At 38.8% G+C, this 242,956-nt stretch overlaps 3 protein-coding genes and 2 pseudogenes across 17 annotated transcripts; 2 read left to right on the plus strand and 3 right to left on the minus strand.

Annotated features, from left to right (window-relative positions):
• Nucleotides 1-12,228: 12,228 nt before the first annotated feature.
• Nucleotides 12,229-13,485, plus strand: LOC122492404 (annotated as a pseudogene).
• A 3,511-nt stretch (nt 13,486-16,996) lies between these two features.
• On the plus strand, nt 16,997-68,164 carry HLTF (helicase like transcription factor). Of its 12 annotated transcripts, none has more exons than XM_043595176.1 (26): nt 16,997-17,230; nt 18,353-18,560; nt 26,186-26,352; nt 27,852-27,985; nt 28,758-28,855; nt 30,431-30,505; nt 30,665-30,856; nt 33,475-33,570; nt 36,664-36,736; nt 38,058-38,148; nt 39,677-39,756; nt 39,842-39,883; nt 40,544-40,633; nt 42,913-43,010; nt 47,270-47,413; nt 48,527-48,665; nt 49,309-49,444; nt 50,785-50,964; nt 56,267-56,391; nt 56,858-57,036; nt 58,987-59,112; nt 59,433-59,545; nt 59,856-60,036; nt 62,929-63,009; nt 65,986-66,152; nt 66,991-68,164. In XM_043595176.1, the coding sequence occupies exons 1-25, from the start codon at nt 17,211-17,213 to the stop codon at nt 66,136-66,138; spliced, it is 3,021 nt and encodes a 1,006-aa protein (XP_043451111.1). In that variant the 5' UTR covers nt 16,997-17,210; the 3' UTR covers nt 66,139-66,152; nt 66,991-68,164. The 12 variants fall into 12 exon arrangements, with proteins under 12 accessions (XP_043451111.1, XP_043451116.1, XP_043451106.1 ...); XM_043595181.1 differs by having other exon boundaries at nt 40,547-40,633; nt 65,986-66,157; XM_043595171.1 differs by having other exon boundaries at nt 17,000-17,230; nt 56,846-57,036; nt 65,986-66,157.
• A 6,681-nt stretch (nt 68,165-74,845) lies between these two features.
• GYG1 (glycogenin 1) lies at nt 74,846-150,258 on the minus strand. Of its 4 annotated transcripts, none has more exons than XM_043595182.1 (8): nt 149,893-150,014; nt 107,011-107,146; nt 104,999-105,173; nt 104,550-104,712; nt 92,963-93,089; nt 78,198-78,417; nt 75,981-76,031; nt 74,846-75,709 (listed from the first exon to the last, which is right to left on the minus strand). In XM_043595182.1, exons 1-8 carry the CDS (start codon nt 149,942-149,944, stop codon nt 75,536-75,538), a joined length of 1,098 nt encoding a protein of 365 aa, XP_043451117.1. In that variant the 5' UTR covers nt 149,945-150,014; the 3' UTR covers nt 74,846-75,535. The 4 variants fall into 4 exon arrangements, with proteins under 4 accessions (XP_043451117.1, XP_043451118.1, XP_043451119.1 ...); XM_043595183.1 differs by lacking the exon at nt 149,893-150,014 and adding an exon at nt 109,474-109,773; XM_043595184.1 differs by lacking the exon at nt 75,981-76,031 and having other exon boundaries at nt 149,893-150,258.
• A 27,134-nt stretch (nt 150,259-177,392) lies between these two features.
• LOC122491876 lies at nt 177,393-178,638 on the minus strand (annotated as a pseudogene).
• A 32,117-nt stretch (nt 178,639-210,755) lies between these two features.
• CPA3 (carboxypeptidase A3) lies at nt 210,756-239,024 on the minus strand. The gene is made up of 11 exons (XM_043595187.1): nt 238,915-239,024; nt 238,741-238,816; nt 235,367-235,491; nt 225,878-225,980; nt 225,673-225,774; nt 224,270-224,371; nt 222,858-222,968; nt 221,624-221,714; nt 220,407-220,609; nt 217,986-218,070; nt 210,756-211,192 (listed from the first exon to the last, which is right to left on the minus strand). Exons 1-11 carry the CDS (start codon nt 238,980-238,982, stop codon nt 211,005-211,007), a joined length of 1,254 nt encoding a protein of 417 aa, XP_043451122.1. The 5' UTR covers nt 238,983-239,024; the 3' UTR covers nt 210,756-211,004.
• Nucleotides 239,025-242,956: the final 3,932 nt, after the last annotated feature.

Below are 242,956 nucleotides of genomic sequence, written 5' to 3' on the forward strand. Positions count from 1 at the left end.
GAGAGAGAGGGAGACACAGAATCGGAAACAGGCTCCAGGCTCTGAGCCATCAGCCCAGAGCCCGACGCGGGGCTCGAACTCACAGACCGTGAGATCGTGACCTGGCTGAAGTCGGACGCTTAACCGACTGCGCCACCCAGGCGCCCCAACAACAACTATATTTGTCACAGCTTTGGAGGCTGGGAATTGCAAGATCAAGGTGCCAGCATAGGGTAGGATTAGAGACCTCTTTGAGGTTGTAGGCTGCTGACTTCTTGCTGTGTTCTCACTTACTGGAAGGGACTAGGGAGCTCTGTGGAATCTCTTTTATAAGAGCACAACTCCCATGTATCAGAGTTCCACCCTCATGACTTAATCACCCCCCAAAGGCCCTACCTTTTATTACCATTGCATTGGGCACTAAGATTCTAATATGTGCTCAACAGCATTGATCATTAGGGAAATTCAAGTCAAAACTGCCGATAGAGACCACTATACATTTATTGTAATAACTAAAATTAAAAAGACTGATCATAACAAGTGTGGGTGAGGACAGGGAGCAACTTATGTGGATGTCAAATGGTATAATAGCTTTGGAAACAGTTTGGCAGTCTCTTAGAAAATTAGACATACACTTACCATATGGTCCAACCATTCTAAACCTAGTTCTCTTACCCAAGAGATCTGAAGACAGACATATATCCTTAAAAGGACTTGTACACATTCTCATGGCAGCGTTATGTGTGATAGTAAAAAATCGAAAACAACCCAAAAATCCATCAACAGATGAATGGATAAACAAGTTTTGTTTTATCTGTACAACGAAATACTACTCAGCAATAACAAGGAATGCACTACTGATACATACAACAACACACATAGATCTCAAGATAATTATGCTGAGTGAAAGAAACCCAATAAAAATAGAATATACTCTTATTTAAATAAATGATTACATTTATATAAAATTCAAGAAAATACAAACTATAGTAACAGACAACAGTGGTTGCCTGGGTCTGAGTGACGGACAGGGAGGTGACAGAGGTTACAAAGGAACATGAGCAAACTTTTGGGAATGATGGATATGTCCATTATCTCTTTTTTTTTAATGTTTATTTATCTTTGAGAGAGGGACAGAAAGAGTGCAAGCTGGGGAGGGGCAGAGAGAGAGAGAGGGAAACACAGAATGCGAAGCAGGCTCCAGGCTCCAATCTGTCTGCACAAAGCCTGACGCGGGGCTCGAACTCACGAACTGTGAGATCATGACCTGAGTCGAAGTTGGACGCTCAACTGACTGAGGCACCCAGGGACCCCAAATATGTCCATTATCTTGATTTTCATAATGGGTTTCTTGGTGAATACATATGTCATATCTTATCAGATTGTGTGCTTTAAATATGTGGATTTTTTTTTAAGATTACAAGACATGTAACAGGTAAGAGACTTACCCAAATCATACTGCTAATTAGAGGCAGAGTAAAGCTCATTGTATGAACCTCAATTATATAGTAGGTACTTCATAAGTATTCCTTTCAGAATTTAACGTAAAAAATGATGTGGACTGGAGTTAGTGGTAAATAATGTGTTCTAAGATATTTGCTATGTTAAGGAAAACATTTTAAAATTCTAAAGACTAAAAAAATTTTTAAATAAAGGGGGGTACCTAGGTGGCTCAGTTGGTTAAGTGTCCAGCTTTGGCTCGGGTCATGATCTCAAGGTTCCTGAGTTTGAGCCCTGCATCCAGCTCTCCACTGTCAGCTCCACGGAGCTGCTTCAGATCCTTGGTCTCCCTCTCTCTCTGCCCCTACCCTACTTGTTCTCTTTCTCTCTCCTCAAAAATAAATAAACATTTTCTTTAATTAAAAATTTTTTTTTAAATAAGAGAAAAAGAAACAGTGTCACGTTCATGCTCAGAACATTCCAATGGCTTCCCACGGTATTCAGATCAAAACTGAATTTTCTTGGCCTGTGAAGCCCTGCATGATCTGGTCAACCTCATTGTCTCTGTCCAACCTCATTTCATACCATTTCATGGTGCCACAGACACAGAAGCCCTCTCTCTGTTTTCTGAACATCCGCTACTCATTCTCTTAGGATTTTAGCACTTGCTGTTGCCTGTACCTAGAACCTGTTTCCAGATCTTCCCTTGACTTACTGTCTTGCTTCTTTTTTAGGTCCTCTCTAATATTACTTCTCTGACATTCCATGTAACATGCCCTCCAGAAGAAAAGTGTAGACTCACTTTTCTTCTTTAAGGTTTTGCTGAAACAAAGAGTAATAATCACAAATGTAACTCTAGAAAACATATTATTTTAGTAGAACCTTTGTTATTAATGGGAATTTTAGAGGCCTCAAGCAAAAGTAGGTTCCAGCTGTGCAGCTCTTTTGGAAGACTGCCAGGACCTTGCTGGGCATCCCTGATCTCCACCGATAGTCTGGCATTGAGACCCTAGCATGTGCAAAGCTAGGGCATTCAGAGACTGTCACTCAGAAAATAAAGTGACACAAAGATCATTATCTCTTATTCAAGTGGATCCTACTACATTTCGTGTTTAGATCAGTTTGCTGGCATCTATAGAAATGTAGAGTTGCTCTCAAAATCACACCATGCATTTCCTTTATTGATCAACCCACACTTGTGCTATGGGTGCCCCTGCCATTTGCTAGCATCCCATCATTTGTTAACAGACTGGGAAAGGATAGTGAAGTTGGATTGGCCGTCTTTCGGCCTGAAGAAACGTTTGGGATTGGTTTCTACATTTGCGGGATTGATAAATATAACAAGCCTGGAGACAGACATCAAGGCATCATACAGAGACCAGAAGGAATACAGAGCGGTGCCTCCTTGCATTTTCACTCCTGAGCCTCTTCCACATAAAATGCAATCCTTTCAATTTTCTGCTGTAGCAGAAAGTTGGTCTCCCTCTTTGACCTCCATGACTTACCTCTTTTTTCTGGTAACATTCCCAGGCTCACGGAGTACAGAGTAGAGTGTGCAACAGTACCCAGCGGATGTTCATCTGATGTCCTCTATATCCCAATTCCTCACTGAAAAAACTTTTAGGGTCTTTCACATTGTTTTGCTTTCATGGGTAATTTGTAGTTATTTTATTCATTCCATTTAAAAATGCAGAAGTCAAAACACACTGTGTTTTAAAAACATGAATGTTCAGAGCATCTTTAAGTATCTCTACTCGGGAAACACTTATCTAAAGGAACAAAATATCCCAGCTCAGAATTTCTTACTGGTATATCACCTCATGTCTTTTTGCAGTTTGTCACTTAAAGAGGCCAACTCATTGGGGCACAAAGCAAGGTGGGCAAGCCATTCTAGAAGTTTAAAATACCAATGTTATTAAAGTAGAAAGGATTTCTATAGCAACCCAAAGTATAATGGTATCCAGAACTTGTCTTGGGCTTTAAAGAAAGTGTGAATGATAGTTTAGAATGGCAGGTAGCAGGGTGCCTGGGTGACTCAGTTGGTTAAGCATCTGACTCTTGATTCTGCTCGGATCATGATCTCATGGTTCCTGAGATCGTGCCCCACGTCAGACTCCATGCTGACAGTTTGGAGTCTGCTTGGGTTTCTCTCTGTCTCCCTCTCTTTCTGCCCCTCCCTTGCTCATGCTTTCTCTCTCTCTCTCTCTGTCTCAAAATACAAATAAACAATTTAGAATGTCAGGTAGCAACTGCACATATGCCCAAGTTGCCACCAAAGCCAACTTTTACTCCCATTTTTCCACTGTCATGTATGGCCACAAGACAATTTCCACATGGGCCCTTTGATTTGTTCACCCTGGTACCTTCACAGCCTATTGTCCTTTCCTTTCCTTCTGCGGCTTCTATCCGTACCCACTCTTTGCCTTGGGATTCCTTCTCCCACAAGACTACTCTTAAAATCTATCTTCAGTTACTCTGGCTTTTGAATATATTTGCTCCTAATTAATGCTAGGAAAACAAAACAAACAGGCAGAAACAGTAAATAACAAAGATGGATAAATTCCAAAGGTTACAAAATCTCACAGTGTTCTCAGAATAGTCCTCTGGGCTACAGTTGTCAATTTCCTGAAAGAAAGTAAATTTCTCCTTACACTCAATGCCACACACACATACACACACCCACATTTCCATCTCTACCTTTTCACTCAGTAAAGCAGGGCTAATGCAATAGATGCCTTCTTTGCTCAGAGGGACAATTTACATTTCTGGTGACCTCCAGATTGGGTTATGCCTAGCTCACTCAGTTTCTGTCGTAGTCAAGAGTAGCCCCTTATGGGGTGCCTGGGTGGCTCAGTTGGTTAAGAGTCTGACTCTTGGTCTCAGCTCAGGTCACAATCTCATGGTTTCATAGGTTGCAGCCCCGAGTTGGGCTCTGCATTGGCAGAATGGAGCCTGCTTGGGATTCTCTCTCTCTCCCTCTCACTCTGCCCTTCCCCAACTCACATGCAGTCTCTCTCCCTCTCTCTCTCTCTCAAAATAAATAAATAAACTTAAAAAAAAAAAAAAGAGTGGCCCCTTCTGGAATTTCCATATATAGAATGACTCCTAATTTGAAAGAACTGGTAGCATCCTCTACTGAGCTAGGTCATTGCTGAAATTGTATGAAAACTGTTTCCTAACTAATCACAGAGCTCTCTGATTGAAACATTCTAAGTGCATATTCCCTTTTTCCCACACAGGCAAACATATATAAGTTAACTACCTCGTATAAATATATTTATTTCATGAGTTGACATTATTTTCTTTGAACTGTGAACTAACAGAATTTTCTATGAACTACCTGTATTAATTAACAGATAACCTGTATCCATTAACAGGTACATCTTGTTAAATACATATACTTGCAATTCCTGGCTTTGCATTGCTTCTGTCATGAGAGTCTAATCCTATATCTTTTCAGAAAGGTTTATTCTCGAGAATAATTTTATGGTAGAAACTGAATTTAAAAAAAATTTTTTTTTCAACGTTTATTTATTTTTGGGACAGAGAGAGACAGAGCATGAACGGGGGAGGGGCAGAGAGAGAGGGAGACACAGAATCGGAAACAGGCTCCAGGCTCTGAGCCATCAGCCCAGAGCCCGACGCGGGGCTCGAACTCAGGGACCGCGAGATCGTGACCTGGCTGAAGTCGGACGCCTAACCGACTGCGCCACCCAGGCACCCCGAAACTGAATTTTTGACAAAATATTTTTTAAATGTTTATTTTTGAGAGAGAGAGAGGTAGACAGAGAGAACGAGCAGGGGAGGGGTGGACAAAGAGGGGAAGTCAAAATATTTCAAGCGACCATTTTCTTGTTACCTGGGCCAGACAAGTCCTAATAAAGGTAATATGTAAGCAGGTTATCTGATTTTTTTAAAAATCCCATTATACAAAATCATTAGTCTTTTCATTAGTTATATATTTCTTAAACCGAACAGACCCTTCACACCATACCGGTGGTTCACAAACCTGAGTATGCATCAGACATTCCTGGAGGGCTTGTTAAAATACTTTTTGCTGTGCCTCGCCCCCACTTTCTGATTCAGTAAGTCTATAGCAGAGTCAGAGAAACTGCATTTCTAACAAATTCCTAGGCAATGTTAATGCTGCTAATCTCCAGACCAAACTTTGAGAACCATTCAGTAAACTATTTGGCTGAATGAACCTGAAATCTTATTACAGCCAAAAATTATTTACAGTGGTAACTACTTCATGAAATAGTCTTACGTTTCCACATGTATAATGTATTGTACCAATCCCATTACAGGTTATTTTGACAGTAAAATAAACCAATCCACAAGTCAACCAATATTTATTGAGTTTGGAAGAGCGCCAAGAGCATTCAGCTGATAGTCAATTCTATTTTTTCTTTCTTTCTTTTTTTTTTTTTTTTAGAGAGAGAGAGTGCGGGAAAGGGGCAGAGGGAGAGGGGCAGAAGGAGAGAGAATCTTAAGCAGGCTCCACACTGAGAGCAGAGCCCGGCTGGGGCTCAATCCCAAAACTCTGGGATCATGACCTGAGCCAAAATCAGGAGCTGGTTGCTCAACCAACTGAGCCACCCAGGTGCCGCCAGCTGACAGTCAATTCTAATCCCAGCTTTACAATAACAGTGGTCTTGGTGCCAACAATCTCCCTAGACCTGAGTTTCCACATCTGTAGAACAAGGGGAATGAGCAAGATGAGGTATCATCCATATCTAAAAAGCACCTGATGATTCTTTGCTACTACATATAAGCCAACATGCTGAGTGAAGTGAGGGAGTAGGAGACACAGAACTTGCTCCTTAGTGGGGGACACAAGATAAATACCCAGAAGAAGATACCAGCCTAAGCCAAAGGCAAATCTCACATAATGGTGCTTCAGAATTCCATCCTGGTGGAATGACATTAGGAAAACCATCTCCTCACTCAAGCTCAGACTAAGGGAATTTGGACCTGTTCTAGAATATTCATAATATCTTTAACAGAGAAAAGCTCTTCCCTCTTTTCTTTCTATCTTCCCTCTTTCCTTTTCCTTTCCTTTCTTTTCTTCCTTTCCTCCCTTTTTTTCCCCTTTTTGATAAATACTTACTGGGACTCATAAGACAGATGGAAATGCCAGGGTAAACAGCTTGAAACCAAGTCATATCAGCTGAAAAAGCTACGTCACCTCACCAAGCCTGTTTCTTCAACTTTAAAACTGCTATTGTAAGCCTCATATGAGATAATACACATAAAGTTTTTAGTGAAGGGCCTGCCACATAGTGAGGAAATGTTATAACCTTGTATCTTCCAAGAGTGTTATATAGTGCTAGAAACTTGAGTAATCTGAAAATGAACAATGGCCAGACATGTGGGCCTTGGAGATGAGTAGAGAATGAAGGAGGGACAAAAAAGGATGTGAAAACTAAATACATAGACCGAGTGGGGAGAAAAGGAAAAAATTCACTATTTGTGGATTAGGAAATAGAATAGCACAGTGATTAAGAGTTTGTGAGGGGTGCCTGGGCAGCTCAGTCAGTTAAACATCCAACTTTGGATCAGGTCATGATCTCACAGTTCATCAGTTCAAGCCCTGCAACCAACTCTGTGCTGACAGCTCGGAGCCTGGAGTCTGCTTCAGATTCTGTGTCTCCCTCTGTCTCTCTGCCCCTCCCCTGCTTGTGCTCTTTCTCTCAAAAATAAATAAATAAACATTAAAAAAAAAAAAGAGTTTGTGCTCCAGGAGACAAGACTATCTGGATTTGAACCCAGGCTTTGCTAGCTGTATTGTGTGATTGTGGCAAATTATTCAACCATTCTGTACCTGTTTCTGCATGTGTAAAGTGGAAATAATGATAGCTTTTAGCCTTTTATTCTTTTATTTTATTCTAAATGAGCTAAAACCTGTTAAGGGTAAGATATATTTGGCACATTATAAAAGCTTAATAAATGAAAGCTGCTATTATTATCATCTTTCAACCTAATTCTCTAGTCACTCCAGTAAGGCTCTTGTTCTTGGGAACACTAAATAGCACAGAGAGGCTATCATTGCTTCCAGTTGGAACTGCATCAAGTGCATTCCTGGAATTGCTTCCCTAAGGACTCCTGCTTTTCTCTTATGAAGTTGATAACATGTAACGTTTAGATCAGGTTCACACTCCTTTATTAAAACTGAGCAGAGGACTTGCTGCCGTTCCCAAATTTTGCCGCACATTAGAATCACTGGGGAGCTTTTTAAAGTACCGAAGCTCACATTGCACCCCTTATCAAAATGAAATCGGAATGTTTGGAGACAGGGGCCAGGCATCAGTAGCTCTTAAAGATTCCAATATGAGACAAGGTTGGGAACCTCTGGTTTAACAGACTGGTTTCCCTTCTGATGTTGGTGCTAAATAAATTAATGACTTTACTGGGACATTGTTTCATTTTTCTAAGTAATGTGTGTAAAAACTATGACAACATAACAGGGCTGATGAAGTTGTAAACTAAATTGCTCTTCAGACAGTCGATAGTGCCCTCTGGTGGTATGATTAGAACCTAAAAATAATCTACTTTTCTTGCGTGGTAAGAATGCCTTTAATGCAGTGAAAAGGTGTCAGTGAGGACTATCCTCCACTTCTATGCCCCTTTACCATTTATACGTATATCTAGAAAGGGAAATTTAGATCTAGAATGTAAGCTAATCAAGATCACACAAGAATCATTGATAGCTGTGAAACTGAAATGTAACTGGTCCTCTAACTTCCCCTTCCTCTCAAGGGCGTCCTCCCCCAGAGCAGCAATGTCTTCATAACCTCCCAGTAACAGCACCACCCATGTGCATCAATAGCTTCTGGGTTCTATTTCTAGCTCCCAAGCATGACCTTGATTCCTGCAATTGCCAAACACAGTCACATAACTGACCCGAGCCAGAAGTACCTGGAGAGGAGTAATGAGGCCTAGGGTTTTTATTTCTTCTGTGGGGTAGAAGGAAAAGGTTACACTCCTGGCTAGGAAAGTCTGACTGACTGGGCCTTCTGGTTAAGGCAATAACTGTCTCCATACCCAATGAAAGGTATTGCCATCATCAGTAGGAGGTGATTCATCTTGACATATCTCTTCTCTATGTCCTGAATCCAAGAGGCTTCATATGGGGCTTCAAGTGGGGACACTGAAGCCCAAATACAGAACTATTTTCTCCAGGCAGGTTTCTGAAAGCCCCTGGCTAACCTAGAGTCTCAGCACTAATGGGGCACTAGAGATGTGGCATTCTCAATATGAGGGAACAATGAATGATGCCACAATACTAACAAACAGCACGGGATTGTAAGGTCTGAAACAAAGTAAGAAACTGTTGGAGGGTACAGGCTGAAGATTTAGGGACTAGGGGATGGGAGAAGCAGGGTGGGGGATGTGGATCCTTGCAGACAGACTTGCAGAGTTGAGTCTCTGAAGCAGAAATACAGTAGAATTGAAGATTAGGAGCAAGGGAGAAGGGAGGTCTGGAGCCCCGTTAGGTCGTTTCCCTGCAGATTGATACTGAGAACAGCCAACGACTCCACTGCCCCTACGAAGACTTTGGGAGCTGAAGCCTGGTGGCCACCACAGTGTGACTCCCAGAACATTAGGGCTTCTGGGGACCAAGACACCATCCTGGCCAGTGTGAGTTGAAGAAGACCTGGGCATCCTCAGCCATCTGCCCTTGCTTGGCACAAGGCTGGGTCGGGCGCAGCTGTCTCCCTGATCCTTCTACTCCTTGCAAAATCTCGATTTCTCAGAACTTCTAACGACATCATGGTCTAACAAACTATGACAAGTCGAAACGAGGCTTCGCTGACACCATCCCGGGAAATCTAGGGATTGCCTCAGCTTCGGCAGCATAAGGAAACATACGGGTTAATCCTGCCGTTTGCATTCTGATGAGAGAAAAGCTTCCCAACACGGACTGAGATCCTGCAGGGCTTTCTTGGAAACATAATCCTGGATAAGGAGGATGCATGCCCACAGAATTATGGGATAAGTAGTTTTTGGTCTCCAGGTCCGCATTCCCAACTCCGCATGCGCATTGCGCGCTGGAGCCTGGTGTCTGCTCTCGCGAGAAGTGGGCACGTGCTGCCTCCCGCCGAGGCTCCGATTGGTGTAGCCTGAAGGGCTGCGGACGTTCTGCTTCTTAATCGGGGTTCTGCCTGACCTTCGGATGGCGTGGGATTTATTCATTCCAGAGCTCACAATTTGGAAAGGGCTAACAAGCTAGCTGACAAAATGGCCTGAGTAGAAGGGCATGTATTTTAATTGCTGTGCTGAGCGGAAGCGAGTGGGTGAGAAAGGTTTCCCAGAGCAACTGAAGTTGGAGCTGAAACCAGAAGGACCGTAAGGCAGGAAGCCGGGCAAGGGGTATGGTCAGGGCTAAGGCTTCTGTCAGAATATAACATGGTTTTAGTGTTCTGCTCCCACCTGAAATTTGTACCCTATTTTAGTAAACCGATAATTTCTCAAGTACTTGCTAAGATGCCCATAGTTTTAGTAAAACTAGTAAATATTTGTGTCTTTAGCTAAGTTTAGCCTGTGTGATGCCACGTACAGATGTTTTTGCGTGTTTTTTTTTTTTTTTTTTTTTTTTTACTTTTGACTTTTGTGGGACTTTTAATGTCTTTGTGTATATTGTCAGTTGTTAAATTGTATGATGTGAGGTAGAACACTACACTAGTCTTAGAATTAGGAAATGGGGATTTAGACGGTAGGCCTTGGGATAATTAATCCTCAGTGATGACGAAGAAGAATACGTAATTTCGTTGTGTTTGTTCTGGGACTTTGAACTACCTTTGAAATCTAAAACAATAATAATTGTAATGATTCCCTAGCTTAATGAATGAGAATGTTTAGTAGGTAGAGGAGGAAGATGACAACATCTAGTTACACAGCAGTGTTCCAGTAAGATTTTTAGGTTGATGTGGACTTTTATTTTACTGTTTGCGTGGTGTTTAATGTGGAGGGAGTAGGAGAGGAAATATGTTGGGACACAGGTCAACTATGCGGGCTCAAAGCTTGCTGTGATGGTCTCTTAGTTTTGTTTTGGATTTGTGTTTGTTTTGTTTCATATTGTTTTTGTTTTACAGGCGATCACAATCGTTTGACTTGATGATTTTTTTTTTTTTTTTTGTCTTTACTGTGGTGCAGAAGCGATTACATTCAGTAGCAACTGCACTTCATATTTTGAATTTGGATCTTTTTCTGGGCTACTGATAGGCATTGCGATACTGTCATGATGCTAGGCAGCATCCCAGTCAGTCATGTGATCCCAGGGACAATCAACTGATGAACTTAGAACTATTCTGTTTTTCACTTACAATGCAGTATTCAATAAATTACATGAGATAATCCACACTTTATTATAAAATAAGGTTGTGTTAGAGGATTCTGCCCCACTGTAGGCTAACAAATCTGAGCACTTTTAAGGTAGGCCAAGCTAAGTGATGGTGCTCTGTAGGTTAAGTGTATTAAATGCATTTTCAACTTAAGATATTCTCAACATAGGATAGGCTTATCAGGAAATAACCCCATAATAAGTTGAGGAAGGTCTGTACTTTGTTTTGGGCAGAGACAATATCCATTAAGGAAGATTCTTGCTAAGTGTGGCATTGATTGCAAGGGACTCTTGCGGTGGGTGGTGGACAGCAGGACAATCCCTTGGCTAATTAACATCAACAAAATCGTGTCAAGTCTTAGTGTTTGGGAAAACATTTACTCTCTTGTTATTTCTGTAGTCCAGCCCAAATTCTACATTAAGTTGATATTGAGAAATATAGAACTGCATTCTTTCTGGGTTTAGTTGGATGACATTTTCATTTCTGTTTTATAGTCTCATTAGACATTCTTTTACCCAAAATAAGCACTCCATCATATTTTAAATGGCCTGCTTCTCTGACTTGGTGCTTTTTTTCCTCCAGTTTTAAAGACTCCTTTGCAACACACTCATTGAAATCGTCATTCCCTTCTAGTTTAGCTGCTTCCTCGTCCGTGAAGCTTCCTTTCCCTAGTTTCCAGAGCCCAGTATTTTTTTTTTATCTCTATTACCCCACTTTGTTAATCTCCCTTGCAGTTTAGTGATTTGTATCTCATTGGGTGTGACTTTCTGCTTTATAACCCCATGTAAGACATGCATTATTTTCTTTTGTATAGTTAGAGACTATATATTAATTATCTTTTTTTCCAGTTTTTTTTTTAATTTAAATTTTAGTTAACATACAGTGCAATTTGTTTTCAGGAGTAGAATTCAGTGATTAATCACTTACATATAACACCCATTGTCCATCACAACTTATCTTTTATTCTTAATAACCATGTACTATTCACTTTTTTATGTGTATATAAAAGTGTCTGGCACATAGACCTCTGTAATTCCCAGCCTGAGGCCAGGAACCCCTGGCAAAGTTAATAATATTTATCCACCTATTTTTGGTATTTAAAAAAAATTAAACATACCTCCTCAAATAAAAATGTATAGGTTTAAAAAAGCTTTTCAAAAGTATTTTTCCTGAAAATACATGATTTCAAGTTTGTTAAAAGCTAATTAAAAACTCTTGATTAAAAACCTGAATAAACTGGGGCGCCTGGGTGGCACAGTCGGTTAAGCGTCCGACTTCAGCCAGGTCACGATCTCGCGGTCCCTGAGTTCGAGCCCCGCATCGGGCTCTGGGCTGATGGCTCAGAGCCTGGAGCCTGTTTCCGATTCTGTGTCTCCCTCTCTCTCTGCCCCTCCCCCGTTCATGCTCTGTCTCTCTCTGTCCCAAAAATAAATAAAAAACGTTGGAAAAAATTAAAAAAAAAAAACCTGAATAAACTAAGTTTTAGGTGATCTTTCAATAATAAAGGGATTCTTGGGGTAAAACATTGAGAACTACACTATTTAGTACTTAGAAAAAAAAAAATTAAGAGGCGCCCAAAAGGGATTGTGGGAGAAAGCTCTTTTTCTTTCCATCTGGCAGCAGCCATTTCACTCAAAGGTCAACCAAGATGGGCGCTTACACGTACATCCTGGAGCTATGGAGAAAGACACAGTCTGATGTAATGCGCTTTATTCTCAGTACTGCCAGTTACTCTGTGCTTTACAGGGTACCCCATTCAGCCCGGCATGCTAAAGCCCCCAGACTGGGATACAATGCCAAGCAAGGTTATGTCATGTATCGGATTCACGTGCACTGCGGTGACTACAAATGCCCAGTTCCTAAAGGTGCAACCTATGGCAAGCCTGTCCATCATGGTGTTAACCAGCTAAAGTTTGCCCTGAGTCTTCACTCTTGCCTAGGAATAAGCTGGATGCCACCATGGGGCTCTGAGAGTCCTGAATTTTTACTGGATTGGTGAAGATCCCACGTACGAATTCTTTGAGGTTATCCCCATTGATCCATTACATGAAGCTGTCAGAAGAAATCCCAACACTCACTGGATCAGCAAACTAGCTCTCAAACACAGGGAGATTCAAGAATTGACCTGTAGGCCCCAAGAGGCGTGGCCTTGGAAAGGGTCACAAGTTCCACATGAGGCAGCTTGGAGAAGACGCAGTACCCTCCAGCTCCACTGTTACTGCTAATGTAAGTAAATTAAAATTCTTAACCTAATAAACAATTTATGACAGTCAATATTTTTTAAAATATGTTTGCCACTTCTTTCCTAAATTCAAAATTTTCTTTCAAATAAAGGGTAATTTTAAACAAGGTTATAGTGATTTCTCTCTTACCAGAGTATCTGAAAAAACACATCTTAGAACACCAGGCTAGCTTTGTTTCGCATTGTTTCAAGAAAAAGAAATCTGTATTAATGTTACGGGTAAAAATGTGTCTTGTCCTCTTAATTATCTTTTTTTTTCACAAATTTATAATGTAGCCAACTGTTGTTTCCTGATAAGCTCAATTTTCTGAATATTTACAGCCATCTGTGTTGACTTAGTATGGGGGTATATCTGACTTTAATCTCTTTGACCCAACACCTTCTAAAAATATTTGAGAAATGGAAATTTCATTTGTAAATATTACAAAGTTAGCAGTTCAAGCATGATATTAATATATTCTCATCCTAAAGTTTCATCTGTCTATGAACTTGAGTCTCTTGGAATTTCTAATTCTATTAGGTCAGGAGATTAAATTCCTCCAAATATGTATTCAAATGCTCTTTTTTTCTTCAAATCTGAGAAATGTGTTTGACATTTTGCAGGTTTTTTTAACTTTCTAAACGATGGCAAGTTAACCTTAATTTTGGATTAGCCTATGTATGGTTGTAGGATGCAGCGGTTTGGTGAATTGTGATGATGACTAAAAACTGATTTGCTAATACTATATAGTTTCCCACATTAAAAAAGTATTTTTCATAATATCTAAAGTGTATTTAGAGTTGAGGTTTTGTTTTTTTAATTTTCCAGCCATAAAGGAGGCAGAAAAATTTTCACAAATCCTTGCAGTATTCATTAAAATAAGAATTTTCACCATGGCCATGACAAGAACCCTAAATAATTCCATGGCCCAGAGTTGTGCTTTCCTGAAGTTAGGATCCCAGACAGGCCTGATTCTTCAGCAATTCTGGTCTTCTGCTGAGTAGGAGCATTAGTCAAGGCCTGAAGGAGGAGGAAACAATTATCTCCTGAGAAAGCCTTCTGTAATCTGGAACACCACAGATTTCTCAGAATGGGAGTTGAGATCAGAGTGTCTCCTGGTTCTTGATGAAACAATTCAGTCCAATCAAGGACACACACCTGGAAAAATGACTGGCTTCTGGAAACAGTGTTATTCTGGTATTTAGGAATAACCCAGCTGTTGAGCACCAGGAAATAAGCTTCAATCAACTATATTTCTTGTTAAATGCTAGAGACTCATTAGATAATAATTCTGTTTCAATAATAGTAACGACAGAGCATTTATTGAGTGCTTATTTCAAGGCAGGCCCTTGATATTCATTATATTATTGAAGATTTTTATTTGGCATTTTATATTACTTCCTCTGCCCTGCCAGCTGATGTACACAGAAATCTGCCCCAATATCTGTTGGGGTCCTGATTAAGTCTGAGAAAATTCTGTTGTAAATAAGCCACAAAAGATTTTATCTTTGATCCTTTCCTCTGTATTCTGTATTAAAAAAAAAAGTTCAGAAATAGTATTGTATCAGTGTTAATTTCTTGATTTTGAAAATTGTACTTTGGGATGAGCACTGGGTGTTGTATGGAAACCAATTTGACAATAAACTTCATATATTGAAAAATAAAAACAACAACAACAACAAAAAAGAAAATTGTACTGTGATTATGTATATCGTTAAAACAAATGGGATAAGAGGTATGAGGGAACTTTTTGTAGTAATTTTGCAACTTTTCTATAAGTAACAAAAACAAAGTTGAAATACTTCATAATTTCTTTAATACAATTTATAAAATTGTATTATAAATTAATTAAATTAATTAATAAAATTAATAAAATTAATAAAATTTTATAATTTTCTTATGGCAAAAGGGAAATACATTTTCAATACAGAGAACATTTTACATGCATATTATAAAAAAGAAGAAAATGAAAATCCCCTAATTCAACCATCTAGAGGTATCTGCTATAAATACCTAGGTATAAATTCACTGAGGTATGTGTATATGGATGTGTAGTAGTATGTATTAATTCAATCACGGACTCCATTTGCAGAGATAATGCTTTGTATTTTTTTATTGAATTTAATTTGTCTTACACCTTCAGTTTGCCTAATGGGAGGTAACTTAGTCACTTCCAAGTAGTTTGGGCATGTTAAGATTTGAAGTCAATTAAATACAGGTTTCAGATTCAGTCCCCATTTTGTTACTCTTTAGGGGGCTTATATTTGGGTTCCATTCACCTTCAGCAGGCATCAACTACCGATATAACTTGTCCCACCTCATCTTTAGCCACCAGCCTCCTGCTTCTGTTGGCTAGAACTATGACCTAGTGAAGTCCTCCAGCCTTCACAGAGCTGGAGAGTCACTGGGGACTGTCGTAAGATTTTGAAAGGCTGCCATTGAGCCCTTTAACAGAGCCCCTTTATTAGCCTTTATTCCTTTATTGCCTTGGCACATTTCTCATCTCTTAAGACTCCAAGATCTGCAGAACCTTGAGGCTACAATCTGGAAAATAAAACATAGCTTCCTTTTTTAATGGGATCTCAGAAATTATTGAGCTATCATCCCTCCCTTTGTCATGCTTGGCCTAGGGTGATGGATGGGATTCAGGCCCTTTCCCTAAGATACAGTTAAGAGATTTACTCTATAAACTCTCATATGTCATTCCTGAAAATTCTCCTCTTCTATTGAACTTTGCCACTATCTCCGTATTGGTGAACAAAGCAAACAAGCAAAAACACATCATATATAGTCTTCCCGAGCCTGTTAGTTATGACATAAACTTGGAAGTTTTTGTATCATAGCAAGACTTTTGGAAATTAAGATTCTTAAAGTTGCTGCAAATTACATTTCTCTTTCCACTGCTGGTTCATGCTTACAGGTGATAGTTTAGGAAAACGAACAAATGGCTCTTGAAAAACTCATTGAATACCCCTCATCGTCTGCTGTTGGAAGAGTAAAATGGACTACTCTATGAAGGGCAAATGTCAACATCGCTCCTATTCACAAATACATTTCTTCTGATCCTGCAATTCTCTTATTAAACTTATGGACCCCTAAGTGCAGTTCAAAGTCACTATCAGCTTCCTACTCTGGTGCAGCTCCCGCACCAGTTTAAAAGGCCGGCTGAATTAGCCTCTTCTAGGCTCCCAAGGTGCAGAGCCCAGCCTTGCCAGCCCCGCAGTTGCAGCCGGGCCCCCTGGCCAACCCACCCCAAATCCAGTTCTCCTCTGACTGTCCTCAGACTCGTTCACAAAAGCCAATCGTGGAGCGCAGTTCCTCCTACAGTTCCCTAAGGAAAATAGGCTTCTTCCCACTACCCACCAGGGCAGCGACGTGGGTCAGGTGAAGCTGGTCCCCCTCGCCACTCCCAGCAATCACCAACAAAGTTATGCTATCAATCACTGTATGCCTTTAATCTACTAGAAATGAAAATTTTCCTTAAAAAAAAAAATGCAGGAGGTTCTCCTGAACTCCGTATGCTCAGATTCGCTAGCGACACTTCAAATGAATAGTTTGAGGGCAAAACACTCAGGGTTCGCCACAGGAAGTGAAGGAAAGTAACTCCTTGCTATCTCCAGAGCTCGGAAAATCTCGGGGCTTATTTAGAAGACCCCGTTACAGGTCACATCAAATGAGGAAATTAGAGGCAGGATGAGGTAAGGCCTGAAAAAGGGGCCTGAGACGTGAGGCCCGGGGCAAACAGTGGAAAAGCGAGTCGTCTCCCTGTGTTTGAACCAAGGGATCAAACAAAACGCAGACACCGCCAACACGCCACGCGAGCTCCAAGGGCCGCGTGGCTTTCCCGCGCGCCCGCCTTGGGGGCGGGGAAGAACCCGGATGGAACCGCCCCTGCAGCCGGGACCCCCTACAGTCTTTGAATCCCTGCGTGGGGCGGAGTTGCCCTCCTTTCTGTGCTCTGATTGGTTCATTTTCCTAGGCCCCTTCCTCGCGATTGGACTTTGCCAATGTCAGTCACGAAGCGTCGCTGGTCTCTCAGATTGTTGCTAGAAGGCGACGGCGTCGACGTTTGACTAGCCTCGCGTCTTCCAGTCGTGCGCTTTTCCTCAGGCGCTCGGAATCTGCCCTGGGCTTCTCGGCTGTGGGGCCTGTAGGGAGGCGTATCGAGGCGGCTCGAGAGCGATTTGGGGCGCCCAGGCGTTCCGCTCGTCACCCGCTCAGCGCCATGTCCTGGATGTTCAAGAGGTGAAGGGGGCGGAGGGGGTGGGGCGTAGGGGGTAACGGCCTGTCGGCGTCCCCAAATGAACCTGACCTTCCCCGCGTTCCCTTCGAGCTCCCTTCGCGTTCCCAGTGCAGCTTGTATTCGTCCTGCTGGTGGCTCCTATCGCCGCGGGAGAAATAAATGCATAGTCTTGGCTGGAGAGGGGAGGCTCCTCTGGCGAGCCTCATGCCAGGGCCTTGGGGAAATCTCTCTCAAGGGCTGTGGTGGTCCTGGGGTTCAGAGCTCCGCTCTTTAGCCCGGACCTTGATTGAGCAAACACCCGTTAGATGCCCACTGTGCGCTAGGCGATGTGCTCGAAATAAAGGGCCGATTAAGACAGCCCTTGTCCCCCAGTACCTCACAGTTTATGTGCATTCTTAGGCATGGAAATATGTATTTTCAGTGGAGCCAGAAGATTAATGTACGGCGTAAAAGGAAAACGCGGGGAAATAGCTTCCATCTGTTCTTGGAAAAGTGGAAACTTCCTGGAAGCGCCTCAGCCGGCTTCCTTTTATTTTCCATTTTTCAGATTGGTTTACACGCCTGTTCCTGAAACAGTTACCCATGAGGGGTTTGAGGATACCCTTAAACCAACGGAGTGGGAAGCTTGAGTTCAGCTTCCCGTGATGGCGTGATTTGGGTGCCTGAATAAAACAAGGGTTCTGTTTGGAGAGAATTAAGATAGTGGATGCTCGATTTATCTGTAACGATATAAATAGCTTCACGTATAATAATAGTTCTATATTTGCAAGCCTTTTCTAGTTCAATTTCTGTTGAAATTTGGTATGTAATTAGAGTTACAGACATCACATACATCGCAATTTAAATGGATGATCTTCACTAGGCAGGAGATTTGCAAACCCTTGTTGGAGTTTTCATTTTGAGTACTTGGTGGGTAGAAGAGGCATCACTGAACAGGTAGGGTTCTTGGAAACCTTCCCCACTCCACACCCTGCTTTACCCAGAGAAACTCTCATCAATATGCGGCAATTTCCACTAAAGATTTAACATGTTGAAATGAGAAAACAAATGGCCAAAAATATAATATCGTCTTTGGGAAATACTTGATTAAATATTGTATCGTTTTTCTGTGCTTTTTTAAATAGAGATCCTGTTTGGAAGTACTTGCAGACTGTCCAATACGGAGCCCATGGAAATTTTCCACGCCTCTCATATCCAACTTTCTTTCCCCGTTTTGAATTCCAAGATATTATACCTCCAGACGATTTCCTAACTAGTGATGAAGAGCTAGATTCAGTTTTATTTGGAACTTTGAGAGGTCATGTAGTTGGACTACGCTATTACACAGGAGTAGTGAGTATAATATTAGATATTAAGATGAAATATACTTAGAAGATAATATCTAGAAGATAAGAATTGGAAGGTGGTTTTATAATTAATACTTATTTTAAGTACTTAGAGTGTATGTGAGCAAGAGATAACAAATAACCTAATGACTAATTGTTTTTTTCCTTTTTTTGGGTACTTGTATCCTGTTTATAATATACAAAACACTTTTTCCTAAATGGTCTCATTTGATGGCTGCAATGATTGTGTGGCAGATAGGACATCTATTATCCCCCCCCCCTTTTTTTTTTTTTAATTTTTAGAGAGAGGGCGCGAGTGGGAGAGAGGGGCAGAGGGAGAGAGAGAGAGAGAAGAGAGAATCTTTACCAGGCTCCACTGGGCGCTTGATCCCATGATTCTAGGATCATAACCTGAGCCTGAAATCAAGAGCTGGACGCTCAACCGGTTGAGCCACCCAGGTGCCCCTATTAGCCCCTCTCTATAACTGAGGAACTGAAGCTTAAGAAGATAAGATGATTTGTTCAGGAAGTACAGATACTAGGTACATTTGCAAAGTGACTTCTCTTGTGTCCCTCAGGATGTTTCTGTACTCTAATATTTCTAATTTAGGAAGATTAATTCCTACTAGATAAGGGAATTACCTGTTTTTAGGTCCTTTTTTTTTCCTTTCTGTAGTAAGACTGTCTCCCAGTTTTTCTCCCTACGTCTGTCTGTCTTTGTCTCTGCAGTGTGTGTGTGTATGTGTATGTGTGAGAGAGAGTGTGTGTGTGTGTGTGTGTGTGTGAGAGAGAGAGAGAGAGAGAGAGAGAGAGAGAGAGAGGTAGTATATAGGACTTTTCTCTGGTCAGTAATTTTCTTTGTTATGGTTATGTAGTATGTTTCTGTGCTATTTCGATGATATGTCTCTAGTTCTATTTTTTAACTTTTTAGGAAATGTTTTAAACGTGTGAAAGTAGAATAATGTAGTAAACCACATACCTATGATCCAGATTCAGCAGTTAACAAATTTTTTGCACATTTGTTTCATCACTTTTTCTTTTTCTTTTATCCTTTAGTCCTAAAAATCTCTATTGTATTAGTTTACATCCATATAATTCAGTACGTATCTCTAAAAAAGTTCAGACTTCTCTTGTCATTTTCATACTTAACAAAATAATAATTTCTTATTACATCCAGCAACTAATCCATAATCTGTTTTCTTGATTGTTTAAAAATGTCTTTTTATAGGTCATTTTTTAAAAATTGATATCAAAGAAACTTCATACATTACCTTTGGTGGTTATGTTCCTTTTCTTCATGTCATTGATTTGTTGCAGAAACTACATTTGTTTTGTGGGTTGCTTTTTTTTTTTACTTTTTTATTTTACATTTTTTGTGCTATGCAAGGTTCTGCATTTGTCAGTTCTTCTATTCCCTCATATTTTTCTTATGTCAAAGCTTCTCAAATAATTTTTTGGTTGTCCGAAGCATATTCTTAGGAAATTCTTTGGGAAAGAATTTCATGATATGGATTTGTCTAGTGTTTAATTCTCCTGTATTTTCTTTATATTGCAGCTTCTTAGATTATTTTGTAATTGTCTGAAATGTGTTATCTAGAAGATTCCTTAGGAAAGAACAAGATTTCCTGAATTTTTGTATGTTTGTAATTGTGATATTTATACTTAAAGAGCACTTTCGGCTGAATATAAAGTCCTTGACCCATATGTTCTCTCCATGATAATTTGATGTTGCATAAATGTTGCTGGTGAGAATTCTGATACCAGCATGATTTTTCTCCCATATATAAGTGAATTGGGAATTTTTGCCTTGATGACTAAAGAGCATTTTTCATAAGCTTGAAGCCTAGTAGTTTTATTAAGGTACGTCTTATGATTGCTCTGTAACTTCATTTTCTTCTATTTCACAAAAATTTTCTTTAATTACAGTTTTAAATACTTGCTTTGTCCTTTAGGGACTCCATTCTACTCTGTATGTATTAGATCTCTTCTGCATATATATATGCCTGTGTATGTGGTTATTTCTTCCTCTGAAATACTTTCATATTTTTTTCACTTTTTAATTTTTCGTCCTTTATTTCCATTACCATGTTTTCCATAAAGTCTGTGGACTTTTGTGTTCTTTAGTTTTTAATTCTGAAATAGTTTTTCATTTCTGATTTTTTCCTGAAGTCAATTCTTATCATGTCCATCTCTTCTTTAGTTCTCATATCCATCTCTGAGCTTTCCTATTTCTAATTTGTGGTTTTTTCAAAACCTAGATTGTTTTCTAAATTATTTTAAGCCATTGTGAAATGCTAGATTATGGTTGTTTCTGATCTTAGAACATTCACTATTTGTTGATCTTAGAATAATTTCTGTGACACTGGTAAGCTAATGTAAATGTGGTAAGCTCATTAAAAGTAATCATCGCTTTTTTAATTTTTCAAAATGTATTTTATAGGTAATACATATTCATTACTTTAAAATGGCTAAAAGAAAAAGCACTAAATCTTCTTGTAGTCTACCATCCTGGACCATAACTTACTCATTTTATTTTTCTACACTTTATTCTGTGAGCATATGCATGTAAATTGAAATCACGTTATGTATTTAAAAAATGAGATCATAATATGCCTATTACAGTGATTACCCTTCTTTCTCTTGGTAGAATATTAGGAATATCTTTTCACATCAATACAAGTCTGTATGGTACCTTAAATTTCCTTATTGATGGACATTTTGGAGTTAATCATTATTATGAAAATGTATTGTAATAAAAATTGAGGTATTTATCTGTTCATACTTATTATTTTCAACTTTTTTCCAGCTCTATTGACATGTGGTTTACATGAGAAAATGCACACATTTTTAAGTATACTATTCTAATAGTTTTGACAAATACATATATGTGATAACCACCATTCCAGTCAAGGTATAGATTATTTCCATCATCTCTAAAAGTTCTCTTGTGTCTTGCTGCAGTCATTTCTGCTGTACCTGTACTAACAACTACAATCTAAGTTTGTTGTTATTGATTAATTTAGCCTGCTCTGGAACTTTATTATGCATTAAATCAAACAGTGTGTACCTTTTAATTCTAGCTTCATTCAAACTGCGCATGATTCAAATACTTATTGAGTCAGTTTTGGCAACTTATATTTTTAAAGAAAAGCATCTATTTTATTTAAATTTCCAAATGTATTGCTACAGAGTATTAGTAACATTTATACTTGAAAATATTTTAACTGTGTTTATGGTTATATACAGGTCTTTATTCTTTGTGTTATATATTTGTGTCTTGTTTTTTTGTTTTGTTTTTAAGAGAGAGAGCCCAAATGAGGGAGAGGGATGGGGTGGGGGGGTGGGGAGTGAGAGAGAGGGAGAGATAAGGGCAGAGAGAGAGAGAGAGAGAGAGAGAGAGAGAGAAGGGCAGAGAAAGAGAAGCTTAAGCAGGTTCCATGCTTGGGGTGGAGCCCGAGGAAGGGCTTGATCCCATGACCCTGGGATCATTACCTGAGCTGAAATCAAGAGTTGGACGCTCAACTGACTGAGCCACCAAGGCACCCCATATATTTGTGTCTAGTTTTTATTGATTAGCCTCGATAGAGATTTATATGTTTCATGTTTTCAAGCAACCTTTCTTGGGTTTTTTTTTTCTGGTTATTGTTTTTCTTTGTTCATTCGTTTTATATTCTGTTTCCTATTTTTTTATTTTTAGATATTTGATTTGAACTTGTAATAATTAATACATTTCAATCTTTTAAACATTCTTCAAAGTACTGCATTGACTGTATCATTTAAGTTTTGATATATAACGTTGGCATTGCTAATTTTTAACTTTTTTTTTAAGTGTGTTTTTGGTAAGTTTATGGTTAAAGTTTTTATATCTAGACACATCAAAGTATTTTATAATAAAGTAGATTATTTCTTTCCTATTCTGAAAGTATTGTTATTATTAGTTGTAATTCTTTTTGTTATTTTAATTTTTTTTTTAATATGTCCTTTCTTGTCTTGGTGCTTGGACCATGTTTTCTTTGTTTTTATAGTCTCCAACATTTTGATTTGTATGTATTATATTTTACTTATTTATTTTAAATATTTATTTTATTTATTTTATTTATTTTGAGAGAGAGGGAGAGAGAGAATCCCAAGCATGCTCCACACTGTCAGTGCAGAGTCTGACACAGGGCTTGAACTCACAAACCATGAGATCATGACCTGAACCAAAACCAAGAGTCTGATGCTTAACCTACTGAGCCACCCAGGCACCCCTAACTGGAATGTTTTAATTTCTCCTGTACTTTTGAAGGATAGTTTTATCCGATATAGAAATCTTGGCTGAAGTTTTTGAAGCACTTTGAAAAGTTATTCCATTGTCTTTTGGCCTCTGCTTTCTGATGTTAATCTTACTGAGGATCCCTTATAAATGAATTGTACCTCTTGTTGTACAATTGTACCTCTTGATTATGATGTGTCTGGGTTTGCATCTCTTTGAGGTTAGTTTATTTGGAGTTTGTTGCACTTCTAAGATGTATAATGTTTTTTTATCATATTTGGGGGAGTTTTTGGCTATTATTTCTTCCCCTTTTCTTCTCTTCTGAGACTCAGTATGTGAATGTCAGATAGGGTTGCTGTTGTCCCACAGGTCTCTGAGGCCTGTTCATATTTCTTCATCCTTTTTTCTTTCTATTCCTCAGACTCTGTAACTGTTCCTCAGACTCAATAATGTAACTGACCTGTCTTGAACTTCATTGACTCTTCTGCCTCCTCATATCTGCTGTTGAGCCTCTCTAGTGAATTTTTTGACTTTATTATACTCTTGACAACAGAAATTCTATTTGGTGAGACCTACTTATTTATTGTGCTTTCTCCTTTAGTACATGGTTTTCTTTAGGTTTTTGAACATACTTAAAATTAAAATTTTTTTTCTAGTTAGGGCAAACACCTGTGCTTTCTTAGGGATAGGTGGTAGCTTTTTTCCTATGAGTAAACCATACCTTCTCATTTCTTTGCATGTCTCATTTTTTTGTTGTTGAAAAGTGGACATTTAAGGGCGCCTGGGTGGCTCAGTCAGTTGAGCATCCGACTTTTGCTCAGGTCATGATCTCCCAGTTTGTGGGTTCAAGCCCCGCATCAGGCTCTGTGCTGACAGCTTGCTCAGAGCCTGCAGCCTGCTTCGGATTCTGTGTCTCCTTCTCTCTCTTTGCCCCTCCCCCGCTCATGCTCTGTCTCTCTCTGTCTCTCAAAAATAAATAAATGTTAAAAAAAAATTTTTTTTTAAAGTGGACATTTAAAATAATGTGGCAGCTGTAAAAATTAGATTTTTCATCTCCAGAGTTGTTTGTTGTTGCTGATTTTGGTAATTGTTGCTTGTTTAGTGACTTTTCTGAATTAACCCTGTATAATCTGATGTCTTTGCATGGTTAGCTTAATGGTCAGCTTATGATTATACCAGAGCCAGTACATCTGTCAGTCTTTAGTAAGAGAGGGTCTGTACATCTGTCAGTCTTTAGTAAGAGAGGGTCTGTACATCAATCAGTATTTTAGTAAGAGAGGGTCTGTTTGCATTTGGGGCACTCCTTCAGCACTCAGCCAGGCAGTTGACAACTCTGCCTTAACCTTCATGTCCTGGTTGTTCAGAACCTCAAGTTTATCCAGAGGTGAGAGCTCAGGGTCTTCTCAGGTCTTTTCCTGATCATATGTACAGCCCTTTGCATGTATATAGCCCTATGCTTGCATATGGCCTTCTACATTCCCAGGAATGTATTGGAGCTTTTCAAAGCCCCTATGAACATCTTAGTCCTCAGCTTTCCTTTAATCCTTTTGGTTATTGTATTGTTTACTCCACTTGTTATCCACTGCCTGTAAAATTGTTTTTGACCAACATTCACCCAAGGGAGGTTTTTTGTGGTGGATGAGCTGAGAGATCAAAGAGAAATCACTTTGCAGGTGGGGATCTTCTGGAGCACCTTGATACAGGTCAAATAATGACAGTTCTTTGGGAATGAATCTTTGAAAGATTCTGTTCCATTATACTCCCTCTAGTGACTGCTAGACTACACCAAGAATTTTCATAGGTTATTATTTTTTTTTAATGTTTGTTTATTTTGATCTGGGATGGGGGCAAAAAAAGAATCCCTAGCAGGCTCCGTGTTGTCAGCGCAAAGCCGGAGGGGCTGTACCCCATGAGCCATGATGAGATCATGACCTGAGCTGAAATCAAGAGTCAGGCATTCAGGGGCGCCTGGGTGGCGCATTTGGTTAAGCGTCCGACTTCAGCCAGGTCACGATCTCGCGGTCCGTGAGTTCGAGCCCCGCGTCAGGCTCTGGGCTGATGGCTCAGAGCCTGGAGCCTGTTTCCGATTCTGTGTCTCCCTCTCTCTCTGCCCCTCCCCCGTTCATGCTCTGTCTCTCTCTGTCCCAAAAATAAATAAACATTGAAAAAAAAATTAAAAAAAAAAAAAAAAAAGAGGCATTCAACTGGCTGAGCCACCCAGGCACCCCCAGAAGATTGTTATTTTTAAAGGCTATCATGCAGCTGAAAGCTGGAGATGGAACTAGGGCACTAATGTTCAGCTGTTTTTCTTCCTTGTTTTTTTTTTTTTTTAATTTTTTAAAATATTTATTTTTGAGAGAGAGAGAGATAGAGACTGAGTGGGGGAGGGGCAGAGAGAGAGAGAGAGAGACACACACACCGAATCTGAAACAGGCTTCAGGCTCTGAGCTGTCAGCACAGAGCCCGACATGCAGCTCGAACTCACAAACTAGGAGATTATGACTTGAGCCGAAGTCAGGTGCTTAACCAGCTGAGCCACCCAGGTGTCCATCAGTTGTTTTTCTTGAATTAACACCCCTTCCCAGGGTTTCTCCAATATTTTGGCTGGTTTCCAGATGTCTGGAAAAGTTGATTCTGACCATTTCTGTCAGTTTTTTCATTGCTTTTATGCAAGAATTTTCAAAAGTCCTTACTCTTCCATTTTCAATGATGTTATCTTCAGCCAACTTTTAGTCAAGTGAAATCAGAAATGGCATGAGTTGAAGGTTGGATATATTTTCTTATTCAGATCCATTCTGACTTATAATTAATATCTTTCCCCCTTTTAGAGTCTGGAGAAATCAGACTTAGGAACCAGCCTTCCTGGATTTAAATTCTAGCTCTGCTATACTACTAGCTTTGTGACTTTGGGCAAGTTACTTAACTTTTCTATGCTTTAGTCTTCGTCTGTAAAATTGGGTGTAATGACAGTATCTACCAGTAGTGTTGTGAGGATTTAAAAAGTCAAATCTCTGTTATATACTTAGAATAATGGTATGTAATAAGCACTCCATAAAGATTACCTGTTTCCAGAAGTTACGATGTTGAAAATTTTAGATAGTGTGCATCTTTTATTTAGTTTTGATTGTATCTTTCAGATATCAAGGATTTGTTAACTTCCCAGTGAATGTAAGTTAAAACAATGCTGTAAAAGAATCATAAAATATGCTTTTTATATTACTATTACAAATATGAATCCAAGAAAATACATATTTCTTATATGAAGTGTTATTTGGTAAGCATTAAAAAATGAATGGAAATCCCAGATAAAGTTTGATGAAGAAAGCTCCTATTGTATGTTTATTATTTATAATATTATCTGTTGATTATTTCATTAGGTTAATAATAATGAAATGGTTGCATTACAACGGGAACCCAATAACCCCTATGATAAGAATGCAGTTAAAGTAAACAATGTGAATGGAAATCAGGTTGGCCATTTAAAGAAAGATCTAGCAGCTGCTTTGGCCTATATCATGGACAACAAATTGGCACAAATTGAAGGGTAATGTACTTTCAGAGTTTAGTTTTAATAATTGTAAGTTGCAATCTTTGAATTTGTTAAGAGTCAGTATAGTTGCCCTGACATCTTTTGTCATTGTGCCTTTAGTATGTGTTCAATTAATATGTTAATTCTTTTCTCATCTGCCTCTACTACCTTAGCCATGAAACAACTGTTCTTTCACTTTCCTATTGAATTATTACCACAGAGAAAAATTGACTTTGCTCAGATATTAGGAAGCCCACACCATCTGTCCAAGCCTTTTAGTGCATAGTTTTGGGAGTTGGGAACTGTTTGTTTAAACCTGAGGTGGTAAACTGGTAGCCTGTGATCATATGTAGGTGCATTTCATTTTGCCTACATGTTTTACAATTTTTCGTTTATTTCCAGTATTCAAATACCTGGATATCCTACATTTTATACAGGGTAACTTTTTCCCTAATGTAAAAATTATTTATGAATATTTCTGTTGACAAATGGCAGATCTGACCTTCATTTTCACAGGACATTAGTTGACTGGAACAGAGTAGCAGCTCCTGCTTTAATACCCTGCGTAATGGCCTTACTGCCTCTCCCAGTTCTACCACTTCTTTTTTTTTTTTAAACTCCCAGTCTCCTTGGTTATCTTTTCTCTTTTAGGCATTTAGTTTGTGATCTCAGTTGAAGTATGGAATATTGAGGATATGAAAAGGTGAAGTTTGATGATAAATGTTCAGTAATATCTTCTCACTTTACTTGTTTTCTCCAATCTCAGTTTATTAAATTTTTCAGATACTGAGAATAAACTCTTAGTGAATCCTTGATCAGAAAAATAGTTGACCCTTGAACAAAATGGTTTGACCTGCCTGGGCCCCATTATATGCAGATTTTTTTTTAAATAAATGCAGTATAGTAATGTGAATGTATTTTATTTTCCTTATGATGTTATTAATGTTTTCTATAGCTTACTTTAAGAACACAGTATGTAATTCCTGTAAACTACAAAATATGTGTTGTGTTGTTGGTAAAGCTGCTGGTCAACATTAGGCTATTAGTTGTTTTGGGGGAGTCAAAAGTTATATGTGGATTTTTGATGGCACTGGGGGTCAGCGTACCTAAACCCCATGCTGTTCAAGGGTCAGATGTAATTCTTGCAATTCAGTCCCCATTCTCAGAATAGTTCCTACCTATAGTGGTTCCTTTAGTGAAAGCTCCACCTTCTCAATTAAATTTACTATTTTACCTGTCTTATAATCTCAGTTATAGGCTATTCTGCTTTATTCCATCTTCTCCGTTTCTTCTGGCTTTCTGTTCCTAAAAACCACTCTTTTGTTCTGGTTGTTTTTGATCCTGTTCCCTGTACTTTTTCTGTCTTTCTACTTTGCCCAAATAGTTCTTTATTTTACTTCTTTGCAAAATTAAAATGCAACACTTCTAATATTTAATAGTCACATTCTTCTTCATGGAAGTGGAAAATAACAGTTCTAATTCCCTCCTTTTTTTTCTGCTTTTAAATATAATAGGGTCGTTCCTTTTGGTGCAAACAATGCTTTTACCATGCCTCTCCATATGACTTTTTGGGGAAAAGAAGAAAATAGGAAAGCGGTTTTAGATCAGTTAAAGAAACATGGATTTAAATTGGGTCCTGCACCAAAAAGTAAGTTTAGGGTTTAAGCTTCTATTATTTTGATATCATAAGATGCAGGAATTGTAAAACATTTTTTTCTTGAGTTTGGCTAATCAATTTGTGTTGAAGGCTCTGAGTTGTAACTTTTCTCAGGAATCTTTTTAAGGAAATCCCTGAATTTTTTTCTCTTTATTTTGAAATAATTATAGATTTATAGGAGGGAGTATGTGTGTTTGCGTACACGCACACATATGTACAAAAAGGTCCTATATTCCCTCCTCTAATTTCCCCCAATGATAATATCTGGAAATCCCTAATTTGTAAGTATTGTCTTTGATAAATTATAGACAAAAAGAATCTCCCAATAGCGAATGAAGTAGAAGTATTTATCTGGCAAGAGTTTGTTCAAATAATGTGGAATTATTTTAATAATGTATTTTTTAAATGACTTTTAGTTTTTATTTTTTTTAATGTTTATTTTTGAGAGAGAGAGACAGAGTGTGAATGGGGGAAGGGGAGAGAGAGAGGGATTCACAGTATGTGAAGCAGACTCCAGGCTCTGAGCTGTCAGCACAGAGCCTGACACGGGGCTCGAACTCACAAACTGTAAGATCATGACCTGAGCCAAAGTCGGAGTCTTAACCCACTGAGCCACCCAGGTGTCCCTGAATGACTTTTAATTTTTAAAAAATCTTTGAAATATATTGATTTTTTTTTTTATGCAACTTATACAAGTTCTAAAAGTTACTTACTGAAAGATAATTCATTTGGTGATTTTATTATTTTCATTTGTAAATTGCAGCTTTAGGATTCAGTTTAGAAAGTAGTTGGGGCTCTGGAAGAGCTGGACCAAGCTATAGTATGCCAGTTCATGCTGCAGTACAGATGACAACTGAACAGGTATGCTTCTGTTTTATTTTATAATCTTAAAAGTAAATGTTAAATGTTGAAGATTGATGTTTAAAAGAATAAGATAAATATGTATATGCTGGTATTTGTGATCTTCAGATATATTAAGTTATGAAACATGCTGTAGAATAAATAGAATATATATGAAAAACATTTATGTAAAAGGAAAGTAATGATAGGCAATGCATACACATTCATACATATTTTAAAAGACATGCGTTGTTGTATAGATAGGCATGGGATGTTTTAGTATGTTTTAATATTTTTGTATTACATGAAATTTTTTTAATGTCCAAATATTAACTTTAAAAAATTGAAGCTTGAAACTTTTCATTCAATAAGGTTGCAAATGAAATGCAAAGAGAAATTAATTCCAAATCTTAGCATTAGTATAGTTCTTACTTTGTCTAATTTGTGAGCTAAGATACTGTTAGGCTGAGTTAATTTAGAAAAAAAGATGTAAAATAAATCAATGGAGATTAGTCTATAATTCACATCAAATCTTTTTTGTCTTTACCCATCTGTGTTAGCCTTTTTGTCTAATTGCAGTTGCCATATTTTACCTGATCATTATTAGTAGGGCTTGAGCCTGTGCTAATGTTTTTATTTATTTTTGAGAGAGAGAGCATGAGTGGGGGAGGGACAGAGGATCCAAAGTGGCCTATGCACTGACAGCAGCAAGCCAGATGTGAGGCTCAAACTCATTATCTGTGAGATCGTGACCTGAGCCCAAGTCGGCTGCTCAACTGACTGAGCGACCCAAGTGCCCCTAGACTAGATCAGTTTAAAGAACCAGCTAAATCAGTGTAAGATTGAAATCATCTCTTAATATTTTGTAGCACATAGCAAGTTCTTTGTTTTAGTAATAGTAAATGAAATGTCTTTGACATGAAAAAAGTCAAATGTGCCTGGTAGGATCTGCCAAAATTGTTTGAATACAACTAATAGGCTCACAGAATTTCAGTGGCAGAAGGAACCTTAGAGACACTCTAAATCTAAATTATCCCTTTCATTTTATAGGAATAAGATAAAGGGCCATAAAGGTTAAGTCTCTCGCCCAATGTTGTATATGGGTTAGTTTGTGATAAAACTGGGACAAGCCTCAGATTTCTCTCTTCTGTATTCTTTTGATTCTAACACGGTTACCTTCAAAAAAAATTTTTTTTTAATGTTTATTTATTTTTGAGAGAGAGAGAGAGAGAGAGAGAGAGACAGGGCATGAGCATGGGAGGGGCAGAGAGAGGGAGACACAGAATCTGAAGTAGGCTTCAGGTTCTGAGCTGTCAGCACAGAACCTGATTCTGGGCACAAACTCACGAACTTGTGAGATCATGACCTGAGCCGAAGTCAGTCGCTCAACAACTGAGCCACCCAGGCACCCCTATGGTTAACCTTTTATACCCAAAGCACCTATTCATACTGCTTCAGTGAACAGTGTAGCAACTCAAAGAATATTTTAGGTACGTTTTGGTATTCAAATCTTTTAGTTAATTAAATGATTTGAAAAGTCTGAAGTGAGATTATTTTAATTTGTTTCATGATGTTTCTTGGTATTATTTGTTGTAGCTTAAAACAGAATTTGACAAATTGTTTGAAGATTTAAAAGAAGATGATAAAACTCATGAAATGGAGCCAGCTGAGGTACTGAGCCAATATTTTCTATTTAAAACTATTTGGAATTTTAAAATGTGCTGTGTATCTATATAGTTTTTAGCACAGATCAAGTGTTTTCCAGAATCTGCATGGGGAAAAAAAAATGATTTGTTTTATTTCTATTTAAGACATTCCTTTTGTTTATAGGCTGTTGAAACACCATTGCTTCCACATCAAAAACAAGCTCTAGCTTGGATGGTTTCACGGGAAAACAGTAAAGACCTTCCACCGTTTTGGGAACAGCGAAGTGACTTCTACTACAACACAATAACAAATTTTTCTGAGAAGGATCGACCAGAAAATGTCCATGGAGGAATTTTAGCTGATGATATGGGTTTGGTAATTATTTTTTTCTTGAATTAATTTTATTTTATTTTATTTAAAAAAAAATTTTTTTTAATGTTTATTCATTATTGAGAGAGAGAAACTGAGCATGAGCAGGGGAGGGGCAGAGAGAAGGGGAGACACAGAATCCGAAGCAGGCTCCAGGCTCTGAGCTGTCAGCACAGAGCCCAACGCGGGGCTCGAACTCACCAACCGTGAGATCATGACCTGAGCCGAAGTCGGCTGCCCAACCGACTGAGCCATCCAGGCGCCCCTTGGGTTAATTTTATTTTGTAATTATGATTTTATAGAAGTAATTTTGAAGTCGATAGAGATACGAATATGTTGGTGTCAGTGTGGGACTAGATTTCACTTTCATGGAGCAGTTTTCTCTAAGTCTTTTCACTTAAAATGTGGCTACTTTTTTTCTTTTGGTTTGTTTGGTTGATTAGCAATAATGTGTAAACATGTGTTTCTCATTTTTCAAATTCAAGTAGATTATCTTTCATGAATTTTCTTTAAAAAAAGGGAAAGACAACAATGTTACATGAAACTGTATTCTATCATAGTATTGTGATATACAGAGTATTAAGTATACCTTTATGATGCCTTACACCAGCAGTTTTTATACTTTTTGGTCTCAGTAACCCTTAATACTCTTAAAAATTTTTGAGGATTTCAAAGAGCTTTTTGTTTTTGTGAGTTATATCCATATTTATAGTATTAGACATTAAAACAAAAATTTAAGTTATTTTAAAATAATAGTTAATAAATACATTACTTGTTAACATAAATAGTGTATTTTTAAATGAAAAAGGACTATTCCAAATCAAAAGTAGTTTTGATAAGAATGGCATTGTTTTACATTTTTGCAAATCACTTTAATGTTTGGTCTAATAAGATGAATTTTGAATTGTCCTAACTGCTTATTCATTCAGTCTGTTGTAACATGGTGTTTTGGTATAAGTACATAATGAAGATTAGTTCTCATGCAGATATGTAGTTGGGAAACAGGAGGAGGATTTTAATAGCCTTTTTAGATAACTTTTATAATTCTTTGATTCAACAGTGAAATTAAGCAAGTATTAGTTTATTAAAGGTTAGTAGTTACAATGTAGAATTTAAAAATGGTATTAGAATGGTTTTGTATTCTGTTCCATTAAAATTCATTGGTTTAGCTTGCCCATTGAAAGGATATTTTAATCATGCATGATTTTATAACATCAGGCATTGCTTATTTAGAAAATATTGGTTCATTGAGTTACACACATCTGCCAGATGTTGATGCATTTCATTGTATAGGATCAAAAGTTTACACTCTTTGATATTACTGCTGATCATATTAGGCATTTATATTTTGGGAAGCTGCCTGTGCTCATGGTGTCAGATATAAGTGTTCCAACATTCTAATTTTTGCTTGAAAGTTCAGATCTTACCATTAACAACAAATCTGTTTATTTGCCCTTAAAGATAGCCTTACTTTGTTCATTTTTCAAGAAAAAGTCTACCACTCAGTCATGAATAACTGGTTATTGGTCATTCTTTCAAGTAGAAATAATGAAGCATGAAAAAGTGATGATGCATGGTGGTGCATGGTGGCTAGTTGAGGTTGTAACCTCAGTCTCACAAGTAATTTTTCTGTAGATAATCCTCATATTTTGGTGTGCAACAGAAGTAATTTATATGTATTTCCCATCTTGTTATACAGAATATTAAAAAGGTGTGTACTTGAGGCAAGATTTAATAAAATTCATGTGTACTGCTTCATCAAGAATATTCTTACAGAACATTCTTAAAATGAAACTGGCATTTTTTTTTTAAACTGTGAGTTATGTGGCAGCTAAAAATACAATGTATAATGTAGTGCCAATGGCTTTGTTTCATGCTAAGGCACCAGCAGTTTTACCCACAACTCCCTTTTGTGGCATTACTAAAGATATAACACAAATAATGTCTTGGTAGTATTATGAAAATGGATTTGACTGCACATACACTCCTGAGAGGGTTCTGGGAAATCCTAGGGCCTGTGGACTACACTTAGAAAACTGCTGCCTTAACTGTTTTAAAATTGCCAGAGAGTTCTGTCTGTGTTGCTAATTACAAATTCAGCTATGCAAAATAATGAAAGATTATGTGTTTTTATTTAAGAAAAATGCATAAGAAACACCATGTCCTTTATGCTTGATAAGTTACAGGTTTTAAGTATTACAGTTATCTTTAAATGAAATAAAATGATTATATCATGTGCATATTGGAATTACTAACCATTTTAAATTAGCTCTGAACTACATGGCAAGCAAATAGCTATAGTTTCATGATAAATTTATTAGTACAGAGTTAAATGTAAAATCTTAGGACAGCAATCACTTAATAGAATGACATTTCTCAGGGATGCTTATAGTATTTTATGGAGTACATCATTTAATAATTCTTAGTAATACAGTGTGGGAAGGCATTTCCTAATCAACAAAATACTTTTACTAATACATAGATTATTTAATACAATAGTATGTTCCTATGGCCTTGAATACTACATAATATTTGCTTACTTGATTTTTAAATTGGTTTTAGAATGTTCTATGGCCAACTGAGTTTCAGAATCTGACCATTTGTCTTTTAAAACATTTTTTAAGGGCAAAACTTTGACAGCCATTGCAGTAATTCTTACCAACTTCCATGATGGCAAACCTCTTCCTGTTGAGAGAATTAAAAAAAGTCAACTGAAGAAGGTAAAGTATTAGAGTGTTTTCTCCAAAGTCTCTGGTTCATTATAAGACCTTTTAATTTTACCATTAAAAAATAATTTGCCAAAAAATTGATAATATCCAGTGTTTTCAGAGAAACGGTGAAAGGCCTCTCTTATGTGTTGCTGATAAGAGTGAAAGTTGGATACTAAATTCTTGAGGGTAATTGGGTAATATATATCAAGAATCCTAAAAGTGTTTATAATCTGTGATTCGGTAATGCCATTTCAGAGAAACTGTGTAAGAAAGTTACTAGAAATGCATTTTTTTTCAGAGATAGAAAAGTACAAATCTCTCCCCTGAACCCCAGCATTGTTTTAAAGGCACAAAAGAAACTACTTTCAATAAGGTAACAGTTATGTTAATAAATAGTCATGAAATTTAATATTATGCAACTACAAAATCCTGTTCTTTGAAGAATACTTATTTTTATGATATTTTTAGTTAAAAAAAAAAAAGCCAGGTACACATTTATGAGTTGAGTCCTCATTTTGGAAAGGCATATTTATGTATGTCTGAATATAGTCACACACAGTGCTAATTGTGTCCTAGTGATGATAACATGGGTAACTTTCTTGATACTTACCTAATATATATTTTTACACATGGCATTCAAACACAATATATTTATATTTAGTTTCTAAATATTAAAAGTGAATTCATTTTAATGGAAAAAATAAATGTTAGAATGAAACAATTGTTTTTCATTCTCAGATGAAAATCCAAAGAACTTAAAGTAGGAAATAGCTGAGAAAATGGCATATGCAAAATACCTCTTTTTTTTTTTTTTTTGACTTTTCTAAGTTTTTCTTTATTTTTTTAAGGTTTATTTGAAAGAGAGAGAACAGGGGAGGGCCGGAGAGAGAGAATCCCAAACAGGCTCTGTGCTCTCAGCACAGAGGCCGACATGGGGCTCAAACCCATGAACCATGAGATCATGACCTGAGCTGAAACCAAGAGTCAGACGCTTAACTGGCTGAGTGACCCAGGTGTCCATAATTTTTTAGTTTTTAAAGAGGCTGCATATCATTTTCCTGCCACTGCATATTGAGAGTCTATTTATTAATTTCTGCACTTATTTGCATTTTCTTCTTTGTACTTTTATTGGGAGTTTAACTCTGCCATTTGAATGTCTGAGATTCAACTGCTTACCATGAGTAGTTTGATGCTTTACATCCTGTTCTTCCTAATTTGGTAATTAAAACAGAAGAACATCACCTAAGAGTATACTGACAGCTTCGGTAGCAATTAGTAGCTTAAAAAATTGTCATCAGTAAGGCTTTCCCTCCCCACCACCCCCCCGCCCCAGAATCAGCCATGCATTTAAGGTATTGTGTTTAAGTAGGAAGGTTTTAGGATATTTAGTTTGCCCCATTCCTTACAATTGAGGCTAAAAACGTGATTTCCAGCTAAGAATTTATTGCAACAAAAATTACACTGTTTTAAATAAATTTAGATATTCCAGGCTTACAGAGTGAAATGTCACTGATTTAAGTTCCATTAGATTGGAATGTAGTATGATTTAATAGGTTGGACTTCGTAGGTTTACATTTGAACTCTCAGAAGAAAAAACTTACTGAGCAAAATCATTTAATATAAAACAGTAACGTAAGGACATTTTTTTTTATCATTTAATATAAAACAGTAACGTAAAGGACATCCACATGTATTTGTGGATGAATCTCTAGATTCTTTTTTCCATGTTGTTAAATATAAATGGTTGTACTAATTATTGAAGAAGACTAGGTATAACATTTGGTGAGAAGCATTTTTAACATCAGTTTCTTGCACTGGGTGTTGTATATAAGTGATGAATCACTAAAATCTACATCTGAAACTAATATTGCACTGTATGTGAACTAACTGGATTTTAAATAAAAACTTAAAAAAAATCCATTTGTCTAGCTTGTAAGAAAAAAAAACAATGGTGTAATACTGCTCTAATAAAAATGACAATTTTGGATTGTAGTGTATCATGTATTTAATATTTAATGGCTGTGCAATCTTAAATAATAAATATTTGACATTGGTTAAAGTAAAAATACCCTGAGCTCTGAAAAAAAAGATAAAAACTTATTTATCTAAAATAATTCCTCTAGTTACATTTTTCTACCTGTTATATTTTAGATTTTCAACATATTTAGACTCATACCATTAGAAGGAGATGAATCTTTTCAACTACATTTTTAGTAAAATTTAACTCTGGGATTTTATAAGATGTTTCAAATTTTATTTTTTTTAAACTAAAATCAAACTATCCATTATTAGCCCTAATCTCAGCAGAAATTACTTTTTACTCTTGACCACCAGTTCTAATCTCCATTCAGTGTGACTTCATCACCTCTCTTTTTCAATGGGAAGAATTAAATTCAAACCAATTGGCATTTGTCATTCCTCCCTACAGAATCATTAAGTCAAGAATTAAAGATTGGAGGAACCCTTCCTATTAGAATCATTTAAAAATATTTTTACAAAGAGATATAAAATTGTACTTTTATAGAAGTTTTTGTACATATGTCTGCATTGATACATTTTGAACCAAAGGGATATACATGAAGGGTAAAAAAAAAAGTCCGGGCTGGCAAGAAAATCCTCAATAGAATATGGTAGAATAGAATATCCTGGTACTCTAGGATCTGTACTATTGCATCTACCCCCTGGGAGTTCCAGAGAACAAGATGGCAAAGAGGGCCTCATTAAAGATAAGTTATTTACTGAGTAGGGACTCTTGGTTTGAAAGTTTGTAGTCTGAGAATTCCTTTTAATTCTAAAGTAAATTCCATTTCACAAGTGTTTCTTACATTAATGAATATGCCATTTATAACTGAGTTTTGTTATTTGTATTTCTTTTGAACAGATAAAGACCAACTAGTGTTCACTTTTGAGATAGCTGTGAAAAAAATTTTAATTGGTTTATTTTTCCTCTTCACTTAATGCATCTCCCCCAATTGCCCCAGAATGGGATAGCAATATAAGTAATCTTTATTATGTAAAGCAAAGCAGTATAAAATAGGATGCTTTTTAAGTTTATTTAAAACTGACAGCAGTGCTTTGTAAGAAATATGCCTTTTCATCCAGGAGTGTAATGTTAACGATCAAACTATGAAACTTGGAGGAAATACCAGTGAAAAGGCAGATGGACTAATCAAAGGTAAAGTTTACTTTTGAACCATGACCCCATATTTGATTTAAATTTTTCCAGTTTGATGATGTAATTCAAGCTCTGGCTTTGTAATATACAAAAATTTTAGATATTTTTTTCTAAAAATCTCGGGAGAACTGGTAGGAAAAATTTCATCAAGGAGGTCATGATGGAATTGGGTGGTTGTATACCAGTCAGAGAAGCTAAGGAAGAACATTTTTGGTTGAGAAAAAAAAATGATGAAAGGGCAGTAAAAACAAAAGAACAACATAAAACCTATTTTGTTCTGGGACCTCAGAGTAGTTTATGTTAATAATAATGTAATATGCATGAATAATAGCAGATAAGAATAGAAAGATAGGTTAGAGCCAAATTCTGAAGTTAGAGGATAAATGAAAAGAGAACTCTGGATTTAGCAGTTAAATAGCTGGTGTAGCTGTTAATGGCCTTTGGAAAATTAATTTCTGAAGATTGGTTAGAACAGAAAAACTGAAAATATTTTCAGATAGAATAATGAAGAATTGGAAATGACAGTTGTATGCTATTATGTATTTTGCTAAGTTTGAAATAGGAGAAACAAAAATTGTTGGAAATGAAGGCAGAGTTGAGGGTTTTTTTTTTTTTGCAGGGGAGAGCATTATGAAAGAAATCCGTGGGTAAGAGATGTGGGATAAAATGGAGAGAATAATTTTTAGGCCTCTTGGCGGGGGCGGGCAATGAGACCAAGAGCATAGATAAGTGAATTAACGTTAGAAGGAAAGAAAGTAAGGTTGATGGGAAATATTTAATTGAGGGAATTTTAAAAAGGTAGGAAAATTGGGATTATAGAAAATGGTATTCAATTTTCTTTGAAGGTGAAGTAGGTCATCATCTAGGAGTCAAGGGAGTGAAGAATCTAGGCAAAGGGTCCAGTATATACCACTGTGGTGAGTGGGTAGGGAGGCTGAGTGATACATAAAAGAGTTGCTAAGTGACACAGGCAGCAGGTGAGATTTGAAAATGTAAACTTGTAATGCCACCTATTTATTGTTCATTTTTTTCCAGCAGCTCTTAGCTGCCTTGGTGTACAGCAGGAAATTCAGCCAGCCAGTTTGGGAATTGGCTGGATGACTACAGGGGAAAGACTGGGTACAAGAAATTGAAGGTATTTTTTAGTGAGAATATACTATACTTAAAAACTAGTAGAGAGAATAGCTGGCTGATTGAAAGAAGAGGAATGAAGATACTAAGAAAGTTGAACTATTGAGTTGGAAAACCAAAGTTTTAAGGATACTCAGTCAAGACAGTTTACTAATACTCTGTATATTTGTCCTTTTCTTTGAAATGAAAGGATCTAGATGTAGTGGAGAACCCAGTATTTCAGATGTCAAGGGAAAGAATAAATATCCCAAGTCAGAATTGTCTAGCTCCCGCCCCAAAAGGTAAATTTTGTTATGGTTTGATTGTATGTAATATTTGTTTAAACTCTTTCTCCATTTTCTTATATATAGGAGAGAGATAAGACCATTATATCTCAGTTATGTAGTTCTTTCAAATTCATTCTGTTATTTGAAACTACCAAAATCACTGTTACTTAGGCAGGTTGGGTGTTCCTATTTTATAGGTGAAGAAAAGTAATACTAATCTATAAAAGAAGTGAATTGATAGTTTCTAATAATCACTTAAACTTTCTACCACTTCTTTCCTGTTCTTTTACATAGGAACTAAGATCTAGCTTCCAAGTTTTTTGTTTTTGTTGACTTTGGAAGAGTTTTCCTATTATTTTCAGGAGATAAAAACTGACAGCTATTTATTAGATGACTTGGTAGAAATACTCTGTTCATTTCAGTTCTTTCTCTCTTCACCTTTAGTAGAAATAAAATATGATGAAGTTATTTATGGAGACTATTGTGTTAATGTAGACTAGAGGGAGAATTTGAATAAAGCGCATAATGCTCCTCTGATGTTAACTTGAATCTGTTAACTTTATAAATTTCATTTACCCTCTGAAATAGGTCTAAATGACTTTTATTTGTACTGTATTTTCTACCATTAATATCTGCAGATGTGATTTCAAATCTGAGTCTGTTAGCTAGTCCAGTAAGGATCTCAAAACTGGGGCTTTTAATTGTTTTCTTCATTAATACCTGTCTTAAACTGAGCACAAAACCAGGGCACCTCAGTTTCTCATCTGGATCTCAAATCTTACAATTCTGAGCTGACCATGATGAGCCTGAGAATAGCACTATTAGGTTGACTAGATAAGATTAAAGGACATGGAAATAAAAATAAAGAGGACATGGGATAAACTAATAACCAATACATATGATAATTTATACATGTATGTTACTGTGCAACAGGCACTATTTTAGGGGCTTTGCATATAGTAACACATTTTATCCTATGAAGTGAATTGTATTTTTGCTCGTATTTTCCAAATGAGGAAATTAAAGCATAGATGAATATTAAGTAACTTGCGTAAAGTCACATAGCAAATAAGTAGCTGAATGGGATTTGAATACAGGCAGTCTGACTCCAGAGGCCATTATTTTTAGCAACTTAATCACTGTAATGTACTTTCTACACAAAATACATAAAATTTTTCATTGTGAATTATATTTTTCTCTTACCTGCTCATTTTATATTGGAATTATTTTCTTTGATAAGAGTTATTCTTAGTTCTAGTTTTATATAGGTGTTTCATTTGAATTACTGAATATTAAATTCAATATTAAAATTATTATTTTAGGATGGTTTTCTTTTTCAAATTTAATAATAGTGTTACTGCATTTTGTATATAAATGTATCTGGTTATGAAAGCAAAATGCTTTTTAGGAAATTTTACTTTCATTTGTCAAAGTTCCTTGAATTAAAACAATAGGAAGCATTATACTGCTTTTATTAAAACTTATGTTTTCATATCTCATTTTATTTTGGTTTGATAAAAAATTTGTGTACACTTTATTTTAGAAGAAAAACTGTTGTCCAGTATATTGAAAGCAGTGATTCAGAAGAAATTGAAACAAATGAATTGCCACAGAAAATGAAAGGTAATGTGAAATGGATTTGATTTGATAATGTGTCCTTTATTCTGATTTCCTACTGTGACTATTTTTATATTTGGTTTTGTTGTAGGCAAACTGAAAAATTCACAGTCTGAGACTAAAAGAGTAAAAGGTATGTATATACATCTTAGTATCCATAATCTACTCTTAAAGATTATTAAAGTAAAACTCCATAGGTTTGTATCTCTCTAGCTTAGAATTCTTTAGTAGCAGATCTTTTTTTTTTTTAACTTCTTTTTTTCTAATGTTTATTTATTTTTGAGAGAGAGAGAGACAAGAGCGTGAGCAGGGGAGGGGCAGAGAGAGAGGGAGACACAGAATGTGAAACAGGCTCCAGTCTCTGAGCTGTCAGCACAGAGTCCGATGTGGGGCATAACCCACGAACCGTGAGATCATGACCTGAGCTGAAATCAGACACTTAACTGACTAAATCACTCAGGCGCCCCTCTTTAGTAACAGATCTTAAACTTGACTCCTGTTCACATTTGAACTATTCCATGGAACTTATCAAGGGTGGTAAATGAATGAGGTAAATTGAAAGATTAGTTTCAAATTAAAATCTAAGAGAAATATTTAAACTAACTTTAAACACAGTAATTTTTACCACTTATAAAATTACTTCAATAAAACCTTATTTGTATATATATAAATTATAATTACAAAAGTTGGGTGGGAGCATCTTCTGGGTAATAATTGTTAGTTCGTATTGTCATACATATTGTCAGGGGAGAGTTCGTTTTCCAGTATCTTAATGATTCTGTGGTTATTTCAGCAGGATCTTCTAAGGTTAAAGAAGATGCAGAATTTGCATGTGCACTTATTTCATCTACCCCTGCAACAAAAAGGAGAATGTTGAAAAAAGGTCAGTAAATCTTACGGTTTTTTAGTTTTCGTTTTTTTCACTGCAAAACAATTTTAACATGGTACAAGAAGTTTAAAAAGTAAAGAAAAGAATGGGGTGCCTGGGTGGCCCTTGATGGCCCTTTAAAACCTAATTTAATATGAATTCTTTAAATTGTAATATTCAGTTCTTAGTATGAGTAGAATTTTTCACTTATGAATGTTAGTGACCTTTATTATAATTTTATATTTTGTAATTCATAGGAAAACACTGTAAGACTCTAAATATTTGAGATTCAAAGAGATTGATCTCTAGGGTTAAGGAGATCTGGGATGAGTTACTATATTTCTGTGCCTTAGTCTCCTCTGTTTTACATTTTGGGGATATACCAGATAAAAGTCTGTTTCATAGCTTATGTCTAATGGTGGGGAAACATAAATAATTGAACACAGAACTTTAAATAATAAGCACTGTGAATAAAATAAAGGTGGATAGTAAAGAATGATGAAAGGGACCTGTTAAAGAGGTTATTTGACGCATCACAGAATGATGTTGGTCTAAGAATCAGACAGGAATGGAAAATAGGGGTGCCTGGATGGCTTAGTCAGCTCAGGTCACAATCTCACAATCATGGGATCAAGCCCCCTGTTGGGCTCCACACTGAACGTGGAGCTTGCTTGGGATTTTCTCTCTCTCCCTCTCTTCTGCCCTTCCCCTGCTTGTGTGCACATGTGCTCCCTCCCTCCCTCCCTCCCTCCTTCCCTCCCTCCGTAGCTCGCTCTCTCAAAAATAAATAAACTTTAAAAAAAAAAGGGATGGAAAATACAGGCATTTCAAGTAGAATACTCAACCCTAATTTTAGAAATTTTAAGAAATGTGAAATTTTCTGTTGAGATAGAATTAAGATAGAATTCAGTTAGAATTAAGTTCACACACAGAAAGTTCTTTTTCCTTGCAGGCACACAGCCATAATAATAGAAGAGAGAAACTGTAAAAAATCATAGCTGTGAAAAAAACCCCAAAAAACAAAATAAGCATATTTCTGGAAGAAAAGCAGAATAGAAACAAAAATCAGTGAGTGGAGACAGAAGTGATATCTTGTGGTAGACAGTGTTTTCTAAAATAAGACACAAAAAATTATAAGGAAAAATTGATGAAATTCTACTACATTTTAAATTTCCATGCATCAAAGTGCACCATAAACGAGGTAAAAATAAGACTGAAGAATTTATTTCTGGTAAGTGTAACTTACAAAGGATTAGCATTTAGAATGTGTAAAGAAACCTCTACAAATCCATTGGAAAAAGACAATCCAGTAGGAGAAGAGCCACTAAGAATACAAATGTACATTCCAAAGTAAGAAAACACAACCAATAAATGTGGGGAAAGATAGGCAGATTCAGTCATTGAGGAAATCAGATTAAAGGAACAGAGAGGTACTATTTCACCCATTATATTTACAGACATTTAAAAATCTCACAGTGCCACGTATAGGCAAGGTTGTGCAGCAACAGGAACTCCCAGGTACTATGGAGTATAAATTACCATGGTATGAGCAATTGGGGCAAAAATAATGAAGATAGATAAATCACCTAGATATGTAAAAGGATACCTGAAAAAAAAAGTTTTTATTGTGGTTTTTAGAAAAATGTTCAAATATAAATACTGTCCAGTAGGGGATGGAAAATAAAATTGTAGTGTGTCCTTTTATAGGGTGCCTGAGTATCCTTGCAGCATGGCAGCTGGCTTCTTCCAAAGGGAGTGATCAGAGAAGGGGGGTGGGGGCAGTTGGGGGGGAAACTTAATCTCAGGAGTGATGTACCACCATTTTTGCCATATCCCTAATAGAATGTGGGAGGGTACCATGTGAGGTTGTGACAGTCAGAAAGTGGATATTATTAGGGGCCATCTTGGAGTCTGGTTACCACATTAACTATAGCACAGATTCCAAAAACTGCATAGAACAAATGTTATCTTAATAACTATGAGTAACAAATACATATCAGGAAATATTCCAGATTTTTTCCATGTGCCCCCTCTCAATCATAGTTCTCTACCTCCCATAAGTAATCAGTGTCTAGATTTGTAGTTATTTAAAGTGACAAGGTAAAAAATAATAAATCGACAAGGTAAAAATCTAGTTCCTGTTACTTCATCATGGCTGGAAACAGAAGTCTATCTGCTTCATTTTAATTCTTCCTAATTACTCTTTTCATAGAAGCACATATTGCCATCTCTTTATTGACTTCATATATATGCAAAAAAAGCTGAAGACTGTTTCAACTGATTCACTCTTTTAGGAGCATCTGCAGTGGAGAGTTCAAAGAAAACTGATGTTGAAGAGAGACCAAGAACAACACTGATCATCTGTCCACTTTCTGTGTTAAGCAACTGGATTGTAAGTCTTCACAGCCTTTTAAAATGTGACATAATTTATATTTTAGTTTTCATCTTGAAAAGTATTTTGTTAAAGTCATTCATTAGGAGAAATATGTTTGGTCAGCATTCTATGTCTAAGTCAAAATAATTTGTTAGGTGACTCGGGGTTTTATTTGCTGAATTGAAGTACTTCTTTTTTTTGAAGATTTATAGTAAAAGAAACATCATTAATTATTATCATAAGATTTGGTTTATAGTTCTTCCTCTGCCATTTCTGTCCCCCAAGGTAGGAAAAGTATATAACTTTAAGATTCCACTATGTTTATGAACTATTGAAAACTCTTTTCTAAGAACTACACTAGCAATATCTTTTGTTTATATAACAACTTGTAACATTTAGTGAACTCGTATGTACTCTGTTATTCCCTAAGCTCTTCTCATAGACTTTCTCGTTTAGTCCTCACAACTATTATTCTCATTTTCCTGGTGACCAAATTGAAACACAGAGAAATTCAGGAACTTGCCTAAGATCATCCAGCTAATAAATGATGGAGCTAAGATATAATCTCCAACATTCTAATTCTAGAGCCTATGCTTTTACGACTACCAGAAATTTTTTTTTCTTCCAGATTGAATTTCTATTCTAGAGCATTACATTAGAATAGAACCTCTTTCTGTGTTATGTATAAGGAACAGCTTGGTTGTGTTTCCTTTCCAGTTTGAGCTTCAAGCTGCATGTTATAATGAAATAATGACTATAGGAAGCATTGTGAACATAAGGACCACTGGATGTGAACTTCTGTTCTTGCCATGTCAAAGGTTATTTGCATCTCTCCTGGCCTTTTCTCCTCTAATCTCAGAGGTGGAAGAGGTCCCACTCTTTGTAAGACCATTATCTTAGTCTAGGCATTGGATTCCATCTCTTTCCACCTTTGCATTTTATCTGTTATTTTTCTCTTTCCCTGGTTATTTAGTCTCTTCCCAGTGGCTTTTTCTTGACACATACTCAGATCTTTTTCATTTTTAACTACTTCCTCTTGATTATTTCTCACTTTTAAGTTGCTGCTCTTATCCTTTCCTTCTCTATCGTACCTTTTGGGGTTTAATTTCCACTTTGTGCTTTTACTTCTTAGCTTATAATCTGGCTTCTGCCACTTGTTCTCTAACTTGCTTTGGAAAAGATTAGTAGTTATTGTCTAATTGTCAATTCTGTGCCTCTTTATTTTCTTCTTGACTTTTATGTACTCTTGCCTTCTTTGGTTCTTTTTATTATAAGTTTTTGGTGTATATATATAGATATAGATTTTTAAAATTAACATCTTTTTCTGATTTGTGTGTCATTTTTCCTCTTGAGGCCAGAGTGAGGTTTAGTTCCCTCTTGCTCTTTTTTTAATTCCAAAAAAACTATCCTCTCTTTTTTGAGATGTAGTTCATTGTGGGAAGGACAGTACACAGGTACTAGAATGACAGTTTCAGGGTGAGGTTTACAAGTATTAAGGAAGTATAAACAGAACTATGAGTCTTTAAGAGCTTGGGTTCAGGATATGTTTTTTAAAAGTGGCTGGTCAGTATTTCATTATAATTTAATATTTGGAAAACAGCAAAATTTTTATAATATAAACTTCAGAAAGGAAACCTTGGCAAAGTCTTGCCTACTGAGATTATGGAGAAAACTGATTTTTAAAGGAATGAGAGCTGGTGGCATATATGGAATCCTGGCTGAGATTAAAATTTTGCAATCTCTCAATAAGCTAATTCTTCCTAACCCCCAAGTAAATGACCTAGCACCCTAATGAGTAGGCTAGAACTACCTTATCATCCTTTTGTTGTCTTCAGATCTGGGAAGGAATACAGTTAAAGCTGTAAGAGACCATCACACTTCTACCACATACTTATTCTGAATACTTGGACAAGTTACTTCTCCTCCCAATGGAAAATGAAATAGTATCTATTTTATTCATATACAGCACTTAGCACAGTGACTAGAAACTCAATACTATAACTCTATTTTTCCAGGAAAGTTAATTTTTTTCTATTTCAGTTCTAGTCCTTTCACAAATACATTTTTTTTTTCCATTTCAAAGCAGCCCATTGATGCAGTTTTCTATTGGATTCTTTCTCTTTTCCTTTTCCACCGGTTTTCTTAATAAAATTCTCTGCATTTTCACCTTAAGTCTTTCATGTTTTATCCTCTTTTCTTAGTATTTATTCCTTCACTATTTCAGGTATCATTCTCTCTTCAGCTCATAGTAGTCTGGTTTTTGCTCTCACCCTCTATAGTAACTATGAAGGCCTTCAGTGACCTCATTGTTGCCGTGTCCGCTGAGTTCCCTTTTTCTTTACTTCTGCTCTGACTTTATTTTTCTTTTTACAGCATTTTGTTATGTTTTATTTTGTAAGACATCTGTAGGCTCCGTGCAGTTAGTACAGAGCCTGACGTGGGGCTCAAACTCAAAACCATAAGATCATGCATGACCTGAGCCAAAATTGAGTCAGATGCTTAACCAACTGAACCACCCAGGTACCCCTAAACCTTTTTCAGAGAGAGGGAATGAACATAAATTACAAGTTAAAAAAAATCTACCTTGTATTCCTTCTTGAAATTTTAATACTTTTCCCCTCCCCACCCTGTCCAATTTTGTTGCTGACCACTACTTTTCTCCCATGGTTTCTATTGCTGACCCAGGTTTCTGACCACTACTTTTCTCCCATGGTTTCTATTTAGTCTGCCTTTCCCCCCTGCGTAACAAGCACAGTATCTTTTTTGAAATATTAGAAAAATTTTTAAGCAAATCTGCATTTACTTAAACAAGATTCAAGAATTTCAAAAGTTTACCACATTTGTTTTTTTCTTTGCTGGAATATTTTAAATCCTGTCCTAGTAGAAACAGAGGCCGACTGTTTAAATTCTATCATTTTGTAGGCTCTTCCCCTAACCTTCTTTTCTCATTATACATGTTCTTAGAATATCTTACTCATTCCTAAGCTTCATGTACTGTCTGCTGATAACTTTATAAAGTCCATCTCTACATTGTATTACAGGCCAATATTTAGTAGTATACATCTCTAGTCAGACACTCTGTAGTGGCCAAAAATTTTAAATGTCTACAATAGTAATACTATTTTTTTTCTCATTTTTATACCTACTTTCCCCTTCTTTTTTTTAAACTTACATCTTTATCACACAGTTCTAGGCACTCACTTTAAGTATTAAGGACTTTTTTTGTTTTTTGTTTTTTTCATATCCCATATTTATGAGTCCTCAAGTCCCATCAGTCTCTTTTTTTTTGGTATCTTTCTTTCATACCTGTCCTTTTTATTCTCTTCTTACTTCTGACATTCTGGTTTAGGGGTTTATCATCTCCCACCTAAGAGTGAGAGCTTTGTTTCTCTGGTGTCCTTTTTTCCCCCAATCTAATCATGATTTTTTTTTTTCCTGCTCAGTCTCTCAGACCTATTGTTTTCATGATTTAAAAAAAAGTCAACTGCTTTAAATTGATTATGTCCTCAGAGAGGGCAGGGACTAGGTCTTATTTTTCTTTTTAGCTATACCATCCTTCTGGTTGATAATCTGACCAATAGTAGGCCTGTGATAAATGAATAAAAGTAGATACTGAACTTGAATCTCTGCCTATATTCTTGAAAATATTGGTTGGGGGCGCCTGGGTGGCTCAGTCGGTTAAGCGTCCGACTTCAGCTCAGGTCACGATCTCGCGGTCCATGAGTTCGAGCCCCGCATCGGGCTCTGGGCTGATGGCTCAGAGCCTGGAGCCTGTTTCAGATTCTGTGTCTCCCTCTCTCTGCCCCTCCCCCATTCATGCTCTGTCTCTCTCTGTCTCAAAAATAAATAAACGTTAAAAAAAATTAAAAAAAAAAAAAATATTGGTTGTTCTTTTGCTGTTTAATTTTGATATTATCAAGTTTACTTCCTGGGAGCAGTAGAGCCTTTCTGTTAATACTAAATTTTTAAAAAATTAATTACTGTTTGAAAGACATTTGGTTGTTTTTCCTTCTAAAAATGAAGTGGCTGCTCATTGGTAGGGCCAGGCAAAATTTATATAGTGTATTATTATGGCATATATGTCAGTTTTCCTGACAATACAATAATAATTAGTATTGTTATTATCATGGTTGTTATTTTAGTTTGGATAGCAGGAAACTTGATTTTATGCAATTTTAATAGTTTGATTTGTGATACTACTGCCAGGACAATACTTTTTTATATTATTCCTGACACTAATCTGCTTACTATTTAAAATATTTCTAATTTTCTTCTAGGATCAATTTGGACAACATATAAAATCAGATGTGCACTTGAATTTTTATGTTTATTATGGTCCTGACCGTATAAGAGACCCAGCCTTGCTTTCAAAACAAGATATTGTTTTGACTACATACAACATTTTAACTCATGACTATGGAGTAAGTATGCTGAGACTCCTATTTCAGAAGTTGAATTTGAGAAATATTCAGGTTTCTAAAGTGTTCTAAAATTCAGACTTTGTGCTCTTTTTTTCTAAATACTTAAGAATACGTAGGAAGTAGGAGATTGTTTCTTAATACTCTGCAAAAAAAAGTTCAGCTTTCTTCAGCTAATTATGAATATTTTCCATTTAGAACACTTAAAGCTACAGTTTTACATTGGAATTGTAACTAAGTTTAGATAGCAGTTTGTAAGTGAATTCTATTTTTTCTTGTATTCTAGAATATTATTTTCTATCACAATGATTTAATTATCTCAGTTTAAAAATAAACTTTTTTTAATAGCTGAAATTTATGAGTTTCCTGATTCATTTAAAAGTTTAATTTTTGTTTGTTTGCCTGTTCGTCGTTAAAATGTTTTTCAAAATACCTTATTGTCAAAATTTTGGTCTTCTGATAAGAACGTTAACTATTACATAAAAGAAACTAATTATGTTAAATTCAATAATTCTTACTACTGAAAATTTTTCTATCATTACAGTTTTAATCTGAGGTGAAATTAGCTCAGTGTATTGAACCAAAGTCGCAGTAGAGAGCTAGACTACCTAGGTTTGAATGCTAGCTCTGCTATTTCCTAGCTGTAGTACTTTGAGTAACATACGTACTTCACATCTTGGTGCTTCAGTTTTCTCTCTGTAAAATAGGAGTAACCATAATATTTTGTAAGTTTTTGAGCATTCAGCAATTAAAAAAATTGTTTTTAATGTTTATTTTTTGAGAGAAAGAGACAGAGTGTGAGTAGAGGGGCAGAGAGAGAGGGGACACAGAATTGGAAGCAGACTCCAGGCTCTGAGCGGTCAGCACAGAGCCCGACACTGGGCTCAAACTCAAGAGTGGTGAGATCATGACCTGCACTGAAGTTAGACACTTAACCAACTGAGCCACCCAGGCACCCCGAGCATTCAGTAACTTAACGTGTGTACTGCTTAAAGCAGTATCTACCACATAGTAAGCGTTGATACTAAAAAATAGTAGCAATGTGTATTTACCAAATTACGTGAAGTACTGTTTTACTTCCCTGTGTTTTTAATTCCCATGAAACATTTATTTCAGACTAAAGGTGATAGTCCATTACATAGCATAAGGTGGCTAAGAGTGATCCTAGATGAAGGACATGCGATAAGAAATCCAAATGCTCAGCAGACAAAAGCTGTACTTGATTTAGAAGCAGAGAGAAGATGGGTATTAACAGGTAAAAAGGTTATATTTTAAAAATTCTCAAATATGTATCATTGAGTTAGGTAACTTGTAAGTTTTATGCGAATATAAAAAGTTTGTAATTAATCACTGAGGTCATTTACTAAAATATTTTGACTTGTTCTTCACAGTTCCCCATGCTATGGCAACATTGAATAATATAATGAAACAATCACTAGATTTCTTTTTGAACCTTGGAGATTGATTAGACACTTTAATTCTCAATCAGAATCTTGATTTCCCTATTTCTCATCTTGAAGCCAAGCTTGTTTGCTACTTGTGACGCCTGTACTAGAAAATGGGGAAGAGAATATAAACTCAAAGTCATTTTTTCCTTCTTGTTAGTACTCCTGGTTTAAAATCAAATAAATACATGTTCTTGGATAAGGAGAAAGTTGAATTCACTGGGTTGTGTTTTTTTTCTTTATTAGTATGGCAAGTAAGAGCTAAAAATTAGAGCAAAACTGTATTTTGAGATTGTGTATGTATTTAACAAAGGATTATAGTTACAGCTTGATAGCGGGTGTGCCTAGTACAGAATGCCTATTTTCAACTGTTGTTTTCTCTGATTGGGTCAGATGGATATTCTGAATGGATATTCTGGTTGTGGAGTTACAACAGTTTTCTGTTATTTTTAGGTACTCCGATTCAGAATTCTTTGAAGGATTTGTGGTCTCTTCTTTCCTTTTTAAAACTTAAGCCATTTCTTGATAGAGAATGGTGGCATAGAACAATACAGCGTCCTGTCACAATGGGAGATGAAGGGGGACTTAGGTAAGTAATTTCATGAAAACGGATTAATATTAGCAACAAATAACTGTAAGCAGCTTGAACCAATTGCCACTTTGAATACTATTTTAACTTCACTGTTGGCTTTCTTCTCCCAAAAGCATTTATACCTTCATGCCTTTGGCTCTCAGAACCTAATGATTGTTGGCTGGGAAGACAAAGATTTCTAACTACCACTAAAACACAAGCTTTTCCTTTCTTTGATATTAGTCTAACTAAAAGGAAAGGCAGAGCTTTATGGTCTTTGTGTGTTGCTGTTACCCCTGAAACCACCATTAATTGGTTAAACAGTGGCAGGAAAAAACTATGTGCTCTGAACATCCAGTATGCACTAAATTTTCATAACTTATCTTGTGTAACTTTATATAGTGGTAATCGAATGGTAGGATATACACTCGCATCAATAAGAGAGAAAGCTATTTCTCATGGAGACATAAATAAAATTCAACTTGGTGATAGCCATTTCACAGGGTACTCTGCTAATGTGGTTTAAGGTTTTTGGCTAGAGCAGTGGTTTTCAGAGTTTGGGATCCATTAGCAGGTTGTGAAATCATTATAAAGATGGCAGCTAGCCTTATAAAACAAAGTGAAGTAGAATAGAAGGTTTAAGAAATTAGAGCATTTTGTGTGAAATCACATTTTGTACTGTGATTTTCATAGTACTGAAAAAATATTTTTGAAAGTAAGATGTTTTCTCATTCGGAGTTTATGAAATTTAGTATAATGCCTTGCAATTAGTGTAGGTATTTAAGAATTTGAGTGTTGAGGGGCGCCTGGGTGGCGCAGTCAGTTAAGCATCCGACTTCAGCCAGGTCACGATCTCGCGGTCCGGGAGTTCGAGCCCCGCGTCGGGCTCTGGGCTGATGGCTCAGAGCCTGGAGCCTGTTTCCGATTCTGTGTCTCCCTCTCTCTCTCTGCCCCTCCCCCGTTCATGCTCTGTCTCTCTCTGTCCCAAAAATAATAAATAAATGTTGGAAAAAAAAAAAAAGAATTTGAGTGTTGAATATTGAGTGATGTAGTTAAAAGAAATAAGTAAAAAGGTTAGTGATTAGAACAAAAATAGGGAGAAGTTAAGAAAAATAAAGGCAAGATAGAAGATTAGACTGTGACAAGTATTGAGTTGAGGGCAATCAGTGCATCGTTGCTACAATTTTACATTTGTAGAATATATTTCTTATGATATCATATTGGATAAAACTCCAAATAAGGGATTTTTTAAAAACTTACTAGGTTATAAAACAGTAATATATTAAAATACTTTTTTTGTTGTTGTTAAGTCAACTTACACAGAAAAGTTATGTAATTATTTGTTTTATTTTGACTAGGCGTTTACAATCCCTAATTAAAAATATTACTCTTAGAAGAACAAAGACCAGCAAAATTAAAGGAAAACCTGTTTTGGAGTTACCAGAACGTAAAGTATTTATTCAGCACATTACACTTTCAGATGAAGAGAGAAAAATTTATCAGTCTGTAAAAAATGAAGGCAGAGCTACTATTGGAAGGTATGGAAAAAAGAAAGCCATTTTAGAAAATCATTTTTATTTTCTTTCCTATTTAACTGAATAGTATTTTTTAGAAATGTCAGCAGTAAAGTCTGAAGTCTACTGAAAGATAATATGCTTCTTTATTTAAATTGTTTTTCATGAATTTGTAGTTGAAGTAAGTGAAATTGTATTACAACTTACCAGGTAAGTAATTCCTTAAGTTAGGGAAAAAAATGAAATGATGAATTATGAATGGCTAGTTAAAAGACCTTGTTTGTTCTATTCCTGGCTCTCTATCATGGGAGTAGATAAAAACATTGAGAGAAGTATATATATATATATATAGAGAGAGAGAGAGAGAGAGAGAGAGAGAGACAGAGAGAGATAAAAAACCTATTTAAGGACCAAAACTTTGGGGAATGTCCACATTTAAGAAGTAGGAAAATAAAGAGAAGTTTATGTAGAAGATTCTATCAAGGGCAGAATTATGAAGAAAAGTAAAGAAAACTGTTGGAGAAAGAGGGAATGGTTAGGAGTGTCAGATAGTATGGAGACTTAGAAAAGCCATTTAAATGGTGATTCAGGAGTTATTGGTGTAAAATCTTAACATAGGTTCACCAGAATAGTGAGGTGTGTACCAAATTGTAGGTGTAAGGGAATTGCAAAGAAGTAGCAGCTGTAGGTAGGGGTAGACAACTTTCATGAAGTTTGTAAACGGAAGAAGAAAGTGAGACTGGTACATAGGATTGCTGGTTGGTTGCTCTGTCAGTGTTTTGCATTTTATTTGAAAAATCTGCCTTGAGGGGCGCCTGGGTGGCGCAGTCGGTTAAGCGTCCGACTTCAGCCAGGTCACGATCTCGCAGTCCGTGAGTTCGAGCCCCGCGTCAGGCTCTGGGCTGATGGCTCGGAGCCTGGAGCCTGTTTCCAATTCTGTGTCTCCCTCTCTCTCTGCCTCTCCCCCGTTCATGCTCTGTCTCTCTCTGTCCCAAAAATAAATAAACGTTGAAAAAAAAATTTAAAAAAAAAAAAAAAAAGAAAAATCTGCCTTGAGAAAAGAAAGCATAGAAGAGACTACACATAGAAAAGAGAATAAAGCAGATTGGTGGATAAAAATGAAGCCTAGCGGGGGGGGTAAAGAGTGCAGTCAGTGAAATATGAGACAAAGGGTATCTACAGAGAAAGGTGGTGGGAAGTTGAAGATAGCTGGATTTGCAGCCATTATAAAAAGTTGTTAAAGTTCTTAGAGTGGGATACAGGCTTCATGTAGTATTGAATATATGTAGACTTTCCAACAACACGTGAAATCTGGGACTTTCCAACAACATGTGAAATCTGGGGAATAGGAGCTGATAACGTAGATTATAAAGGGATTGGGGATTGGTAGAAGGTGAGAAATTCTAGTCCAAGCAAGAACATGTTTGATGGTAGTGCTTATGGAACCAGAATGAGTAGGAGACAAGTAAAGGCAAAAGAGGGCTGAGAAAATAGGCGAATCTTCAAGATACGAGAACTTCATTGAAATATGAAGCAGGTTTAACAGGAATTAGTTTGAAAGAGATTGTTCTAACTAAGTAAGTGATTTCAGATTTCAGAATTTTGCAGTGGTGATTGAAATTTCCTTCATACTCATTCTTTCAACCAGAATTTATTAAGTGTAATACATTTTGAGATACAACATAATAAAATAGACAAAAGTCTTTACCCTCAATGAGTTTATATTTTAATGGCAGGAAACAGACAATTAAAAAAAATTAAATTTTATGGAAAAAAACTAAAGCAGAGAAAGGGGATAGGAAGTGTTGAAGCTAATAGGTTATTCAGTGAAGACCTTACTGAGGTGATATGTGGGAATAGGTCTAAAAGAGACTGGAATTGGGGACATTTCAGAGGGAACCGCAAGTATAAAGGCCCTGAGTTGGGAGCATGTTTGGTGAGCTTAGAAAGCAACTGAGGCAAGTGTGGCTGGATGATATGAGCTAGATGGAAAAGCAATGATGTCAGAGAGAGATTGGAGTGGGGACTACATGGTGGTTTTGTAAGGCATTACTGCATATTTCAAGGACTTTGGCTCTTACTTTCTTTAGTTTAGAAAACTTTGAAGGGTTTTGAGCCAGGAGAGTGATATAATCTTACTTATATTTTAAAAGGATCACTGACTGCTGTGTTAAGATTTAGATTCTAGGAGTACGGGCATAGATAGGGAGAAGAGTGGCAGTAGTCAAAGTAAGAGATCATGGTGGTTTTCACTACAGTAGAGTGGTGATGAAGGGGGTGAAAAATGGTTGGATTCTGTCATAGTTTGAAGGCAGAGCCAACAGAACTTGCTGATGGGGAGGGAGACAGGAGTCAAAGATAACACTGAGCTTTTTCACATGAATGTGACTAGAAAGTTGAAATTACCATTTGCAGAAATAGGTCTGTGGGAGGAGCAGAGTTTTTTCAGGAAAGATCGGAAGTTCAGTTTTGGACCCATTGACTGATGCCTGTGAAACTTCTAAGGGGAGATTCTCATATATAGGAAATTAGTGTTCATGGGAAAGTTCTTAATGTAAATTTGAAAGTCACCTGTGTGTAGATGGTAATTAAAGCATGAGACTGGATGAGAAGAGATCTAACAAGGAAGACAGGAGTGGCTGGTGGAAGAGGTGTGGTGGAAGCTTCTACTCTTATCTGGGACTCAAAAGAGATCCGTTAAACTGAAATGCTGACTATTAGTGTAGTAAGTGACCATACCAAGGAATAGACTGGTTGTAAAGGTTATTCTATTTGAAAAGGTTGAGAAGAGTTAACTATTGAAACCACAGAAAAGAAATAGATTGTTTTAAAAGTTTTCTTTTTCTTTTTTAAATGTTTGTTTATTTCTGAGAGAGAATGAGCAGGGGAGGGGCAGAATCCAAAGCAGGCTCTAGGTTCTGAGCTGTCAGCAGAGAGCTCGACGTGGGGCTCGAACTCAAGAACCGCAAGATCATAACCTGAGCCAAAGTTGGATGCTTAACTGACTGAGCCACCCAGGCACCCCTAAAAGTATTTTTTTACTATGTAATTCATTTAGTAACATTTATTGAGCACTTACTAGATGTTATGCATTCAAGTGCTTATATGTTTTAATTCACAACAATCTTACCAAGTCAATACGATGATTACCCACGTTTTCTAGATAAAGAGTCTGAGGCACAGTAACTTGTACTAGGTCACACAGCTAGTGAATGACAGAGCTGGTATTTAGATTCAGGCAGTTTGGTTCTAGAGCTTGTGAGTTTAACCTTTATATTATATTGCCTCTTCTTTGTACTGTTGACTGTTTAGAATTATTTGTTGACATAATACTACTATTACTAATAACAGCAGATAGATAGATGGATAGATATATGACTTAACCATAGTGCAGACACTATTCTGAGTGTTTTCCATGTATTAACTTTTTTTAATACAACTGTCTTATAGTGTCATGGTAATAATACATACTCATAAAGATGTGACAGCTGAAGACACAGGTTAAAAATCTACCCGGAGCACCTAGGTGGCTCAGTTAGTTAAGTGTCTAACTTCGGCTCAGCTTATGATCTCACAGTTTGTGAGTTAGATCCCTATGTCAGGCTCTGTGCTGACAGCTCAGAGACTGGAGCCTCCTTTGGATTCTGTGTCTTTCTCTCTCCCTGCCTCTCCCCGACTCATGCTCTGTGTCTTTCTCTCTCAAAAATAAACATAAAAAAAAAAAAGAAAGAAAAACCTACCTAAAGTTTCACAGTTAAATTGGCAGAGCCAGGTTTTCAACTCAATCTAGCTCTAGAGTCTGTGCTCCTAATCATTAAGCTGTACTTCTTCTATTGCCTTAATATACTTATAAATGTGATTGTATATAATTTTTGGATTACCCATTCTTCTTTCAGAAACCTGTCATTGTCCTGCTGTATTTTCTGTTGGATGTTTCTATTGAAAACCCTGATTTTATTTTAGGTTTTTCTTTAAAGTCCAGCACCAAGACCTCTCTTGATTTTTTTCTGGAACATGTGATACTGTTTAAATCTGTAGATTCTGGGCTTTTCCACCTCCTCCTTTTCCTGGAGAGTTTTCTTTAAATGTTGTTTTCTGTTCCATTTTTTTATCTTTGTATGTTTTAGATGTTTTTTTGTTTTCCATTGGTATCATTTTATTCTAATCCTTTATATCTTTCTGTTAAATTTTATTTTTTCTAAGTTTATTTTTGAGAGAGAGCGCATAAGCGAGGGAGGAGCAGAGAGAGGGGGAGACACAGAATGTGAAGCAGGCTCCAGGCTCTGAGCTGTCAGCACAGAGCCTGATACAGGGCTCGAACCCACGAGCTGGGAGATCATGACCTGAGTTGAATTTGGACTCTTGACAGACTGAGTCACCCAGGCGCCCCTGTTTAATTTTATTTTTTATTTTTCTGTTTCCCACATTCTTGCTTATGTTTATGTCAGTGGCTTGTCTCTTTTATGCTGATTTCAATGTGGCTTTCATTTCTCTGATGGTTCACTTTTCTCTTTCACACTTCTGAACTGTACCACCTCAGTTTTCATCTGTTGTTTTGCCATGATAGTAAATCATGGCAGTATCCTTGTTCATAATTTTTATTTGCTCTGTGGCCACATTTTTTTGGTGAGTTTTCTTTCAATGCCATTTGTTCGTCCCTTGCTCTTTGCTGATTATTATATTTGAATGTCTTGAGTTCTTTCTGGACTATTTATAAGAGGTTAATATGAAGGGGGAAGGCCATAGCTATGTCACAGACTAGTAGGAAGTATCCCTATATAAATTATGACTCAGGGTTATATATATGAGCCTTTTAGGTTTTATTTGTGCTTATACAACAGAGATCAGAAGCTGTAGATTCCTTGTAATATGGAATTTTATGCCCATAATCTTTTCTGTAAACACAGTAGGTCTGTTGTATTTCCTTATTTAGCTGGTCTTCTCTCTTTGGTATAAAACTTGTCCAGGGAAGTTCAGACCACAGCCATGTACCCTGTTCTGTTTTTGCATATGAAACATGTTGATTTTCCCCTAAGGGTTGTGCCATCTGTTTTGAAGAACTGTGCTCTGGCAGGTCTGTTTGAGATCTGCAGTCATCTCTCTTGGTATCTTCTATCCAACTTCTATTGTAACTGGCAGCCATTTCTCATATATTTTGCTTCATTGTTACAAGTCTCTTATTTCATTAAAGGTGGTTTGCTTTTCTGTTTTCCACTGTTTTGATTTCCAGAGAAGAAGGGAACAATGCCATTTTTATTCCACTATTTTAGAATAGGGAATAATATTGTTTAAAGGCCTTCATAATATTTAACATTTTTATCTCTAGGTATTTTAATGAAGGGACTGTCCTTGCACACTATGCAGATGTCCTGGGTCTTTTGCTTAGATTGCGGCAGATTTGTTGTCATACTCATCTTCTTACGAATGCAGTGTCTTCCAGTGGTCCCTCAGGTAAGTAGATGTGATTGGTTTACACTATTATATTGGTTACGGATATTTAAATCAGGATGAGAAATTTTTCATATTACCTAAATACAGTTTCTTATTCGTCAGATGAACATTGTTTTTAGAATAGAACTCAAGAATATACCCACAAATTCTTACCAATGAAATGGAGTAATAATGACGTCTTCCAGGATTTCCAGTGACAGATAACAGTGACAAATTGGATTTGCTTTTTATTCTGTGGTAGTATGTGCAGACTATAATGATGCTGTTGTGTAAGGTATATTATGTGGGTTAGCTACTATTCTAGCATCTGAATTTTTTTTTAATTTAAACCATGCTTTTTGCCTATGATAGAAAAAACCTAAATAAGGACTACCCGAGCAAAACTTTTCCCCATATAAGGAAGATTAACTTGTCTAGTCATATTACAAATCTTGCTGTGAAATTAATTTTTCAGCCTTTTCTCTAGGAAATGATACACCTGAAGAACTACGAAAGAAGTTAATAAGGAAGATGAAGTTAATTCTGAGCTCAGGTTCTGATGAAGAATGTGCAATTTGCTTGGATTCTTTAACGGTTCCTGTCATAACACATTGTGCACATGTCTTTTGTAAGCCCTGTATTTGCCAAGTCATTCAGAACGAGCAGGTTAGTTTATGCTAGGTACAGAGTCAGTGTTTGATGGAATGGTGCACTAGTCAGTCTTGAGTGTAATGAAAACCGAAGTCCAACAGATTGTAAAGAGTTGGATTTACTTAGACTTACTAGTGCACCTTTTATGGTTAATTATGTCAGTATTTTATAGGTAATCTGTTTCTTATAATTCCTTTTAAACATAAAAAGACACCACACATTTGGAGGCATGTTCACAATTAATATCCTAGTTCTACTGTTAAGATCATTGCTATCCAATAAATGGATCAGTAATGTGAGACACAAAGGTAATTTTAAACTTTCTAGTAGAAATAGGTGAAGTTAGTGACATTTTTGTTTATCCAGTATATCTAAAATTGAGATTTTTACATGATTTTTTTACTTTAAGTGTTCAGAGTGTGGTATTGTACAGTTACAGCACATCTCAGTTTGCCTTTGCTGCATGTCAGGGGCTTGCCACATGTGTTTATTGGCTATTGGATAAGGTAGGTCTAGATTCTTAGATATGGTAGAATTTTTGAAGTGGAATAATCCTTTAAGCAGTTCTTCAGCTGAGGTAGAGTTTTTTTTAAAACATTTTTATTGGTATACTTGTAGGAAAAAATGCCTAAGTCATGATCGTGCAGTTGAGTGAATTATGAAGTAAACACATTCATTTAACTACTACTCTGGTCTCCCTGTGTCCCCTTCCAATCATTTACCTCCTCCCTCCTCCCCAAAGCTAACACCACTAAACTGACTTTTAACATTGTTTTAGTTTCACAATCTTTTTATTATAATAGTATTTGGTATGTAGTTATTTTGGAGACTGTTTATTAGCTTGTGTTGGTACAAATGGACACAAAAAATATTGCTTTGTATGAGCCTGATAGGATTTAACAGGTCTTGACTAGCTTTGTAAGCCATCTAAAAAGGAAAAAAAATTTTAAGTTTATTTATTTATTTTGAGAGAGAGAAGCAGGGTGGGAGGGGCAGAGAGAGAGGGGGATAGAGGATCCAAAGCGGGCTCTGTGCTGACAGCAGAAAGCTTGATGCAGGGCTCAAACTCCCAAACCATGAGATCATGACCTGAGCCAAAGTTGGACACTGAACCGACAGAGTCACCCAGGTGCCTCAGAAATTTTTTTTTCCTAAAGAACAGTTTCAACTAGTGTACTGTAATGTAGTTAGGTTCAAGATACTATTATTTCTGGTTTCTTTACTTGTCTGCAAGTAGTACACTTCACCCTGAACAAGGCAGGGGTTGGGGTGCTAACCCCCTGTGCAGAAAATCTGCCCTAAAACTTTACTAATAGCCTACTGTTGACTGGAAGCCTTACTGATAACATAAACAGTTGACACATATCTTTGTTATATATTATATGTGGTATTCTTACAGTAAAGAGAAAATACTAAAATCATAAAATTCATTTATAGTACTGTACTGTATTTACTGAAAAAAAATCCTCATACCCATGTTCAAGGGTAAACTGTATTATAGTATTTGTTTCAAGTTCCTGTTGCTAGTCAAGATGACATACTTTTTGCTCCTTTTTTTACCCAGTCCCACTTGACACATTAGAATACTACATCTGCCTGGAGTTGAGCATGTACAGATTTATCTCAAGTGGATGAATCTAAAAAGTCTAATAAAATGCTAGCTATTAAGGTTTTAGAATTTACCATGCTTTTTAAAAATTTAGGTAAGTTGGGGCACCTGGGTGACTCAGTCGGTCAAACATCTGACCCTTGATTTTAGCTCAGGTCATGATCTCACGGTTCGTGAGTTTGAGCCCCATGTCTGGCTCTGTGCTGATGGTGCAGAGCCTGCTTGGGATTCTCTTTCTGCCCCACCATCATGCGCTCACTTGCTCTCTCTCAAATAAACTTGATAAAAAATTTTAGGTAAGTTGATATTTGTTCCTCTGATAAACTTCATTCATATCTTATTCTTTTCTTATATAGCCACATGCTAAATGTCCTTTATGCAGAAATGATATACATGGAGACAATTTATTAGAATGTCCTCCAGAAGAATTGGCATGTGACACTGAAAAAAAGTCTAATATGGAATGGACATCCAGTTCAAAGGTAAAATATACATGGGCAAATATTTGAGTATTTGTTTTACATTTATATGAGGATACCATTTATTAAAATAATTCTTTTCATCCTGTCATTTAAATGTTATGCTCTGTTAGTTAACTTTTTAATTTTCTAGTGGTGCATTTGAGAGCAAAGAAGCTTCAGTTTATGAGTGCATTTTTTCAGTGTTTTTAAAAACATTGTCTTTTACTTTTGCATTTTTAGGGAAATAATGGGGCAGGGCCTTTCTTTTCCTAATAAAAAAATTATATGTATTTTGCCTATTCAAAATGGAATCCAACAGGTGTTCTAATTTTTTTTTGCAGATTAATGCACTAATGCATGCATTGATTGACTTAAGAAAGAAGAACCCCAACATAAAAAGTTTAGTTGTTTCTCAGTTTACAACATTCCTGTCTTTAATAGAAACACCACTCAGGTAAATTCAGTATTGTTTCTCACTTTGAGTAAAAGGATTTTATGTAAGTGTTTTGATAGGGATAGCAAAAAATAATTGTCTTACCAGTTACAGTCATTTCATCTATGTAAAATGATAGAGTCACAATATTTCCTGGGAGCATAGGATTTTAAAGATAAGTCCTGAATTTATCAGAAAAAAATACTGACTGGTGGTTAGTAAATACTTGTCAGAATAAATGAGTGGAAGAATTGGTTGGATGAAATTTGTAATTAACATGTTTTTAAAATAGTATAGAAGGTGTTACTTGTCTCTTTTGTCCTTCCATTAGAGCCTCTGGATTTGTGTTTACTCGTTTGGATGGTTCTATGGCACAGAAGAAAAGAGTTGAATCAATTCAGTGTTTTCAAAACACTGAAGCAGGATCTCCAACTATAATGCTTCTATCTTTGAAAGCAGGTGGAGTTGGTTTAAATCTTTCTGCAGCTTCTCGCGTGTTTTTAATGGATCCAGTAAGTAGTTCTGTAGATTTTAAACTTTTTTGAAAAATGAACTGTTTGGTAAATACCTTTGCAGTTATAATTGATTGTGAAAACTCTGAGGCAAACTTTAGAAATAGATAACTTAGTAAATGTGTATTGAGGGCTTTTTCTTAAGCACTTTACATATATCAAATGAAATTGTCACAATATCCCTATGAGGTCAATGTATTACTGTCCTTACTTTACAGGTGAGGAAACTGAAGCACAGAGAAGTAAAATAACTTGCCCATCAAAGTCCATGTTTTTAATTTGTGTGCTGCAGTTTTCTACTTCTATATATATGCAATTAGTTTCTGTTATCTGTCATGCTTTTAATGTAGTGGTTTCATCCATGTGGCCAACAAATAATGCAGTCCTATGTTGTGTCAAGGAGTCTTACAGGCACTAGGAATCTGGCTATAAACAAGGTAGACAAAGTAGCTACCATCATGGTGCTAATAGTCTCAATTTTTAATGTGCAAAGAATTAGGTAGAATGTAATTTCTGACCTGTATCCTCAGAGATTTAGGAGTTCTTAGATGTGACCCAGGAAGCTGTTTTAATACAGACCATAGGTGATTCAGGTGCAGGTGTCCAGCATCACAATTTTAGAAACTAATACCATTCATGGAATATTTTGGATAAATTCTAGCATCTAATAGGGTGCAGTCACTTGTGGTTGGTATAATATAGGTTTAGCTGTAGAGTGGGAGCTAAAATTCAGACTGAACTTTACTCACTAAACTGACCTAGGAGGAACATCCACAGAGGAGCAGCACCTTGTTCTAATTGCTCAAAGAGGCTGTTTGAGCTGCAGGCATTCTGGACTAACTTAGTTTCTAATTTGTACTGGGTTACTGTTTGGGCTAGCGGCAACCCTATTTGCTATTTCTGTGATTCATAGATTTGAGATTTGTGGTTTTAGAGCTTGTTGCCTGAAACTCAGAAAATTTCATAACCAAGTTTACTGAGCTACAAATTTGAGTTCTTCTGGTTAGGCCATCTAGTTTATGTATGAACGCACCTCTTACCAAGACTTTTTCCTCACCTGAGGGTAATAACACCCACCCAGTTCAATACTAGCCAGAGCCATATTTTGGCATTCACAGACATTAATGTCATGGATGGCAGTGGTCTGTTGTGTTTTCTTGCCTTCGTTTTGTGGATGAAGTCTTAAATCTTTGCTAGAGTTTTAACTAACCTGATGATATTCTTAAAAGATGATTTTTGGACAGATTCCCAAATTATTTTTTTCTTTGGTTATAATCTTAATATCTGATAAGGAAAAGGTGGATACCAAATATAGTTTTATAAAACTGATGATCAAAAACTATATTCTTTTATCAGTTTACAAAAACTTCTGGAATGTTTTAGTAATTCATAGATTGATTTTCATTGAACATTTTAAATGTTTCTTTGAAATGGAAGCCACGTTCCAGGAAAATAACTCATGAAAATCTTTGACCTTTTCACGGAATATTGCATAAGGGCTAAGGTGTATTTTAAATGTTTGATTATGAACTTTTGATAAAGCTAATTACCTTCCTTCATCAGTACATGTGAGAATGAAAACTGTCAGTTTTAGATCATGAAATAAATTTAGATTCCTGGTAGTCATACTATACGTATATTGTCAGCTCATTAGAAGGTTCCTAGATAAAATACAACAGAAAGAACATTTTACCTGGGCTCTTGGTATAACGGTTTCTAAGCGTGTCCAATTGTGAAATACAAAATATGTACAAAATATGATTATCAGTTTTAGAAAACCATAAGCTAAATATTTCCTTAAAATCTGATTTCTGTACAAAAACCACCCAAAACTCAGATTACAACAGTAGTAAAATCTCCTTTTCCCTAGAGCTCAAAGGAACTTTAAATAGAAGAAAGTAACAGCCTGAGTATGAATCCTATTATACACTTACTTACATGTACATTTATGATTTTGTTTAATTTTCAGATAGTACTTTGCTGTGTAAATGTTACTTTTCCCTCAACACCCCATTTTCAGCTTCAAGAATCATCCCATAGTTTAAAATTTAATGATCCCTACACTGATAGTTCATGATAGTATTTCCAAACCATTTGACTCCTGTATTTCTAGACTGAAGAACTCTGTATGTTTCTGCGTATTCTTTTCTTCGCTTCATTGTTTTATTCTTCACTTTAAGACAGTCCCCAAACGGGTGCCTGGGTGGCTCGGTTGAGCATCCAACTCTTGATTTCAGCTCAGGTCATGATCCCAGGGTTGTGGGATGGAGACCCCGTCCCCAGCATGAAGCCTACTTAAGATTCTCTGATTCTCTCTCTCCCTCTGCCCCTCTCCACAGCTCTCTCTTTAAAAAAAAAAAAAAAAAGTCTCCATGAGAATGCCTTTGTTTAATGTTACTTTTAGTTCAATTTTGAAGTCACATTCAAATATAGATACAAAAAATTACATCAACAGAGCCTCTAGTTTTAGGACTTTTAACAAATGGAAGTAAAAAAGAAAAACCAGCAAAAAGAAAACTTTTTTTCATAAATGGACCCAATTATGTATCTTTTCTGATGTAAATTAAGCCATTTAAGAGGATGTGTAACCTTTTTTTCCTTTGTTAAACATAGATCAACTTCAAAATGAAAAAGAAAAGATACTAATGCTGGGTGCTTTCTATGCATCAGGCACTGTTATTGGATACTAGAAGCAGTGGAGTGAAATGATGGAGAGTAGCTGCTGGTCATAGTAGCAGAGCGGGTGGGGTTCCCAGAGCATTTATGTCAGTATCTAATTCAGTCAGAGAAATTTGAGTCAGTAATAGATGACTGAGTAATACTGAAATGAAAGGATATGTGCAGAAAACTCACAGATCAGGGTGGTAATAAAGCCGTTCATATTCTTGTTAGGCCTGGAATCCAGCTGCTGAAGATCAGTGCTTTGACAGATGCCATAGACTTGGCCAGAAGCAAGAAGTTATCATCACAAAAGTGAGTTTTTAAGCCCTGTGTTTTAAAATTAAGTTGATTTGGTTTTTAAAATTACACAAAAAAATGTATGAATGTATTATAAAAGTTTGCAGAAATATGCAGAACAAAATATGAAGATCACCTTTAATCTCCTTTAGAGGAAACCACCATCAGTAGTTTAACATGTTATTCAAAGTCCCTTTCTCTACTTTACATAGATTCATTTGTATGTATACATCTCTCCTTTAAAAAATTTCTTTTAAGGTAAATGGGACCATACTTTTATTTTTTTCCCTTAGCAGTATATATTGGGAACTACCATATAAGTACATATAGAGCCTATTCTTTTTTTCCCTATACTAGTAAAGTATACATAAAAATAGTTGAAGTAAATACTGTGAAGTGTCCAGTTCAGTGGCAGTACTTACTTTCATACTGTCGTGCAGTTATCACCATCATCCATCTCCAGAACTTTTTCATCGCAACTTGAAACTCAGCCCTCAGCAAACAACCTTCTGCTTTCTGTGTATTTGATGACCCTACAAAGCCATTTTTTTTAACATCTGCATATAGATACATCATAATTTCTTTAACTAGTCTAATGTTTTGCTAATAAAAACAGTGCCATAATTGGCATTATATTACATAAAAGTACTTCTTCAGGATAGGTTAAGGAAACTAGAATTCTGGATTTAGAACTCTTACAGCTTTCAAGTTGTTTTCAAAATAGGCTTAATGATATATAAGCATGATATAAATTTTTCCTTACATGATGGTCAAAAAACTGCCCTTTCAGGGCACCTACGTGGCCCAGTTGGTTAAGCATCTGACTTCACCTCAGGTCGTGATCTCATGGTTCATGAATTCGAGTCCCACGTCGGGGCTCTGTGCTGACAGCTCAGAGCTTGGAGCCTGTTTCAGATTCTGTGTCTCCCTATCTCTGTCTGTCCCTCTCCCGAGAGTTCATGCTTTCTCTCACAAAATGAATAAACATTAAAAAAAATTTTTTTAAAGTCCCCTTTCAATTTACATATACCAAAGACTTTGAGTATATTTATATTTCACTTATCTGTTAATATTTTTTTCTGTGAATTGGTTGGTGTTTGCCCAGTTTTCATGAAGTACAAATATAGTCTTATAAAATAAAGGACTCTTTTATACAGTCTGATTTAAAATTTGTTGGGTATATTGCAGATGGTTTGTTATCAAGCTTTTCCTTTGAACTGGTTGTGTTTTTTATGATTTTAAAACAGGTCAGCTTTTTAAAAATACCTTATGGATTTTAAGATCTTAGGGGTGCCTGGGTGGCGCAGTCGGTTAAGCGTCCGACTTCAGCCAGGTCACGATCTCGCGGTCCGTGAGTTCGAGCCCCGCGTCGGGCTCTGGGCTGATGGCTCAGAGCCTGGAGCCTGTTTCCGATTCTGTGTCTCCCTCTCTCTCTGCCCCTCCCCTGTTCATGCTCGGTCTCTCTCTGTCCCAAAAATAAATAAAGAAAAACGAAGAAAAAAAAAATTTAAAAAAAAAAAAAAAAGATCTTAGAATTTATCTTCAAATTTAAAAACAAATCCCTCCCATATTCTTTTAAAATGTTTTATCTTTTAGGAGTCATGATATGGTTCTTTTTTCAAATGAAGAGCTGTGTGCTCCATCTTTTTTTTTTTTTTTTTTAAAGTATATCCTTTTTTTCTCATTTGAAATGTCACTTTTATCATAAACGAGTTCATATATATTAACGTGAGTCTCTTTCTGGACTTTTGTTCCTGTGTTCCGGTTTCACTAATTTCTTTTCCTAATCCCAGGACAATATCACTTTAATAATTATTATGGTTTTTTAAAGTATGCTTTGATAACTAGCAGGACAGTGTTCTCATTAACCCTTTTTTTTCAAGATTGGTTAATATGATTATTTACTCTTGAATTGAACTGTGGATTTATAAGTTACCAGATCCCATTTAAGAAATCTTTTTTGGGGTTTATTGAATTTATGATCAATTTGAGAATGGTCTCCTTTATAAATAAGGAGTGTTCCCATACAAGAATTTAGTATGTCTCTCTACTTAGGTCTTTTCACGTTGTATAGTTCATCTTGTTTAATTATTACAGTTACTGGGATCTCTACACAATGTTGAATAGTAGTAGTGATAGTAATCATTCTTGACCTGTTCCTTTTATTGTTTTAAGTGTACTGTACTTGGTAAAGTTCTAGTGGATACATTTAAGATTGAGGACATTTATTTGTAGGTTAATGAGGATATTTTTTAATCAAGGTTTTTATCAGAAATGTTTAATTTTTTTATTTTTGAGAGAGAGCATGACTGGGAGAAAGGCAGAGAGAGAGGGACACACAGAATCTGAAGCAAACTCCAGGCTCTGAGCTCTACACAGAGCCCAACGTGGGGCTTGAACTCATGGAAACCATGAGATCATGACATGAGTCAAAACTGGACACTTAACCTGACTGAGCCACCCAGGGCGCCCCTATCAGAAATTCTTCTTAGGCATCTTTTTTCTCTTTAACTTTTTCAGATTGTAAGTTAAACCAGGTAAAGGCTTATTCCATTTCTTGGAAAATCTCATTTGGCTATTTAAATATAATGCTAAATTTATATTGCTAATTCCAGTTACAGAATTGCCTATAAAGTTTGCTTATAGGTTTGCTATGGTGCTGTTGTAAAGATGTAACTTTATGGCCTTACAGCCATATTCTTTATACAAGAAAGCCATACTGAGTGATGAGGGAAAGCAGTGTTCAGCTGTAGTTACTATGTCATGTTCTGAATATACTCACTGCATATTGAGAAAAAAAGAGCTAAATAGTTTATAATAGATTATTGAGCAATTTTAAAAGCTTTGTAATACAGTAGAAAAGCAGATTTCCTTATAGTGGACCAAGATTTTATGTCTTAATTTTTTTTTTTTTTTTTTTTTTACATTGAAGATTTTAAATATTGTAACCTAAAAGTACTTACCTTTTTTTTTTTTTTTTCTTTTTTAAAGTTCATTGTGAAGGATTCTGTTGAAGAAAATATGCTGAAAATACAAAACACAAAGAGAGAACTTGCTGCTGGAGCCTTTGGAACTAAAAAAACAAATGCTAATGAAATGAAACAAGCTAAAATTAATGAGATCAGAACTTTAATTGATTTATAATTTGTGGGATTTTGGTAAGGTCAGTTTGATTAGATATATACAGAAATTTTGGAAATGAGAAAATACAGAGTTTTAGAAATGAGATCTAGAGAGTATGTCTTCTAAAAGGAGCATATCGTTTTATATTAGTAACGTATGATCTCTTCTATATATGAACCTATTTTTAATGATATTTCAAATAGCAATAAGTTCTGTTACATACTGTGGCCTAAAATAATTTTTTGAGAAAAAAAGTTACTTTTTCAACTTTTCATAGTATCTTTGCTGAGTATTTTCATATATCTTTCAAGTACTCAGCTTTTTCATATTTCAAATAAGGTCAAACCTTTTATACTTTTGACTGAATAAAGAGTTATTTTCTGTGTTGAACATACTTCGTTAATCACTAGAGCTTCCCATTTGTGATGCTATATAGATTCACAGTCCCTGTAAACGATTAGTATATATAGACTATATACAAGAGATTTTATTACTTTGAAAAATCGTATTTACATTCCAGAATCAAACCTTAAATGAGAGACCTAATTCCAGGTTAGCAAGTTACTTACAATTTTTTTTTGGCAGTTTGAGATACAATTCACATTGGTGACTTGCAGTTTTGTGTTTATGAAAATATTAGGGACTGTGTTAGAACACTTTTTCTCCATTTTAGTCCAGTTAGTTCTATTGTTTAAATGTAATTTGATGTGTTAGTGTGTAAATACAGTCTGTGGGGGTGAGAAGTAACCAATTCTACTCAGTTTGATTTGAATATTTAAATTATGGCATTGCTGAATAGATATTTCTATATGTATAATTTTTATTTATGTAGCTTTTTTTAAAAAAATAACTTTATAAATTTTTATAATTCAGAAGACTACTATATGTGAGAGGCGTGATATCTGGATGGAAGTTGGGCTGGATGACCTCCAAAATCGTTTCAACTCTTAAAGACATCTTAATCCTGAATGGAAAAATTTCTTTGTTATTGTGTTTAGAATCAGACTTTGATTTTGGAACTTCAGTAATTCATCCTTACATTTATCTATAAAATTAGTCCTCTTTTTCTTCTTTTGTTAATAAGCAGACTCACAGTAGTTGCCATGGCATTCTAGAGGACTCTGAGTCACATTTAAAACAAGCTCTACATTTGGCAATCACATGAGGTAGTCAGTAGTGTTTTTCCTTAAAAGAAACTTTGCTCCAGAGACAGATTAATTACTGTAACAGAAGCTTCTGTTTGACGATACAGACTTAAGAACACCATATAGTTTATAGTGTTAAGAAATGACTTGACTTAAAGAGGATCTTGGAGGCAGTGTTGTGTTCCAGGGCATACATCTAGATATGTGCTAAACCCATCAACAGCTAAATTCTCCCCTCCCTGTGTTGTCTCTTGCTCCAAGGGCAGCAAGAATCTTTCCAGTCTCTTTTCTCTTTGGCATCAGGTAAGGCAGAGGGCTGGTTAAAAGATCAACAGACTTTTCTGCACAGATAAGAGTGGAATAATAACTTCGGGTTAGTCCCCTGGCATTAGGAGCAATGGGGAATTTCTGTACCTTGTAGAACTAGCATTACACAAAATCAGGTTGATCAGAATCTGATGAAATACAGCATGTGGATTTCTAAGTGCCAACACACTTGTGAGATTTAAGTACAAAAAGTTTTCAACAAAAAATACATAATCTACTCTTCTTGCTTTATAAAGGCAGAGCCTTGAAAACATAAAAGTGAAGATTTTGCTTGCTTCTTTACCCATTTATAGACTTGTTTTAAAACTCATAATGATAAATTTGGCAAGTCATTTAAAAAATATTTTTTGTGAAGTCCTATTAAGTGGTGTTAAAAAATTTAATTCTTCCTAAGAAAATCTATAAACTACCGGAATGAAAAGTTCATATTATGCAATGCTGTTTCATCATTATGTAGAATAATAGCTTTAGAAATATCTTGAATACACTGTATTCCCACTTGTGGTTCAAACTGAATTTTGTGGTTCAAACTGGATTTTGTTTTGAATTTAAAATCAATAAAAGTTTTAAAAATTAGCTTCAGTGCCATAATTTTGGTGACTTCTTTGAAGAAAATTTATCTCATGCTGTGAAGATATATTACACAATTGTGTTTTTTACTGACAGTACATAAAAAGTACTATGAATAACAAGAGTTTCCTCATTCTTCCCACCTTTTTTATTTTGGTCAATTAGGTTCCATTTCTTGTTTAGAAACCAGAGTGTATATGTGTTTAAAGTTTGTTAAATGTCTTGATCTTCTAAAACATCGGTTCCGAGTCTTTTTATTTCCTCATCTGCCAGAAAAGAGGTGTGGTAATACCTATGTATAGTGGTATCAGTAGCATAGCACTCTGAATTGTAGATTTTGCCTAATCTAGGATTGAAATAGTAAATCAAGAAAATGTTTATTACTAGTGAGTACCAATGAAATTATCTTCAAGCAGTATATTCTGTTGGGAGAAGTCAAAGGCTTTGTATTTTTTACATTCTTTATGGTACTTGCCGAAAGTTCTGTTCAGTAGGATTTGGAAGATGCATTAAAAATATGAGGATGGCGTGCCTGGGTAGCTTGTGCCCGGTTAAGTGTCTGACTTCAGCTCAGGTCATGATCTCTCAGTTCATGGGTTCAAGCCCTGCATCAGTTTTGTGCTGACAGTTCAGAGACTGGAGCCTGCTTCAGATTCTGTGTCTCCCTCTCTCTGCCCCTTCCCTGCTCACACACACTCTCTCTAAAAAATAAACATTTAGGGGCGCCTGGGTGGCTCAGTCGGTTAAGTGTCCGACTTCAGCCAGGTCACGATCTCGCGGTCCGTGAGTTCGAGCCCCGCGTCGGGCTCTGGGCTGATGGCTCGGAGCCTGGAGCCTGTTTCCGATTCTGTGTCTCCCTCTCTCTCTGCCCCTCCCCCGTTCATGCTCTGTCTCTCTCTGTCCCAAAAATAAATAAACGTTGAAAAAAAAATTAAAAATAAACATTTAAAAAAATATATGAGGACAAATTTTATGTTTGGTTTAATGAGAACTCAAATGTTCAATCTTAAGTTTTTAGCTATATTAACTTTAAAGTATTTGCAAAAGGCATAATACAGTTTTCCCTCAGCCATTAAGTGTGTAGTAACCTTCCTTACAAGTTTACATTCTGGAATGTGGAACCTTATTTGTGCAGTACTTGTGAATAAGAAGAGCCAAAAATACTGGTAGCCGTGAATAATGACTGAGATGCTTCCCTGCAGTAATGCCTACTTCAAAGGGGAAACTTGATTAGAAACCTTGTAAGCAGACAGGTTATCTTCCCGTATTAATATATTCATACTTCTTATAAGGGAGAGTAGTCTTTTATATGAAGCCATAATAACTTATTCCATTTTAAAGGATAAATGACTTATTCTCAGTTTTTGATTAAAATGAGGTATTTTTTTTAATGTTTATTTGAGAGACCGAGCACGAGGGGGGTAAGGGCAGAGAGAAGGAGACAGAATCTGAGGCAGGTTCCAGGCTCTGAGCTGTCAGCACAGAGCCCAATGCAGGGCTTGAACTCAGGAACCCTGAGATCACGACCTTAGTGGAAGTCGGATGCTTAACCAACTGAACCCAGGTGCCCCTAAAAAATGAGAGGTTTCCAGTTCCTTATTCAACCTTCCTGATCAAGGGTCTCCTGACAAATTTAAACCCATTTCTACTTTTAATATAAAAATTGATTTCTATAGGAAAGGAATACAATTTTAATAATGTTTGTATTTCAATATATATGGCATAGGCCACCCTCATTAACCTGAACCAAGTGTCCAAAAGTTTGTATTAACTAAGGTTACATTGGGACTTCATTTAGAAGGCCATCAAATGTCAAAATGATTGCTTAGATTGATGGCTAAAAAAGAATTCTAGGACAGGTCTTCGCAGGTTGAAACTCAATTCTAAGAGGCTATTTAATGGGACCAGAAAGGATATTAAGAGTCATCAAAGAGTATATATATTGTTAAGTATGTGCTGCACTTACTGAAGAGAGATGAATATTTCAAGAAGGTTTTCAGTAAGTTTGCTGCCTTTTCAACATTCTAGTTAATTAAAAATAAAGGCAGATAAAATTAACCAGGATAAAGCTTCCTGAATGCTTAATTTATCCTTTTTGTTAGGCGAGGGAAGGGCTATTCCCTAGTGGTACATTGTAGCATTTTAAAGAAATCTTGCCCTGGTATCAGTATGTTGATAAAGAAAAGGTAAATTAAGTATTTCATGAGAAACATTCTAGTGAAGGAGATGGAGACCTAATAGGCCGCTTGCACATACAGATAAAGTAAGGAGCTAAACATTTAATTTTTTTATTTTAAAAAGTATCAGAAGAGAGGGATGGGGGGGGGGGGGAGAGAGAGAATCTCAAGCAGGCTCCACATTTGGCACAGATCCCACCTGGATCATGACCTGAGCTGAGATCAAGAGTTAGACTCTCAAGCTACTGAGCCACCCAGGGGCCCCAAGATAACCATTCATTTTGTATATGAATTATAGACCTTGAGCAAGCATGGAGCTAATCTCCAAAGGCATGGGTCTGACCTTTGTGTAGGCAAATTTGTCTTACAGCCTAAAGCTGTTCTACCACTGTTCACAAGGAGATTTTTTTTTTAAAGGATATATTGATCTTCTACAAATGTTCTTATAATCCGAGTTATTTTTGCCATTTTACACATCTTACTAGGTGACCTTTGGTATTTTAGGATCCCTGGAAAAGATTTTACAGTGTAATTGTGCAGCTTTGCATGGAAAAGTTGTACTTTACCTTCATTAAGGCATATCCTTGGAAGATAAAGGAAAGAAATCTGCCTAGCCTAGTTCAGGGACTTCTCATAGCCTCTTGACACTTTTATGCACATGTTATGCTATTTTCTATAGTATGCTTATCCTTTCAGATTCCAAGTTAATTAGCCTTCAATATATACTTATTTAAAATAAGTTATGTAAGCCTTTTTAGAGTTTTAGCTCTTATGCAATGTAAAACAGGAAACAAAAAATATTAAGGCAAAAAACATGGAGTCGTAGGTTTGATTTCCCCCACACACATCAAATTTGAGGCTTTCATATCTTTTCTCAATGGTAAAAAGAAAAGGCTTTGAATCTTGTAGTTCTTTTGCTACAGATAAGTTCCAAAATACACTTAACTATCTGGATTACCTATTGCATGGCCACAATAAAGCAGTATTCGTTGTCTGAAGACTGGGTTTCTGTTCATCTCAACCAGGGAGGGACCCAGGAGCCAGAAAGGCTTTGACCACCTAAAATAGGCTTCAGTAAATCCATATACAGTTGACCTTTGAACCAACTGTATATGGTGCTGACCCCATGTGCTGTTGAAAATCTACATATAATTCGATTCTCCAAAAACTTAGCCTACTAATAAACAGCCTACTCTTAGCCAGAAGCCTTACTGAGAACACTCAACACATACTTTAAAAAAAAAAAAATACAGTATAAAAAGTATATATAAAGTTTGTGTGGGGGGGGGGGGCAGGGAAGAGCAGAGAGAATCCTAAGCAGGTTCTGCACTGTCAGCATGGAGCCCAATGTGGGGCTTAAACCCACAAACCATGAGATGATGACATGAGCCAAAATCAAGAGTCAGGTACTTAACTGAGCCAGCCAGGCACCCCTATTACATACTGTATTCTTAAAATAAAGCTGGAGAAAATTATTAAAATCATAAAGAAAATACAGGACACTGCGCCCAAAAAAAAAAAAAAATCCATGTATAAGTGTACCCTCACAGTTCAACCTGTGTTGTTCAAGGGTTAACTGTACTAGCATTCAAAGGCCCTATTTCTGAACATTTGACTCTTCCTAGAATTTTTATTCTAGGCAAACAGTAGTGAGAAATGGTAACTGTCAGAGACTGAACATCAAGAAACAAGTGAATACAGAATAAGTAAGTAGACGACAAGAGTTGAACTGCTTAGAAGGTGTAAGGAGCCCTTGCCCTTATAGGTAAATGTTGACCCCGAATACATCACAATATTATAGCATAGTCCTATAACAGTAGTGTCTCTTCTAGGCCCATAAAACTGCTGAAACCAGGATAAAGAGAGTTGTAGGAAACAAAGTATGTTCAGAAGCTGAATCATGTTTGTCTCAGCCAAAACTCACAACAAATTCTATCCTTGGGTTTTACCCATTTATTTTTACATTATAATTTCAGGCAGCCTATTTAGGAATGCCTTTGTGAAAGGTATTTCCCAAGTCCTATTTCAAGCCACCGTCCTCATCCCTATAGCAAAATGAAAGCTTTTCGATTAAATTGTGTTACTCCCAGAGGCTTCTGGTATTTGTATTTCTGGTTATATAGAGGTTTCTCTGATCTCATCGGTCTGTTCTAACCATACATTTGTTTAAAGCAGAGCAGAGCTATGAAGCTTGGAGTACAAAAATTTGAATCAAAATCGTCTGCAGAGTATTTACCTCTCTTATTCTCTGATTATCTGCAAAATGAGTACACTATATATATGTCATAGGATATGAGAATTGAGATGTAAATGCCCAGTAAGTTTTCTTTCCTTTTTGCTTTTTTTACAGTTTTATTTATAGGAGATTGAATTTCAGCAGCTGAAACTCAGAGAAATAAGTTAATCAAATAACTTACCCAAGTATAAAAAGATTGTAATCCATTTGTGTATTTGTAATAACAAGCCGAGAAAAAGCAAACCATAGCAGACTATTTTAAGGACAAGCCAAATCTTACTTAATGCTCCAAGTCTCAGTGACATTAAAAAGGTAAACGCTACACAAATACATTTATAGATGTTATTTATGGTAACGTTTCCTCTATTACTCACAGAGCCGAGATTGTCTTTTGGAAAGGCTTTAATCAGAAGGTGGCCCCCCGGCTATGCAACAATCACCTCATCGCTTCATGCCTCTTCTGCTGAAAACCTCACTCCCTGTTGTATTGGTATAAACACCTCAATGTATCTAGTGGTTCTCAAATGTCATTTGAGACAGTCTTTTGGACTGCCTGGTAGTTACTTGAAACGGAGATACTATGGCCTCAGCCAAGACCTACTGAATCAGAATTTGTAAGTAATGAGGTGTAAGAAACTGTACTCACAATTAAGTCTCCAGTGTTTTAGGGAGCAGTGAGGTTGGAGACACAGTTGCTTGAGCGCCTCATCTTCTGTTCCTCCTTTCTCCTCACTCCTCATCCAAGCCATCGGCGACTTCGCTGCCTTCATCCTGGTGAAAGGTATGCTGCATTACCACTGTCTCTCTCCAGGACCACTACAGTAAACTAACTGTCCTTCCCATCAAGTCTTTTGTCCTTCATTCAAGCTGTTTTCCACCAGTTGCACAAGGAGTGTTCTTAAAACGTAAACCCTAAAGGTAAGGCAATTAGATCTTTAGGAACAACTGCAATGGACTGAAACTAACCACATTAAAATTCATTAATTCATAATGATGCTTAGAACATAATCCCCCCCAAAACCACACTGGTTACCTTTGGAGGATGCCAGGAAACCAGTTCCTTATTTGTATACACATCTTCCTCAACTTATGATGGGGTTACATCTCGATAATCCCCCCCCCCCCAATACAAAGATCCTGGGATTTAGGAGTATTTTGAGAAGAGCTATCAAAGCACCTGATGCATGGAGGCACTTAAATCTTTGGTAAAAGTGCTTTGTATACTTGAGGATTATAGCAACTCATTCTCCACCAGTCCAAATAATTGTAGTGTTACCTTCAGAAATCACTTATTTAATATTCTACAATTTTAGGGAAGTCCTCAGGTTCTTCTGGAGCTCTCTGAAAGCCAGCCTCCAGAATTCCAGCTTGCCTCCAGAATTCCATACACCCCTCTATTCATTCACACCCACATTGAATAGGGCTCACCTGTGTAACCCATAGGATATTGGGGAAAGAAGGGCAACCTTGGTGGAATTAGGCCATAAAAGCCATTGCAGTTTCCGCCCAATTAATGCTCTCAAGTTTCTTCTCATCATGGTCTTCTCTCCTGTATTTTTGTTTTTCCCCAATAGAATGATCTCTGATTACTCACATTGGTTTTAAAAGGTCATTTTGGGGCACCTGGGTGGCTCGGTCAGTTAAGCATCTGGCTTCAGCTCAGGTCATGATCTCACGGTTCGTGGGTTCGAGCCCTGTGTTGGGCTCTGTGCTGACAACTCGGAACCTGGAGCCTTCAGCTTCTGTGTCTCCCTCTCTTTCTGCCCCTCCCCCACTCATGCTCACTCTCTAAAGAATAAACAAACATTAAAAAAAATTAAATAAAGGTCATTTTTGATCCTGCCCTTCCCTGGCTTGCCAAATCCTTGCAGCCTAGAATCATCTGTACATTTAATTAATATCCTTTATACTTCTCATTTTAATTCATGAAGACACCGGTTCCAGTACTAACTGTCCTGAAAGATTATCAAATATGTTCAGAGACTGATAATGATTTGATGTTATAATATTTTCCAAAATCTGAATACTCAATACGGACATAAAATGCGGGTTGACGGATTAAATACATCTGATCTCACTTTCCTCCATCAATCACACCCATCACCATCACTGGAGAACACAATATTTAAATATTTCTAGATATCTAGAAACCAATTCCAGTGTCAAGTGTTACACTGGTTTTTAAAACACTGACCAATTCTAAAACTCATGAAAAACTACTTGATACGTTTTTTTTCAAGGGGAATGGGAATCCTTTATTTAGACAACCAGGATATGGCAAGAAGTCTTTATTTTCATACAGGGTGCCACTGCAGGTAACCATCAGAGAACACATGGCTGTTTACAGATACAGAGAACTGAACAAAAGCGTTTTCGCATGCTGTAAACTGTACATAGAAAACTGGTGAACAACTTCAGACACTGAAATTAGGAAATAAAATGGGTTAACACCATCTGTTGATAGGTTTATGAATCCCTCAGCAGTGTTCTAGGCTGTCTTTACCTGTAAGCACAATTACAATCGCTCTGGTGGCCTCTGGGCAATTCTAAATTGTGGGTCTAGTCAAAGGTATAACAAGCAAGCACGAGAGAGATACCCTGTCCCATTCTGAAGAGAGGCGGATTTAGAGCCTGTCTTGGCACGTTTCTAGAGTCGATACAGCCAATTTAATAGCTTGAGTTTCCCTTACCACATAGGTCAGCAAAATCAAGAATCTCTGACCGTCTGTGAATAAGCCTAGGGTTAAAAAGCAGAACACTGTCCACACATAACAGAACTGCTACTTCACAACTTTTGCCCAGTTCTCACCTGTTGTCCTGCAAAATCCCCTCATCTGATGAATTTTAATTTTAGCAAAGCTTCTAGCAACTGTAACAGACCTTGCTTAACCCAGCTCTAGATACTAAGCATCCGAAACAAGTGCCTGTGAAATGGATGTGTCCATGGGAAAATGGCAGCGTTTCTACTGGAGGTAAGTATCAAGTTTCCTCTTGATGTTGTCAAAGGAATCTGCTCCCATGTAATCGGCCTGGCCCTGTTCCCACCGCTCCTTCCGTTCTTCTGAGGACACAAAAGGCTGTGCTGTAGCCGGGATCTCCCCGAGGGACAGATGTGATACGGCTCCCGAGACACCTTCCTAAAAAGGAGAGCATAATCAGACTCCTTGAGAGCTGAAAAACAGACTGTTTTAAAAGAACGCAGGAAGTTGCAGAAGGTGAGAAAAGCCAGGATGAATTATCATGCAAAGTAGCAAAAACTGAAAAGTATTACATGAAACAAACAAACAAAAAAGACACAGGAATACAAGGGTCATATGATTTTTTTTCCTAACGAAATGAAGACTTCTGGACTCAGTGAAAACATTGGGAGAACAAAGTAATTAGGGTTAATGTTTAAGTTCTGCATACCTTTCTACAGAAGCCACAAGAGAAAGCCAGTGTATAGACCAAGTCTGAAAGCTGCAAACAGTTCATTAGAAAGTGTAAGATGGATGGACAAGGGAACACAAGTCTCACGATAAATTCTCGATCTGTGTGGGCTCTGAAAGGTTGAGAACTTAAACAAAATGATACCTCAGAGTCTAAGCTTCACAAAGGACCTAACCAGAGAGCCACACCACATACACAAGTTGTCAGGTTAGAAACGTGAGAGCTTAATTGTTTGAGACAATGCACCAAACGTCTCTGCTTGTTGAAGCTTATTATCAAGAAGCATCTCATTTTATAGCATGTGTGAATTTAATTTGCTTAATCTGGATCAACTGTTTCCATTCCCATCGCTTTTCCTTGGTTCCTAATTCTCAGTCCTTGGGTTGTGGAAGCAACAGGGTAAATGTGCAGGAAATGGAGCAAACCTACTCTACGTTAAATTAGGTTCTCATGACTTATACAAAGGCAATTAACTTCAAGTGCACAATAAAAGGATATCAAAGCTATTCTTCAAAAAGCTCTGAGGTGAGAAGGTACTAGAACTAGCAGAGAAAAAGAAAGGCGAATGAAACCATACAGGTACTGCTCTATAACGGAGGAAACGGTAGAACGAAATTTTTGATTACTGGTTTTTGTTGCTACACATATGTAAGTGTGTATATGTGTGTTTATATATACTGGAACTCTAAGGCATCTGGGCAGATTCCAGGAGATTATTTTATAGCTGAAGCAACATTAAGTCCTTACCCTAGATTAGCCCTGCCTTTGCTTCCACTTGCAACAGGAATGATACAGGGAGTTTCTTCCAGAATTCTCTACTTCATGATATTTGTCAGAAGGTAACAGTCTTGCAGACCTAGATTTGAGTCCCAGTTCTGCTTTTGATGAGTATATTATATAACTAACAGAGGTTATTTAACTTCTTTAGGCCTCAGTTAATGTTAATATACAAAAAGAACACAGTAACAATAATACTTGATAGAGTAGCTGTCAGGGTTCTGTAATAATAGCTAACTTTGTTTAAGCACTAAGTGCCAGGCAACATTCCAAGTACTGTGCCAATATTATTTCATAGTCCGTAGAAAGCAATTAGGGTAAGAATGTTAGTGTTATTTATTTTTCCCTTTCTCCATTTTACATATTGGTACAAGTGCTAATAAGTAAAATGGCTAAAATCTCTACTATGGCAAATAAAAGGATCTCTTACAACTTTTAGCCTCTTATAATTATACCAAGGTAATTAACTGATTAGTTAGACTGGATTATCATTCACTCATTCAATTCTATTCTTTATATCTTAATATGTAGCATAAAAGTATAATTTCTCCTCCTCTTCCCATTTTTCCAAAAGAATAAACCTCACAGGAAGACTTTTAAAGTCAGAAGAGTCTAAGCAGTTTGGTGTTTTAAATGTTAATGTCATCTTCCTCTTACAAGATTTTTTTCAAGATCCTACGTAACCATAAGAGCACAAACACAGCAAACCAAAATAATCCTAGAAAAGTATCCGTTGTTTCATGTTCATGTTATTGTAATGTTCACTGAAAAATACATTCTTCTAAGCAGATGGCAAAAATAAAATACATATATTTAAATGTTTGCAGTTTCTTTGAAAAAGTGTCCATTCATCTAAAGCATGAAACAGGGCACTACCTAAACCTTAGGAATAACCTCAGAACCTTAGGACAATGAGCTAAGAATTCTGTAGATATTAGATACACACACACACACACACACACACACACACACACATATATATACACCTCTAAAACCCTTTCTTATGCTCTCAGATCTAATCGAAATTTGCCACAAAATCTACTACTTTAATCTTTGCTGGCACTATTTCTCCCCTCTAAGATGGACAATTTTCTACAAACATCTTTTTATTTATGTATTTATTTAAATTTAAATTCAAATTAGTTAACATACAGGGTAGTACTGGTTTCAGGAGTAGAACCCAGTGATTCATCACTTACACATAACACCCAGTGCTCATTCCCACAAGTGCCCTCCTTCACGCCCATCACCCATTTAGCCTATCCTGCCACTCATCTCCCTTCCAGCAACTCTCAGTTTGTTCTCTGTATTTAAGAGTCTCTTATGGTAAAATACCACTAAATACTCTACCTCTACCAGTCTATCATGTTAAAAAAAAATACAGCATTAAATTACCGGAAAGGGTAAAACAGAACCTACCACATTTAGGTACGAGTGGGGATCTTTGACAAGGCCAAACTGTTGAAGCAGAGGTAAAACGTTGGTGGTGAAGATGTCCCACCACAGGTTGAGAAACTCTGGATGAGTCATGGTGGGATCATGGGACTCGCTTTTGACACTTTTTGTTTTAGGATCATAAGTATAATTCCACGGTTTGATTCGCCCCAGGAAATGCACAACTTTGGCATTTGCACCAAATCTGCCAAGGGAACACAAGTTGAAGCCATTAGTGGATTCCGAGCACTGACGAAAAGATAAATAGCACTCTGTTCTGTAGCCTGAACAGTGCACCTTCCATCTTGCAGTAGTGGTTGGTTGGAAAAGATATGAAGCTCACAGACAAATTTTTATACATGCTTTTTAAATCATTCAATTGTATGTTAAATATACACAAAAATCCCAAAGTAGTGGTGGATCAGTGCAACAACTAACACACCAATCCACTGCAGGAAAGGTACAGCACGTGGAAAGCCATTTGGTATTACCTTGTAACATCGAAAATGCTCACGCCTCTGGCCTGGAAGCTCAGCTCCTAGGCACACATCCTAAAGAAGCTCTTAAACATGTGCAACAGGAGACATACTCAAAATGTTCACGGCAGCAGCACTGTTTGAAGCAGTCATCACTGGATACAACCCAAGTGACCGTATCTTACTGGGCTAAGATTGTTCAGCAAGTGTTCACTCCGTTTCCCAATCTCCACAGGAGGAATGAGATTCCTGCCTCACTGATAAATTGGGCATGCTCACAGCACTTGCCTTTGGCCCATGAAATGTGGGCAGAAGTGACACTGCCTTTTAAAAACAGTCCCTGCTTGTTTCTGTTCCTTCTCTCTGAGAAGCTGTGACCTCTTCCAGCAGAAGAGTGGATGAGACCCATGGAGCAGATGTGGATCAAACCTGTGGCCTGGTTCCAACCCCTGCTGAGATGATCAGAGCTGCCTCAGCCTACCCACCAACATATGAGCAAGAAATACATACTTACTGTTGAATGTCACTGAGATTTTATGATTACTTGTCCATTTTATCTTTTTTTTTTTTTAAATATTCATTTATTTTTGAGAGAGACAGTGTGAGGGGGGAGGGGGAGAGAGGAAGGGGGAGAGAGGAAGAGAGAGAGAGGGAGGGAGGGAGGGAGGGAGATACAGAATCTGAAGCAGGCTCTAGGCTCCGAGCGGTCAGCATGCGGTCAGCACAGAGCCCGACGCGGGGCTCGAACCCATGAACTGCAAAGATCATGACCTGAGCCAAAGTCAGACGCTTAACCAACTGATCCATCCCATTTAATCTTTTTAAAGGATAACTTATGGTGTATTCAGATCATGGGATGTAATACAGCAGTCAAAATAAACAAATTGTAGCTATACATATCATGTAGCAAATGGATAATTTTTTTATATTACAACAGCAAGTTTAATTAACATCCATAACTGCACATAGTTACATTTTTTTCTTGTGATGTGATGTAAGATTTACTCTCAGCAACTTTCAAATATGCAATACAGTACTGTTAACTACAGTCATCATGATGTACATCACATCCCCAGGTCTTTTTATTTGATAACTAGAAATTTGTATCTTTTCACCACCTTCACCCATTTTGCTCCCTCCCTACCCTCTGCTTCTTGCAGCCACCAATTTTTTTCTTTGTATTTATGAGTTTGTCTATTTGTTTTTAGATTTCACATATAAGTGAGATTTTAGAGTACTTGTCTTTCTCTGCCTTCACTCAGCATAATGCCCTTACACTCCATCTGTGTTGCCGCAAATGGCAGGACTTCCTTCTTTTTATAGCTGAATAATATTCCATCTTACATGTACATATACATTTTCTTTATACATTCATCCATCAATGAACACTTGTCTTAGCTATTGTCATTAATGCTGCAGTGAACATGGGGTGTGAAAATGGATGAATTTTAAAAATATGCTGAAAAATTCAAATTCAAATAGAAATACGTGCACAGGAATCCACTCCCATAGTGCAAAGCAAAGTACTGCTTAAAGAGTAGAAACCTGATCAACATATAAGTGTCATGATGTTGGTTACCTCTGGGGGAAAGGGGAGCATGATGGGAAACAGACACACAGGGGCTTCTGAGGTACTGGTTGTGTTCTATTTTTTAACTTGCATTTAAAAAAAACATTTTTTATATATACCCTTTTGTGTATGCACTGCATCTCACAATAGTATCCTAAAAAGACTAAGAGTTAAGAGTGGTCCTATTCTGGCTGGGAGGAAATCTGTGTATATAAAACCAAATAATAAAGGTGAAGATAACATGTGCCAGAAGAAAAACGGGAACAGTGAGTGCTCTGGGAATGCAGAGGCAGGGAGGTCGTGGAAGGTAGATTCACTGGGGCAGAGACTTAAAGCTTGTACAGCAGACTGGATCTGGGTAGCTAGTAATAATACAGAGAATTCTAGGCAGGGGGATACAAGTATCAGGTGAGCATATGTGTGTTAGATGGAGGGTCCTCCCAGTGGAGCCAAAGAGGAAATTTTGCTAGGAAAGGAAGAATGGGTGCTTGGGTGTTGGGCTCAAGTGCTGGATTTTAGTGGATTTATCCTATAGGCAACCAAAGTAGCTGAGCATGATGTACAGACTGAAATAATGCAAACTCTATTCATGTAACTTTTCTGATCTTAAAGAAAAAAAAATTTTTTTTTAATGCCAGAGACCTATTACATAGCTATCACTATCAGAGTTTCCTATGTTTGGGGCCCAAATTCTTTTAGGGACATGATTGGGAATAATAACAGTCTGGCACTGTAGACCTTACTAATGTGTTAACAGAGGCTCTTAGAGGCCAGGGAGTTGCCTGCAGCTCTATAGCTATTAAGTAGCAGAAAAAGGATTTCACACATTTCTGCTTCTTAAGCCTGTCCTCTTAGCAATCCTACCATGCTGCCACTCCAAAACTGAGAAAAATAGAGCCTATTGTAAACTTCCTCCTAAGACCACTGGACTATTCCACAGTTCATTTCTTCTGAAAATGCAGTAGATACCTGGTATCCCCAAGTTTGCTCTTTATTTTCTATTTTACACACCTACACACATACACACATAACCCACAGGTACACAAACACATGCATACAAATACTCTCAACTTTATCCTTAAAAGGATAGAAGTCATAATGCTCAAAATTTGTGCAGATAGGGCTATCAACTAAATAAGCACCTGCTACGCATAAGGCACTATGCTCAGTGCATGACCCCAAATGATTTTCGTCCCAACAGGGAGAGGGGTCATCTAACGTGAAAATAAGAAACGAGCACAAATGAGGCAACAAGTCAGGGCTAGCAGTGCAATGCTGACATTAGGGTCTATGAAAATGCCCAAGCAGTTAGTGCAGGTGGGGATTTTCAGAAGAGGCTTTGTGCAGGAAGTGGGGTCCAGAGGAGACCCCGGGCAAGATGGCAGTTAAGATAAAGGCCTTCGACAAACATTCTAATGGTGACGGAGGAGCCCACAGCCCAGAGACCTGACGCTTGTGTTGATGGGGCTGGCGGGCACTGCCTCATCTACAACACAAACACGCCTAAAATCAGAAGAGAGCACATGTGAAAGAACAGGTGTTGCTTCCTCCTTCTCAGACATCTCGTCCTCCCGACTCGTCTTGCCTGGAGCAACAGCCTTGTGTGCTCCTCCTAGAGTAACTGGCCATTAATTTCAATCCACGATTTTGCCTAGACCTAATATGAATGTCATAAATTATAGGAAAGGTAATACTACTTAATATATATTAAAACATGAATATAGCATAAACTCTATTCCTTTCTAACTTTCTCTTGGGACGGTTTGCAATAGATCAGGCAGGAGAAACAGTAATAGCTAACATACATGGAGTACTCACACATACCACACTGCTTAACATCTGCATGGTTTATCTCATTTAATTTCCAAAACAACTGTGTGAGGAAACCAAGGCATGAAGGTAATACTTGTCTAGAATCCCATGGCTGGGATCCCACCCAGGCGGTCTGGTTCCAGAGCCAAGGTTCTTAACCACAAGTAGGCTGTTACTGAAAGACACTCCCAGAATTGTAAGGACATCATCTGAGAGTGACATGTTACCTCAGGAATTCCCTGCCTACAGATGGTCAATCTGGAAGGTGGAAAGGATGTGCCTAATGAACCCTAGAAACACTCCAAACATAGTCAAAGACAGATAAAAGTAACTACCAGGAAAGAAAGCTACAGAACAAGCAACTTAGGGCCACCTGAGAAAGACTGTTCTCAGAAGGGTTCGGTTTGCACAAAGGTCAGGGAAGGTGGGTGGGAACAAGAACAAGAAGTGGATGGTGGTGTGCTTAGGACCAGCAGCTGACCCCTAAGTGGACCGTGCTAGACCTTGTCTAAGGGCCACCTCAGCTCCTCTCCGGCAAGTCGGTCCATGAACTGGGCCTTTGAAGCTCATGCAGAGGCAGGGCACAGTGACCCAGTGTGGTGCGGAATGCCACTGGGGTCTGCAAACACCTCACAGTGAGACTGTCCCATCTCTTCTGGAGGCAGGAGTCTACACTTCTGCCTCTGGCTCTGTCTGTGCCCCCAAGGTGGCTCGGGGGCCTCTGCAAACTGCCTGGAGACTGGGCTTCATGCTGCTTAGATCCCACCCCATGTGGCTCAGGGCCTTCCCCTTGCAGGTCAACAGAAACACCATTTGGGGGCAGTCCACATCCTGCATTTCACTGTGGCTCAGACCTGGGATCTACCTTCCTGAAGCTGTGATCCATAGTGTCTCTTTAATGTGAAATCATGGATACCCTCTGTGGCTAGAGGAAACATCATCCTTCCTCAAAATTACCTTCTTTACCTAGTCTATCCTAACACTGTGAAAAATTGTATCCACTGGACAATCTTTTCATAGACAGGGCCGTCTTAGTTTGAAGAAAGGCTTTGATAAGCCTGTCTGAGGTAGAAACAGAGATCATAAGGGGTCCTAAATGTGGACAGAACTGCCCTTTGTGCCCAAAGGCAAGGGATTCTTTGGTGCCGGTAAGATGGGGGGAGGGACAAGAGGTGAGCAGGGTTGTGGAGATGTGATGTAACCGCCCAAGAGATACCCAAATTTCAGGAAAAACAAAACGAATCATGAAATGCATGATATGAATAGGTTTTTATTGCAGCCCAGGGGTACCAAGGGACAGACCAAAAAGAGCTCATGAGGATTCAGGAGTGTTACGGCCAAAGCTGCAGGTGAGAAGAAGTAAGAAAGATGCTGGGGCACACAGGAGTCTTGCACAGGCTCCAGAGGCCATGAGTTCAAGCCACGATTAGCCCTACTTCTGTATGGTGAAGAACGAGAACTCTTTTTTTCAGGTATCTGAGGTATTCCTTTAACCTAGCGGCCACACACCAAACAGATCCATGGAAATGAGTAGGGGCAGGAGAAAAACAAGTTTTAGAGCAAGGATTCTTTATGAGAAGTGCAGGCCTGGACAAGTCACTGAATGTGGAAGGTTCTGGCCAGCCCACAGGCCCTCTGAGGGTGGGAGGATGGGGGCAGGGCGCAAAGTAAGGCAGCTGCTGAGTGGGAAACATGGGGCTCTGATAGGAGGGTGGGAGGAAAGTGAAGACAGTCCTGCAGTTTTGCGTAAGGTGGTCATACACAGCCGTGTTCTGGGAAATCACCTGGGGCGCCCTTGGCTTGATAGAAGGGGGACTGTTAGGCCTAACACTGGCCACTTTATAGGATGATGTGGGAGTTATATCGGTAAAACCATGTAACTGTGCTCTAGCTATAAAAACAGAACAGTATTTATTTACACAGCAGAGCAGCCTCAACGGCTTGCTCTATTAACTTTCATAATAAAACACTTTGTTTGCAAAACAGATGAGCAAAAGGTCTCAAACACTGTTTTTGTATCCAGAGTTTCAATTAATCTAGATATGAATTTCATGTAATTATGTTTAGGTCTTAATCCTGCTCCCCAAGGAATGTTTCTAAAGATTATTTCCTATCATTTCAATCAATTCTACTTTTCAGTTATTTATGAAAATCCAAAACAATGATATCAAAATGAAATAAGTAAAAGCACAGGTCGTAACTGAAAGGGGAAATTACTTGTTGCTTAAAAGAATTATTTTAGCCTGGCACCCCTGGGTGGCTCAGTTGGTTGAGAGTCTCTTGATTCCAGCTCAGGGCATGATCTCACGATCGATCGTGGGATTGAGCCCTGAGTCAGGCTGGATGTGGAGCCTGCTTTGGATTCTCTCTCTGCCCCCCCCCCCCCCCCCCCGCCCCAGCTCTCACGTGTGCACTCTCTCTAAAAAAAGAAAAGAAAAGAAAAAAAAATCAGCCTAAATCCAAAATTTGGGTATATTCTTACAGGAGAGTAAACTCAGGGTATTTTTCTAATTCTCTCCCTCTCTCTCACCAAAAGCAGCAATCAGGTACCAGTCAGAATTTATATCACCTGGCTAAAGCAAAATAGTTAGCTAGTGAATAAGGGGACATACTGATGTCAAAAGATAAAGTTTAACTGACCTCGACCCGGAACAAGGATAACTAGAAGATTCACTGACTCACTGCTTGATTTACCCACTAATTTTATCAGCCAGGAATAAAAACAAACAAACAAACAAACAAACAAACAAAACATTGGGTACATATTACAATTGTCTCTAAATTACTGAGAGCCATTCATTCTGACCCAGTAATGGGGATTTGTCTCAGCTTGCATACATCTCTTAAAATAAGTGTTCTAATTTTAACTTGATAGAATCTCAAAAGAGACGTCCAGATCACAAGACATAGTTTGAACCTGAGCCAGCAATAATACTGCTTATGTTAGCCGTTAAAATAATCCCTGTGACCTGATGTTACCAAAAGATCAGATAGAATTTTCATGACTAGTTTAGCAGCTGGTAACGTGTGGATAAGACTACAGAAGTGTTTGGCATGGAAAAGGAACCACCTCCGTGACAGTGCACACGGGAGCCATTTTACTTCTCGTGAAGCGTTTTTACGTGTGATGTTCAATTAGGCGCCAAGAACAAGAAACACGGTACCGCTTGTGAGAACTTTCTCTGCGAAATGGGGCAGCACTCCCAGTCACCCACTGCCCACCTCAATGACTCCTGTTCTCTGAAACATGGCCACTCAAGCCTGTACCTCCTTAACGCACAATCCCTTCTCCCACTACCAGTCAGCCACCCTTCCTCTCTCACCCTCTCACAGTCTAAATCAAGGGTCATGAGCCCAGTGGCAAGGGGTGTGCTGGTCATGCAGAGTAGGAGTCAGTTTGGTGAAGGGGACCACAGAGCACAAGTGAATACATGTTCCATCACCAGAAGACAGTAGATACTCAGAGGAAAACATCTGTGGCCACCAGGGACCCACCTGATTGCCTCTCAAGCTAAATAACTTTTCTCAATCATGCCCTGGAAATCAGAACAACATCAGTACTCAAATGTGGACTTTAATAACCTACACTAGGACCTCGTCAACTACTTCACCTACCAAGGTGGCCTGTCCTCAGAGTAGGCCTGGCCACTATGGAGACTTTCCTGGTAGTATGTCAATCTCAGTCCCTCCTGGCTGACTGCTTGCTCATTCATTCATTCAACCAAAAAATATACCCACCTACCTTCATCTGTATCCATACCCTCTGCCTTCCTTTGTGCTACAAGAACTGAACCATCCTGGCTCATAACTGACACCAGCTTCCCCACTTGTGCACCAGGACACATCCTCTTTCAGCTTCTCAAAGACATGACTTCAGTAAGTCTCCCTTCAGTTTCCTGCATTATTAGTGCACTCACTCTTTCTTGATCATGCCCATCAAGATACCAATATGCTTGAACTTCTCCCGTCTTCAAAAAAACAACCCCTACCACCCTCTCCGGATCCTGTATCCCTACCTAGCTCCCAGCCCATTTCTCTGCTCTCTCTTAAAGATGATGCTTCAGAAGAGCGGTCTACATTCAGGATCTCTAATTCTCCCCTCTCTTGGATCCACTTCAAACTGGCTTCCTCCCACCACTCTACCAGACATGCTCTTGTCAAAGTCACTAGTGACCTCCACATTCTAGGTCAGTACTCATTCTCAACTGTCCTCTTACATGAGTTATCACAGCATCTGAGACAGGTGGATCCCTCCTTCCCTCTTGGAACATTTTCTTTGGCTGGCATGTGCAGCACCTCACTTTCCGGGGTCTCCTCTTGCCTTACCGTTCTTAGTCTCAAGTCCCTGCTCCTCCACATTTTCCTATTTCAGGACCTTCAGGACTCTTCCATCATAATCACTCTCTTGGTTATCGGTCTCATGGCTATAAATATCACTTATATGTTGACACTCCCATACTTAGGTCTCACCCGGACCTCTCTCCTCAACTCCCCACTCTTACATCTACTTACTATTCCACCCTTTCACTAGGATGTTTAAATTTTTTTTTAATTTTTTTAATGTTTATTTACTTTTGACAGAGAGAGACAGAGCATGAGCAGGGGAGAGGCAGAGAGAGAGGGAGACACAGAATACAAAGCAGGCTCCAGGCTCTGAGCTGTCAGCACAGAGGCCGAGGTGGGGCTTGAACTCACAGACTGCGAGATCATGACCTAAGCCCAAGTCGGACGCTCAACCAACTGAGCCACTCAGGCACCCCTCACTAGGATGTTTAATAGGCACCTCAAACTTAATATAACCCAAACTTGATACACTCAGTACATCTCTGGTCAACCCCTGCTCCCACAAACCTGCTTCCCCCACAGTCTTCTCTATCTCAGGGAATAGCAACTCCTTTACTCCAATTGCTTAAGGCCCCAAACCAGTAACAGTCATCAAACAGCTTTCTCCCACATCCCACCAAATATCTGATTTTTTTTTTTCAAAAGAAACTGAAAATCTAGGTTTCATGTGAAATTTCCTGATTTCTAAGCACTGGCCACGGAGTACAAAAAGAAGAAAACTATGTAAGGAAAACAAAAACACACTGCTCAGACAAATACAGTTTGCAGCCCACCAGTCTGAGACCTCAGAGGAAGGTATGTCTTCTGCTCAATCCACACACTTTTCCCCTCCCAGCTCCTACTGAAGGCATTTCTCACTTAGACTTCTGTCCACGAGATATCACTCTTTGTGCCTTTTTTGCCCAATGTCAGAGCTGCTTCTAAAGGCTGGGCTGGGACTGATGGGGAAGCTTCTCCCTTGGTGATAAGGGCTGAGATAGGGGAATGCAACTGATGACAGTAAGATCTGAGGACAGATCATCTGATGAAAAGAGATGAGGTCAGAAGGAGCAAAGGGCCATGCTGGAAACTGGGAAACCTGGGGCCCAACAGGCATCACTGACACCCATAAAGGAGGAACAGGACAGTCATGCAACCACTGCTTGATTCTTCTCCAATGCTCAAATCATGGACTGTGCCACGTGACATACAGAAAACCCTCCACATGTAAGCAGATGCAAGGCTGATTAGACTCTAGTTCCCTCATTCATCTTTGCGGCCCTCAGCGAGCAGACTGTGTGGTACCAGCTCTGTGCCGCAGGCCTACCGACTGAATGAACGGGTGAGTGAACAAACAGAAGGCAGAAAAAATAAGACGGATCCAAACTGTAGGGCCTCAGGGTTTTAGGTGAAGACGTAAGAGTGTGAAAGTAATGAGCACAGAAAGGCTAGGTCTTCAAGGACAATAGTCACAGTGGGGAGCTGGACCCAAGGGTGTCTCAGGGGCCAAGGAAAAAATCAATCGAATCAGAAATACACAAGAACGACAGAATTCAGGACACCAAAGGTTCAATTTCATTTTTGGAAAACACTGATTTTAAAGAGGTCTGATAAGGTCTTAGTGAATAAGCCACATTCCTGAAAAAGAAATAATGGACACGAACATCCTCAGAAGAATTTAAAGCAGTAAACAAGTGGAGAGAAAGAAATCTTTTAGGTTTCTACACTTATTTTCTGAGACTAGACCAGGCCAGGTCTCAGATCATATCTAAACTCAAGTAAAAATATAAAGTTAAAATATTTGGAAATTATTTGGTAAAACAAGCTCTGTAGTCAATCAGTATGACTAACTAATTTGCATGGCAATTTGAAGCAAAACCAGTGAATTCATTCCCTTTGCTTTAGGCCCATTTTATATGGCATGAAATACCATGAACAGCTTTCAGTCAGCAGACAGAATAGAAAGCGAAAATGGAAGTAAATGACTGATTTTTAAAAAGGCTAATGAGATTTTGCCTAGCACTATGCACCAGCCAAATTCTAAGTGACATCAATAAAACAGACCCTCTAGATGGAGAAAACTTCAAAGAAACTAATGTTGACTAAAAGCCTGTCATTTCCTAAACATCATGCTAGGCACTTTCAGAAATATCATTTCATTAAGAAATGCGTATATGAACTTGTTTCTCAATATGTATATTGCAAATTACCTTAAAAATTACTAAACCAAGTATTTTAGCTCTCAAATTATGTTGTGTTAAAGAGGGTCTTCTATTATAGAAAACAGTACTCATTTGTTTTTCAGAAGCTAGATTTGAGCATTCATTCAAAGTGGTAGAACCATTAAGTGTTTCCTTTATGTTTTGTTCTATCTAAATGGTATGTAGAGGAATGCATTAGAAATGCTACCTTTGGGTGCCTGGGTGGCTCAGTTGATTAAGCGTCCAACTTCAGCTTAGGTTATGATCTTGTGGTTTGTGGGTTCGAGCCCCACACTGGGCTCTGTACTAACAGCTCAGAGCCTGGAGCCTGCTTCAGATTGTGTCTCCCTCTCTCGCTGCCCTTCCCCCGGCTTGTGCGTGCTCACTCGCGCAAGCGCTCTCTCTCTCCGCCTAAAATAAACACTAAAAAAAAGAAATGCTACCTTCATGGTTCAAATTCATGTCAAATATGATTCATATCAGGCCATCTTTAGCAGAAACTTCACATAATAACAAGGCTTCACTGTTATAAGTGTAGCATGTGTTCTAAGATCTCCAAGGCTCTAAGATTCTGGGGCATCTAAATACTGCCTTGGTGACCTCATGGCACATTGTCGCTTGGAGCTGGTAAGACAAATTCTCACTTCTTCTGCAAAGCCCAACTTGCTCTCAACCACTCCATGGTTTCTCACTCCGCCTGCCACCACCCATATGCTGTCCTAGTGACAGCACACCACAGGAAGGCTCTGTCCCGGAGACCCCCAACACTATTCTGAGCCCAGCAATGGAGCTTCACATTCATGCTGAGCTCCCAGAGGTCCACAGGGCAATCTGTGGAGTATCCCTGGCAGCCCAAATGTTCATCATCATCTACTTCAGTTTAAAAGATCTGGGTCGGGGCGCCTGGGTGGCTCAGTCGGTTAGGCGGCCGACTTCGGCCCAGGTCACGATCTCACTGTCCGTGAGTTTGAGCCCCGCGTCGGGCCCTGTGCTGATGGCTCAGAGCCTGGAGCCTGTTTCAGATTCTGTGTCTCCCTCTCTCTGACCCTCCCCCGTTCATGCTTTGTCTCTGTCTCAAAAATAAATAAACACTAAAAAAAAAAAAAAAAAAAAAAAAAAAAAAAATCTGGGTCACAAATTTTGCATTAACATGAAACATATATACATACATTTATACATACAAATATATATGTGTGTGTATATATATGCATATATACACACTACACACACACATATATATATATATACACACATATACATATTTATATATAAACTATCTGTCTTTTTTAGCTCTTCCCAACTGAATGAAAAACCTTTGGAGATGGATCTCTGTAAGAAAAACAAAAGCATTTTCTGGCAGAGGGAAGGGAAAAATGAGTTCTTTGATCTGGTTTCAACATTCCTACATAGGCAGCAATGCGGTGAGACAAAGCATCGCCCCGGAAGGTCTTATCACAGAAATGTGGAGCTGACACCCCCCCAGGGCGGACTGTACAGAAGCAGCAGTGGCTCCTATCAGGCCACAGGCCAGCTGACGCGCAATGGACAGAGTTGCTCCCAACTTCCCCAGTGGTTCATATACTCTACGGTTATGGAAATAAACCAGGGAGATTTCCAAAATTAGCATTAATTTGTTGAGCCAGGAAGAAGAAACCATCCTAACCATTTTGGTCATTTAGATCTCAAACCGTTTTTCTGGGAAATTCATTCAGAGGATATAAAAACAACTGGGTTTCTGAGAGAGGGGCCATGGTTCTAGAAAGTGAGTCCCTCTTCCCACAAAAAACTTAAGTTCACTCTACCTGATTCTTGTTCTTCTTTGTCAAAACAAAACAAACGCAAGCAGCATCTGTGCAAACAAGGCTATCACTGAAAGGTACAGTGTGTTCAATCTTGGTAATAAGGAGAAAATCAAATGGAGTCCAAATGAACCATAGGGGAGACAGTTGCTAGGCATCAGGGGCCACATTACACAAAAAACACGAACCTTTAAACATTAGGTTGACTATTTGGGAACTGAGACCAACTGGAAGGAATTTCAGATTCATGCCTCCCCAACATATTCATCGCAAGACACATGCTCACTGTGCAGAATTAAGTGGGATGGTGGGTGGAATCGCTCACACTACTAATTATTCTTGCTCCTTCACCCTCTCATTTTTTTTGCTTGCTCAGCTGAATCTAGTCAATTACATTAAGCGACTGCCCTATTATAACAAATTCAGTTCTAGGGGGTCAAGCTATCATGGTATGCAGGAGCACGGTTGAAAGTAGCAGGGCGAGTTATGAGGCAATACGAATTAAAAGAATCAGGCCCACATTTCCAAGCAAGACAGGTTGGTACTTGACAAGGCCAAGGACTGAGAGACAAAATAATAATAAGAAGAAGAGGAATTAAAAAATGCTTCTCTGAATCCACCCCTTGGTAATGAATCCTGTTCTACTTGCTTTACTCAGACTACAGTTGGTATGTTTCAGAGTTTGCCTGTTTCATTCTAGACAGGGAAGACAATCAAGAACCTACAATATGTCGGAGACATATACCGAGAGAACAGTTAGGGAGGAAAGAACACAAGATACTCGAGACCCTTATCTGGGGGAATGTTGACAGAGTTTTCCCAGAAAAGAACAGAAAAGGAAACACTTCTGCCACAAAAAGCCAGACATGCTCATTACTGTGGTGGGAGACTTAAAGAGAGGACTTTGGATAATGAAACATGAGGAGTGAAATAAAGCCCTTTGTTTTCTGCTCACTCAGGAATGCCCATGTGGGACAGAGAGTGGAGAGCTGAGCCCAACTCAATGAAGAGCTTTGCTGCTCACGGCTGTGTCTCAGATCAACCTGACAGGTTGGCCTCCTTTCAAGAAGCCTGAATCATCTTCTTCGTTCAACACAAATGAGTCAGAGGCTAAAGAACAGGGCTCAGGCCCTCACTGAGACAAGCACTGCAACTAGGTTGTATTAATTGCTAAATCAGAACCACACCAGGGGGAGTGCCAAATAAGTAATGCTGCCAAAAACAAGATGTTCACTGAGAGCTTTGTGTATGTATGAACTCACTTCATCCTCATGATAAGTCCAGTAGGTAGGTATTCTTTTCCTTCTCATTTTGCATATGGGTAAATGGAGGCACAGAGCCTAAGCCATATAGTAGGTAAACAGCAGAGTGACAACACACACCCTGCTTTTCTGGCTTCAGAAATTACTCTGCTAGACCACCTCTCAAACAAAAAGGACTACTAACCTGACGTTTACTGAGTGCTAAAGGTAGGTCAGGTCCTCTTCTAACCACTTCATAAAATTACCTCCCTTAGTGATCACAATTAGCTTTGGAGGACCCACAGGCAGACAAATTCAGTAACTAGTCTAACTTCCAGTGAACTACAAGTTCAGTAATTTTTAATTTTTTTAATGTTTATTTATTTTTGAGAGAGAGAGAGAGATACAGAGTGTGAGCAAGGGAGGGGCAGGGAGAGGGAGACACAGAATCCGAAGCAGGCTCCAGGCTCTGAGTTGTCAGCGCAGAGCCCGACACAGGGCTCGAACTCACAAACCATGAGATCATGACCTGACCCAAAGCTGGACGCTTAACCGACTGAGCCACCCAGGCTCCCCCAAGTTCAGTAATTATTAACCAATCAGGAAGAAGCTACTCCAGAATGTGAACTGAGGTGGTTTGACTCCACAGTCCCTGCTCTTGACCACGACACCACACTGTTGCCAGCACTTGCTTGGTCTCCATAATAACCACGGAGAAAGCTATTAACACCCTCATTTTAGAGGTGAGGGAGCTGAAGCTCAGCAGCCAATATGAAGCAGAAGTTGGGTTTGTGCCCAAAGTACGTATTTTTTTTTTTTGTGCCCAAAGTACGTATTCTTTTTTTTTAATGTTTATTTTTGAGAGAGAGAGAGAGAGAGAGAGACAGAGAGAGAGTGAGGGTGTGGGAGGGCAGAGAGAGGGGCAGATACAGAATCCAAAGCAGCCTCCAGGCTCTGAGCTGTGAGCACAGAGCCTGACACAGGGCTTGAACTCATGAGCTGTGAGATTATGACCTGAGCTGAAGTCAGACGCTCAACCAACTGAGCCACCTAGGGGCCCCTTAATTTTTATTTATTTTTTTAATGTTTATTTAATGGGAAACTTTTCCCATAAGGCAGTTAAGTGTTCTCTGGGTCACCGCAAACATAAAGTAATTGATAACATCAAGGCCTTTCCAGATACAGCCATGTTTCTCATAAGAGAAAGACTTCCCCCAAAGTCCCCACTGGTTATTGCCCTCAGAATGATCATGAGGAACCCCCAAAATCTTAAATCCCACTCCCCTGCCCTGACCATCTCCAGTAACAGTTAAACCATTTGCACTTACGCTCTAAATGCTGGGAGGTAGGAGTATATAGAAATGCTGCTTAGATTATAAATAAATGGCAGATGTTTTCTGATATCTGTTGTTGCCCAGCCACTAAAAAATGTGTTCAGTAAACCCTGGTCCCCACCTGAAAGAAAAAAAAAAAAAGAATTAGTTATATACTTCAAAGAGAGGTCAATTTTATATAAATGTATAACTGGATCTTTAAGAACAGGTACGAATTCCACTGTTAAAATAAGAAACTCCATGTTAAACCTACCAAGGTCACCAGTTTTTTTTAGTTAATTCACTAATTCAACATTTGTTGAGGAGCTGCTATGTGCCAGTCACTGTACCAGGTACTGAAGACTCAACAGTGAACAAAGAAACGGTCATGATCTTCATGATGGGCAGGGCAGGAGGAGGAAATATACACTAGTACCAGCATATTAAGAGTCCATAAACAGTATCACAAATGGGGAGAAGGGCAGCAAAACCAAGTACTGGGTGCTGAGGCATGTGTGAGTGGCTCAAGACCATATACGGGGGCAGGGAAGGCTTCCATGAGGAAGTTGTATTGAAGCCAAGATCTAAGGGGTGTACAGGAGTACTTGACTAATACAGGAGGAGAAGGGGAGGGCAGATGGTGTTTTAGGCCGAACAAACAGATGTACCAAAGATCCAAGGTGGACAGGAACACAAAGCTGTGGTAAGAAGACCATGAAGGTGGCCTGTGTCAATGGACTGCAGAATGTGGGAAGGGGTTACAGAGCACTGGGGGAGTCTCAAAGAGGCAGGCATGGACTAGACCACACGGGGCTCACACTATAGACCTTATCCTCAGTTACAGATTTTGGACTTTATGTTAAGAACAATGGGGGAAGGGGAAGGTAGTAAAAAGCAAAGAGAGCAAACTGGGATAATGGAATTGTTTTCCAGAGCCCCCAACCACTGGCTCATCAACAGACACCCAGAAGGACACATCACCCTAGTGTACTTTCCTACCACCGACCAAGCCTCTGGACAGGTCCAGGCCAGTCATTTCTGGGACCACAACCACACAGCATAGTACATGATCAGCCACTGGGGGTTCCTGATCTTCAGGTTTTCCTTGGAAAGTGCCAACCATGGCCATTCATTCAAAACAAGAACAATAAAAATCTAAACAGCTAAGCACCTGACCTAAATCATAAACATATAAATAACCAAACAGGTCACTAAGCCACCTCAAAACATATTCTGTCACATAGCCCATGTCCTTTCAGTTTCAGGCTCATGAGAGTTCAGAAAACATGCACAGAGCCAGAGTCTTCCTATATAGCAAAACAGTAGTTTGGGTATATGGGTGCGTGTGTGTGTACACACGTGCATGGGGGATGGCAGGCAGGGAGAATCCTGCTCTTTTGAAGTATGAGGCTAGTAACCTGAGCAGTTACTTTCCTCCTTAGTCTGCTTTGCCCCAAGACCCAGTTTCCTTCCTAAATATACAGCAGGCTCAACTGGCTGTCATTATTTGGTTTTCACTGGTTTTGAAAGACTTAAACAATCTGGATATTTAATATTTGGAACAAAGTAGGAAGACCAAGCATTAGGTTTGAAGTCCAACTGTACCTTATCCATCTTCTGTATATCTCATCCTTTCTAAATACCCTCAGTCAACTCTATGGACCAAAGGTATTTGTAGTACAAATGTCTATGGAATAACTTCTTTGTATTAGGAGGCTCTGATAGCTCCCCATTCCTCAAGGGACAAACAGCTCAACAGAAAATCAAGATTTTACCCTCATAAGTTCTAAAGGACAACAAAGATGGCATCAGGATGTGCCTCACTGGTTACGTGAACAAGAGCAGAGTTTAGCTGCATTGACATATCAAAATTTAACATATTGAGACACAAAATATTAAACCCATTCATCAGAGGCTTACTTGGGATTCTACAAAGAGACACCCCAACTGTGGGCACAGACAGTGGTGGTTGAGGTACAGAGACCTAAAGGTTTACTAATTTACTTTTACATATAATAATCAAAAATAAAGTTTGAGGAAATGTTTACAGCAGTTTTATTCATAACAGCACAAAAGTGGAAACAGTCCAAATGTCCTTCGACAGGTGTATGAATGGGATACCTCCATACAATGGAACATTACTCAACAATATAAAGGAAAAAAGTACGGAAGCCCACAGCAACTTGGATGGATCTCAAGAGAATTATGTTGTATGAAAAAAATCCAGTCCTGCAAAGTTACATACTACATTGTGCCATTTATAGAACATTCTTTACATTACAAAATTATAAAGACAGAACTTGTGGGTACCGGCAGTTAAGGAGCAGGGAGATGAAGAGAAATGGCCATGACCATAAAGGGGGGAGAATAAAGGATCCCTGTGAAGGAACTGCTCTACTTCAACTGTGTTAGTGGTCACACCAAACTACACACATAACATTGCATAGAAAACACACACACAAACATGTAAAACTGGCGAAATCTGAAAGGTGATGGATCCTATGTCAGTGGAATTACGTAAGATGTTACCATTTGGGAAACTGGGTGAAGGGTACATGGGGCCCTTCTGTATTGTTCTTACAACTGCATGTGTATCTACAATTCTCTCAAAATAAGCTTTTTTGAAAGTCTGAGGATTAATGTGCTTAAAATGCAAAATACAATCAAGAACTGTTAGTCATCAGACTCTAAATCCACAAAGACTATGGCTCCTTTTGCTTAGTACTATAATTCTAGCACTTAGCAGAATGCCTTACACACATGTAAGTTACTTAATGTAATGAATATACTTGATGTTCTTTAATAGCAGAAGAGTTGAAAGAACCTGAATATCCCATTACAGCAGAATGGTTAGTACATTAGGATATTAACCACTCATGGGAATATTATTCAGCCATTAAAACTAACGGCTATAAAGATGATGCAATATAATGATTTACAGTGACACACATCATTATAACTAAGACTATAAACACTCGTATTGGAAAAAATAAACAGTAATAGTATACAAGGTGATTGGTATTACACATATGCTCTCCCCATGACTTTTACTTAGTATAGTTTTATTACTTTTGTAATTTTATAACTTTAAAATAGTATAATGAAGGACAAAAATGTGAATTGTGCTAAACCTTTTTCTTTCTAAATATTCTTTACGTGTTCACTTATTTTCATTATGAAGTATGAAGCTATCAAGAGAAAATTATATGTATAGTTTATAAAGAACAAAATTGTATGCTCAACTTAAAAACTTGTACATTACCAATGCTGTTTAAATTCTGTGTGTGCTCCCTAATCCAATCCCACTACCCCTCCCCCAGAAGTAACTATTAATCATGAGGGTTTTTTTTTCAGATTTTTTAAATGTTTATTTTATTACTTATTTTTGACAGAGAGACAGTGTGAGTGGGGGAGGAGCAGAGAGAGGAAGACAACAGAATCTGAAGCAGGCTCCAGGCTCTGAGCTGTCCGCACAGAGCCCAATGTGGGACTTGAACTCATGAACCGGGAGATCATGACCTGAGCCGAAGTTGGACACTCAACTGACTAAGCCACCCAGGTGCCCTTGAGTTTTGTTTCTAATTATCTTGATATCCTTGGTTTTACCACATATGTATGCCCACACAACATATGTAGTTTCACTTGTTTCTGAAGTTTGTAAAATTGGGGATCATGCTATATATTTTCTACTAGTTTTTCTTAGTGCCACATTATAAGACCTTTTTGAAATTAAGCAATTCTACTGAAAAGGACTACTGAGTACATGCAGCACAATGAAGAAATCTAATTCCATGAAGGTCAAAATAGTAGTTGTAAAGCAGAACTTCCCAATCGGACAGGATGATCCTGGTAAAGAGGAATCAGAGCTGTTGATCCCTCAGAGCCCCTGGCCGGCTGCCTCTGGCTACAAAAGGCTGTTTCTGTTTACCCTCAGGTACCCTACAAACATCATCAGTCCCTCAACCATGTGCCACAGCAGGGCAGAGATGCCCTGTGGGGGACAGGCAACGAGAGAGATGAAACAGGCAGAGACAACTTGTGAGTCAGTGGAACCCATTCCAATCATCAAATCTTTAAACATGCAGCAAGGACCTTGAAACTTCCACGGCCACCAACTTCATTCTGTGACTACACAGGGTCAACTTTTAGCCAAAAATTGTGGATTAAAAACAGAATTGAACTCTGCCTAAAAGGCTGAAGCTTCTCATATGATTTTTAAGTTTAGCATTCCAAACCTCTTTTTCCAAATGCCCAATTCCATATTTCAAGGTCAAATAGATGTTTTAACTTCATCAGAAAAAATCTATGTTTAATGTTATCAATAGCTTCTTTTTAGAAGTCCCTAAGAGCACAACTCAAAGCAGAATGCAAATCTAAGCACATCTGTGCTACAAAACATACAAGAGATGCGAGGAAGACAGCTAAATTTTCACTACAAAACCCCCAGGACTTTTTAGTCCAGTACATTTTAGTCAGACTTCCCGAGGCAACATTATTTATTCTGACAGGTTAAGATACTTTTAATCTCAATCATCTATGAACCGACAAACATGATTAACAGCTGTGATCCACCAGGCCAGGGCGTGGCAACACAGGTGAGAGCTAGAAAGGAAAAGGAACAAGGGACACATGGCACCTGTTTTGCAAACAAAAGCAAAGATCAGATTCTACATCATCCTTCCACCTGGCTACCCAAGTATAGTAATAACCTTATAACCACTTGGTATTTTCCAGGTCTTTTGACCAGGGTCATGAACCTGGTAACCAGAGACACATCACAGCATTTATCAGTAACTCAGTCTAGTATTTTATAAGACAGAAATAGAGTGGAGTGCTGTCTTTCAAATTTGTGCATTTGTTTTTGTGCTCTTCCATAGTTTGTTGGCAGTTGTCTTGACTACTGTGGGTAATAGGGAGGGTGGGTCAATTCTGGTTTAAACATGAAGGCTAGTAGCTCAGCCACAGGAATGTTCCCCCTAGAATCATCCTCCTCAAAGCGGTCCAGGTCTCTGCACCAGGAGCATCATCTGAGAGCTTGATAAATGCAGAATGTTAAGCCCCAACCCAGACCTACAGAATCAGAATCCACATTTCAGTTCCCAGGTGACTTCTTTGCATATTAGAATACATGAAGCACTGGTTTAGAATCTTTCAGAGAATGACTCTTTAAAAAAAAAAAATTAACATTTTTAATTAAAATTTTTTTTTAACGTTTATTTTTACAGAGAGAGAGAAAGAGAGAGCATGAGTGGGGGAGAGGCAGAGAGAGGGGGAGACACAGAATCTGAAACAGGCTCCAGGCTCCGAGCTGTCAACACAGAGCCTGATGCAGGGCTCGAACCCATGAACCATGAGATCATGACGTGAGCTGAAGTCAGGCACTCAACTGACTGAGCCACCCAGGCGCCCCTCATTTATCTTTGAGAGGGACAGAGTGAGCACGAGTTGGGTAGGTACAGAAAGGGGGAAAGAGGATCCGAAGTTGGCTCCACGTTGACAGCAGAGAGCCAGATGTGGGGCTCAAACTCATGAACCTTGAGATCATGACTTGAGCCAAAGTTGGATGCTCAACCGACTGAGCCACCCAGGTACCCCAGGGAATGACTTCCCCCTTTTTTTAAACTCTTACCAGAGAATGCAATGCTCAGTGTCGTTTCTATAGAAAATGTCTGAAGTTATATAAATTAGGTATAGGCATTATGGATAGGATGCTTAGTAAGAGAAGTTTCAGCTCTCAAATGGTTCTCAATCTAATAAAGGAGCACAGGAGCAGATACTAAGCAAATAAAGTAAAATATACTTAATATTATAAGAAATATAGGCAAGTGCTGAAATGAAAATGTGACTCACTTGTTAATACTGACTTCTACAATATACTGGTATCATTTCTGCCTACCGCAAACATGCCAAGGATTATAGCTTATGAATGGCCCAGATCTTGGGGATATTTCCATGAGGTTTACCAAAGAGGAGAGGATTAACCCCAGGTAGTTCATGGAAATCCAGGCACTTGAAATTTGGGTTTATCACTGCATCTCACTGGCCTCAACCCATTTAAGTCAAGAAAAATTGATTTTTACCACTTCATTATAGCTTTTTTTTTTTTTTTTACTTCTTTTAAAGAAAGATTCTTAATCAAGATGTTAAAAAATATAAAAATGCAAGGAAGCGTTTATTCTTAGCTTAAATTTTACTTTCTCAATTTAAGGCAGGTCCTCCTAGTGTATATTTGCTTAGCATTCTGAATTTATCAGAATCACAATTACATGATTATGTGAGTTATGTAATTAGTTATTAAATTCCTGTAAGGTCTCCTATAAGCTTTATAGAGGCAAGGATAAAAGTCAATTATTTACCAGTCTACTGCTGTCCATTAAATTCAGCATCTTGCCCAGATTAGTAAATTATGTAAATGCTGAATGGACTACCGACATGTAGCAAGTAACACTTCCAAGAATTCTTCCAGACTCACAAACCAATGCAAGACCATCAACTGTGCAGCTGATTTAAAAAGACAAAGTACTTCTAGATACTGTGGTTCACTAGAGAAGAGCAGTAAGCTGTAGACTACAGACTAGTAAGCAGTAACTGTAGTCTACTTGTGGTAGACTTGAGCTTCCATTTCTTTATCTGTACAATGCAGAATGTATCAGCTGTGCACCACTCAGAGGAAGGAATTTTAAGTAATTAATCTGTAATAAGGGCTGTGTAATAGACATTCTCCTCCATCCTGTATTATTACCAGGGTACATTTTTGTGAATGCTGCAGTATGGACTAGTGGGGAGAGAAGGAAGCACATGTACACACACACCCCAGCTACAGAGTCAAGGAACACTGTCTGGTTCAGACCTGGCTCTGCCAGCAGCTAAGGAACACTGGGCAAGCTGCTGTCCTGAATCATTATAGGAAGTTCCTAGTACTAGTCATACAGCAGGCCCTCAATAATTACCTGTTAAATGAATACATTAATGAGTGAGTGGGTGAATGAGTACCCTCACAGGACTGTTGAGAAATAAGTAAAAAAAGGAGTACGACCAGTAGAAGAGCCTGTACATACTAATATGGACCATTAGTCCTTTCCTCCTCCTCAGTTTCTCACGGGGTTTATGATCTCTGCTGGTTACAAGGCTAGAGACAAACAGATGGCTAACTTAAAAGAAATACTCAAGGGTACAATGAGATAAAAATAGCTCTTGAGAAAAAAAACATGGGTGCTCATTTGTCTTGATATTACATGTCATGACTTTTGCTTTTTGCACTTGAATTCAAGACACTTATTACTCGATCAATTAAATGATATAAATGTAAGAGAACGGAGTAATTTTCAAAGCAATTGATGAAATACCCTAAGGGCCACAAGCAGCCTAGTGTTTGGGCAGCTGGTGCAAGCCTCCAGGCAGCTGTCAAGGTAGAACCCATCAAGTCAGCAAACCAAGTGAGGCACACTTGAATTTCTGAGCTCATTTGGGTTGAACAAGACAAGTGCTATCTGGAAATACCTCTCACCTTGATTCCTTTTTTGGGCAGGTCCAATCTGAAGCCTGGGTAACTTCAAAGATTAATAGGAGGTCAATTTTACAATTTATAAGAATTTAACACCAAATCTTTTGTTATAAATTATTTTAACAACTTTTCATACTCTCTTGGTTTACTACATCTCTAAGCAGAGAAAAAAGGTCTTCTAGTTTAAGGGTCTCAATGACCACTCAGGATATGGAACATGTAGGTAGAAGGATCTCACAGAAGATCTTGGATTCTACTTAAAGTAAAATCATAGCTAATATTCTACTTCCAATTTATTGTCTCCCATTCTTTCTGAAAATTCAACCATAGACCAAAATTTCATTATTCCAATAACAAGTTTTGGGTGTTTAAGTTACAGTAACATAATCTCCAAATTTTTTTAAAAAGAACATTCCAAGTTGGAAAATATGAATTCCTCTTTTTGACTTAGGTTTTTGAAACTAACACATACAGATAAAATTTAACAGACAGTAATTATCAAACACTAAACTCTTCAACCGTACAAGTACCCTTAATTTAGGCGGCTTTAGAGTAACAGAAAAGAAAATAAGCCTCAACTTGCATTCAGATTGGTTTCAAGAGCCAAGTGCATCATCTTCGTCGTACTTTGAGTATGTAGAGACAAAACTGTCGCTTAGTATCTAATATAATCGCTCTCTTCCTCTCATTGCTGAATTAACCTGATCATGTCACGCTCTCAAAAATGTTAGTGCATATATATTTCACAACAGCCATTGTTCAACTTTCAGGAAACATGTAACGTCAGCTATGACGTAAGTGCCAAGACAGTCTGCAAATACAAACGGTATAGAACTTAGACGCTTCATTACGGAAAATCAGACATCAGTCATGAACGAGGTGTGCAAGTCACTCGTAAATTCTAATACTCTATTTATATTTGTAAAGAAAAGTCAAAGTGTCTAGTGTGATTGCCATTTTAGGGTTATTCTCTTGGCCAGAGGCCCTGGGGCAGGGGCGGGGGAGGTAGTAATTAGAGGGCTGGTGATTAGAAGTATGACAGTCACATTCCTCTGCATTAGAAGGGCTGGGAAAGCAGCTGCCAACACTCAGCCATCAGCAGCCTGTGTGGCTTGTCAGCGGACACCAGGCCCCATAGTTTTTGCTGAATGTATGCAAGAGATTAAGCAGGACTTGCAAGATATTCAGACTAAGATATAATCACCTACAAATGGGTTTTCTTTAGTACCAGTCTGAAGATCCTGGGTCCTAAGCCCCCTGTGGAGTAAAAATAGGGGATGAAGGTGGATGGTGAATACTTATGGAGATTAGACAATGTGAAAGGAAACATCTGAAAACGTTCCTATCTCAGTGCCTAGGACAGAACATCTAAACAAAATAGGGCAAAGCACTGAAAATCTGAAGCAAAGCAAGGTTACCACCGTCATGAGAAAGAGATGTAGCTCACAAAGAAATGTTACGTGTAAGTCTAAGTAAGTCTTTATGTCGTACAGGTATTAATTCAATAGGACAGTAAACTTCTCCAGAGTGGAACAGGCTTCCACAGTATGTTGTGAGCTTTCTTTGGGAAGTAAAGCTTAACACAACATGAAAACTACCTTTCATTTAAGAGCTGCTAGTCTTCTGTTGAATTTAGACAACATATTGAGAGTAACTGTCAGTTTCCATCTGCATAACTGAATTTTCAACTCCTTTGGTTAAGCATTTCTATTAACAGAGAAAACTCTATCCTTCGCCACCAACAAGCCAGGAAATGGAACACCTTAGAGAAAGACCAGCTCCTGGAAACCTTGCTGAAGACTAAAATATGCTACCAGGCACACAGGGAATCTCTCAGTGGTCTCAGATTCTGGCTGAAAAAGCAGAAAGTGCTTTCTAGTTGAGCACTTTTCACACATTCTGGCTTCTTAACAAAGAATTCAACTCCTCTAGTACCTCCTGTATCTCAAACAAGGTAGATGATCCAGATTGGTTTCTACAAGTTAATCAATTAGTTTTATATGCTAAAACTGTAACCTGGTACAGGTACCAGGTTTGGTACCCAAATTCTCAACAAAATCTAGTAGTACTCTTCTGGATTAGAAATTGAATGGATTCTCTTTACGCTATTACAATCATTGGGATTTCAGGCTGCTCCATCTACTTGAGAATGCAGTGTGTTTACTGGAGCGGAGAATTTACACTAATTTTCTGGCATATTTCCCTACTTCCTTCAAATCTGAGCAGAGGAGGTGAAGAAAGCTGTATTTTGCCAGGAAGGTTAACAGTGGACTTCCTCTGAAAGTACACTCACCTTCTTCCTTTTATGGCAAAGGTTTTAGTAATAGCGGCACAAATAGGGAACGTGTGTTTTGAACTCAAATACTAATACACTTTTCATTTCTTATATGGAGCTAAAAAAAGTCCATCAGAAAAGAAGTTGCATTTGGCCCTGACCACAGTGAACGTTCAACATGTTATTTTTTACTTAGGGTGCTTAACAGAAGACTGCACTTTTCAGATGCTGCCATTCATTACAGTTCACATATTCCTGCTAGTGGTTCTAGAGCATGCAGTGTCTTGGCCTAGCACAAAGTTTCTCAGCCTTGGCACTACTGATATTTGAGGTCTGATAATGCTTTGTCATGGGTCTGCCCTGTGTTGTAGGATGCTGAGCAGCAGCCCTAGCCTCTACCTGCTAGATGCCAGAAGCACCCTTCTTCCCAGCTGTCACAACCCAACAGGTCTCCAGACGTTTCCAAATGTCCCTTGGGAAGCCAAAGCAGCCCCACGTGGAGAGCTCCTGGTATAGAGCATAAACTAGCCAAATTATGACTCAAGATCGAGACTTAAACTTTCTTATTTTCAGTGACATTTCAAAAGCTGCATATCCCAAATCCTCAAGTGACCATTTTCTGTGAGTAGCAACAACAAATAGCAACCCAATTTCAGTTCTTTGTATACCTTTAAATGTTTTAACTTCAGCAATCTGACAAACTTTTAATCTTTTAGTTTAAAACAAGCAAACTGGAGATTTTGACTTTTAACTCTATAACTAGTTAATGGAAATGAACCTTCCTATCTATATTGAGGGCTAAACCCAAGGTCAAATGAAGAAAGCTGTTTCCCCCAGTTTCAAAAGATCTACTCCCTGCAAATCTCAGATCTGCTCTTGGAGAGGAGACAGGGGAAAAAGAATCCCCTGGAGCCAAGGCTCTGCTTCAGGGCTCAGGGCTCTTTGCCACGATGTCAAGTATCTGACAGTAAGTCACTGCTGAGAAGGCTTCGTCTTGGAGCATACCCTTCATCTTTGATACAACTGGCTTTCCTCTTTATTCAAAAGATCCATCAACATTACTGTTAGACCTGCTTTTGTCTTAGGATGGGATTATTGGGATTATTTCAGAGACTGGCCTGAAATGGAAACAGATCTAATTCATTCAATTAAATTTCTCAAAAGGATGCGGGGCCTTAAATCCACAAATAGCCAGGACCTTTCTATATATACGTGTAACTACAGATACACTTATACATTATGGAAAACAGATGCTGACCTTGCCAATGTTCGATTCTTTGGCCTTGCAAACACCACTCTGACATGCAGCCTTATAGAGAATGAGAACTTGGAGACAAAGACTAATCATGTAAAGTTTCTATCTTCTTTTTTGTAATGTTTCCCAAGAGAATGAGAGCCAAATTATCAGGCTTATTCCTCCAATTTCCACGAAGACAATGCTTGGTCCTCCTGTTAGCTCTTCCAATTAAGCTTTCCCGGGTTTCAAGATAGTTGTTAAAGCTTTTGATTTAAGAACAGTCTTTTGAATTCTTAAATAACCATGGTTCATTTATCATACTCTAACTTAGATGCAAGAAAGCCAGTTAAAAGCAGGTGTGTAAAACTGCCTCTCCTCGTTTAGGTTAATCCCATATACTTAATAGAAGAAAGAGGCATGTATGCGAACACACAACAGTATTTTCCAACAAAAACAAATGAAAGTGTTTACTACATCTCATGCGTTGCTGTCTTCCAGGCATAAGAAATCAAAGCAATTAGATCCCAGAGAAGAGCAGCTCCTAGAAGTTACTAGCAGCTCAAATATAAAGATAACAGACACATACCATCGAAACTGCCCTGCTCGGAAGCAAGGTGCAACAGCTGATTGTAGGTTTCAACTGAGGGCTGATAAACAAAGACTCCAGAATTGAAGCAGTCAGGCCACCCTGGGTCTGGTGCCGCCGACAACTCTTCTCTCTCAAAAAGATCATCAATATTTGCTAGGACCTAATTCAAAAGGGAGATGGGAGAGGAAGCATTACAGATATGTTCTGCCCCAGCATACTCTTAAGTTCTCCCTAAGTTATCCAACACAAAAGATGCAATCTGCTGCTGATCTTAACCATTCGGATGACAGCTGTAAGGCAGCCTGGGCCAACTCTCCTTCATCACCTGATGCTTTTAATGAGTGGCTTTATCTGAACTTTACAGTCGAGTCTTAAGAGCGTTCCTCAAATGCCTAACTGGTCTCAGTTACTATATACATCTTTTCAGTCATCAGACTCACACTCACCAGAGTATCTGCATCCATGAATACACATTTTGAATACTGTGTAAGTGACCAGCAGTGGAGTTTAGTTAACGTGACACCCAATTCAGGCCTCCTCATTAAGGTTAGATGAGCAGAATCGCCACTGTCTAAGACATCTACTGTGAGGACTTCATCGAAGATGGTCTCTAAAACTTTTCTGTCAAGATAAAATCCAGAAAACAGCGCGCTTAGTGTCTTTTCAGACAAGTAACAAGTAATCCATTATTGCAGCCTTATTAGTCTATCCGTCAATTACTAAAGCCATCTGTTACTTTGATATACTATCTTAAATAGGTCTTAATTTACTTCAGGCCAAGCTGTATTAACTTGCATATGTAGTTAACATCACTAATAAAAATTGCTTTGGTGAGGCTGAAACACTGGTCTTAAAACTTTATTACAGAAGTTTCCTAATTTTTATTATACCACTGAATGCCAGGCAAATTGTAGCAACAGCCTGTCAAAATGGGACTCCCATTTGGAAAGAGCACATCTTTACAACAGACTATGTATTTAACAATGATACTTCATTAGAATGGATGCTTGCTGGCTACTGCATGTTTTTATAAATGATGCTAAATCCACAGAATACCTGCAGTGAAGCCTACAACTACCCATTTTCGCTAAAGCAGATGACAGAACTGTGTGTCCCAAAAGAAGTTAAAGGACTCAGTTATTCAGTTGCCAAGCTTTAGCACTGAATATAACCCACACTTATATGCTTAGCACTTCTGGCATGGTGAGAGACTCACTGTGGTTTGTGATGTACAACACTCCTCCGTCCCCAAAATTAACTCAAGATTTATTTTAGAAAGCAATGTTGAGGTGGGTTAAGTGGGGGTATACTTCCGTAAAACACTAGGCTCAGCACAAGGGAACACATATGATAAAAAGATCATTCAAAGTTTATAACAATATGAAACATGCAGAATAAAACTGGTGTTGTATTATCTGTCCCCAAGCTGTAGAAAAATATGTTCTAATTCACACAGTAAACTTGATCTTTTTCAAAATAAATGGTCAGTGGAGCTATTTTCCACAGCAAAGGGGGATCTAAGACTCCATCTGTCTTCTTACACACATCCTCACTAAATAGACTGCAAATTAGGACATACACATTAGGAAACAGTCTTTTTGGCATTTTCCTAAATTACCCTTTAGAAACAAGGTTAGTATTGAGATTATTTATATATACATAAGTGGTGTGTGTGTGTGTGTGTGTAATGCCTTTTCAGAGATCCCTGGCATGTGCTTACACATCTTGTAAGAAGTTGCAAGAAGTGCATGTTCAATTTCTAAGACAAATAGAAAAACTAAACACCATACAGAGCTGTAAGTGTGCCCAGATATTTTTGTAGTATTAGGATCTAGGCAGTTCATTCAAATACTTCAAAATTTAATACCAACAAATCAAAGTGAACTAACCCAATCACAAGCAGTGTGTGTCCCCCAATCCCCACCCCCAGGAGGCTCACTTAGCATAATCCTTAGTTCAGAGAGCCCTTTGGCAAATATTCTAGTCTATTAAATGGTAAATGAAGGTCTTTAGGTTACAAATGTCAACTGACAATGGAGAAAAATGCTCCTTACTTTCAGTCACCTAGAGGTTTCCCTAGTTGGGAACAGGAAACAAAGTAGCCCTGCTACATTTGGGGAAAGGAATGTAAGTGAAGTGTGACCACATAAAAGGAATGCCTGGACTAAAACTTTCACTCAGGTCATCCTAGAAAACTTGCTTACTGGAGAGGCCTTCTCCCAGCTGGAACCAGTTAAAGCATGGGTCAGAATAGCACCTCCCAGAAGGAAGATCAGCTGGAATATCTCCCAAGAGCTAGGAAGAGGTTTCAGATCCAGGAATCCTTCACTCAGCAACTCTGATCCTTCTCCACCTACGGCTCAACCCCTGGAATGGGAACGGCCTCAATACCCACTGACACCAGAAGTGGGGTAAGGATGTGGGAGCCCCACCAACAGCTAAGCAGGGAGGTCCTCACCTCATGGAGTCCGAGACCTGCGGTGTGGCAAGAACGACCAGCTTCCTGGTTGTCCTGTGCTGTTTCAGAGAGGAGCCCAGGACCAAGGCTCCTTTGGCATAGGCATCGTTTGTGGTCAGTGTCACAAAGGCCTGATCTTAATACAAAGAGAAAAAAAACCACACTCATTATAATATCCTACCCCAGGAGTCTTTTCAACCACTAACTTGGGAAAAATTAGCTCCTCTGAGATCAACTTCCTTTGTTAATGAAGGAGCAGCCTCTTTGGGAGTGGGGGAAGAACCTAAATGATCACTTTAAGACTAACTCAAGACCATTCTTTGGCAGAAACACAGGCCAAGTTATAAAAATTAAATCCAATTTAGAGTTCGAACATGCAAAATTCTCAGACTAAATGGTAGCTTAACACCAGGTGAACCTCAGGCAATTAACAGGTGGTAATGAAGAAATCAAGAAGTACATTTTCTGTTTCTCCTACAAGTATTTTCAGCCAAGCACAAATCCAACTAATGACCTCAACTGAGAGCACCTGAAAGCAGAGGCTATCTTCTTCATTCTGATGCTTAGGCTTCTGCCAAGCCTCGGGCTTTACAGACTATTTCCTCAACCTGGAGCAAAGGCTCCCACACCACCCACCACATCTCAACAGTCACTTTGAGTCTCTGCTCAAAAATCACCTCCACAGGCCTTCCCTCCTTGGTGCTTCTATCTGAACAGTGGCCAATCACTGTTAATTGGATTTAGGGACCACTTTGTAATCACAAATAAACCTGCTTCCTTTTCCTTGGAGAAGCAAGCAGCACCCTTACCCTGCACCCTGGGACCCCCTCCCCCAACACACACACTCAATAATCACTCAGTCGCCAGAAGGGAAGGCAAATACACAGATTATTCTTCCTACTGAACAAGCCCCTCCCTCCCAAGACCACCAGCCCAGCCTTTAGGATTTCTCCAGTTCTTCCCTGGGACGATTCTGGGGCAGACTCTATCTCTAAGGGGATTTTGGCAAGTTGGTAGGCATCCAAATGTATAGGATACATTTGGCAGGGGTCACCTGGGACACTCTGTCCAACCAAGGAGTTGGGACATTTCGTCACGAAGTCATGCGCTTTCTCATTCTCCCCTTGCCCATTTTCCAATGTGGAGGCTAGAGGCAGAGCAAATTCCATGGAGAAGTGGGAGAAAGCTGTAGGTTATCAAAGGGGCTAGTACATGAGCCAGCCTCTAACCAGAGGGCATCTTCATACCCTGTTGGACTCTCTTCCCAAACAGGCTCACTATTAAATTGTAGAAAACTGGTGTCCCCCAACACCTCAAGGGCCATGGGCTTCCTGCCTAGTCACATTGTAGGAAAGTTCAGAACAATGACACCTGTCACTTGACATCCCCATCAATGTCTGCCTTTACTTGTTCCTTAAAACCATCGTTAAGATGGCAACATTTCAGGCAGTCGGTCCAAGAGTATTTAATATGGAGGGGCGGAGGGGACGGAGGTGGGATAATGACTAATGTTTTAACTGAAAGGCAGTCCTGATTCCAGGGGAACCTGGATAAGAGTTTAATAAGGTAAATAGGATTTAAAGAAGCAAGGATATGTATGATATCCAAAACGAAGTACAGGACAAATGCTTAAAAACATAAGCTGGAACACCCAGCAAACATTACAAATGAACAGAAAAGACCAATGACAGTTGGGTAGAATATAACCGAACTCTGGGTACATCTGCAATCTTTTAGCAGTTCAATTGCTGTAACAACCACGCGATTAGCCTCGTCAACATTAGAAGGACCGGTTATCTTGGAGCTTCTTTTTCTCGGGGCAGAGTCGACCCCTGCAACAAGTGGGCCGGCGCACGCCCACCGCACGGGGCCCGCTCCCCCAGGGCACTCCCCTGGCTCTGGCTTTCCGCAACCCAGCCCCAAAGGCCTAAAAATAGTCTCAGCGTGGCGGCCAGCGCCCGGGCCAGGGCCCGGGCGGAGGTGCCGGGCCGGGGCCGCAGGCGTCCCCGTCTCGCGGCCGGCCCTTCTCGGTGTTCCTGCTTGTGGGAGGCGGGGGCGGCCGCCCACGATCGCGCCGCGCTCCGGGGCTCGGGACCGGCGCCCCCAGGAGCCGGCTCCCCACCCCCACCCAGCCCCGCCGCAGCTGCTCCGCCCGTCCGCCCTTCACGGCGAGAGCAAGAGGAAGGGCACGGAGACGGAAGCAGGAGCGGGGGCTTCGGCAGAGGGCCCAGGGCCCGCCAGGCTGCCCCCCATGACGGCGCCCCGGGCTCCAGGCGGCAGCTCCTGCGCCAGGGGCGGCCGGGCAGCGGCTGACGCAGGAAGCGGCACGCCCGGCTGCAGCCAGCCTGCAACTTTGCGGCGGTCCTAGTCCTGCCGGCAACTCCCCCGAGGCTGAGGGGCGGGCAGACGGCGCGGGACTGGGAGTCGGAGGTCCGGGGGGCGGTGGGCGGCGAGGCGCGTTACCTGTCATGGTGCTGCCGGGTAGGGGCGGGCGGCCGCCGCAGCCGCAGGTTGGTGGCTGGGAGAAGCCGGGCGCCGGGAGGGAGCGCGGCCAACGAGGAGGCGCGGCGGGAGCTGAGCGTCTGCCCGGAGCGCTCTTATAGCGGCTGTCACGTGGCCGCGCACGCTCCCCGCGCCTGCCGGCATCCTCCCAGCTGAGCGGCCGGCCCGGGTCCCCTGCCAGCCCCAGCACCTTCGGGGCTGGGCCCGGTTCCAGCTCCCTGGCACCTCTGGTCCTGTTCCCGAGGGGCACCTGCCTGGGACCTCGTGCCTCCGCATCCCCCACTAGACCGGGGATTTGGAGCGGGACTTTGGGACCGAGCGTGACATCAGCAGCACCAACTCCTGAAGAAGCAGCCTCGGGTTAGAGAACCCAAAGACACAAAAACCGACGACCACTGTGGTCACAATCATTCACTTGAACTGTTTGAAATAAAGTTTAAATTTCACTCTTTTCACCTACCAATCAAATTACAAATCAGCCTCTGTAAACATTTCTCAGTGTTCTCACAATGGTTTTGTGGCTTTGACTGACAAATGAATAAAACTTCACTATAGGATTTAGTTTTGGAGCCCTCTGCATCGATTAGATAGTATTTCATTTTAATCCTTATATCAGCTCGATGAGGTGGGTATTACAATACTCATTTTACGGATGAAGAAACTGAGTTGCAGAAGGGTGACATTACTTGCCTGTGGTCATTTCACTAAGTGGAGAAGGTAGGCAGTTTGGTTTACAGAACTGACCCTTCCTGCCAGTATGGCCATGACATTTCTGGTACCTTGGTGCCCTAAAAAGTTTAGCAAATTATGGTAACTGTTGTTGGGTAATGTACTTGTTTAGGTTAATCTGTTTCACAAATCATTTCTCTAGGAAGTTGAGAAATGTCTCTCTATTGTGATCACACCCTTCTCTCACCATCCCCTCCACCCAGTCCAAATATACCAGGAAAGGAGCAGGTAGTACATTTCTCTGCAAATATTAGTTGCCCTGTAAATGCTGAATGGGAGCCAAATAGGAAATTACCAACATCAATTCAAAAAATGAAATATATTCTTAAGAATAAGCATTCTATTGCAAAGGTGGTATTACTATTTCTTATAATTATCTGTTTCCTCAAGTGTATGCCTGGACCTCCTATATCAGAATGCTTAGGGCACTTGTTAAAATGTTAAGTTTTGGTCCTAAGTCCAGACCTCCTGAATCATTTTTTTATGTTTATTTATTTATTTTGAGAGAGAGAGAGAGAGAGAGGGAGAGAGGGAGATTGAGCAAGTGAGGGGCAGAGAGAGAGGAAAGAGTATCTCAAGCAGGCTCCCCGCTGTTGGTGCAGAGCCCCACATGGGCTCCACCTTATGGGCTCCACCTCATGAACTGGAGTGGAAATCAAGACTTGGTCACTTAACCAACTGAGCCACCCAGGTCCCCCTGAATCAGAATCTTAAGGGCAGAACCCAAGAATCAGCATCTTAATTATCATCTTCCAGGAGACTCTCTTGAATCCTTCCCCTTCCTCCAACCCCACCCTGGCATGGAGACCACTGATGCACTTGGGAAGACATCCTGGTTAGCTGGCTTTATCAACTTCCTTTGCAGAAAGTAGAAATGGGGGGGGGGGGCGGGGGGCAAAGGTACAGTGCATGGGTTTCCATATATTCAAACCCTGTGGCTTTAGAAGAGTTGGCACTCTTTAAGGAATATGAAGCCTGTACTTGAACTGTACCTACCCGGGAGAGGGAAAACAGTTGTATTTAAGGTCTAGATTGTTTCTTTCCATGCTGGTAAGTGGACCTGGAACAGTGAGGTTTTCATCCTTCACTCAGGAACTGTGCTGCTATTAGTGACTTTTTTTTTACCACCTACTGCTTGACAGCTAAGTGTCCAGGCTGGGCTTTCACAAACGGTGAAGCTGGGCCCAAAAGGGCAAAGCCAGGAGGAAGGTCTGGGGACAACTAGAATAGCAAGGAAGCTTTCCTAAGGAACAAGTTCCTGTCTCTCCATCCTCCAGGATGTTTAAGTAAGATTGGTCACCACAGCCTTCTTTCCTGTGTTTCATGCATATTTACAGTGAGAGAAAGTGTATAGCTTTCCCCATTTTATATCAAATAGGGGCATTTTGAGGTTGCTACAATGCTGTCTCAACCAAGATTGCTAATAGCGGCCCACTGCCTAGTTTTCCTGAGGCTGCTCTACATTGAGGTAGGAGGGCAACGCCTCTCAAACTGTAATGTACACACAAATTGGGGAACTTGTTAAAATACAGATTCTGACTCAGTAGTTTGGAGTGGACTTCCTGGGTGATATCGAGGTTGGGGACCATTCTGAATAGCAAGGTGTTTGAACATTCGGGTTGTAAGGATTTAGAAGCAATGGATAGACATACATTTAGTGAGACAAACATTTGAGAATTTAATTTGTTAACTTTTTTCTGGTGAAATTTGTGTAGCAGAATTTCTAAATCCTAAAAGAAAGATTTATATAAGTTTAAAAAGAAAAGCTACATGAGTACTAGTAACTATTAACATAACTATTAACCATTTAAACCTATGCTCAATGTGTATATTTAGCATGGTTGGTCCACAATTCATTTTTAGTTAGTTTTGGGATGCATTATGTAATTTTTTGGCAGGATGCTTACCTTCCTAATTATGTTTTGTTTAAGATAATGTTGAAATCAGTTTGCATTCCCTTGAGCACACACTCTAATTGATGGAGGAAGCAACTGACCTGGAAATGTATTGCAGAGCAGAGGACGACCTGCTGGCCCAAGACACAAACAGTTCCCATGGATAGTCCATGAAACAGAGACACCACATCTGGCTAGACACAGGAACTAACTAGTTAACTAACTATTTAAAATTTTGCCCTTAATTGGTAACACACAAAATCTGCACCCAGAATTGTTGCCAGTGATTCCAATCGAAAGCTTATTCAAGAAATATTATCCCGGGAGGCCCAAAGTTGTTCATTCTTCACTTGAATGAAACTGGAGTCTCAAACTCGACAAGTTGCAAGGACCTGTTGACTAGTTACAATGCCTTTAAAAAATTACTGAGATGTAATTCACATACCATAAAATTCGGCCATTTAAAGTATACAATTAGATGGCGTTTAGTATATTCACAGAATTGTGCAAATATCATCACAGTCTAACTTTGGAACATTACACCACTCAAAAAGAAAACTATAGCTATAAGCAGTCACTCCTTGTTCTCTCTTTCCCTAGCCCTCAGCAACGACTAATCTTTCTGTCTCTATAGATTTGTCTAGAAAGATTTGCCTATATGTGGTCTTTTGTAACTGGCTTATTTCACTTCCATATTTTCATGGTTCTTCCATGTTGTGGTATGTATCAGTGTTTTATTCCTTTTTACTGCCAAATAATATTTCATTATATGGATATATAACATTTTAGTTATTCATTTCATGAATAAACATGCTGACGAACATTTGGGTAGTTTCCACTTTTCAGCTATTACAAATAATGCTGCCATGAATATTTGTGTCCAAGTTTCTGCTCACTTGTTCTCTCTCTCTCTCTCTCTCTCTCTCTCTCTATATATATATATATATACACATATGTTTTAAATTATATAGTGAGGTATATATTTATTTATATATAATATATATTAATCTCCTCCTGGATATATACCAACCATAGAATTGCTGGATCATATGGTAACTCTATCTTTAACATTTTAAGATGGCCAGACTGTTCTCCAAAGTGCCTGCATCATTTGGCATTACCCTTGGTATGAGAATTTCTTAGCCAATATTGTCTTGTATTATAGCTGTCCTAATGGGATCGGAGTAGTAAGTATCTCGTGGTGCATTTGATTTGCATAAGTCCCTAGTGACTTACAATGTTGAGCATTTTTTCATGTGCTTATTGTCCCTTTGCATATCTTCTTTAGAGAAATGTCTGTTAAAACACTTTACTGATTTTTAAATTGAATTGTTTTTTTTTTATCATTCAGTTGTAAGAGTCCTTTATATATTCTGGGTACAAGCCCTTATCAGATATGTATGATTTATGATAAAGATTATAAATGTATTATACATTTTTATTTATAAATATATTATAATTATATATATATATACATATGTGTGTGTGTGTGTGTGTGTGTGTGTGTGTGTGATTTGCAATATATCCTCCTATTCTGTGGGTTGACTTTTTGACTTCCTTGATAGTATTTTTTGGTAGCATAAAAGTTTTAGATTTCTACACAATCCAATTTATTTATTTTTCTTTTTGCTTATGCTTTTGGTGTCATGTCTAAGAAACCACTACCTAACTCCCCATCGTGAAGATTTGCCCTTACGTTTTCTTCTAAGAATTTTACAGTTTTAGCTCTTAAATTTAAGTCTATAATCCGTTTTGTGTTAATTTGTGTGTGTCACATGACATGGAAGTCCAACTTCCTTCTTTTGCATGTGAATACTGAATTGTCCCAGCACCACTTATTGAAAAGACAATTGTTTCTCCTTTGAATGGTCTTGGCACCTTTTTTGAAAATCAGTTGAACATAAATGTGACAATGAGTTCTGGACTCATTCTACTCCACTGATCTATGTGTCTATCCTAATGCTAATTCTAGATTGTCTTCATTTCTGCAGCTTGTAGTAAGTTTGGAATTGAGAAGAGTGAGTCCTCCATTTTTGTTCTTTTTTCAAGATTGTTTTGGCTATTCTGGGTCACTTGCATTTCCATATGAATTTTAGGGTGAGTTTATTGATTTTTGCAATAAAAGAAGATGGGGTTTGATAGAGATTGTATTGAATTTTTAGATCAATTTGGGGGAACTGACCCCTTAAAAACTTAAGCCTTCTGATCCATGAACATGAGATGTTTTCTCATTTATTTATATCTTCCTTAATTTTTTTCAACAATGCTTAGTAATACATTGTCTTTTAAAACACATAACAAAATTAAAATAAATTACAGCTGTTACTGGGGTGCCTGGGTGGCTCAGTCGGTTAAGCGTCTGACTCCGGCTCAGGTCATGATCTCGTGGTCCGTGGGTTTGAGCCCCGCATCGGGCCCTGTGCTGACAGCTCAGAGGCTGTAGCCTGCTTCAGGTTCTGTGTCTCCCTCTCTCTTTGCCCCTTCCCAACTCACACTCTGTCTCTCTCTCTCTCTCAAAAATAAATAAAAATTTTACAAAATTTAATAAATTAGATCTGTTAGCTGTATAAACTCCACAGGCATGACAACTGATTTTCACATCTAGTAGAGACTCTAAATTTATATTCTTGACTCAAATGGGATTTTCACTGAGCTTTATACAAGGAACAATACTGTTTTGCTTCATGACAAGACAATCTTTACAAAATTCCACTTCGGCATTGTCATTAGTGACAGCTAACACTTACCTGATGCTAAGTTTTTTATACATGTTAAATCATGTAACCTTACCAACAATCTAATGAGGTAGATCGTCTCTAACCCCCAATATAGAGGTGAGACACAGAACCTGCCTAACATTATACAGCTAATAATTTGTAGAGGTCCTTCCCACTGCTTGGTTATGTGTGTAGGTTGAATGCTATTCAAAAGCTGCAAAGGAGATGTGTGCAGTGAAAAGTCACTCCCCTGCCACCTTTTCCCTCCAGCTACCATGTTTCCCTCTGTAGAGTGGCATTATGTTCTTGGCTTTTTCTATGGATCGAGGATGCCACAGAAAAGTCACTGCGTCTTTTCCTATGTGCTGTTGATGATATTTGCTGTGTCACACTGTTTCTTCTTTCAGAGGATCCCTCGGAAAGCTTTCATCCTGGTCTTAGTATCAGAAAGAATGTTGCATCTTCTTAATAGTTTTTTCTTTATCTTGTAGACATTTTGAATCTTATATCTATACAGGTTTCCCCGTTTTTTGGTCCACTTGGAAACTCATGGCAAAAATTGCAGCTATTTCTAGTTTTTACCCTGCACTGACTTGTGCTTTAAGTTTTTCCCTCATTATTACCCTTGCCTCATTTATGAAGTGGATCCTTTGGAAGTGGGGGAGGCATGTTGAATTAATTAGTAAATAATTAAATGATCAGAGCTTTCTAGTGGGAGTAGAGCACAGAAAATGAAATTTCAGCTCAATTTGGGTGACTCTGGAGATTTTTGTAGTGCTTTGTCGGTAAAGTGAAGATTCCATAAATTAGAGAGGCACGGTTGCTGATTCAGACATGGGAATAACTTTCTGTAATTAGTTTAAGATTAGTTAAAAAGAGAAAGTAATTGCTTGATCTTTCAATCGTACTTTTATTATTCTACCACTAACACGATAACAACATGGTAGGTGCTCAAAAAGCAGGAATAAAGTTGTCCAGGATCTCTAACCCTGAACACTTTGAATATATACCACCTTTAAAACTTTAGTTACCATATTTGTTATCTTTCAGTTTCTGGGTTAGTTTCTGGGTTAAATCCTTTAAATTAGTTGGTTATAAGACTAAAACTTAAGATAATCTCTTTGGCAGTCACCTTTTCTTTAAAACAAGCTTTATTACAGCATAATTTATATATAATAAAAACTACTTTTTAAAAGTGTACAATTCAGTGAGCTTTGACAAATATATACTATCATATGACCATCAGCATAATCACCCCCAAAACTTCCCTCTACTGCCTTTGTGGTTAATCCCATCCCCCGGTCTTGGCCCCTGGCAAACACAGCTCTGACTTTTGTCCATTTATCTTTGCTTTTTCTAGAATCTCATATAATTGCAGCCATACAGTATGTAGTCTTTTGCATCTGACTTCTTTTAGCATAAGGTTTTTGAGGTTTATTCATGCTGTTGAGTATCAATGGTTCATGCCTTTTTATGGCTGAGTAGAATTCTTTTGCATGCATAGACCAAGATGTATTTATCCATTCACTAGCAGATGGACATTTGGGTTGCTTCTACTTTGGGTTTTATGAATAAAGTTGCCATGAATACTCAAGTGCAAGGAACAGGATTACTGGATTGTATAGTAGGGCATGTTTAAGTTTATAAGAATGGCAGTCAGCTTTCAGAGTTCATTGCCAAAACTGGATGAGTCACGAAGAATGGAAGTTATTGTTTTTATATAAAGTTGATTATCTGATCTGAGGTCCATTGATAATACACTGAGAGGGCAGGGGACATAAGTCCCCACACGTATTACTGGAGAATTAACTTTCCTTTAGCATGCCAATGCCATCTGCTTCTAACTCTCCAGCATGTGTACACTCAGAGCCTCATCTGAGAAGGATTAGAGAAGATGACCCCAAAGTTCATTACGATTTAAAGACTTAGTGACCTGTCGACTGTAAGCTTTTGCCTGAAGAGAGAATTCCATTGTCACCAAACCTCTAGGGCACAATATATATTATAGAAAGTACTCTCTTGTGGATTGTATCATTTGATCCTCAAAAAGCCTATCAGGTAATCTAGCTGGATACATATTTTCACAAGGCCACTGGAACTCTAGCAATGATTTTATTCTTAAAAAAAAAAATTAAACTTCCAGCTTAAACAACAACATCAAAACTATAGGTTGTAGCAGGTGTCTCTGCACAGTCCTGAGCCCTCTTACATTACTGGACATCACCCAAACCCTCAGGCTCACCACGTCTCTGAGCTCAGTCCCAGCCTTGAACCTCCAAGGTGAGTGTGAGGTTGAGGGATGTCTGTTGAACACAGTGTTTAGAAACCCAAAAAGTTGTTTTGATTTTTCTTTTCCACCAGGCGAAAATGGCTTTCTTTGGTTCATGCAGAACTACTGTCCCTATATGACAGATGATATAACTGAAACTCAGAAAAGTTAGACAATTGCTCGAGGTCATTTGACTAGAGACTGGCATGTCTGGGTCTTCTTAAACTCCACTGCCTCCCTGGAATTTGAGTGGGAAGCAGAGCATTCCTCGGAATTTGGGACCTCAGAGACACTTGTTGCCAATTCAGGCAGTGTGTCAGAAAGCTCTCTCCAGCTGCTTCTCCTTTTGAGACAGAGGAAATGGAGGAATGAATGAGGTACTGGATTTTTGAAGAAGGATCAAAAGGGGCAGAAAGTAGAAGACAGACAAATGTTGCAAGCAGCTTGAGAGAGTTTCTAGCCCACAAGCAGGCAGGGAAGGAGTGAGTTGAAGTGAAAAAGAGCTAAGAAGGCTCCAAGGTCCTGAAAAAGCTGGTGTCAAAGGACACCACTTCACTTTCGGTAACTCCTAAGCAGCTTCTAGAATAGTTCCAGCCGCCTCTTGTTCCAGGGCGGGGGGCTCACCTGAACAAAGACTTAATGATTTCTTGGAATGTCCTAAACTCCTAAAATATCTTTATCCGTCTGGAATTCCTTTTACAGAGGACAAAATATTCCATCTATATTTAGAGAGAAAAATAAGTTCTGGTTGAAGGAGAAGAGACATTTATTTGAAGAGCTAATTTTATAAGGCACAGTAAGGAATACATACTACATATATAATCTCGTTTAATCTTTTCAACAGCCCTGTGCAGGAGATTTTATTAGCTCTATTTTGCACACAAAATGATGAAACTGAGGGGTTAAGAAACTGTTTACCTTTGGTGTGTGAATATGCCTTTTATGGGCCAATAAATAGATTCTGTGTCCAGAGGTATTTTTGTCATACATGAATACACACAGTTTTGCTTGAAATGATTACTGAAGATTTTTGAAAACAAGCTTATTATTAAAAAAAAACTTCTTAATAAAGCAACATGTTTTCAGAAGATCCATTCATTGATGTATTGCTATTTTGCACACAGAGTAATTATGGTAACATATAATTCTTAGAATGATGAGTCCCTAGCGCTATTGTGGTCATTTATAAATTAAAGAGGTGTTTATATAGAAATAGACGTTTACTGAGTCCTGGCACTAAAATTTTTTAAGGAATATTTAAGGTTTTTTTCGAAATCTGTATTTTAAGGATTTTTTGAAAGTAAAGTCAGAACAAGTAACTTTTTATTATTCCACACAGATCAATATAGCCCTTGAGCTTTAAAATACTTCTTCATGGGGCACCTCGGTGGCTCGGTTGGTTAAATGTTCAACTTCAGCTCAGTCATGATCTTGCGGTTCATGGGTTCAAGCCCCATGTTGGGCTCTGTGCTGACAGCTCAGAGCCTGGAGCCTGCTTCAGATTCTGTGTCTCCCTCTCTCTCTGCCCCTCCCGTGCTCATGCTCTGTCTCTCTCTGTCTCTCAAAAATAAATAAATGTTAAAAAAAAATACTTTCTCACTTCTGTTTTGTTTTATATGGCTCTTAAACATATGCTTCTGGTTGTTTTCACTTTTGCTTCCGATGAACTTTCAAGTTCTTTGTTTTTGGATTTTTTTTTTCTTGGTGTGATAACCAGATAAATCTTTGGCTCCCAAAGTTTTTCAGGTTATGTTCTGTTGGATGATTGAGATAAAAGTTTTGATTTGGATTTAAACAGCTCAAAAAATGTACTAAAATGTCTACCGCGTTAATTTTCATTGGCAAGTATTTAGGAAACATCATCTACTAACATCTATTTTCCGGAAACAGATTTGTGATCAATAGTTTAAGGGCTGGGGGGTACACGGGATCTGTGCAGTGTGGACTGACCTTGAGCTGAAGATTTTTTTGCTGCCAGTACGCATCAGGAAAACCCTTCCTGCAGGCCAGGATCTTCCTTGACTACTACAGAGCTGAAAGCTGTTGCCAGAATTTGATAAAACTACACCATACTATTGCCAAACAGGGTGCCACAGCCCAAACAGTTCGGTCACGGTACATCATTGGGATACACCCAGCCTCTGGCCGGGCCAAAAGCTTAAGAGTGGTGATTGCATCTAACCTCACTGGGCCTATCAAAAAATCAGCATGTGAACTCTTTGGCAAGTTCTGTTGGTGTCAGCTGAGGGCAGCCCTTTCTGGAGGCAAGTGAGTGCTCCCAAAGGAAGGAGGGGCAGAGCCGCCCTGCCACCTGCTAGAATCAAATTCAGGAAAGCCTGTGACCACTGTCGGTGAAACTCATAAGGGCATATCTGTAAGAAAGGTATAACTACCTGACCGACAAGCAGAGAACGGCTTTTACCAAACATATCTGTTACAGCAATTTGTCTGACAGACCTGGACTAATCGGTTCTGAAAGAAATGGCATTTGTCTAGAGAAGGTGTGTGGATGTTTTTTGAGGTCAGGAGAAAAAAAAAATACTTTTAAAGGTCCAGAAACCCCGCTACTAGTGGTTCCCAAGGAATATGCTCAGCTGGTGAGGACAGCTGGGTGTTTTCAACACGCCCGCGACATAGCACAACATGTTCCCTGCCTACAGAATCTTTTGGACTGGAGGCTTTACAGTTAAGACCTTAAACAGCAGATAAATCATCAAGACTGATAGTTGATGTTTAAGGTAAAGTTTAAATAAGAAAAAAATGGTGGAGGGGCACCTGAGTGGCTCAGTAGGTTAAGTGTCCGACTTCAGCTCAGGTCACGATCTCGTGGTTTGTGGGTTCGAGCCCTGCATCGGGCTCTGTGCTGACAGCTCAGAGCCTGGAGCCTGCTTCGGGTTCTGTGTCTCCTCTCTCTGCCCCTCTCCTGCTTGTTCTCTGTATCTCTCTTTCTCTCTCTCAGAAATAAATACACATTAAAAAAAATTAATTTAAAAAAATGGTGGAGGGTCATACAAGAATCCACATTCTTTTAAGATCTGATTTTTCTCTTTTGGAGATTTTATAAGATTTTCTTTACACTTTTATTGGTTTCAAGAAGATTGAAAATTGGGCCCAAATTTTTAGGGTTAGAATAAATAGATCACTGTGTGATGGTCTGTTAAAAAAATATGAAAAGAGTTAACTGTTTGAGGCAGTATTTCAATGCTGAGATTTTTTTTTAACTGACTAACACAGGGATAGGATAGACTGTTTTCATACATTTTTAATCATTTTAATTTTTTGAATAATTTTTTTAATCATTCAAAAATAAGTATAAAAAGGTATATGGTAAAAAGTCTTCCTCCAACTCCTGTGCTACTCCCCACAGGTAACCATTTCATGCATCAGAAAAGTGAATATATAGGTAATCCCTTCCCCCAGTTTACGTGAAGGGAACATCTTATACATCTTGTTATGTGGTATGTTTTTTTTTAACTAACAAAATTTATTTTTAGAGTGGTTGTAGGGTCACAGGAAAACTGAACAGAAAGTACAGAGTTGCCATATACCCCCCTGTCCTCACACACGCACAATCTCCCCCCATCACCATCCCACGCCATAATGCCGTGTTAGTTACGATCAGTGAACCTCCACTGACATATCATTATCATCCAAAGTCCATAGTTTACATTAAGATTTAGTCTTGGTGTTGTGCATCCCCTGGGTTTAGACATATGTATAATGACAAGTATCCAGCATTGCAGTATTGTACACAATAGTTTCAGTGCTCTGAAGTTCCTCTGTGTCTGCCTATTCATCCCTCCCTTCCTCCTCACCCTGGCAACCACTCATCTTTTAGATTGGCTTTTTTCACTCAGTAATATGCATAGAAGATTCCTTCACGTCTTTTCATGAAAGGCTTGATAGCCCATTTCTTTTTAGTGCTGAATAATATTCCATTGTGTGGACGTACCACAGATTATCTGTCCATTCACCTCCTGAAGGACATCTTGGCTGCTTCCAAGTTTTGGCAATTATGAATAAAGCTGCCGTAAACAGCCACGTGCTACGTTTTCAGTTCCTTTGGGTAAACACTAAAGATCATATTACATATACAATGGAATACTACTTGGCAATGAGAAAGAATGAAATCTGGCCGTTTGTAGCAACATGGATGGAACTGGAGGGTATTATGCTACGTGAAATAAGTCAGGCAGAGAAAGACAGATACCATGTGTTTTCACTCATATGTGGATCCTGAGAAACTTAACAGAAGACCATGGGGGAGGGGAAGGGGAGAAAAAAGTTACAGAGCGGGAGGGAAGCAAACCATAAGAGACTCTTAAATACTGAGAACAAACTGAGGGTTGGTGGGGAATGGGGGAGAGGGGAAAGTGGGTGATGGGCATTGAGGAGGGCACCTGTTGGGATGAGCACTGGGTGTTGTATGGAAACCAATTTGACAATAAATTATATTTAATATAAAAAAACTCTGAAGAGCATAACTGCTGGATACATGGTAAGAATGTGTTGAGTTCTGTAGAAATTGCCAAACTGTCTTCAAAACTGTATGTGCCATTTTGTATCCCCATTAGGAATGGGTGAGGGTTCTTGTTGCTCCGCATGCTCACCAGTAGTTGTTGATGTCAGTGTTCTAGATTTTGGCTATTCTAATAGATGTGTAGTGGCATCTCATTGTTTTAATTTGCACTTCCCTAATTATTATTTCTTTGTGTATTATTTCAAAGTGTTCTTTGTATATTTTGGGCAACAGTCTTTTATCAGATAAGTCTTTTGCGAGTATTTTCTTCCAGTCTGTGGCTTATCTTTTTATTCTCTTGATAGGGTCTTTCACAGAGCAGAAAATTTTAATTTTAATGAAGTCTAGCTTATCAATTCTTTCTTTCGTGGACTGTGCCTTTTGTGTTATATTTAAAAAGTTATTGCCAAACCCAAGGCCATCCAAATTTTCTTCTATGCTATTTTCTAGGAGTTCTATAGTTTGGTGTTTTACATTTAGGTCCATGACCCACTTTGAGTTAATGTTTGTAAAAGGTGTAAAATCTGTGCCTAGTCTCGCATGTGAATATCCAGTTGATCTGGCACCAATTGTTGAAAAGATGAATTTTTTTCCATTGTAGTGCATTTGCCCCTGTGCCAAACATAAATTGATTATATTTGTGTGGGTCTACTTCCGGGCTTTTTATTCTCCTCCATTGATCTATTGGTCTATTCTTTTGTAATACCACATTGTCTTGATTTTTGTAACTTAATAGTAAGTCTTGAAGTCAGGTAGTGTTAGTATTGCAACTTTGCTCTTCTTTAGTCTTGAGTTTGTTATTTGGGTCTTTTGCCTCTCCATATAAAATTAAAAAGAAATTTTTTTTAATGTTTATTTATTTTTGAGACAGAGAGAGACAGAGCATGAGTGAGGGAGGGGCAGAGAGTGAAGGAGACACAGAATATGAAGCAGGCTCCAGGCTCTGAGCTGTCAGCACAGAGCCTGACGTGGGGCTTGAACCCACGGACTGTGAGATCATGACCTGAGCCGAAGTCGAATGCTCAACTGACTGAGCCACCCAGGCGCCCCTCTCCATATAAAATTTATAACCAGTTTGGTAATATCCACAAAATAACTTCCTGGAATTTTGACTGGGATTCTTTTGAATGTATAAATCAAGTTGAAAAGAACCTACATCTTGATGATATTGAGTCTTCTTACCCATGAACATGGAATATCTCTCCATTTATTTAGTTCTTCTTTGATATCTTCTACTAGAATTTTATTGTTTGCCTCATATAAATCTTGTACATACTTTGTTAGATTTATACTTAAGTATTTCATTTGGGGGGATGCTGAAGTAAATAGCCATGTGTTTTAAGCAAATTTCATTTGTTCACTGATGGTATATGGGAAAGTGGTAAATTTTTGTATATTAACCTTGAATCCTGCAGTTTGGCTATAATTGCTTATTAGCTCCAAGAGTTTTTTTTTTTTTTTTTTTGGTCAATTGTTTCAGATTTTGTACATAGATGATCACGTCATCTGTGAACAGTTTTCTTTCTTTCTTCCCAATATGTATACCTCTTATTTCCTTTTACTGTCTTCTTGCATCAGCTAGGATATCCAGTGTGATGTTGTAAAGCAGTGGTAAGAGGGAACATCTTTGTATTCTTCCTGATCTTAGTGGGAAAGCTTCAAGTTTCTCACCACTAACTATGATGTTAGGGTTTTTTTTGTTTTTGTTTTTTATGTATTTATTTATTTATTTTATGGTGGCTCATTATCAAGTTGAGGAAGGTCTGCATTTCTAGTTTCCTGAGGGTAACTTTTAACAATAAAGTTTGATGAACTTTCTATTATGAACATTAAGAGATGCCTTATTAGTAGTATTGTTACTTACAGCTGCATAGTACTCCATTGCATGGGTATACTATAGTTTATTTAACTGGGTCTTTGTTAATGAGTATTTAGGTTATTTCCACATCTTTTGTTACCACTAACAATACTTCAGTGATTACCTATATAAATAGATCATTTTGCCTGTGTAAAAATTCCTAAAAGTTGAAATAGTGAATAAAAGCATGTATATACATTTGTTATTTTAATTACTAAATTTTACTCTATAGGGGTTGTACAAATTTATACTCCTAGCAGGAATATATGAGATATTCGAAAAGTTGTATTTCTAATGCTATTCTCTCTTTTTTTTCTTAATTTGCTTTCTTAATGTTTATTTATTTCTGAGACGGAGAGAGACAGAGCATGAGTGGGGGAGGGGCAGAGAGAGAGGGAGACACAGAATCAGAAGCAGGCTCCAGGCTCCACGCTGTCAGCACAGAGCCCTACGTGGGGCTCGAACCCACAAACCGTGAGATCATGACCTGAGCTGAAGTCAGTCGCTCAACCGACTGAGCCATCCAGGTGCCCCTGAAAAGCTGTACTTCAATGTGGTTTTGATTTGATGAGTGAAGTTTAGCATATCTGTGTTTATTTCTTTTTATGTTTATTTATTTATTTAGAGAGAGAGAGAAACACTAGCAGGACAGGAGCAGAGAGAGAGAGAATCCCAAGCAGGCTCTTCACTGTCAGAGCTATTATGTAGTAGCCCTCCATGTTATAGAGATTATCCATTTGTCTGATATGAATTACAATTGTGTGTATGTGTATAGACTATTTTAACACAAAGTAGATGCTCTGCTCCAGAGTTGTTCACACATATGATTACCTGGGGGGCACCTGGGTGGTGCAGTCGGTTGTGTCCGACTTCAGCCCAGGTCATGATCTCACAGTTCATGAGTTCGAGGCCCGTGTCAGGCTCTGTGCTGACAGCTCAGAGTCTGGAGCCTGCTTCGGATTCTGTGTCTCCCTCTCTCTCTGCCCCTCCCTAGCTCACGCTCGTATGCACTTTCTCTGTCTCTCTCTCTCTGTCAGGAAATAAATAAACTTTAAAAAAAACATATGATTACTTGGTAGGAGTATTATAGCAGGTATTCTTGGATTAGATCTCTGGATTACATAATTTTTTTAAAGTTTTATTTATTTATTTGAGAGGGACAGAGACAGCACGAGTTGGGGAGGGGCAGAGAGAAGGAGAGAGAGAATCTCAAGTAGGCTCCACACTGCCAGTGCAGAGCCCAACGTGGGGCTCAAACTCATGAAACCGTGAGATCGCGACCTGAGCTAAAACCAAGAGTTGGATACTTAACTGAGTTCCCTAGGCACTCCAAGGCCATATGATTTTTAAAGTACATTCCCATTCTCAGCTTTTATGATTCACTGATCACACATTGCCTTATTTAGACTAGCAAACATAGGTTTAATTAACTATGTACTCTCCACATAAAGCAGTTTGCTTTAACATGGTCTACTCAGCATCTCCTTAGAAGACAGAGCCTGAACACTTGGCAATCACACGTTTGTCAAGTATCCAGTGCCTCGCATCTTTGCACCATTTTCCTTAGGAAGAAGGAAGCAGCTGCAGCCTATCACCTTTGTGTGCTTTGGCCCGAAGCCTGGCATCTTGGGAATTTATCCTGCATGCGTTTCAGAGGTATTTGGGCACTTTTAGAAGAAAGCAGAGTCACTAAAGGAAACCAAGAACATTAAAGATTTATGCATCTTGTGTAATTTGGCGGCAAGAAACAAAGCCAGTTTCTGCTCAGCACTTAATCTAAGATGAGCTGAAAACTGCAAAGAAACATGTTTAAAGGTAATTAATAAATTTGTATAATATTTTTGTCAAATCACTCACACCGCACATTTTACAAGCAGCTTGAAAACATTTTTCCTACTAGAAAGATGAAAGCATTTGATATTTGTTTCCTGGAGGTGGAGGGACTAGAAGAGTCCGGGTTTTTGGAGTCCCCAGAAGATGAATCTGCATATATTGCACATATATTACCGACTGCTTGAAATCAGCAAGGCCTCATTTGGGACTTTGGACATGTCACGAAACAGTATGGGGCTGATTGAAGTGAATGGCAATGAGAGATCAGCAATTGCTAGGGATTTTTGTTCAAGTGGTTTTTTTTTTCTTTCTACTTTTTACTTTCTAAGTTTAACAGCAAGACCTCACTAACTTAGAGTACTTAAAGCCAGACATTTTTCTGAAAAGGAAGAAGTTAGTTCAGATGATATCAAACAGTTCGGCACTTCATTTTTTTTCTTTTTTTTGAGAAGTTTTCCTTCTCTCAACTTTTTTCTAATCAGTTTTCTGAACCCTATAACCCTGCCCCTCACTTTTTCCCCTTCAAATTTCATCTTTCCCTATCTCCAGCAGGTCTAATCAAAGGAATATGTTCTTTTACTTTCTTTTCGCCTTCTTTCCTTGAGGGCACATCCCCTGTGTTTATGGACGACCTGACATTGTTCAAGAAGGATGAGTTCTGGATCCAAAAATAGTGCTAGATGCAGCAAAGTGCACAGTTGTGACCACAATGCTCCACTGGGAGGTGGTGTTAGGAGAGGCCAAGAATGAACTTGGTTATTCTGGGCATTTGTCATGGCTGATATGAAGGCTGACCGGCTCCATAATGGAGCTGATGCTCTGGGAAACTGTGGACAAGCCAGGCCATGCTAGGATTCATGAAAGCCAAATAATAGTTGGGCCCACTATATTTGGCCCGCCACGAAGAACGCCCCAAGACACCCCACCGGTTATGCACCAGGTAGAAACAGCCAATCTTCTCTGTTGGTGAAAAAAGTGAGGAGGGTGGATGAGAGGAAGGGAGCAGGGGAGACGGAGAGAGAGAGAGAGATTAAAAAGCAGCAGCATTTCTTTTCTCTCCAAAGTTACAAGACTCCCAGGTTGAATTCACAATAAAAACAGGGAGGAGAAAGTTCAAATGGATATGTCCCACGCATGGCATTAAAAATGGAGCCTGAGCATATGCAAACAGCATGTCGACTGCAGATCTGAGGTGATGGTGAGGCACAGGCTCTGGGGGTGAGAAATAAGCTTGTGCTGAGAAACCATCTGGGAAAACTCTTAGACTAATTTGAATTGAACCAAGCTGAGACCTTAAGCATTTCTTTCCAATGAGATCCAAGCCAAACAATGACACGAGCTGATGTTCGGTTGTGGAGATGCCCATGTGTCCTCGCCTAACAGCTGTCACGGTAAAGTCCACATCGCTCCTGAAAGCTAGATAATTAACTGCCGTTTTCTTTGAAGTCCATGGAAAGCTGCTTCCTACTGTGGTACATTTACAAGTTCTACAACTGCCATGTCAAATGTTCAGTGCCTTGACTGCATCAGTCCCACTAACTCCTTTAGATGTTCAGGTTTCTCAAAGGTATTCAAATCCCTGAAGCTGCTATGTGAGGTCTTTCAAGACAGGTGTTTAAAAAAATATGATGTATTTTAAAATCATTAGATTATTAAATAAGTTTGCCAAAAACATGACTAGGAGTCATGGATGCTTGTAGTTGATTTTTTTTTTTTTTTTTTTAATGAGGGAGAGCTGTTTCCAAAGGCATCAGATTTGGAGGAGTGGATATGGAGTCGTTAAATCTATAGAATTGTCCAGCTAGTGCATCACGCTAAGAAACATGAATAAGAATATGTTAATATATTTTTTAAAAAGCTTAATAAGGGGACTAATTTCTCTTCTCTCCACGTTAGAAGTTTCAAAATAGGCCTTGGGAATATTATTTATAAGAATATGGAGACATAGGTTCAGAACAAAAATAAGTTTAAACTAGTGCATGTACGTGTTGAAGGTAATGGGGAAAAAAAGCACAAATGACCAGACAATCTGAGTTACCTGCATTCCACATAGATCTTTCTGTGTCAATGTGACAGTGCATCTCTCTAAAGGACTTTGGTTTCTAGCTCTTCATCATTCAAGCCAAAGTGAATATAATTTTACTTTGAGACTGTTGTAAAGGGAAAATAACTAACATGATAGTTTTAAAGATAATGCTTCATAGCATAAATGTGAAATGGATTACTAAGACTCTTTGTGAAATTACTTCAGTTAATTCTATATAGATTACACTATAGTAAGAAAAATGCCAGTGTTTTCACGCTGAGATTATTTGGTAAGGTTAGCAAAGGGTAATTGCCAGTTTGAGTTTATCTTTGTAGTAAAAATCAAATATGGACTGCACTGAGACAGAAATTCAGGACTTAACCTGTCCTATGGAAATCATCTGCACTGAGCAAAGCTTCACAGTTCTTTTTCTTTTAAATTTATGTTGTTTTGCCTTTAGGGAGTTGATGGAAAGGCATTGTGAGTGTTTTTGTGGGTAAAGGTAAAATTGTTTCATTAAATGTTAATGGACTTAATAGTCCAGTTAAAAAGAGCCCATATATTAGCCTGTATCCAGCACTTAATGCTGACGTGGCTTATGTTTGGGAATTGCATTTGGCCCACAGAGCTGAACATCATATGTGAGCATAGGTTAGTAACGGGTTTTGTTCTTTTGCTATAAGGAAACGACCATTCTGTTTATAAATGACTCTGGTTTTTAACAAAGCAGCTATTTCTGATGCAACCAATTGGTTTATTTTGGCCCAAAGAAAGATTCGGACATCTATTTGAACATTAGGAACACAGCATGGCTCACTGGACCCAACAACTGAATAGAATGTGAGTTATAAAAAGTCCATAATGTGTCTCAAACTTTCTTTAGCACCTTCACTACAAAGTGAGTTAACAATACTATTGGGAGGAATTGCTGATTTTAAAGTATTCTGCAAATGTGCAAGAGATTTTTGTTGATTTTTTTTTTTTTTTTTAGAAAGGGAACTATTAGACTACAATAAAGCTGTGTCTTGAAAGCTGCATTTTGTTTCTTGGCTGGTGTAAGAGATTTAAAGCTGTGCCATTCCTAGGGCACCTGGGTGGCTCAGTCGGTTAAGCATCTAACTCTTGATCTCAGCTCCGGTCATGATTTCCCAGTTCGTGAGTTCGAGCCCCACATCAGGCTCTGTGCTGATGGTGTGGAGCCTGCTTGGGATTCTGTTTCTCCCACTCTTCCTGCCACTCACCTGCTTGTGCTCTTTCTCGCTCTCAAAATAAATATTAAATAAACTTTAAAAAATAAAGCTGAGTCATTCTTTCAGATGAGATGAGAATATATATATATATATATATATATATATACACACACACACACACATATATATATTTTGTAGTTTTGAGCAGTTAAAAATAGATTATGTAGAGAGAGCAAGGCATGCAGGCTCAGCATAGCTCATAATTCCACATGACCTCCCTTATTCTTATCTTCAGGAATCACCAAATTATGTGGCTGTGGATACATTGTTGCCAGCTCTTCTGCAATCAAACGACACTCATTTTAATATATCTATAAATATTTGGAAATAGAAATGCTTCACGGCACATGTGGCTATGAACCATATGGAGTACATGTAGGCTGAGAACCTGATAATGCACGATGGTCTCTATTTCCTCCTCCTGCTTTATAAAATGCTGAGGAAGTCCATGATCACAAGATAACATGAAATGACAGCTTAAAGGACTTTTGTTCATTCATTTAACATGCAGTTTTGAGCACCACTTTTTGTTTCCACCAAAAGAAATGTAAAATCTGCACAAAAGTCTGTAACTGCCTTTAGCTGCAACAATTCTAGCATTACAGGTATGGGTGGATTCATAGAAAAGAACTCAGAATAAGCAACATATGCAAAATGATGACAGAGATGGCAAGACTAGACATGAAGAGCTTGAGACTCACCAACATGACCTTGAGGAAACAACTGTGTGTTTAGCAAATGAGGGATGGGCTGATAACTTGAGAGACTCCTGCTCACTCTATGACTCTCTGGATAACAACAGAAATCACCGCTGACGATTACCCCAGGACAATGAGGGAGATCGGCACTCTGGGTCCTCCCAGTGTCATGAAATTTTCTAAAATTCCCTCTTGTTTTTAGCTAATTCAAGTGCATAACATTGTATAATGTTTGAGTGCTTCGAAGGCTGCTAGGCACTTGATAAATGCAAGGCATATTTATTGAAAGACCATATCTCTTCAGGGTATAAAACACAATCCATGGATAAGTTTCTAAGTTCAAGTCTCCACTTTGAACTTCTTTTAGAGACAAATGGGGGAAATCAGGAAAGAAAGAACACAAAATAAAATGAAAAATTAGCCAAGCCAAGCCTGCATAGATATTCATCTACCTCTCGAATTTTATAGAGTTGTTACCTTTAGGGAATCTAGATAAAGCTATTGCCTTCGTGACCAGAGAATGCTTGGTTCTTCAAGAGTTTTTACATGTTAATGCAGTAATTTCATCAACATTCAGAACCATAAAGCCAGTCAGTTGTGGGAACACAACAGAACAAAATAATACCTAACGTTTGTTTCTTCCTTTTGCCAGGTGACTTTCTAAGCTTTTTACATATACTAACCCATTTAATCCTCACGGTGATCCCCAGAGAGGTATTGTTATTCTTCCTTCATGGATAAGGAGATCAAGGCACAGAGAGGGCAGATGACTTGCCTGATGTCACTTAAATTACAAATGGCAAGGCTGGGATTTGAACACACGCACTCCATTTTTATGGCCTATGCTTATGTCCACAGCAACGTAGCTGCCTCCTAACGTGACTACTGATTTGTCATTTTTACAGTGACACGCACCAGTAGCTAATAACCAAGAGTTTTCACCTGGCATTTAAGCCAAGCACTGCTGCGCTGGAGGCAGGACCACCTTTATCTTTTAAGAGCTGTAAGCCCGGGCCTAAGGCCTGAGAAAAAAATGTAAATTTCTTTTAAAATCAGAAGAAAAAAAATGAATATACTCTAACCTGGTTCATATTTGACTTTATATTGGCAACGCCCTAATTTATATATTTTTAAATGTGCCCAGGAATGGCATAAGGTGGGCCTGAACGAAGGGTGGAGTAGAGGCAGAGAGGCTGTGGGCGAAGGGGCCTTCAGGGCGAAGGGGCTGTGGCGAAGGCTGCCACCAGAGGCTCCTTGTGTGATCCCTTCCCTCCCGGTGACGGGCTCCCATGCAAACTGCTGCAGAGCACATTTTTGGCAAAGCTGCTCAACCCACCAGACCTTTGCATTCTCTCTGAAGCACTGCCCCTCCCTCTTGCCTTTGTCCACCAGGTGGATACTGACTCTTACCCACCCTTCGCCCACACGCTGTACTGAGACGAGCTTGCAAACAAGTTTCACTGCTGGCCTGCAGCTGGATTTGGTCTGGTTTGTACAGTTTTGTTTTTTTTTTGAATGTTTATTTATGTTGAGAGTTAGAGAGCACACGAGCAGGGGAGGGGCAGAGAGGGAGAGGAGAGAGAGAATACCAAGCAGACTCCATGATGTCAGCACGGAGCCCGACACGGGGAGCAAACCCATGAACTGTGAGATAGTGACCTGAGCGGAGTTTAAGAGTCCGACGCTTAAATGACGGAGCCACCCGCCTGCCCCTGGTCTATAAGGTGTTTTAACAAGCCATAGTTAGTTGTCAACATTAGAAAAAGGGAAGGGGTGGATTTCACATATAAAAGTGGCTTTTGGGCTTCTTCGGGAACGTCAGCAGACTTGGCAGGAGGAAAGTGGGCCATGTTGCCGGGGCTCACTGGAGCTGTTCGCTTCCGTCCCCTCCTAGCCCTGCCTGGCCCTGTAAACCTAGAATTTCAACCTTTGCCCTAAGATATACAAGACAGCTTGAAGTATTATCTTTCCTTAGAATTCCTGTGGGCTCACGGAGAAGGAAGAAAGCTGTACAAATTATCCAATAACGAAGGAATTCGAGGCTTCAGCTAGTGGAAAGACCCAGAGGGTACACGGGCCGCTGCATCTCCTGTCAGGAAAGGCCTTTGCCTACTGTCATCATGAGCAAGTCTTGTCCTGAGCCTTCATAGAGGGGGTGTAACCAGAGCAGCCTGGCTTTCCAGGAATCAAGGTAAGAGAAAGGGCAAAGTTAATGATTTGCCACCCAGCCCCGCCCAGCCACCTACACACCCACCCGTCCCTTCAAGGGCTTCATCTTGCCGAAACCAGATGAAATATGAATTGAATACAGAATTCTTGCATCCTTTATTTTAAACCTAATTATGGTTATTATGATTTTGAAAGATAGGACTTCAAAGACTCTAGCAGGTGCTAATTTCAAAGAACACACATAAAATATTGTCCAGACAGTTCAGTTCTGCCGGGCAACTGTGTGCAAGGCCATCAGGAATTCAAAGGTGGAAGGAATTTTTACTTTGGTTTCTTGTTAGAAACGTTTTGACTCACAAATGAGATTTTATATTTTCTCCGTAACAATGCAAGATTTATGAACGTCGCCTATGTTTTTACTGGCACCCATGTGAGCTTTCTGTGTAGGAAAAAAATATTGCTGTTGCCCACCTATTGATATTGGTACTGAAGACTGAAGAAATGTATCTTTTCACTTTTATAAAGCTCTTCAGATCTGTTACCATTCCCTCCTAGAAGTCCACATCGCTGTGCACAGTTTCTACATTTTATTCAGTCACGTTGATAGCATTTCCCTAGAAAGTTTGTAGTTACGTATACTCAGTGCTTAAAATAAATATGTAAGATATCTGATTACTTAGGTAGCTAGTTACTGAATATAGGGGTGAACAAAATAAGATGTCGGAGACCATGCTGCTGGGCTACCTTCCTCCGAATGACAGGGAAAATGACCTTGCATCGAATAGCCCCTTTTGTCTGCAGAAAAAGGATGGCTTCACTGACATAATACGATCATTTTATTTCGTTTTTTCCCCCAATTCAATGCCTAACAACCTAGAACTTTTTCTGTGTTAGTATTTATTGACCACATATAATATAAAGAATGGCTTGTAAATACATGACACTCAAATGATGTATAGGATGTAGAGACCTGGTTCCCGGCCTCAACGAATTTAGTATAACCGGTGAGCTAGGACTAAGGAAGAAAGCTCTGAGCCTTATAAGTGCTGTACATTAGGCAGTAAATTGGAGATATGTCTGCGACTTAGTGTGCCAGCTGTTCAAGAGAGGAGACAATCTTTTTGGGAGGGGCTACAGTGGGTCTTCGGCTGGGCTTCAAGGCTTGAGAGTGAGGACACCCAGTATACGGCATGATGGTGGGGGAGGTCGCTGGAGTTGGGAAGGTGGGAACAGAGACACAGAGCGATGGAGTTGAGGCCAGATTGAGGCAGGAATGGAGGAAGGGTACGCTAAGGAGCTTTGTCCTATAGGTAATGCTAAGCCATTTTTATGCAAGGGAGGAAAAGATTTGATGAAAGCAATGCTCTAGGAAGATTAATCTGGAAGCTTAAAGTGATTAGAGCAATAGATGCTGCTGCACGGGTTTGGAAGGCCAGTTAGGATGCTCTTCAGTAATCCAGGCATAAAGCGAATGGAGCCTGCATTCCGGTGGGAGAGCGGGGAGAGGGTGATTTTAGAGAATCATCCTTTAGAAAAGATAACCAAATATAGTGGGATGAAGCAAGGAAAAGGTTGGAGGAGTAAAAGGCATCTGTAGTTTCCATGCTGGAGGGGAATAAGAACCGAGAACCGTGCCCTACCCTTCATCCCACTTGCTCACTTTGTCCAGCCACACAGATATCCTTGCTGCTCCTTGATCAAGGCCTGCAAAATCCCACCTCAAGGCCTTTCTACTTGCCAGTTTCTCCATCCTGAACTTTCTGCCCCCAGCTATCCACCTGACTTGCTACCTCACTCTCAGTCCCTACCTTGCCTCTCCCCAAATTTATTTTACCTTCCTAATTTGAAAACTGAAAATTTCAACCAATACACTAAACATGAAAATATTACTCTCCCCTAAAGTTCTTGCAGGTTCACAGACATTGCTAAAATGTACCCTCATTAGAGAGGCCCTCCCTGACTACTCCATTCCTCTCTTTCCCCTTACGCTGCTTGATTTTTCTTAGTATGTTTCCTCATCTAACAATATATTATGTACTTAGTCATTTGTTTGGTTATTTTCTGTTTTGTTTGTTTGTTACTAGGATGTGAGGGCAAATGGACAAAGACTATGCCTCATTTTTTTTTTTTTAACAGTTATTTATTTTTGAGAGACAGAGAAAGACAGCATGATCGGGGAGGGGCAGAGAGAGTGAGGGAGACACAGAATCTGAAGCAGGCTCCAGGCTCTGAGCTGTCAGCACAGAGCCCAACCTGGGGCTTGAACCCAACGAACCGTGAAATCATGACCTGGGCCGAAGTCAGACGTTTAACTGACTGAGCCTCTCAGGCAACCCAAGACTGTGCCTCAGTTTTAACTCTGCCCTTAACACTGTACCTGGCACATAGGTTCTCAACAGATAGGTGAATTAAGTAAATGAAATAGGAAAGTTAAAAAAGGAGGCTAATTTGGGAAGAAGAAGAAAAGGAAGATGATGAGTTACCTTTAAACATAGATCAGCTTAGGGGCTGGGTGGCTCAGTCAGTTGAGCATCCGACTCTTGATTTCGGTTCAGGTCATGATCCCAGAGTCATAGGATTGAGTCCCTTGTCAGGCTCCCCACTGAGCATAGAGCCTGCTTAAGATTCTCTCTCTCTCTCTCTCTCTCTCTCTCTCTCTCTCCCCCACATTCTCTCTCTCTCTCTAAACAAACAAACAAACAAACAACCTCCCCCCCAAACCCAATTAAAAAAAAAACCACGGATTAGCTTAGAAGAAACAATAGTTTAGATGGTGGGTGGCAAGATTACAAGGCTAGGGACCCCGTTTGGTGCTCTCTAGGTTTACCTTCTTTATAAGTATCAGAAGAACCTCTCCTAAGACAGTCCCCTTCTCTGGGTGGTTATCTCAGTGTTTTTCACCTTCCTTTAAGAGTCCAGTTTTCCCCCTGTGTGACCTATCTCTTTCCCGGGAGAGAGGGGGAGAGAACAGCTTCAGAATAGGGTATTTACCCAGAAGCTGCTGAGTCTCCAAGAGAATATCCTACAAACCACATTTTATCTCTTGTGTGTCCATCAAATAAATATCTGATGCTTCCCAGAAATTTGAAATCTGCTTATTGGGATGATCTACTACAAACTTTTTGAAATATATTTGATATAGCCCATAATAATCCAAGCGAGACCCAGAACAAAAACAAGGCACACCTGTAGCTCATTTGTTTCCACTCTTTCGATGGCTCCAATTCCCACTTTTGCCAGGAGCATATTAGGATCACCTGCCAAACTGACTTATGATTTAATGAAGCATCTCACGTACATACATTTGGTTCTCCAAAATAATCCCTTTAAGAAAACACATTTTTCCTTTTCAAATGCAGTTCACAGCCTTTTCTTGATATGAACCACTTTCTAACATTACTACTGACTATATTGAAATGAATGAATACATTATAAAGCACTTTATCTTTATTGCTGCCTGAAGTGATCCACAGAGAGTATAATTGCCAGCTGTGTATCCTAGGCACATAATTTCATTACCGGGCTCTTATGGAGCCATCAGTCCTGTGGATGGTCCTCTGCCTGACAAACCAGCCACAGAATTCCAAACTTGACTTAATGTCAAGTGCCGTATTGAGGTCAGTTCACCCTAGCCTGAATCCAGGAGATGCTACAGAAGCCTGGGGTGCCTGGGCCATTCTTAGAGTCTGCTCAAAAAGCCTGTCATGTTTCTGATAACCTGAGGACACAGCTTCTGAGCAAAGGGTCCCTCTAGGATGAAGTTGACCTATGGTTCCTTGGACTGTCCACAAATATTCTTAACAGGTGGTAACCCTAATTTTAATTCTCTAATCATATTTGTGTTCAAGGCAAGGACCAATCACCTTTTAGAAGTGGGGTGGTGAGGAGCTTAATACTGTTGTGGTCTTCGTGTGGGGGCTGGGGGCAATCCAGTTTCTCTCAGTATCTTGAAATATCACTTAACCTACCAACTGGAGATTAGTCCCAATTTGAGGGAGTGTGGGTGGTTAAAAAATTTCTGCCAGCACGCAAATATACCCTGGCTTCACACTTGGCTATGAATTTCTGTGGAATTATAGGAATTTAGAGGTAACCTTGTTCAGATCTCTCATTTCATAGATGAGGGATGAGAACTCACATTTACCTAGACCTCTTGAGTATCTAGTGCAGTTAGGAGCTTTTCATTTACTCTTTAGTTGGCTGATGAGGGAACTGATGATACCTTTGCCTGAGCATGTACAAAACATCACAGTCCCAAAGGAAAAAGAGTTTTGATTAAAGAGGAGAGAAAGGGGCACCTGGGTGGCTCAGTTGGTTAAGCGTCCGACTTCGACTCAGGTCATGATCTTGCAGTAAGAGACGCGAGTTCGAGCCCCACGTCGGGCTCTGTGCTGACAGCTCAGAGCCCGGAGCCTGCTTTCCGATTCTGTGTCTCCTTCTCTCTCTGCCCCTCCCCCACTCGTGCTCTGTCTGCCTCTCACAAAAATAAAAACAAACATTAAAAAAGAAAAAAAAAGAGGAGAGGATAGGGGTGCCTGGGTGGTTTAGTCAGTTAAGTGTCTGACTCTTGATCTTGGCTCGGGTCACGATCTCACAGTGTGTGACTTCGAGCCTTGCTGACAGTGCAGAGCCTGCTTGGGATTCTGTGTCTCCCCCTCTCTGCCCCTACCCTGCTCATTCTCTCTTTCTCTCTCAAAATAAAGAAAATTAAATGAAAATAAAGAAATACATACATACGTAAAGGAGAGGGTAAGAAGAGGAGCAGCCTTGGGGCAGGGCAGATATGGATGAGTTTGCTGGAAGATGGAGGAAGGGTGACAGAGGGAGGTTGCCCAGGATACACTGAACACACTCTGTACCTCAGTGAAAGACACTGGAAGTACAATCTCTGAGCCCATACCAGGACTGCCTTTGCCACAATATTCCAGGTTGTTGGTGTGCACTTTCAAGGTAAGTTTGATTGGAATCTAGAGAGGTGCGTTCCACCTCTCAAAAGATAAGGTGCTAACAACTGCTATGTGTATGATGTATCTTTATTTAAATTAATTTTTACAATCACCTTGGAGGTTGGTATGGTCCTTATTTTAGAGATGGACATTTCTTGGCCAGGTTCTCCCAGCAAATGGCAGATCTGGGATTAGAACCCAGGTTTGTCTGGCTCCAAATTTATGCGACAGAATTTCAAATGAGTAATTTAATCTCTACTCATTAAAAGTAGATTAAGGGGCACCTGGGTGGCTCGGTCGGTTAAGCGTCCAACTTTGGCTCAGGTCACGAGCTCATGGTTCGTGGGTTCAAGCCCTGGGTCGGGCTCTGTGCTGCCAGCTCGGAGCCCGGAGCCTGCTTCAGACTCTGTGCCTCCCTATCTCTTTGACCCTCCCCCACTTCCACGCATGCATGCTCTCTCTCAAAAATAAACAAATAAAACACTAAAAAAAAAAAAAAAGTAGATTCAATGACCTCATCCCTCCATTTTTAGGCTGTTTAAGCCAGTGCAGAGCACAATAGCACTGAGCATAACAGCATCAGAGGAAACAACCAGCAATAAGATAAGATGCCCCTTCAGCTTTTTCTAAATTCATGGTCTTAAGTACCTGTGTCATGTTTGCTAGCCTTCCAAATTCCTGGTGTAGTCTCCTTGAGTCCAGATGTCCAGCAACAGTTTATGATTAAACAGAATCCCCTCTCCTTATCATACCCTTCAGATAGAGTCCTACCACAAGAAACACAGCATCCCAAAACACTTCTCTTTGATTTAATGTTGATAGTCATTCTTGATTAATTAATTAATTAATTGATTGATTAATATAATCATATGAAAATATGGTACTGAGTGCCCTTAAAAGTCCACCAAGAAGAAAAATGTAATTAGGCGATATCGGGGTAAAGAAGTAAATCTTGGGAAGTGGCAGAAAGAGGAGGAAAGACGAATTCGGGACTGAGCGAATGTCACAGACTAACCAGGCAGGTTTTACCTGCACGGGGCGTGTGAGGGCATGTGTTTATCTGAAACCCTGGAAATCCTCCAGATTCAGTCCCACGAGCTATGTGACAACGGGCCGTCTTTGAAAGGAGCAAGGACACATCACTTTGGTTGGAATTCCTGGTCAGAGAGTGTGCGAGGAAAGATAACAGGCTGGCTTCCAGGTCTGATTAACCCTCTCCGTGGGTGCACCTGTCAAAAAGAACCCGCTATGGGAGGAGGTGTCCAGGGACGGGGGCTGGGGGGCTTTGGGCCACAGAGGGGAAAGGACGCACACAGGAAACATCCAGGACTTTACCAGTGTTGTTCTGCCGGGGAATTCCTTGGAGCCTGTAGCTCAGGTTTGCCAGAGTTGCCAAAGACAAACGCTTTCCCCTGCTGTCCCTTTCACTTCCCAAGTTAAGAAAACGTTAAGTCACCACAGAGGCTCCTAGGAAACGTCCAGCTGTCCTGCGAGGGCGGCTCATCTCTGTCCTGGAGGACCATGACTCTGCACTTCTTAAGGAACAGGTTGTTTGTTTGCTCATGTGTATCTATTTGTTTATATATCTTCATTACCCCTCCTCGTTTACTGGAGAAAACCTAGCTTTCTCAGTATGTAGCTGGAAAGCACATGATGGGGAAGATGTGGGTGTTTATAGCCATCTGTGGCCTTGAACATATTACCAGAGTCATTTGGATTTCTGTGGCTTTCTGTATGAAGCGAATCTCATAGGTAAATACAGAAATATTATATTCTTCATTGAGCAACATCACATCACCATCTTCTTAGAAGAGATGAAAGTCTTTCACCTTACAGCTCGTTCTTTCACTGTGAACAATCTTTTCTAACAGGACTTTCTTGGGATCACAAAATGTTACAACCAGAAGGGAGATAATGAATGAAAAAAAGAACTTTTCCACTGTAAAGGTCCATTCAAACACAGAAGTCCTTACAAATGCCTATATTAGGGGGAAAAACATCCAAATCCCCATGCTGCATTTGGAGTCTGTTTTCTGTTTGTTCTGTTCTCAGTAGGGAGAACAGCTCATTACTGTCCTGGGCACGAGCCTTTTATATACTTGAAAACCATTGCTGGCTAACCCTGTAACCCTCTCGCCTCTGAACAGAATTACCTTGGCTCCTTTAACCTCTCCTGATCTTTATTCCTCAGACCTCTAATCTCTTCTGTGGCTTTCTGTGAACTGACTCCAGTTTCTCCCTCTCCCCTATTAATTGCAGCCCCGAGGAAGGGTCTGCCCTGGTTTGTGTGGCTGAGCAGGGAAGACGGGAATGGAGAGGCGGGCAGTGACAGCAGAACTTGTTAGTGGACAAACACAACGGAAAACGGGGGAGGAGTAGGCAGTCTTTCCAGAAGTCAGAAGTCAGACTTCGCCATCAAATCATTTTCATTTCAGAGCTTTCCAAACAATGGCACACAAGTACATCAATGAACCATTTGCTTACCATTTAACAAGGCTTTGCTATAGGCTTGGCACTATAGGCCCGGGATCCAGGACACTGCCAATTCTTGGTCCCCAGGCAGAACCCTGCCTGCAGACGGTATATGTTTTGCTGTCATAAGTTAAGTCTGTGTTTTAATTGGTTACCGGTATTTTAAATTTAAGATATTACATCTACAATTTCACCTACAATTTTCAGTTTCTTTCAAATCCTGAAGGTTGGGGAATATGAGGCTTGTGTGTCAGGCCTGGGATCGTGTGCTAGAGCTGAGTAGTAGCTCCCCCGTATGAGTGGGGAACTGCCTTCAGTTTTCTTAAACCCCATCTGGCCCTTTATTATGGACTGAACCGTGTCCCCCCAAATTCATGTTTTGAAGCCCGAATCCCAGTGTGACCATATGTGGAGATAGGGCCTTCAAGAAGGCAATTGGAGGCAGGGGGGACAGGGTGCCTGGATGGCTCAGTTGGTTAAGGGTCTAGTTCTTGATTTTGGCTCAGTTTGTGAGTTCAAGCCCTGCATCGGGCTCTGTGTTGGTGGTGCAGAGTGTGCTTGGGATTCTCTCTCTGCCCCTTCCCTACTTGCACTGTCTCTGTTTCTCTCAAACAACAAACTTAAAAAAAAAAAAAAAAAAAGAAGGCAATTAGGGCCAGTGTCCTTATAAGAAGAGGAAGAGACACCAGAGAGCTCTCTCTCTCTCTCTCTTACCATGTATATACAGAGGAGAAGGAAAGGCCCTCAGACAGAGAGAAGGCAGCCATCTATTAGCCAGGAAGAGAGCTCTCACCAGAAACCAATGCTGATGGCACCTTAGATCTTGGACTTTCAACCTCCAGAGCTGTGAGAAAGTAAGCTTCTGTTGTTTGCGCCCCTGCTCTGTGGTGTTTTGTTATGGCAACCCAAGCAGACAAATACACCCATGTACTTCACTTTCTGCCTAGCTTCTGTGGGCATTTGAGTTTGAGACCCCTGCTCTATGTGCTTGGGAGTTAAAAGACTGAATATCTGGTTGGGGTATTTTGTCTACTTGTAGAGAAAGTTAAATGGAGAAATAATTTGTAACACAGGACATAATGTAAGAGATGTACAAACTGATGTCAAAGGATGGAACTGTCAATGGCTGGGATGGGAGGGAGAATAGAGATGTCTCCTTTGTGGGGAGATAGTGTGTCAGAAGGTTTTCGAGAGATTAGCAGGATTTCAACAGATGATGATGGAACATAAGGCAGCAGCAAAGGTTTGCAGGCATGAGAGTGGAGGGTATATTACTAGGTTTGACTAGCGTTCAGGGTCCATTGCGGGGGCAAAGGTGTGATAAGAGATGAGGCCAGAAAAGGAGAAGAAAGTCAGATTATGAGCCATGAATGAATGCCACACCGTAGGGTTTGGTTTAATTCTGGAATGAATGAGGAGTACCTGAGGGGATGGAGGATAGAATTGAGTGGATGAAAGGTATGGTTTAATTAATTCATTAAGCACATATTTGTTGGGAGCATCCAAAGTGCCAGGTACTTGCAAATACAGCCCTGGGCAAGGTGGGACGAAGTCTCTGCCCTCATGGAGCTGGCAGAAATAAACAATCGGCTGCATAACATAATGTCAAGGAGTGATGAATCCTATGAAGAAAAATAAAACAGTGCAAGAGGAGTAAGAGGGTAGAGGGTAATACGGCAGGTACTGCTTTGGATGCCCATGGTCAGGGAGGGCATGATATTTAGGCACAGCCTGAACGAAGTGAGAGAATGAATCATGTGGGTATTGGAGAATATAATTCCAGACAGAGAGAACAGCAAGTACAAAGGCCCTGAGGCAGCAGCACAGTTATGTTCATGGAACAACATAGAGGCCAATCTGGCTGGAGTAAACAATGGGAAGAATGATGGGCAGTGAGGCTGAAGTAGTCAAGGATCAGATCTTTATCTAGGAAGGGAACTCCAGTGCAATGGTGGGGGTGAGGAGGTGGGGGTGGAAGGGGGGTGGGACTGATCGAGGACCAGGACTGGAGCAGGGAGACACCCCCTAGGAGCTCATAGGAATGAAGAGGGCTGGATCAGGGTGGGCAATTGAGTTGCAATTGTAGAGTCATACATACTCTAGGAGAAGGATATATTTTGGACATAATGTGAAATCCCCAAACAGAGCTAGTCTTGGGGAAGACAGGACTTTGGGGACAGAATGAGGTGGGGTACTGACCTCCCAATCTCTGGATCAATCATGTGTAATAACAGCTGTCAGAGGAAGAGGATAATCAAAAGGTCTACAGTCTGCAACTGTCCCAAAGAAGGGTGAAGGCAGAGATTAGGGTTCATCTGTTTCCACAGCTCACAAGCCCAGGCACTGTCCATGGGGCATAAGGGAGAATGTAACCGTTCTTCCCCCCAAAAGTAGAACACTATCACTTAATACTACAGATTTCTGGCAAATGTCCCCAAACCTGGTTTGGTCTGGCCCTAGAATGAAATGACTTGTTCTAATAAATGGAAATAAAAAGAGTTGAAAGGCAATACAGAGGGAGTGGTCAATGCAGACCAGAATGTGGTTGGCTTGGTATAGTTTCCCTTGGGCATTTTTTTTTTTTTTTTTGAGTTTTAGTGACGAGGAGGTAAATAGTCCTTTGAGAGCCATATAAAGCTCTGCTTCCAGACTGCAATGGCCAGGGAGCATGGTCATCACCTTTGGCATTGTTCTCTAGATTTTTTACCCTTGGTGTTTTTCCTTTTCCTTGCTTGGCTGGGAGAATTATGAGCTCCTTTGGAAAGAATGCCGGGCTTTCTCCCTTGGCCCTGCTGTGGGCAAACGTTCAAAAAAATGTTAATTGTAAATATCTGTGATAAGAGTGCCCTCTTCTGGTATACCCTATTTGTCTTCAGCTGCTGTTTCCCTGACAATGCTGCATTTTTAGGCTTAATTATCTTTTTTTATTAAATTGACAAAGGAGTAAGGCAAAAGTCATTGTTGGGGATAAATTAATTTTACCCACTGTTTCTAGAACTTTCTTCCACAGTCCTAATCCTTATTTGGCCATAGTCTCTGAATCTTCTGACCCAATCTTTCTTTGGAATTTACACGTAACCTTTTATTAATTCACACACACACACACACACACGTAAAAATGGCAGAAAATCAAAGTGTGGAAGGGGTGTTGATACAATTCATTTGATTGCTTTTCTGCCTGTTATTTATTGAGTGCCTGCTCAGTTTGTTGCATGCTTGAGGCATAAGCCTTTTTAGGACCTTCCGGATCCTAAATGAGTAAGGTACAGTCCTCATCTTTGCCGAGTTTGGTGGTGGGAAAGATGGATGAGTAAATATAAAATTATAACGGCAAGTGACAAAAAACTGAGGTGTGAACTGTGAAGTGAGTGGTCACAGGGGGACGTGAATTAATATCTTTGGTGATTCAAACACAAAGATGAAAAAAATGTATGCCTCCCTGACCTGAATTATTTCTCCTGACAGTCACATTTCTCTGTGCACTAGACCTCAGGATTCTACCCACAAATAATGATAGGTTTAATATATTTCTGTGTTACTAATGTCACAAAGTGAGTTTGGATCTGAAAGGGATGTGTGAGTATACACACACACACACACACACACACACACAGTTTTCTCCTAATTTTTTTCTTCTATGTTCAAGGGAAAATGTTTCCTTTTATACCTTGAATATTTGGAGAAACTCGACATATCTAGCTTCAGCAAATTAAATATTGCTTTTAATTGCAGAATACCAGTGTACAATGAAAAAGGTTATGTATGGGTTTTGCTAGAAAGCATTGTTCTGATAGAAATTATTTTCCTCCATATAAAGGAGGAGTTATCTTTAATGAGACCCTCCAAATTTTGTTCTTTGCAAAGGAGAGGCTTGCTCCCCTCCTGGTCTCTTGTGACATTTATCCATTGGCTTTAACCCACAATCTTGTATCTATGGGGCTCTGAAAGTTACCCAGTTTCCCAATGACTCTTAACCTTTTATTTTGTTTTATTTGGAAAATTTATTAATGCAGTTTTTCTATGTCACTAATCTTCTGCATAAGAAAAGCTTTAATTAAAACTGGGAGAGAGAGTGAGTCTATAGTGAATTACATTGGTTCCTCATATCTATCCTTGGCTATACATGCAAATGAAATGTATTGGTGATATTTTGGGGGTATACTTCTCACCAGACATAGATGGTATTGTTTATTATTTTATTTTTATTTATTTTAGTTATTTAAAGTATTTATTTTATTTTTAATCACTTAGGATTCCTTTTGCATCTGCATAAATTTGGTCATCTTTTTAATTTCTTTCTCAATAATGGTTTTAACTCTCAACTATGTACTAAAAGAAAACTTTTCTTTCCCTTAAAGTCAAACTGAAAACCTTCCTTTCTCGTAGGACAGCTATCCCTAGGACTCTTGTTTTGGTTCACTATGCTTCTGTTGCTCATTCTGCACCCTGTCCAAAACTATCTTCTAAACTCAGGAATTTCTAAGAGAATCTTAGAGAAGTAGCCACAAAATCTGTAAGTTATACCCTGAGAAACCCTGATCTGGGGCATCATCTTGGCGATTTAAAATAAAAACCTCAAGTGGACTTGGAGAATACAGAAGCTCAGTGTAACTCTGAATCTGGTTGGTCCTTAGTCTGTCTCAATGATCCACTATGGGTGGAGCCACGAGGGCTGTGCCTCTACACCCGTGGTGGACAACTGAGCCTTCCAATTCTGTTGACTTGGTTTTTTTTTTTTTTTTCTTTTGGTGGCGGCAGAGGTGCTAAATCAAAAATAGAAGTGAAACACAATATTCAAAATGGCAGTGAGAAGTAAACAGAGGTGAGGGAATCAGTAAGACAGAGGGGACAGAGTCAGGGCACTCGAGTTCCATTGGCTCTGTCACTCATGCGCTATTGCCCTAGAGCAAGCCATGCATGTGCTAGGGGCCTCATTTTCCCTACTCTAGAGTGACCAGGGCATCTTGTGGGAGGTTCAGGTAGGATGAGGAAAAGGAGATGGGGTGAAATATTTGAGGCTTAGGGTCCCCACCCTGGTTTCAACCTAAGCACCTCAATTTCATTCTGTTTTACGTGTTTTGCTTCATCATAAGACCTTGTGTGAAGAAAACAAAAGATCTTTGATCCAGCAAAACAAAACAAACACCTTCATTAGACTTAACGATTTCCAAATTTCCTACTAGCTCTACAATTCTAGGAGAATCAGAATGGTGGTATTCGTTGTTTTCCTGCCCAGTATCAAATGATGACTTCCTTCTGATTTTCCTGCAGTCATCTTGTGACTATTATGGCAAAGCCTGAGGCTGTCAGAGGCCACCACAGACAGCTTAGGCATCGAGCCAGTCCCAAGGCAGCCAAACAGAGGTGGATCCTGGTGGCAGACTTTAATTTCAGGATGAAGCGTCACCTGTGGCTATAGTGTCTTCCAGGATTTTCAGTTACATGAGTCAATAAATTCCACCCCCACCTCCCTTTCTGCTTAAGCCATTTAAATTCAGTTTTTCTGTCACTTGCAACCAAACGATTCTAATTGGATCAGATAGTGTTTAAAATATAGTCAACGAATGTTTACTGCAATGTCATAGAGTACCAAATAATAAATGCTTGAGATACAAATCAAGGAACTATTTTTGTCATCAACAACTTAACTTTAACATGCTGACCTTTGTGTAAGGAAATCAGTCCTGATTTACTACCAATAGGACATTCCCTTTGACTTGTTTAATTAACTAGTGATGAAAACTCTTACTTGTGAAGCAATTAAATGGATAGTTTTGGTCTCACTAACATGTTGAGGCCATTTGAACTCATATGGAGGTGGATAAATCTACCAAATGTAAAACCAATAAAAGCAGATAATTGCAACACTACAAAGCACATTGAAGGAAACAGGGCTAAAATCTCCCCTACTCATCTTTTTGAGAATGTACATTGTAACAACTCTTTTAGGGCAATTTGACAATATTGCCCAAAGCCTTAGAACTGTGGTCCTATTTGGATTTGGCAATCTCACTTCTAGAAATGTATCCTAAGAACTAACTGTGGATATACACAAAATCTTAGATATGGAGATATCCATAACTACATTGATTACAAAAGCATAAACACACACACACACACACACACACACACACACACAAACTGTTATGGGTAGAACTGTATCCCCCACCCACCCAGCCCAATGCATATGCTAAAATCCTAACCTTCATTACTTCAGAATGTGACTGTATTTGGAAATAGAGCCTTTGAAGAGGAAATAAAAATAAAAATGAGGTCATATAATTGGGCTCTAATCCAATATGACTGGTGTCCTTATAAGAAGAGGTGATTAGAACACAGACACACACACACACAGAAGATCATAGGAGATACCAGAGGAAGACAGCCATCTACACACCAAGGAGAGAGGCTGATAACCTTGATCTCAGACTTCTGGCCTCTAGGACCTTGAGAAAATTAATTTCTGTTGCTTTAGCCACCAGTCTACGGTACTTTGTTATGGCAGCCCAAGAAAACCAGTGCACGCACACACATGCACTTACACACACACACAGGCATGTAATGTCGAGCAGTATGGGACTAGTTAAATATGTATGGCTCATCCACACAATGGAAACCCGTTTATCCCATTTAAAATGATGCAGATAAATACTGTTATGAAAAACTCTTGCTGATATGTTATTAGGTAAACTAGATTATCACACAGTATGTATAGTATACTCCTTATTTATAAAAACATCTATGTGTACATATATAATGGATATTAATTTGGTCTAAGAGAAAATACTTTCCTTTGTTCAGAAAAGTGAAAAATGGCTCTGCTAGCAGTTGGATCATGATGTTGCCAAGTGGAAATTAACAATGTTTACAGAATATAAAGAATGCTCATACAGTGACATTCTGGCTATGTTTGGAACAAGATAAAGACAAGGCCACTCTATAACCATAAAGATAACTAAATATCTTCTCTAACACTGATGACTGCTGCTTTCTTTTTATATTTTTATTAAAAAATTTTTTTAACTTTATTTATTTTGAGAGAGAGAGAGTGAGCAAATGGGGAAGGGGTAGAGAGAGAGGGGCAGAGAGAATTCCAAGCAGGGTCTGTGCTGATAGCAGATGTGGGGCATGATCTCATGAACCTTGAGATAGTGACCTGAACTGAAATCAAGAGTTGGTCACTTAACTGACTGAGCCACCCAGGCGCCCCATCTTTTTAAACTGATATCTCTCACTTCAGTTTTTTCCTTTCAGGGTGAAAATTAAGATAGTCATCAGCAAATTCCCTTTCTTTTTGACAGAATCCAATCCAAATTTGATCCCTGTTGCCCTAATGTCTCCTTAAAAGTATCCATATAAAACCTCACTGCCCTGAGAAGCCCCTCTCAACTCCCTTTTCAGTGGCTTTGGTCAATAGGCTTTAAGAGTTCTAGATGAGGTAACTTTGGCCCTCTCCCACTCACCAGAACTGGCTGGAAATTCCATCTCAGCTGAGTTTTATATAGAGGACAGCAAACAGAGGGGTTACAAATGGTCAGGTCTCTGTGGGAGCTCATTATCCTTTTTCTAAGATGGCAGCTTCATTTCCTCAGCCAAACTGGGTATGAGGATCTTATGCTATAGGATAAGGCCAAAAATCTTGGGCTCAATTCCCCATTCACAGGAGGCTCTGTGGGGTGGACCCTGGGTCTTCCCCATTCACAGAACCCACTGCCACTGGCCTCCTCCCTAGTGAACCTTCTGTCCTCCTGGCTTAGACCTCCTCTACTCAACACCAGCCTCCTTCTGGGTAGGGGAGGCCTCAGCCTTCTTGTGCCCCCTAGCTTCCATTTCTAGTTCTGCAATGGAGCAATGGAGCTCAGGCTCAGGATGCAGAGTTGGCTTAGGAATGAAAAAGAATAAAATACCTCTCATTCTTTTTTAGCAGTGAGTTCAGCACACATCAATCTGTGACTAATACCCTGGCACATATTCTAGAAAGGGTTCTGAATATATAACCTGAAGGGTTAAAGTAAGTGTCTCTACAGTTGTATTATGGACCTTTAAAAAGGTTTCTGTAGGTTGGGGCGCCTGGGTGGCGCAGTCGGTTAAGCGTCCGACTTCAGCCAGGTCATGATCTCCCGGTCTGTGAGTTTGAGCCCCGCGTCAGGCTCTGGGCTGATGGCTTGGAGCCTGTTTCCGGTTCTGTGTCTCCCTCTCTCTCTGCCCCTCCCCCTCCCCCGTTCATGCTCTGCCTCTCTCTGTCCCCAAAATAAATAAAAATGTTGAAAAAAAAATTAAAAAGGTTTCTGTGGGTTACTTACTTTTTCTTTCTAATTTTTGTTACATCGAATATTTGCTTTCAAAATAAGAAAAAAGTATGTCATTTATTTTTAACTAATGGAAGGGAAAATCAGAGAATAAGAAGAGGTGGAGGGTGAAAGGAAGAAACCAGGGCCTTCCATGGTGGGTGCAGAGGTGTATCACTGCAGTGCGAACACAGGACAGCCCTGGAGGTTGGTATTCCCTGGAATTCTGGAGTAAAGACATCAGACTTTTGGCTCTGATTTGCACTTGTAAGAATATTTTAAGTGGCTTTTTTACCCTCTGTTTATCAATGAATACAAGGTAGCCCCATGGAGGCAGTAGGCGGTAATGGGAGTTCCTAACTGGGGAGAAATTTTCTTTGGAAAGGGAAATGGCATGATGGGTTTTATCCCTGGTTTTATATTAGAATTACTGATACCTGGGCCATACCTCCAGTGATCTAGTTGGTTATTGCTTAAAGGAAGCAGAGGGTGGGTGCAGAATGGAGCCCTCAATACAAAATTCTCCTATTCATAATTTTCCCTAGGGCCATCTTTGAAAGGAAAAGTGGGACTACAGATTATTTCTTTCCATCAGTGTTTTCTCAGGTATGGTATGTGTACCATTGGTACAAAAACTATGCATGTCGTTGCAGGGAAAAGCATTTCAAAACAGTTTTTAATGGTGTATACTTATATTGTATATTAGAAAAATTAGAAAAAATATACATCAAAGTTATGATTTTATAGTAGTGAAAGAACTTTAAAAAATGAAATTCATTTATATAAAATGCAAGTCAATCGATATATTAGGTAAATCAGATACAGATAAGTTAGATAAATTAGGTAAATTGCAGTGCAGGTGGTACATGGACATGGCAAAAATCAAGATGGTATGCATGTCTTTAGACTGGGAAATACAAGCAAAAATTGCTTTATCACACCTTTTTGAAAGAGGTGAGCTTTGGGCAGTGATTCAGAGTCGTGCCTCCAAACACTGGACTGAAAATATGTGGGGCTGGCTGAGAGCTTGCAGAAAAAGAGATTCCAGGTTTTAGTTCCTAAGACCTGGGATGGGGTCCAGGACTGTGTCTTTTCCTGAAGCTTTCCTGGTGGTGCTGGCGCAGTCTGGTCTGGGGACCTTGAAGAAGGGAGCAATGCCTCTTTGGGCCTGGAAGAGCAGTAGTTCTTTAAGATAATGAAACTTATTTTAAGTATTTGCTGGCTGTGAAGCCTATTCATTGTTGTTGACTGCCATCAGCATGGCTTTGTAAACTTTTAATTTTTAAACTGCGCCTCTGGGTCTCAGCATTGAGCGAGTGTGTGAAAATTAAAATACACACAAGCAAGCACACTATACCCCTGCCGAAACCACATTTCAATCTGATTTAACCAATTAAACAAACAGGAGTGAATTACACCATTAGGCTCCACAGGGCTGCCAGAGCAAACCGACAGCGTGGTGCAGACCGGGCATGGGAGTCATAAAGTGCATGTTTCTAGTGGAAAGGAGATGCTCGAGTGGGAGCTGTTTCACGGCAAATTGATGTTTACTCAGTGAGTTTCAGAGGAATCATTGTGAGGCAGCTGGGAGGGAGCACTCTGGGATGGAAACCCTGCATTGGGGCCCAGAGTCCTGTGAGAAGGCGATAAGAGAGGAGTGCCGAAGAAGAGACATCAGACACTGGAAAGCTGCAATCCCACCAGATTGGGGATGGGGGGCGGGGACAAGGGGGAGATGAAAGACTAAGAGAAAGCTGGCAGCACCAGAGGGCACAGAGACTTTACTGAAAGGCTGGTGAAGTCCTCCACTTGAACAGCAGCAAATAGTTGCTGTTGGGGAGAGGGGCGCAAAATATTATCCTAGAGGACACTTAGGGAACAGAATAAATTCTTTAAGGAAATCATTAAGAGCAAATACCCATCTAGGTAGTTTCAGCAAGTGACTATCTTGAATCTCCTGTGGCAGTCCTTAGTTCAATGGCTCTGTTTTATGGTCCAACTGGGTGTTAATGTCATATGCCCTGATTTTAGGGTCAGAAAAAAATGAGGAAAGGATCTGGGGTTAGAAGGCCAAGATGGCATCCCGATGGCCCTGCTCCAGTGTAAGCTGGGACATGTGAATTGCAGAAGCTGATAGACTGGGGGCAAGCGTGGATTCCTGGACCTCCCAAGCAAAGGGGACAATTGCCAGGGGCCAGGCCACTCAGCAGGGTTTCCAGAGGTAGTGGCCACTGTTTTTCACCTACTTCCAATTCAAAAAGTCCTACTCACAGACTCCTAGTCAAATTCAAATTGTTCTCTTTATCTGATGGAAAATTTTCATACCATGCCAAAGAAACGGGACAAAGATTTGTCTTATTTCTATTTACTGTTGCCTTTCCTTATCAGTTTCTTCATACATACATACTTTTAAAACTAGTTCCACTATTTCGGTCCCCTTTTGCTGTTATTCTTATGGAGACTGATGTTACAGGATTTTGGATACAATTTTCAAAGACATGGGCATTATGACACTTTGATTATACTGTGGAATAATTTTATAAAGTAATTTGAGTTTTGGGGGGAGATAGAAAATAGAGCTTAGCAAAGTTTTTCCACTAGGTGTCACTCTTGATCCAATTAAACCCGCTAGCGGTGTTTATAAATAGAAGTATATCTATAAAACATTGATATCCTTGGTTACGTAAACATGAATAACAAAATGTCCCCACCTGTGTGTTCTGAAGTCCTTTCCCGGTAATCTCTGTCATAAAAGGCGACCATACATCAGTTCTCTGGAGGACTAATTCCTATCACAGCCACTTTTGTTGTGAGACCTTGAGACTTCTTTGGCGTTGCCAGCTGGCCGCTGAAGTCGGAGCCTTAATTCGCTGGTTTTTTTTTTTTTTTTTTTTTTCTTTTGTCACAGGACCCTGCCCCTTCGGGATCACGTTGGAATCTCCTGTGATTAGAGCTCATGTTTCCAGAATGCCACATTTCCGGTTGCTGCTCCCAGGAGTGCTGTCTGCGGGTCTCTCCAGGCTGCACCTTCAGCGGGCCCCACGTGTCCTGCATCCCCCCGCGCTCCCACCCCGCCGCTTCCACTGGCCGCAGTGAGCCTGCCAAAGGGCATGGGGAAGTTCAGGGACACGCGGCCCTGGGAGGTCGGCTCTTACCGCGGCCGTTCTGGGGCGGGGCTGGTAAAGTCGCTGCTGGCAACTTTGAATTTCAGAATATGGGATTATTGGATTGGTCACGAGTACTGGCCAAATTTGACTCGTTTCTCGTTTGCACTGCTTCAGGGATAGAAATAGCAACGATCCGATTCAGAGAGACTGTCTGGGGTTTTAATTAAAAAATAGGCCTTATTCTTATTTTAAAAATGTTATTCTTCAATATATAAGGAGATCACCTTCAGAGAAGAAATAGGGCACTGATAACTAATATTTATGTAGCACTTTCTGATTCATGAGGTTGTCTCAAATTCATTACCTGTGTTACCTTCAGCATAACCCTGGGAGATGAGTATTAATACTACTGTGTTTCTGACTGGGCCTACAGCTGTGGTGTTCCATGCTTGCTAAACTGGAATTTTAATCCAGACAACCTGATTCCAAAAGCTATGAAGTCCCTTAAACCAGGTTCTTAAGTAAGGTGTACATCAAAATGTCCTGGTGAATTTTTCAGTATATGTGCTCCCAGATCCACGCTGAACATTGTCAGAATTCCCTGATACTGTGTTCATTCAACAGTAAAACACAAAATAGGCATATAATATCACATTAGGTAATGATAGATGTTTTGGGAAGAAAAAACAAAGCAGACTGAGGAAGTAGAGGGTGACGGGGTGCTATTTTAGGAAGGATCAGTTGGGGAAAGCCAATCTCTCCAAGGAGGGGATATCTGAACTCAGGCCTGAATGAAGTGGGGCCGTCAACTTTGCAGCTGTAGGTGGGAAGGATGTTTTAGCAGAGGGACTAGCAAGTGCAAAGGCCCTGAGGCAGGAGTGTGCTTGGTGTGTGAAAAAAGGCCATGTAGCTGGAATGGAGTTAATTAGGGGAGAGTGCCAGGAGACGGGCTGGGAGATAGCCTGGAGCCAGATGTTAGGCCTTCAACTGGTGTTGCACGACTTTAAAAACAGGTGCGAGCACAAGTCTTCACTCCTCTAATGATCTTTTTTTCTTTTACCTTGCTGAGCAATGAAAAGGAAAAACAGGGAAGATAAAAGCACAGCTAAAATACAGCCCTGATGAGCTGCCACCATTGCAATCCCCATGAAGCTGCAGTCAGGGCTGTTCGAGAGACCAAGTAGACTGAAAATGGTTAGTGGTGAATGAGTAGCTGCTAATTTGATAATCACCGTGAATCCGAGTGAAACAGATTTGTTCGCCTCACTGTCTACAATTTACTTTTATTTGTGATTGAATTGTAATTTCCATTTAAAATCATTATAAGGAAACAATACGTTCCCATCACGCTCACTTAAGTGCCATCCTGGAGTTTTTAGTTTTGCTTTAACATTAAATCTGGTCATGCTGTCTTTCATCCCCACCATCAGGATTTTCTCTTAAGATGCTGTTCTTTTCCTTGTTGTGTTTATCACATGGGGGCAAACTACGCATGCCTGGAGAAACAATGATCACATTTCACTTCTAAGGTAAGTACAGATTGGTTACCTTTGACATTTTCTCTTAAGAGCATTAAAGATCTCCCATAATTTTGGGAAAAACAATCTTCCACAGAGGTAATTTTAAAAATATATTTATTAAAGCAGGAATAGAATGCCATATCCACACAGTTTAAGTCCACGACAAATACAGTTACGTTAGATAGTACTCATGTTAACTTGTTTTCTATATTCCCAGATTTATTATTTTAACTACCATCTGGAAAATAACATGATATGCTATGATTAGGCACTTGTTTAAGCTAGCTGGAAAAGTCAGAGGAGGGGGACTCTAGGTGAGAAATGCAGGTAATTTTGCCTGGGATAGCCCACTCATGAGCCCACACTCCGAGTGGCCGGCACACCACAGTTAAGGAATAACTTCACACACACCTTCGATGACATCAGAATATGGCAGTAATGAAGCAGATTGTGAAACCGGACGTAAAATGTGATCCTATATTTGGTAAAACAAAGTCATATGTTTATATATGCATTAAATAATTTCTAGAATTATATTCTCAGAATATTGCCAGTGGTATTCTTAAAAAATTTTTTTTAATGTTTATTTTATTTTTGAGAGAGAGAGAGAGAGACAGAGTGTGAACAGGGGTGGAGCAGAGAGAGAGGGAGACACAGAATCTGAAGCAGGCTCCAGGCTCTGAGCCCTCAGCACAAAGCCTGACATGGGGCTTGAACTCACGAACCGTGAGATCGTGACCTAAGCAGAAGTCGGACGCTTAACCAACTGAGCCACTCAGGTGCCTCACCAGTGGTGTTCTTTTAATGGAAGGTGGTTTCTGAGTGATTTCATTTGTATTTTTTGCGTATCCATACTTCCTAAGATGAATATCTACTTGTGTAACAAAGAAAAACGCGTACAATAAAGTTTGTGTACTTTTATATTATAGAAAAACACCACTAAAAGTTTTCTTTTCTTCTTTTTTTTTAAACTGGTGTTTGCTGCATGGTTTCCTCTCAGCCTCATTGCTTGTTTAATATCTCACCAATGAATGATTGATTCCTACTTATTTTACTTCAGCACAAACTTTGCCTTCCACAATAAAAAAACATAGCTTGATGCCTCTGTACATTTTTTCTGTTTTTATTATAATCACTCCATCTCTACACCACAGAGGAAGAGATGATTTTTCCATGTGACTGTTAATGGTCTTCTGGAGATAGGCCTCAGGGAGTTCAGGATTCTGGATCCCACTGCCTGCTATTTCTCTTCCGTCCACTAGAGGGAAGCAGATGACAGAAGGACTCTTGGGCCATCAAGGTTTACTTGTGTTGACAGCTTTCTGGGAGATAAGTGAGAAATGGCCCAGGCATAGTTAGTTGGCTGGGTGTCACAGTGACTCTGTCATTCAGAAAGCCATATGGTTTATTTGTATTGGTGCAAATTAACAACAGAATGTTTCCCTCTCCCCTGAACTATGGAGATGCAGAAAATTAACTTCTGCCCCGTTGTTAGGAGTTTCCGAAGATACCAACCACACGAATGCGCACCCGTAGGAATAGGACTTGCACCACATAAGGTTTTGTTTTGTTTTTGTATGAGATTTGTGCTCTCTACACTACGCACTGTTGGAGGTTCTGGTTACTAAATTTGAGGCAGGGCTGACCTAAAGTTGAGGTATGAAACAAAGGTGAACTGTTCTTGCCCTTCTGGTGTATAGAATACAAAATCCAGATAATGGGGGTAGAAAATCTACATACAATTAAGGGGATGTAAAGGGATGGTGACTAGTGAAGAAAATACTGAAGAAATACATTTGACTCGGAGTCAGGATTTAAAGAAAGTAATGTCTACAAGATCAGAGTGCAAGCAGGGGTTGAAAACTGGTGCCTGCTGAATCCAGGCTGTGGAAGTACTTTGAGCAACCAAACATTTTCAAGTTCTTAAAATTTCAGTTTATTTATGTGGGGCAGGAACCTTTTAGTTTGCTACACTTCTCACCGTTCCCATCATTGTGCACTTAGCACTTCAGACATTTCCCTGACCTTCCTGGTCCTCAAAGACAGTTGTGATTGCAACCCCATCTTAGAGGAACTGGGGGCGGGGGGGGGGGAGGACATCCAGGAGCTGAGGCATGAATATTGGGCCAGAACTGGGAACGGGTAAGTTGTGTGGAGGGTGTGTCCTCATAGGGCTGGTATATACAGACAGGGTTGATTCAGATCAAGGGGCCATGTTGGACAATAGATTGTAAGGAATTGAGGGTGACTTGAGGAGTAGTTCAGTTGTGGTACTGCTGTGGGTAGCTCTTAAGTGCTTGAGAATGAGGGAATCAGGGAGTCCTAGAAGAAGATGCAGGAATAAGCCTGGAGAAGCGCTGGAGAATCTGTTTCCTGTTCACTCTGATATGTGTTTTCCCTATGGGTTTTGATGACTAGAACTGCTCTGCTGGAGAGAAACGGTGAACTCTGGAGTTGAACATGATTGACGTGTATGGATGTTGCCCCTTACCACCACCACAATGGACCTCACCACTTTCCTGCGTGTCTCCAGAACAGGTGGGGGCTTGAGATAATCAGCTCCCCACATCTAGGACACGGGCTTCTCCTTGCCAGATCTACGAAGCACCAACACACTGCAGTGGAGTCAGTGCTGGTCCCGCTCCAGGTACCGAGCATCAGAATTTAAAGGGATTGCGTGAGGCGACCTCAGAAGATTTGTTCAGCATTAGTTTCCGATGACTGGAACTCAGATAAGAAAGGCTAAGACCCAGCTCTTAAAAATAAGCCAACCAGTCAACTAGGCACTGTGCTCTGGAAAGTATTGGTAGCATTACGTTATGGGAGGAAACAGTGGCAGGCAGGGGTGAAGAGGGACAAAGAGGGTAAAGTGTAACAAGAGTAGACATGGGTTCCAATTCTAATTCTGCCTTTTCCGAACTGAGCTACCTTAGGGAAGCCACCGAGCTTCTCCCTGCATCAATCTAATTTGCCAAACGGCGATACTGAGATGTGACTGGCCGGGTTCTCTGGGAACGTAAATGAGAAGGTGTTTGTAAATGTCAGGCACGTCTTCATTTCCAGCCTCCTCCCAGTAGGAAGTCATTCCTGTGAATCCTGGACTCCTGTCTGGGAGAGGGACTTCGAGTGAGAAGGAGCAATGTCTCAAGGACGCAACATCAAGAGTTCATCTATATGAGAAGAACTGCAGAGACCATATGTGCTGACATTCCTTGATTAACTCAATTAAAACTCTGAATGGTTAATATGCTGTTTTCAGGCAGTTTTGATTGCCACAGCATTTTCCTGTTGCTTTTTCATCAAGAGAATCAAAGGAAGAATTGTGTTCAGGATCCAGAGGCTGCTTCTAGAAGAAGTGGGGAAAGCGCTGGCTGCCCACTGTGGTGATGTGGTGGGTGTTGAAGAAGAGCCTCTGGCCCAGACACGGCTCTGCCTACCTGTCAGCGAGGCCTGTAGGTCCTCACTGGGGCTTCCTCATTTGGACATAGGTTGTCTTGTTCTCCCCAGAGTCATTTGATTATCTCCCGCAAGAGCCATGCTTTTCAGTCTACCAGAGGGATATGATATGCACTCCTCTCTTTAAAAAAAAGTTTTGTTTGTAATGTTTATTTATTTTTGAGAGAGAGAGAGAGAGAGAGAGAGTGTGCGAGCAAGGGAGGGCAGAGAGAGAGACACACACAGAATCCAAAACAGACTCCAGGCTCTGAGCTGTCAGCACAGGGCTCAACGTGGGGCTCGAACTCACGAGTTGGGGGTGATGACCTGAGTCGAAGTCAGACACTTAACCAACTAAGCCACCCAGGCACCCTTGCACTCCTCTCTTTAAGAGAGGCCCAGTAGAGTGCAATTGTTCATAGGGGAGGAAGGAAGTAGAGTGAGGAGGAGTATCTCTGGGTGATTTAAGCAAGCCCTCAGCAGGTGCCTCTGTGATCTCACAATTGCCTCTAGAAAATCTCAGTCAGGAGTCTAAACTAATAATAATGTAATCCAATCAATAACTAACTAGAAAGGCCTGTCTTGTTAGACTTATCATCTCCTTCGATAAAAATCTGTTTTGGGTAGAACTCTGGATGGTTTGTAAGGCATGATGTCGCTCATTGTGGTTTCATTGTTTCACAGCCTAACAAAGGAAATCTCTTAGGCTGATTTTCTTCCTTCTTGAAGTGAGGTCCAGAACTACTTGTTAACCTGTACAATTCTTGGAGGCTTGTCCAAAACTCAGCCGCAGATTCCTGAGGCCAGGGCAGCTTGGATGAGTTAGGTGAGAGCAAGGCTTGGGATGGTGTGGGAAGGAGTTGGGGGCTGAGGGTGAGATTCAGATGGGAGAGGAGCCACAGCAATTGGTTTTTAGGTAGAAGAAACAGCCCTGAGATGACTGCCAGGGCTGAGGAACACTTGTGGGAGCCCATAGCAGGTCAGGGCTAGGGTGAGTAAGGCACCTGGGGTGCTACATTTAAGGAGGCACCCACTGTCAGGTTCCTGCGGGTACAGGGTGGCAGACTGAGAGTGAGCACCTCCTTAAATTTTCCTCCTGGGGGGGGCTTGGCTTGCTTATCCTACTCCAGGGTCATCCAGCAGTGCAGGATGGAGGGACCTTCTGGTTCCTCCAACATAGTTTCAACCTTAGCTCCTATTTTGGTTACCCAGAGGTTCAGATGAAAAATCTAAATAGCACACCTTTGGGAAGGAAAGTCTCAGATCATTATGAAGCTTATACTGTAGTAAAGATAGAGATCACAGCTTAACAAGATGTAGACATTTGTCATTTAAGGTAAAAAAAAAAAAAGTAAAAAAAAATCTTCCAAATTGGGGTCTGTTTATATCCCAGGTATATGGCTGGAGAGCTGAGATTTTTTTTCCTCTTTCCTTCCCTTCTTTTCCTCTAGCTTTCTTCTTTTCTCTTTCAACTCTTTCCTTCTATTTCTTTCTCCCCTTTTCCTTCTTCTCTGTTTGATACTACTGAAGTGACTGCCCTTCTTCTTCTTTTTTTTTTCTTCCTCCTTCCTTTGCTTCCGTGGCTTAAAACAGATTCTGAGGGAAGAAAAGAATCAAATATCTGTTTCACAGCCATTTCATAAACAATACTGGCTCCTTTCTTTCGGTACCACAGGCAATGAAAAACACCGTGGGAGGACATTTGTGACAGTATAGTGATGAATTCATGACGACTTGGCAGAGTAGACTTGAAACAGGTCCACTGTGTTTCTCTGCATTTAGCTGAGACCAAACCAGAATGAATGCCCATGGGTGCACAGCTGGATACGTGAAACAAAGAGGTTTTCTAGTTTGTGATGAAAGGAAAATAATTTGGCGGCCGGGAGGGAGAAACGCTACCCAAACCAGAAGTGGAGTTTGTGTTTGCTTCAGCCAAACTGCTTCAAGCCCTGTCACACACTTCCGTGGACCTCAATTGTTGCAGAAATGTTTTTAAAGCCTTTCAGCTTTTGTTAAACCTCTCCAGAAGTTTATTTCAAAATAAAGGAGTTACTAACACAGCTTTTCCAACATGAGATCATATTCAACATATTTAACTTTTAAACAACTTGAACTTTTTGAACTAAGTTCTTTTTTCAAAGATTGCATTGGGGTGTAGTCACATCTCAAGTGAAACAGATTTTCAGAAGGATTAAAATATTCCAGTCTATCACACAGGAGGAAAGATTACCATGGTTCATACCATTCTCATTTTTCTTGCTGTTTAAAACTTTTGGTGATAAAGGATATGCTACAGACCGTATGAAGACAAGAAAACAAACGTGCAGTGGGAGCTGGAAGGCTGCATGTGATTGTGTAGAATGCGCACTACACAATGCTGGTGATTCTGTTCACATCAGAGCCATCGTACTTTGGTGTACCTATTACACTAATTCTCACCAAGCAAATCACTTGGAACCGTCTTGGGCAAGTGACCCCTACCCCATCCACACCCTCCAATTTGCAAAAAGGTGCCATCTGGGAAAGCAGTGGCCCTGATGCTGAGTTGATATTTGAATGGCTTATTTTTGCTCCTTTGGTCCTAGGCCTGTAACTGAATTGAAATGATTAGTTTATGGTGGTTGTATCCTGCTGTGCTTAAACTTAGGACCTTTCTCCTGACTTGCAGATCATTCGAAAACAAGCAAACCAAAAACAAAGCATGGGGTATTTGCATTCTTCAGGTCCCCTGGCTTCCATTGCTTTCTCCTGAGCCTAAATTGCTTCTTGCTGGGTTCTTCCTCTTAGTCCTCATTTTATGTCACTATGCTTGAGTCTTATGCTCTTAACCCCCCCTTTTTTAAGGATGAGGAAACTAAGGCCCAGAGAAGATAAATAATTTTCCTTTGGCTACTAGGCTTTGAACCCAGGCAATATGGCACCAATGTTCCTGCTCTTAACCACTCTGCTCTTCTGCATCTCCCAGGTTGGTCTCTTTTCCCTGAACCCGGTGCTTCAGTTCGTAGTTCTAATTAAACTGCTCTGGCCATGCACTGCCAGACAGTGGACATCCCAAGGCCTTTACTGTGCCGCTCAATTAGATCTCTGCTGGACACTCATATGGCACTTGCTAGACCTCGTTGAAGACCAGCCCCAATTTGGACCGATTCCCAAAGCCCTGGTCCCTTCCAATTTCAATTTTCTCCTGTCTTCTGCTGACCCACAGCATGCCTTCTGGTGGGCTCCCCCAACCCCCACCCACCTTAAGACAGATGAAGACAGGAGGGGGCAATTGCGTTGAGGACCGTGCATTTCCTGAGCCTTGATATGCTGCCGAAGTCAGGAATCCTTTCACTCTTCTTCAACCTTCAGACTCACTGTGGCAGTTTCCTTCTTTTTAAGGGACTTATCTTTATATCCTCAGCACTTCACATGCCAGCCCCAATATCTCTGCTGCATAGGTGGAATTTTATTTCTTTATATTCACTTATCCCCTGACTTATTCCAGAAAGGATTTAAGAGAGGTCTCAAGTACATGCATGTATAAATGCAAAATAATGAGATACATAAAATAAAATAAGTGGATAAGGAGAGTGGGACAGAAGAAAAGTGAGAGGCTTTGGAAGGGTCCGATAAAACCATGAGTAAGGCAGGTACACGATACATGTGCTGTAAGGCCCTGCACATTCACTGGTGACAGGGTTTGGGTGGGTAGGTGAGTGAAGCAGGCAGAGCAATGTGGAGAGAGGAAGAGAGTAGGCAAAACAATGCAATCCAGGATCACTGCTCTTGGCTGGATTGACAGACACTGGTATAGATCTTACAATGTTTAATGTGATTTTAAAACCATGTTCTTTTTTAAAAAAAATGTTTGTTTATTTACTTATTTTTGAGACACAAAGAGAGAAGGGAGGGGGAGAGAAAGGGAGACAGAGAATCCCAATCAGGATCTGCATGCCCTCAATGTCCTTAAGCGCAGAGCCCAATACAGGGCCCGAACTCACCAAACATGATGAGATCATGACCTGAGTCGAAATCAAGAGTCCAATGCTCAACCGACTGAGCCACCCAGGTGCCCCCAAACCATGTTCTAAGTAAAACTACTTCCATGGAATTTAATAAGGAATAAAAGGAAAATGAGGTGATGGCTGTGGTTTGTGATTTAGTAAGTTTGGAAAACATAGAGTTAGCAAAGTAAATACACTTCTTTTTTTTTTTTTTAAATGTTTATTTATTTTTGAGAGACAGAAGGGGGGAGAGAGAGAGACAGAGACAGAGAGAGAGAGACAGAGAGAGAGGGAGACACAGAATCCAAAGCAGGCTCCAGGGGCATGTGGGCCACGAACCCATGAACTGCAGAATCATGATCTGAGCCAAAGCTGGACGCTTAACTGACTGAGCCACCCAGGTGCCCATGTAAATACATTTTTTTTTTTAACTGAAAGATTTTTCTTACTATGCTCAGAGATATGGTAAGGAAGGTAATAGGGTTACATTTGTTTCTAGACTTTTGACCACAGGGATCATTCTTTTGGAAATTTAGAGAACCAATGTACTTAGAGAGACTTTGGGAAAGGGAGTATTGGTGGACAAGAAATGCTTTCCTGGAGGAGTTATTTTAAAATAAATGATCAAGGGGCACCTGGGTGGCTCATTTGGTTAAGCAGCCGACTTTGGTTCAGGGCATGATCTCGCGGTCCGTGAGTTCGAGCCCCGTGTCGGCTCTGTGCTGACAGCTCAGAGCCTGGAGCCTGTTTCAGATTCTGTGTCTCCCTCTCTCTGATCCTCCCCCACTCATGCTCTGTCTCTCTCTCTCTCTCTGTCTCAAAAATAAATAAACATTAAAAAAAAATAAAAAAAATAAATGATCAGTAATTTTAAGTAATTTTCAGTAATTTTATATACTTTAAGTATATAAAAATTAAAAATATCCACATTGGAAAAAATTATAGAAAAGCCAAGGGAAAATGACAAGCTGAGAAAGGATGACAGATAAAACAAAAAGCTAATTACCTTAATATATAAAGATTTGTGACCCATCAATTTATAAGATTACAAACCCACTAGAAAAATGGGCAAAGGGCATGAACAGGTAGAAAGAAAACATACTTTATAAACATGTGAAAAATATTTATCCTCACTCACAAATAGAAAAACACAAATTCAATAATAAAAAAAAGAGCTGCTACTTTTTTACTTATCAATGTGGCAAAACTTCAGGAGATTATTAATGTGTTGCATTGGCCAGGGTGTGGGGAAACAGGAAGTCTCCTTTGTTGGTGGGAAGATAAATTGCTGCAATCATTTGGAGGGGCAATTTGGCAACTTCCATCACAACAGTCAAAATATAGCTAAACTCTGACCACATTTTAGCACCTCCACTACTGCTATCCATATCTGAACCACCACATCTCTCATTTGGAGTGCAATAGCCTCCTGCTTCCACTCTTGCTGCCTGTATTCTTTTTTTTTTTTAATGTTTATTTTTGAGGGAGGGGAGGGGCAGAGAGAGAGGGAGACAGAATCAGAAGCAGGCTCTGAGCTGTGGAGCTCAAACCCATGAACCATGAGATCATGACCTGAGCCGAAGTCACTCAACGAACTGAGCCACCCAGGCGCCCCTGAAGTCTATTCTTAACATGCATTCAGACCAAGTATTTCAAAACAAAAGCCAGATCATGTCACATGTCTAGCTCAAATCCCTCTATTGGCATCCCATTTCATTAAGAGCAAAAGCCAAAAACCCCCATAATGGGCTACACTGCCCTACATAATGTGGTCCTAGAATCTCTTTGATCTTATCTCTTATTTTGTCCTTCTTGCTTCCTTTGCTCCAGCCACACTGACCTCTTTGTTTTATCTTGAACATGTCAGTGATCTTTCCATTCTAGAGCCTTTGCATGGTATGTTCCCTCTGCCTCGAATAGTCTTTCCTACATATATGCAAGTCCAAATCCCTCACCTCCTTCAGGTCTTTGCTGAAATAGCACCTTCTCAGTGAGGACTTTACTGACCTAGAATTGCAACCTCCTGATCCCATTTCCTCTTGATCTTCTTTACTTATTTTTGTAGCTATTACCATCTTCTAGCATATTATAGGACTAACATATTTATTGTGGTTTTGTGTGTTTTTTTTTTCTTTTCTGTTAGAATCTAAGGTCCACAAAGGTAGAAATTATTTTGTTTTATCTATTGACAGTGCCTGACAACTGTTAATGTTTATTTATAAATATATATATTTAAACATTTTTAGTGTTTATTTTTGAGAGGGAGAGAGATAGAGTGCAAGCAGGGGAGGAGCAGAGAGAGGGAGACACAGAATCTGAAACAGGCTCCAGGCTCTGAGCTGTCAGCACAGAGCCTGATGTGGGGCTTGAACCCAAGAACTGTGAGGCCATGACCTGAGCTGAAGTCAGACGCTCAACTGACTAAGCCATCCAGGTGCTCCTATATATTTTTTTTAAATATTTATTGAATATTTTTGAATGATCCAGCAATTCTACTTCTAGGAATTTATTCTTTGACACACTTATGTACACAAAGCAAAATAAACATTGATAGTCATTGAACATAGTTTTTTGTAGCAAAGACCGAGCAGTTCTCCCAAGAGATTGAATATTTTCCGAAGGCGGTTATTGAAGGGATTGGATAATGTGTCAAACCAGTTAGGTTTAACTTGATTCTTGTCCCACCACCCCTTAGAAGTTGGGGGCTGATGTTGAAGACCAGATCGATTATAGTCAAAACAAACTACACCTCTGAGTAAAAACTTGGCATATGTACATGTATGTGGTATTGTACTTTTCCTATTTCTTTCAAATTGATGAATAAGGCTCAAAGTTGAGAACAGAGGTGTTCAGTTCCCACATGCTAAAGAAAGCTGCCAACAATTATGATCAGACACTTCCCTTTGGGCTTACTAAGAGGTGCTGAATTAGTACTGTCATCTCAAACATCACCTCTTTATCCACATACTTATGTAAAAAGATTGAGGAATAACTCCAATGTTCGTTCTCCCAAGATATGAAGGGGCTCCAGAAGCCTTATTCACCAGGATGGGGGCTTATTCACCAAGAAGGGACTGAGGGTGGCTGACATTTCTTCTCCTGGCTGGATATAATTCCATGTGGAGACTTACTGTGCTGTTATCACTGGAAATGAGTTTACTTCTTGGAAGAGCTAACAGGTGCTCGGGTGGTTTGGAGGTGATCTGAACCCATAAAATCTTTCTTATATGGAGATTTCTGCAAGGAGGCTTGCAGGGGCCATTGCAGAGCAGTAAAAAAAAAAGTGATGGGGGTAGTTTGCGTTGGGAAGAGGAAGCGAGCAGCCCCACCTGCAGTTCTCCATGTCCTTTGGAAAAATGGAAGATGAATTTACAGGCTACTGGATCTTCCTGTGAAAGAGCATGAAGCAGAGAGTTGAGATATAGGCCAGGAGGTTGTCCAGGCAGCCTCTGGTCCAACTGGATGTATAGGATTTGGAGGCTGTATTAGTTGGCTAGAGCTGCCATAGCAAAATGCCACAGATTGGGAGGCTTAAACAACAGGAATTTATTTTCTCATAGTTACGGAGGCTAGAAACCCAAGATCAAGCTGTTAGCGACTTTGGTTTCTTTTTTTTTTAATTTTTTTTTTCAACGTTTATTTATTTTTGGGACAGAGAGAGACAGAGCATGAATAGGGGAGGGGCAGAGAGAGAGGGAGACACAGAATCTGAAACAGGCTCCAGGCTCTGAGCCATCAGCCCAGAGCCGGACGCGGGGCTCGAACTCACGGACCGCGAGATCGTGACCTGGCTGAAGTCGGACGCTTAACCGACTGCACCACCCAGGCGCCCCAACGACTTTGGTTTCTTCTGAGGCCTCTCTCTTTGGCTTGCAGATGCCTATGTGCTTGCTGCGTCCTCACATGATCTTTCCTGTGTGTGTGTGCAGCCCTGATCTCTCTTTGTGTGTCTACATTTCTTTTTCTTAAAGGGATACCAGTCATATTGGATTAAGGTCCACCCTAACAGCTTCATTTTAACTCAATCACTCTTTAAAGGCCCTATCTCCAGTCACATTCTGAGGTACTGGAATTTTGTACTTCAATAATGAATTTTGGGGGACACAATTCAGCTCATAACAGGGGCATAGGTTTTTTTTTTTTTTATGAAAAAAGCTGAAAGGAGACACAGATGCCACTTTCTGAGGTGGCTCTCCACAATAGAGGAAGGTGTGGTGAAGCTGGGCACAATTCCAAGAAAATCATCCCACCTCTGGAGACACCTCTGTACCAGCAGAAGCTACCAGTAGCAGGTGGAACTAGATGGAGCCAGAGAAAGACTAGGCGAGCCTCTCAAAGATCCATAGGCTGCTAGTGATGTAAGAAAGTCTTTGCTTCTAAAGTAAACATTAAAAAAAAAAAAGAGAAAAAAAGAAAGGGGCGCCTGGGTGGCTCAGTCGGTTAAGCGGCTGACTTCGGCTCAGGTCATGATCTGGTGGTCCGTGAGTTTGAGCCCCGCGTCAGGCTCTGTGCTGACAGCTCAGAGCCTGGAGCCTGTTTCAGAATCTGTGTCTCCTGCCCTCTGACCCTCCCTCGTTCATGCTCTGTCTCTGTCTCAAAAATAAATAAACGTTAAATAAATATATATAAAAAAAAGAAAGTCTCCGCTTCCGGTCTTCCCCACCCCCATCCAAAATGCCAAATCCAGAAAAGGAACCAGAACCTCTCCTTCTTCATCCACACAATGAAAGAGCACCTTCCCAACTCCAAGACCTTTGAAGCAGTGCTAGGTCCTCACTGAAGAGAGGTGGGGAGAAGAGACTTAAAAGTGGATATGAGGTGGGAATTTTAAACAAATTAAAATGCAATTTAACTGATAGTGGCAAGACAGTTCCAGGATCTGCCAAAGAGGTCACCTAGGACAAGAAAGGAGATTCTTCAGAGCTCAGTTGAATGCAGTGCTTAAAAAAATAAGCTCTCACAATTTAAACTCCACTATTTGATATTTCTCCATAAACTGGATTGCTATCTCTCTGTATAAATAAAGGAGCATGTCTTGGAAAACACAACCGAACTATTTTTAGTAGTTATCTCCGGAAGGGGAGCTCACGATGAAGGCTGGTATGAGAAGAAAATGTACTTTTCACTCTATGCCCTTTTGAACTTTTAAAATAAGTATCATTGTACATGTATTACTTAAGAAACCTCAAACAATTACAAACTAAAATAGTTGAAATTGTATGGTATTAATGAGCAGAAGACTGAGTTCAGAAATAACCCTGAAAGATACATGCCAATTCTGTGTAAACTATTTTTTTTTTTTTTCTGAAATTTATTGACAAATTGGTTTCCATACAACACCCAGTGCTCATCCCAAAAGGTGCCCTCCTCAATACCCATCACCCACCCTCTCCTCCCTCCCACCCCCCATCAACCCTCAGTTTGTTCTCAGTTTTTAACAGTCTCTTATGCTTTGGCTCTCTCCCATTCTAACCTCTTTTTTTTTTTTTTTTTCCTTCCCCTCCCCCATGGGTTCCTGTTCAGTTTCTCAGGATCCACATAAGAGTGAGACCATATGGTATCTGTCTTTCTCTGTATGGCTTATTTCACTTAGCATCACACTCTCCAGTTCCATCCACGTTGCTACAAAAGGCCATATTTCATTTTTTCTCATTGCCATGTAATATTCCATTGTGTATATAAACCACAATTTCTTTATCCATTCATCAGTTGATGGACATTTAGGCTCTTTCCATAATTTGGCTATTGTTGAGAGTGCTGCTATGAACATTGGTGTACAAGTGGCCCTATGCATCAGTGCTCCTGTATCCCTTGGATAAATTCCTAGCAGTGCTATTGCTGGGTCATAGGGTAGGTCTATTTTTAATTTTCTGAGGAACCTCCACACTGCTTTCCAGAGCGGCTGCACCAATTTGCATTCCCACCAACAGTGCAAGAGGGTTCCCGTTTCTCCACATCCTCTCCAGCATCTATAGTCTCCTGATTTGTTCATTTTGGCCACTCTGACTGGCGTGAGGTGATACCTGAGTGTGGTTTTGATTTGTATTTCCCTGATAAGGAGCGACGCTGAACATCTTTTCATGTGCCTGTTGGCCATCCGGATGTCTTCTTTAGAGAAGTGTCTATTCATGTTTTCTGCCCATTTCTTCACTGGGTTATTTGTTTTTTGGGTGTGGAGTTTGGTGAGCTCTTTATAGATTTTGGATACTAGCCCTTTGTCCGATATGTCATTTGCGAATATCTTTTCCCATTCTGTTGGTTGCCTTTTAGTTTTGTTGGTTGTTTCCTTTGCTGTGCAGAAGCTTTTTATCTTCATAAGGTCCCAGTAATTCACTTTTGCTTTTAATTCCCTTGCCTTTGGGGATGTGTCAAGTAAGAGATTGCTACGGCTGAGGTCAGAGAGGTCTTTTCCTGCTTTCTCCTCTAAGGTTTTGATGGTTTCCTGTCTCACATTTAGGTCCTTTATCCATTTTGAGTTTATTTTTGTGAATGGTGTGAGAAAGTGGTCTAGTTTCATTCTTCTGCATGTTGCTGTCCAGTTCTCCCAGCACCATTTGTTAAAGAGGCTGTCTTTTTTCCATTGGATGTTCTTTCCTGCTTTGTCAAAGATGAGTTGGCCATACGTTTGTGGGTCTAGTTCTGGGGTTTCTATTCTATTCCATTGGTCTATGTGTCTGTTTTTGTGCCAATACCATGCTGTCTTGATGACGACAGCTTTGTAGTAGAGGCTAATGTCTGGGATTGTGATGCCTCCTGCTTTGGTCTTCTTCTTCAAAATTCCTTTGGCTATTCGGGGCCTTTTGTGGTTCCATATGAATTTTAGGATTGCTTGTTCTAGTTTCGAGAAGAATGCTGGTGCGATTTTGATTGGGATTGCATTGAATGTGTAGATAGCTTTGGGTAGTATTGACATTTTGACAATATTTATTCTTCCAATCCATGAGCAGGGAATGTCTTTCCATTTCTTTAAATCTTCTTCAATTACCTTCATAAGCTTTCTATAGTTTTCAGCATACAGATCCTTTACATCTTTGGTTAGATTTATTCCTAGGTATTTTATGCTTCTTGGTGCAATTGTGAATGGGATCAGTTTCTTTATTTGTCTTTCTGTTGCTTCATTGTTAGTGTATAAGAATGCAACTGATTTCTGTGTAAACTATTAAAGGAGTTTCTTAGCAGTGGGAACAATAGTTGTTGTAGGGCGAACCAGGGAAGCTCATAATGGAAAGAAAGAGAGGTGTGCTGGGAGGAAACCTAGTCAATGCATTTGGAGCAAGGTGTGAAGAAGATGGAGGGGAAGAGACTCGAATGTTAGAAACCAATGTGAACGCTGCTGCTGGCTTGCAGGGAGATAAATGTTGTGACAGATGCCTGCAAAGCTTTTGGCAAGGAATGGGGTTCCATTTGGTATGATGCATTTCAAGGTTAAGCTCCTTTGTGTCATGTAGATGTGGCATGTTTTTGGCTCCAGGCTGAACCTTGGGGTTTGGGATTTATATAATTGTGAAAGGCATTAAGTCAAGAGGCAATGCACAATGATTTGGTGAGTGACATTTGCTCTAATTCCTCACACATACGTTGAAGCAACAGACGTCACCCCCAAAATATCATGAAAAGATTCCAGCAAAATAGGAAGAGAAGAGAGAGGGGGTCACTTGAGTCAACACATGGATTAAGTTTATGCATGTACCATTTGTTTCCCTATACATGATTAATTCTTGGGTGTGTTGAGTGAATAAAAATTGTTAAATCATCGCAAAAACTGGCTTGAGAGTGGGGTGATAACCCTATCATCTTCCTGGAACTGACTTGGGCCAGGAAGGAAGGAGTTCTGATAAAGTGAGGTGCAAAACTGGATATTGGACTGATGCAATAAACGTTACTCATCCACACTAGTGCTTGCCTCAGTTCTTTTTGTGATATTTGAAGAGATAAAAGGAGGTAAAACTATAAAATGGTACTATAAATAATAAAAGCTGCAGGCGTCTGCCTTATTGTAGAAGGAATCTTTGCTGTTGAGGAGCACACTCCAAGGAGTCTACCTGAGCTTACAAAATGCAGCTGTTGGATTTAACTTGATGCTTGATAGAAAGTTTAGAATATAAAAAGTAGAAGAGCTTAAAGGTTTAGAAAGGAAATAAAAAATAAAAAGGAAATACTATAAAAATAAAACCAAAAAATCCAGAAGATTAGAGAAAGAGAGGAAAAAAAAAAAAACCCAAAACAAAACCCAGTCCAAAGTCAGTCAGCAAGAGCTGCACACAAAGTTCAAGGTGGTCGCTGAAAAAAAATTCTGTTGATGGGATGTCTTCCAGGGGGCAAAGAGCCAAGAAAGCAGAAAGCTCTTAGCTTGAGCAGTTACCTGTAAGTACATAAGGATGTCTGCTAATTACTGACACAGAGCAAAACAGCAGGGGAAAAACCTAGCCTTCTCATCCTTGGGAAACTTGAAAAGTGTTACTCATCTCCCTCCACCAGCACACACACAATAGGTGCTTGTCCAATTCTTTATTGTCTGAAAATTTGGCATATTATGCATATAGACAGCCCATACAGCCTAGTTACAGTCAATTAGACAATTGGCAGGAAAAGCAGGGAGTCACTGCATTCCTTTTTTCAAACAATTTCCTTTTAAAGAAGAAATATATGGAGAATATGACAGCAATAAAATAGCCCAGCTATAACTGCCAAACATCAATAAAACTATGATTCCAAGTTTACATGAGATGGCGCATTTTAGCTTTGTGTTCAATAGTCATTTAGTTCCTGCAATACTAAAATAAAAAAGCTATTCTATGTCCAACTTAATAAAAAATCTTTACAGCATTTTTGCATAACCAACACTTTTCAGCTGAGATTCAGATAAAAAAGAATTTATTTATTTATTTATTTACGTATGTATGTATTTATGTATGTATGTATGTATGTATGTATGTATTTATTTATTTAGAATTTACTGCCAAACTAGTTTCCATACAACACCCAGTGCTCATCCCAACAAGTTTCCTCCTCAATACCTATCACCCACTTTCCCTTCTCCCCCACCTCCCATCAACCCTCAGTTTGTTCTCTGTATTTAAGAGTCTCTTATGGTTTGCCTCCCTCCCTCTCTGTAACTTTTTTTACGTGGATGGAACTGGAGGGTATTATGCTAAGTGAAATAAGTCAGTCAGAGAAAGACAGATACCATATGTTTTCACTCATACGTGGATCTTAAGAAAAGACCATGTTAAGATCTTAACAGAAGACCATGAGGGACGGGAAGGGGGGAAAAAGATATAAACATATAAAAAAGAATTTAGTTTAAATTGAAAAAGTTTACCGGGAAAAATATTGGTATGAATTACCTCACTAAGCTCTTAGAAAAATTAGAAATAGTGGAAAGTCAATTCTCTTATTCCTGAAAACTCAGGAGACAAAACCCTAACTCCATGTTGAGACTCTAGAACAAAATGAAATGTGAAATTTCAAGTTTCTCTCTTTTTGTATTTAATCTAGAATGTTTGGAAAACATGTCCATTCACAAAACCTATTTTGTCTTTACTAGTCTATAGTATAGAATTTATCCTGAGGCACCTGGGTGGCTTAGTCATTTGAGCGTCTCATTTTGGCTCAGGTCATGATTCCAGGGTTGTGGGATTGAGCCCCATGTTGGGCTCTGTGCTGCTTAAGATATTCTCTCTCTCTCTCTGTCTCTCTCCCCCCGCCCCCGGCCCTTTCCCCTGCGCGTGCTTTCTCTCTCTCTCTCTCTCTAAAAAAAAAAGGATTTATCCTGTAACATTGTCACGTTTCTTTTTCCTTGCAGTATTTCCCGAAATATCTAATTTCATATATTTTATGAAATTCACTTGGAATGCCTGTGATGGTTAAGTTTATGTGTCAATTTGGCTAGATCATGGTACTCAGATGTTTGGCTAAACATTTATGGATTATGTAAAGGTATTTTTTGGATGAGATAAATGTTTAAATTAGACTTTGAGTGAAGAAGATGACTTTCCATGATGTTGGTGGGCCTCATCCAATACGCTGAAGGTCTTGAGAAAAAGACTGACCTCTCTGAAGAAGAGGGAATTTTGCCAGCAGATGAATTTTGCCTTTGAACTCCAATTACAGCATTATTTCTTCCCTGGGTATCCAGCCTACGTGCCTGCCTTAGAGAGTTTGGACTTGCCAGTCTCAATAATTACATGAGCCAATTCCTTAAAATAAATCTCTCTCTCCATATATGCGCATATTCTACTGGCTCTGTTTCTCTGGAGAACCCTAATATAATATACGTATTCTTTGAACAGCAAAGAATTAAAGGAAATTTATTTTATTTTATTTTGCAACCGAAAATGCATTTGGCTCAGAAAAAAAAATAATTCTGATCAATAGAGTACAATATCAAAGTGTTGTCTACAGCATCTCAGAGGAATGTAGGTATCTTAACTCTTTCCTCCATTAAACATTTCTTATAAGAAACATATTGGATTGACAGTTTTAATTATTATGCGATCTTCAGAGGTTGCTAATCTCTGGGATTCCAAAAAGTGAAGTCACATCTAGTCTTCCCAGTCAAGCAGTCCTCCATGCCCTATATCAAGAACTTCATACAGAAAAAATACATAATGGTTTTCTGATAACTGCAAGCATTTGTTTAATAACATAAATCATTACTCTAGACAAATTTTTGACATGCATTAATTTTTAGCATCCTCTATATTACTGATTCTGAAAAGACAATTATATAAAAGAAAGTTTTGTTTGTTCTCTAAATATTAAAAAGTCTTTTTTAAAGGCAAATTTGCAAGTCAATCCTAGACTCTATTTAAAGAGTAAGAGGACAGAAATAGCAAAAACAATTTGAGAATATGGACTGAGGAATGTGGCTTAGCAGATAGCAAGACTTTTAATGAAGCGGCAGTAATAAATGATATAGGAATAAACCAACAGACCAATACAACAGAATAGAGAGCCAGAAATATTGTCATGTATATATAGATGTTTGGTAAATGAATGACTTGACATTATAAAGTGGTGGGATAGACCCACAAACCTCAAATCATAAAGGAAAATATTTTTGCCTGATAAATTTAGAATGTAAGCCTGACATGGCAGAAGATTTCATAAGTGAGGTGAACAGAAAAGCCATAGACCGTGAGAAATTATTTTCAAAGTATATAACCAAGTAAGAATACTTTGAATATGCAGAAGAATTTTTTAAATGCTATTTATTTTTGAGGGGGGGGAGGTGCAGAGAGAGAAGGGGACAGAGGATCTGAAGCGGGCTCCATGCTGACAGCAGAGAGAGCCCGACGCAGGGCTGGAACTCAGCAACAGTGAGATCACAACCAGAGCTGAAGTCAGACACTCAACCAACTGAGCCACCCCAGGCCCCGTGCAGAAAATTTCTATAAATCAGTAAGAAAAAAAAGTGTAGTTGGAAAATGGACAGGAGATATGAACAAGTGATGAACAGAATTACAACCTGAGTGGCCAATAAGCATATGAAAAAATGCTGAAGTTCACTGATAATCAGGAAACTTAAGATTTAAAAATGAGATTACTCAAAGTGAGCATTTCATACTCATTGGAAGCCTAAAAATATTAAGTATTATAGAATATGAAGGGAAATAGAAACCCATACCCTGCTGATGGCAACATAAATTGGTATATACTACAGTAAGTTGAATACATCTAATATAGTCATAGATTTCTATACTCTTACATAGATGCCCGAGAGAATGCTTAGAAATATGCATAATGAGACACACAAAAATGCTCTTGGGAGTATAACTTCTAATAGCCAAAATGTATATACAACATATTAATAGAAGAATGGACAAAAAATTGTGGCATATTGAATATATGTAGCAGTTAACACGAACAAACTGTTGTATCATTTTGAATAAATATAGAAAACATGGTACTAAATGAAAATGCAAGTTGCAGAAGGATTCATAGGCTAGACTAATATTGAAGTAAATCTTTTAAAGTATCCTATGCTATTATATATTTGGGACAAATACACACATAGTAAGAGTATAAAAATATAGACAGAAATGATAGACCCCATATTCAGAGCAGATGAATAAGGATGAATGAAGACTTTGGGAAGGTTACAAGGGAGTTTTAGATACACCTATACTGTCCTTTTACTTACAATGAATCTGGTGAGGATGGGCTAGAAGTGGAAGAGGAGGGAGCCAGCATTTGTTGGAAGCTTCACTGCAGTAGAGGAGTGGTTACTCCATTGTTTGGTTGGCAGTGTCTTCGCATTTCTGAGCCAGCGCAGACAGTGGGGAGGGGCAAAGCATCTTTCTACCTTCTTTTCAGCCATCAGGTTTTCTGCAACCCAGTGCCAACACATTCATGGATCACCAATTATATTTCTCAATCCAATTCTAAGGGCTTTACAAATAGTGGCCATTTCTCCAGATTTGGGCAATTGAGTGCCAGTGCTAGTTTTCATTGCTGTGAGTTCTCATCACTTATTGGGGCTCTTTTTAGGCATCTGTATTAGTCAGAATAGGTTAGACTGTAGTGTAATAATAAATAAACATTGCAAATCACAGTGGCTTAAACCGGCCCAGGTTTCTTTCTAGTTCCTGCAGTATCCAATGCAGATGTTTGTAGTCAGGAGGCTCTCTAGGGTGGTTCTCCAACCAGTATACTACTGGATTCAGGCTTCTTACCTTGTGCAGCTCTGTCACCATAGCCATAGGGATGGAGGAGAAAGATAGTGACAGATTGTGAAGGATGTTCAGCAGCCAGTTCTGAATGTGGTATACTTCACTTTTGGCCAATGCCACCAGCCAGAACTCAGTCACATAGTCCCACCTGGCCACAAGGGGTCCAGGGAATGTAGCCATTCTCTCGACCTGAGAGGAAAATAAATGAGTTTGGTGTATTTATAGCATTGTCCAGCCACCACATTTTATTGAGAATGTAAGACTCTGAGACAGAATTTAAAACTATTGTGTTTCATTTTTTAACTTTTGCTTTTAATTATTGACTTAGTTATCATTAATCACATGATAAACCCTGCAAACTCACCACCCTAAATATGAGCAAGGACCTTGATAAAATCCTACAACTAACTAAATGGTCTTCCCTTCTTCTATTCCCTGACTCTCCACACAAGATTACCATCATTCAGAAACTGTACTGATCATTCCATTGTTTTTCTTTCTGTAAAAATATCAGGATTATCCTGAGATAATTTGAGATTCACATACCCTTTCAGTAGTATCAGAGAGAGATCCTGTGTACCGTTTACCCAAATTCCCCAAGTGGCGACATCTTAAAAAACTATAGTACAACATTATAACCAGAATGTTAACATTGATATAGTCAAGATATAAAATATTTCCATCATGAGGGGCACCTGCCTGGCTCAGTCTGTTAAGTGTCCATCTGACCCTTGACTTCAGCTCAGGTCAAGATCTCACAGTGGTGAGATGGAGCCCTGTGTCCTGCTCTGTGCTGACAGTCTGGAGCCTGCATGGGATTCTCTTTTACTCGTGCATGCTCTCTCTCTCTCTTCCTCCCTCTCTTTCTCTCAAAATAAATAAACACTAAAAAAATATTTCCATCACAAAAAGGATCAGTTATGTTGTAGTCATACCAGCTTCCCTCTGGCCCTCAATCCCTTCTTAGCCCTAGTAACTTCTAGATTGTTCTCCACTTTTAAAGTTTTGTCATTTCAAGCATGTTTTAAAAATGGATCTGCTTCATTTGGGGATTTTTTGTTTGTTTGTTTGTTTTTGTTTTTTTCCCTCAGCATAATTCTCTGGAAATTCATCTGGACTGTTGCATGTACCAATAGTTCATTCCTTTTAATTGTTCAGTAGTATTCCATGGTAGGGATGTACTACAGTTGTTTAACCATTTGCCCAACACATAATAACTGGATCGTTTTCAGTTTTAATTTATACAAATAAGATTTCTCTGAATATTTGTGAACAGTTTTTTTTTTTAACATAAATCATCATTTCTCTGAGATAGATGCCCAGGAGTGCCCTTGGTGAATTTTTATTGTTCCCTTGCCTTTCCATATAAACTCTAGAATAACATCTTTAGAACTCTAGAAAAACTCTTTAAAACATCTTGCAGGGATTTTGGTAGAAATTATGTTAAACCTGTGTATCAATTTGGGGGGAACTGACAGCTTTCCTATGCTGAATCTATTAATCCACGAATGTGCTGTGGCTCTTCTTTTATTAAAACCTTTATTAATGTTCTATAGTTTGTAGTACAAGTCCTGTACATGTGGTGTTAGATTTACACATATTTTTGTGCAATTTTTAATGATATATTTTTAACTTTGGTGTCCACATGTATTTATTGCTAGTGTATAGAAATAGAGTTGATATTTCTGTTTCTCTTGTATCCCACAACCTTACTGAATTCACTTATTAGTATTAGGAGGTTTTTTTATTTTAATTCCTTGGGATCTTCTTTCTAATTTTAGTAAATGTGCTGCGGAAGGAAGCACCTTCGGATTTTCTATGTAGACAATCCGTCCTCTGCATAGGGACCCTTTTATACCCTCCTTTCTGATCTGTATGCTTTTATTTCATTTTCTTGCATTATTACACTGGCTACACCTTCTAGTAGAACATAGAACAAAAATGGTCAAAATGGATACCCTTATCTTATTCCTAATCTTCAGGGAAAGCATTAGTCTTTCACCATAAATATAATATCAACTGATAGAAGGTTTTTTTGTTTTTTGTTTTAAAATTTTCACCTGTTGGGATGAGCACTGGGTGTTATATGGAAACCAATTTGACAATAAAGTTCATATTAAAAACAAAAAACCAATTATAGATTTTTTAAAGATGTTCTTTATTAGGTTCTTTATTCTTGTATTTTTTTTCTGAGAGTTTTTTTAAGTAAATGAGTATTGAATTTTGTCAAATATCTTTTCTGCATCTATTGATACAACCCTGGGATTTTTCTTCTGGGAATTTGTAAGGCTCCATTTGGTCATAGCTTAAAATTCTTTTTATATACTGTTTAATTCTAGTTGCTGATATTTTATTTTTATTTTAAGGATTTTATTAAAATATTTTGTTTTAAGGATTTTGCATCTATGTTCATTAGGGATCTTGGCCTATAGATTTCTATTTTAGTACTGTCTGTAGTTTTGGTATCAGGCTAATACTGGCCTCATAAATGAATTGGAAAATATCCTTTTCCTTTCTATTGTATGCATTCTTGTTAGAAGAGATTTTGCAGAATTGGTATCTAAAGTTCTGTTGATATTTTTGGTTGAATTTTTTCCTATTGTTTAGATTCGTTAGTTTCTACTTATTTTATTCTACTTTTTATTTGTCCATCCATTCTGCTATTGATCCAATCCAGTGAGGTTTTTATTTAATTAAAAAAATTTTTTTTGAGTTTTAAAATTTCCATTGGCTCTTCTTCCTACCTTCTTTGCTTATACTATGTTTTTTTACTGAGACTTTTTATTTTTTCATTTGTTTCAAATGTGCTTATAATTTTGCACATGCGTTTTATATCACAGCTGCTTTAAAATCTTTATTAGATAATACTAACATTACTATCATCTCTGTCTTTTCAAATAACTATCTTTTTTTAAAAAATGTTTATTTTTGAGAGAGAGAGAGAGACAGAGCATGAGCAGGGGAGTGGCAGAGAAGGAGGGAGACACAGAAGCTGAAGCAGGCTCCAGGCTCTGAGGTGTCAGCACAGAGCCTGATGTGGGGCTTGAACTCGTGAACTGCAAGATCATGACCTGAGCTAAAGTTGCACATTGAACTGACTGAGCCACACAGGTGCCCCTCAAATAACTTATCTTTTTAATTCAGCTTTAGATCTTCATGATTTTTGGTCTGATAAGTGATTTTTCAAATAAAACCTGAACATTTTGGGTATTATGTTATGTGATTCTGGATTTTATTTAAACCTTTTATTCTGTTTGGCTTCCTCTGATACCTCTGTGGCAGAGTAAGGGAGGGCCCTGCCTCATTACTACCAGGTAGGTGTAGAAGTCCAGGTTCTCTACCTGGCCTTTGTTGACACCCAAGGGTGGGAGTTTTAGTTACTGCTGGGCAGGATTGGGAGTTCTGGCTCCTTACTAGGCCATCAGTGATACTCCCCTGGCAGAGAGGGGCATGGATACCTCAGCTGCTCCTCATGTGATCTCCCTGTAGCCTCATTATTGCTGATTGATTGGTGATGAAGGTCCTGAATCTCCCCAAGGCTTCCTCTCACACCACCACAATGGAAAGAAAGAGCACTCTGTTACTGCCAGGTTGAAGGGGAAATCTAGGTTCCCCACCTTGTCTCCACTGAACCCAGGGAGGACTTCATTACCCTGTGGTGGAGATGAAAGTCCTGGCTTCCCACACTACTGTCTTTCACATTAGTGGTTTGGAGTTCTTTGTTATAGCCTCAAGTGGTGGTGAAGGGGGTGATGGGATTGTGGTGGTGGTGGGGTAGAAGTCGAGCCTGTTCACTTAGTTTTTACTGGCATGGGCTGGGCCATAGTTTTTCTGGGGTGTTTGCTAGAATAGAGCAGTTTTTGCCTACAGGTTCTCTGTCTTGCTAGGCTGTCCCTTTCCTGGCTCTTTGACTAGGGAGAGGAGGCGTTTGTTTGGGGCTTTTTTTCTCTGTGTCCATGGGTGTTTCTATGTTGCTGACTTCTTCAGCTTTAAGTCTGGTGTACATAAAGCAAAGAGAAAACACAGAAAGCTCACCAGCATATCCTTCAGTGGGTCCCAACATCCCTAGATGGCTCTCTACTTTTCAGGTATTCTGATATTTGTTTTTTTTAATTTATAAATTTGAGGTATATAACATTATGTTAGTTTCGGGTATACAACATGACGATTCTACATATATTGTGAAATGACAGCAATAAGTCTAGTGAACATCTGTCAGCATACATAGTAGCAAAACATTTTTTTTTCTTGTAAGGACTTTTAAGATCCACTGTCTTGGCAACTTTAAAATATGCAATACAGGGGCGCCTGAGTGGCTCAGACGGTTAAGCGTCCGACTTCAGCTCAGGTCACGATCTCGCGGTCTGTGAGTTTGAGCCCTGCGTCAAGCTCTGGGCTGATGGCTCAGAGCCTGGAGCCTGCTTCTGATTCTGTGTCTCCCTCTCTCTCTGCCCCTCCCCCGTTCATGCTGTGTCTCTCTCTGTCTCAAAAATAAATAAACGTTAAAAAAAATTAAAAAAAAATAAAATATGCAATACAGTATTATTGATTATAGTTACCATGATGTACACCATGCTATATAAGCTGACCTCAGCAAACTGCACTTGAACTGCCATGGTGAGATTTTTTTTTTTTTAAGTTTCAGTCTATGAAGAACTACTTGTTGATATATATACTTATATATCTATTTATTAATTTTTTAATTCCAGTGTACTTAACATACTACTTTCTTATGCCATACACAAAAATCAACTTAAAATGGATTAAGGACCTAAATATAAGGCTTGAAACCATAAAAGTTTTAGTGGAGAGCATAGGCAGTAATCCCTCAGACATTGGACACAGCAACATCTTTCTAGATATGTCTCCCGAGCCCAGGGAAACAAAAGCAAAATTAAACTATTGGGATTACATGTAAATAAAAAGCTGCACAGCACAGGAAACAACCAACAAAACTAAAGGAACCACTGAATAGGAGAGGATATTTGCAAATTACATAGCTGATAAACAGTTACTATCCAAAATATATAAAGAACTTTTACAACTCGACATCCAAAACACAAATAATTCAGTGAAAAGATGGGCAGAAGACATGTACAAACATTTCTCCAAGGAAGACAAACAGCTGACCAACAGACACATGAAAAGATGCTCAATATCACTCATCATCAAGGAAATGCAAAGGAAAGCCACAATGAGCACCTCACACCTGATAGAATGTGACAATTTTTGAGATGGAAGACCAGCCGCTCTGGGACTCCAACGTCCTCCTGGCGAGGGCAGAAGAGGCATTCCTGCACCAGGCTGTGAAGCAGCTGTGGCACGAGATCCCCAGGCCTCAACTCAAGGAAGAAGGAACCAAGAAAGGCGGTGCTATTTGTGCGCTTGAAAAGCAGTTTCCACACGGAGGGAGCTCCACCGTGGCGCTCCAGCGTGATGCGGCTTGACGGGAAAATCGATCCCAGGTGGGTCCTGTTACCAGAGCGAGGCGCAGAGCAGTAACTTTGCACCGGAAGAGCTTCCAGCGGATCCAGCCACGTGGTGCGCACTCAGTCCGCGGGGGAACGTGTGGAGTACGGCTCCCCAGGAAGAAGCCGCAGCCCCGCTTTTTTTTGTCCCAGCAGATGCCGCTGGTTACTGGGCCGGAGGAATGCCGGCACAGTCCAGGACCTGGACGGCGGTGTCCGCAGTGACCTCTGCCATCTCTGTCTGCTGCCTCCATGGGACCCGTTGGGCAGCGGAGTGAGAAGCCCCAGCCCCATCCATCCTGCGGAAGTGAAGATAAGCCTCCCTGCCCCGAGACCCACCAATTGTGGACAGGCTTGCAAAGCATTCTGATGAGTTCTGGCTGATTGTGTTTCCAGTGACAGAGAAGGGAGACGGCCCCGTAAGCCACGTTGCTTCATGTCTACACCTCTTGGCAGCCTCCACCAAGTTGTTAATCGCATTCATCCACCACTGCCCACCAAAAATGTTTCAGAGGTGCCTCCGGGGCAGCTGTTGTAATAGACCCTGACATCTGTTGATCATATCTCCATTCCGAAGAGGTCAGTTGCCAGGAATACCATGACATGGCACGTTATTTACAGAGTTACAGATTTTGGGAAACCTCTATAACCTAGAGGTGAGGGATTAAGCATGCGGACTGCTGTTTTCCTGATGAACAGGAGCTGCTATGATTTCAGTTGTCATGTCAATTTTTAAGCTCTTCTCAGGCAGGAGGAGGTCATGTCCCTCCAGCTGACAAGCCTGAGGAATCCCCTGAATTTGAGCTTCATTCTTAACTTCTACCGCTGTCTCCCCATTCGGGTACAATCCTGGCTTCTATGTGTTTAGCGACTGGATGAGCTGAATGAAGAAACGGAAGCCGTCAAAACTATACTGTGTGAAATATCTCTTGGTCTCCGGAAAAAGATATTTCTTCTTTTGCTGATGGCTAATGTAAGTAGATACGATTGAGTGGTGAAGAGAAAATTCTACAACAACCTCTAAGTACCAGCAGGTGGAGGCCACTGGGTGTTGTTTTGTTGGCTGGGGTCACCAATACTCCAGGCATATCCTAGGTGGGTGAAATAGATGAAGGGGGTCAAAGGTACAAACTAACAGTTATAAAATAAGTAAGTCACGGGGATGTCATGTACAGCATGATGTTTGCCTTATATATTAAAAGCAGAGGTTTTAGTTCTACTTAGTGGGAAGAATAGGGAAAGATACAACTATGCTCCCAGAAGTGGAAGTTACTTTCCTTTTTATACAGATAGATTAATTGTATTTTTACTTATTTTTATGTAGCCTTTATTTTAGTTATTTTTAACTTTCCAGAAAGAACATCATGCTCAACTTACTCTTTAGGGACTTTATTTTTCCACTTTAATAGCTTGTTGTTAGGAGTTATCTTATGCCAAGCAAGTCCCTGTGTAGTTAATTAGTTCTACTATATATATATATATATATATATATATATATATATACACACATATATATATTTTTATATGTATATATGTATATATATACACACATATATATATGTGTGAAATCCCTCTCTAAATAGTGGATTTATTACTCTGTTCCTGCAGTTCCAATAAAATTTACTTCATATATACATATGTATATATACACATATATATATATATGGCATGCTTCATGCATTTTTCCTGTGAATAAATATTTGTGATGTTTTCAGGTTTTTGCTATTGTGAACAGTGCTTGTATGAACAGTCTTTTACATGTATCCTGTCCTACATGTGTTAGAGTTTCTATTGAGATATACCTAGGAACAGAATGAATTGCTAGGCTACGGACTATGTAAATCTTCAACTATATAATATAATGCCAAATTCTTTAACAAAGTGGTTGCACTAATTTGCGTTACAGATTCTTACTAAATTGAAGTCTAAAATCTCTCCCAAACAGTAAGCTGATGGGGTGATTGTGGGACTCCCCTCAAATTTCCCTTCTCTCTGGCATCATTTGCTGTGAATTATTGCATAATGACCAATATCTAAAAACTACTGTTCCATATATATTTGCTTTTTTTTGTTGTTGTTGTTTCTGGCAGATAAGTCAATCTGATTTTTCCATCGTTTGGAATTAGAAGTCTTTTAAAATCATTTTAACTCTTATTTTTCCTATAATAATTGCCTCTATAAAATCATTTGTATCTTTTCTCTATTTATCTTGATTAATTTTGCCAAAGTTTATTTACTTTTTTTTTCCAAATAGCCATATTTTGGCGTTTTAGCTTTGTTAGTCCTCTCTATTCTTTGTTTTCATTTATCTCTTGTATTTTCTTTACCTTTATCCTGTTGTTCCTTTTCTGATCTCTTAAGATGGACAATTAATTCATTGATTTTTGAGGCTTTCAATTTTTTCCCTCAATAGTCATGTTTAAGGCTATAAATTTCTCTCAGATCACTGCTTTTTTTGCATCACATAAATTTTGATATAGAATTTAAAAAATTTAAATCAGTTCTAGATATTTTATTTTATTTTTTTAAGTTTTTAAAAAAATTTTGTTTTCAACGTTTTTTATTTATTTTTGGGACAGAGAGAGACAGAGCATGAACGGGGGAGGGGTAGAGAGAGAGGGAGACACAGAATCGGAAACAGGCTCCAGGCTCCGAGCCATCAGCCCAGAGCCTGACACGGGGCTCGGACTCACGGACTGCGAGATCGTGACCTGGCTGAAGTCGGACGCTTAACCGACTGCGCCACCCAGGCGCCCCTTAAGTTTGTTTTGAGAGAGAGAGAGCATGCGCAAATGAGCAGGGGAGGGGCAGGAAGAGAGAGAGAGAGAGAGAATCCCAAGCAGGCTCTGCACTGTCAGCACAGAGCCTGATGAGGGGCTTGAACTCATAAACTGTGAGTGAGCTCATGACCTGAGCCAAAACCAAGAGTTGAACACTTAACGGACTGAATCAACCAGGGGCCCCTCAGTTCTAGACATTTTAAAATTTCCATTATGATGTCATTTTAATCCACAAGTCATTTATCAAGGCTTTGAAAAATAAATTTTGAGTAAGTGGGAATAAAAAATTTGTATTTGTATATTAATGTCTAATTTAATTGCATACTTATTTTTATAAAATTATTGAGACTTTCTCTATGTCCTAATTCATGATAATTTTTATGACTAGTCATCTGCACTTGAGAATAGTATTTTTATTCTAAGTGTCAAATGTTCTTTAGGTTAAGTTTTTTAGTTGTGTAATTCAGATCTTGTATATCTTTGTCATTTTTTTTCTCTTTGACTTCTCAATAATTGAGAGTAGTGTGCTGAAATCCCTCTCTAAAATAGTGGATTTATTACTCTGTTCCTGCAGTTCCAATAAAATTTACTTCATATACTTTCAGGCAATTTTATTAGTAACTACATATTTAAAACTATTTTATCTTCTTGGATAATTGCATTAAATAGTGAATTGAATTCTCCGTCCTTAATAATACGTTTTACTTTGACATTTATATGTTGTTAGTAATGGCTGTAGCAACTTTCTTTTTGTTAAATTTGCTTCATATTTAATTTTCTATCCTTTTACTTTTAACTTTTATGTGTTCTTACGCTTTAGGAATATCTTTTATAAACAGCATATTTTAGATTTTATAAAATCCAACTGTGACTTTATCTTTTAAAATTTAGTTAATATTTATTTATTCTAAGTATTAATATATTTGGGGTTCAAAATATGTCATTATTTCTGTTTTTTTTTCTCTATTCCTATTTCTTTTCACCCACTTCATCTTCTCTCCTTTAAATTAATAGCTAAACCTACTCAAAATGCTCATCTGGGAATTGTTACTGATCCATAATGAGGTAAGGACCTCATGTACCATTCCTTTCATTGAGAAAATCTTTATGTAAACATCATGTTAACTGAACTAAGCAGTATATTTAGTGATGTGATTGATACTTGGGTGCAAGAAACTTCTCTTGTCAAGAACTGACAAGAGACCAGCTAGGTTGGTGAACTAGTTTGAGTTCTTTACATCCCTTGTGAGAACCTAACTCTCAACACACTTACAGCATCTAAGCTTTTGAATACGGTTTTATTAGAATGTTTCTTCTTTTATTTTGATCACAGATTTCTTTCTTGCCCTCTTTTTAATATAGCAACCAACTTTAGGATTACAACCAAGATATCTCTTTTATTCACTTATCACTTGCAGCGTCTCTTATATTTGTTTGTCCTCTTCTTTAAGCATATCCCCACCCTGTTTTCATCATGGATCTTTGCATAGCAAACCTTTTGAGGCTTTATATTTCTGAGAAATCCTTATATTTCTGAGATTTGATTTATTTTTGGGCTGGATATAATATCCTAAATTCTAAGGTTTTTTCTTCAGTACTTTGGAAATTCTATTTACATAGTTGCTAGGGCAGTGTTGCTTCTGAGTAATTTGATTTTTATTTCTTTGATGTGATAAGCTTTTTCTTTTGGATAGCTTTTATGGTTTTTTTCTTTATCTTTCTTACTCTTTTTTTTTTTAAATTTAATTAAAAAAATGTTTATTTAGCTTTTTGAGAGAGACAGAGACAGAGAATGAGCAAGGGAGGGGCAGAGAGAGAGAGGGAGACACAGAATCCAAAGCAGGCTCCAGGCTTTGAAGTGTCAACACAAGAGCCTGCCATGGGGCTCGAACCCACAAACTGTGAGATCATGACCTGAGCTGAAGTCTGATGCTTAACTGAGGAAGCCACCCGGGCCAGCGCCCCTTTTATTCTTTTTTTTTTAGTTGCTTATTTATTTTGAGACAGAGAATGAGTGGAGGAGGGGCAGAGAGGGAGAGAGAGAAGCCCAAGCAGGCTCCTTTGTCAGTGCTGAGCCTAACTTGAGGCCCCACCCAGGGGCCCCTGTCTTTCTTATTTTTAATTATATAATGTGGTGTGGATCTTTCTTTCTTTCTCCTTTTTGTCACTCTGTAAGCTCTTTCCATCTTAGGCCTGTTATCTTTAAGAAAATCAAACATTTATCTACATCTTCAAATTTTTAATCCTCTTTTAAAATTTCTTCTATTTTTGTAATTTGGATTTTAGTACTTCTCTTTCTAGTCCTTCTTTGCCTTTCATTTCTCAGTAGTGTTCTTTTTCACCCACGAATTGTGACATCTGAGCCAAAATGAAGAGTCACTGACTGAGCCACCCAGGCTCCCCCCTGCTTCACCCTTTTAATATATTTTTAATCATAGTGATACATTCTTTCCTTTAAAAATATTTCATTAAGCTGATTTAAATTTGTTGATGTGTATGTTTGTGCTTCTGGTGGAATCTAAAATCCAGGTAGTTGTACTTCTCAAATATCTTATTCTTTTGATTTATGGGCTTGTTTTTCCTGTCAAGCAAAACATATAGGGGAAGGTCATACCCCTGTTTCTGTCACTTGTTAGCTCAGGGGGTGAGCAGTGGGGTATATGCATAAGCCTTGGTGTGGAGAGGCCCAGGCAGTGAAAAACTGAGTCAATATCTCCTCACCCTAACAGAAGAACTTGATGTGGGGCTTTGCTCTTTGTCCCTCAGGAAAGAGCAGCTTTAGGTGGGGATCCTCCGTAAGCATAGCAACTTAACCAGAGTCATTACTTCCTTTTCACACCACATCACAGTAGCTTCTGCCTGTGATATGCCTTTGTTTTTGAGATCACTTGAACCAAATCTGATTTGCTATAGGTGTAGGGTGGGTATTCTTTATCCCAACAGTAGTTTTTCTTTCTTTTTTTCTTTCTTTCTTTCTTTCTTTCTTTCTTTCTTTCTTTCTTTCTTTCTTTCTTTCTTTCTTTCAGTTTATTTGTTCTGAGAAAGTGTGTGTGTGTGAACAGGGGAGGGACAGAGAGAGAGGGAGAGAGAGAATCCCAGGCAGGCTCCGCACTGATAAGTACATAGCCCGGTGTGAGGCTCCAACTCCTGAACCAGTGAGATCATGACCTGAGCCGAGATCAAGAGTCAGACGCTTAACCGACTGAGCCACCCAGGCACTCCCCAACAGTACCTTTTCTATTTTATTCTATTTTCTATCTTTTCTATACTCTCCTGGGCACCTCTTGTGTTTGCTTTATGCCAGTCTTTCCCTCTCACATCAGTTCAAAATAGCCCTCTGTCTTCATCTCAGGGATTTCTCATACCTTTCTCAGTGTCTTTGGTTGGTCTTGAGAGTGAGAGTCCATAACAGTTGCCTGTTCACCTTCTAGTAGGATCTGGAAATGGATCCACCCACCTTTTGGTACTGTTTTTAGGGACCATCGTTTTTTAGCACACGTTAAATTATAATTTTTCTCATGGTTTTATTATTACAAAAGGTGTTTAGAATAGAAATATAGATCTAGCATGCAAAATATTGCATCCAAACTCTTTGTGTTCCATTTTCAATCTTCTGCCACACGCAATTACATTATTTTTATGCTGTGGGTTTTTTTTTTTAACCACACATTTATTTTGAGTGTACTTATTTTGATTCTTTTTGTTGATTTTTATGATTCTACAATGCTTATTTTTAATATATTGTATAATATTCTTACATTACCAAAGCTCTCTTATGTTTAGGTTATTTTTACTTTTCACAATTAGAGATGAATATAACATCTTTATAAATATATCTTTCATCTTTTGATTTATTGATTTAGATTTGTTTTAAGAATGAGATTACAAGGTCCATGGACATAAAAACTTTATAGCTCTCGATAAGTATTGCCAAATTGCCCTTCAAAGAATGATGCTATTCTTTGAATGGTTTTCTATATACTTATTCTGATGTATACTTAATTGCATATGCACAAACTTGTTGTATATCACTTAAGACAAATCCTCTTCTGTCTTTTTACACTACTCTGATTACATTTTTTAAGGATACATTAAATTAAAATGGTGATAGACCATCTCCTTTTTTTTTTAAACCACTATTACTTCCAAATAGCCCTGTAAAATCCTCTTAATTCTAATTCTAATTTAAGTAATTAGGAATATAAATATAAATTAAGACAATGGGTGACATTTACTCCCTCAGATTCCAGCAATATAGAGAGCATGTATTACTTATATAGTTTGAGGTCTTAGGTGTCTCAGAAAGGTACAAAATATTTTTTGAAATCTGTTTACTTTCACAAGTTGCCTGGAAGTCTGGTCTTCCCCCTCTGTTTGGAACCATATAAGTCCTGGGGGTTTTGTATCATGCAAGAAAGGGATGAGGATGGAAAAAGGACAGCTATTAGACTTCTTGCTAGCCCTAATATCTTGTGCTCGAATTAGGTATTATTTGATATAGAAAATGTAAAAGGTAACATTTTTTTACATATTGAAGGCCTGCTATTCATATCTGCTATTATCTTTAAACAAAGACTCTTGAATATATTGCTCACATATATATTGCTTACATCATGCTATGTAATTTACAAGATTCCTGAAATAATTATGGTTAATATGTGCCAAGCACTGTTTTAGCTATATATTTAATCCTTGAAGTAATTTTTGCTGTATAATAAACAATGTCAAAATCCTGAGGGTATACAATAATAAACACTCATTTTCTCCCTCCTAGGTCTGTGGGTTGTCTGTGGCTCAGCTGGGTTCCAAAATTGCCTGGCCTTGGCTCTGGGCTGTGGGCTGGGTTCCTGTCTGCTTCCCCAGGGCCAATGGCTGTCTGGGGCATGCCTTTCTTATTGCAGACAACAGAAGTGTAAGTAGGCAGGCAAACCACACAAACATATTTAAAACTTATGCTTGCGGGGTGCCTGAATGGCTCAGTTGGTTAAGCGTCCGATTTTAGCTCAGGTCATGATCTTGTGGTTCGTGGGTTCAAGCCCCTCATCGGGCTCTGTGCTGATCGTGCTCTCTGCTTCAGATTCTATATATCCCTCTCTCTTTCTGCCCCTCCCCTGCTCATACTCTGTCTCTTTCTCTCAAAAATAAATAAAGTTAAAATAAAAAAAAAAACATTTAAAACTTTTGCATCACATCTAGTAAATTCCATTGTCCCATGCAAATCACATGGCCATATGTAACTGCAGTAGGTTGCACTGCCCACAGTGCAGTAGGAGGCACTGCAGAGTCATGTGGGAAAGAGTGTGGATGTATAACTTTATTAAGGAGTGAGTGAAGAATTGAGAATGAGAATCCTATGTATCATAATTCTCAAAACAATTGTGCAGATTGTTTATTATTAAACCACTATCATCCTCTTCATCTATGTGATATTAAAGGTGCTGATTGAACTGCATTTTAGGGAAGAAGCCTAGTTTATTAGTTAGCTTGGGCTACCATAACAAGATATCATACTGGGTGGCTTAAACAATAGGAATTTATTTCTCACAGTTGTAGAGGCTGGGAGCCTGAGACTAGCATGCCAGTGTGATTGGATTCTGTGCCTTCTCACTGTGCCTTCACGTGGTAGGCAGAGAAAAGGTATAAGCTCTCCAGTGTCTTTTTTTTAATGTTTATTTATTTATTTTGAGAGAGAGTGAGAGAGAGCACTGAGGGAACGTGAATGGGTGAGGGGCAGAAAGAGGGAGAGAGAATCCTAAGCAGACTCTGCATTGACAGCAAACCCACAAACTTTGAGATCAAGACCTGAGCTGAAATCAAGAATTGGATGCTTAACCGGCTAAGCCACATAGGTGCCCCTCTAGTGTCTTCTTATAAGAGCACATTCTATCATGGGGGTCCACTCTAACTGTCAGCAGGGGGACGAGTAAGGGCAGTGGCAGGCATGAGGTTTTATTTTGATTTCTGGGCATTCTTTTTAGAATCACTTGCTTTGGTGCTACTATAGCTGAGATCATCAGCAGAGGTTTTCTGTGATTCCTTAAACCTTTTGACCTCTGAAAGCCAGTGGTTATTTTCCCTTACCTTTGCTCCCCCAGACCTTCCCACAATTTTGTAAGCACTTGTCATATTTTACTGAATTTAAGATGCCATCAGTTGTGTCACTAAGAAAGGAAAAAAAGCTACTAATTAGATTAAAATTTTTTTATCCCTAAGATTTTTGTTCCATATTTTTAAAAAGGGTCTTTTAGACTTAATTAGATAGGTTTTAAAACACCTGCACATATAATTGTACATATGTAAAAATTCCAATACAGTCACAATACACTGTTATTCCTGAAATAACTTCATATTCAGAATTTTGCTCTTCTTTTTTTTTAAGTTTATTTATTTTGAAAAAGAGAGAGAGAGAGCATGTGCTCATGCAAGCATGGGAAGGACAGAGAGGGAGGGAGAGAATTCCAAGCAGGCTCCATACTGTCAGTGTAGAGCCCAACATGGGGCTTGATCTCACGAACAACAAGACCATGACCTGAGCCGAGATCAAGAGTCAGATGCTTAACCCAATGAGCTACCCAGATGCCCCAGGAATTTTGCTCTTCTGAATCATTTTTTCCCACTTAGAGTTCTGAATGTGTGTTTTCCCACTCATCAGGAGGCATTGGGACCATTGGCAATGGGTCATTTATTAAAAGAGTACTCCATCATTATCTACTGTCATTTCTTCCAAGCTACTAACAACCATTCTGCTAGTCTGGCTTCAGTTGTGTTAATTTTATGTCAACTCATATTCCATTCACAAAGACTACTTAAATAGTTCCTGGATTCAATGTATGAGGATTTACGATGGTTCAGTTGTGCTGCTGGGAATGACCATGCGATTTTGTACTTCTCTATGAGCATATTCTTTATCCATCTTGATCCACATTTCTGCCATGTTTCAAGAACCAATTGGTGGGTTGTGTAAGATTCCTAGGTCTTTATTCTGAGGACTTTTAACTAGTTCCATGGGTATGCACTCTATTTTTTGAGTGCATACTATGACTTCTTGGGGGAAGAACAAATTTTTTATACCATTTTGCAATTTAAAATTAAATTTAAAACCCATGGAATGTACAACCCCAAGAGTGAAACTTAATGTATATATGGACTTTGAATGATAGACGGTTATCAGTGTTGATTCATTGATTGTAATAAATATACCACCATAGTGTGAGATATTGGTGGGGCAGGCTGTGCATGTGTGGGGCAGGGGGTATATGGGAACTCTGTATTTTCTGTTCAGTTTTGCTGTGAACCCAAAATCATTCTAAACAATCTAAAAAAGTCTATGAAAATATTAAATATAACAATAATCTTGTTATTGGTAACTATGCATAGCTTTATAGGTTTAGGCTGCTTTTTAGAACCTGTGTCATGATGTCATCAACTTTATCATCTTTAATAGTGATAGTATCAGCCCTGGAGTTCTTTAGCATTTTCTATTTGACCAAAGAAATGGTTTTATTAATTTCCTCAGTTGAATCACAGGTTACTGACATAGGTAACTTCTGTTCACAGTCTACAAAAGGTTTCTGGCAAATAGATACTTATGGCCTTAAGGATAATCTTGGATGGTAAATAAATAATTCACAAAAGCCACTTTTTCAGCTCTTCAGGGTGATTTGGCAATTTCTCCTGTCTTGATTTCCCTCTTAGTTTGGGTTCCCCTAAAACCAGAGCCTGAGACAAGGATGTGGGTGCATAGAGAATGTATATATTAGAAAGTGCTCACTGAAAGCACCTGACCCTCTAGGGTCATTAAATTTACCCTTGGGCCATTTACTGCCCCCACCCCCTAATTGCCAGGTTTCTCTGAGGTAGAAGAGCAGAGACACCTTATTGTTTTGAATAAAGGGAAAGAGCAGTGATGAAACTGAGAGTTAGCTACTGGGAGCATATTGCCAATTTTGTTTCTTCCATGTTACTTGCTAGTCCAAAATGCATGAAGTTGAGACTTAGCATGATCTTATGACATGTATTTTCCCAGCCTGTTTGAATTTCTGCCTCTTTAACTACTGCTTGGGATGGATGCTGTCTGTGTACCCCAGCTGTATCTACTCTGCTTTCTCCATTTCCCTCCAAACCCCTATCGGCCCCTTGTAGATGAATAGGTTGGTAATTTTATGTGGAAGCAAGTCAGGCCCTACTGAATCTGACTGACATGTGTTCATTTAGCAGTGCTTGTTTAGTCCTTGTCACATTTCTGCACATCATATTCCAGACTGTGGTTACTCCAGCTAGGCGTTGCCGTCCCAGGAGGCCTTGCTGAAGCAGCCTGCCAGGATTGGTCTTGTCTTTTTATATGTCATAGATGTCTTAGGTGCTGTGGGGGAATAAACAAGAAGTATATGCAATAGTGGCTGATTTTGAGGAATATTGATGTATGCTCGGTAACAACCCTCCACAAGGGGAATTTTGCCAAGGCAGTAACTCAAACTCGGGGCAGTTGAGAGAGAGGAGGAGTTGAGAGAGAGTTCTCGTGTGCACTGGAACCTTTTGGAAAGGCCCCATGAGGGGAACACATCCGAGTAATAAATTTGAATTGGGGGATCAGTTTTGATAAGGGTTCCTAGGACACATTCTTTTTGGAGACTGAGCTTCCCAAGAAAATGCCATTTTAAAATGTGATCTTATTCCTCCCTGGTCACCAAATGTCTGAGAAGTTAGTTAAACTTTGCAAACCTTAAGAGCAGGCAACTTGATTGTGGGATTGAGGTTGACTGTAGGTTCAGATGTTATGTTTGCCAAAAAGGTGGGTGACTGACATTTAGCAGTGTCCTTGGAGAGGCTGGGTGGCTTACTTGTGAATGGGAAGCTCAGTTTCTGGAAAGCCTGGCATCTCTGGATAAGAGCCACTGATGCAGTGGAACCCATAAAGAGGAGAGCCTGGTGGCTTGCTCTTTGGGGCAGCCAGACATACTTAAGTCCATGCACTTGGGTCCAAGCCGTTGTGTTACCTGTGGTGGGGAATTGCTGTCCCTGGCTTGTTGGATGGTGCTGGCCAGCTCCTGGGTAGACTTGTACTTTGTAGAGCCATTGCATATCTATTCTAGCACCTTTCATCACTAGGGAAGAGTTATAACTATTTACTTTACCATGGGCTGTGGTGTCATGGAGGCAGGGGGCTAAGGTGACTGGGTGGAACATTAAACCTTCCTTTTGTTTATTCATTCCTTGTGAGTCTATTTTGTCCTTAAACTGTCACAGGGAGAAGTTCACTTCCAATTCTAGGGCCTTGAATGATGTGCCACAAGGACTTATGGTCATTTTTGGAATGCTGTGTGCTTGGGTCTCATACATGGGTTCAAGTCCTGATGCAGCCACTCTGGTGAAAATCATGGGTGATTTTCTTAGATTCTTTGAGTCTTGGTTTCTTCCTTTATATGGTGGTTAATTATACTTGTTTTATAGCATTGTTGGGAGATTAAATAAAATAATGATTAAAGTCCCTGGCGTGGAGCTCCAGAAATGTAGTTTCCTTCTAATATAGCCTAATATGTCAGTTGTGATACCTGAAGCTAAAGCCTTAAAAATTCAATTTAAATTTAATGAAAAAATAAGATATTTATGCATTATTAAAAAAACACAATGAGAGAAATCTTTAGATTTAAACTGAAGAATTTTGAGGGTAGAATTATAGTCTTATTTCCTAACTGCATTTGTTTCCAGTGACTATTTTATTCACTTTATATGGAAAAAATTATGTCATATAGAAGAGATAGCCTTGGTATAAAGGCATCTGATGAAATGCAGCTAATTAAACACATAATTTGGTACAGACTGTGTACCCAACATATTTTGGCACATAAAATATTTACTCTGATAGACTGAAGCTGTTATTTTGAACTGGGTCTCAGTTGTTATTGAGACTGAGTGTTTTTAATCTAGCAAACGATAATGACTTCATCACTTCTGACTTTGTGTGTCTGGTTTCAGCCGGGAATGAGATTTTATTGCTGTGCTTTCAGCTTTCGGTAAGAGTGCTTGATAGACTATCACTGCTAAGATCCTGTTTTTGAAAAGAACATTAAATACTTGTTAATTTATATTTGTATTCAAAACTCTAAATCTGTGCTAAACATAAGTATTCTAATTATGAATTTCCCTCCTATTTTCAGTTTTATGTGAAAGCCAGGAACTTGAACAGCACAAAAAGTAGATCAGTTCAAAGTTTCCTTTCAGAATGCTTTGATACTTTGGTCTCTGCCCTTCCTGCTTTGTGATGCATTTGTATTAGAAAGAAAGTATAGTCTTGGTCATGTTCTAAGTAGGTATATTTTGAGGAAAACCCCCTGAACTCTGTTCTATAAGAAAGCATTGTTTAAGTTTCAAGTTCACTTAGTGTATTTAAACTTACTTCTAGAGATGCAAGTTCTACTTTAACTTCAGTTTCCTTCACTAAGTCCCAGGTGTTGCTGCTGCTCATCCGAGGGCCACACTGAGCAGAAAGAGTTCAGTGTGTGCATTTGGAAATCTGACTGCTTGGGTTTGAATGGCTACTCTACTATTTCATTGGCTCTATGACCTTGAGTAGGACGTTTAGCTACTCTGTGCCTCCATTTTGGCATCTGTCAAGATGGAAGCGATTAAAATGGCATTTAGCTCCAAGAGTTCATTTAAAGAATAGCTGATACAACCCACATAAAGTATTTAACACCTAATAGCGAAGTGATAACTAGTAATAAATATTAATTTATATTTCATCTGGTGAAAATAATTTTTAGAAAATTAGAAGGAGAGAGGAGGAGTCCTAATATTTATTTATTTTTGCTTGAGAAATATTTCATTGCAACTCAGTGACCACTGGTCCCAGTTTTCCCAGGACTGTCTTGGTTTCAGCACTGAAAGTGTCTTGTCCTGGGAAACCCCTCATTTCTGAGCCAACCAGAACAGTTGGTCACTCTTATGCTTTATACAGTTCTTTTTAACTCTTCACAATAGTCTTGTGACACAGGTATCATTAACCAAATTTCCCAGATAGGCCATGGCTAGTAAGTGGTGAAGCCTGTTCAAACTTGCCAATGAGTGACTTCATCATAGTCCGTGAATGTTCCATTACATCCATTGTACAATTAAGTGTTGCTGCTGTATTCTTATGTAGTCTTTCAAAATGTATATCAGAAGCATATTTATTTTCGAGTAAGGTAAAGGAATAATAGATATTTAACTTCCATAAAGCTCATAAAAAATAGGTGAATAAGAATATACTGGACATGCAAGAATCATGGACTAAAACCTGAGCAAAGGTGACTCATCTCGAAGACTTGCTTTCTACTACAAAAATCTACTTTTTGTAGACAGAATACAATGGACAGTTGGATTAAGATGAGGCTTAGAGACAGAATATTTAAATAATCCTGGGAGAGGATGGGAGTTTGTGGAAGAAGCTAGGGAAAATCTGATTTTGTTACTTTTTTCGTCTTGACACTTTTCTTTCTAGTCTTCTACCAAAACGACCAGACACATGTTCTTTACCTTTCTTCATTTCTCTGCTTTTGTAAAAATTTAATTGGAGATGTAAATGAGCTTTGTCAAGTGGCAACATCAAGGGATTCCTGAACATAAGAAAGTCCTCAGATTATCCCATTACCCTGCCTAAACTTTTTGTGTGACAGCCAGAGAATCATATCAGTTGGAATCCTTCCCTTAGTCTTCATTGAACAAATGCTCCAAACTCCAAAAATACTTCTGCAGATACTTCTCAGAATTTGCTCAGTTTTACTAGTAAGAAAGCTACTGCTTATTGCCAAAGGAATTCTTACAGTGGTTTCCAAGCCAGTTTCGTTGGGCCTCAGGGGAAGTCACAGTTTTTAAGTTTATTTATTCTAGGAGAGAGAGAGTGCGCACACACAAGTGGAGGAGAGGCAGAAAGATTGGGAGAAAGAGAATCCCAAGCAGAGAGAGAGATAGATAGATAGAGAGAGAGAATCTCCCCTTACAGCACGCGGAGCCCAATGCTGGGTTGTAACTCATGAACTTTGAGATCATGACTTGAGCCATAGCCGCTTAACCTACTGAGCCACCCAGGCACCCTGGAAGTCACATTTTTTATGTTCTAAAAATGGATTTGAATATGACATTTAACATAAAAACTGAAGACATTTAAAAAGTCAATAAACTGATATAAAATATAAATATAAATAATAAAAAATAAATTAATGCCAGTTATCTTAAAATCTGTAGAATCAACAAAATTTCAAAGTAGGGACCCTTTGGTATACTTATTTATGTATATTTTTAAACTGTTTTAATGTGTTAGGTATTTGAAATAAGTAACTGTGTTTAAATGCTTGGTTTTGTTATTTACAAATATTTTTATAAAAGATAGGAATTGAAATGGAACTATTATCCCTGTGTCGTCTATTTGTTTTGCCTACAATTTTAATTGAAGATAAAACCTATGAGCAAATTACTTTTGCAAATAAACTGCACAGTTCAATAAAGGTCACTAAAATTCTTGGGAAAAAAAACCCAACCATTGAAAAATAGAAGGCAAATTTAGAATTATTCTCTGTCAATGGTTCTCAAAGTGTGGCTTCTGGACCAGCAACAGCAGCATTACTTGAGAACTTGTTAAAAATGAAAATTCTTGTGCTCCACCCCAGACCTATTGTTTCAGAAACTCTGGTGGAGAGGTCCAGCAGGTTTAATCTTCCCAGGTGATTCCTGTTCATGTTCAAGTGTGAGAATCTCTGGTCTAGACCATCCAGTAGAGTGTCTGGTGGGTCATTAGGATGATATAGCTTCATAGCAAGGTTCAAGAATTGGGACCTAAATTGATGACTCACAAATTAGATAACCTCTTTTTCTCTTTGTCTTGAGAGAAGTATGACCATTGGGCATGATGGTATAATTTAAAGAATTTGAATTTTGAAGTGTGAAGATCTGGTTTCAATTTGCACCTTTATGTATGCAAGTCACTTAAGTACTTTGAACCATGGTTTCTAATCTATAGAATGGGGATAATGATAGCCTCCCCACAACCCAGTCTCTTAGAGTTGCTGTGATCACATGAAGACATGCATGTGAGGACAATTTGTAAATTATCCAGTGCTGTGCAAGTGTTAGTTTTCATACAATCATTGCTGCCAGTGTGATTGCAAGTCTCAAAACTTACCCTTCTCACTTCCCCTGTCCCGGCCTCATAAAATTTAATTACTGCTTAATATTTACATTTTACAAAGCAGATGTTTAAAAAGAAGAAATTGGAGACTTTTTAAATGAAAAAAACCAGAGTTCTTGCAATTTCTTTTATATATGAAATGATACATGTGGATTTTTTCTTTGTTTCATGAATAGTCTTTTAAGCCTTTAATCCACAATGTAAAATGAATCAATAGCACACTTCAGTGATACGATGGCAATGATAATGCATTTAGGACGTTAAGTGTCAAATTTCCCTCACATATTTCAAAAATTGTTTTACATTTTTTTTCTGGTTTAACCTCTCTTGACATCAGTGAACTTAAGGCTTGTAATTGAAAGATAAGTGAGCAAAAAAGCAGTTCAAGTGATAATATATCTATTTCAATTCCTGTTTTCTGGACGGAGACCTTTTATGCTAAGTTCACGTGAGAATAAATTTTTATGACAAAATTATAACCCTCAGATCGATGTTACTCAGGCAGGCTGAGATCTGTCCTGATATAATGGATTTTGTGACAATGAAATGCAAGAGAGTCTCCCAAAAGCTTTGCCTAAGGAATTTCTGACAGTAGCCTATATGCTGCCAAAATTTTCAAGATGCTATTATGACTCATTTCTACTCATTACAGAAAAATGGCTTGGTATTTTAATCACGAAATACAGTTGTGAAGAAAAGGGGAAAGAAGTGTAAAGTGTAAGTGCATGATCTTTAAAATATTGTCATGTATTTATATTAGCTGCACTATTTAGTAAATGTTGCTTTTAAGATGGTTTTTAATTTGGAAGGTTGCATGTATTTGCTATTCCTAATGTGACTTCCAATCATAATTTTCTGCATGTCACTAGTTGAATGAAAGGAGATGTCCTCTGTAATTAGAGGTAGTCTGAACTTCATATCGTTTCCTGCAAATTCTTTCTTTCCTAAGTGGTAGAATACTGCTTATGGTCCCATTTCAGTGGCTTCAGTTTTTTGAGGGAAAGTATATATTGCCTCAAAGTATTGTGACACATGCAGTTGAAAATATCACAGCATCTATAAAGGCCACATATTTTTTTATTTTTTCTCTCTCCGTTTTATTGAGATATAATAACATAAACATTGTATAAGTTTAAGGTGTACAACCTGCTGATTTGATACATATATGTATTGTGAAATGATTACCACAATAGAATTAGTTAACACCTCCATTACCTTACATAATTACCTTTTTTTTTTTTTTTTGTGCTGAGAACATTTAAGGCTTAACTCTCTTAACAGCTTTCAAGTATATGGTACAGTGTTGTTAACTATGGTCACCATGCTCTATATTAGATCCCCAGAACTAATTCATCTTATAGCTGGAAGTTTGTACCTTTTGACTAACATCTCCCCATTTCCCCCACCCCAGCACCTGGCAACCATTACTCTGCTGTTTTTAGGAGTTTGGCTTTTTTGGATTCTGCATGTGAAGTGATATCATACAGTATTTGTCTTTTTCTGTGTGACTTATTTCACTTAGCATAATGCCCTCAAGGTTTATCTATGTTGTCATAGATGGCAGGATTGCCTTCTTTCTCAAGGCTGAATGATATTCCAGTGTATATGTATGTACGTGTATGTACATATATACACACGTATATACATATGTTACACACATATATGTATATTATACACACACACCCTATATGTATCTCACATCTTCTTTACCTGTTCATGTATAGATGGACACCTAAGTTGTTTCCATGTCTCAGCTATTGTGAATAATGCTGCGGTAAGCATGGGAGTACAGATATTTCTTTGAGATCTTGATTTCATTTTCTTTGGACATATACCGTGAAGTGGGATTAGTGGATCATATGGTAGTTCTGGTAGTTCTTTTTTAGATTTTTTGAGGACTCCGTTCTATTTTCTATAGTGGCTGCACCAAATTTCCATTCCCACAAGTAGTGCCCAAGCATTCCCTTTTTTTTCCATATCCTTATCAACCCTTGTTATCTCTTGTCTTTTTGGTAATAGACATTGTAACAGGTATGAGGTAATATGTCATGTGGTTTCAATTTGCATTTCCCTGATGATTGGTGATACTGAATATCTTTTCATGTACCAGTTAGCCTTTTGTATGTCTTTGGAAAATGTCTATTCAGGTTCTCAGCCTAATTGGATTGCCTTTTTTTTTTTTTTTTTTTTTTTGATATTAAGTTGTATGAGTTCCTTGTATATATTAACCCCTTATCAGGTAGATGGTTTGCAAATATTTTCCCCCATTCCGTAGGTTGCCTTTTCATTTTGTTGGTTATTCCTTTTGCTCTACCCAAGTTTTTTAGCTTGATGTAGTCCCACTTACTTATTTTGCTTTTGTGGCTGTGTCATATCCAAAAAATCTTTGCCAAGACCAATGTCAAGGAGGGTTTGCCCTATGTTTTCTTCCAGGAATTTTATGGTTTCAGGTCTTACATTTAAATCTGTAATCCATTTTGGGTTAAATGGTTTCCATTTGCATAGAATATCTTTTTCCATTCCTTCACTTTGAACTTGTGTGTGTCCTTAAAAGTTGAAGTGAGCCTCTTATAGGCAGCATATGGTTAGTTTTGTTCTTTTATCCATTTTATGTCTTATTTAGTCCATTTACATTTAGAGTAATTATTGATAGGTAGGTACTTACTGATGCCATCTTATATTTTCCTGCTGTATTATAGTTCTCTTGCTCCTTTCTTCCTCTCTTTCTGTTTTCCTCTGCAAGTTCCTGACTTCTCAAGTGGTGTGCTTTGGTTCTTTCTCTTTATCTTTCATGTATACTAAAGAATTTTACTTTGTGGTTACCAGAAGCTTACATAAGATGTCTTCTAGATGATATAACAGTGTATTTTACAGTGATAAGAATGTAAATTCAATAGCATACAAAAACTCTTCTCTCTTACTCCCCACCTTATATGTTTTTGATGCCACAATTTACCTCTTTTTATAGTGTGTATTCATTACCAAATTATTGTAGCTGTAGTTATTTTTAATTTTTTTAATGTTTATTTTTGAGACGGGGAGACAGAGCGCGAGGGGGGAGGGGCAGAGAGAGAGGGAGACATAGAATCTGAAACAGGCTCCAGGCTCTGAGCTGTCAGCACAGAGCCCAATGCAGGGCTCAAACCCACGAACCATGAGATCATGACCTGAGCCAAAGTCGGACACTTAACCGACTGAGCCACCCAGGCATCCCGAAGCTGTAGTTATTTTTAATACTTTTGTCCTTTAACTGTTTTTTTAAATATGAAATTTATTGTCAAATTGGTTTCCATAGAACACCCAGTGCTCATCCCAACAGGTGCCCTCCTCAGTACCCATCACCACCCTTCCCGCCCTCCCACCCCCCACCAACCCTCAGTTTGTTCTCAGTTTTTAAGAGTCTCTTATGCTTTGGCTCCCTCCCTCTCTAACCTCTTTTTTTTTTTTCTTCCCCTCCCCCATAGACTTCTGTTAAGTTTCTCAGGATCCACATAAGAGTGAAAACACATGGTATCTGTCTTTCTCTGTATGACTTATTTCACTTAGCATCACACTCTCCAGTTCCATCCACGTTGCTACAAAAGGCCATATTTCATTCTTATTGCCATGTAGTATTCCATTGTATATACGAACCACAATTTCTTTATCCATTCATCAGTTGATGGACATTTAGGCTCTTTCCATATTTTGGCTATTGTTGAAAGTGCTGCTATAAACATTGGGGTACAAGTGCCCCTATGCATGAGCACTCCTGTATCCCTTGGATCAATTCCTAGCAGTGCTATTATTGCTGGGTCATAGGGTAGATCTATTTTTAATTTTTTGAGGAACCTCCACACTGTTTTCCAGAGCGGCTGCACCAGTGTGCATTCCCACCAACAGTGCAAGAGGGTTCCCGTTTCTCCACATCCTCGCCAGCATCTATGGTCTCCTGATTTGTTCATTTTGGCCACTCTGACTGGCGTGAGGTGATATCTGAGTGTGGTTTTGATTTGTATTTCCCTGATGAGGAGCGACGTTGAGCATCTTTTCATGTGCCTGTTGGCCATCTGGATGTCTTCTTTAGAGAAGTGTCTATTCATGTGTTCTGCCCATTTCTTCACTGGATTATTTGTTTTTCAGGTGTGGAGTTTGGTGAGCTCTTTATAGATTTTGGATACTAGCCCTTTGTCTGATATGTCATTTGCAAATATCTTTTCCCATCCTGTTGGTTGCCTTTTAGTTTTGTTGATTGTTTCCTTTGCTGTGCAGAAGCTTTTTATCTTCATGAGGTCCCAATAGTTCATTTTTGCTTTTAATTCCCTTTGGGGATGTGTCAAGTAAGAAATTGCTGCGGCTGAGGTCAGAGGGTTTTTTTCCTGCTTTCTCCTCTAGGGTTTTGATGGTTTCCTGTCTCACATTCAGGTCCTTTATCCATTTTGAGTTTGTTTTTGTGAATGGTGTAAGAAAGTGGTCTCATTTCATCCTTCTGCATGTTGCTGTCCAGTTCTCCCAGCACCATTTGTTAAAGAGACTGTCTTTTTTCCATTGGATATTCTTTCCTGCTTTGTCAAAGATTAGATGGCCATACTTTTGTGGGTCTAGTTCTGGGGTTTCTGTTCTATTCGTCTATGTGTCTGTTTTTGTGCAAATACCATGCAGTCTTGATGATTACAGCTTTGCAGTAGAGGCTAAAGTCTGGGATTGTGATGCCTCCTGCCTTGGTCTTCTTCAAAATTACTTTGGCTATTCGGGGCCTTTTGTGGTTCCATACAAATTCCAGGATTGCTTGTTCTAGCTTTGAGAAGAATGCTGGTGCGATTTTGATTGGGATTGCATTGAATGTGTAGATAGCTTTGGGTAGTATTGACATTTTAACAATATTTATTCTTCCAATCCATGAGCATGGAATGTTTTACCATTTCTTTATATCTTCTTCAATTTCCTTCATAAGCTTTCTATAGTTTTCAGCATACAGATCTTTTACATCTTTGGTTAGGTTTATTCCTAGGTATTTTATGATTCTTGGTGAAACTGTGAATGGGATCAGTTTCTTTGTCTTTCTGTTGCTTCGTTATTAGTGTATAAGAATGCAACTGATTTCTGTACATTGATTTTGTATCCTGAGACTTTGCTGAATTCATGTATCAGTTCTAGCAGACTTTTGGTGGAATCTGTCAGATTTTCCATGTATAATATCATGTCATCTGAAAAAAGTGAAAGCTTAACTTCATCTTTGTCAATTTTGATGCCTTTGATTTCCTTTTATTGTCTGACTGCTGATGCTAGAACTTCCAACACTATGTTAAACAACAGCGGTGAGAGGGGACATCCCTGTCGTGTTCCTGATCTCAGCGGAAAGCTCTCAGTTTTTCCCCATTGAGGATGATATTAGCTGTGGGCTTTTCATAAATGGCTTTTATGATGTTTAAGTATGTTCCTTCTATCCTGACTTTCTCGAGGGTTTTTATTAAGAAAAGATGCTGAATTTTGTGAAATGCTTTTTCTGCATCGATTGACAGGATCATATGGTTCTTATATTTTCTTTTATTAATGTTGTGTATCACATTGATTGATTTGTGAATGTTGAACCAGCCCTGCAGCCCTGGAATGAATCCCACTCGATCATGGTGTATAATTCTCTTTATATGCTGTTGAATTTGATTTGCTAGTATCTTATTGAGAATTTTTGTATCCATATTCATCAGGGATATTGGCCTGTAGTTCTCTTTTTTACTGGGTCTCTGTCTGGTTTAGGAGTCAAAGTAATACTGGCTTCATAGAATGAGTCTGGAAGTTTCCTTCCCTTTCTATTTTTTGGAATAGCTTGAGAAGGATAGGGATTATCTCTGCTTTAAACGTCTGGTAGAACTCCCCTGGGAAGCCATCTGGTCCTGGACTCTTATTTGTTGGGAGATTTTTGATAACCGATTCAATTTCTTTGCTGGTTATGGGTCTGTTCAAGCTTTCTATTTCCTCCTGATTGAGTTTTGGAAGCGTGTGGTTGTTCAGGAATTTGTCCATTTCTTCCAGGTTGTCCAGTTTGTTGGCATATAATTTTTCATAGTATTCCCTGATAATTGCTTGTATTTCTGAGGGATTGGTTGTAATAATTCCATTTCCGTTCATGATTTTATCTGTTTGGGTCTTCTTCCTTTTCTTTTTGAGAAGCCTGGCTAGAGGTTTGTCAATTTTGTTTATTTTTTCAAAAAACCAGCTCTTGGTTTCATTGATCTGCTCTACAGTTTTTTTAGATTCTATATTTTTGGTTCTGCTCTGATCTTTATTATTTCTCTTCTTCTGCTGGGCTTGGGGTGTCTTTGCTGTTCTGCTTCTGTTTCCTTTAGGTGTGCTGTTAGATTTTGTATTTGGGATTTTTCTTGTTTCTTGAGATAGGCCTGGATGGCAATGTATTTTCCTCTCACGACTGCCTTTGCTGCATCCCAAAGCGTTTGGATTGTTGTATTTTCATTTTCATTTGTTTCCATATATTTTTAAATTTCTTCTCTAATTGCCTGGCTGACCCATTCATTCTTTAGTAGGGTGTTTTTTAACCTCCATGCTTTTGGAGGTTTTCTAGACTTTTTCCTGTGGTTGATTTCAAGTTTCATAGCATTGTGGTCTGAAAGTATGCATGGTATGATCTCAATTCTTGTATACTTATGAAGGGCTGTTTTGTGACCCAGTATGTGATCTATGTTGGAGAATGTTCCATGTGCACTCGAGAAGAAAGTATATTCTGTTGCTTTGGGATGCAGAGTTCTAAATATATCTGTCAAGTCCATCTGATCCAATAATCATTCAGGGCTCTTGTTTCTTTTTTTAAAAAAAATTTTTTTTAAACATTTATTTATTTTTGGGACAGAGAGAGACAGAGCATGAGCGGGGGAGGGGCAGAGAGAGAGGGAGACACAGAATCGGAAACAGGCTCCAGGCTCTGAGCCATCAGCCCAGAGCCCAACGCGGGGCTCGAACTCACGGACCGCGAGATCGTGACCTGGCTGAAGTCGGACGCTTAACCGACTGCGCCACCCAGGCGCCCCTGGCTTCTTTATTGATCCTGTGTGTGATCCTTTATTTATCCATTGTTGTAAGTGGAGTATTAAAGTCCCCTGCAATTACCACATTCTTATCAATAAGGTTGCTTATGTTTGTGATTAATTGTTTTATATATTTGGGGGCTCCCGTATTTGGCGCATAGACATTTATAATTGTTAGCTCTTCCTGATGGATAGACCCTGTAATGATTATATAATGCGCTTCTTCATCTTTGTTACAGCCTTTAAAGTCTAGTTTGTCTGATATAAGTATGGCTACTCCAGCTTTCTTTTGAGCTCCAATAGCATGATAGATAGTTCTCCATCTTCTCACTTTCAATCTGAAGGTGTCTTCAGGTCTAAAATGAGTCTCTTGTAGACAGAAAATAGGTGGGTCTTATTTTTTTATTCATTCTGATACCCTATGTCTTTTGGTTGGCACATTTAGTCCATTTACATTCAGTGTTATTATTGAAAGATATGGGTTTAGAGTCATTGTGATGTCTGTAGGTTTCATGCTTGTAGTGATGTCTCTGACACTTTGTCTCACAGGATCCCCCTTAGGATCTCTTGTAGGGATGGTTTAGTGCTGATGAATTCCTTCAGTTTTTGTTTGAGAAGACCTTTATCTCTCCTTCTGTTCTAAATGACAGACTTGCTGGATAAAGGATTCTTGGCTGCATATTTTTTCTGTTCATCACATTGAAGATTTCCTGCCATTCCTTCCTGGCCTGCCAAGTTTCAGTAGATAGATCCATCACCAGTCTTATCAGTCTCCCTTTATATGTTAGAGCGTGTTTATCCCTAGCTGCTTTCAGAATTTTCTCTTTTTCTATTTTGCCAGTTTCACTATGATATGTCGTGCAGAAAATCGATTCAAGTTACGTCTGAAGGGAGTTCTCTGCGCTCTTGGATTTTTTTTTTCTTCTGCAGATCAGGGAAGTTCTCAGCTATGATTTGTTCAAGTACACCTTCAGCCCCTTTCTCTCTCTCTTCCTCCTCTGCAATCCCTATTATACGGATATTGCATTTCATCGCATCACTTAGTTCTCTAATTCTCCCCTCATACTCCTGGCTTTTTTTTTTAATCTCTCTTTTTCTCAGCTTCCTCTTTTTCCATAATTTTATCTTCTAATTCACCTATTCTCTCCTATGCCTCTTCAACCCGAGCTGTGGTTGCCTCCATTTTATTTTGCACCTCATTTATAGCATTTTTTAGCTCCTCCTGACTCTTTCTTAGTCCCTTGATCTCTGTAGCAATAGACTCTCTTCTGTCCTCTATACTTTTTTCAAGGCCAGCAATTAATTTTATGACTAGTATTATTATTATTATTATTTTTTTCAACTTTTATTTATTTTTGGGACAGAGAGAGAGAGAGAGAGCATGAACGGGGGAGGGGCAGAGAGAGAGGGAGACACAGAATCGGAAGCAGGCTCCAGGCTCCGAGCCATCAGCCCAGAGCCTGATGCGGGGCTCGAACTCACGGAGCGCGAGATCGTGACCTGGCTGAAGTCGGACGCTTAACCGACTGCGCCACCCAGGCGCCCCTATTATTATTTTTTTAAATTTTTTTTAACGTTTATTTATTTTGAGACAGAGAGAGACAGAGCATGAACGGGGGAGGGTCAGAGAGATGGAGACACAGAATCTGAAGCAGGCTCCAGGCTCTGAGCTGTCAGCACTGAGCCCGACGCAGGGCTCGAACTCACGGACCGTGAGATCATGACCTGAGCCGAAGACGGCCGCTTAACCGACTGAGCCACCCAGGCGCCCCTATGACTATTATTTTAAATTCATTCTCTGCTATATTGCTTAAATCGTTTTTGATCAGTTCGTTAGCTGTCACTACTTCCTGGAGTTTCTTTTGAGGAGAGTTCTTCTGTTTCGTCATTTTGGTGTCCCTGTGGTGGCTCCAAACTGTAGGGCACTTCTCCTGTGCTGTCCGGAGTGACTTGTGTTGGTGGGAGGGGCCGCAGTCAGACCCAATGTCTACCCCCAGCCCACCGCTGGGGCTGCAGTCAGAGTGGCGTGTACCCTATCTTCCCCTCTCCCAGGGGCAGGACTCACTGTGGAGTGGTGTGGCCCCTGTCTGGGCTACTTGCACACTTCCAGGCTTGTGGTGCTGCTTCTAGGGGATCTGGTGTATTAGCCGGGGTGGATCTGCAAGGTGCACAGGGGCGGGAGGGGCAGGCTCAGCTTGCTTTGCCTTCTGTGGTCCGCTGCGGGAGGGGCCCTGTGGCACCGGGAGGGAGGCAGACCCGTCGGAGGGATGGATCCACAGAAGCACAGCGTTGGGTGTTTGTGCTGTGCAAGCAAGTTTGGTGATGGGAGCTGGTTCCCTTTGGGATTTTGGCTGGGGGATGGGCAAGGGAGATGGAACTTCCCAACACCTTTGTTTCCCGCCGAGCTGAGCTCTGTCCTCTGGGGCTCAACAACTCTCTCTCCCATTGTCCTCTCGCCCTCCCGTTCTCCAAGCAGAGCTGTTGAATTATAACATTCCAGATGTTAAGTACCGCTGGCTATCAGAACTCACTCTGTCCGGCCCCTCCGCTTTTGCAAGTCAGACTTGGGGGCTCTACGTTGCTGGGCGGGCTGCCCCTCCACCGCCCCGGCTCCCTCCCGCCAGTCCCTGTAGTGCGCACTGCCTCTCCGCCCTTCTTACCCTCTTCTGTGGGCCTCTTGTCTACTTGGCTCTGGAGTGTCCGCTCTGCTAGACTTCTGGTGGTTTTCTGGATTATTTAGGCAGCTGTGAGTGGAATCTAAGTGGTCAGCAGGACATGGTGAGCCCAGTGTCCTCCTACCCTGCCATCTTCCTTCAGTCTCCCTTTAACTGTTTTTGAAACTATAGTTAAGTGGTTAATATAATACCATATTAGAGTATTATGAATTTGATTACATACTTACTTTTACCAGTGTGTTGCATATTTTTATATATTTTCATGTTACTAATATGAAAGAGCCCTTTCTTTTTTTTTTTTTTTATTTATTTTTGGGACAGAGAGAGAGAGACAGAGCATGAACGGGGGAGGGGCAGAGAGAGAGGGAGACACAGAATCGGAAACAGGCTCCAGGCTCTGAGCCATCAGCCCAGAGCCCGACGCGGGGCTCGAACTCAAGGACCGCGAGATCGTGACCTGGCTGAAGTCGGACGCTTAACCGACTGCGCCACCCAGACGCCCCAAAAAGAGCCCTTTCATTTCAACTTGAAGAACTTCTTTCAGTATTTCTTTTTTTTAATTTAAAAAATAAAAAAAGGTTTTTATTTATTTTTTCTTTTTGAGAGAGAGAGACAGAGTGCAAGCTGGGGAGGGGCAGAGAGAGAGGGAGACAGAATCCAAAGCAGGCTCCAGGCTCCAGGCTCCAAGCTGTCAGTACAGAGCCGAAACTCATGAACCATGAGATCATGACCTGAACCAAAGTCAGCTGCGTAACTCAGCCACCCAAATGTCTCTTTTTAAAATAAAAAAAAATGTTTATTTATTTTTGAGAGAGAGAGAGAGGGAGGGAAGGAGGGGAAAGGAGGGAGGGGTGGAGAGAGGGAGACACAGAATCTGAAGCAGGGTCTAGGCTCTGAGCTGTCAGTGCAGAGCCTGATATGGGGCTTGAACTCATGAACTGTGAGATCATGACCTGAGCCACGCTTAACCAGTTAAGCCACGCTTAACTCAGCTTTTGTTTGAGAAAATTTTTTCTCTTCTTCATTTCTGAAAGAAAACTTTGTTAGATAAAGTTGGTTGGCATTTTTTTTCCTTTCAGCATTTGTAATATGTCATCCTATTCTCTCCTGGCCTATAAGTTTTCTGTGTATAAATCTGATTGACTTATGGGGATTCCTTTGTAAATGATAAGCTTCTTTTTACTTTTTAGATTCTATTGTAGAATCTACTTTTTAGATTCTATATTTGTCTTTGATATTTTCCAGTTTTATTATAACGTGCCTTGGATAAGATCTTTTGAGTTATATTTGTTTGGGGACTTACGAGCTTCATGAACTTGGGTGGGCAAATCTCTCACCAGATTTGGGATGTTCTCAGCTATTTTTTCTTTAAATAAGCTTTTTGGCTCTTTCTCCCTCTCCTTTTCTGTGACTCCAGTAATGTGCATTTGTTTCTCTTGATGGTATGCCGTAGTCCATATAGACTTTTGTTACTCTTTTTTTAAAATAATTCTAATTTTTGAGAGAGAGAGAAAGAGAGAGCGTGTGTGTGTGTGCACAAGTTGGGGAGGGGCAGAGAGAGAGAGAGAAGGAGAGGGAGGCACAGAATCTCAGGCAGGCTCCAGGCTCTGTGCTGTCAGTGCAGAGCCTGATGTGGGGCTCAAACTGATAAACCGTGAGATCATGATCTTAGCTGAAGTTAGATGCTTAAGTCATTGAGCCACCCATGAGTCCCTCTTTACTCTTTTCATTCATTAAAATATCTTAATCCTCAGGATGGATAATTTCAAAGTTCCTGTCTTCTATTTCATGGATTCTTTCTCCTGGTTGAGTCATTCTATTGATGCTGTTGCATTTTTCATTTCATTCATTGTATGCATTAGCTCCAGAATTTCTGTTAGGTTCTGTTTTATAATTTCTGTCCCTGTTAAACTTCTCATTTTGTTCATGTAGTGTTTTCCTGTGGGTTGTTTTTTTTTTTTTCTGGCAGGGGTGGGGTGGGCAGGAATGTTCTTTGTGCATTTTCTTACAGCTCATTGAGCTTCCTTAAAATAGCTATTTTGAATTAGCTGGTAAGTTGCAGGTCTCCATGTCTTTGGGGTCAGTTACTGGAAAATTATTGTTACCCTTTGATAGTGCCATGTTTGTTTGATTTTTCATGTTTCTTGAAATCTTACGTTGCTGTCTTCACATGTGAAGTAGCAATCACTTTATCCAGTCTCTATTGACTGACCTTGGGGAAGAAATACCTTCTGTCAGTCCTGCTAGGGATTCCGAGGCTTTTTGCAGACTTTCTGTGGATATGTCTGTTCCACACATCTTGCTCCCTCTCATGGCAGAATTCTTAAGCTTGTATGCCTTGTCTTGATCTTGCAGCGCGCCAGGCTTGGTGCTTGGTGCTTGGTGTTTGGTGTACTGACAGCCTCCCTTTTACAGAGCTAAATGTTCAAGTTTGTGGTTTCTCCTTGGCATGAAGATTCAGCCCATCTTTTGGCAGGTTTGCTACCTGTCTGCCACGCTTGTTCTCACTGTGATTGGTAGCACACACAGGGAGCCTGCCATGGGGTGTGGGTGTGGGTATGTGATGAGCATGTGGCACTGTGGTGCTTGTGGGCTAGATGGGGGATTTGCAGGTCGGGTGTCTGTCTCCGTGACGCATGGGTGGGCCTTATGATGGAGTTCCTGATAAGGTTAGCATCCGTGTTCCTTAGATATATTCCAAGCCCTGGCCGCTATCCTCCCAACTGCTCTTTGCTCCCCAGTCATGTAGCTCATGACTCACTACTCTGGAGGAGAGAGAGAAATGGGTCTCTTTGGGAGCATCCCACACACCTGTGGAGGCCAGGGGCTCACACACACACACTCTCTCTTTCCTCTGTGGGGAAAATTGCAGGCCAAGAGGGCACTCTTGGGCTGAGCTGTGCCACCTTACAGGAGAGGTGATGTGGGGAGAGTAAAACTGTTCCTCTTACCCTCTCTGATGTGTCCAAATGCAGACATTTTTGCTCCAGTGGTGTGCTGGAGCTTCTCCACTAGACTCCTGGACTTCTATAACAAATAAATTGGCAGGCTTTAATCATTTTGTTAAATTTTAGGGTATTTAATTTTCTTGGTTTGGTAATTGGAAATGTAATAGATATTTTATATATGTTTTCTGAATATTGCTAAGCAAACAGAAAAAAAAATAATAGTAGTAACAACAAAAAAGAAGCAAATTGCTACACAAATTCTGAGATCCCTGAATTGGAGTTAATAGTTACTTTGATGTATGCAAATATTTTTCAATATTATGTTGAATTTTGTTTCCTATTATGCTTAAACTTTTGAGGATCAATAATCCTTTGACTGTAATAATTTGTTGAGAGCTTTGCATGGGAGAAAATGTACATATGCACATGCACATGTCACTTCGTATCCACCATAGCAGAGCTTTGGGGAAGAACCACCCTTGAGAGTAGCAGTGGTGCCATTGTTTTTGTGCCACCCAACACCTACCTCAGTTAGGAACCACCTGAGCCAACCTCTAAGGTAAGTGTGCTTTGTCCCAAATACAAACAAAATGGAAATTAGTGGTTTACCTTGGTGAGCATTTATTATTTCAAATACTCCAAAAAATCTAGAAGATAGGCAGGGTGGGAAAGGGTGATTGTATCTTACTGGGTGTCATTTGGTGGTAGATTCAGTTTTATAACCCAAACCTGATTTCTAGTCCTGTGATGTTGTGCAACACAACATCACTTTCCAAGGATTTCTACCCAGGACACATCTGGAACTGTGCTGCTAATTGTCATGAGCATAGGCTTCTACTATTCTATTTTTTGCTTCAATTCTTGAGAGCATTTTATGGTTCAAAATGATTGCTTGGAATCAGTCATCACAATTGTATTTCAGTTCCAAAGAAAGAAAGGATGGAGACGGACCAAAATGTATATGCCAGAGGTCTTTAAAGTTAGCTACTTAGACTTTGCCACATGCTGTTTACTCTTACAACTCACTGGCCAGATCAGTTGAAGAACCATCTCTTTTGAAAGGGAAGTTTTGAATTTGAGACTTAGAGTGGCCATGTGCCCAGTTCAGAATTGGGAGACCTACTACTAGGAAGAAGGAAGAATAGATTTTTAGGGGACAACTAGAAGTTCTTGAAGTCAGTCACAGTTTCTGGACTCCATTGTTTCTCGTAGATGCTCAACTAAATGAGTGTTCAACTAAGATTGCTTACTACTGCTACTTTGTATTATATGTATCCTTGGAAATTTGGAACCAATGCGTATTCTTTTTTAGAAAAACTCCAATTTGTCTTTTTGATATTAAAGGTTAAAGATTAGTGTATAGTACTGAGAGAACCACGTGGTGGACTAAAAAGAGTTCTCTGTGATCTTTTCCCATGTCCAGAAAAGCCCAACATCCATCCATTTGGAATTACCAAAATCATTTAAATTCTTTTATGAGAACAAGTTGCTAGTGGAGAGGGAGAGACAGAGAGAACTTGTATATTCTCAGTGATCTGTTGCAAGTTTCTCTGGGAATTATTTATTTTTTATCTAAAGAAAATCAGGCATAGATGTTTGCCTTAAATGAGAAACAGAAACTCTTGTCAATAAACCTAATGTTTACTTAGCCAATGAGCACTTACATAGTTATAGAAGATATACATTGTGTAGGATATGGGGTGGGAGCCTCTGATATGATATTTTAAAATCAGTTTGGAGTTGCATGCCCACTGGAATCTCATTTATTTGAATTAGTGAAAATGGTAAGATATTTCATTTTCTCATATAATGGTGATGTATGTCTTAGCTACTAAACCAATGCCATACAATAGTAAATGTTCAATACTGAACAATGTCTCTTGAGTTAAAACTAGGAAATGAGTGAGGGTTTAGTAGTAAGTGTGTGTGTGTGTGTGTGTGTGTGTGTGTGTGTGTGTGTTTTGTGAGACATATTGTTAAGAATAGGAGGTAGCACAATTTATAACTTGGGTACCAAGTCCTTTTACTGATAAATGAAAAATGACAAGAGAAGAATCACAGCATTGATTACTCAAACTTTCCCATAAATGACATTTCAGTTTTAAAATTTTAATGTATGTTTCTTCACATTTATTTTTATAATTCATATGAAGTCAAAGAAGCAAATACTCTGTGACACTGTCATGGACTCTGGGTCAGGAGTTCTCTCTTGTCCAGCAAGAGAGCGGATGCAGGATTAAAATGCTAGATAGGCTAATGCCTGGGAGGAGACAAGAGTCCTGAGTAAGGGTCCTTGCTCCATTTTTATTAGGATCAGAAGTCTTACAAGCTTGATGGACGTGCACAGAGACAGTGAAACTGAACATTAACTCGTGGGCATGAGGGAAAGGGAGTTTTGAAGAGGTGTTAGGGGTTTGGGTCAATACAAAACAAAATCCTGGCACCTGGATGGCTAGCATGAGGCACCATGTCTTTTTATCTTAGCTAGCCTAGGGGATAAGACAGACAGAGCATGGTACCTTACAGTCAACAAGGCACGTTTCTGTTGCTAATAAGCTCTGCTCAGACCTGCTGTGGTCTATAGCTCTGTTTACCTGTTTACCTATTTTGGTCCTTTCTTCCTGTGAAAGCAGCTTTCTGCTATTGTACTAAATTGGGGGGCATTTCCACGCTGAATATCCAATCTTGTTTACCTAATCTTGGATGCTTTCATTCTGAGGCTTCCTATATGCCTTGTTGACCTATGGGTGCAAGCTCAAGGAATTCCTAAGCGTATTCCCCATGTGACACTATGCCAAAGCTGTTCAATTATGGTGAAGAATAGTCTTGTTAGGTTTTTTTGGTTTTTAGCTACTCAAATGATTTTTTATCTGATTGAGAAAAGAAATATTAAACTACATAATAGCTCAAATAGAATGGTATATAAAACTTGTATCTTTTATAATCTGAATAATGGATGGGCACAGAAGATACTCAATAATTGGGATTATCTTTCTTACCTCCTCCACCTAAAGACCTAATGGAATTAGAAATATTTATGTGAATTTTAAGGTTAGAATTTCTTTTAGTCTTTTTTCAGATGAGTAAATGAGTGTGAATGAGTGAATAATTTCCATATGGTATGTTTGATGGAACAGATTTACTTCACATTTTTTCTTCTTCTAATTCTTTCTTTTTTTTTTTTTTTTTGAGAGAGAGAGAGAGAGAGAGAGTGAGCATGTCAGTGGGGGAGAGGGACAGAGAGAGAAAATCTTAAGCAGAGTTCACACTCAGCACGGAGCCCAAAAATGGGGCTCAATCCCACAACCTTGGGATCATGACCTGATCCAAAATCAAGAGTCGGAAGCTCAACAAAATGAGCCACTCAGACACCATTTTCTGAGCCAGTTTGCTAAATACTTAGGTATAGATATTATATATTTTTTTATAAGAGGCAATGTAATCTCATAATCACAGTTTTGCCTTTTACTTTCTTGACTCTGTCAGCTTTTCCCCCTCTGCCTGTAAAACAACTTTGTTAGTATATATTGGTTTCCTCTGGACAGTTTTGCATGGGAAACTTTTACCTATTTCACAACTATCAGAAATACCATCACCTTATAGATTTGATGGCATTCTTTCTTTTATGGACCCATAAAGAATTAATGAGGATGTCCCAGATTATTTATCTGGTTTCTCAAGATCTTTGAGGATCTTCAAAAATTTTTGAGAGTGTTATGAGAAGGCAGTTTATAGGAAGTCAAGCAACTCTACTTGTCTTTCAGATTCTGGTCAGGCATCTGTGTTCTGGATTTCTAGAAAGTAGATACTACTGTTGTCACATGATGAGGCATTGAAAAATCTTGGTTGGAGAAAAGATATTTGTAACTCTTATCTTAAACAATAGGAACTATAGACAGTATGAAAGTAATAAGTTACTCTTATTGTCCTTGGTCAACAAGACTTTCTCACTTATACTTGTACTACATTTCCAGGCTTTTCCCCCATCCATTATAAGGGGCAGGGCTCACAGTTGACCGGACTGTCTTGGCTGTGTCTATTACTACCAAGAGATGTTTTGGCAGGTAGTTTCCTCAGATTATGACAGGTTAAATTAAACCATTTTGAAATTAAAAAAAAATTTTTTTAGGTGTTTATTTATTTATTTTGAGAGAGAGAGAGAGAGAGAGAGAGCGAGCGAGCACAGTTGGGGGGAGGGGCAGAGAGAAGGTAAGACAGAATCCCAAGCAGGCTCTGCACCATCAACGCAGACCACAATGCGGGGTGCAAACTCAACTGTGAGATCATGACCTGAGCAGAGATCAAGAGCTGGACGCTTAACTGACTGTGCCACCCAGGTGTCCCTAAACTATTTTGAATTTAATGTACATTATGTTGATGAGAACTGGATTGTTTGTTTGAAGCTCTGAGATTCATCTCAGTATGAACCACTTTATTTCCTACTAGGATATCCTTTTGCTATTGTGAAGATATAAACAATGTCTACTTCTATTAAAAAGAAATATATGTGCAGGCAAAATATGTTTTTGAATTGAAGATATTATTTCTTATTAACAGACTGCATGAGACATGTTAATGCTTGATTATTAGTGCTAATAGAGAAATATAGAGAGTATAGTTTATCAAAAGACAAGATGCATTTTGGAATATAATTTAATTTTAGTGTATTAATATATGAAATGATGAAGCCATATGGAAAGTCTGATTCTGGAGAAACTGAAGGTTCTCATTTCTGTGTATCATGTTTCGCAGATGTACGTATATCCCGCTGTATATCATGTTTCAAAATACTCAAAATAATACTTTTTGATGGTTTCAAACTTTATTTGGATCAAAGAAAGGTTGTTGAAAGCTTTCACTTAAAGCTGTTTGTTAAGGTGCTATTGAGAGTAAATAAAAACAAAAAGAAGTAACATAGAACTTAAGTGAGCAAGAGAGGGACCTATTCAGGTAATGTGGAAGCTATATCTAGGTATAAATGAAGGTTGACTTTCTGGCAGAAGGCATAAAGAGACATTAGTTGGCTTATTCCAAACTGAGGCCAATTCTTTAGGAAGTATGCTTGAGGATATACTTGGCAATAAATTTAACAGCTAGCAAGGTCTCTTTACAGGTCGGCTTTATCTGAGATTCTGGAAGGAGAAAACAAAATTTGCCTTTATCTCGGAGCTCAAAGGCAAATGTGTGTTTGATGCCCAGGTTGTAAGCCCAGTCTAAAGAAGAACCTGATGTCGGGTCTGTAAAACATAAGCAATAAATATTTAATTAGAAACAAATGCTAATGTTTTCCTTGAAATGGAAATTCACTGGTGTAAAATTAGCAATAAAAAATAATTATGTGTACAGTTAATTGCAGTAAGGAATGGGAGTAGTGGTCTATATAGTATAGAGTGTAGAATAAAACATAATCATGGTTTTGGGATCCACCACTCATTTTAAATATGTGCTGCATTTTCAAAATTACATTTTGTTTGGGCCAGTACTCTAAATAAATTGAGTTTGTTTACTGGGCACACAGTGTTGCAGATGGAGGTGGTCTGGGCAAGTGCAAGCAGCTGTGTAAACCAACTAAGGAGGGGGTCACTGGTCACTGAAAACTCAACCAAAAAAAAATCATGCATACAAGCTAGGCAAAATTATGTTCTTCCTAATAGTTCAGGTCCCTTTTTATTCATGTTGCTTGGGTGAACTATTTTCTAGTTAAAAGACCAAGAAAGCTTAAATCAATTATTTTAAGGATGTATTTAATCCCCTAATCCAACTTTTCAATTTTTATGAGATTTACTAAGAATGTTATTATTTGAAAATCTAAACAGACATCTAGAAGTTATATACATATAAGGTTTATACAAGTGCATGTGTATACTATAAATGCATTTATGTATATTTTCATTTGCATAATAGAAAAACTACTTTTTTGTATATAAAATAATTTATGTTCCAGGACAAGTGATGAGTTTAACTGATATTAATATTTTAGGTTTGAAGGATGGAAACTCAAAGTTGTGATGAAGAAAGAAGAAATATTTTGGTAGAAATAGACAGGGTTGGCTCTTAAATTATTCAACAAATATTATTTTATTTATTAAACAACTTTTTTTAACATTTATTATTGAGAGACAGAGAGAGACAGAGCATGAGCATGGGAGGGGCAGAGGGAGGAGGAGACACAGAATACGAAGCAGGCTCCAGGCTCTGAGCTGTCAGCACAGAGCCTGACGTGGGGCTTGAACCCCCAAGCCACGAGATCATGACCTGAGTTGAAGTTGGACGCTTAATTAACTGAGCCACCCAGGCGCCCCAATTCAACAAATATTATTAAACCTTTAATATGCATGGTGTACTATACTTGGTACTGTGTAGGGTGGGTGTGTTCAGGTTACAAAGGTAAAGATGATATTGGTGTCTTTGGGAACTTACAGTTTAGGGGAGAGAAGTCAAAGATGTAAATCAATAGAGACAGGGAGGACTATGTAAGTACCATAAGAAAGGTAACAGTATAATCTTTATGTTGACTCTTATGTAGATTAAAAAAAAATTATGTATGTCTGGTGAGGAGGTTGACATTTTATGCTCAATGCCTACTAAATACTGCCTTTATGATGGAGAGCCTTGAAGAAAAGCTAGTGTTTTTCCAGATGGAAATGGAAGAAAGGCATTCTGGCCAGTGAGCTACGAAGATGGAAAAGCATGGAGGCCTTTTTATGACGAGAGAGAGGTTCAGCTGGACTGGAACAAATGGAGAAGTGAGAGTTTGTGGGCAAAGCTCAGAAAACCTGATAAATCAGGACAAGGTGTTTTGTTTGGGAGGCAATAATAGTTATTTTAGTGCCATACTTAGGACTGGAAAAAGTAGAAACCGGTTAGGAGGTATTGTGAAATGAAAGCCTGAACTTGTGTAGAGTCATCACACTGGGCATAGCATTGAGTGGTCCGTGTCACAAATACTGGAATGGAAGAGTCACAAAATCTGATCAAAATGATTGAGATTTCAGTCTGGATGGCTGAAGACAATCCACACATTATTAATAGAAACAGGAACTCAGAGAGGATAGTGATGAGGAAAAGAAAGGATAAAGGAGGGGAGACAAAAGGATGTTTAGCATCAACCACATTTAGGACGGAGCTTGAGAAAATGAATTTTGAAGTCATTGGGAGAAACATCATAAATGTTGTTTAGAAAGCAGCTCCCACACATTCAGGATCATTATCTTTCCTTGGTGAATTGATCCTCTTATCTTTATTAATGTCCCTCTTTGTTTCTAGCAAAGTTTTTTGGTTTGAAATTTACTTGATCTGATATTTAATATGGCTACTTCTCTTTTGATTAATGTTTGTATGGTATATCTCTTTCTAGTCTTTCAGTTTCAACCCATCTGTGTTATATTTGAAGTAAGTTTATTGTAGGCAGTGTATTATTGAATCATTTTTTTTAAATCCACTCTGCCAATCTGTCTCTATTTAATATCTTTGGTTAAATTTTTATATGACTTAAATCTACCATCTTATTGTTTGATATTTATTTTGATGTTGTTTGATATTTATTGTCTGATATTTGACTCTCTGTTTTTCATTCCTCTCTTTCTCTTTTCTTTTTCTGGTTAAATGAACATTTTAAGGATTCTATTTTGATTGATTTATAATAGCATTTTTGAGTATATTACTTTATAAAGTTTTCTTAGTGGTTGCTCCAAGTATTACAATATACATACATAATTTATCACAATCTGCTGATATCAGTGTTTTACCATGTCAAGTGACATATAGAAATCTTGCACTTAGTTTCTTTTTATATTTCTACTTTTTAAATATAGCTGTCTTGAGTACTTCTGAATATGCATTGAGCATCACATCAAATGGTGTTATAATTTTTCATTCCGCCATGATGAAGAGAAGATAGTCATTCATTTGTTCATTCATTCATTACATAATCCATTGTTCTTGTTTTCTTTCTACAGTTTCAAGCATTCTATTACCATTTATTTCTTATTCGGAGAACCTCCTTTAGTCATTTTTATTTTTTTTTAATGTTTATTTACTTGAGAGAGAGAGAGAGAATTTGTATGAGTGGAAGAGGGACAGAAAGAGGGCAGAAAGAGAGGCAGAGAGAGAATCCTGAGCAGGCTCCTTGTTCAGTGCTGACCCTAACACGGGACTCAATCTCATGATCACAAGATCATGACCTGAGCCAAAATCAACAGTTGTACACTTAACCAGGGCTCGATCCCACAACTCTGGGATCATGACCTAAGCTGAAATCAAGAGTCAGATGCTTAACTGACTGAGCCACTGAGGCACCCCTCCTTTAGCCATATTTAAAGGGTAGGTGTTTGGGTGATGAAATTTGTCTGAGAATGTCTTTATTTCCTCTTCTTTACTTTTCTTTCCTTTTTTTTAGTTTATTTATTTATTTTTAGAAACAGAGAGGGAGCACAAGTGGGAGAGGGGCAGAGAGAGAGAAAGGGAGAGAGAGATATTCCCAAGCAGGCTTGTGCTGTCAGCAGAGAGTCCAACCCAGGGCTTGATCCCCATGAATCTTGAGATCATGACCTGAGCCGAAATCAAGAGTTAGAGACTTAACCAAATCAGTCACCCAGGTGCCCCTGTTTCCTCTTCATTTCTGAAGGATATTTTTGCTGAATATAGAGTTTAAGGTAGATAGTTCTTGTCTTTTAGTACTAGAAAAATACCGTCATTTCCTTTTGGCTTTCCATGGTTTCAACAAATCTATCATTTGAATTGTTTTTTTCCCCCCCTCTGGATTGTTCTCTCTAGTTGCTTTCAAAAGTTTTTTCTTTGTCTTTAGTTTTCAGAATTTTAAACATTTTTTTTATGTTTATTTTTGAAAGGGGGGGGGGTGCAGAATGCGAGTCGGGAGGGGCAGAGAAAGAGGGAGACATAGAATCTGAAGCAGGCTCCAGGCTCTGAGCTGTCAGCACAGAGCCTGATGCAGGACTTAAACCCACAAACTGTGAGATCATGACTTGAGCCCGTCGGACGCTCAACTGACTGAGCCACCCAGGTGCCTCTAGTTTTCAGAATTTTAATTATGATGCACTCAATGTGAGTGTTTTTAGTTTATCCTGTTTGGCATTCACTCAGCTTTTTGATATATTGGTTTATGTTTTTAGGGACTTTTATAAATTTCAGTCTTTATTTTTCCATATTTTTTTTTCCATTCTCACTCTCCTTCTCTTCTGAGATTTTGATGTTTTGAATGTTGGATCTTCTGTTATTGCACCTCAGGTCCCTGAAGCTTTGCTCATCTTTTTTCAATTTGTTTTCTCTCTTCAGATTGGCTTATTCTTTCTTTAAGTTCACTGATTCTTCCCTCCATCATATTCATTCTGCTATTGAGCCTTTCCAGTGAATTTTTAAATATTTTAAGTTATTGTATTTTCCAGTTCTGTGATTTCCATTTGGTTCCTTTTTATGTCTTTCTTTTTTCTTTCTTTCTTTCTTTCTTTCTTTCTTTCTTTCTTTCTTTCTTTTGGTGAGATTTTCTGTATTTTCATTTGTTTCAAGGCTATCTAATTACTTGTTGAAGTATTTTAATGATGGTGACTTTGAAATTCTTGTCAGATAATTCTAACGTGTAAATCATCTCAGTTTTGGCATCTGTTGATTGTCTTTTCTCTTTCATGCTGTTACTTTCCTCATTATTGGTGTGATAGTGATTTTTGATTGTATTTGGACATTTTGGCTATTATGTTAAATCTTAAATCTTAACTGATACCCATTTTAGCAGTCAGTCACTGTGTTTAGGATTAGCATTCAGGCTCTGGTCTTCTTCTGTGACTTGTGGTTTCGATGACAATATGGTTTTCAGAATCTTTGCATTGCTAATTTGGTCTGGTTGATTCCCCTAGTGCTGCTGGTCTCCCATTGATTGCTGCAGGTAACTACTACCTAAGTGAAAAGTGATCCCCCTAGCTTGGCCACTGGTGCCTTCCAGGTGACAAGTGCAGTCTCAAGCCTTTAAGGAAAGAGAGCACTTCCCGATGGGAAAGAAGCAGAAGGAGGAGGAGGGGCCTGAAGAGAGAATCTTCTGATGTATGTGTGAAGTGTACCTGTTTTTTTGAAAATGTCAACTTTTAGAGGCAGTCGGCAGAGACCAAGTAGAAAAGGAGGAGGGGGAGGCAAACCAGGAGAGTTCATTGGTAAGGAAGGCCAAAAGATGGCAAGAAGAAGGGGTATCGACAGGGTCCAGCATTGTAGGGAGTTTGTGGAGTGTGTGAGCTGAGATAACTGTAGTGGCTTTAGTGATTAAGAAGGCTGCCATTTTTAGCTAGAGTTGGGTTTAAGTTCATTAGAAAAAGGCATATAAAAATAAGAGTTTGGTAGCAATGGAGTTAGGGTAAGTAGGAATTGTGTCTTGTATGGTGGTTTAGAGTATGCTAGATGTTTTAATAAACTTGGTCAATTTCTAGATGTACTAGTTCTCCATTTGCAGTTAAGAAAACTGTTGTGACGTTAAAGAGTATGGCTATTCTGTTTTGGCAAATTTATGTGACATTTCTCATTAAGATTAATAGTGGTTATTGAGAATGAATAGAATTGTGATTTTTCGTAATTATGTGATATTACTAAGTTTAATAAGTTTTCTTTTATGATACCACTTTTCGTATCTTTAAAACCTTAAATTTCAAGCAAAAACTATATAAGGCATGAAATAAATGCAACACCGAAAGCTTCTCACTTTAAGAATACATTTTTCTAGAACTTAATCTATTGACTGTGTTACTTAGCCTTTTATTTGTGTACATCTGTACCTACTAAAATATGTATATATATTTATAAAAACCACTTGTTAAATACCAGGCACCCTATTTAGTGCTTTATGTATGTTAACTCATTTCATAAATTCCTATCACAACCTTAGGATTTAAGTACCATTTGCTGTTTTATAGAAGAGGAGACTTAGGCAAGGAGAGATTAACAATTTGCTCAAAGGCACTATCTAGTACATAGTTGAGTAAGGAATCAAACCCAAGCTGCATATCTTCAGTTTGTGCTATTAACCATTGTACTATACCACCTACTGTATGTCAATCTATAGTTCTCCCAATTGGAAGTCTTCTTGGACTTGTGCAAGATAATTTTTTTGTTGTTGACGACATTTTCTTAATATATTGATATTAAAAAAAGTCTACTCCTTTCAAGGCACATTAGGTACAAAGAACTTACTGCAATACAGTCAAAACAAGTCAAAATAAAACTGAACCAAATTAGGAATCTGGTTTTAGTCCACAGGAGTCTACATAACATAATGCTTGTGGCTTAACATGTGTCTTTTGAAAAAAAAAAAGCATTATTGACATGCATAAACATAATGACCTGCACTTTTATGTCAATACTAAGTTCTATTTGAAACGAGCTAAGCTAGGGATATGTGGGCATAAGTTGAAATTGAAGATGTGGTACTTAGACACTAAAACAAAAGCAACAGAACTAGAACCTTTACATCCTATTTCTTAATCCACCATATAGATTTCAGTTTAACACAATAGGAAGGGACTAGTGAAAGAGACATTAAACTGATTTTACGTGATCAAAGTGGCTGAAACTTTTGGCCAGCCCATTTTCCCACCAGGAGCTAGGGAGGAAGACTGTGTTTGCATAGGGACAAGGCCAAAAAAAGAGAGTCCAATTAAAAACAAAACAAAACAAAACAACCACAGAAAACTGTTGAGTTTGCCCCAACTAATTCTCATGAGTTCCAGTGAGGATAAATGTTGGTTGGGAACAGGAAGGTGGATGAATTAAATCGCAAATTTATCTTGATAAAACAACTTCCATTGACCTTGTATCCTTGTAAAAGTTCAGTATAATTTGTTTCTAGAAAAATCTTATCCCCACGAAAGGGAAAAATGTGTTCCCTAGACTCACATATAATTCAGAATCACCTGTTAAAACTGAGGTTTAAATTATCAGTTCTAAATGTTCTAATTTACAAGTTCTAAAATTTTCTTTAATATATATAAAAAAGAATTAGGGAAAATGGCACAGTAAACAATAAGAAAGACTTACAGATAGTTGATGCTATTGGGCCATAGATGTAGCGGGTTTCATACCGAGTTGATAGAACATCAGTGCCGATCTTTGCAACTTTGGCCTGGAGAAAAAGGGAAGTTAGTGTTGGAATAATAGGAAACTATGTAAATGCTCTTAATTTATTGGGGATTAAAAAATAAATTGTACTTTTTTTTTGGCAATTGAAGATGAAAATAAAATCAATGGTTGTGAGAAATTTATTTTTGGGAAGATATATTGTCATTGTAAAGACAATGTGAAGACAAATGTGAAATAAGTTATAAACAGTCATGTCATGTCTCACTTTGTATTTCTACCCTTTCTTTTCTCTGTCTTCTTCATCTCTCCCTTGTTTCCTCCCTTCTCCCCCCTCCCCCTGCTTTCTTGTTTTTGTCCTTTCTTCTAAAAATAATATTCTTTCGGGGCGCCTGGGTGGCGCAGTCGGTTAAGTGTCCGACTTCAGCCAGGTCACGATCTTGCAGTCCGGGAGTTCGAGCCCCGCGTCGGGCTCTGGGCTGATGGCTCAGAGCCTGGAGCCTGTTTCCGATTCTGTGTCTCCCTCTCTCTCTGCCCCTCCCCCGTTCATGCTCTGTCTCTCTCTGTCCCAAAAATAAATAAACGTTGAAAAAAAAATTAAAAAAAAATAAGAAAAAAAAATAAAAAAAATAATAATATTCTTTCTACTTCCTCTCAGATATTTTTTGGCTTCAGATATTTGTCTTTTCCAAAGTCAGTTTCTCCCATGTTCCTGTTTCCTTTGTTTTTATGGGCATCATATCATCGTAGGACTTTCTCCACATTGGATTTTAGCATGCCAAGGGAAGAAAAAGATGGTTGACTCCTCTTTAAAATAGTCGTTAAATTAGAGTTTCTCTTCCAGAGTTAATGCATTTCATGACCTTTAATACACATTAGTGTTTTGTGCTATGAGAGTGATTATTGGAATGAATTTTAGTGGAATATAGTCACTAACGTATTTGTACCCTAAATGAAGATTTACTTTTAGTCTGTAATGTATATAACCAAAAGATAATTTTTTTTTCTTAATCAGTTTAGTTGCTGTGTAGGAACTCTTTACTCAAAGTGGTTTGTTATGTGTATTTGTATTTTTAATTCATAATACCATTTTTTAAGGGCAGATTGAAATTGCATTGCCGTATATTTTTGTGAACTAATCAAACTCATGGAGTTCAGATTCTCAGCTATTTTGGTTCAATAAATGACTATTGGCCGCATATTGCTTGCATATTTTCTTTGTTGTATATATACAGATGGTTTTAATGACTAGTTTAAATCTCTGCTTCAACTGAAATTAAATGCTGTTGTGCTGAATACAATTGGCTGAAGTCAAAATGACAATTGTGACTTCTTTTAAAAAAAATATACTTTTAAAAATATGAGGCAATATTGGAACCATCCATAGCTTTTACCAAATGTGTTATATTTATCAGCCCCCATGGGATCTGGGACACTGAACTTTATCTACTTTATTTCCTTTCTTTTACAGCAATTAACAATATCCCTTTTTATGGGTTTTTGTCTATTCATACTTCCAGTTCTTGTGATGCATTGGAACCCATATGCAGAGTTTTCGTTTGTTTGTTTTAAGCTAACATGATCAAATCAGTTTTTATGCAAAGGAAAAGGATACATAGTAGATTTTTGTTCTTGAAAGACAGTGCATTCTCAGTGAGGAGGCTTTACAAATACTTATAATGTTCTTTCTTTGGATAGTAAAAGAATTTTGTTTCCAAGTTGATCAGGATGATAAAAAATACAATGAATCTTCTTAAATATGGCATCTTAGGGACAGGAATAGCAGATATCTTTGCTGTTCTGTTAGACTTTTGCTGGGTGTGGTTTTATAGTATGACCCATGATGAATGTTTGGATAACAGTTTATGCATTCATGGAATTCTCCTCTGGATTGCCCACACATTTTTTCCTACTGGCTTTATCTTAGAATCACATTGAAAGATTTTATATCCTTTTATCACATGAAGAATTAATTTAGGAATTATGATTTTATTAAATTTTTTTTTCAACGTTTATTTATTTTTGGGACAGAGAGAGACAGAGCATGAATGGGGGAGGGGCAGAGAGAGAGGGAGACACAGAATCGGAAACGGAAACAGGCTTCAGGCTCTGAGCCATCAGCCCAGAGCCTGACGCGGGGCTTGAACTCATGGACTGTGAGATCGTGACCTGGCTGAAGTCGGACGCTTAACCGACTGCGCCACACAGGCGCCCCATAGGAATTACGATTTTAACTCTAAGGTAAACTTTATTAGTTCTTTTCTTTGGTATGAAAGTGTGAAGTTCTTTCACCGTAATGCAGTTGTTCATAAAGAACAGTTGTTTGTGGAAGTCAGTGGTGGTGTGTGTCAGTGCATAAACCATAGGTTTTTTTCTACATACCAGGTCCTTGTAGTTAGGTGGCAGTTTTGATGTATATCCATAGGGAAACAATAGCATCTGGGAGTAGGAATGGAAGGTGATATAGGCCTTGATTGATTTCAGGTGGCTTCGAATGAAGTCAGTGACAGCTTTGGTCTCTTTCTCGGACTCTGGTTCTGGGCCCCGATAAGTTTCTGCACATGGGTCCTTGGTGTTCAGAAAAGCTGCAGTGGATGTGGAGGATGAGATCGCAGTTTGCTCCCCATCAGTAAAGATCCTGTCTCTTCTGATGTGGACTTGCAAAATGTTTTAAACGTTTTCATTTCCCGGGTTTACAGGGCTGCCTCAATCTCTCTGGTGTCATAGTCATTGCAGACCAACTTTTTGTACATACAACTCATAGGGTGACAGACCCAGCCCAATGGAATATTCTTAGCCTTGTTTATTTTGCCTCTGTTTCCCAGGGTCACAGGAATAATACATCAGAAGCAGCCCAGGGCCTGGAGCCAGATAGACCCCAGTTCCAGTTCAACCCTACTCCACAATTTGTTGGGGACTGGTGTGAATTTCATTTTTTGAGCCTGAGTTTCTTCATCCTGGTTCAGCAGGCAGCTCTCACTTAGGGATAGCGGCTATTCTCATAATTTTTATGGTAGAATAGAATTAAGAGCTGAGGTGGTATTTTTAACAAAATTAGTTACAGAAAAAATTTATGAATTGGGGTAGTGGTAATTTTTCCTTGACTGTAATGATGAAGTCATATTTGTCTAGCAACTGTCATCTGATGTAGCAGACTTCTGCTTATCATTGCATTTCTGTTAAGCCTTTTCACTTTCTTTGCCCCCAGCTGTTTCTTTTCACAAACATCTGAAGAGCTATCTCTGTGTTGGTTTTAACCACTGGTATTTCTTGGCTTTTATCAGACCAGGAAGAGGAGGGACCCGAGACCTCTCTTCAGATTATCTGAATTTTTATGCATCTGGATGTGTCTGATTTTTAGCAAGCTAGATATATTAAGTAAGAGATGGTTTGATAAACAACCCCATCCCTACTTCCTCCCATATAACAAAACATTCATAATGTTTCTGAGGTAGGGATGATTATCTTTATTTTTTAGATTAGAAAATTAACACTCAGGGAATACATAATATTTGCTGAGATAAATAAGTGGTTTAACTGAGTTTGGTGTCTGAACAGTCTTTATAGCTCTTTTTCTTGAGATCAGGTCTACTACTCACAGTTCCATGAGGCATTAAAGTTCCTGTTGAGGTCAGTGCCGATGCAGTTGGAGTTTTGGTTCTTGGAACGATTTTTTCTCCACATGCGATTCTGCAGGATTGAATGATGGAAGTGTTTACATCAGATCAATTTGCATTTTTCAGTTTGATCATTTCAGATCCTCTCTACAGGTGTCTACAGTTTTATTTGAAACATACCTAGTTAACTTGAAGCTCTTTATATTAAGAAAAATATATTGTTTTATTATAACTTGTAACATTTTCAGCAACATTGTTTTTTATATTAATATTCTAAGGCCTTGATAGGATAATTTAGTTAGCTTTAAAAACTGTTGATTAGTTCTCAGTACTAGAAAATTATCAACAATGTTCTGAAATTACCTATGATTTAAATTATAACTTCATTACATTCTTCACCATTTATAGATTTCAGGTATAATACAGGTCAAATTGTGACTGTTAGAGCATAATTTCCAGAAAATACTGGATGTGATAGTATCTGTCTGAAAGTTCAGTATGAATCTTTTTTAACAGCAGTGAGTCATTAAGGATTCCGTTAAAGGACAGATTATTTGTGTCAGTCTTTATTTTTTGATACAGTTATTCCACATCAAATTCTGTTACAGATAGATTGGAATATAGTGCCTTTTGCTTTGAGGTCAGTGTTCATAATATCTTTTTTTTTTTTTAAGTTTTATTTATTTATTTTGGGAGAGAGAGAGAAAGAGACAGAGCATGTGAGAGGGAGCGGGGGAAGGGCAGGGAAAAAGGGAAAGAGAGTAGCCCAAGCAGGCTCTGTGCTGTGAGCACAGAGCTCCATGTGGGTCTTGATCTCACGAACCACGAGATCCTGACCTGAGTGGAAATCAAGAGTTAGATGCTTAAGTGACTGAGCCACCCAGGTGCTCCAGTGTGTTCATAATGTCTTTAAATGACTTTTATTTTTAGGTGGAATGTGCTTTTGCCATATCCTATAACATACATTTCCTTTATAATTATTGCTTAATTTCATTTTCCTCACCAGCTTCAGCAGCAAAAATTTCTTATTATTTCAAGGACACCTACTGCAACCAGGAAATCATGCTTGCCTTAGTCTGAAATTGAAATTCTTAAAAATATATTTTTCTGAATTAGAATTAACTGGCTATCCAACTTAATACATGGCAATCAATGTGCATTCAAGTTGGTAAATACTATATTGTCCAAATGTGAACAAGAGACCATAGAGCATTACCTGTGTCCATGACCAAATATATCCATCAACATTGAATACAGGAAGAACATAGAAATTCATTCGGTCCAGGAGTTTGGTCATAATTTTGTTTTTGCCATAAGTTTTGGCTGCCTGTAGGAGTAGGAAAAAATTAAACTATTGGTGTAAAGTTTAACACCATGTGGAAAGCTGTGGTTATAATAGTAATTACTATCACTCCTTAAGTCATTTACTCAAGTTCACATGATTTCGAACATATTTCCCCTAAATAGCATAAAAATAAGTGACCCATATAAAAGTCACTTATTCAGACTAGTGAAATTAATTGAACTGAACATTCTTTAAAGGATCATTTTGTCAAGACAGTAGCATTCCACATACAGCATGCAAGATGTTTTATAGGAAGAATGGAGGCCAAGTGAAAAATTAGCAGTACATATTGTTCTAAATGGATTCTTTCCCTCACATCCTCTAGGTAAATATAGATTGAGTTTATAAACATAGGAATCTGTAACTATTGGAGAGAATTCATAAATTAATTATAAACAGGATTAAATAAAAATGTTCCATTAATAAAAGGCTCAAGCATTTAGATTGGCCAATCAACTCTTTTCTCTTATCAGATTGAAATTTATCTAATTATCTGTACTTTCTATGGCTACCTAAAATCTCTCTCATTCTTGGAAAATCTCTTCCAGGTACATCTGTTCCAGAGCCAAGAGATTTTTTGCAGCCCTATCACATGTATTCCTTTGTAGCTCTTGGCCCTTAGCTGGAAGAGCTAAAACAAGTATAGAGATAAATCAGTTCTCCTGGCAGATTCGTTCCTAGTGAAAGTATCTATGCCCAGAAAGCCATTGTCATTCATATTACATCAGCATGTTGTATGCAAAAGCTGGCAGAAAAGAAAAAGTTATTAGATGGTGGGAGTCAGAATAGACTAGAATGAGAGGAACAACAACTTATAAACTGAATTTGCCTTTAAAAAAAGTTATTTTTCACTTGGAAAGGAAATTAACTATGAAAATTCCAAGTGCCAATTGATTGGCCAATTAATTATCTAAACAGGAGCTAGAGGTCTATATGCTTTGAGCTCATTGAAGAAAGGCAAAGATTGTAGCTTGTAATATGAAGATAGTTTCAGATCATCCATACTTCACTATAGGAGAAACCATATCATGCCCCCCCCCCCCCAAATTCTTTTACTTTTATAAACTGTCAGCTGGAATTCAAGAATTTTGAAGGAAGGTGTCAATTTTATAAAAACCCCAACGATGAGTAAAATCCAGAGCATTTATTTCCTGACAGCACCAAATGTGGGCCCTTCTAGTTAAGTGGAACTGCATTCATTTGGAAAGGGGTGTTGCCACTCCGTGAAGTGCTGGAGATTTGACAATCAAAGGAGAATTGTATGAGCGTTCCGATTCACTTACCTGATAGACAAACCACTGGCAGAATGCTGGGGAGATCCATTCTCGTGCATGAATGCCACAATCCATAAAAATAGCCTTTCTCCTTTCATCCCTTTTCCCAATCTATTTAAAATTAAACTTGAGATATTATTTTGCATGAACTCACACATTGATCCCTTGTTGTCCAATAACTCATTCCTGTGCTCAAAGCAATTCTTTCCCCTGCCTTCTGTTGAATAACTGTTTATGCACATATTGTTTTCAGGGAGGATCACTTCACTCTATATCCTGAAGTGTCTATACATAATTCATAATCAATTATATAGTATATCTTTTAAAAAAAAATTTTTCCTAGTGTTAGAGTTGCTTTTATGGTTTTTAAAACAATCACAATATATTGTTTTTCTATTTTATTGTTAATATCCTTTGGTTTGAGAAATAGATGATAGGTTATTTTGTTTTGGCCATTTCCTTTTGTTTTTCTGGCTTCATAAATGGGATGTTTAGCCTGGGGTGGAAAAGATTTTGTAGTTGTGTTTGCAGTGGGGAAGAGGAATGGTGGCTGGATATTTGAAGGGCTGTCATTTTGAAGGGAATTTAGATTTGTTTTGGCTAGTTGGAGAGAATGAATGGATGGGAATTCAGGGTAAGGAAGGGCTTCTCATTTATTAAGGGGATGCTTCAGGGAGCAGTGTCTCTGGATGTGCAAGCATCCAGCAGCAGCTGAATGGCAATTGTCAGCTCCATTATAGAAGGGAATTCTCTATTAACATAGGATTGAAATGCCTCACTTACTGTTCTGGGACCCTATGATTCTGTGATATTTAAACTTCTCTTAACTTAAACACTTAAACACACTCTGACTTAAACACTTAGTCATCAGTTTCACTGAATTTTAATGGATGGAACACTATTTTATACACCAGGCACATCATAAACTCTTATAATAAAGATATGGGACAAGGTATTTGTCTGAGTTTGTCCGTTGTGTCTCACAAATGGTTTATTCAAGGACTTTCTTGGTTTCACCTAAAACCACCTATCACTTCTATTTTTGAATGGACATTTAGAGCTTATATGTTCTTCAAAAAGATAAGACTTTATTGTCTCAAAATTCACTAGCTGTGTCAAAGTAACTTTAAAATTTTTTTTTTAACGTTTATTTATTTTTGAGACAGAGAGAGACAGAGCATGAATGGGGGAGGGTCAGAGAGAAGGAGACACAGAATCTGAAACAGGCTCCAGGCTCTGAGCTGTCAGTACAGAGCCCGACGCGGGGCTCGAACTCACGGACCGCGAGATCATGACCTGAGCCGAAGTCGGCCGCTTAACCAACTGAGCCACCCAGGCGCCCCTCAAAGTAACTTTTAAATTAGTGTTTTTTCAACAATATTAAGAATCAGTAGTTCTTGAATTATTTTTACCTTGAGAACATATAGTGGATTATCTTCAACAGTGGTTCCAATTTTAATACGAGAGACCATTTCAGGATGCTTATGCACCATTTTTTCAGTCCAAGCAACAATCTTAAGAGCAAAACCAATTTTGAGGAATTAGAATAAAAAAAATAAATGAGAACAAATATTGAGGGTTACAATTTTTTTGAAGTACAGGCATTTTATACTATACCTTGTCCCAGTTATTGTATTTTGCATAGCTGTGCCTGCCTGGGATATCTTCTTTAACATCAAACTGTTTTTCAATCTCTTCTTGTAGATCATGGATCAAGATTCTGTGTGACAGGGGAATGATAAAATACACATTTACTGGAGGAAAAAAACCCACAGTTATCTTTCATTTACAGAAATTTTCTCTTCCTTCTGCTCTATCTTTGATCAGGGTTGTCCTGTTTCTTCATTATTCTCTAACCATCTCTTTTATAAATGTCATATGTATGGCTTCATATCTTCCCATTTATCTGGAGCTGTGCTGTTCAATGTGGTAATCTGGGCACACATGGCTTCAGAGCACTTAAAAATGGGGCTTGTCCAAAAAAGAGGTTGCCGATATGTAAAATATGCACTAGATTATGAAGACTTTGTATAAAAATTATGTAAAATACCTCACTAATGAGTTTTATATTCATGTTGAAAAATAATATTTTGTAGTATTAGATTAGATTTAATATTAGATTAAATAAAATATATTGCTGAATAAATTTTGCCTGTTGCTTTTTAACTTTTTTAATGTGGCTACTAGACTCTTTAAAATTGGACATGTGGCATGCATTATATTACTGTTGGTGAGTCTTGATTTGTAATCACTCTCTAACTTTCTTCAAACGCACACATTCACATACACACAATACAGGCAATAGTGGATATTCTTATGTACAAATTTGCTGACCATGCCTTATCTCTTCACACTTCCAGAGCTGGGAGAAACTTGAATAACAATAATAGTAAGCACTTATTTAGCGCTTACCATGTGCTAGTCATTGCTCTAACCACCTTATATACATTAACTCATTTAATTGTCACATGAAATTATTACCCCCATTTTACAGATGAGAAGACCAAGGTACAAAGTGTTTAAATGACTTGTCCATAGCTGTAGAGCTGGAAAATGGTTAGGCTGATATGGAGCGGGTGAAATAAGATGCAGGAAGAATTCTTAGGAGGCTAATACTGGGGATCCAAAAGTCTTATACCTTTACCCTCTTCTCTATTTTCATCTTATTCCTGAGTTATTTCATCTCATCACCTCATTCAGTTCCGTGGCTCTAATGGTGATCTAATGGTTTCCCACATTTGTATTTCCAGTTCTGGACTCTCCCCTGAACCTACCACTGCCCTAGCTCTTCCCCTGCTTCTCCCGGGGCTTATGCATCCAATTGCCTACATGACATTTCCACTTGATTATCCATTTGTTTCATATGTTCCATTCTTTATTTTACGTACATTATTTTATTTTTATCTTGCTAATATTATTACATACATTTTTTTACATACATTACGTACATTATTTTTATCTTGCTAATATTATTACCCTTTTACAGATGGGGTCATTGTTGCTCATAAAGCTTAAATACCCATAATTTGTGTATGTTGGGGTTGGGAATTTGAATGCAACCTTGTCTGACTTTAAGATTTATATTTTAAAAATGCCATTGTCATCTCATATATACACAAATATTTTTGTATATTTTGTCTGTTTTGGGATTTTCTCTTGTGCTCCACTGATCTGTTTTCCTGCTCTTGTGTAAGAACCAAACCATATTAAATTATAGTTTTAATATTGAATTTTAATATTTAATGTAGTGTCTCCTTATTCTTGTTTCCAAATTTTTGAGTAATTTTACCTGTTCTTAATAAATTTTTTTTTTCAGGATCATTTTAGAAATTAATAGAATTATTAGAAAAATATAGGCTCTTCATTAGAATATATTAAATTAAGAATAAATTTGAGAAGAATCTTAATAATGGACCATAATATAGCGGTCTTTTGATTTTTCAGTAAAATTTTGTATATTTTGTGTATTTATATATTTTTATTAGCCTTGTGAGTGGCTTTTTTTTCTCACTAAATGTTTGAACTGGTTATTATTCATATATTAAAAAACTTATTGCTTTGGTTATACTTATATATTAGCTACCTTATTAGTTAAAAAACTATGTTTTTACTTCTAAGGATTTTTTAGCAATGTCTTTATGGGTTTTATAAGGGTTTTAGGGTAGTTATTTCTTATGCAAAAAATTATGCTTTGTACTTTTTTCCAGTAACTATTTTTTCCCCTTGCTTTATTGCCTTGGCTAAACTCTGAACAATGGAAAATAATAGTGGTGAAAGAGGGCATTCTATTTTTTTTCCCGGTTTCAACAAGAAAATCTATCTTTCATCACAGTATATAATGTTGATTGCCATTTGAGATTAATATGGCAATGTCTATTGATACGATCAAATTATTATCCATTAATGTACAGTTGCATTGAATCTTATATTAGATTCCTTAATGTTAAATATATTACAGCCTAAGAGATTAACAAACACCCTCACATAAAGCTTCATTCTTCTTATTTACAATTTTTTTAAGTTTATTTATTTATTTTGGGAGAGAGAGAGAGAAAGAGAGAGAGAGAAGCAGAGAGATGAGAGAGAGAAAATCCCAAGCAGGCTCTGCTCTGTCAGCACATAGCCTGATGTGGGGCTCGATCTCAGAAACCGTGAGATCATAACCTGAGCTGAAATCAAAAGTCAAATGTTCAACTGACTGAGCCACCCAGGTGTCCCCATATTATTTTAGATATAATTGTTAAAAAGCTTGTTTAATCTAGAAGGAATACATTGGACATAGGTAAAATGGCTTGTGGGAAGCAAGCATACTATCAGTCAGTGTTAGCTTAAGGAAAATAAACTACATAAATAGAAGGATTTAGCAAACATAGGTCAGTGGTCCTTTGGTGCAAATCCAAAGACCCAATATATTTTAATAATGTAAATAGCCCTTCTGGTTATCATCCTTTTATAGCACAGTGTGAAAATTTATGTTGGTAATGGTAATCCCTCAACTATATTAAACTATAGTATTCACTATATTTTACAGGGCAGACGGAGATCAATGGCTTATAATAGAAATACTTCAGTGAAATATTTAAAATCAGGGATGTTTTGAATTTGTACTTGAGCAGTTTCCTTATTTGGATTATCATATTTGCCATTGACTTCTTATAAAAGCATTACTGCTGTGGATGAAATGTACGTGTATTTTCCCTGTTAGCAGTAAGTCCTATATAGGAAGATACTATCTATTTTTTAACATTCATTTTAGTCATTTAGGACAGTATCATGCACTCTTACCTCCAAAAATCCTATCATGCAAGGAAGTGGTGACCCAGTGGGAAGAGGCGCTATGGTCATTTCTGGGTTCCAACCCCATTTTGGCTTATACTTTATGTGATATTGGGGGAGGGAGGTTAACTATCTCTCTGAACCTCCGTTTACTCACTTTTACAATGGAACCAAACATCAGCCAGGATTGTGGTGAGGATGAAATGAATTGAACTGTGGGAAGCGATTGGCAAGCCATAGGTTCCCAGGGAAGTTGGGTCAGAAAATTGGCAACCAATTCACAGACTTAACGTGTCTTTAAACAAGGCTTTGGAGGTATGTAGTTGTTTGACTCTGATACTTTGATTTCTTATGATAATGAACTGTGACACTGTAGCACCAACTCTACTTGTCGGTTTCTTCTTGCTGATTGACTGGCTGATCTGAGTTTGGAGACAGATGATAAATGAGGTATACTTCTAATTAGAGTTTATTTAGCACATGACACCAAGTACTACTCATGAATATTGATTCCCATTAACATTACTGACAAACACATTATTATGCACATTATATCTAATTCACTGTATGCTTGGCTTTTTGACTTATGATGAATCTGGGATTTCTCAGAAGAAAAATTGTGACAACAGATTTGGAGTCACGTTGCACTAAAGCTCACGAAGCCTGAGAGAACCATTGGAAATTACATTATGGGTGGTCACTATAGACAATGAATTCCTTTAATTAATTGTTTTAAGTTCTAAAGAGGGTGTGAGGCTTTTGCTCTACCTGCATTTATGGAAGTAGAAGAACCAGGCAAAAGAGAAATTTTATGGTCCCAGAGGTTGATTCGTAACATAAGGCAGTATTAATTAGTCACAGGGAGCTCGTATCTAAGAATATTTTTAGACTTACACATATCAATTTAGCCTCTGTGATAACAACAGCAAAAGAAAATCGTGCGAGCTAAAATACGACCTTTCCACAAAGCAGCTGCATGAGGACATGAGAATGGTGCCAGATTGTTGCTGATAGGGACTAGAAATTAAGCCTAAGGCTGGAAATTAAGAGCCAGGGCCAGATGTTCTTTTCATGAGCCCTTCCACTAACCAGCAGCCAGGCTTAAGCAGATGAAACCAAATTACTTTCTCCCAAATATTATTTTAGTGTTCCAAGATTTGCTTAATTTGTTAAAGAAATTCCTAAATGTAGATGAAAGGATAAATAATTATCACTGAGGATTTAATGATTGAAATGGCTAATGTTTATTGAACCTGTATTATGTGCCAGACGTTCAGCTCAGCACGGTATTTACATTCTGTCATTTAATTTTCAAATCATCACTATTAATTTGGTACCATTTTCACTCCCAAAAGTTAGATAGAGGTTTCCAAAGCTGACATAACTGTTAAAATGCAGAAGTTGGGATTTTAACTTAGAGGTGTCTGACCTCAGTGTTCTCGAGCCATTATACAACAGTGCCTCCAGGCACAAGGAGTGAAATTCCCTGGGTATCGCCCTCAGATCTGTAGTCTTAGTCTGCTGAGTACTATGCAGCATTTGCCCAGCTGATCAACTCTCCTGGAAGGCTGTTCTCCAAGGTCAGGAAATAGATAAGAAGTTCAGAGAAGAGGCAGGATGAATCCTATTTTGACAATTCCAATATTCCCTCCACCTGTTAGTTTTAAAGAGTAACAGAGAAATGGAGAATGGTAGGTCAATGTATGTGACTGCCATAGGCTCTGGGGTGTGTGTGTGTGTGTGTGTGTGTGTGTGTGTGTGTGTATGTGTGTGTGTACATGCAGTGGGGAAGCGTGTTCCAGGGAGGCAGAGTCATTGTTTTGTGCCTTATAAACTGGTCAGGATTGCCTCTACTCCTCCATGCCAGTGTTCCATCAGGATAGGGGCTATTCAAATAGCATGATTTCATGTTTCCACAAGATCCCATTTGTCCCTAGTAGCCCCCTGAGTTACCATGTATCCAACTTTGCATTTACTGACATGGATTTCTCAACATTTGAGGCATACCTCTGTGTTGGATAATAAACTTTAAGGCACTAATTTATTCACTAGGAGGGAAGGGGAGCATGTGGTGATAGCCTTTAGTTATCCCTTATTATACAGTGTGTATTTGTGCATGTGTGTGTGTGCACTCATTTAAACACATGTATAAGTGGTCTTTCCCTCACTTGCATAAGTAGAAGTAAAGGAACCAGGCAAATGGCGATTTTATGGTTCCAGTCACTCTTCGTGAAACCTCTATGAAATACCATTATAAAGATGAAGAAAATGAGGTTAAGAGAAGTTGAATAAATCATCAGTGTTTAAGTAGCTAATGTGTGGTTTAAATGGTACTTGACTCAGACAACCTCATGGAGAATCCAAATTCTTATTTACCACACTCTTCTGCTTTCCACCATGACCAACATCTCTTTGCCATTTGTATCAGGTATAACTATACCTGCTTTACTCTTGGGCAAGTAATATATAAAAATGTAGAGAAGAAGGAAGAATGAATGGGACAAGACATTAGAATGGTTTATTTGATTGAAAAACTTATTTGATAGGACTGTGTATATACTTGGAATATGAATTTGTGTCTGACTAAGCTTTATTAGGTAATTGGACATTAATCTGAAGTGTTGATGAGTAAGTTTGGTATAGAATAGTCAGTTCAATGTGGATTTCTTTTGCATTTCCCATATAATCTTATGTGCATCTTAATAAGATTATATTATATTATATTATATATATAATATATATTATATTATATTATATTAATTATATTATAAATATATTATATTTATATTTATAATATATTATAAATAAATTTATAAATATTATAAAAATATAAATATATAAATAATATTATATTAATATTATATTTATTATTATATTATAATTAATTATATTAATTATATAATTTGAGTTTTACTATATTTGTGTTACATCATATATATTGATAGTTGTTTTCTGAATTACCTTTCATTACCAGTTCTTTATTTTCTGATTTTAACTCTTGGTCAAAGAAAAGATATATCTTTTGCATATATAATCCTAGGTGTATTTTAGTAGGATTTCACTTAATTGTATAATTTGAGTTTTATTGTGTTTGTGTTACATCATATATATTGATAGTTTTCTGAATTACCTTTCATTAACAATTCTTTATTTTCTAATTTTAACTTTTGATCAAAGAACAGATAATCTAAAATGTATCTGAAATACAAATATCTAAAAGGTAAAGCAATTAGTAAAAACATTAAGGTTTTTAACTGCTGACTCTAATAAATATGGTGTCTGCTCCTTTAGACTCAGTCCAATAGGTGTGCTTTTCTTTAGACATTTTTTTCACCAGTCTACTCAGATTTGTTGGTATGTATATGTTGTTTGTTTTTTGGACTTGGTCTTTTATGATTTTGTAAAAGTATAAACAAAAATGGAGCAAACATGCTACTAAAATCAAATCTGTCTTAGTAATTTAATTTTCTAAAAAAAATTACACAGATACTTTAAACTAAAGAGTGGTATATATGCACTGTCTAATGAAGGGTGTCTAAGTAAATCATTGTGTCAAACCAGCCTCCTAATGTGGTTTTATTCAGACTGTTGCCTGGGTCCACCAGATGTTTCTGTTCTTAGAACACTCTTCTGGGGGCGCCTGGGTGGCGCAGTCGGTTAAGCGTCCGACTTCAGCCAGGTCACGATCTCGCGGTCTGTGAGTTCGAGCCCCGCATCGGGCTCTGGGCTGATGGCTCGGAGCCTGGAGCCTGCTTCCGATTCTGTGTCTCCCTCTCTCTCTGCCCCTCCCCCGTTCATGCTCTGTCTCTCTCTGTCCCAAAAATAAATAAACGTTGAAAAAAAAAAATTAAAAAAAAAAAAAAAGAACACTCTTCTGTTACTGACTGGCACCAAGTAACACATATAATTAATATGCAAATAAAATTATCTATATAATTAGTACTTGGAGACAAGATTTAAGTAGTCCTTGTCTGCACAGATCACTTTACATATTTATATTTTTGAGGAAGGTAACTATCTAATTATGTGGCTTTCCCACAACTGTGGCTAATTTGGACCAATTTCTAGAAATCATGTCCTAATTAGATAAAACTAATTTTTATTGGTAGTTTAACACTTTGGGTCTTGAAGTAGATAGCAAAGAAGTATTTTGGCATAAGACGAAGTGAAAAGCACACTATGTTTGTGAGGATCTGGATTTAGACCTCTGTTTGAGTCAGAATTGTTTCAGGCTAGGAGAGACCTGGAAGTCCAAAGAGGAGAGAGAGAGGTGCTACCTGCCTAGTTATCTTCTGTCACAGTGATTTATTCCACTGTCCATACTCATGTCAGGCAACTAGCTTTTTGTCTACGTTACCAGAATATTAAGGAAGACATAATACTTCATTTTTCTGCTGCTATTCAAATCATATTAAACAAAACTGACAAACTAAAATTTATTTTAGCTTAGGATGGATACTTAGTAAGTATTAGTTGATCACAGGAATTTGTGGCAGGTCTATAGTAATGAAGTAAAATGAATATAGTAATTGAGGCACACATTTAAGAAGACTGGCTGTGAAGTGAATCGAGACATGGTCACCATGGGGTATCCAGGGTGGAGGGGTGATTTCTTTTAGATGCAAGAATGAAGAGCATCTGAACCTTAGCATAAGCAGAGTCTATAATACAGTACCAGTTTCTGAGATCTTCGAGGTACATTTAAAAGTGTCTATTTCTAATTTTAATGGTGAAATTTTAATGGTGAATAGAAAAGTATGTATTGATACATTACAAAGGGTTAAATGCTTATATAAATTAATTTTGAATATGTGCTCCTCAGTTATTAACTTCTACATTTGTTTCACAATCTCTTTAAACAACAGCAAAAACAAAGACAATGATCAACAAAAATCACAGATAATGGCCTGCTAACTTTTTAATCCATTAAGCTATGAAAAAGAATTTTGCTTACTTGTCTTATATTTGTCTTTCCTTAATTTTAATTGAGTTTATATTTATTGAGGATACGGTAGCAATATAAACACAATCAAGTCATGATAAGCAACAGTAAATCCTGCTCTGCAATGTCTCAGCCAGAAGAAGGCTTTTTTAGTTATTGCTTGATGTTGGGTAGCAGAGGCATGAAACAGCAATTCAAAAAGAAAGAGCTAGTGTTTAGCACTGTTTTGAGTGGTGAAGTTCTCAGTAAAGGGAATTGCTGGTGGGTGCCTGTGTGGGTCAGTTGTTTAAGTGTCCAACTCTTAATTTCAGCTGGGGTCACGATCTCACTTTTCTTGAGATTGAGCCCCATGTTGGGTCCTGTGCTGACAGCATGGAACCTGCTTGGGATTCTCTGGGATTCTTGGGATTCTCTCTCTGCCCCACCCCCACTTGCCCTCTGCCTCTGTCTCTCTCAAAATAAATAAAAAATATATATATTTTAAAAGGAATTGCTGAGATGACAGGAGCTGGTGGAGTGAAAACAGGACCCCTCACTACATCAAGCACATTTTTTTTAAGTTCCCTATGAATCTTTTTTCTTTTTTTTAAATATGAAATTTATTGTTAAATTGGTTTCCACACAACACCCAGTGCTCATCCCAACAGGTGTCCCCCTCAGTGCCCATCAAACACATTTTGTTTTTTATGTTATGTCTGGTTCTGTGATACTCATGTCTGAGCTCCCTTGTTCACTGCCCCAGGGCCTAGACTGTGCGTGGCCCATGGTTGGTGCTCAGTGAGTTTTACGTTTCCCTTATTTCTCTGTGGGACCATAATGACTCATTTCTGTCTCTTTGGCCATTTGAGAATTCTCTCCTGTTGAATTTAAGTCTTACTCAATTGCATTGCTTTGCTTTCTCTGAGGAAGAATTTATTTCAAAAAGAATTATTTATTATATATCTTATATTCCCACATCTCTGACTTAAAGATGAGCACAGTTATTTGGGTCTCCTTTTATTTAGCAGGCGAATTCAAATTCTCAAGAATGAGGTGCTCACCATAGTGCCTGAGCTCTGTGTTGATTACCTGTCAGAGGTGATGAGTGTGATTAAACCATCTATGCCTGCAGCAGTGCATGATATCCTTACTAGGGGATGGGTTTTGGAGATGGCGGATATAGGTAATTGCCCTTTTTGCAGATCAGAACAAAAAAAGATGGGAGTTGATTGGCCAAGTTTGATTTTATTCCCTCTATAATTAGGCCTCAATAGTCTGGAAGTAACTATAAGTTTTATCTCATAGAGCTTTCATTTTCTTGGCCCAATTAAATATAATACTTCCCTCTCAATTTCAAGATTCCTCAAACTTTGAACATCTAACACATTGGAATATTTCATAGGACTTACTCATAGTGCATTTTATTTTGATCCAAAGAAGACTGGATGGACTGGGATTCCTTTTCACTAACTCGGAAATCTATTGTCATATTAGCAGCTACGTGGTGAGCGGCATCTGGATACCAGAAGTCAAGCTGTGGAGATGAGTTCAATGTTAGTCACAGTTCCTTGTTCACTCAACACGTATTTCTTAAGAAATAATTATGTGTCATATACTACAAAAAGAATTTGGGGTTCAGTGTGGCTAAGGTATTGACTCTTCTCTTAATAAGCTTATGAGAGTTTGCAAATATACTGTTGAATATTAGGGAGTGAGAAAGAAACCATTTGTACTGATCACTTTTTCAGGACATAGATAGTATGTATAAGTGCAAAAAAAAAAAAGAGTAGCTTTTGGTTTATCTGTTTGATTCTACCATCTTGGGGTTGATTGGAGTTGTTTCACAATTGATTTAGCCATAGAATCTGACTCTAATTGGGAATATAGATCAAAAAATGGCTCTCCCACCCTGCCCCTGAGTCAGGCCTCAAAACCAGTTGCCTCTGTAAACTTTGAAATTCCTAGAAGGTTTGTGTCCAACAGAAGGCATAATCGCCAGCCCTGTCATTTTTCTAGCAATATGTTCTTGGGCAATACTAAGACTCCTTGGGTTTCACAGGCACCTGGGTGGCCCAGTGGGTTAAGCATCTGACTCTTGATTTTAGCTCAGGTCATGATCTCACAGTTGGTGAGTTCCAGCCCTGCATCAAGCTCTGTGCTGATAGCATGGAGCCTGCTTGGGATTCACTCTCTTCCTCTTTCTGCCCCTCCCCTGTTCATGCTCTATCAAAATAAATAAATAACACTTAAAAAAAAAAAAACAAACCTCCTTGGGTTTTAAGTCTCTTCCCCAAAAATAGGGTTAAGAGGACTCCATCGGGAGTGTTGTAAAGACTGTGAAATGCGTATGAGGTCTGGGACATGCAGGCATTTAACAACTGTTGATTCCCTTCTCTTTTTCTTCCTTTAGCTGAGAATTTCAGAAATTCAGTGAATGGACCCAAAAGGATGACATTTGGATTAAAATAAATAAGAGAAGATTTCAGTTCTTGTTGTTGTTCTTCAAAACCATGCTCAAGGAGTGCCTGGGTGGCTTAGTTAGTTAAGCATCAGGCTCTTGATTTTGGCTCAGGTCAGGATCTCACAGTTCATGGGTTTGAGCCCCACGTTGGTCTCTGCGTTGATGGCATGGAGCCTGCTTGGGATTCTCTCTCTCTCCCTCACTCTCTGCCCCTCCCCCACACGCTGGCATGCTCTCTCTCCACAATAAATAAATAAACTAAAAAAAAAAATTGTGAAAACAAATGAAATACAATTTTCCCAACTTGGGAAATGTGAAGGAAAGGTGCATTTTCCACCCACCATTCCAAGCTTGTAGACATGTCTAAGTCCACCTGGCTATTTTGCAGTTGATTCGCATTCTACCTCTAGGCCAGCCAGTTATGTGCTAGTATGAGGCTGCTATGAACCAACCAATATTTATTGGTTTATTTTTATCAGGTTCCTACAGCATACATTGGACATATGAGGGATGCAGTATGATTTAAAGTCATTTTTGGTGTTCATGGAGCTTGAAGAGTGAGGAAAAGCGTGGTGGAGCAGCAGACCGTAGAGCCTAGCAGTTTGGCAGGTTATGAAGGACTTCAAATGCCACACCAATACCAACAGAAACTTCTTTAACCATGCTTATTTATTTATTTTTTAATTTTTTTCAACGTTTATTTATTTTTGGGACAGAGAGAGACAGAGCATGAACGGGGGAGGGGCAGAGAGAGAGGGAGACACAGAATCGGAAACAGGCTCCAGGCTCTGAGCCATCAGCCCAGAGCCCGACGCGGGGCTCGAACTCACGGACCGCGAGATCGTGACCTGGCTGAAGTCGGACGCTTAACCGACTGTGCCACCCAGGCGCCCCTAACCATGCTTATTATGACCAGGAGCCCTTCTGAACATTAATTCTTAGCTTACTTAGCCTTTATAACAACCTTAGGAAGTAGGTATGATTATTATCCTCAAATTACCGAGGAGGAGACTCAGATCCAGAGAGGTTAAGTAACTTGCCTAAGGCCACAGAGCTAGCGTATGGCTAGTATTTGAAACTCTGAAGGCCATGCTCTTTCCACACTAGGCGACATCTCACTAAAAAGCTTCAGGTGCAGGAATATAATAATCAAGTTTTAGAGCAATCAGGTTGCAGTGCAGATTTGGTTTGTGGGAGGCAGGGCTAGAGGCTATTGAAGGATAAGAGGCTATTGAAAGTGTCCTGGTAAAATGTAGGGCAGACATGAATTTGGCAGTGGCAAGGGAATGAAAAGTGTAGATTTGAAACACATTTGGGAATTAGAAGAGCAGAACTTTTGACTGGTTTGATGTGGTGGTGAGGGTGTGTGTGACTGGAATAAATCCCAGATTCAGTTCTGGGTTTAAGTCTGCTGTGTTGTTTAGGTCATTTAAGTAACTGTCTTTGAACTTCAGTCCTTTTGTTTTAAGTGGGTTTATGCTACTGACACTGAAAATCTGGTGGAGAATTTGAAGTAACATGTATCAGGTGGCTGGCACAGTGTCTGGGAGCAGCTGAGTAAATGATAAAGTGACTGTGTTAGCTCATTGGATTTTATTTTATTCTAAATGCTTATTTATTTGTTCTGAGAGAGAGAGAGAGAATGAGCTGGGAAGGGGCAGAGAGAGAATCCTAAGCAGGCTCCATGCCCAGTGCAGAACCCAACGTGCTGCTCGATCCCACAACTGTGAGACCATGACCTGAGCCGAAATCAAGAGTTGGATGCTTAACCGACTGAGCCTCCCAGGTGCTCCTAGCTTTTTGGATTTTAAAATAGTGATTGAACTTTAGGACTTGAACTTTAGATTGAATTTTAAATAGGATTGAACTTTAAAACTTTCCTTTTAAAATGGACCTACTCTTGGGAAGGGTCACATCTTGGTATTATCAACCATTACTTTGATGTTATCAGTTAACCAGATACCTGTTATCATAATTTTAAGAGAAACTATGCCACTGGTGGAGATCAGGGTGGCAAAGAGGAGGGAGGGGAAAGAGGCCCCCATAAAGGTATCACAAGTGCCTGACTCCTTATTTCACAATTTTACCTAGAAAAAGCTGTTGTTTGCAAAGCTTTTGGGAGGGAAAACAGGACTGGTAATTTGGGAAAAAAATAAGCAAAAACAAGGGAAGTAGCGGCAATTGGCTGAATTATCCAAGTAGCTCCTGCCACTTCTTCCATCTTTGTTTCAGGAAGCTCCGTGTGCGTTAAAAATAAAATACAAAAGAGGCAGCTTTTAGAGAACAGAAAGAAAAGATAAAATAACCCTCTAAATGCTTTACCTGGTTGGTTTGGGCCAAGTCCTTTATGATGTTTGCTTGTTTTTCATCCTGGAGCTTCACGCGGAGCACTTTCTCCCTTTGAGAATGCAAGAAGATGAAACACATGAACTGTAAAGCAGCATTCCTTCACCCTCATCCTATACAGAGCCTGGAACACAGGGTGGGGAGATTTACCTGTCGAAGCGGACAGGAGCAATTGCAAGGGTGGTAGCAATCAGACCCACAGGCAGGATGAACTGCATGGTCCTTCTGTGCCTGCCCCAAGACCCTCTGCCAGCTTTATGCCTCAGCTCTTATCTGGACGAGCAGCTGATTTCCTGTGAGGGTTCTCTGGTGGATGAAACGTCCCTCCGCCTGTGTTTGCTAGTTGGGGAGGGAGGGGTGGGAAAAGCACTAACACTAAACGCCCATTTTGTGGCAGATGCGATGTTATGCTACTCACCTACCTTTTACAATTGGGAATACCCATTTTACAGATGGCAAGCAAAGTAATTTTTTAGGAAATAACTTGCCCAATGTAGCAGAGCTAGTATGTTCACAGAGTTGAGATTTGAACCCAGTTCTTTGTTCTCAAATACTGCTTTTCCATATGTTTGAATTGAATGATGGAAGAAATCCATTTAAATTTGCACTTGGAACCTGGGGCGAATTGGGGATCTGGCTACGGAACCTTGGCGGGTGGTCCTTAATAACATAAAATATGTTTTTGAAGCTACATTGTAACTTATCAAAACACAGAATATTTTGAATGTGTTAAAAATACTATAACCTCAAAAACATTGATGTTTCGTCATCTGTGAAATGGAGATGCAAACTGGATTCTGGCAAGAGGCTGTGAAGGCTAAATGCGATACCATCTGTGAAGGACTTGGTGGATGGTAGGTGCAAAAAAATATGCCCGTGCCTTCTAAGCACTTGGTAAAAAGACTTACAGTTGGCCACTATCAACTGGAGTGTCAGTAAATATCATGTGCTGGGTGAAAGTGATGGCTGTGTTTTTTAGAGGTGAAATATCTTTCTGTTTTTGTTTTACTGGGGGCTACTTCAGGAAAGTTTTTTTATGTTACAGCTTTTCTTTTTGGAGTTTTATTTTCTGACTCTTCAAGTAATAAATTCCTACTGAAAATAATTGAGCAAAATACAGAAAATTTGAAGGAAGGTATAAATCACCCTTAATCCTAGCATTCTTATATATTTTCTTAAAGCCATTTTTTTTGTGTGTGTGACTAGTTTTAAAACTGTAGAGAAAGCTTGTGTGTCTGTTTTCAGGTTAAGTAGGAAGGATGCTTGTATTTTATTTGGAGGAAAGGATCCTGCCATCTCTCAGGCTAAGACTCTAATTATAAATAATCTTGGACTTCTTAATATCTGTTACATATTTCTGTTCCCTGTTTCTAGAATAGGACATTGACATGTGATGCTTTTTTTTTTTTTTTATGAATTCCAAATCCTTCCTGATTTAGCTAGCCTCTAAAGAACAGATACAATATATGGATTTCAAGAATATTCTGGAGCTGTTTCTCAGAACTGGTGTGATTTCTTGGCAGGCATAGTTCTGTATAATCTTGTATTATCGCCTCAAAATTTACAAAAGATCTTGGCACATGCATAGTATAGGATGAATAGCTATTGGACAGCGTGTCATTTTAGGATTGACTGTGTAAGGTGGTGTGATGTTTCATAGATCAAATTAATCTCTTTCGAAAGATTTAATGTTGAATGCCTCACACAACAAACATTTTCCACCCTTCTGGATCTTTGAACTCCGTGGAGTTTTGCAGTAGTATATGCCTAGCTGCAGTTTAAAATATTGCTTTATTTTTGAAACTATGTATTTTGTGCATATATTTAAACATTATCACTATAAAAGATGTATCTTAGAAAATGAAAGTGAAGATTCTCTTGTGATTTTACTAGGAGTCTTTCAAATGATTCTCCAAATCAAATCCAAGACGCTTCTGGATTACCTTTAGATATATCATAAAGGATGTGTTGAAAGAAAAATGTGTTGCCTTTCATTGTGGATATTGAATATTGCAGCTTCCCTGCAAAATGCCGCAGAAATACTTGTCTTCATTCGTTGAAGGGAAGGTGGCATTTCTGGACAAAGATGTGGGTGTGTGATTCAGGCAGTGTGAGAGCTGGCTAGAGGGGGAGTGACCACCTGCTCAAATGAGGTGACCTAAGAGGCTCATCAAGACCCCATTTGGCCCCCAAATAACCTCATTGACTGTCATGATTCCTTCTGTTTTTCTTCTGTGCCTGAAATTTTCTTTTGATCAACTCATATAGGTTATGTGGCAAAAACCAGTGACTACGCGGGATGTTATTCTAGATACGTAGAATTCCCATATTCCAGACTTGCTGCTTTGGCAGGGTGAGAGCTTGGGACTGAGGAAGGACTCAGAGCCTGTCCTGGGATCTCAGTGTGGGAGAAATTTAAAGGAGGGAGGAGCAGAGGTGCCCTTACAGCCAGAGGCTTCTGGGTAGGCCGGTTTAGGCAGGAACCCTGGACAGTTTCTGGTCCACCTGGCAGGAGGTCATATGGTATTGCACTGGGAAGGTCTAAAGCAGAAATCTCTTTCTGTTTTTTCTCAGTTTAGCTCAAGCAAGTGGCACCCCTAGCCAGAGAGCTGTTGACTTTCAGTCAGCCAGAGGTATAGCAAAAATGTTTCTGGTACGAGAAATCTTGGATACATGGGAATTTAAATGAGATCTTATTTGCGTATCTACTTTCCTAGTCCTTATTTGTCTTAAAAATTCCTTGGAATTTTTGACAATTTCTAATTTAAAGCACTTAATTTAGAGACTTTGGAGGGTTCTTTATGGTATACACTCATGACTTCTAAACTTTGGGTCACAGCATCCCTTAGTTTGAGGTTAGTGTTACTTGCTAGAGGTGGATTATGGGAGTGTTTTGTGGAACTACCTGTGGATTGAATGGTATACCTTCAGCAGTGTAACTTCACTTAGGTAACTCTGGCTGAGTTAGCTTTCTAATTCCCAACATGGATATAATTTAAACAACATGGGGGAAAGATAATTTAGCTAAATTACATCTATGTTTTTATTACTGCCAGTAGTGCTTGAGAATTCATGGGAATTTTTTTTTTTTTTTGCACTTACTTGTCTGTTTCTCTGCGTCTTTAAATGATGTATTACTAAATTATTTTGCCGAGGATTGCTGGACGAATTGTAGCAGCAGCACTGCTACCACCTAGTGGACAATTAATGCAATTAATCATTCTTTGGCTTGACAACTTCGAAACACACCTCGGTGACTTCAAAGGGTTCTGGTTTTGAATAGAACAGTATCAAAAATATTTTAATATATTTTGCCAGATATGGAATCCTATTTTACTTGAATCCACACAGAAAGCAATTAGCTCATATTTTAAAGTAGAGTACTAAAGTAGATTATAAATTAAGAGATGCCTGCAAATTGTAACTAGATACCTATTATTATATTTTAAAATTTGAACTTCGCATAATACTCTCTAACATTACCATGTTCAGTTCTATTTCTGGGAAACTTCAAATCATGGAATAATTTTTGCCTCTTTTGTTTCAGGCCTAACAGGTGCACCCAGGGTTCCTGACACCCTCTTGTTTTATTTCCAACCTGCTTTCCACACCTTAGCTGGCTGGTGTTTTAAAAACTCTGGTCGTGTCATTTGCAATCTAATGTTTTCAATGGCTTCCCATTGTTCATATACTGATTTTTCTAAATCCTTAACCTCTTTGCTGTGCCTTATGGCCTTTACTTCCCTCCTCAGCCCCTGAACAAGCCCTTCTTCGCTCAACTCTCTAGGTTCCTCCCTCTCTGACTTTCTTCTTACAGGTTCTGAATAGTCACAGGGTTTGGAAGAGGCACTCCCTTCCTCCAGCTACTTGTGACTTATTCTTCAAGTTCCAGCACTCCCTGAGAGAGCCTCCCCCCCACCCCACATCAGGGAGGTAGATCTTTTAAATGGTCTTTTTATGTAATTTGTCTAGCACTTACTTGCTTAGTGTAAATTAAATCATGAACTATTAAATAATTAGTTTAATAGGTAATTATTTCATGTCTGTCTTCCCAAATGTCCATTGAAGGCAGAAATGTCTTCCTTTTTCATTGCTCTGTCCCTGATTGCTTACCAAAGTGTTTGGCATGTAGTAGACAGTTCATAAAATAAATGAGCTGAGGGACACCTGGGTGGCTCGGTTGGTTAAGCGT

This window comes from Prionailurus bengalensis, chromosome C2 (assembly GCF_016509475.1).
Source record: "Prionailurus bengalensis isolate Pbe53 chromosome C2, Fcat_Pben_1.1_paternal_pri, whole genome shotgun sequence".
Classification (NCBI taxonomy): domain Eukaryota; kingdom Metazoa; phylum Chordata; class Mammalia; order Carnivora; family Felidae; genus Prionailurus; species Prionailurus bengalensis.

Bases quoted from the DNA above. Each gene is read 5' to 3' on its own strand.
- HLTF (XM_043595169.1), top strand. From the start codon at position 17,211: ATGTCCTGGATGTTCAAGAG. The intron at 27,986-28,757 runs GTAAGTTTAGGG...TGTAAATTGCAG, and splicing joins ATTGGGTCCTGCACCAAAAA to CTTTAGGATTCAGTTTAGAA. The intron at 40,634-42,912 runs GTCAGTAAATCT...TCACTCTTTTAG, and splicing joins AAGGAGAATGTTGAAAAAAG to GAGCATCTGCAGTGGAGAGT.
- GYG1 (XM_043595182.1), bottom strand. From the start codon at position 149,944: ATGGTCGCCTTTTATGACAGAGATTACCGGGAAAGGACTTCAGAACAC. The intron at 107,147-149,892 runs GTGGGGACATTT...CTTTGTATTAAG, and splicing joins AAGGACTTCAGAACACACAG to ATCAGGCCTTTGTGACACTG. The intron at 104,713-104,998 runs GTGAGTGTGAGT...CTTTTGAATTAG, and splicing joins TCATGGATGCAGATACTCTG to GTCCTAGCAAATATTGATGA.
- CPA3 (XM_043595187.1), bottom strand. From the start codon at position 238,982: ATGCAGTTCATCCTGCCTGTGGGTCTGATTGCTACCACCCTTGCAATT. The intron at 235,492-238,740 runs GTAAAGCATTTA...TCATCTCCACAG, and splicing joins ACTTGGCCCAAACCAACCAG to CTTGACTTCTGGTATCCAGA. The intron at 211,193-217,985 runs GTAAGTCTTTCT...TATGTTTTACAG, and splicing joins CCCAATAGCATCAACTATCT to ACCCGACATCAGGTTCTTCT.